Here is a 212,536-nt window from a genome sequence, read left to right as displayed (position 1 = left end):
CAAAAGTTAAATAGTCTTTCTTTGATAAATGACCCAAATTAGAGAGAATTGCAGCCTAGTATTTTAAATAACAAGGTATTAGCAACAAAGTGATGCCAGACTATATAAATGTATAAGGGAACATTGAGGTTTACCACTCATTCTGAATGAATGTTAGTCATAAGTGAACAAACAGGAATAATTGGAGCTTAAAAAAAACAATATGCTCAAGTAACAATATGTTCTGCTGTTGAACTCTTTGTGAACCTTAAGGCCAAGGAAATATTGACACTATCCAAATTATTATTGGCATTATAATGGTTCGATGTTAGATTTACCACTACAGAATAGCACTTTGGAGTGTGCGCATCATTACCAATGCAATGACATTTTAGGATATTTATAATATTCGGTTTATATTCTTTCAATTCCTCACAAACACAGACCCTATAATAAAGTGAGAACTCTGCAGAATTCAAATATGCACACACTGTGTAAAAAAAATGTTAATCCCTGACACTGAACAAAATCAAAGTATCTAAACACTATTTGGACATGTAGCGTTTAGCGAGACCACACAGGAAAGTGTTTCAGGGTGTGCCTGCTTTTGGTGACTGGAAGGCAGCTGAAGTTCAGCAGCATTTAGCACCTACCCTGAGAGTGTTTGATCTCGGCCTTTAGTTTCACGTTGCACTCATGAATAAGCAAAGCTGCCTTGTCATGCTGGTTGGTAAAAGTTATGCTGTAGAAAGGTAAAAATACTCAGTGCAGATAGACTTTACCATAGTTACCACAGGTCTAAAATCCAAAAATTAGTGAACAGGTTTACATACAACACATTAACTGAAAGAGCGTTTCAACAACATTAAAATACGTGGTCCAAACTTAACTTCCAGTAGTCCTGTAGAGTAGATTATTTTATTTTCATAATATACATATAACTGAAAAACAGGCAGTATTGCAAAACAATATACTAACTTTACTAAGTTTGAACAAAGACTGAATATGTTCCAACAGAAATGACACATCTTCTGAACACAATAACGTTTAGCTAACAGTTCAGGCAGATTTACCCAAGCAGGGGCGAATATTTACGGTATACAGTGAAGCTATTTTAAATGTACAATGCAACCATGTTTAACAATTTTTACGCGTAATTTTAAGTGAATATGGCTTGTTCACCGTGCTGTTGCATGGATCTTAAAGGGGTGAGGTGTGCGTGTAATTCCCATCACTCCATCGAGATTGAATTTTTCCCCCTCTGGTGCTGAAAATCTATATTTTCGGAACAAACTTACAAAAAAGAGGAAAAGTTCCATTCTTGCTAGCTGCTCCCCAAGACAGACCCTCTTTCCTGAGAGAGATAAGAGAGTTTGTTATTACATGCTGTAAATAATAATCCATTTTTAAAATACGACTTTGTTCACTAAAAGAAGTTGTTTAGCCTTGTTTCAGAAAAGGCAGAATGTCAATGATTGACAGTCTAAGGCACCATTCATTTCATAAATAAAGAGCTTTAACCATTTTTTTAAGATGCATCTTGTGTTCCACAGAAAAGGGGAAGTCATATGAGTTTGGAATGATATGAGAATGAGAAAATTATCTAATTTTCGTCTTTAGGTCAACTTTACCAGTTTGAGTGTTCTTTATTTTAGATTTGTATTTTGGCTCTCTGTTTACCTGCAGAAAAGGGCATAAAGGCCTCTCGTCTCACAAAGTTGCCCTCTTTGTCTAGAAAGTGCCCAGGGTTGAACTTGTAGGGTGTCTCCCATTCATTCTCATCAAAAAGAACAGAGTGCAATATGGGTAACACGGCTGTTCCCTGGTTGAAACAATACAAAAAGCATTAGACTTGCTTTGTCAATATTATTCTTCCTGTAGCTCAACTGGTAGATACAAAATCCACAAAAATACATCGTTTGCAAGCACATAAACGATCAGAGTTAAAATGCCTCCTTCCTACAATTCGCAACTGTATAAGCTCATAATAATAATTTATCATTTGAGCTGTTCTATACTTGTTTTTTAACGCATGGAACATAAATAGGTTACCTGCAGCCAGTGGCTGACTGGCTGTCTGGATCACCGGGAGTTTTCCCGGTGGGCTGCTGCTCAATGTGGGGATATAACGAAATAATATCCTTAATAAAAATAATCAAAAGGTTGGCCAATCAAACAGGGTTTAGAGAATTCTAGACAATCAAATTGAGGCCAAGCAGAACTTAAACCAAACAAACTGAAGAAGACAGTCAAACATAACAAAGTTGTTTAACAAATAAAATGATAAACGGTACGATTCTAGTTATGCAAACTGCTTAACTTTTGTGAATTCTGCTGTTTTAAATGAAAACTTAGTTGGTTTGTCACAAAATGTAAGATGTTTAACGTGTTTACCGTTGTTTAACAGTTGGCTTTGTTATGTTTGACTTCCCGTATCTCACTACTTCATAGTCACCAAACTGAATTCGCATTGGTTTCTGTTAGCGCCCACCTGCCGAACTTCTGTCATCCAGTCTTATTCAATTAAATTGGCTGAAACGTCTGTCTTCTTCAGTTTGTTTGGTTTAAGTTCTCTGTAATTTGATTGGCTAGAATTCTCTAAACCCTGTTAGATTGGCCAACCTTTTGACATCGACGATTGCTGTTACCGCTGAGGCAAGGGCATAGAAATCACAACTATAACAAGTGAGCAAAAGAAAATATTATTATTTCTTTATATCCTTACAGTGGTCCCCCCCAACCAATATACAGTGAAAAACTCCCAGTGCTCCCAATGGCCAGTCCGCCACTGACTGCAGGTTACCTATTTATCTTTCCATGTGTTTAAAAACAAGAAAAGGGCATGTGTATTATGTTGACAGCCTGGTGTTGTCGGCTGCTCCTGCTGAAGAAGTCCAGGGCCACTTTTTAGTCTCAGTCGGGCCCTGCCTGCCGTTTTATGATATAAACAGATATGGCGATAGAGAGGCAAATGATTGCACCTTTAATGTTATAATGCTGTAATGGAAAAATTTAATATCTGTAACAGTAAGATGATATGAAGGAAAGGAATGAAGGAATCCTATCACTCACCTTTGGAATAAAGCACTTTCCAAGGGTTGTGTCTTTATCTGCCACCCGCAAGGCATTGAGTGGTACAATGTCTCCCAACCTTTGGATCTCATGGATAACAGCATCAGTGTAAGGCATGTTGGCTCTGTTGGCTAAACTTAGTTCCTGTGACTGTCCAATCACTCTGTCTATCTCTTCCTGTACCTTCTCTACCTTTTCTTTTTTCTGTGGAACACAAAAGAAAATATTCTGAGTTGTCTCGGTGGTTTTGTATCTAATGGCAGTCAATGTGGGCCAATGTTGTCCGGTTACCAACAGTAGTCAGAATATTGTCTTTTGAGGTCTGCTGGAGAAAGACCAATAAAATGGCATGAGGGCTAATAAACAGTTTTATTTTCAGGTGAACTGTCCCTTTAAGAAGCATTTTTGTATTCACACAATAAGCCTTTTTAGGTATTACTCTGTACCCTTCTGTCTGTCCATCTCATCCAGCAGAAATCTGCTCTCTTCAAGGATGGCCAACTCCAGGGTTTTCTTTCCCAACCCAAAATTTCTCAGTGTCGACAGAGTAAAACGTCGATGCTTCTTCCACATTTCACCATTACTGGAAAAAAGACCAACTACAGAAAAACAGACATTTATACTGACGACAGGATATTTAAACACATGTACATAATATACTGAGTGTGTGACCCACCATTGCTGCCACCCACTCTCTCCTGCATTGGACTGTGGGGCCGATCCACAAAGTTTTCAGCTTGAGTCACCAGAGCCTCCTTTACCATTTTATAACCAGTGATACAGACCACTTTGTCTCTTCCTAATCGCAGACTGAAGATGTTGTTGTAAACACGGCCGAGCTTTGGGGAAAATAGATTCAGATTTCATTATTAGGAAATATTTTGGTCAGCAAGCTATTGACTATACAGGCATAAACTTTCAGATGGTTTCATCGGACGCACATGCCTGGCCTGAAGTTTACTTCCTGTCTGTGTTTGTTTATCGGTCTGGCAAGTGGCTAGTAAAAAACAACTCATTTTATATTTAATTTAGATGAATATTAGTTTATACTAATATTTACTCTATATTAATTGTATTAAAGTCAATAAAAACTACTCAACAGTTATTGAATTTTGCCGCTTAAACTGTCCATAAACTGTTATACTGTAAATGTTAACCATTTTATGAAATAATTTGGAACTAGTGAATTAAGCATAAGGTCATCTGTTCGATTCCAGAAACGCATGCTGATGAAATGTATGCCTTGAATGTACACTAAGTGTCTGGAAATAAAAGCATCTGCCAAATGCATACTGTATATTGTCATTGAAAACAATATTTTCTTAATAATTCTTAAATAATTTCTGCATATTTATTTGTGTTGGTATAAAGATCTAAATGTACTGTTAAATAAGTCCTCTGATATAGGTCATGGGAACATAATGCAAAGTTCATTTCCTTTCAACGTAATTATTTCAAGTTAAAGAAATATTTTTCCATGCTATCAACTCAGAAGCAACAATGTTTACTCACCTTTGTCAAGTATATATGTGGTTGTTTGGAGTCGATGTGAAAGATATTTCCCAGGAGTGGAAGAGAGAAAGGACCAGGTGGGTAGTTAGGTGGCTTTCTGTGCTTTAAAAAATCTGCCACCACAAGGAAGGCAACCACGAAGAGCAGAAGTCCTTTAAGATCAAGAATCTCGAGAACTGTTGTTAACGCCATGATCGGGAGAAATGCGAGCCTGGTAAATACAAGCTATGTGGAACAGGCACAGTTTGTCTGTCAGTTTCACGCCCCTTGCAGCTGTCTGAATAACTACAGCTTAATGTTTTCAACATACGATCTTGAAGGATTTAACCTCAACTGCTCTGTGGGAACCTTGAACATCAGTAGATATTGAAAAAATCTTTTGTAACTCTATAAATTTGATGAGACCCAGGTGTCATTGTGGTCGTGATTGTCTAAGAAACAATCATGATTTTAGGAGTTTATGCTTTGCGAGTTCATTTTTAACTCTGGTTGACCCTTGTCATAGTGCTAATTGAATGTTATCTTGAGAGATAACGTAATCGACTTCAGGTCATTTAAATATATGCAGTTACACAATGTTTATAAATCTAAGATTGAAAGTGCATAGGAAACCCACAATGGTCACTTAGAAAAAAATTATATGTGAAGGTTTGCAAAGAAGCTTTTTCATATTTTTTAATACACTGAACACATACATATAAAATACTTGTTTAATGATGATCTTCCTGCCAGATGCATTCTGTGTGTTATGTATTGTGAGTATTCAACCTCATGATACACTGTAAACCAGACGATGGAAATTGGGGGCAGGGGTTAGAGAAAAAGGTATAAGAAAATCTGTATAGCAAGTGTGTACCAGTCCTGGGAAGTGATGCATTAACTTAGTTGTGATTAGGAAAAAAGTTGATTTTCAAATAAAAAAACTAATTTGACATTTTATAAAGTCTTGTGTTTCCATGCGAGTCAGATTTGACAAATACAAAATACATCTTACAAACATAAAAAGCATACTTGAGTTATGCTTTTATTGAAAATGTTCTACTTGCACTATAAATGTATAATGTGCAAATAAGAGAAAATAATTTTGAAGTTACATGATTCAAATGAGAATACAAGAATATGAATATTACGTCCATATGTATAATGCACAACTTGCTCAAATTGTGAGACGATGCATATTGCAATTTTCGTGTCATGTAGGCCTGGATTCCATTTTATTCATCTCAGGTGAGCACAGAGTTTGTATGGAAGTGGTACTTGTGTGAAGCCCACCGCACTCTCCAGACTGGGTTCTTCACCAGGTGGTGGACTGAATTTGAAGGTCTGCAGGAGGATGGTCAAAAAGATGAAGAGCTCCATGTGAGCTAGGTACTCACCAGGACACTGCCTTTTACCTGTAGAGGAATCACAATAAAAGGAGTTTTACTGCAAAGAGACAGTCTTTTTTTAAAGCAGCATGTGAATTAAGGGCAAATATTATTCTAGACAGGTCAGATCCCTTTAACATTTTTGGTTCTTCTACACTGTAAAAAAGATTATAATATACTGGCAGCTGGGGCTTTTTGCAACATTAAATGACATGTTTTTCTTGGAAATTTGCCATCTTTTTCTGTAATTTTTCTGTGTTTTTTTACAATGTTTTAAAAATATCACTGTCAAAAATAAGAAAATGCAATAATCCAGCACACTGTCAGTCTTGCAAACATATCAACATTTATTTGTTCATACAACATACCTTCTTTTTAACATATTTCTAAAATCCGTGTTTTGTTTTTTAAATAAGTATAGTTGTGTAAAATGATTTAATGTAAGTTCCTTGTTTATTTAATATAACTCCAGAGATCAAACCTAAGTTTGTTATATATTGTTAGATATCGTTGCTGTCGGGCAGAAACCTTCTTCAAACTTTCTACTTTCAATAGAATTTCTTTTTTCAAACATTGTGTTGTCAAGGTTGACAAGCTCTTTCTACTCATTTTTATTGGTTACATTTTTGCAAAACCCACAATGATGACCAATAGTAAATGATTTCAAGAAAATATAAATTGTGGAAATGTACAAAAACATTGTCTCATCTTGAGTCCCAGAAGAACTCTCAAACTGTGGTTAGTTTTACGAAAATATTAATGTCTTTAAAAGTCACAAATTTTCCTTTAACAAATTATCTGAGCTGTAGCATCAACGTTTCATTTAACAACATTACTATATGTCAGCACTGACCACATATGTGTTTTTAAACTCCACCTAAGGAAGTTTAGGAGAAACGTATGAGACCAAGTTGATACTTAAGTAAAACACTTGAGATCACTATAATGCTATGCAAGAGCTTACTGAGGAAAAAACACCCTGGGATGTTTCTTGATTAAATTATACCTGCTGAGAAGGCAAAGAAAGCGTTTCTCCTGCAGAACTGGCCCTCAGAGTCTAGAAAGTGTCCAGGATTGAAGGTGTCTGGTGATTCCCATTCACTTTTATCGTACAGCACTGATGTCAGATTAGTGATCATTACAGTCCCCTTGAAGACAGAACGGAATACATTCATAGGTGAGGTTTAGAATCTACTGTATGTACAACATGATATAATTTTGTAACTTTGTGTTCAATATTCATTATTTGCTTAAATATTTTTATTCTTTTACCACAATTTGTATTTGATTCAAGTGTTGCTTCACAATCACTGACCCCTGTGGTGTACCTTTGGTATAAAGTAGCCACCCACAGTTGTGTCCTGTCTAGCTACTCTAGACATATTAAGCGGCACAAGGTTTGCTTTTCTTAAGACCTCATGGATGACGGCGTTGGTATAAGGCATGTTTGCTTTATCTGCCCAAGTCGGTAGACGGGAGCCAATCACCTGCTCTATCTCTGCATGAAGCTTCTCTGATGGATGAAATATTTTCTTTGTTAATGAAGAATATTACATAACATAATATAACATTATAAATATAACAACATAATACCTTGAACATCGGAGTACTTAATGAGGTAAAGCAAAGCCCATCGGAGAGTATCGGTTGTTGTTTCTGTTCCGCCTTCAAACAGGTCGACCATGCACCACACCAGACTGCCAATAGTAAACCCCGCATCCATATCATTCTTTTTCTAAAGGTCATAGAGAAATACAGTACAGAGACAAGCAGAATTACTGAATCTGTGAGTCTTTCTCAATAATTAAAAGAGTTTTGTACTAAGCAACTTATTTTGACTTAGCAAATCTTTCTGTGTGTTAACAAATCTGAAAAATTCTAAAGTTTAACACTATGTTTTTTACCTTCTCTATTTCGGAAAGGTAGGCGTCGATATAATCTTTAGGATGATTGCTGTCCCACTCTGGTTTGTGTTGCTCAACCTTTTCTTTCAGGAACTGTGCTAAATCTTTATAGTTTGAGATGATTGTTTGATGAGATCCCGGCAACCACTTCATTATACTGGGGAAGGCCTCATAAAGCTATAGAGAAAGTTGTGACAGCTGAGTTAAAATGACAGCTTCAAGCACTGATTCTGTAAAGTCAAGCATTTTGAAATGTTATTTAGTCTAAAGTCTCTAAAAGTAGTGCAGGTGTCTTTTCATCAATGGAGAACTCTACCTGGTACCAAACAGATCCGGTTAGACACAAAGACTCTGAACTCTTTCTTAGACGTTTCTGGAAATCAACATCATCGTACTCATAGCGATGACCAAACACAAGGACACCGATAACATTGGCCACTGCATTGTTGATTTTGACCAGAGGGTCAAACGGGGTGCCTGCGTTACAAGATAGAGACGATATAATGATATATTAACACAATTTCAATATTTTAAATGCTAAAAAACTCATCTGCCGTCAGCCTTGTTTATCTTTTCTTGAAAACAGTTTTTGAAAAATATACTGTTATTGTTTACATATTGTCGTTGTCCTTCTGTATTAGCACCTAATGTACTATAGCTCTTTGATGACATATCGCTTATTGCTCCCCGAACTCTTTGTAAGTCGCCTTGGATGAAAGAGTCTGCTATGACTAAATGTGAATGTAAATGAAACCTCATATGTCCAAACTTTTTCAATGATGACTTTATGTCAATGATGAATATTGACTTTAAAGTTATTTTAATCACTTATAAAGCCTTAAAGGGTTTAGCCCCTACCTAACAGAGCTTCTACAACACTACAAGCCATCAGGCTCTCTTAGATCTCAAAACTCATGACTTTTGATAATACCTAGAATAACTAAATCCACCAAAGTGGGGCCAAGCTTTCTCATGCGTAGCACCTAAACTCTGGAATTGCCTTCCCGACGCTATTCGAGGGTCAGACACACTCGCCCAATTTAAATCTAGATTAAAGACGCATCTTTTCAGCCAAGCATTCACTTAATGCAAAATGTGCAAAATAAACCACCGGGAGACTGCTGACATTAGATATTATTTACTAGAATAATTTAACTTGTTATATTAACACCATGCAATGTGTTTTACCTCTTTTGTGTTTTTCAGTTTTTATTATTTTCCCCTGTAAAGCTGCTTTGGAACAATGCACATTGTGAAAAGCGCTATATAAATAAAATTGAATTGAATGACTGTGTTGTCAAAGTTGGCATGTACTTTTTAATACATTTTACTGGTTACATATTTGCAAAACCCGTGACAAACATAAAGGGTGACTAATAATAATGATTTTCAAAATACAGAGTTATGATATTTCAGAAGGACAACAGTGATGTTAAAGTTTCATATCATAGGTTTCTGTTTGCTTACCTTGCTCTTCTTTAAAGACTGCGCTCAGGAAGTAGCATTCTCGCTGCAAATGTTCTTCCAGAGTTTTTTTCCCTTCTCCAAAGTTTTTTAGATGACTCATAGCAAACTGCTGTTGCTTCCTCCATGAGTAGCCATTGTTAAATGATATTCCTTTTTCATTGATGAGACGGTGTCAAAACATTTTCAAAATGTAATTTAGACCAGTGTTGTAATGTCAATGTAGATTCAACATTTTTTGTTTGTTCTCATTGTTACAAATGTTTGTCTGCGTATTATTTGGGAATAACTAAGTACTGTTTTCTAAAAGTCCTTGCACTGATCAGTCGAAACAATAAAACCAATGACTGTAAAGTCATTATAATAATGTTTATCTGGGGAAGAGATGGTAGCAGGATGCATTGCACGAAAAAAGTAGGCCAGCAGAGGCAGTGCTATACTCCAGGGAAGATTTTCCTGGAAAACCTCCCTATAACTCAACTGATCATCTACGGGTTATGCTGGACTAATAAATCTGATCCTAAGAAGGCCCTACAGTACATGTCATAAATTTACAATGCAAACTTTTTAGGTTTTAAGTTTTTTAGCCTGACATCATAAAATGATCTGCTGTTAATGTCTTGGTGCCAGATGACACATACGTGTTATGGCAGTTCATTGTAGTAGCTGACACCCATACATACCTCTGCCTTTATAAAGCGAATCAAATAGAGGAGAAATGGGACGACTGATGAAGTTTTCAGCCTGAGTGACCAAAACCTCCTTCACCATTTTATATCCAGACACATAAACGATTTTGTCACTTCCATATCTCTGGCTAAAGATGTTTCCATACTTCTCAATCAGCTGAAAATGATGGGAAGTAAATAAATCAAATATGTAATTTCTTGGTTTGCAATTTCACTTCATGTCATAATATTATTCAGTGTCCCACCTGGTCCATAGATTTGTAGTTAACATCAGTGAAGATGTTTCCTAGGAAGGGTAGCGCCCAGGGTCCTGGTGGAAAATTTGTTGGATTTTTAGTTTTGCTTATACTTATAAGCAACAGGAAAAAACAAACAACAAACAAGCAAGCTTTGAAATCTAGACTCTCAAATAAGTAATACAAAATCATTGTTAAATCTCCAGGCAACAGGCTCTTTTGTGGTTAACTGTAAGTGCAACAAACAGATTTCCGAAGAGGGTGTGTGAGATCGAATGCGTATTTGGTAGGAGGGAGCTGTGTTCATTCTTTGCAGTTCAGGGGCATTAGAGCAGCCGGGAGCTGTTACGAAACCCAGTTATATAATGACGATCCAATAAAGATTGCAGTGTAAACAGCCCCAATACCAACCTTTGTGTGAACTCTCCAATTCCAAGTAATAAATAATGGTAATTGCACGTCTGAATTTGAGCAGACAGGCGAGATAAGAATGTTTGACTTGCACGCGGACAAATGGCACATATCAGTGTAGTGGATAAAACATTACAGTGTGGCTAGTGCAGAATAGCAGAATCTAAAACAGCTATTGGAAGTTGCATCTGCAAGAACCTGTGTTCCTGAATGATTAAGCAGTCTCTCAAGGGTCGGGGGGGGGGGGGGGGATTCCACACCCCTCTGTTGGCCTCTTCCTGTTATTCCTGTCTGAAGTCCAGTTTTAACATTTCAGATTATTCACTTGTAAGAACTGAGGTTTTAGGTGAAACTGCACATTTGTTTAAGATTGCATGCAAATAATGCATTTAATGAATTAATGCTTTTTGAAAATTTAAGTATGTAAAAGGAGGCAAAGACTTAGACATTAAAAAAGAAACGGAAAGTAAACCAAACAAGGAGTTCTTCGCTGCTCATCAGGATTCATTACACTCAACAAACTAAAAACATGTTTTTTTGTGGGGGAAACCGAGAAAGAGAATTCCCATGGGTCTGGGGCCCCAGTATGGTACATGCCTCATTTAGAGCTCAGGAACAAGTCACAATGTACTGTGCAACATTCCTTTACTTTGGCTAGACAAGTTTGGTCATAACAAACTAAAATAATGTAAAAGTATAATGTTAAAATTAAAATGTATAATCTGTAATTCCTTATTTTACATCCATTTAAAGAAATGACAATTCTGAATATGGAACATTAAATCTGGTAAATTGATCATATACTCATAAACAAATGCTTTTAGAATGAAACAACCCAAAATAAAAATGATGTTAACAGTGTGGTGGTCAAGTAGATGTAATGCCAGAATAGAAAAAAAATGCAGTTTTACAGTATTTTTTCATTGTCTTATTTTTGCATAGTCTTCATCTGCAAAGATCGATTATCATAAACATCACAGTTACAGCTCACTCTGTTTTTATATATTATTAAACAAAAATAGATGCTTTAAGTAATAATGATAAAAAACCTTAAAAAATCACAAAGATTTAGAATATAATGTGACATTTAGAAAACAATATACTGAACTATGGAACTTTACAAATCATGATCCTTTAATTTATTTTAAGAATTGCTATTTTCTTATCGCAGAGTCTAACGTGGAGACACACAAAAGCGGAATGGAGCAGGAGCGTATGTAAACCATATCTCGCCGTCCAAACTGGGCTCTTCTCCTGGACATTTTGAGATGGTGAATTGCTGCAGCAGGGAGGTGAAAAATAGGAAGAGTTCCATGCGAGCCAGCTGCTCTCCCAAACACGCTCTCTTTCCTATGAGCACATCAATCAGACACACTTAAACATTACAATGTGAAACCCATAAAACATTGACTTGAAATTACTTACATAGAAAAATAACAAAAAATATACAGTATAGCTTTCAAGGGATTATTTTCCTGCACATTGTAAATACATTTAAAGACCATAGATAAGAGCGTTAAAGACAATACATTGAGTAATTGTGACTACAGTATAAGTGGAACATCAAGCTTCTTTTTAAAGTTCATGTGATCATTGCTTATTGTCTACTTTAAACCTGAAATCACTAAATTGACTAAACATCACATATTGAGAGGTTATATCAAGTATTGTTGGCAAAATGTTACCAGCTGAAAATGGCAAGAAAGCATCCCTCTTCCGAAACTGGCCTTTGTCATCCAAAAAGTGTTGTGGGTTAAAAGTGTGTGGTGTTTCCCATTCATCTGGATCATAAAGAACTGAAGAGAGGCTGGTTGTAACGGCAGTGCCCTAACAACAAACAGAAGGGAAATTATTGGCTTACAGCACATAAACTAAAATATTTAATGAATTCTTTTACTTTTTAATTATTTTAAGAATAGAATACCTTAGGAATGAAGTATTCTCCTAGTGTGGTGTCTTTAGCAGCAAGTTTGGGGAATCCCAGTGGCACAACATTACCAAATCTTTGCGTCTCATGGATGACAGCATCAGTGTAGGGCATGTCAACTCTGTCTGCCAAGCAGGGTTGACGGGACTGGCCAATGACTCTGTCAATTTCTTCCCGGACCTTTTCTGAATGGAAATAAAGTACAACATTACTTGTCACATTTATGCATTGTTTCAGTCCTAAAGTGACTAAAGATTAAGAATAAAGGATAGTTTCTCATTCACCCTGTATTTCTGGAAACTTTATCATATAGAGCAGACCCCAGCGTAATGTTGTTGTTGAAGTTTCTGTCCCAGCTTCAACCAGGTCTAGACAAGCCACTACTAACCCTTCTATATTAAAACCAGCCTCAGGGTCACTCTTTTTCTGTCAAAAGTGGGAATCAACAATGATTAATTAATAATAATAAATTGAATTGATTATAATAATGAAAGCAATTAATAATATTAGTGACATTCTGCATCTCCGTCAAGTAGGTGTCTATAAAGTCACGAGGGTTTGAAGGGTCCCAGTCTTCTCTGTGTTTTATGATCTCTCCTCTCAGGAAATCTGTGATCTTTTTATAGTTGGCAAACAATGTTTGGTGGGGGCCAGGAAGGTATTCAAAGAGTTGAGGCCACACATTGTACAACTGTAACAAATAAGCATAAATGGTGAAGAAAACGAAAATCACGTAAAGATCTGAGAACGCCATTGTGAATTTGCACCTGTGTTCTAGTTTGGCCTGCTAACTGAACACATTCAGTGTCAAGGCATAAAATGTTTTGGTAACGCTCATCATGATAGTCAAAGCGTTGCCCCAATACCAAGGCGGCAACAATATTTGAGATAGCACTGTTTAAGATGACCTGGGGATTGACAGGTCCTGTCGGAGAGAAAATAAGAACGATGTTTGAATTGTCAAATTCTTTATATTCATTTTGCACAAGTACTAGACACATATACTGTGAGGTATTGAGGTCATACCCTTTTCCACCCTAAAGGCATCACAAAGGAAAACACACTCTTGTTGGATGCTGAGCTCAATGGCCTTTTTCCCCTCTCCGAAGTTCCTCAAATGAGAAACGGTGAACTTCCTATGCATGCGCCACAGGTATCCATTGCTCAGAGCTATACCTGAATGTTAACAGTGTGTTTTGATAACAAATATGACAGAATAAATATGGGGTTATTTTGATTTGGCATCTTTAGACACAAATATAAATATTGTAAGTGTACTTACCTATCCCTTTAAATGTTTTGTTGAACAAAGGAACATTCGGACGCTCAACAAAACCATCATTATGGTCAATCAGGGCCTCCTTTACCAGTTTATATCCAGAAACGACTACCATTTTCTCACTGCCCACTCTCAAGCTAAAAATCTTCCCATAGACTTTTGTCAACTGAAATGCAAATATATAACACCTATCAAACCATAAATGCTTTACATTACAAACATTTATCGCTGAGGCATTTCTACAAAAAAAGACAACACATCAAATATGTAAATGCTACAAAATCAACAAATTAGTGTTTACCTTATCCATGGTCTTAAAATCCATTTCAGTAAATACAGTTCCCAGGAATGGAAGAGACCAGGGTCCTGGAGGGAAATTTGATGGATTCCTGTTTTTGAAAACATCATACAGAATCAGCAAAACTAAAAATAAAATCATCCAGCTCTTAAAATCAAGGCTGTCGAAAATTACGTGTAGGATCATGGTTTTAAAGATATGGATGGTTCCTTTGTGCAAGTGTGTACAAAAGTATTTGATTAGGACTAGGAAAAGTGAACATTGGAGCAGAGAGACGTTATATAAGCCACTCGTAGTTCCTGAGGGAGGGGAGGGACCCCTATATAAACACCAACATTTATCAAGAGTTGACGTTTGTAGATAGGAACACTGGATAGTGTAAACGCATGCTAGATCAAGAAAAATGAACAGTTCCACAAAACAAACAAAATGGAAAAACTTGCTGTGGGTACGAGGACATTGTTGCAACGCGTTTTGGAGACACTTTGAAGTGTTGAGCCCCCATAGGAGGTGTGTTCATGCTCTTATTTTAATAGAGTGTGTGTGCATTACATTTTACGTTTACCAGACACTTTTATCCAAAGCGACTTGCATTGCTTTATTGTATACATTTGTTTCTAAGTAAGTGCAATCCCCAGGGATAAAAGCCAGGACCTTGGTGTTATTAGCGCCATGCTCTTACCACTGAGCTACAGGAAAGCATTACGTTAATACCCTGCCTGTATTGCCCAAAGCAGGGGATTTACAAAGTTCTCTGTGCATGATGTTGAGTGTGGGCTCTGTTATAGTATGTCCCACGTAGACCGCATGATTATGTGCCGTTCAGTCTAAATGCCATTTTGTATGTTCTCTGCATTTTGCTCGAGCGGATGGCCTCGTCGAACACCGTTGCTCGGCATGCTTTGGACAGCTTGTGCAATGCTCTGCAGCAGCGTACTAGCTGTTTGACTAATGATGTGTGTGTAAGCTAGGTCGTATAGGCAGTGAAGGGGCGGTCCTCCCTCCAACTATCACTCCCACAAGACTGTGCTTTAAATGACTGCATCTTCGATGTCACTGTTACTGTTCAGGTAATGACTCGCATGAGCCCTCTACAGTATGTGACCGTGTCCTTCTCCGTCACTGTCTTTACTTCTTGGGGATTCAAATATACTAGGTTGCGCTTGTTCCATCCTCACTATGAACACCCGGTGCCTCGGCACTGTGTTATTTATTCTATATCGCTGGCTGCATGCCAGCGCTAAGTATGCAGGGTTTGTTCTGCTCGGCCACGGCACTTCTGCTATGTGTATTGCAACCCTGCTCAGTTAGTGGCATAGCGTTCTTGGCTATGTGTTTTGATTGGATACTCTAGCAGAATTTGGTATCCAGTGATCTAAGAGCCTATGTAAGGTGTGCGCTGTCAGTGGGAGTTGTGCTACTGCCAAGAGTAGGCCTATGTGTTACACGTTATGTATTAGCTCCGCTTGTCATGATTCTGCCTGCTCTTGTCTTGATTTTCTGGTCTAGGGGCAGAATCATGACAGACCCACGTGTTTTATGTGGAGAGGAACATATTATGGTCAATCAGGACATAATATGCGTTCTCTCCTGTCTCGTCATTTGGCCCTGCCCCTCTCGTTTCTAGTATAGCTCTCCTCCTGTGTCACATTACCCACACCTGCCCATCGTTATCCCCTTTGTTAGTCTCCCTATATAATACCCTCTTGTCTATTGTCTTGTGCTCGTTGGTTGTACAATATCCCTTGCTTGTACTCCTTACTGTGTCCTTGAAACCTTGTCAAGTAACGTCTAGTCTTAGTGTTTAATATTGAGTTCTTGTTGAGTGTTTAGTAATCAGTTTATCATATTTGTTATTGTGTACTGTTTTGTTACTCCCTCGTGGGTTTTTGTTTTGTTCCTGTTTTATTATTTATTAAAGTCTTGTTAACCCCTTCATCTCCTGTTGCCTGCGCTTGGGTTCGTTCTCTGTGATTCCTGACAGAACCCAGCGGCAGCATGGACACTGACCGGTCCAGCTTGGCCCGTCGCCTCTGCAGTCTTCACCAGGGGAATGAGACTGTGGATGAGTATGTGGGGAGGTTCCTGGACATCGCGGAACAAGGTGCGTTCGGAGAGAGGGAGCTGGCGGTGCTTTTCAACGCCGGTCTCAGAGAGCCACTCTCTCGCTCCGAGATGAGGGCGATGAGGCCGTTGGATTTCGACGCCGTGTGGGTAACTGCCGCAGTGCGTTCGGAGTCCGCGACCTCATCGAACCCATTTTGCTCATCTCCGCTGGTAGCGATACCCGAGAGTGGTCCTCTGCAGATGGGTGTTGTGGGCATTGCCACGCACCACTCTCCAGCCTCTGCAGCCTCTCCACAACCGCCCAGTCTCACTGGCAAGCGGGGGAGACGGGAATCCTGGGGGTCCTCGTCCGAGGCCTCCAATCCCGAGCCGCCCATCCCATTCACTTCGTTCCTGCAGCCGACCACCAGGTGGGTGGCTCGGCAGAAGAAGAGGCAACGGAGGGCGGCTCGGAGTCCGGTGGTCCCGGTGGTCCCAAGTCCGGTGGTCCCGGTGGTCCCAAGTCCGGTGGTCCCGGTGGTCCCAAGTCCGGTGGTCCCGGTGGTCCCAAGTCCGGTGGTCCCGGTGGTCCCAAGTCCGGTGGTCCCACCTGCACCCAAGTCCGGTGGTCCCGGTGGTCCCAAGTCCGGTGGTCCCACCTGCACCCAAGTCCGGTGGTCCCGGTGGTCCCAAGTCCGGTGGTCCCACCTGCACCCAAGTCCGGTGGTCCCACGTGGTCCCAAGTCCGTCGGTCCCACGTGGTCCCAAGTCCGGTGGTCCCAAGTCCGGTGGTCCCACGTGGTCCCAAGTCCGGTGGTCCCACGTGGTCCCAAGTCCGGTGGTCCCACGTGGTCCCAAGTCCGGTGGTCCCACGTGGTCCCAAGTCCGGTGGTCCCACGTGGTCCCAAGTCCGGTGGTCCCACCTGCACCCAGTCCAGAGTCAAGTCCTGCCCTGCCGGCCTTCCAGCCGGCGTCAAGTCCTGCCCTGCCGGCCTTCCAGCCAGCCTCAAGTCCTGTTCTTCAGCCGGCCCCTCCCAGAACCTCTGGGCCTTCGCGCTCTCGAGCGCCGCCCCCCAGGGTGTACCCTGGTACTCCGCGCTTCCGAGCGCCAGGGACAAGGACTGTTCCCCCTTGTGCCAATCCCTTTGGATTTACCCCCCTGGACTCTTGTGTTCCCCCACCCCCCTCCCCTGTTTGTTATTTTTATTATGTCACCCCAACCCATTGATTATTCTTGCCTGTCTGCCCTTGTTTTTTACCATGTTTTGTTGGATGTTGTCCGTTTCCCAGTCAGTCTTGTCTTGTTAGTCTGCTCCTTTGGTGAACGCCAGGGGGCATTCATTAAAGGGGGGGGTCCTGTCATGATTCTGCCTGCTCTTGTCTTGATTTTCTGGTCTAGGGGCAGAATCATGACAGACCCACGTGTTTTATGTGGAGAGGAACATATTATGGTCAATCAGGACATAATATGCGTTCTCTCCTGTCTCGTCATTTGGCCCTGCCCCTCTCGTTTCTAGTATAGCTCTCCTCCTGTGTCGCATTACCCACACCTGCCCATCGTTATCCCCTTTGTTAGTCTCCCTATATAATACCCTCTTGTCTATTGTCTTGTGCTCGTTGGTTGTACAATATCCCTTGCTTGTACTCCTTACTGTGTCCTTGAAACCTTGTCAAGTAACGTCTAGTCTTAGTGTTTAATATTGAGTTCTTGTTGAGTGTTTAGTAATCCGTTTATCATATTTGTTATTGTGTACTGTTTTGTTACTCCCTCGTGGGTTTTTGTTTTGTTCCTGTTTTATTATTTATTAAAGTCTTGTTAACCCCTTCATCTCCTGTTGCCTGCGCTTGGGTTCGTTCTCTGTGATTCCTGACACCGCTAAAGGAGGTTTAAGTTTACAGGTAACACTATTGTGAGGGTACAAATGTTTATTTTCTGAATTAAATGAACAAATTATAAATAAGATCACAGTATTTTAAAATATAGATGTCAATGTATTAGTACATTCTAAGCAATATTAAAATTAAGTTGGCTGTTGGTCATGTGTTACTACAATAGGCATTACAGAATATTGTAGTTGTTACAGTAAGCACTTAATAATTTCTTGATTATCATACCTACATACATCAATTGCTCATGCTGAAATATTAATTAGTGCACAAGTATATTTGCAATATTTTTTACAATTAACTTATATTTGCACTTTTTATTCACCTATTAGATGGGGCATCTTAACCCACGGTGCGATTGATGGACATTCACGGCTCATCACATCTAAACTGCAACACTGACAACTGTTCCAGCACTGTCCTGTCTCAGTTTATACAACCAACATTGTATAACTGCTCTGCTCCCTGCTCTTGCCAGATGGAAACCTATCAAGTTTAAGGTTACATATGGGTAGCATTGGCAGATAAAGTTGTTTCATTCAGATATTTCAGTTTAGCTGAAATTATGACTTTTGGGTTCCTGATGTTTCCTACACTGGTCTACCTATAAAATATACACATAACCAACATATACAAACAAACGTTACAAATTTATTAAAAAGAGACATAGATCACTACCAAGTTAGGTTAACAATAAATAACATTTTCTGATAGCTCTAACATCTGTTTCAACTACACATTTACCTAGGCCTACAGTAGGTTTCCAAATCTGTCAAATTCTGATGTAGAGGGCAAAACCTCAATATCTGGGCCGGGTAGGAGGAAATGGTAAAACAGCCAGACAGCATTTTCTTGCCTCCCCACCTGTCCTGGCATACACACATAAATACAGAGCTAACCAATACCCAGAGCATTGATGTCATGGTTATTATTTCGATGCTAACATAGCACACCCCAACTTACTGTGCTGGACGTGAAGCCTGAAGAGGAGTCCAGTTGAAGTAAGTTTTGAAAGATTGTTATTTGAAAACTTTCGCCTGGCTTTTGAGATGCTACTGAAAACACTTTCAAATACTGCTGACTGAGGCTCGTGCCATGATGACATCCTGTTGACAACAACAATCCTCAAAGCAGTGAATGCTGTAACAAACTAAGAGAAACACGAACTGACAGTAATAATATGAGGACAAAATCCCTCAAAAATGTAATAGAACTATGACCTTAAAGACAGTGTAGTTCCCTCTCACAAATACAGAGTATTTTAGGCAGTATACATGGGATTGTTGTTTTGTGTCAAAAATTGTTTTATGTTTATATAAGAAGTTTGGACCACACAACGTTTGATTATGTTGTTATATTGAATTTTTTTATTTCATTTTCACAAAAGCAAAGCTAGCTTACATCAGAACCGTCATTAAATTGAGATGGATCAGATCACCGCATCAGATGTTATAAACAGGCAGTCATTACAGAGAATGATAAGAAAAGTTATTGCCCATGATTAATAATGTCAATAAACAGATTATCTTAATTGTTATCTTAATTGTTCGTTAACAGTAGTCTACGAACATACATTCCATATTTGTAGACTACCACACAGACTAAACATGCTGAGACCCATATATGACGTTAAATTACTGTTTCACTCATTACTACTGTACGATCACGTCTTCAAATAGGTTACGGCTGTTTCACACTTATTACGTTTGCAGTGCGTATTTTGTTACGTGCCCATGTTAACAGATTAGATCATTTATGCGGTGCAGCAGTGCATTGTTGGTTTTCGCATCAAGTCTATTTTTGCTGTAGCACGGACCGATTTAAAGCGATAGCACACATATCATGCTCATAATCAAAAAGATTGAAATGAAAATGCAGTAATTTCATAAATGCGTATAATTACACATTTACACTAATTTTCAATGTAATCCTATTGCTTTGATTTCGGGATCAAGCAAGAAAAAGCTAAACATTTACATTTAGCAGAAGCTTTTATCCAAAGCAACTTACAAAGGGTTCAGGGAGCCATAAGCGATATGTCATACAAACGCTAAATACTTACCAGGAGTTGCAAAAACACTTAATCCAGTAAAAATTATATCTTAAAGTATATTTTTATATGTAAGATACTACACAATTTGTTAAAATGCATGTGGGGCTTCTTTGCTGAAAGTGGTACTATGTGACAATTGTTGAACTTGTGGGGTATATTTTTAAGTAATTTTGACTAACGATTTTAATTCCCGATATCTTTACTGAAATTCTTCCTAGTCACATTGCTAAATTAAGATATGTCCTAAAAGCGGATGGATTTACTGGAGAGTGGTATAGAGCATTGCAAAAGGAATTAATACCTATTCTGGTCAGTTTAATTGGGTTTTAAAGAATGCAATAGCTTCCTCTTGGAAGGATGCAGTTATATTTATTATTCCCAAAGAAGGCAAAGATAAGTTAGAATGTGGATCTTATAGACCTTTATCAATATTAAATGTCGATTATAGACTTTTCACATCAATTATGTCCAGAAGGATGGAAGAAATCTAAAGCTTTCAAGTTTTAAAAGATCTCACAAGAAAATCAAGATTTTTACAGATGCCTTCAGGTTCGAGGTTATTATAGATCTGGTCTAGTGGTTAGAGCGTTGGGCTTGTGATCAGAAGGTTGTCTGTTTGAATCTCAGTGCCAGCAGGTCATGACTGAAGTTGTTTTGTTCAAGAAACAACAAATAAAGATAAGGGGAATAGCAGGGACCCGTTTCAGAAAGCAGGGTAAGTGCAAACTCAGAGTAAGTTAACCCCAGAAAACGGGATACTCTGGGTTTTCAGTTTCAGAACGCGAGGTATATCAAACCCGTGACCGCGGGGTAAGTCAAGCCTGTTTCAGAAATCAAGGTATATTATACTTAGAGTTAGTAACCATAGTAACCTACTCTGTGAACCTAACCTGGTCGGGAGCAGGTTTTATTCCACTAACCCGAGGTTTGTTACAATCTCCGCCCCTTTTAGAAGCGCGAGCGGTGTTGAAATTGCCTTCGCCTTTTGTTTTTTCATTCGTTTTCCTTAATCGCGCACAAGTTCGTTACACAGACATTAAATGTCCGTTTATTCAGTACCTGTAGATGAGGAAGCTGCATTCATTCAGAGAGAGTTACATTTACGTCGGGAGAGAATATATGGTGAAGCCACGTTTGGATGTTTTATCATATCCGGAGGATTTTTTATTTGAGCGGCACAGTTTTTCTTTACAGTCCATTAAATATATCCACAATCTGCTTCATCCTTACATCACAAACCTCTCTCGTGAATGCGCTCTTACATCTGAGCAGATTCTCTGTATGGCTTTACGTTTCTTTACTAATGGAAGCTTTCTTTATAACACCGGGGATGCAGAACGCGTTAGCAAGGAAACTGTATGCAGAGTAAGAAAAGTGTGCATCGCTCTCAAGCACTTTATATACATGTGTGTTAGGTTTCCTGTGAGAACCATCAAAGAGGAGTTTCATAAGATTGCAGGTGAATGGTGAACGTCTTTCTGAATAAGCTGATCAAATAAATGTGCTCTTGCTGCCACCTCTAATAACTCAAATACCCTTTAGGATTTCCCAATGTGATTGGGTGCACATTTAAAAGGTCCCACTCGCCCCGTTCTGTTCTGGCTTCGAACTGCCGTCGGTCAGAACGAGGGACCGGCGCTCTAACCACGAGCCTAACGACCGCAGTCCCTATTGCATATGTCGCTAAAGCATCTCTAGCTGGCCTCCATTAGACACAGCTGGAGCAGGGGCAAGCATGGCCAGTTTTTTGTCTTCTACAGCCACAGTGCTCGGTTCTCATATACTCAAAACTTTCAAGGCCAGTTTATTAAATATATCAAACATTTCCCAGTCAGGCATCCTACTAGCAAGAGCATTTAAACTCACCGGACTGAAGGATGTTTTTATATTTCATTTCCAGCTTCTGCCAGGTTCTTTTTATTGCAGAAGGATTGCACCTACATGACAAAAAATCGTAGGTATATATGTTTATACATATACGATACGATATACATTATATATATATATATATATATATATATATAGTGCCTCCAATTCGACTGGCGAGAAATAAACGGAGCGCTTTTTGTCACGTGGCGTTGCCATGGTGAATCGTGTTATCTTCGCTCAATTGATGATGGCTTTTTAAAGCCGCGATGAACACGAGTAACCTCGGGTGAACTTACTCAGAGTGGATTGAACTGATTGAAACCACCTGTTCTGAAACAGAAAACTCAGAGTAGCGGTTATCTGAGTAAATCAACTCAGAGTTCATATTTTAACTCAGTGTTGCTTGAACCTCCTTATTGAAACGGGTCCCAGGTCTTTATTCCATGTGGAACACACACATATGTCCATTACAACAACTCTTCCTCTAGCAAATGCATATCATCTTATACAACACATTACTGCCATCTGCTGGAATCAATTAGTACTCATCACAATACATAATCATTCATTACACCTTACACCGATCGCACAGCAGTAATGTGCCAGTGTAAAAAAACTACTTGTCGCTTTGGATAAAAGAGTCTGCCAATGTAATAAATATAAAATTAGGTTTTGTGAAAAATCCATTGATGTCCCTGTCATTTAGGAGAATCCACTAGATGGCGCTGTGTTCATGTTTGTTTCGGAGTTTTATTTGAATCGTCGAACAAGGTAATATCACAGACGTCATCATCATTTCATCCAACAGATATCGCTGGGCGCACTCGCCTTTGATTTACACTCACTTGATAATCGACAAAGAGGAGGCTCGTGCAATAATGCAAAAGCCCATCTTTGCATTCAGAGCTGTCGCAATTTCCGTGTATTTTCCATTACGCGTGTAGACGTCCCTTGTGTTCTCGCGCTGCAGATCGCCTGGGAGCGCTATAGATGTTGGAGATGTAAGCAGGTGTGAGACGGGTCAGCTGCTGGGCTGTGGTCATCAGCGTTCCAACATTAAGTGTCTCCAAATGTAGAGATTACAGTTAAGAGTTCAGTTGCGGTTATAGGATCGATTTAGCAGGAAATAAATCATGATACTATTTACAACTTATATGCACTGTAAGTCACTGCGGATAAAACTGTATTTAATATGTGAGGTGGCTTGGTGCGGGACCGGCAATGCTTACAGCCCTGTCGACGTATGCAGATCTGCCTGCGACACGGGACTTACCAGGACTGTGCATATGCTCTGCATCGTAAGCGAGGAGAGACTGACTATGACACAGCACTTTGCCCTACTATCGCATGCGAGTCTGCACAGCGCAGCGACTGTACCCAAAGCCCTACATCGCACCAGCCATTAGCCTAAGTTTTGTCGGATTCTATTTATAGTAGCTACATTCATTTCAACGACGGCAACATATAAAAATAAATCATTTCGAAGTTATGAATCAGAACGTTGTTTGTTGTGCAAATTTGATCCTAAGCTGAACTTGAAACATAATTATATTCATAAATGACCATTAAAAACAGTCAAAACAGTACAGAAACCTTGAATCGACCTAGCTCATTAATTATTCAAATAACAACAGCCAATGGCAACTCTCCAACAGCCGATCCAGCAATAGTTTTGTAATTGATGTATTGTTTGACATTATCAATTATATTTATCAATATTAAAATTATTACAACGCGAGTAGATAATTCTGGAGAGGGAACGGGTCATTTTTTAAATGTGTAAAATTCCGAACTCTTAACATACAATTCATCCTCATCCACGCCACCGGGTGGCAGTACTGAAAAGTATCCGCTCGACTGCACAACTTCTCAAGTTAGCAATTTAGGGAAAAGTTCCTATAGCGGGAAACGGGGTGATAATTCAAACGCATTTCAACAAACATTCGGAAATGAATGTCAATGATAAGCTTGCTGTTTCTTTCTCAACAGTGCACGTTTGTAACGGTTGGGAGTCTCGCACTAACTTAATTTATTCAATGTAGCAAAATGAACGCTTCTCGTGACGTCCTTTCTCTGCTATATCAACAGCCTGATAGTGGACTTGTGTCAGTGGGTTTGGACTATTTCTTATCCTCACTATTTTGGAACAGCTTTCTGAAGGTGAGCTTTAACACATTGCCATTTAACTCATTGTCTGCAGAATTGAGTTTATGCATTGGATGTTATTATTGATAAAGTACATGTGGCATTATTGGTTTAAGACGATGAAGTACCGATTAGCCACAAATTTGAGTTCAGTTTAATAAATGTTCAATTATATGCACATTAATAAAACGATTTGCATATTTTATACTGTCTTCAAGATATTACTGTACTGTACATGAAGCTAACGCTAATGCATCAAAAAAACTAAATTGCATATGTCAGTTCATGTGAGTTATAAAAACCTGGCCCGTCTGACTTTTAGGTTTACAAGTTTTGCTTGTATATTGAAACGACTGTATCGTGACTGGCCTTGTTATGGTTTAGAATCAGGCTACTCTGTTTCCGTTTCATCCATCTGTGAAGTCTTTGGTAAGTCAGTAACACTCTTTGGACGGCGCTTCAAACAGTCGAGCAATTCGCATCTGCTTACCAACACTTTAAAAATAATGCAAAGGAGAGTGTGTCTCGATGCATAACTTACATTATGCCCTGATGTCCCAAGCTCTTAAACACTTTTTATCACCAGTGGCAGCTGTTGAATGGCTGTGGTGTTGAAATCTTCATCACTTCATCTTTATCTTGTTCTTCTTGTGAGGCCAACAACAGTTTAACAGTATAACCATTATTTAAAATAAATGGCACAATAAGTTGTCTGAATTGTCTCTTTTTCCAAAATGGAGATTTGAAGCAGTCCAGTTCATTCTCGGAGGAGCCAAAAGGACAAGGAGACCCTAGGTAAGAAAATGCAAGCGTATGACACTTCTAATGACACGTGATGTGGAACTATTTTTTACCTTAAGCTGCTCTCCTTACTGGTGAACGAATGAGTAGTCATAAGAGTTTAATTCCCTCTAGCGATATACAGACCAACCGGATCTGCACTGCATTTATTGAGACACAATATGATTCAGCTGAATTGGTCCGGTTTAATAGAGACTCTGAATAAACGTGGCGGGGTGATCTGATGCAGATAAGACGAAAGTTAAACGTTTCTTGCTGCATACAGTAATGTAGTTTTGAGTACACTGATGTTTTGTATAGTACACTTGTGCATTGCCTTTATGGGTTTGTCAACCTCTTATATCCAAATAAACTTGAAGGGTTTGATCGGTTTCCGGGTTTCCACGATCGATCCCGACATTGTCAGTGCCATGCTCTTTATGTAATAAACAAAAAGGGCCGTAAAAGTCATCTAGAGTTCACACTGAAACATAGGCATGCAGTATAAAGATAGACTTGTAGCATGATATTTCCATTTTACGAGGGATGTGTTAATTGACAGTAAGTCGCCACTTGTGCATTTGTGGACAAAGGCATCTGCTAAATGAATGTAAATGTAGCATGATAAAGAGGTCATAATTTGAGAATAAACCAGCCATTGATCAATTCATAAAAATAACCACAACTATCCATTTTATATTGAGGAATTTCAGACCACTGGATGGCAAATCGACCAGTCAGAATAGAGTATTCCGGAGTGCTGCGTAATAATAGATGATAATTATACAGATTATTTTCTGCTGATCCATCAGATGTACAGTTGTAAAACTACATCATCACTTGTTCATTAATCTTTGCAGGAGACAGCTTGTTGCTGGTGTGTTTCCGCCTGGGCATCAACTACCATCGTCTTTCACCCATCCCTCGTCGCAGATCACCCTCACCTGCCAGTCATCAGAACCCATCATCAGAACTGTATATATTCACTCTTGTGTTCCCTGTACCTTTGTCTGGTACCTCCTTTACTTACTGTTAAGTTACACTATGTTTTTGTATGGTGTCATTGGATCTTTAATTAAACGATCACATTTTTATCTACAGTTCTGTAACAGCTGGCTGCCATAATATGCTTGACTCTGAATAAAGGACTGCTGCAAAGAGTTGTTCCACATGGAGATGATAGTGGACTTCAGTACAAAGCCGGAGAGGAGGAACTACCAACCAATCACAATCAACGCGACTCCAGTGGAGAGAGTGGACAGTTTACGGTATCTTGGGATTCACATCTCACAGAACCTGTCATGGTCATGTGAAGAAGGCCCGGCAGCATCTTTTCTTGCAAGTCCAGATAAAACATTATTTGCTGACAATAAATTGCCCCTCTTCCACCAGTTGCTCCACAGACCGAATCGCTGTAGTAGGCTTCAACTCTGAGAGAGAGCGAGAGAGAGAGAGAGAGAGAGAGAAACATTTAACACTTATGAAATGTTGAAGTTGAAGAGAGATAAAGTCAAATAGAATATTCATGTTACTTACTTCTAATTCAAATGTGTAAATATAAGAGCAATACCCACCAATTCAATCGTCTCCCTTCTTTCCTCAATTGTTTGTTAATACGTCTATTAAATTCTTCCCCTTCACTGAAATACACGTGTTGCATCTCCTTAATGCTGGCAAGGATCTCCCTTTTTGGATTGTTCTATGCATCTTGAAAAAGAGAGAGCCTATTATATATAGAATATTTTGAGATCATCTCAATTCAAATATCCCTATTGCATTTTTCTCATCGTCTGTCCTACAATGATCCTAACCAAATCCATAAAATTCATATTGGTAATGCAGAACATCACAGAAACTAACATGTGATAACCGTGTGTCGTCACAGGCCTGCAGATTAGGCCAAATTGTTACAGAATATTAAAACTGCCAAATGTCTCATTCATGATTGCAAAACCAACGCCCAAACGACAGGCTACTTGTAGTGCAACCAGGCAGTTGAATTATGAAAGGTGTTTTATACTTGACCAATAAGGTAAAACATTGATTAACCAAGTTTTCACACTAAGACAGTAAGCTACAGGTAAATCTTACAGATTTAACATCAACATGCTCATTTTTTTACGTTAAAAACGTCGAAGTAATTAATACAACTAGAACATGAATTCTAAATTCTGAGTAGTCAGGTCCAAGAGAGGGAAAGTGCGGGTGGAGAACCAGAGGCTGAAGAAGCCACAGGTGAAATCACAACACCACCAGTACAATAACAATTGCAAATCATTCACAAGACAGGTGTCGTGTTCACAAGTCCATACACAGATGCGGTACTGAAAAGGTGATTGCACAGAACAGACAACCAGGTGAATGTGCTGTGACCAAAGAGAAGGACCGTAGAATCATTTTCCAAAAGTGCAACAAACTTTGAGGGAATAATAACGGAGGTGGAAATACGTATTACCATTTATTCTTTATCAATATATATTGTTATAATTGTGATTTTTCATATTTTAAATGTTCACATTTTTCCATATTTATTATTTTTATATTTATTATTTTTCATATATTTATTATTTTTTATATTTACTATTTTTCACACTTTTATATTGCTATTGTGATTTTTATATTGTCATATTCATTAACGTATAACCATTTATTCCTTACATTTCTATTTTGTGGGATTTTAACCATATATTTTTCCTTAATTGCATATTCCCATTAAGTATACTGTGTGTTTAACCATTTTAATTTCCAAGAGTGTGTTTATTGTTCCTTTAAAGTCCAAGAGAGGGCAACAAGATGAAGCTGTGGGAAAACTGTAAACTGTCGGGGATCCTATTAATAATTTCAGGAGTTATAGTAGGAATAATTTTTAGCCTAACTGAGGGTCAGGGAAGCAACAACACCATATCGAAACCGAATTACAAAAGAGCCATAGCCGATACGAGGTTACCGTGTGAACAACTCGTAATTAACTATGTTTGGGGTAAGACCACATCATTTACTTTCGACCTATGCGCTGTCATAAATTGTGGGGGAAAAAATAGCTCATGGAGGGGGTACAACATATATGTATGGACGGGAATATGGACAGTGTTTGTAAGGCGTACCAGTCTAGGCAAACCCATAGGGGTGAATGGTGTCCGTCATGGAATAAGGTAATAGCATATACCGGTGGTTGGACCCCGGAAGAACCTAGCCTTTGGACCCGTACCTCGGCAAAATTTGATTTCAAAATGCAAAGAGATTACAGTGCAAGTCAAAATCCACTCACCCTTTCAATATCCACCAGAACGGGATCAGCCAATTATACAGGGGAATTTTTCCTTATAATGGGGGTGCACATGCAAGGAACAGATAGAAAAGCAGTAATAAAATTTGTTGTGGACAGTTCACCTGAGGAGGAAAGAAATAAGACAATAGCTGAGCCATTATCGGTAGAAGAAAAGAATGGAGTGGTAGAAATAGATTACACCATGTTAAAACCAGAAGATATGATAGAGAGAGCTACAGGATATGGGGAAAATAATTTGTGGCTGGAATGGATAATTGCCAGAGAACAGAGGTTAGACGATTGTGTAGGATGTGCTAATGCAAGACCCCATTTATATATTGAACCAGCCCCGTTGTACCAAAACGATACGTGGGGCTATGAGTGTATGTCGGCATTGACACGGATGGCCAGTCCAAAAAATTGTACCACATTGGCAGCAATATTCCCACCAATAACCAACCTTTCACAGGCAGGTCCATTTACACCAAAGAAAGCAAATTATACCTGTTATGATATTAAACGTCAATCACCAACCAGCAACCTGGGGGAGATAAACAAGGAGTGGTGTGATCAGATAATAGTAGATAATGGGACTAAAATAGGTACGTGGGCTAGGGCAGGTTAGTATTATTATTGTGGAGATCGAAGATTGTTTACTAGGATACCTGAGAAGGCAAAGGGAGTGTGTGCTTTGGTAAGACTGGGGGCCCCAATAACTCTGATAGGTGACAGAGCAGTCAGAACGGAAACCATAAATTCAGCAACATTGACTAGAAGACGTAGGAGACACATCATTAAACAGAGAGCAATAGGTTCAAGTGTAGATTTATCATTAAATAGTCCGACGTATATCGATGCGATAGGGATTCCCAGAGGTGTACCAGATGAATATAAGCTAGCGAACCAAGTGGCAGCAGGTTTTGAGAATATACCAATAATAGCTGCTCTTTTTCCAGTCACTCCAAACAAGAATGTAGATAGGATTAATTATGTGCATTATAATGTGATGAGATTAGCAAATATGACAAGGGATGCAGTAGATGGTTTAGCGGAGCAGCTAGCACCAACTTCACTGATGGCTATACAGAACCGTATGGCTCTGGACATGGTGTTGGCAGAGAAGGGAGGAGTATGTGTAATGTTTGGTGATCTTTGTTGTACGTACATTCCCAATAATACTGCCCCAGATGGATCAGTGACGAGGGCGTTGGAAGGTTTGAAAACTTTGTCTATCGAAATGAAGGAACATTCAGGAGTAAATAATCCTATTGGAGATTGGCTAGACAAAACATTGGGAAGATGGAAAGCAATAGTAATGTCTACTGTGATGTCCATAGGGGTATTTGTAGCAATTTTGATTACGTGTGGTTGTTGTTGCATTCCTTGCCTTAGATCACTGTGTAATCGCTTAATAATTTCAGCTTTTGAGAGACCGGAAAGCCCCAAACCATTTAATATGCCATTGTTATCTAGCTATAATAACGACACGGAGGACCAAGAATTTTGACCTCTTTCGAGGTCAAGAGAGGGATTGTTGGGGTTACGATGTTCTATGCATTATAAGTTTATATTTACTGTTGTTTTACTGTAAAATATATTAATATGAGTATGTTTATGCTGTGCTGGTTTTCTAATCTTGAAAACTAGTTGGCAGGAGTGTGAAACGAGAGCTTTGAGGAATGCGGAAGCTGAGTTTCAAATAATGTGTGTGTGTGTGCATAAATCACATTTTTCGGCAGGACGGCTATTTTCAAAATGTTTTGCAGGGAATCAACGGTTGGGGGAGAATGGAGTCAGATCAACATGTCCCGAGGTGATTGGTTCCAGAGGATTGAACGCCCGCCAAGGAAGGGGAGGAGCCTGAAGAGAGAATCGACGTCACATATATTATAAATATCTGTAACCCGGAAGTGTGTTTTTCAGTTGTTCACTCATATATATGTTGAGAGGCAACCCCAGCTGGAAAGAAGCTTTTACATCTGATAATAAATTTTACTTAAACTTATTGGGAAAAACTGTCTCTTTGACTTTTCTTCAAATTTTTGAACATGCAGGACTGAAGCGAAAAAGTCCGTCATTATACACCTAAATAATACCTAAACAATATTAAGAAGTATTCATAGGATCATTAGTTGACATGGATGTAGCACTGGGATGATCAGAAATCAAACTTATCAAAAGAGGATCGTATACACATTCATTATTGTGATGATTCAACGATTTAATGTTACCTTTCATATATTTCATAAATGACTGTTCACATAAATGCACTTTATATCATTTTAAGCATATTTAAAGCACATTTGAGCACAATGTAAAAGCCAGTGATGTTTTTGAGGCCTAAAGTTTGAGACATGCTGTGCTCTCTCTGAAACCAGGGGACTTTCCACTGTTTAAAAGTAACTTTGATTATAATCATTTATTAATTATTTAGTTTAACATTACAGTTGTGCTGTATTCAAACAAACCTTTTCACATTGGATGACAGAGGAAATAAACACTACTTAAAAGTATTTTGTATGTAATGTATGTATGTATGGCCAAGCATTGTAGCTCTATAGCCTAAATAAAGGCACGTTCAACAACACAGCAGCTGAATCGCTACATGACATAACAGAGCCAGTCACACTGAAGCATCCAGATGTCTCCAATACTGCGTTATTTTATAAGAGATCCAACGCGATGTGATCGGTTTTATTTATATCTGGTGTGGGTATCAAAATCTTTCAGTTAGATTGTGACTCTCCTGTTAACAACACTGGACCCAGCAGCTCCGCTTTGGAAATGTGAACTGATGGTTATGGCAAATAATTCTGCCAATGTTAACGATGCGCATAAATATCAAGCTCTTGGCCTTCTAAATACATAAGACGATATATCAAATGTGCCTGCTGACTGGAGTTTAATGTTATCATCACAGTAGATGTAGCTGTCCAATTTATGGTGTTTTTTACGTTCTAGGTAAAAAACTCGTGCCCGTGTGCGGCCCCTGTGAAATAATTTAGACACTGCTCTTTGATATAATGCTGTTTTAAATTACATAAAGGTATTATACGGTCCGTTTAAAAGCTTTGAAGCTAACTAATGGATCAAGCGGCGAACCGGAAGTCTTAGCATCAGCCCTACGTGCATACGCAAGGCTTAATGGGTAATGTCGCGCATCGCGAAAAGGTGGATATAGAAACAAATTAAATAACTTGAATTAATTTAGAAGCTGTGCATATGAAATATTTGAGCACATTACAGCTGTTTCAACCGCATGTTAAACACCATGCGCTTTAGCATGAACTTGTGAATATCTGGTCAAGTTTTTGTCATGTCACACTGACATTACATGAAACGTGTAATTGCTTTCAGTATTTTGTAGTTTACATTACCGGATTGTACATTCTGTCGTTAACCATGTTGCAGGGTGTCTACAGATATATAAAAGTTAAATTTAAGACCTTTTAAGACCTTTTTAATACCACTTTTTTATAAAATGTAAGACCAAATCCAGAATGGAAATACACATTGTATTACTTACTGTATAGGTATTATATATGTACTGTATCTGACAGTGTGTTTACTCCAGAATGCCAGACAGAGGGACATTCAAAATGTTTAGGTTTGTGTTTAAAGTAAAAAATGAAAACAAAATTTTACTGTCAATTTCCATTTATTAAAATATACAGTTACTTTTGAACAGCAGCCAAAAACAAAATTCACAATTGTTAAATGGAAAGCAAGAGAAATACTGTTCTTTTGAATGATAAAATGCAAAAAATAAGACATTGACACAAACACATCCCATTTTCACTTATGAAAGTGTGAATAAAGTTGAATGAACAATTTTTTGTTTAAAATGTTAACATTTATTAGGATGCTTAGGGAGAAAAAATGGTTCCAAACCATATGATGTTATGGCATATACCTCAGGTCTGATGATTTTTTCCCTATCTCTGTTTCAAGCTCTTTTAGCTCGGTGACCTTTTCTCTGTATCGCCTTCTCAGTATATTAGACTTTGTGATTAGCTGGGCCATGAGTGTACCCGATTTACCTTCAGCTTCCTCTGCCAGTTTGTTTGCATCTTGTTCAAGGCTGTTTGCTACCTCAGCTAGTACCACCTTACTCTTTTTGAGTTGCTCAAGATGGTCTTCTGCAGCTTTTCTCTTTTGCCTTTGTGCATTGCTCTCCTTCTTTTTCTTTTCCTGCTCCAGGTGTAGCCGATATTGAGATCTTGCAGAAGCTGCGGCTGCCAGGAGCTCCTTCGTAAGAGGAACTTTTAGAACCCCTCCACAGACAGAAACATTGTCACAAATCATCCTCTGAGCCTCAACTGTGTCTTCCTGCATGTTATCTCCCTCCACCTCCTTATTAACAGAAAAGCCCCTTTCAACTGTAGCTTGGCCATGGGAGAGGAGCAAAAGTTTCCTGCAGAAAGTCCAGAGTTCAGGGTAAGACTGACAGAGGATTCCATGCAGGAAAACATCCAACCTTGTCTTCATGGGCTGGAAACAAGACAACGATTCTGCTTTTGCCTCCAGAGACAAGAAGTTTCCGAATTGCTGAACAATTACATCACCTGTTGTAACACAGATTATGACAAAGTAAATAACACAAACAATGTAATAAAAAATGTTGAATCAAACAAAACCTATTCCATTAAAATCGTTTGACAAAACAAGCTTTGGTATGAATTTGTGCAAAATTTCTTCATTCTCTAGCTCTTTAACTTAAATACCAGTAGAAATGCCTCCGGACAGCTGGTGATCTTGCAGAAAACTATTAACAAGTCGTTTCATTCTTTTCTGGCACAGGTAAGGGTCTGAGAACATGTTTCGAGGGTCCAAACATGCCATCTGCCTCACAACAGTGTACTTTAGTGGGCTCTTGTCTTGCATTTTCTGGATGATGTTAGTCAAACAGTCAATGCAGTCCCTTCTAAACTCCATCACACTGAGCTCACCTACTCTGCTACTACCCTGTTTTACACAGAATGAGATACAAACTGTAAGAATGACTAAAATGTATTTTGCAAAACTCTATTGTACTCTAATGTAGCTATTGTTTAATATTTGCCACCATACCTTTATAGCTGCCTCTGCTCCTAAGCCTATGTCCACATTCTTTAGATGTTGTTTTGCTTTCTTGTCAGTCACATCCAATCTGACAATTTGCAGTGCAGTGATGTCTTTAAGGACCTCTTCTTTGATGAACCTCTGCAATAGGCTCTGAGACCATGTACATGAAATATAGTACAACATATGTAAATTCAAAGTTTTTCAGAATTAAAATATCATACACTTCAATCATTGCATCTATTATTACCTTCATGAGTACAACTAGGTCTTGACTAATGAATGGCATCACAGGTTCATCCGTCTGATATTTAGTTAGAAAGGTGGAGAAGGTCCTGGAGACAGCCATAAAAAAGTGAAATTTGGCCAGTATGAGAGTATCATTCCGTGCTATGGCTAGGGAATCATAAGATGCTGTTCTTGGGTTCGGAAGCTTTTTCTGTGTTACGGCATCCACGTATTTCACAATCATTGGCCATATTGCAATAGCCCTTTCTATCACTGGTAGGTTTTCTACCCATCGATGCCCAGAGAATGGTAGAGGAAACATGGATGTTTTGGTTAAAGTGCAGAAATCTTCTCTTCTTGCAGGGGTATTATGGAAGACTGTATGTAGTCCCCGGAGCACTTTCTCCAAATGCCAGACACTAAAGCCACTTTTGATGGCATTGTGAAGTGTATGGAGTCCACAGCTCCCCACGACAGTGAGCTGGGCACCTCCAAATGACTCTGCATGTTCCTGCTGAAGCAAGTCAAAAAACTTCCAGTTGACACGGGGTCCATCCATTGAGAGAGAAATCATGTTTCTCAGATCAAGCTGCTGCACACACTCCTGGGAATAAAAAGAGAGCCAGACATTAACCACACATCTCAAAATACTTCAGATTAATGTTAGGGAGGGTAGGATAAACATGAATGAATAAACAAATGCAATACGAATTATTTTGATAACTAGACAACTGGTGCAGAGCCTATAACCACAGTCAGTTTAGCTTACTAATAAGCTTACTTTAATAAAGTACTTTGGCAGGTGTACAACACCAGGCTGTATTCTAAAATCTACTCTATTTAACGTTCAGTATCATCACTATAGTTATTATTTACTTTCCAACTTACTGTGCATTTATTTATAATAAATAAAAATGTAATCAGCAAGAAATTTAAAGATCTAGAAAAGCTGGAACATAACTAAGAACTTTATTTTTTTTAATTATCTAGGGTATTTAATCACTTATATAAGAAGTGTAAAGATGCTAATTCTGATTCAAAATCTTAACAGTGTCTATGAACACTGTGTGGAGTAACACAAACTACGGTGACCTCACCATACCTTTTACGCATATATAACGTTAAATAGGCAAGTTATTTAATATATTAATTGTAATGTATTTGAGTTGTTACAATACTTGGTGGCCACTAGAGGGCACCCCCGTGCTGTTGGTGTGTGTTGTGACTGTGTTCCGAATTAAAACGTGTCTAAACAGTTCAGCCAGAGCCCCGGGTTTCCTCGTGTGTATTCTTAAACACATTGGAATGTAATATGTTATTATAGCATATTTGTGCATACATAACATAAATTGGCGACGAGAATAAAGTTCCCACGGCAAATATTGAGTCATCGGCAGAGCAAAAAGGATGGCTACTACGATCATCGGACAGATCGAGGCATTCGACGAGACAAGAGAACAATGGCCTACGTATGTTGAACGTTTTGAACACTTTGTAGAGGCAAATGACATTAGTGAAGATAAAAGAGTGTCAGTTTTTCTCAGTGTAATGGGGGCATCAACTTATGGACTGTTGCGTAGCCTAATTGCACCAGTTAAGCCCGGGACGATGAAACATGAGGAGATTGTGAACACACTGCAAGCACATTTTACCCCCAGGCCTATCATGATTGCAGAGAGGTTTAAATTTCACAAACGAAATCAAGCAGAGGAGGAAAGTGTCGCACAATATGTGGCGGTGTTAAAGAAACTGGCGGAGCACTGTGAGTTTGGCGACAATTTAAATGACGCACTGCGAGATCGATTTGTGTGTGGACTGAGTAGCGAATCAATCCAACGGAAGCTATTAACTGAATCGGAGCTCACGTATAAAAAAGCTGTCGATATAGCGATGTCAATGGAGGCTGTATCTAGAGAATCACAGCATTTGAGCAACTCATTGAAGGTAAATGCCATGTCTTTATCGTCAAAATCGTCAAAGGAAAAATGTTATAGATGTGGAAAGCCCAACCATATCCAAAATGAGTGCTTTTACAAAGATCAAGTGTGTCACAAGTGTGGGAAGAAAGGCCACATTGCACGCATGTGTAAAGGTACTAAGACAGATGAAGGAAAAAGTGCAAAATGGAAGGGACAGACAAAGAAAAGACCAATTCACAGAGTGGATGCTAATATGGAAAAGAGTGAGGAAGAGACAAATTCGGACACGGATACCGAACTGACTCTACACAAAGTAACAGCAACATCGCACGATTCTCCACAGGTAAACAAAATGAAAAGTGAAACTGATTTAGGGTCATCAGTAATAAAAGTTCAACCAAAAATCGAAGGATTGCCAGTTGATATGGAAGTGGACACTGGAGCGGCAGTCTCTATCATCTCAAGTGAACTGTACAGAGATAAACTGAGTCATGTTCGATTACGCCAGACGAATGTTGTTCTCAAGACGTATACAGGCGAGGTCATCCCACCAGAAGGTGTCATCAAAGTGCGTGTCAAGCTAAACAGACAAAACGTACGTTTACCTTTGTATGTTGTTTCAGGAAACGCAGCTCCTCTGCTGGGACGAGAATGGCTTCGCAAAATTCGCCTGGATTGGCGTGAGATAAAAACTGTAAGAGCAGTTCATCAAGTGAATGAAGGAACGTTAGAAAGTCTTCTAAAAAGGTACGCTAAAGTATTCAGAGAAGATTTAGGAACATTCAATGAGTATACAGCGACTTTGAGTCTGAAACCGGGAACCCAACCAAGATTTTTCCAAGCTCGGGTAGTACCGTACGCCATCAGACCCAAGGTGGAAGAAGAAATTGATCGCTTACTGAAGGAAGGAATTATTTCACCGGTGCGATTCAGTGAATGGGCAACCCCGATCGTACCTGTAATAAAAAAGGGTGGCAATGTTAGGATCTGTGGTGATTTCAAGATAACCGTGAATCCAGCTCTGTGTGCAGAACATTACCCATTACCTCGAATTGAAGATCTGTTCGCGTCACTGGCTGGAGGACAGAGATTTAGCAAACTAGACCTTTCACATGCCTACCTGCAGATCCCTGTACATGAAGATTCACGTAAATATCTTACCATCACGACCCACAAGGGGATGTTTGTGTACAACAGATTACCTTTCGGTATCACTTCAGCTCCATCGATATTTCAACGAGTCATGGAACAAGTGTTACAAAGACTACCGGGTGTACATTGTTTTTTGGATGATATCCTGATCACAGGAAAAGATAATGCTCATCACTTAGCTAACCTAGAAGCTGTGTTAAGTCGGCTGGAGAAATGCGGACTTCGTGTGAAAAGAGAGAAGAGTGAGTTTTTCAAAACGTCAGTGGAGTATTTGGGACATGTGATCGACGCATCAGGACTTCACAAGTCTCCAGATAAACTGCGCGCCATCGCTGAAGCACCTGCTCCTGTTAATGTTAACCAACTACGATCTTTTTTGGGACTGATTAATTATTATGCAAGATTTGTGCCAAATATGGCCACAGTACTTCACCCCCTGAATGCAATGTTACACAAGGAAGTAAGATGGGGGTGGTCGCCAGAGTGTGAGAAAGCGTTCCAAGATGCTAAAACTCAGCTGTTAACACCCAGTGTACTCACACATTATGACCCTAGACTTCCAGTTCGTTTGGCCTGTGATGCTTCACCATACGGAGTGGGAGCCGTGCTTTCCCACATGATGCCGGATGGGCGAGAAAGACCCATTGCCTTCGCGTCCCGAACTCTGAGTAAACCCGAACAAAACTATGCACAGCTAGAACGTGAAGCGCTAGGAATCATCTTTGGGGTAAGGAAGTTTCATACTTACCTTTATGGACGTCACTTCACATTATTAACAGACCATCGTCCACTCACTACTATACTCCACCCAAACAAAGCAACTCCATCCATGGCTGCCGCAAGACTCCAGAGATGGGCTCTTCTGCTAGCTGCGCACAACTACACTATTCAATATAGAAGTGCTAATGACCATGGGAATGCGGATGGATTATCGCGATTGCCACTGCCGGTACAGCACAGAAACGGGAAAGATGCAGTGGACGCTTACCTCATAAATAAAATGGATGCACTTCCAGTGTGTAGCAGCGACATCAGTAAAGGAACCAGAGCAGATCCGATCCTCTGTCGGGTGAAAGAGATGGTATCGACTGGATCATTTCCATCTACAAAAGATTCCGAAAATGCATTGAGGTCATACCTCACACGAAAGGAGGAACTCTCACTGATGCAGGACTGTCTGATGTGGGGACAGCGTGTTATCGTTCCACCAAATCTGAGACAACGAGTGTTGGAGGATTTACACACAGGACACCCAGGTGTAGTAAAAATGAAGGCTCTAGCACGTAGCTACATCTGGTGGCCAAATATTGACTCACAAATTGAAGAGAAGTCAAAGACATGCACGTCCTGTCAGCAAAATCAAAAATCTCCGTGTCTCTCACCCCTACATCCCTGGGCATGGCCAGAAGTTCCTTGGCAGCGAATTCACATCGACTTTGCTGGTCCATTCGAAGGACGAATGTTTCTGGTAGTGGTTGACGCACACTCAAAATGGCCAGAGGTCCAGGTGATGGATTCGACAACTTCCGCCAAGACAATTCAAGTGCTGCGTGGTCTATTCAGTCGCTACGGTATACCCGAAACATTGGTGAGCGACAATGGCCCGCAATTGACCTCAGAGGAGTTTGGATGTTTTCTGAAATCAAATGGTGTTAAACACGTCCGCTCTGCCCCATTTCACCCAGCCACTAACGGGCTAGCTGAGCGTTTTGTGCAGACTTTTAAACACTCACTGAAAGCATCCAAAGAACCAGTTCCGTTACAACAGAGATTAGACGCTTTCTTATTACAGTACAGGAATACACCACACAGCACAACAAAAGAGGCACCTGCTATGTTATTCTTGCATCGAAGATTGAGGACACGGCTGGACCTACTGAAACCAAGTGTGAAAATGACTGTGGAGCAAGCACAAAACGTACAATGTTCTCACCGTGCCCTCCATGCCAAACACAGAGACTTCAATGTGGGTGACTCAGTGCTGGTCAGAGATTATCGACGGGGAGAGGAGAAGTGGAAAACTGGTACTGTTTCTTCTCAGTCAGGACCAGTGTCGTACACTGTTCAAGTGGACAGTTCACAAAGCTGGAAAAGACACGCGGATCAAATGTTAGACTGTCATTCAGAAGTTACAAAAAGCACAGAATCACTGTCAGCAGAAAACAGTACATCACCAACAATGGATGTTAAGGAGCAAGAATTGCTAACAGCTAATGACACTGAACCAAATTCTCCAGATCAACATGTAACCAAGCTTGTTGGGCCAGCTACTGTTTCTTCCCCAAATGTTAGAAGATTTTCAGTTAGAACCCGTAAACCACCTAACAGACTTGATCTGTAAAATGTGTTAATGTTCTATACACAGTTGTATATGTTAACAGTGTTACATACTGTTGTGGAAGTTACATTATAAATTGTTATTTCCCCAAGTAATTGATGTTCCTATGTTAAAATGAATACACGGGGAAGACTAAAAATAAGGAGGGAGAGATGTAATGTATTTGAGTTGTTACAATACTTGGTGGCCACTAGAGGGCACCCCCGTGCTGTTGGTGTGTGTTGTGACTGTGTTCCGAATTAAAACGTGTCTAAACAGTTCAGCCAGAGCCCCGGGTTTCCTCGTGTGTATTCTTAAACACATTGGAATGTAATATGTTATTATAGCATATTTGTGCATACATAACATTAATTAAAGGAAAACTTACTTTGAAGTGATGAAGTAGGTCCTGTGCAGTGGCATGGCCCATGAACTGAGATCCAAAAAATCTTGACTGAACATGGTCATTTAACCAATACCGAACATGTAAGTCCAGCTGCTTGCTTTTAGTTGTCTGGTTCAAGGTTTCGTCGAGCATGATCACAAAGGGACCGCATCTGTTGACCTCAGCAATAAGTTCTTTTTTAATATATGGTGCCAAACCAAACTTGGCAACATACCTTGTTTTGTCTTTGCCACACGTAAATGTCTGTACAAGCCCCGAGTCCGGAAACATAGCTTTAAAGATTTCATCGATCCCCTCATTTGACCTGAAAGAGTGGTGGCTTGTTACACTACGCAGCCCCTAAATTACCTCAGCACTGAGTGTTGGCGTCGTGCCAAAATTTGATCTGAGGTCAGGTGCCGCTGTGGTTGTAGGCAGTGAATTTTCAACATCCTCACTAGTACTGGGATGAGTGGAACAAAAACTTCGAATTGATGACTGCTGGCGGTCTCTTGCGTATTGCTTGTGCTTTGCACTCTGTGCGTGCGATTCCACAGCCTCAACGCCCATTGTACCGAGTTTAAAACACCTCCGACAAACGGTACAGTTTGCCTCGTAGTCGTTACCAGGTACCGACCTCAACCACCACGAGAAGTCATCGTTCTCGAGCCATTTATGGTTAAATTTGCATTTGCCCATCTCTATCAGATACGCGCGTGCCAGCAAACGTTAGCAATAGCTGTAGCGCAACCTGCTTGCGTGCGTGACCTAATTTATCGGATGACGCAGTAACGTTACGGCGAGAAAAGAATCATTGGGTCCGTCGACTGAAGATTTTTTTTTCGGTTACCAAAAAAAATTTAATACCTGTCGAATCTGAATTTAAGACATTTTAATGCCTTTTAAGGCCTTATATTAGAATTTTTTTATTTAAGACTTTTTAAGGATCCGCGGCCACCCTGTGTTGACGTGGGTGAAGCACGGGCGCGAAAACTCCCGAGAGATGTGGAAAGTGGAAGAAAGGGACGCAGCCAGCGTTTCCACGCGCTTTTTACCCTGCACTGTAGAAGTAGAAGTGGGTATACTCAATGCCGACTGATAAAGAAGTGGGTATACGCCGTAAACCTTCGTATATCATCGACTACAAAACTGCTTCTCGTGATTCTCATGATGTTCTTTTATTCGTTTGAGCTTCCGTTTCACCAAATTGCTAACTTTGGAAGTTGTGCAGTCGAGCGGGTACGTTTCAGTACTGCCACCCCGTGGCGTGGATGAATTTGCTGTTTACAGTGGGGTTCTCCACTCGCGTTATCATCATATCATTATTGGTTAATATAATTGATTATATGTTGTTTTTCCAATATGTTTTAAAATAATACAATAATTATAAAACGATTGCAGGGTCAGCTGTTCGAGAGTTGCCATTGGCTGTTACGCGACGTAGGGCAGTGGTGCATTGTATTGATCTCTTCGCGTCGCGGTTCTGCATATAATGTATCCACCTGCAAAGTACTGCATGTGATTGTAGGTCTACTTTGCATGGCACAGCCGATCCCGCAAAAGGCCTATTTTTACCTTTTCTTATGTTTGGTGGCTTGGTGCGGGACCGGCAATGCTTACAGCCCTACCGACGTGTGCAGATCTGCTCAGCGATTCGGGACTTATTATACTGTGCGTACGCCCTGCATCGCAAGCGAAGTGAGACTGACAACGCGGTAGTACTTAGCCGTACTTACGCATGCGAGTCTGCACAGCGCAGCGACTGCTCACAAAGCCCTACATCACACCAAGCAATATACCGTTTTTCGTCGGATTCTATTTATAGTAGCTACATTCATTTCAACGACGGCAACTCATAAAAATAATTCATTTCGAAGTTATGAATCAGAACGTTGTTTGTTGTGCAGATTTTATCCGAAGCTGAACTCGAAACATAATTATATTCATAAATGACCATTAAAAACAGTCAAAACAGTACAGAAACCTTTAATCGACCTAGCTCATTAATTATTCAAATAACAACAGCCAATGGCAACTCTCCAACAGCCGATCCAGCAATAGTTTTGCAATTGATGTATTGTTTGACAAAATATTGGTAAAATAACATATAATCAATGATTTTTATGAATATTAAAATTATTACAACACGAGTGGACAAGTCTGGAGAGAGAACGGGTCCTTTTTTAAATGTGTAATATTCCGACTGTAAACATACAGGGTGGCAGTACTGAAACGTTGTGTCATGGTGTATTTGTAGTGTTAATGCAACAATAAAATAATTGTGTATGCTTTGTCTACATAAACTACATACATTAAGGTTTTCATTGATGACTTATTTTAAGGGCATCATGTACTAAAGAGTACTCATTTATTCCATTAATATGAATACATATATTTTACAACATGGTGACACTTTTTAGCGTGATTGAAAAACTTAGCACCCGACATTTCACTAATGATCTCTTCACGGGTAGGTATCTGGTAAAGTTCTCTTTTGATGCTATCATTGAGGTCTTTAGGGTCTAAGCATACTCTCAAGTCACCATTAGGCTTCTTCACACAGGTTATGGAGTTTACCCAATCTGTAGGCTGTTCAATTTGCTGTATTACTCCTGATTTGGTCATGCGATCCAATTCTTGCTTCAAGGGCTCGCGCAGAGGTGCAGGGACCCGACGGGGAGCATGTATGACTGGTGTAGCATTATCTTTCAGTTGTATTTTATAGGTAAATGGTAATGTGCCTTGACCTTCAAAAACATCTGGAAATTGCTTAACAATGTCAGTTACATGGTCACAGACAAACGGTAAGACGTCAGTTTCCCTGTTGACTTGATACACTCTTTTAACCAAATGAAGGTCTTCACAAGCTTTATCTCCTAAAAGAGATTCATGGCCATTGGGAACAACAACAAACATCAAACTTTTCATCTTTCCTTTGACTTGAATCTTCAATCTACACACTCCTCGTGTTTCAATTGGTTGTCCATTATAGGCTTTGAGGGCAACTGTACGTTTTTTAATCAGAGGTTTTTCTTGCACTGTTTTCACATCTCTGATGTTAATTAAATTAACTTTTGCACCCGTATCTAACTTAAAAGGCACTATGGTCCCATTAGCCACAAGAGAAATAATCCACTTCGAAGACTGCACCAAATCCTCACTGGATACCCATGTTGCAGCATCCTGATGTATATCTTCATGTCTTTTGAAAAACACATTTTTGCAAAGTGGTTCGGGCCATTACACTTCGAACATCTTTTACCGAAAGCTGGGCATTGTCTGAACTTATGTTTGCTCCCACAACGCTTGCAAGAGAATGTTTCATTGTCAGTATCTCTGAAATTTCTTGAGTTACCTCTTTTCTTGTCTCTGAATGAAATGGCGTCTACTGCTGCGCTCTGAAATGACGTCACTGACGAATTAGCCCCATCAAACTGCTTTACTTGCTGTTTTGCTACTTCACTTGATTGGCATAATTTGACAGCATAATCCAAGGTGAGTTCTGATTCTCGCAACAATCTTTCTCTCAGTTTTTTTTCATAGATTCCAAACACAGTCTGATCACGAATCATTGAATCTCTCAATTCATTAAAATTACAAGTCTTTGCCTTTATCTTGAGATCTGTCAGAAAGTAATCAAAAGCCTCTCCTTCATGCTGCACTCTCATTCTGAATACATATCGTTCATATGTCTCATTCCTTCTTGACAAACAATGAGCATCAAATTTTTCCAGTACCTTTTCCAGTTTCTTCTTGTCTGCCTCTTCCTCAAAATTAAAGGTGTTATAGACCTCCACGGCATCAGCTCCAGCAATGGTAAGTAACAGGGCAATCTTTCTTTCATCCACAGCAGCTCCTTGTCCGATAGCGACAACATACAACTCAAACTGCTGTTTGAAAGTCCTCCAATTTGTGTCAACATTTCCACATAACTTTAACGAACCCGGTGGTTTAATGGCATCCATTGCACCTTTCTGAACCCCACTCCTGGTACCATGTATTGTTCAAGAAACAACAAATAAAGATAAGAGGAATAGCAGGGACCCGTTTCAATAAGGAGGTTCAAGCAACACTGAGTTAAAATATGAACTCTGAGTTGATTTACTCAGATAATCGCTACTCTGAGTTTTCTGTTTCAGAACAGCTGGTTTCAATCAGTTCAATCCACTCTGAGTAAGTTTACTCTAGGTTACGCGCGTTCATCGCGGCTTTAAAAAGCCATCATCAATTGAGCGAAGATAACACGATTCACCATGGCAACGCCACGTGACAAAAAGCGTTCCGTTTATTTCTCGCAGTCGAATTGGAGGCACTATATATATTTACATGTAAGATATACATATATATATATATATATATATATATATATAAACACATATATACCTTCGATTTTTGTCATGTAGGTGCAATCCTTCTGCAATAAAAAGAACATGGCAGCAGCTGAAAATAAAATATAAAAACATCCTTCAGTCCGGTGAGTTTAAATGCTCTTGCTTGTAGGATGCCTGACTGGGAAATGCTTGATATATTTAATAAACTGGCTTTGAAAGTTATGAGGATATGAGAACCGAGCACTGTGGCTATAGAAGACAAAAAACTGGCCATGCTTGCCCCTGCTCCAGCTGTGTGTAACGGAGTGAAGAGCTGTGCAGTGTGTAATCTTCACTCCCTGACCAACAGAGACGCTCTACGGCTCATCGTTAGAGCGCCCGTCTCCCATTCGGGCCAACGTCGGTTCGAAGACCGCGCGAGTGGGACCGGCTACATGTGCACCCAATCACATTGGGAAATCCTTAAGGGTATTTGAATTATTAGCTACTTCCAGAGGTGGCAGCAAGACCACATTTATTTGATCAGCTTATTCAGAAAGACGTTCACCATTCACCTGCAATCCTATGAAACTCCTCTTTGATGGCACTCACAGGAAACTTAACACAAATGTATAAAAAGTGCTTAAGAGCGATTCACACTTTTCTTACTGCTCTGCATACAGTTGCCTTGCTAACGTGTTCTGCATCCCCGGTGTTATAAAGAAAGCTTCCGTTAGCAAAGAAACGTGACCATAAAAATAATCTGCTCAGATGTAAGAGCACATTCACGAGAGGTTTGTGATGTAAGGATGAAGCAGATTGTGAATATATTTAATGGACTGTAAAGAAAAACTGTATCGCTCAAATAAAAAATCCTCCGGATATGATAAAACATCCAAACGGGGCTTCACCATATATTCTCTACCGACGTAAATGTAACTCTCTCCAAATGAATGCAGCTTCCTCATCTACGGGTACTGAATAAACGGACATTTAATGTCTGTGTTATAAACTTGTGTGCGATTAAGGAAAACGATTGAAAAAACTAACGGTGAAGGCAAGTTCAACACCGCTCGCGCTTCTAAAAGGGGCGGAGATTGAAACAAACCTCGGGTTAGTGGAATAAAACCTGCTCCAGACCAGGTTAGGTTCACAGAGTAGGTTACTATGGTTACTCACTCTAAGTATAATATACCTTGATTTCTGAAACGGGCTTGACTTACCCCGCGGTCACGGGTTTGATATACCTCGCGTTCTGAAACTGAAAACCCAGAGTATCCCGTTTTCTGGGGTTAACTTACTCTGAGTTTGCACTTACCCTGCTTTCTGAAACGGGTCCCAGGTCTTTATTCCATGTGGAACACACACATATACAACAACTCTTCCTCTAGCAAATGCACATCATCTTATACAACACATTACTGCCATCTGCTGGAATCAATTAGTACTCATCACAATACATAATCATTCATTACACCTTACACCGATCGCACAGCAGTAATGTGCCAGTGTAAAAAAACTACTTGTAAGTCGCTTTGGATAAAAGAGTCTGCCAATGTAATAAATATAAAATGAGGTTTTGTGAAATATCCATTGATGTCCCTGTCATTTAGGAGAATCCACTAGATGGCGCTGTGTTCATGTTTGTTTCGGCGTTTTATTTGAATCGTCGAACAAGGTAATATCACAGACGTCATCATCATTTCATCCAACAGATATCGCTGGGCGCACTCGCCTTTGATTTACACTCACTTGATAATCGACAAAGAGGAGGCTCGTGCAATAATGCAAAAGCCCATCTTTGCATTCAGAGCTGTCGCAATTTCCGTGTATTTTCCATTACGCGTGTAGACGTCCCTTGTGTTCTCGCGCTGCAGATCGCCTGGGAGCGCTATAGATGTTGGAGATGTAAGCAGGTGTGAGACGGGTCAGCTGCTGGGCTGTGGTCATCAGCGTTCCAACATTAAGTGTCTCCAAACGTAGAGATTACAGTTAAGAGTTCAGTTGCGGTCATAGGATCGATTTAGCAGGAAATAAATAATGATACTATTTACAACTAATATGCACTGTAAGTCACTGCGGATAAAACTGTATTTAATATGTGAGGTGGCTTGGTGCGGGACCGGCAATGCTTACAGCCCTGTCGACGTATGCAGATCTGCTCTGCGACACGGGACTTATCAGGACTGTGCATATGCTCTGCATCGCGAGCGAGGTGAGACTGACTATGACACAGTACTTGCCCTACTATCGCATGCGAGTCTGCACAGCGCAGCGACTGTACCCAAAGCCCTACATCGCACCAGCCATTAGCCTAAGTTTTGTCGGATTCTATTTATAGTAGCTACTTTCATTTCAACGACGGCAACATATAAAAATAAATCATTTCGAAGTTATGAATCAGAACGTTGTTTGTTGTGCAAATTTGATCCGAAGCTGAACTTGAAACATAATTATATTCATAAATGACCATTAAAAACAGTCAAAACAGTACAGAAACCTTGAATCGACCTAGCTCATTAATTATTCAAATAACAACAGCCAATGGCAACTCTCCAACAGCCGATCCAGCAATAGTTTTGCAATTGATGTATTGTTTGACATTATCAATTATATTTATCAATATTAAAATTATTACAACGCGAGTAGATAATTCTGGAGAGGGAACGGGTCCTTTTTTAAATGTGTAAAATTCCGAACTCTTAACATACAATTCATCCTCATCCACGCCACCGGGTGGCAGTACTGAAAAGTATCCGCTCGACTGCACAACTTCTCAAGTTAGCAATTTAGGGAAAAGTTCCTATAGCGGGAAACGGGGTGATAATTCAAACGCATTTCAACAAACATTCGGGAAAAAAATAAGAAATTAATGTCAATGATAACTTGCTGTTTCTTTCTCAACAGTGCACGTTTGTAACGGTTGGGAGTCTCGCACTAACTTAATTTATTCAATGTAGCAAAATGAACGCTTCTCGTGACGTCCTTTCAGGACCTCTGCTATATCAACAGCCTGATAGTGGACTTGTGTCAGTGGGTTTGGACTATTTCTTATCCTCACTATTTTGGAACAGCTTTCTGAAGGTGAGCTTTAACACATTGCCATTTAACTCATTGTCTGCAGAATTGAGTTTATGCATTGGATGTTATTATTGATAAAGTACATGTGGCATTATTGGTTTAAGACGATGAAGTACCGATTAGCCACAAATTTGAGTTCAGTTTAATGAATGTTCAATTATATGCACATTAATTAAACGATTTGCATATTGTATACTGTCTTTAAGATATTACTGTACTGTACATGAAGCTAACGCTAATGCATCAAAAAAACTAAATTGCATATGTCAGTTCATGTGAGTTATAAAAACCTGGCCCGTCTGACTTTTAGGTTTACAAGTTTTGCTTGTATATTGAAACGACTGTATCGTGACTGGCCTTGTTATGGTTTAGAATCAGGCTACTCTGTTTCCGTTTCATCCATCTGTGAAGTCTTTGGTAAGTCAGTAACACTCTTTGGACGGCGCTTCAAACAGTCAAGCAATTCGCATCTGCTTACCAACACTTTAAAAATAATGCAAAGGAGAGTGTGTCTCGATGCATAACTTACATTATGCCCTGATGTCCCAAGCTCTTAAACACTTTTTATCACCAGTGGCAGCTGTTGAATGGCTGTGGTGTTGAAATCTTCATCACTTCATCTTTATCTTGTTCTTCTTGTGAGGCCAACAACAGTTTAACAGTATAACCATTATTTAAAATAAATGGCACAATAAGTTGTCTGAATTGTCTCTTTTTCCAAAATGGAGATTTGAAGCAGTCCAGTTCATTCTTGGAGGAGCCAAAAGGACAAGGAGACATTTTCTAGGTAAGAAAATGCAAGCGAATGACACTTCTAATGACACGTGATGTGGAACTATTTTTTTACCTTAAGCTGCTCTCCTTACTGCTGAACGAATGAGTAGTCATAAGAGTTTAATTCCCTCTAGCGATATACAGACCAACCGGATCTGCACTGCATTTATTGAGACACAATATGATTCAGCTGAATTGGTCCGGTTTAATACAGACTCTGAATAAACGTGGCGGGGTGTTCTGATCCAGATAAGACGAAAGTTAAACGTTTCTTGCTGCATACAGTAATGTAGTTTTGAGGACACTGATGTTTTGTATAGTACACTTGTGCATTGCCTTTATGCGTTTGTCAACCTCTTATATCCAAATAAACTTGAAGGGTTTGATCGGTTTCCTGGTTTCCACGATCGATCCCGACATTGTCAGTGCCATGCTCTTTATGTAATAATAATACATAAACAAAAAGGGCCGTAAAAGTCATCTAGAGTTCACACTGAAACATAGGCATGCAGTATAAAGATAGACTTGTAGCATGATATTTCCATTTTACGAGGGATGTGTTAATTGACAGTAAGTCGCCACTTGTGCATTTGTGGACAAAGGCATCTGCTAAATGAATGTAAATGTAGCATGATAAAGAGGTCATAATTTGAGAATAAACCAGCCATTGATCAATTCATAAAAAGAACCACAACTATCCATTTTATATTGAGGAATTTCAGACCACTGGATGGCAAATCGACCAGTCAGAATAGAGTATTCCGGAGTGCTGCGTAATAATAGATGATAATTATACAGATTATTTTCTGCTGATCCATCAGATGTACAGTAGTAAAACTACATCATCACTTGTTCATTAATCTTTGCAGGAGACAGCTTGTTGCTGGTGTGTTTCCGCCTGGGCATCAACTACCATCGTCCTTCACCCATCCCTCGTCGCAGATCACCCTCACCTGCCAGTCATCAGAACCCATCATCAGAACTGTATATATTCACTCTTGTGTTCCCTGTACCTTTGTCTGGTACCTCCTTTACTTACTGTTAAGTTACACTATGTTTTTGTATGGTGTCATTGGATCTTTAATTAAACGATCACATTTTTATCTACAGTTCTGTAACAGCTGGCTGCCATAATATGCTTGACTCTGAATAAAGGACTGCTGCAAAGAGTTGTTCCACATGACAGACCTCCTCTGAGTCGGCCGATCTTTGGGAGATCACAATCTCCTCCTGAAGATTAGCAAGACAACGGAGATGATAGTGGACTTCAGTACAAAGCCGGAGAGGAGGAACTACCAACCAATCACAATCAACGCGACTCCAGTGGAGAGAGTGGACAGTTTACGGTATCTTGGGATTCACATCTCACAGAACCTGTCATGGTCATGTCAAGAAGGCGTGTGTGTGTGTGTGTGTGTGTGTGTGCGAAAGGATGTTCCTGTCGTAAATCACATTTTTCGGCTGGAGGGCCAGGCTGTTTTCATATTATGTGTTACAGAGAACCAACAGTTTGGGGAGAATGGAGTCAGATTATCGTGTCACGAGGTGATTGGTTCCAGAGGATTGAACGCCCGCCCAAGGAAGGGGAGGAGCCTGAAGAGAGAATCGACGTCACATATATTATAAATATCTGTAACCTGGAAGTGTGTTTTTCAGTTGTTCGCTCATATATATGTTGAGAGGCAACCCCAGCTGGAAAGAAGCTTTTACATCTGATAATAAATTTTACTTAAACTTATTGGGAAAAACTGTCTCTTTGACTCTTCTTCAAATTTTTGAACATGCAGGACTGAAGCGAAAAGTCCGCATCGCTGTAGTAGGCTTCAACTCTGAGAGAGAGATAGAGCTGCACTTCTTAACCTCGTGTCCAAACTATACGGACATCAGAGAAACATTCTTCCCCCAGTTCACAAACTTCCACAAAGACTTCAACCAGTTTCAACAACAGGACAAGATCTCATACATACTGGGAGAAAAGCCCATCAGCTCAAACCTGGCGGCGAGATACGTCAAGTCCTGTCACGACAGAAGAGCAACAACCAGCACAACACAGACACAACACACACAACACTGACACAACACACACAACACAGACACAACACACACAACACAGACACAACACAGACACAACACACACAACACAGACACAACACTGACACAACACAGACACAACACAACACTGACACAACACACACAAACTGACACTTATGACAAGATCCTGTCACTTTCACTGAGAACTTTTGTCAATACTTTGCACTTTTATGTCTGTATTGATATGTACATATTGTTTCTTATATAGGATACTCTTATTTTATTTTTTACAGAATGTTTATATTTAATCTTCCTGCTTTGGCAATGTAAAACACTTTTTTATCATGCCAATAAAGCTTTTTTGAATCTTGAGAGAGAGTGAGCGTGAGAGAGAGAGAAACATTTAACACTTATGAAATGTTGAAGTTGTAGAGAGATAAAGTCAAATAGAATATTCATGTTACTTACTTCTACTTCAAATGTGTAAATATAAGAGCAATACCCACCAATTCAATCGTCTCCCTTCTTTCCTCAATTGTTTGTTAATATGTCTATTAAATTCTTCCCCTTCACTGAAATACACGTGTTGCATCTCCTTAATGCTGGCAAGGATCTCCCTTTTTGGATTGTTCTATGCATCTTGAAAAAGAGAGAGCCTATTATATATAGAATATTTTGAGATCATCTCAATTCAAATATCCCTATTGCATTTTTCTCATCGTCTGTCCTACAATGATCCTAACCAAATCCATAAAATTCATATTGGTAATGCAGAACATCACAGAAACTAACATGTGATAACCGTGTGGTGGTCACAGGCCTGCAGATTTGGCCAAATTGTTACAGAATCTTAAAACTGCCAAATGTCTCATTCATGATTGCAAAACCAACGCCAAAACGACAGGCTACTTGTAGTGCAACCAGGCAGTTGAATTATGAAAGGTGTTTTATACTTGACCAATAAGGTAAAACAATGATTAACCAAGTTTTAACACTAAGACAGTAAGGTACAGGTAAATCTTACATATTTAACATCAACATGCTCTCATGCTCATTTTCTTTACGTTAAAAACGTCGAAGTAATTAATACAACTAGAACACGAATTCTAAAATCATGGGAATTAGTTATTAATTGATAGTTAGCTCTCACTTTGGCCACGTAAACTTTGCTTCGTTTAAACGTAATATAATACAAGTTAATTGAATATCGGTAATCACATTATCCATGTCATCCATCTTAAATTATTGTTTCTGGTGATCATCCAGTTCGGCAGGTGGCGCTGTCACAAAAAAACTAGGTTCCTTTAACCGGGGTCCTATAACTGCACCTACCGATTGTGCAGGATTACCCTTCTCCTCAGAGAAGGTACACGGGACCGGAAGTAAACAAAAACACAGGACTGGAATGTGCCATTTGGGACAGAGCAAAGAACGAAAGCTAACCAGGAAACACTGTGAACAGTGTTGAGATTTTGCGTCTTCGTGTTTTGCTGCGGATATAAACGCATGAAAATGGTACTGAAAAACCTCCTGCCTATTGCCTCGGAGCTTTGGTCATGCACTGGTACTCTGTTGCTGTGTTTCTTCCTCATGCTCATGATCGCAGACCATCTGAGAAACAGAAAACCCAGAAACTACCCCCCTGGGCCCACACCTCTACCTTTCATCGGGAACATCTTTCATCTGGATGCCACACAACCTCATATTCACCTGACGAAGGTAATTTACAATGTACATGTGCAGCATCTGTAGTTTGACAAAATTTTCTGTAGACAAAAATGTTTAGCATTGTTTTTAATTTAGGCAAAGAATACATTTAAATGTATTTCTTTCATATATTTTCATCCCTTTAATTCTAATGATTAGGTTAGATTAGATTCAACTTTATTGTCATTACACATATACAAGTACAGTGTAACAAAATGTAGTTTAGGTCTAACCAGAAGTGCAATTAGCAAGTGCAGGATATACAATATTAGGAAAATATTATACAGTGGGCATGGACTATGAAAATATGACAGTAGGTATGTCAGGTTCATGACAACACAATCAACTCTCGTATTCTCTACAGTTGTCTGAAAACTATGGCAACATTTTCAGCATGCGTTTTGGAACCCTGAACACTGTTATTGTGAATAAATACAGCATGGTGAAGGAAGCTCTTATCGACCAGGCAAACATTTTCACAGGCCGTCCGAGTAATGATGTGCTTAAAAGGATAATGAACTGCCAAGGTATAAAGCAATCTTGGGGAAATCCACAATAGATGACTTAAATCATTTCCCAGCTTTTTTCTGATAATTGAATTGCCGTGTGACACTGTAATGTCTGACAACAGGTGTAACCTTCAACAACGGCAACAGCTGGAAACAACAGAGGCGTTTCACTCTCAGTACTCTTAAATACTTTGGTGTGGGAAAGAAAAGCCTGGAATCTAGCATCATGGAAGAGTATGAATTTCTGCACAAGGCCATCATGGATACCAATGGTACAGTGTAGACAGAATGTTTTGGTTACTTTTAAGTTTGTTGAAGTCAGAAACGCGAATTATTTATTTGTTTAAAGACACAAAAACTTATGTCAACTCCGATCATGTTATTGCAAGACAATACTGATTATTTGTATCAAATCTATTCTCTAAGGGGTGCCATTTGATGCCTGTTATTTTATCAACAATGCTGTCTCCAACATCATCTGCTCCATGGTGTTTGGAAGGAGGTTCGAGTACACTGACCAGAGGTTTCTAAACATGCTCAGTCTGTTGTCTAAAACCCTCAAACTACAAGGATCAGTGTGGATACAGGTACTGACAGGCCCATTGTTGATGATAATAAATCTGACGATAATGTGATAAACACGGCACTAAAATGTCACAAAATGAAATACTATTGTGAAAATGCCTGTGGACGTGTCCATTCTGAAGCTTGTCTATTCTTCATTTAGCTTTATGGGGCTTTTCCACGTGTTATGGATCTTCTTCCAGGACCTCACAAGGAACTTTTCTCCTGCTTCGAACAAGTCCGTGCTTTTATTAAGGAAGAGGTTGGCAAACATTATGAAGACTGGGACCCTTCATCACCCAGAGATTTTATTGACTGCTATCTTAATGAAATCCAAAAGGTAATTTTGTGTATCCTCTAACCAAAAAAGCTTTTTTATTATAATAATTGGTTATTTTGTCTCTGTGTGCTGTGTGCTTTCCTGTGTCTCAGTGGTTAGAGCATGACGTTAGCAATGCCAAGGGCATGGGTTCGATGCCAGGGATTGCACATATCTATAGTTAAATGCAATGTAAGTCGCTTTGGATAAAAACGTCTGCCAAATGCTTGAATGTAAATGTGTTGTTTATAGAGAAAAGATGACCAGGAAGCAGGATTTCATGAAGAGGGTCTGCATTACTCCGTTCTTGATTTGTTTGTGGCAGGGACCGAGACCACATCTACCACTCTTCTGTGGGCCTTTGTGTACATGATGAAATACCCAGAAATCCAAGGTATTCTGCCAATGAGATGGTGGCAACAGTGGTTGTACAGTGTGTCTTTTAATGGGTACATTTTTGTTTACACATTCAGAAAAGGTTCAGATAGAAATAGACACGGTAATTGGACAATCCCGCCGACCCAACATAGATGACAGAGCTAACATGCCGTACACTAATGCTGTCATCTACGAGGTCCAGAGAATGGGTAATGTTGTGCCCCTCAGTGTGCCAAGAATGACCACTGAGAATACATTATTAGGAGGATATTTTATTCCAAAGGTGAGATTTTACCTGCACCATATGGGCTTCATGTTTACAATAACCAGATCGTATCCTCATTACAGCAATCTTTTTCAATTTAAATATGTAGAATAAATTATCTTTATGATGGTGTCTGTCTTTTGTAATGTTGTATCTTCGAGTGTCTGATGTTAATGTGCTTTTGTATTTAAAGGGTACACAGATCATTCCTAACCTGACATCCGTACTGTCTGATGAGACGATGTGGAAGTCACCATATTTATTTGACCCACAAAATTTTCTAAGCACTTAAGGCAGCTTTGAAAAACCTGATGCCTTTATTCCGTTTTCAGCAGGTGAATTTCTTATTTTTATAAGCATTTCTAGATAAGCATGTTAAAGCGATAGTTCACCCCAAAATAAAAACATTCTGTCATCATTTACTCACCTTCATGAAATTTCACCTGTCTTTCTTCTCCAACTCAAAAGAAGATATTTTGAACAATGTTGGTTAAAGAAAACTGTTGGTCTCACAACCCCTCACATAGTGTTCCACTAGATGGTGCCATTGTATGCAATCCATCAGTATTATATAACAGCCTGGCAGTCTATGACAGCTCCTGACTGGGTGATTCGCACTATAGACATCACTATAAAAACAGTTTTCAGTTGTCAAAAAAAACCTCGTTTCAGCAGGGTTCTCTCTTCTTAAACACATTCTGAAATAAGAAATATTAGCCCTTCTCAAGAAGGGGGCGGTACCGGTGGCACCTCCGCATCACGCAATCAGGGATTTTACTCCCGTTATTATATGGCCTGCGGGTTTACATTGACAGGACTAATGCTTTTAAAAAGAGCTATTCGCTCTTTTTTCCTGGGTTCCACCACACGGCGAACCCCCCTTTCCAAACAACAGATCTCTCCCGTAGGCTTGTGGAAGCTACATCCATTGCATATAAATTTTAGCCCCAAGGGGGCCTTAGAGATCCCTCTACCAGAGGCTTTGTTTCTCTTGGACTCTGGTTGGGGGAGTTTTCCGGCTAGATGTTACAAGGCTTACTCTATCCCTCCTTTAATCAGGGCCGAGCGTATACTGTACATGTCGCTAGCATGTTATAAATTTTTCCCCACCTGACACCATAAGTTCATATCTGTGTGCGTTGTCAGGTTTGTTTATGTATGCATGTTGCCACATGTCATCCATACATTTACTGGGATATCTCACTGCCCACGTGGGTTGTTATAGTGACTTGTCATCCATCGCCTTTTCAGGTGACAGTCCTCTGGCTTTCAGAGCCTCGCTGTGAGTGTATAGGTCATCCGGGGAGCTGCCCGTATCTCCCGTAGGTGTATCTTGAACACAAGTTGTCGAAAGAGAACAATAGGTTACTGTTTGTAACACCGGTTCTCTGAAACATCGAGTGGAGAGGTCGATCAAGTTTACCCCGCTTGTTGCACGAGAACCGAATATGCTCACTGAGGAATGGTAGCGTGTGCAGGTGCCTTTATGCATTGGGTGACATAATCTGGCATAGGGAACACACTCCTGTCTGTCAAAGCCAGACTTGGTGCAGTTGGACGCTTCTGCAGAGGTCAGGTACGGATGGCCTTCCCATAGGTGGATTCCTCCTCTCTATGCTTCAGAGAACCGGGGTTACGAACAATAACCTATTGTTTTCTTTTACCAAAAGTTTTCGAAATATCTTCTATTGGGTTCTGAAGGAGTAAGATTAGGTTTGAAATGTCATGATGGGGTGAAAACGATGATAGAATCGATATTATGCGGTGAACGATCCTTTTTAAATTGTGAAATAATACTAAGGTTTATTGTGAGAGTTTGTTTATTTTCACATTTGCCACCAACTATATGTGCAATATGAACTTTAGTGTTTATTTTTCCTCCCAGGAAAACGGTCTTGTCCAGGAGAAACGCTTGCCCGTATGGAGCTGTTTCTCTTCTTCACATCTCTTCTTCAGTCTTTTAATCTCTCTCCTCCAGTTGGAACACAGATAAACCTGGACTTTAAATTTGGAATGACCCTTTCCCCAAAGCCATTCAGAATAAGCTTTACTCCCCGTTAATGAAACAACGCTGTATGTTACTGCAGTACAGCATGTATACGACTGTTACATTCAAAATAAATTTTACTTTAAGTACTTTTCTTTGTGCCTTCTAAATCAATATTCATGCATCCACAGCTAACAATTTGAATAATTAGGCCTACCTAAAAATACCTAACAAAAAAAAATTATATCTAAAAGTATATTTTTATGTGAAAGATACTACACAATTTGTTAAAATGCATGTTGGGCTTCTTTGCTGAAAGTGGTACTATGTGACAATTGTTGAACTTGTGGGGTATATTTTTAAGTAATTTTGACTAGTAACAATTTTAATTCCTGATATCTTTACTGAAATTCTTCCTAGTCACATTGCTAAATTAAGATATGTCCTAAAAGCGGATGGATTTACTGGAGAGTGGTATAGAGCATTGCAAAAGGAATTAATACCTATTCTGGTCAGTTTAATTGGGTTTTAAAGAATGCAATAGCTTCCTCTTGGAAGGATGCAGTTATATTTATTATTCCAAAAGAAGGCAAAGATAAGTTAGAATGTGGATCTTCTAGACCTTTATCAATATTAAATGTCGATTATAGACTTTTTACATCAATTATGTCCAGTAGGATGGAAGAAATCTTAAGCTTTCAAGTTTTAAAAGATCTCACAAGAAAATCAAGATTTTTACAGATACCTTCAGGTTCGAGGTTATTATGATAAAAAAATAAAAAGGAAATTCAAAGATAACCTTAATCCACTGATTGACTTGCTTAAAAAAAGCATTCACATGTATTAGATATAAGAAGTTTCTCAGATATACAAGAGTTTAATAAATATGAAGAAACATTCTACAAGTTATATCAAAGAGAATGGATGACAGAAAGTGGAATTATTTTTTCTGATGAAGAGTGGTCAACTGTATGAAAATTTCAGTGGAAATCAACTAGGTTACTAAATTGGAAGGAGTACTGTTGGAAAAACATTATTAGATATTTTATAACACCAATACAAACTGCCAAATACAGTAATAACACTTCCAAATGTTGGCAAAACTGTGGATGCAATGAAGCAAACCACTATCATATATTTTGGGAATTTCTACATCAGGGGTCTCCAACCTTTTTGAAAGCGAGGGCTACCAAAATATCTAAAATACTCTACAGGGCTACTTATAACATACTTTCAAACCTTAAACATGTGATGCTTCATTTTTACACTCACAGAACCAAATTCAGTTTCCTTTAGAGTTGAGCCGGATACTCGGCTGAAACGAGTATCCGGTACGGATAAAGCATATTTGCCGAGTACAAGTATTATACGAGTAATACGAGTCAATATCTGTGCTCGGATAGAATAAAAATCCTCATTGGGTAGCTGACTGTGTCTGCGTTCTGTGATAGGCTAGTCACAGCACCCCTCCCTTACACATACAGATTTGCTCACTCACTCACACACAGAACAGCTCTCTTTCTCTCTCTGTCTCTCCCTCAGTCACTCAGGTTTGCGGGTCTTTTCCGTTAACGTTTAGGGTTTCTTCAGCTTCAGGTTTGTTTTTTATTTCGTTTTTTTCTGCAGTACTTATTAACCAGTAGAGTTCTGGTAAACGTGGGGTTTGTTCAGACGTGGTGCTTGGTAGAACGCGACTAGCGTTGCGTCTCTGCCTGTCTGAGATTTTTTTTTATTTTTTTAACCGTCTGCTGACTCTAACCAGTTTTTTGACTTCACGTATAAAACTATAATATTTCAAATTAATTAGCTACACACACTCTCTCTCTCCCTCCCTCCGCTGGTCATCTAATTTTTATTAACGTCTGCTAGCAATTGCATGATTAAAAATAACATACTGGTTAAAGCCCCGCCCCTTTCAAGACAACCCGACCACTTCCGGGTTAAACCCCGCCCACTTCCAGGTTAGGCCCCGCCCAGTCCGAGTACAGATACGGATACAGATAATTCATATGGTTAACAGATACAGATACAGATACAGATAATGCTGTACTCGCTCATCCCTAGTTTCCTTTCAGATATTTTTGCACTTCAATATATATTAAAGCTTATAACACTTGCTAATAATTAACTTTCATGACGATATAGCACTTGGCTGATCGGTGTAGTCACAAATTTGTCAACTGTCTTGAGCATTATTGGTGAGCCCTGTGTTTAGCGGGCACCTTACAGAGTTTATGCGAGCTACCAGGTGCCCACAGGCACCATGTTGGAGACCACTGGTCTACATATTCATGAATATTGGAAAGAATTACAGGATGCTCTTAAACATTTTTAGAAGAGATATACCTCTAGAATGCAACTCTATTTTGGTTGTATATGCCCAGAAATGATTGCAGTAGATAATAAATATCTGATGAGCATCCTTTTAGCAGCCAGTAAGAAGGCAATCACACGCAAATGGTTAAAACAAGAGAGACCAACATTAGATGACTGGATAGATGTGACCATAGAGGTTTATACGATGGAAAATATTACCTTTTTTGTTAACTTAAAGATGTTTTTCAGGAAAAATGGAGGAATTGGGTTGTCATTTGAGAATATAATAAACCATCTGAGGTTTTTAAGGATTGAGTTTAACTAAAACACATGTTCTTTCCCTGGATGTATATAGTTCATTTTTTTATTTACTTATTTTTTGTAAAGAGGAAAATAAATTATATTTTGAAACAATCGAAAAAATCTAGAGTACAATACTCAAAACACAGCAAGTAATTGTTCATACCTGCATTTGTTAAAACACTTTGTGATTATAATGAGCATTATGTAAACTGAAATATACTGTATGATTGTACTGAAATGAATGATCAAAATAAACATAAAATAAATAAAAAAGATATGTCCTAAGAAAGATCTTCCTAGTCAAAAATCAGAATGAGATATTCATAATTAAATTGCAGATATCTTTAAATATGATATCACTGGGAAGAATTTAAATTCAAGATATATCTTAGGGCTGGGCGGAATGACAGAGTATTCCGTAACCGCAGAATAAAATTGTCAACCGTAAGATATTTTTCTATTCCGTGGAATGTAAAAAATAGGCATGGTTAACTCGCCGCTCTGCAAGTTGGGCGTCATTATTATGAAAAAAAAACATGTGAATTAAATCACCCATAACAAATTAGCAAGTCAAATACTCTTTGCAGTCTTTTGACCTTCTTTCAGTCTGTTTCGTGATCCGCTCCAGTCCGGGGGTTCTCTCACCCTCAGTGCTCGTGCAGGGGTGCAGTGATCTGCGCATTCTTATAAAACAGCTAGTTCTCACTTATTTCAGAAGTCAGGTCGCTTTGTACAGCTGCTAATAGTTTTAATAAAGTTTAACTTTAGGCGCGCCATGGCAAAACATGCGTTGAAACGCGCGATGATACTCGCTACGTGAGCGCTTTAAACGTGACACACTGCCACTGGGAGATGCATGTGAAGTCACCAAAGACTCGCAGTGCAAAGACGAGAATAAACAATCCTAAAGACAGAGAGTTGCAACACACTAAAAGTGCGCATTTAATAGAGAGTGAAGAGCGATGAAGACCTATAACAGACCCCATGAACACCAGTTTATAACACTAGTCATACTGTACTGTCATTGTTGGTGCATACATTTATACATCATTGTTATACTTGCTATCGTTCTTCCTACATGTGATATAGCCAGAAGATAAATATAAATAAATAATAAATCTGATTATCAGAACTTAATTTGATATCTTTAGTAGATTTCCATAACTTGCCTTCGTTTTAACTATGGTGAGCATTTAAATGAACAGTAATAAATGAATTAATAAAATAAAATTAGGTATAAAATATAGAATTAAAATAGGAGATTGTTACCGTGAAATATATCGTTACTGTGGAATAAAACTATTCATTATAGGAAATAGATTTTTGGCCACCCTCCTGAGGAAATTTCGGCCGCTTGTACCCTGGATCTCGTTCTTTCGGTCATGACAAATGTACATTATGACTAGTCAAAAAAACATTGTAGATATCTTCATTGCATATAAGGACTAGTCATAATCACATTGTAGTAATATTAATTGAATTGAAACATGTCAAAATTACAGAGGAGATGTCATAATTTAGTCAAAATTCAAATTCCAGATTAGTACAGCCAGGGGCATTTTATGTCAAAACGGCTTGCCATAATCTCAAGTCTATAGTTCACAGTCCTTTTGTCATCATCTGATCTCTTCTCTGTCAGAATCGACATATTGTATTTATGATGGCCAGTGGTGATATGCTTTTTTTCCCCTGTAAATCCATCATGAACCAGTCTAAGGCCCAGAATTTATCAATCAATAATTTTATATGTATAGCACATTTTAAAACAACACACATTTACATTTATTCATTTGGAAGACGCTTTTATCCAAAGCGACTTACAAGAAGTTTTTTTACACTGGCACATTACTGCAGAGCAATCGGGGTAAGGTGCTCAAGGGCACTTTAAGATTAATTCTTCTGCTGAGGCTGGAGAGACTGTAGCACTGCTTTGGTAGACTATAAAGGAAACAGTATTAGAGACAAGCCATTATTAATGGAGCTCTGCGTAGGAAACTTTCAGTCCTCAGCCTAGGTATATAATATTTCCCCAGAGGTCATATTTTGGCTGTGTCTAGAGCTTTGTGTCAGATTCACTTTGTTCACTGATGTTTTTGATATAAGGTAATGTGTAAATCGCCGCTGCAAGCCAAAATCTGACACACAGTTATGTGAAATGCAACCACTTCAATGCACCCATAAACAATCATTGCTTACGACTATAGTGTTTGTTACACAAATAAATATATCTGAAGACATAATTTACAGTGCAGTGTTCTTAGAATGTTAATTTAAAGTTGTAAAATTTTAGGCAAGACACTTTACCTGCTCAAGGCAAGGCCTGTTGTGGTGGGCCTCGATCCAGACATCCTGGATAATCCGGTTACACCAGGTTTACCATGCAAGCCCGCTGACCGAGTGAACGGAGGTCCAGTGTAGCAGGCCGGGTCAAACCAGGTTCGAGGCAGGACGAGAGGGCTGGAGGAGTGTGGCGAGATCTCTGAGCGTTCCTCCTCATCAGGTTTAAATCCAGCAGAACCACTTCTGCCTTCAAGCTCCACAAGGACCCACTCCTTTGAGTCACCCTCTTGGCTCCTCCTCACTAGCCACCTGAATCAGACATGCAAGAAAACGTATGAGAATCTCTTGCAGTCACTCCAGAATTTTGTTTTTCTTTATTGTGTAATTTCTCACAGACATGACGATACATTTTACATGCAATGTGCACAATCATTCACCACAGTTAGTATACACCTAAATAATACCTAAACAATATGTGACCCTGGATCACAAAACCAGTCTTAAGTAGCACGGGAACATTTTTAGTAAAAGCCAAAAATACATTGTGTGAGTCAAAATTAAAGATTTTTCTTTTATGCCAAAAATCATTAGGATATTAAGTAAAGATCATGTTCCATAAAGATATTTTGTAAATTTTCAACCCAAAATATATAAAAACCTTATTTTTGTGAGTGGATGGCCTGCTACAGTGCCTCGGATTAACAACTTCAAAGGCGATTTTCTCAATATTTAGATTTTTTGCACCCTTAACTTCCAGAGTTTTACACTCTTATATCTCCACCAGATATTGTCCCATCTTAACAACCCATATATCAATAAAAAGCTTAACTGTTCAGCTTTCAGTTGATGTAAAAATCTCAATTTCGAAATATTGACCCATAAGACAGGTTTTGTTGTCCAGGGTCACATATTACGAAGTATTCATAGGAAAATTAATGGACATGGATGTAGCACTGGGATGATCAGAAATCAAACTTATCAAAAGATGATTGTATACACATTCATTATTGTGATGATTCAACGATTTAATGTTACCTTTCATATATTTCATAAATTATTGTTCAAATAAATGCACTTTATATCATTTTAAGCATGTTTAAAGCACATTTGAGCACAATGTAACAATGTAAAAGCCAGTGATGTTTTAGAGGCCTAAAGTTTGAGACATGCGGTGCTCTCTCTGAAACCAGGGGACTTTCCACTGTTTAAAAGTAACTATGATTATAATCATTTATTAATTATTTAGTTTAACATTACAGTTGCACCTATTCACATTGGATGACAGAGGAAATAAACACTACTTAAAAGTATTTTGTATGTAATGTATGTATGTTTGGCCAAGCATTGTAGCTCTATAGCCTAAATAAAGGCACATTCAACAACACAGCAGCTGAATCGCTACATGACATAACAGAGCCAGTCACACTGAAGCATCCAGATGTCTCCAATACTGCGTTATTTTATAAGAGATCCAACGCGATGTGATCGGTTTTATTTATATCTCGTGTGGGTATCAAAATCTTTCAGTTAGATTGTGACTCCCTTGTTAAGAACACTGGACCCAGCAGCTCCGCTTTGGAAATGTGAACTCTTGATGGTTATGGCTAAAATCTCATCCAATGTTAACAATGCGCATAAATATAAAGCTCTTGGCTGTCTACATACATAAGACGATATATCAAATGTCCCTGCTGACTAGGGTGGCCATACGTCCGGCTTTTAAGCCCCCTGTCCGGGGCAGCCTCAAGCCAGACACTCATTTGTCCTCGTTTTCGGAGTTGCACTGAATCGGCCTTAAAAAACACGCTGTAAAACCTTTATTGGTACGCAGCAGCATAGCGTCTGACGCCGTGAGATCTCCGGTCAAACAAATGATTGGCTGAAAGATGTGTCAAATAAATATCTGATATATAATTGGTTAAAAACGTAAACAAGTGGAGGTGGACCAAGTACTGGCTACGTCACATCATAACGTTAACATGCCGAAACGTCCGACATCATTTAATCAGGAATGGACAAAAGAGCTTTCCATGGATTTTGCAAACTATGTCGCTGTGAAGTGGACGTTAATAGTAAAGGGAAAGCCGCCATTGACCGACATACCAGCACTGAAAAACAAAAAGGTAACCGAGGAGCTGCTGGTACTTAAGACCCTTAGGTCTTAATTTCGAGAGGCAACATCACTTCAGGATGACAAAATCTGCGCTGCAGAGCTTTGTAAAGTCTATCATGCAGTCAAGCATCACCAGTCTGTCATACAGGAAGTGTCTTGAATAAATACAAATACTGTGAACAAACACTTTTTCCCTCTTCTGTTACACATAGGTCTACATCAAGATATCTTGTGGATCAAATTGTCTGGCAATGAATAGAGTAGGCTATTTCAGAATCACCGTATCATGATTCCATAGATATGATAGACAAAATTGTGTTGTAGTTGCGAGTGCACCAGATGCAGTTATTCTTGCCTCACTCAATGCCGCAAAGTGTCCTCCTTTTTGGTGTTATGGAAATGGCCACACTACTGCTGACTGGAGTTATCAACCCAGTAGATGTCGTGCCCGTGCGGCCCCTTTGAAATAATTTGCTCTTTGATATAATGCTGTTTTAAATTACAAAGTATTATACGGTCCGTTTAAAAGCTTTGAACCGGAAGTCTTAGCATCAACCCTACTCGCATACGCAAGGCATAATGGGTTATCGCGAAAACGGTGGATATAGAAACAAATTCAATAACTTGAATTCATTTATAAGTTTTGCATTTGAAATATTTCCAAACAGCTGTTTTAACCACATCTTAAACACCATGCGCTTTAGCATGAACTTGTGAATATCTGGTCAAGTTTTTGTCATGTCACACTGACATTACATGAAACGTGTAATTGCTTTCAGTATTTTGTTGTTTACATTACCGGATTGTACATTCTGTCGTTAACCATGTTGACGTGGGTGAAGCACGGGCGCGAAAACTCCAGAGAGATGTGGAAAGTGGAAGAAAGGGACGCAGCCAGCGTTTCCACGCGTTTTTTACCCTGCACTGTAGAAGTAGAAGTGGGTATACTCAATGCCGACTGATAAAGAAGTGGGTATACGCCATAAACCTTCGTATATCCTCGACAACAAAACTGCTTCTCGTGATTCTCATGATGTTCTTTTATTCGTTTGAGCTAACGTTTCACCAAATTGGTAACTTTGGAAGTTGTGCAGTCGAGCGGGTACGTTTCAGTACTGCCACCCCGTGGCGTGGATGAGGATGAATTTGCTGTTTAAATAAATAAGTTTCGAGTTCCTTTTTGTATAATATATATATACTTAACTACGTGCTGATATGTAACACTGAAATGAATTATTGTTTTAAAAGTTACCATCGTTGAACTTCCTGTCGGTACTATAAACAGGCATCAACTTCTCATTTTCGGTCGACCGACGCGATGTAGGGCAGTAGTGCATTGTATTGATCTTGTCGAGGCGCGTTGCGGTTCTGCATATATGTATGCACCTTCAAAGTGCCGACTTAAGATCTACTTTGCATGGCACAGCCGGTCCCTCTAAGGGCCCTTTTTTTACCTTATGTTAAAATCAATCACCAATATGACGAGCTAGAAATAAATACCTGGACGCAGCTTTGGTCCGCTGTGCGATACGTCTACGGCGCCGCCATCTTGTGTAGGGCAAAGCCAAATAAACACAGAAGTGAACGGGTCCTTTTTTAAATTTGTAATATTTTTCCGAACTGTAAACATACAGGGTGGCAGTACTGAAACGTTGTGTCATGCTGTATTTGTAGTGTTAATGCAACAATAAAATAACTGTTTATGCTTTGTCTACATAAACTACATACATTAAGGTTTTGATTGATGACATATTTCAAGGGTATAATGTACTAAAGAGTACTCATTTATTCCATGAATATGAACTCATATATGTTACAACATTGTGACACTTTTTTGCATGATTGAAATATGTCTGTTTCTTAATGTTTTTATCTATATACATTCTAGATTTTATATTTTTTTAAATGCCATCGTACTATTTGAAGTAAGTGTACTTCCAGACAAAATAGACAAACCAGAACAAAAACTATTCTAGCAGCAAAGCACACAATGGATTCTTCAGGGGCCCTGTACTCTTCAGACAGAAATCCCCAAAACAGCAAACCAGTTTGTCATAGACAGCCTATTTATCACACAGAACACATCTTGTAGATGTTTTCAAGTAATATGTTAATGGCTCTAGTGTTGTGGATTAACAGTTCCTTGCTCTGTTTAAGGGCTCCTTGTTTCATTGTCTCTACATTTCTTATTGATGTTATGACTTTATACAGTGACTGTGTTAGTATGATATTACAGGCTTTGAGGAGATTATACTTGGCAATTGCAAGGTTGCTGACCCTTAACGTGATGGAAATTCCACTCGGTAGAAAGCAATAAAGCTACATTGTCAAGTACAGTTGACACATCCAATAAGACAGAAGGTTTGACATTGACATGAGTTAAGAAGCTCTCTTTGGGCACAAAGGGCTTTAGCTCATTGTCAAAATCGTCGCCATAGTCCATAGTGCTTTTGTCATCGTCTGATCTCTTCTCTGTCAGAATCGACATCCTGTATTTGTGATAAGCATTTATTTACCAGTAAATAAATAAATACATTCTGTAGATGATACAGTTTACAGTACATACATTCCCTGAAATACATATATACACATGCTTGCTTGGACCATATGCATCTATACATAAGTGATGTTACTTGTTTAGGTAGCCATCGATCGAAATGTGGATTTACCTAAATCGATGTAGAATAAAATGATTAAATGTAAAAAAAGTCTAGAGTTGAATATGCTGCACCCACAAAACTTGAAAAACTAGTACATTGAGTAGCTACAATACTCACTTTTAGTGACTGCAGCAAAAAAATAAAAAAGACAGATCTGGTATATAACAAATAAAACATGTAAAAATTACTATTTGGTACAAAAAACGATCCTTAAGAAATGCAATGGCTAACTTTTGTGGGTTAAGGTTACACAGCATCAAGATCAGCACGTTAAATGAATGTAATGCTTTCAAGTAATCACAACCACTAAATTAACCCTGTCTTTAATTATTTAAATAAATTCTTTCTGCTTATTCCATAATAAAGCCTGTCATAAATAATAATAATGATAAAACTGACATTTTAACTGAATGTCTTGGTTTATCGGTAACCAGAGGAGGAGCTGATGGCCAGGCCACCTCGCACCTGCATAAACTGAGTGAGGTTATCCAGAAGATCTGCATCAACGCCAGTGCTGCTAGCCTGATTGGGATAGCGTCTGCGCCTGGTACAGAGAATTACGTGTAACATTTACTCACTTGGTAGACACTTTTATCCAAAGCGACTTACAAGTAGTTTTTTTTTACAGTGGCACATTACAGCAAAGCAATCAGGGGTAAGGTGCTCAAGGGCACTTCAGTCATGATCTACTGGCACTGAGATTCGAACCGGCAAATCTCTGATCCTAGGCCACAGCTGACCCTAACACACAGTGATCCGTTTACAATAATAAATCAATCAATCATCAATCACATCCATTGACGATGCTAACGGTAATACATTCTCTCACCTGTTTTTGCCAACTGTATGAACAGTCAGTTTTCCTGGTAGTGGCCGATAAATGAATCGAGTATACAGCTGCTCCAGCACTAACCTGGGGCTAATGGGTCTTGGTATCTTACTCCTGCTTGACAGAGGGCCTGAAGAAGACGACAACGAGAGTGGCTCCTCCCCTGGCCAGTCAGACCTGTGGGAGCAGGCAGGGAAGCTCTACCTGTCGCGGAGCATAGCCGAGGCAAAGTGCTTGCAAGGATAAGCGGAGCTGGAAAACCCCTGCGGGTGGGAGAGTCCGGGTTAACCCTGGTATGTCCAACATGTTGTCCAGTTGTCTCGCCCTGGTTAGGGGTTGAAGAAGGTCCTCCATTAGGACAGTCAGAGTCACTCTCCACATCCTTCTCAGAGGCTTTAACAGATGCAAAGTTTTCATCTGAAAATGTTGTCTTTTAGCCGGCATGTGGTTGTGCTTTTTTTATGCGGGGCCTGATGGGTTGTCATGCTTAGATTAATCTATCGTCTTCTGCTGAGGCTGGAGAGACTGTAGCACTGCGTTGGGAGACTATAAAGGAAACAGTATTAGAGACAAGCCATTATTAATGGAGCTCTGCGTAGGAAACTTTCAGTCCTCAGCCTGGGTATATAACATTTCCCCAGAGGTCATATTTTGGCTGTGTCTAGAGCTTTGTGTCAGATTCACTTTGTTCACTGATGTTTTTGATATAAGGTAATGTGTAAATCGCCGCTGCTAGCCAAAATCTGACACACAGTTATGTGAAATGCAACAACTTCAATGCACCCATAAACAATCATTGCTTACGACTATAGTGTTTGTTACACAAATAAATATATCTGAAGACATAATTTACAGTGCAGTGTTCTTAGAATGTTAACTTAAAGTTGTAAAATTTTAGGCAAGACACTTACCTGCTCAAGGCAAGGCCTGTTGTGGTGGACCATTGATCCAGGCTGGATTGTGGGCCTCAATCCAGACAGCCAAGATTATCCGGTTACACCAGGTTTACCATGCAAGCCCGCTGACTGGGTGAACGGAGGTCCAGTGTAGCAGGCCGGGTCAAACCAGGTTCGAGGCAGGGCGAGAGGGCTGGAGGAGTGTGGCGAGATCTCTGAGCGTTCCTCCTCATCAGGTTTAAATCCAGCAGAACCACTTCTGCCTTCAAGCTCCACAAGGACCCACTCCTTTGAGTCACCCTCTTGGCTCCTCCTCACTAGCCACCTGAATCAGACATGCAAGAAAACGTATGAGCATCTCTTGCACTCACTCCATGTGAATTTAGTTTTTCGTTATAGTGTAATTTCTCACAGACATGACGATACATTTTACATCCACTGGGCACAATCATTCACAACAGTTATTATACACCTAAATAATACCTAAACAATATTAAGAAGTATTCATAGGATCATTAGTTGACATGGATGTAGCACTGGGATGATCAGAAATCAAACTTATCAAAAGATGATTGTATACACATTCATTATTGTGATGATTCAACGATTTAATGTTACCTTTCATATATTTCATAAATGATTGTTCACATAAATGCACTTTATATCATTTTAAGCATATTTAAAGCACATTTGAGCACAGTGTAAAAGCCAGTGATGTTTTGGAGGCCTAAAGTTTGAGACATGCGGTGCTCTCTCTGAAACCAGGGGAATTTCCACTGTTTAAAAGTAACTTTGATTATAATCATTTATTAATTATTTAGTTTAACATTACAGTTGTGCTGTATTCAAACAAACCTTCCCACTGGATGACAGAGGAAATAAACACTACTTAAAAGTATTTTGTATGTAATGTATGTATGTTTGGCCAAGCATTGTAGCTCTATAGCCTAAATATAGGCACGGTTAACAACACAGCAGCTGAATCGCTACATGACATAACAGAGCCAGTCACACTGAAGCAGCCAGATGTCTCCAATACTGCGTTATTTTATAAGAGATACAACGCGATGTGATCGGTTTTATTTATATCTGGTGTGGGTATCAAAATCTTTCAGTTAGATTGTGACTCCCTTGTTAAGAACACTGGACCCAGCAGCTCCGCTTTGGAAATGTGAACTGATGGTTATGGCAAATAATTCTGCCAATGTTAACGATGCGCATAAATATAAAGCTCTTGGCCGTCTACATACATAAGACGATATATCAAATGTGCCTGCTGACTGGTGTTTAATGTTATCATCACAGTAGATGTCGCTGTCCAATTTATGGTGTTTTTTACGGTCTAGGTAAAAAACTCGTGCCCGTGTGCGGCCCCTGTGAAATAATTTAGACACTGCTCTTTGATATAATGCTGTTTTAAATTACATAAAGGTATTATACGGTCCGTTTAAAAGCTTTGAAGCTAACTAATGGATCAAGCGGCGAACCGGAAGTCTTAGCATCAGCCCTACGCGCATACGCGCATACGAAAACTCCCGAGAGATGTGGAAAGTGGAAGAAAGGGACGCAGCCAGCGTTTCCACGCGTTTTTACCCTGCACTGTAGAAGTAGAAGTGGGTATACTCAATGCCGACTGATAAAGAAGTGGGTATACGCCATAAACCTTCGTATATCATCGACTACAAAACTGCTTCTCGTGATTCTCATTATGTTCTTTTATTCGTTTGAGCTTCCGTTTCACCAAATTGCTAACTTTGGAAGTTGTGCAGTCGAGCGGGTACGTTTAAGTACTGCCACCCCGTGGCGTGGATGAGGATGAATTTGCTGTTTACAGTGCGGTTCTCCACTCGCGTTGTTATCATATCATTATTGGTTAATATAATTGATTATATGTTGTTTTTCCAATATGTTTTAAAATAATACATTAATTATAAAACGACTGCAGGGTCAGCTGTTCGAGAGTTGCCATTGGCTGTTACGCGACGTAGGGCAGTGGTGCCATTGTATTGATCTCTTCGCGTCGCGGTTCTGCATATAATGTATGCACCTGCAAAGTCCTGCATGTGATTGTAGGTCTACTTTGCATTATGGCACAACCCGTCACGCAATAGGCCTTTTTTTTACCTTTCTTATATTTGGCGGCTGGTGCGGGACCGGCAATGCTTACAGCCCTGTCGACGTATGCAGATCTGCTCTGCCACACGGGACTTATCATACTGTGCATATGCTCTGCATCGCAAGCGAGGAGAGACTGACTATGACACAGTACTTGCCCTACTATCGCATGCGAGTCTGCACAGCGCAGCGACTGTACCCAAAGCCCTACATCGCAACAGCCGTTAGCCCAAGTTTTGTCGGATTCTATTTATAGTAGCTACATTCATTTCAACGACGGCAACATATAAAAATAATTCATTTCGAAGTTATGAATCAGAACGTTGTTTGTTGTGCAAATTTGATCCGAAGCTGAACTCGAAACATAATTATATTCATAAATGACCATTAAAAACAGTCAAAACAGTACAGAAACCTTTTATCGACCTAGCTCATTAATTATTCAAATAACAACAGCCAATGGCAACTCTCCAACAGCCGATCCAGCAATAGTTTTGTAATTGATGTATTGTTTGACATTATCAATTATATTTATCAATATTAAAATTATTACAACGCGACTGGAGAAGTCTGGAGAGGGAACGGGTCCTTTTTTAAATGTGTAAAATTCCGAACTCTTAACATACAATTCATCCTCATCCACGCCCCCGGGTGGCAGTACTGAAAAGTATCCGCTCGACTGCACAACTTCTCAAGTTAGCAATTTAGGGAAAAGTTCCTATAGCGGGAAACGGGGTGATAATTCAAACGCATTTCAACAAACATTCGGAAAAAAATAAGAAATTAATGTCAATGATAAGCTTGCTGTTTCTTTCTCAACAGTGCACGTTTGTAACGGTTGGGAGTCTCGCACTAACTTAATTTATTCAATGTAGCAAAATGAACGCTTCTCGTGACGTCCTTTCAGGACCTCTGCTATATCAACAGCCTGATAGTGGACTTGTGTCAGTGGGTTTGGACTATTTCTTATCCTCACTATTTTGGAACAGCTTTCTGAAGGTGAGCTTTAACACATTGCCATTTAACTCATTGTCTGCAGAATTGAGTTTATGCATTGGATGTTATTATTGATAAAGTACATGTGGCATTATTGGTTTAAGACGATGAAGTACCGATTAGCCACAAATTTGAGTTCAGTTTAATGAATGTTCAATTATATGCACATTAATTAAACGATTTGCATATTGTATACTGTCTTTAAGATATTACTGTACTGTACATGAAGCTAACGCTAATGCATCAAAAAAACTAAATTGCATATGTCAGTTCATGTGAGTTATAAAAACCTGGCCCGTCTGACTTTTAGGTTTACAAGTTTTGCTTGTATATTGAAACGACTGTATCGTGACTGGCCTTGTTATGGTTTAGAATCAGGCTACTCTGTTTCCGTTTCATCCATCTGTGAAGTCTTTGGTAAGTCAGTAACACTCTTTGGACGGCGCTTCAAACAGTCAAGCAATTCGCATCTGCTTACCAACACTTTAAAAATAATGCAAAGGAGAGTGTGTCTCGATGCATAACTTACATTATGCCCTGATGTCCCAAGCTCTTAAACACTTTTTATCACCAGTGGCAGCTGTTGAATGGCTGTGGTGTTGAAATCTTCATCACTTCATCTTTATCTTGTTCTTCTTGTGAGGCCAACAACAGTTTAACAGTATAACCATTATTTAAAATAAATGGCACAATAAGTTGTCTGAATTGTCTCTTTTTCCAAAATGGAGATTTGAAGCAGTCCAGTTCATTCTCGGAGGAGCCAAAAGGACAAGGAGACCCTAGGTAAGAAAATGCAAGCGTATGACACTTCTAATGACACGTGATGTGGAACTATTTTTTACCTTAAGCTGCTCTCCTTACTGGTGAACGAATGAGTAGTCATAAGAGTTTAATTCCCTCTAGCGATATACAGACCAACCGGATCTGCACTGCATTTATTGAGACACAATATGATTCAGCTGAATTGGTCCGGTTTAATACAGACTCTGAATAAACGTGGCGGGGTGTTCTGATGCAGATAAGACGAAAGTTAAACGTTTCTTGCTGCATACAGTAATGTAGTTTTGAGTACTCTGATGTTTTGTATAGTACACTTGTGCATTGCCTTTATGCGTTTGTCAACCTCTTATATCCAAATAAACTTGAAGGGTTTGATCGGTTTCCGGATTTCCACGATCGATCCCGACATTGTCAGTGCCATGCTCTTTATGTAATAATAATACATAAACAAAAAGGGCCGTAAAAGTCATCTAGAGTTCACACTGAAACATAGGCATGCAGTATAAAGATAGACTTGTAGCATGATATTTCCATTTTACGAGGGATGTGTTAATTGACAGTAAGTCGCCACTTGTGCATTTGTGGACAAAGGCATCTGCTAAATGAATGTAAATGTAGCATGATAAAGAGGTCATAATTTGAGAATAAACCAGCCATTGATCAATTCATAAAAAGAACCACAACTATCCATTTTATATTGAGGAATTTCAGACCACTGGATGGCAAATCGACCAGTCAGAATAGAGTATTCCGGAGTGCTGCGTAATAATAGATGATAATTATACAGATTATTTTCTGCTGATCCATGAGATGTACAGTAGTAAAACTACATCATCACTTGTTCATTAATCTTTGCAGGAGACAGCTTGTTGCTGGTGTGTTTCCGCCTGGGCATCAACTACCATCGTCCTTCACACCCCTTTACCCATCCCTCGTCGCAGATCACCCTCACCTGCCAGTCATCAGAACCCATCATCAGAACTGTATATATTCACTCTTGTGTTCCCTGTACCTTTGTCTGGTACCTCCTTTACTTACTGTTAAGTTACACTATGTTTTTGTATGGTGTCATTGGATCTTTAATTAAACGATCACATTTTTATCTACAGTTCTGTAACAGCTGGCTGCCATAATATGCTTGACTCTGAATAAAGGACTGCTGCAAAGAGTTATTCCACATGACAGACCTCCTCTGAGTCGGCCGATCTTTGGGAGATCACAATCTCCTCCTGAAGATTAGCAAGACAACGGAGATGATAGTGGACTTCAGTACAAAGCCGGAAAGGAGGAACTACCAACCAATCACAATCAACGCGACTCCAGTGGAGAGAGTGGACAGTTTACGGTATCTTGGGATTCACATATCACAGAACCTGTCATGGTCATGTCAAGAAGGCGTGTGTGTGTGCGTGCGCGCGCGAAAGGATGTTCCTGTCGTAAATCACATTTTTCGGCTGAAGGGGCCAGGCTGTTTTCATATTATGTGTTACAGAGAACCAACAGTTTGGGGAGAATGGAGTCAGATTATCGTGTCACGAGGTGATTGGTTCCAGAGGATTGAACGCCCGCCCAAGGAAGGGGAGGAGCCTGAAGAGAGAATCGACGTCACATATATTATAAATATCTGTAACCTGGAAGTGTGTTTTTCAGTTGTTTGCTCATATATATGTTGAGAGGCAACCCCAGCTGGAAAGAAGCTTTTACATCTGATAATAAATTTTACTTAAACTTATTGGGAAAAACTGTCTCTTTGACTCTTCTTCAAATTTTTGAACATGCAGGACTGAAGCGAAAAGTCCGCATCGCTGTAGTAGGCTTCAACTCTGAGAGAGAGATAGAGCTGCACTTCTTAACCTCGTGTCCAAACTATACGGACATCAGAGAAACATTCTTCCCCCAGTTCACAAACTTACACAAAGACTTCAACCAGTTTCAACAACAGGACAAGATCTCATACATACTGGGAGAAAAGCCCATCAGCTCAAACCTGGCGGCGAGATACGTCAAGTCCTGTCACGACAGAAGAGCAACAACCAGCACAACACACACAACACAGACACAACACACACAACACTGACACAACACACACAAAACGACACAACACTGACACAACACACACAAACTGACACTTATGACAAGATCCTGTCACTTTCACTGAGAACTTTTGTCAATACTTTGCACTTTTATGTCTGTATTGATATGTACATATTGTTTCTTATATAGGATACTCTTATTTTATTTTTTACAGAATGTTTATATTTAATCTTCCTGCTTTGGCAATGTAAAACACTTTTTTATCATGCAAATAAAGCTTTTTTGAATCTTGAGAGAGAGTGAGCGTGAGAGAGAGAGAAACATTTAACACTTATGAAATGTTGAAGTTGTAGAGAGATAAAGTCAAATAGAATATTCATGTTACTTACTTCTAATTCAAATGTGTAAATATAAGAGCAATACCCACCAATTCAATCGTCTCCCTTCTTTCCTCAATTGTTTGTTAATATGTCTATTAAATTCTTCCCCTTCACTGAAATACACGTGTTGCATCTCCTTAATGCTGGCAAGGATCTCCCTTTTTGGATTGTTCTATGCATCTTGAAAAAGAGAGAGCCTATTATATATAGAATATTTTGAGATCATCTCAATTCAAATATCCCTATTGCATTTTTCTCATCGTCTGTCCTACAATGATCCTAACCAAATCCATAAAATTCATATTGGTAATGCAGAACATTACAGAAACTAACATGTGATAACCGTGTGGTGGTCACAGGCCTGCAGATTAGGCCAAATTGTTACAGAATATTAAAACTGCCAAATGTCTCATTCATGATTGCAAAACCAACGCCAAAACGACAGGCTACTTGTAGTGCAACCAGGCAGTTGAATTATGAAAGGTGTTTTATACTTGACCAATAAGGTAAAACAATGATTAACCAAGTTTTCACACTAAGACAGTAAGCTACAGGTAAATCTTACAGATTTAACATCAACATGCTCTCATGCTCATTTTTTTACGTTAAAAACGTCGAAGTAGGCTAATTAATGCAACTAGAACACGAATTCTAAAATCATGGGAATTAGTTATTAATTGATAGTTAGCTCTCACTTTGGCCACGTAAACTTTGCTTCGTTTAAACGTAATATAATACAAGTTAATTAAATATCGGTAATCACATTGTCCATGTCATCCATCTCAAATTATTGTTTCTGGTGATCATCCAGTTCGGCAGGTGGCGCTGTCACAAAAAACTAGGGTCCTATAACCGGGGTCCTATAACTGCACCTGCCGATTGTGCAGGATTACCCTTCTCCTCAGAGAAGGTACACGGGACCGGAAGTAAACAAAAACACAGGACTGGAATGTGCCATTTGGGACAGAGCAAAGAACGAAAGCTAACCTGGAAACACTGTGAACAGTGTTGAGATTTTGCGTCTTCGTGTTTTGCTGCGGATATAAACGCATGAAAATGGTACTGAAAAACCTCCTGCCTATTGCCTCGGAGCTTTGGTCATGCACTGGTACTCTGTTGCTGTGTTTCTTCCTCATGCTCATGATCTCAGACCATCTGAGAAACAGAAAACCCAGAAACTACCCCCCTGGGCCCACACCTCTACCTTTCATCGGGAACATCTTTCATCTGGATGCCACACAACCTCATATTCACCTGACGAAGGTAATTTACAATGTACATGTGCAGCATCTGTAGTTTGACAAAATTTTCTGTAGACAAAAATGTTTAGCATTGTTTTTAACTTAGGCAAAGAATACATTTAAATCTATTTCTTTCATATATTTTCATCCCTTTAATTCTAATGATTAGATTAGATTAGATTCAACTTTATTGTCATTACACATATACAAGTACAGTGTAACAAAATGTAGTTTAGGTCTAACCAGAAGTGCAATTAGCAAGTGCAGGATATACAATATTAGGAAAATATTATACAGTGGGCATGGACTATGAAAATATTATACAGTAGGTATGTTCTATGAAAATATGACAGTAGGTATGTCAGGTTCATGACAACACAATCAACTCTCGTATTCTCTACAGTTGTCTGAAAACTATGGCAACATTTTCAGCATGCGTTTTGGAACCCTGAACACTGTTATTGTGAATAAATACAGCATGGTGAAGGAAGCTCTTATCGACCAGGCAAACATTTTCACAGGCCGTCCGAGTAATGATGTGCTTAAAAGGATAATGAACTGCCAAGGTATAAAGCAATCTTGGGGAAATCCACAATAGATGACTTAAATCATTTCCCAGCTTATTTCTGATCATTTAATTGCCGTGTGACACTGTAATGTCTGACAACAGGTGTAACCTTCAACAACGGCTACAGCTGGAAACAACAGAGGCGTTTCACTCTCAGTACTCTTAAATACTTTGGTGTGGGAAAGAAAAGCCTGGAATCTAGCATCATGGAAGAGTATGAATTTCTGCACAAGGCCATCATGGATACCAATGGTACAGTGTAGACAGAATTTTTTGGTTACTTTTAAGTTTGTTGAAGTCAGAAACGCGAATTATTTATTTGTTTAAAGACACAAAAACTTATGTCAACTCCGATCATGTTATTGCAAGACAATACTGATTATTTGTATCAAATCTATTCTCTAAGGGGTGCCATTTGATGCCTGTTATTTTATCAACAATGCTGTCTCCAACATCATCTGCTCCATGGTGTTTGGAAGGAGGTTCGAGTACACTGACCAGAGGTTTCTAAACATGCTCAGTCTGTTGTCTAAAACCCTCAAACTACAAGGATCAGTGTGGATACAGGTACTGACAGGCCCATTGTTGATGATAATAAATCTGACGATAATGTGATAAACACGACACTAAAATGTCACAAAATGAAATACTATTGTGAAATAGTAAATTAGAAAAATTGCACATGCCTGTGAATGTGTCCATTCTGAAGCTTGTCTATTCTTCATTTAGCTTTATGGGGCTTTTCCACGTGTTATGGATCTTCTTCCAGGACCTCACAAGGAACTTTTCTCCTGCTTCGAACAAGTCCGTGCTTTTATTAAGGAAGAGGTTGACAAACATTATGAAGACTGGGACCCTTCATCACCCAGAGATTTTATTGACTGCTATCTTAATGAAATCCAAAAGGTATTTTTGTGTATCCTCTAACCAAAAAAGTTTTTTTATTATAATAATTGGTTATTTTGTCGCTGTGTGCTTTCCTGTGTCTCAGTGGTTAGAGCATGACGTTAGTAATGCCAAGGACATGGGTTCGATGCCAGGGATTGCACATATCTATAGTTTAATGCAATGTAAGTCGCTTTGGATAAAAACGTCTGCCAAATGCTTGAATGTAAATGTGTTGTTTATAGAGAAAAGATGACCAGGAAGCAGGATTTCATGAAGAGGGTCTGCATTACTCCGTTCTTGATTTGTTTGTGGCAGGGACCGAGACCACATCTACCACTCTTCTGTGGGCCTTTGTGTACATGATGAAATACCCAGAAATCCAAGGTATTCTGCCAATGAGATGGTGGCAACAGTGGTTGTACAGTGTGTCTTTTAATGGGTACATTTTTGTTTACACATTCAGAAAAGGTTCAGATAGAAATAGACACGGTAATTGGACAATCCCGCCGACCCAACATAGATGACAGAGCTAACATGCCGTACACTAATGCTGTCATCTACGAGGTCCAGAGAATGGGTAATGTTGTGCCCCTCAGTGTGCCAAGAATGACCACTGAGAATACATTATTAGGAGGATATTTTATTCCAAAGGTGAGATTTTACCTGCACCATATGGGCTTCATGTTTACAATAACCAGATCGTATCCTCATTACAGTAATCTTTTTCAATTTAAATATGTAGAATAAATTATCTTTATGATGGTGTCTGTCTTTTGTAATGTTGTATCTTCGAGTGTCTGATGTTAATGTGCTTTTGTATTTAAAGGGTACACAGATCATTCCTAACCTGACATCCGTACTGTCTGATGAGACGATGTGGAAGTCACCATATTTATTTGACCCACAAAATTTTCTAAGCACTCAAGGCAGCTTTGAAAAACCTGATGCCTTTATTCCGTTTTCAGCAGGTGAATTTCTTATTTTTTATAAGCATTTCTAGATAAGCATGTCAAAGCGATAGTTCACCCCAAAATAAAAACATTCTGTCATCATTTACTCACCTTCATGAGATTTCACCTGTCTTTCTTCTCCAACTCAAAAGAAGATATTTTGAACAATGTTGGTTAAAGAAAACTGTTGGTCTCACAACCCCTCACATAGTGTTCCACTAGATGGTGCCATTGTATGCAATCCATCAGTATTATATAACAGCCTGGCAGTCTATGACAGCTCCTGACTGGGTGATTCGCACTATAGACATCACTATAAAAACAGTTTTCAGTTGTCAAAAAAAACCTCGTTTCAGCAGGGTTCTCTCTTCTTAAACACATTCTGAAAGAAGAAATATTAGCCCTTCTCAAGAAGGGGACGGTACCGGTGGCACCTCCGCATCACGCAATCAGGGATTTTACTCCCGTTATTATATGGCCTGCGGGTTTACATTGACAGGACTAATGCTTTTAAAAAGAGCTATTCGCTCTTTTTTCCTGGGCTCCACCACACGGGGAACCCCCTTTCCAAACAACAGATCTCTCCCATAGGCTTGTGGAAGCTACATCCATTGCATATAAATTTTAGCCCCAAGGGGGCCTTAGAGATCCCTCTACCAGAGGCTTTGTTTCTCTTGGACTCTGGTTGGGGGAGTTTTCCGGCTAGATGTTACAAGGCTTACTCTATCCCTCCTTTAATCAGGGCCGAGCGTATACTGTACATGTCGCTAGCATGTTATACATTTTTTCCCCACCTGACACCATAAGTTCATATCTGTGTGCGTTGTCAGGTTTGTTTATGTATGAATGTTGCCACATGTCATCCATACATTTACTGGGATATCTCACTGCCCACGTGGGTTGTTATAGTGACTTGTCATCCATCGCCTTTTCAGGTGACAGTCCTCTGGCTTTCAGAGCCTCGCTGTGAGTGTATAGGTCATCCGGGGAGCTGCCCGTATCTCCCGTAGGTGTATCTTGAACACAAGTTGTCGAAAGAGAACAATAGGTTACTGTTTGTAACACCGGTTCTCTGAAACATCGAGTGGAGAGGTCCATCAAGTTTACCCCGCTTGTTGCACGAGAACCGAATATGCTCACTGAGGAAAGGTAGCGTGTGCAGGTGCCTTTATGCATTGGGTGACATAATCTGGCATAGGGAACACACACTCCTGTCTGTCAAAGCCAGACTTGGTGCAGTTGGACGCTTCTGCAGAGGTCAGGTACGGATGGCCTTCCCATAGGTGGATTCCTCCTCTCTATGATTCAGAGAACCGGGGTTACGAACAATAACCTATTGTTTTCTTTTACCAAAAGTTTTCGAAAAATCTTCTATTGGGTTCTGAAGGAGTAAGATAAGGTTTGAAATGTCATGATGGGGTGAAAACGATGATAGAATCGATATTATGCGGTGAATGATCCTTTTTAAATTGTGAAATAATACTAAGGTTTATTGTGAGAGTTTGTTTATTTTCACATTTGCCACCAACTATATGTGCAATATGAACTTTAGTGTTTATTTTTCCTCCCAGGAAAACGGTCTTGTCCAGGAGAAACGCTTGCCCGTATGGAGCTGTTTCTCTTCTTCACATCTCTTCTTCAGTCTTTTAATCTCTCTCCTCCAGTTGGAACACAGATAAACCTGGACTTTAAATTTGGAATGACCCTTTCCCCAAAGCCATTCAGAATAAGCTTTACTCCCCGTTAATGAAACAACGCTGTATGTTACTGCAGTACAGCATGTATACGACTGTTACATTCAAAATATATTTTACTTTAAGTACTATTCTTTGTGCCTTCTAAATCAATATTCATGCATCCACAGCTAACAATTTGAATAATTAGGCCTACCTAAAAATACCTAACAAAAAAACTGGACACAAATATACTTATTTATAAGGTATAAATCATAATTTTCATCTCACTACATTTTTATTAGCAAAAGTACTTTTTACAGGTTTTTTTACCTATAATACTTAAATACATGAAAGGAATAGTTCACCCAAAAATCAAAGTTTTGTTATCACTTGCTCACCCTCCAGTTGTTACAAAACTGTATACATTTCTATGTTGTGCTACACACAAATGAAGATATTTCAATGAAAGTTTGTAACTAAGCTGCTTTCGGACAAAAGACACTATGAGACTATGACACTATGAAAATCAGTTGTGACCCAAAAATGCTTAGATACAAACTTTCATTAATACATCTTCATTTGTAACAACTGGAGGGTGAGCAAATGATGATAACATTTTTGGGTGAACTACTACTTTGAAAAGCTACTATGTTCTTGTTTTTAAGTAAAATATTTGAGCAAAAAAAGTTTGGAACTTTTATACTCTTTACACTATATTTTAATGTACATTAGTATTAAAGTTAGAAACAATATTTATGAAATATAGTGAAACATTTTCCCAAAGTTAAAATATGTTGATAAAGTACAAATATACAGTATACTATAACTGTAAACTGTAATATATTAAAAATAATAAATCAATTAACACTGGTGTCAAAAATAACTTTAATATGCAAATGAGTGTTTAACAAAAATAAAACATGATAAATATAGTTTACTCAAGAAACACAGCATACAAAAACACATCAATAATGTGATGACACAAAATTACTTATTATCATGGGGAAACACAATTCAGTGGATTGTAGTGGTGTGCATTATACTTGAGACTCACATGAACACTTTACAGTTGGTTTTGTGACTGTAGCGCCGTTGTGAAGCCATGGCCACATGTGAAGACGGATCATCACATCACGTGCATGTCATCACATGCCACACACTACATGACGTCCGAGTTTAGTAATTAAATAAGTATTAAAAAAGGATGCTATTTACACTAGGTGCAAATAGTAATAGATTCTATTTACTCTGAGTGCAAATAGCCGCTGCCAATATTTAAAGCCCCTCCTGAAATTGTTGCATCTGTGTAAATAGAAAAAAAGTACTTTATTTGCACTAAGTGTAAATAGTGTTCATTGCTATTTACACTAAGTGTTAATACAAATAGATGCTATTGTATATATATATATACACTAGGTTTTAATTGACTGATGATGTTTACATTGTGTTAATAGTACAGTATTTCTGTAGCAAGATGCCAGGATGTGTATTGTGTTAAACTTGTAAAATGCTACTCATAAAAGGGTAAACTGAAATATTGTATTTGATGTAACAAATAAAAATAAAAGATGCTAGTCAGTAAGAAAAGTTGCAAGATCACTTAGTGTAATGCACAGCAGTGTCAGTTTTACAATGAATGAGAAGATTGTTCATGTAAAATGTTATTGTAAATAGTCAAAATTAAAATTAATAGAAACGGACACAAAACACTTTTCAAAGTGTTGTTTATTTCTTACCATTCATTAAAAATGTGTCTTTAATATTTTGTCTTAACCTGTCGATGTCATTTGTTTTTGTAGAAGGTCTTCACCTCCTGCAGCAAGGACTCTGCATTCTGGGGAAAACATGGAGAGATTTTTTAAGTCATTAACATGTACAGTATATTAAGCTGGTACATGAGATCACAGAAAAAGTTATATAGTGTGGTTTTAAAGGCGAACTCCATTTTGAAATAAAAAATGCTTCCAAGATGTGTCTTTCTTCTGTCAGACAGCAATACAATCCAGGGCTTTCCTCCATATAATGTACATCAACAGGGATCAATGCGCTGAGGCGCAAAATACAGTTTCAGTGCAGCTTTAAACTGTACAGCTGACGAATAAGGGTCTCATCTAGATTGAAAAATTAAAACATTACCTAACTTATGGTTTTGTTAGACGAGACACTTCATCGACTGTGATTGTGCAATTTGAAGCTGAACTGAAACTGTATTTTTGAAAGAATTGAACGTTGTTGAAATGGAGAATCCAAACCCCTGGATTGTTTATCTCAAAACTCCTCTATGCTTATTGACCGAAGAACGAAGACATACATTTTGGGTGAAATCAAGGGTGAAATTCATTTCATACTTTACTTTTAATTATTAAGAATCTTTACAGAACCATCTTAAAAAAGACAAACATATTCAGGGTATATACAGAATCATAGAGCTAAATTTAATACTTTTTAAGACCTTTTTTAAGACACTTTCTATACATTTTAAGACCTTTTTTTTGTTTTAATCCGTTACATTGGCGACAGTTTAACTTACATTAACTATATAATAATTGTAAGATAGCACAACCAAACAGTCCTAGTTTGTGATAACTCCTTATTAAAGGGGTGATTCGCCGGAAATACGTGTTTTCATTTGTCTGTGTGTTATAAGTTGCCCATGCATGTATTAGACACGTAAAACTGCAAAAATGTAGGTGTTGGAACAAAATATGTATTTTATCTAGAAAGAAATGCTCAGACCTGCCTGAAACGTCTCGTGTAACCACACCCCTACGAATCTACGTCAGTTCGTAAAACTATTTGACTAAGACCGCCCAAATGTAAACGCAAGAAATGTGGGTGGTCTTGTAAATCTCATTGTACCGTCGTCTGCGCTGTGTGTTTTGTTGTGAAATGACAGCCTCTTTGTTTGCCCTTCCAAAATACGAGGCAACTAAAAACAAATGGTTACATTTTATGTACAATACTGTTCCAGAAAAGTACAGTCCGAATATTCAAGTGTGTGCAGCTTATTTCACAGATGATTGCTTCACGAACCTGGGAGAGATCAAGACCGGCAATACATCGAAGCTTTTGTTAAAAAGTGTGGCAATTCCAACAGTTAAAACTCCGCAAGGACTGTCTGGCGCTTCAGATTCGCAGCCTGTAAGTATATTTTCTTTGTAAAAGACTTTGTTAAGGACTAACGCGAGTTGAGTTTGATATTGTTGTTTCTTTGTGTGATATGCTAATGCAAACACGCGCACAACGTGGAAAAAAAGACAACATAAGTCCTAATAATCAGTTATTATGTTCCAACTAGGGGCAACGAATGTCGTGTTTATAATGGGGTTTATTGTCTTTGTTGAGTGGTGACGAGACATGGTGTAACACTGTTTGATCAAGAAGGGCCGAAGCACTTGCAGTATTTATTATGTTTCCCAGCTGTAATGCGAATTTGTTTCTATCTCACACAAACGCTGTATGATGTATATGGTTGTTTGTTTATAGTCAATTACTCTTCACACCTGATTTTCCGGATCAGATTTGATAAGGAGGAATTGATGCCATTTTATCCCCTGTCAGTAGTTTTGGAACCTGATGTTCCGAATATGATGTTGCATATCCGTGCAGTTTCCGACCAATCACTATGCACTAGTGAACTGGCCAATCATAGCACACCTTGCTTTTCAGAGTGGTGAGCTTTGTAAAATATCACCGCTTTTCAGAGAGGCGGAGCAAGAGGAGATACAAACATACTCGGTATGTGGAAAATATAGCTATTATAAACCTTAAAACTGAGGGCCGGTGTCCTGCAGAGTTTAGCTCCAACCTGCCTCAATAGAACTGCCTGCAAGTTTCTGCTGTGCCTAGTGAGACCTTGATTAGGTCCTTCAGGTGTGTTTGATTAGGGTTGAAGCTACACTCTGCAAGACACCGGACCTCCAGGCCTGAACCTGGGGACCCCTGCCTTAAATCGTGTATACATGATTGTATTTCATCTTAAGCAAACAATAATATTCGTTTTAGCTGTGTCAAATGACCCCTTTAATGAACATAATTTAGATGGCTGGGAACGAACCACAAGATAATTAATTGAATGACTAACCCAATGCAAGGTTTATTAGAAAGATAAACGAGGCTACGCTAAACGCCTTCCTACACACAGAGCAGGACACCTCACGGTTATTCCCACAGATGGCCCTCAGCAATGGTTCCAACTCTTTATCCTCCAACCATGTTGTTTAACAACCGGGTGTTAATGGACCTCCCACTATTCGCCTACCTACGCAATGATTAAGGCAAACTTTAGCATATGACCTCTTTGAACACGGGACGAAAATTCTTGGCCGAAGCCAAATAAAAATAGGCCAATAAAAATGTACAGAGAATGTACTGTACAACAAGTGTCCTTCAACATTATCAACTATGAATAAACCTTTATTTTATTTGAGGCTACACTGCAATATGATTGGAAAAAAATACATCCATGCAAGCAATTCAGTTCAAGTCTCTCCTCCAAATTCCGCCCACAAAAGCTGATTGTTCTCTCAGAAGGTGAAATCGTGGCCGGCACAGACTTTTACAAGCTGTTTAGTGCAGGGAATTGTGTCCACGCACAGTGATGTCAAAGGATGTCGCGCCCGGTGGTGTTTCTCTCTCTCTCTCTCTCTCTCTCTCTCTTTCTGTGCGATTTTCGGTTGATGAACATTCGGTGCAGCCCTACTTTGGACAGATATGAAAAAATTATACAAAAAGAAATACCTTGGGCACATTTGAATAATTGGCATAAATTGGCATGCTAGTTGGAAACTATCCATCAAAAGGAAAATGCCACAGCTTGTCCCGTCTGAATGAAATGGTACATCAACGGAACCCAGAGTCCAACCGTCTTAAGTTTCAATCCCCAAAGACAAAGAGGCTCTGGTCTTCTAGAAATTGCTGTAGGAAAAAGACAAGAATTATAATGTATATAAATATGTACTACATATGTCTACAAAATGTATTCACACAATATAATTGGTTTAGACTGAATTATTCAATTAATCAATGAATACAACTGATACATTATGTCCATGACAAGTAGAAAGATTAGGGTACAGAAGACAGGCCAAGTGTTCAATTCTGACCGTGGGACAACTATACACAACCACTATACATTCCAAAATGTTTAGCAGACATTAATGTGACAGAAATTTCACAGTGCTTTGCTGTACTTTTTAACGAATCAAGTACAAAGACTTTGCGTTCCGGGATGTGTAATGGAAGCTCAGGTTGCTTTGATAGTGGCCTTCAGGTCATCTGCATTGATGGGTCAATATAGGCCTATATATTTATATTATTTAAAAAATATAACTATTATCCTGAGATTAAGTATGTGTGCTTTCAACTGTTCCTATCTTTTCTATATATTTAGAATACATTTTTGTGAATCATGATTTGCTAGTGAAAGCGTTCGTACGCAGGTTTCACGCACAAATTTGTGCGTACCCATGCTCAGTGAATGAGACCAATTGCCCTTTTTTCATGATAATAATATTTTTTGAGTTGTACCTGAAGGCTATCTAACGGTGCTGTTTGAATGGACATGATGGACACTCTCACTGCGTTTTCATAAACATGCACTTCTGGTTTGATTTAATCCTGAATCCCTGAATCCAATTGATGACTTTTCATTAATCAGTATCTAAGAGCAGCATCTATGAAATATGCGTTATATTTTAAGCATGTGGTCTCAAAGCTTCAGCAGCACCGCCACTCTGTTTTCGATTCCTAATGTCTGTGAAACAAGCCCCCACTAATTAGCATACAGACAAAGAAATACATAAATAAATAAATGTATAAGTAAATAAATCAGGAGATAAATAAATAATAAATAATACATAAGGAAATAAAATAATAAATACTTTTTTTTTCTTCATGGATTTATTTGTGTATTCATTAAAAATGAATTCAGGGCCAGCAAGTAACTCCAGGCCAGAGATCTGAGCAGAATTCACCACAGGATTAGCAGACAGCGCCGAAACGGGAGGCAGCTAGAGGTCAGGAGACATCTCAGGGTCAGACGGCAGTGCAGGTTCAGACGGCAACACGGTCTCCTCACTTCCACCAGTCATTCGATACCCTTTCCCTTTCTGCCACTCTTGTACCCCTGCAAACGAAATAGACACATATGGCTTGAGGCGATTAAAATGAACACAACCACACCAACTCTCCTTCTGTATAGCACTGATGGGAACCTTTCAGATCAAAACACAGTTTCTGTCGTCCTGAAGCATTCATTTGGTGAATTGAAAATCAGCCACGGGAGGAGGAGATACACTATGCTTGATTTTATAAACCGAACAGCCATTTTTAAACTTAATGAAGTTTTCCCAGCTGAGCAAGTCATACTTACATAAGATGTGACAAAGGTGAAAACTAAGGGATTTTTTATCCAAAATTGTAAGTGCTTGTTTATATAGCAGTTCTAATGGGTTTAGAGCTATAGAATGCATACTTGACCAGCTTGTCATACAGTAAGAGATGTGACAAAAAAATCATGGAGTAAAGATATATATGTGTAGCTTTATTTGATAAAGAATTTCTAATAAACCTAAAAATAACTATATGCATGAGACTTTTTAGTTAAAGAACAACCTATAAATCTTTATTGCATACCTCACTGACTCAAAATTGGTAATTCATTGTAAATACATAACACTATGGAAATGAAAGAGTTAAAAACACACATTCAAATCTATAAGGGAAGTCATGAAATCAGTTATTTTTGTATGTAATACAGTACATGCATCTGTCATTTAACGTGACAAAAGAACGAACGACTCAAACCCATCGGGAGATGAACTAATCATTTCTGTTTCTAGGACAGTCTGCATAGACGGGGTTTTCACAAGACAGAAGAACGAACGACTTGGACCGGTGGACTAGGTGAACTAATCTTTTTGGGGTTTTTTTGCAGATTGCACAGACACAGATTGCAGAGTTTATATGGCAGGAAATAATTAAATTACTGTCTCTCAATATAAGTTATTTCTTATTTTAAATCTGATCAGAACTACCATTAATAAACGTTATGGGGTAATTTGGCTATTAACATGCAACATTTTATAAGAATTGGTTAGCGGCATAACTTATCCTGCAGAAAAACGGCATATGTTTCTCAATCAATTTTTTCCAATCAAAAATGCTTTTATAATCCTTGTGACTCTCTGATTGGTTGATCTTGCGAGTCGTAATTCAGATAAAGTCGTTGACCTTGCAAACAGTGGGCATGGTGAATCGTTGCGATAAGGTCAATTGGTCTTTAAATTTCGCATACGGACAGGATCGTAATTAAAATGAAATCTTCAATTGACCTATAGCATCTCTTCAGTTGGCCTAAGTAGTATTTCTACAAGTGAACAGCCGTTGATGTAAAGGCGGTAGGCAGAAGCAGAACTATCGAACATTTCCCTGCAGCATAATGCTACCAAAAACAAGGTATCTTGTGAACTCTGCTGTAAAGCAAAAGACATGCGTGCCACACTCCCATCTTCCTCACACAAGCAAGACTCATATGCGGCGTATGTAAAAAATGGCTTGTCTAGCTGGTCGAAGCACAAATAATTAAGTTTAATTAAAATGTTATAATTTGCTCAAGGAGAGCTGATTTCAAAAAATGTATTTTGAGGTTACAACATTGCGCATTGTGCATAATATTTTTCTTAAAGAAGCTATTGTCATGATCCTGCCTCTCCTTGTCTCGGTTTTCGAGTCTTGTGGAAGGATCATGTCAGTCCCATGTGTTTTGTGCGGAGAAAGAGCATTGTTTTGGTTTGAGAAGCCATGCTCTCTCTCCGGTGTCACGTCCTTTAGTCCCGCCCCCTTGTTTCCCCGGTTAGCGGTCCATTAGTGTTAGTCTTGTCTCCAGCCCTGATCCATCTTTCCCTTAGTGTTTCAGTCCCCTCACCTGCCTCGTGCAATCCTCCTGTTAGCTTTCCCTTAGTGTTTCATCCATGTCACCTGCCGCCACTCTCCCTGTGTCATCAGTCCTTGTTTCCCTTTATCAAGCCCCAGTTTCCCTCTGTCTCTTGTCGGTTCATTTAGCATTTTGCACACTTTGCACATTTACCCGTCGTCTGTCTGGATTACCCGTGTTCCTGTTCCCTGGACTCGAGTTTGTGGACTTAGTTTGTTATTCTTAAGACCTTGTTTGTTTTGTCCCCCTTGTGGGAAGTTTTAGTTTCCAGTCTTGTTTGTGTTCATGTTTTCCCCATCGAGGGTCTTTGTTTTGAAATAAAGTCTTGTTGTTCGACACATGTCTGCCTGCGCTTGGGTTCTGTCCACATCCATAACAGCTATAGATATATGTTGTTATTTTCTTGTGATTAAGCTCCGATTTTGACTGAAGATTTGGTGCAATATGAATTGTTCGTTGGACTTTAGCTAACTGATGACTAGAAATGTCAAAATGTTTTAAATTAAGTTTTATTGATGTAGAGTTGAATTTGAACTGAAGATCTGGAGCAATATAATTGTTAATTCTATTTTAGAACTATTTCAAAGTTATATTTACTATTAAATGTATTCTTGAAGCAATGTTATGACTTAAAAGGGCCCTATGTGTAATATTTTTATTCGGCCTCTGTTAAAGATATAAAAGTATTCAGGATGTTGAGGATGTTTTCGTATGTTTTTTCTCTATAATTTCTGAAGCAAAAAACTATTCGTCGGATTTTAAACCGTAGTTGTTGTAAATGTTATAATTTGCTAATGGTACATAAAAATAATAATAAGAGTGAAGTGAACATTTAAGTGAAAACGTATAGGCCTAGTGTGCATTATTTATGACACAAAATTTACAGAAGCCAAATTTACAAATTTTTTTCATTTCTTGTGACATGCTCCTCTGTAAACTAAGTTATAGACATGAAGAATTGTTCGTTGTGAGTCTGAAAAATATTTACAGTATTTTTGTGTTATATATATATATATATATATATATGACACGCATGTCGCCTGTGGCTGTGGGGTGTGTTTTTGGTTCGGGGACATGGTAATGTGCGGACTCCGAGCACCCACTGGCGACAAAAGAAGTTCGTGTAAATAGCGTCTGCTTACAAGATGCTATATGCACTTTGTGTAAATAGACACTGCGTTAAATATTTGCACTCGACAAAAATTGGGCAAATACTTGTCAGACATGGACCCTGCGCACTTTTACAAGTGGCTTGATATTAAAACTGTTTTATTATTTTCGTGTGTTTTCATGATATTGAATGATTACATAAGAAATAAGGCGCCGAAAGACTTTCCTCCGGGACCCTGGTCTTTGCCTATTATTGGAGCCCTTCATCATATCGATCACACAAGGATTCATCTCCAGCTGGTAAAGGTAATTTCAACAATAAATCTGACAAATTGTTTAACCTCCGGACATCTGTGGAAAAGGTGACGGTGTTCAATATGAAAACCAAAATTCACGTCATGAAAGGTCAGCTTGTTGGCTATATACTAAAAACGACACATTAGGCTGTATGCTATTTCAAGTATGGTTTAGTGTGCATCACCACACATTTCTCACTCTTTTTCAGTTTGCAGAAAAATACGGAAATGTCTTCAGCGTTCGCATTTTCGGAGCAAGATTTGTTGTGTTGAACGGGTACAAACAAGTCCGGCAGGTTTATGTGCAACAAGGTGAAAACTTCGTCGATCGCCCCAACATACCTTTGATCAATGACATATTTGGAGACAACGGTGAGAACCTGTTAATGCTTAAATACATGAAAGGAATAGTTCACCCAAAAACGAATATTTAGTCATCACTTAGTTATAAAAACTTCAATTAAACTATCTTAACTTTATCTTAAGTTGTAACAACTGGAGGGTGAGCAAATGATGATAGAATTTTGGGTGAACTACTTCTTTCAAAAGCTGCAATGTTCTTGCTTCTAAATAAAATATTTGAGCAATAGATTTGTAAAATTAGAGAAGAACTAGAGTTTTAATGTACGTTAGTTCAAAGTTAGAAGCAATATTTATGAAATATAGTTAAGTACAATGTTTCCCACAGTTAAAACTTATATATATATATATATTTGTATTTTTATTTCCCTTTTCACTGTTTTACATTAAAATTATGTCAAAGAGTTGACTGATTGTTTTTGTTTTGATGGAAAACACTATAGACATGATCTGAATAGAATCTTTTAAATTAAAATCGATACATTTCTTAGTATTAATACATTAAAATGAGAATACAATTCAATTTTGCAAAATTAACACAGAAAGAGTGAACAGGTATAGGTGCCTCCAGTGGTTATAAATGGAAGCAACAGAGGAGATTTGCTCTCTCAACACTTCGGAATTTTGGATTGGGAAAGAAAAGTTTTGAGCCATCCATCCATCTTGAATGTCGCTTTCTTAATGAGGCCATTTCAAATGAGCAGGGTGTGTTGTAATACATTTTATTATCAATTAATATTTTCTAAACACATGGAATTGAAAGACAATATATGACAGTAACTTTACATTTATTGTAACATGTCCAGGAAGACCATTTGACCCTCACGTCCTGCTGAACAACGCTGTGTCAAATGTGATCTGTGTCTTTGTGTATGGTCATCGATTTGAATACAGCGACAATCAATTCCAGTCTCTGTTAAACAAGATCAATGACGTGGCGATTTTGGGAGGAAACTTCTGGGATCAGGTCAAAATTTTCTTATTTTTGCCAACAAATAGGCGTAAGCAGATACATAGAGACAAACAATGAATACTTGGGTTTAGTTGACGAATAAATCATGTGACATTGCAACATTTAGAAAACAAAGTGTAAATATTACATTGTTTCATATTTTTTTATTTTTTTATAAATAATATTTTTATTTTTAACTAATTTGCATATTAATCTGTCAACTAGCTATTTATAAACTTGACTGTATTTGTACTAAAATTATATATTTATGTATTTTGTTCTTCTTTCTTTAGCTTTATAACATATTCCCATGGATCATGAAACGAGTGCCTGGACCACACCAGAAAATATTTGCTCTATGGAAAGAGATTATTAAATTTGTGCGAGAGAATGTGCATTCACACAGAGTGGACTATGATCCATCGAATCCCCGAGACTACATTGACTGCTTTCTTGGTGAAATGGAAAAAGTAAGAAACTTTCTAGGGGTATGTCCATAAGTGCAATTGTACGGCTGTGTATTAACAACAGATATTACATTAAATGTCTCTTATTGATGATGTCTAGTGGCAACATGATACAGCATCTTCATTTGATGTAGAGAACCTTTGCTCCTCTACATTGGATCTGTTTGTGGCAGGAACTGAGACCATCTCCACCACTCTGTACTGGGGTCTTCTCTACATGATAAAAAATCCTGAGATACAGGGTAAGAGAAATAACAAAACATCTGGCTTTTTTACTGTAGGGTTTTTTGAGTAGTTTGTTATATACTCATTTTGCATTTGACTACTTTTATTGCATCTTTAGTAAAAGTTCAGGAGGAGATTGATCGTGTTGTGTTGGGGACACGGCACCCATCTTTATCAGACAGAGACAAACTGCCTTACACCAATGCTGTCATTCATGAAATCCAAAGATTTGGAAATATTGTCCCATTAAATATGGTTCGGGCTGCTGCAGAAGATACTCACATAGGAAAATACTCTATACCAAAGGTGGGCCTAAACTAAAGTTTAAAGTACTTTATTGCTGCTGCTTCTGAATTAGTTAAGTCGTTCACTCATTCACTATTTAATCCAATGTTAAATAATCCACTATATGGGGAAGCGAATGAAAATGAGTGATTGGTTTCGGACACTGACAGAATATACCTTGCATTTGACAGTACACTGTAAAACTTGTCAGCTAACTCTGGACTGGCGGTCATCCCGGCAGTCGGGCTCTGGAGCAGCGGCCATCTTGCGAGTGGGCTCTGGACAGCCACAGTAAACTCCAAGCGATTAGAGGCGATCTCCTCAGAGTGTCAGGGCAAGGGCAAGGGCAAGGGCAAGGGCAAGGGCAAGGGCAAGGGCAAGGGCAAGGGCAAGGGCAAGGGCAAGGGCAAAGCAAAGGGTTAAATACACTGGGATAACAAGGAAACAAGAAAGACCTGGGGAAACTAATTAACACAAAAAACGACACAAGATTTTTGAGATTCAAAATGAGCAAGAAGAGATTGCTCCCTCTCATTACTGGCAATAGTAACAGCAAAAAATGACATTCTTCCTAAGCATTTTGGTCTTGTGTTCTAGTAAAAATATAAAAAAAAACATTTTTAATGATGCATTTACATAAGAAAAGCGACGTAAGATATTTACTCTAATTGTATGAAATAAAATAGAAGAACTAGGTAAGTTTATATTTATAAAAAAATTGTAAATTAAATCTGAAGTAGTTTCTGGCAACCTGCTGCAAAAAATAAAGCAACGTTTTACAGTGTACTGTTGTGGACATTTGTCATACCGCTTACATTACACCTGCATGGCTGAAAATTACTTTCAACAAGAACAAACACAAGTGTATAAACATGCATTCCTGGCATTAATGGTCACTCCTCCAGCTGATTCTAATGAAGCCGTTGATTTGCGCTGTATGATGTGAAATAGTGAGTGTACACTCAAATTTACACTCAAAATCAGAGTGCATTGTGGGTAAAACGTAGTAAACTAATGTAGGGAATGAGTTTTTTACTCAGAATTCGGACAACACTACAAAATGGTGGACACCAGATATAGTGCATATAGGAGATAGGGAGCGAATTCGGACACAGCTTATGTCTGTAAACATATGGGTCAGCTAGACTGTGTCTAACTAGTTTAAACATTTTAGATTCATAACAAATTTTGTAATTATAACACAGTGTAACACATTTTTGCTTCGCTCAACCTTTTTATAGTTCTTGTACAATTCTGTGGTGCTTATTATTGTGGTAATATTTATTTTCATGAAGCATCAATGTTTAAGTGTATATTTAGCTTAAGAAAATGTTTAGCTTGTATCATTATTTACGATATATTGATATACTGCAAATAAACAAAAACTGTATAAATGTTCACATATGAAGCGATGATGGGTGACTACATCTAGAACTTGTGAAGTCAGTATTAGTCATAAAAAACAGGAAAGATCAAATGTACACTTCTGAAGTTTTATTTTCTACTAACTGTTATGTTAAACTGTTGTTTTGAGCTCAGTGTTAAGTACCTTGTAATTTCTCTGTACGAGAAATAATACCGAAATGTATAAATGTGTGAAAATATTTTTTGGTAATTTTATGGTAAAAAGATAATGTGATATTTGTATTCAAACAGTTAAAGAAAGCGTAAAAATTTAAGTGAAACACAACTTTATTTTAAATGTGTTACATTGTGTACTCATTCCCTTGTTTTGGTTCTGCAGGGCACAGTGGTGATTGGCAGTTTGACATCAGTGCTGTTTGATGAATCAGAGTGGGAGACACCTCACTCTTTTAATCCCAATCACTTCCTGGATGCAGAGGGAACATTTAGGAGGAGAGATGCCTTTGCGCCTTTCTCTTTAGGTACTACAAAACCGTTTCAAGACAAAGTTCCTATCCACAGAAAAAACTACTTACATTGCAAACAGTGAAGCTTTATTATTCTCCTTGGGAGGGTCCCCAAGCAAAATCTAGTTTGGAGACCTTGAGAATCAAGGCCATTGCAAACTCATAAAGTTGAGGATTGTGTATGTGTAAGGCAAATGCATGGTGTTTTGTTACAGTTGAAAGATAGTTTCTTTTTATTTGTTTTTTAGGAAGAAGAGTGTGTCTTGGGGGGCAACTGGCACGAATGGAGCTCTTCCTCTTTTTCTCTTCTCTGCTGCATCGTTTTACATTTTCTTCACCAGCAGATGCGGAGCCCAGCCTGGATTTTTCAATGGGGACCACTCGAAGTCCCCATCCATACAAATTATGCGCAGTGCCACGCGTAGTGTATGCTTAAATGTCTACATTTTTCAAATAATAATTATGTTATTTTAGACATTAGCATTGAAACAGCTTGATCACCCAGAAATAATAAAAACACATTTATTCACCTCCATGTTGATTAAATACGATGCCATTGGGCTTATTTTCAATGCTCTATTTCAATTTGCACATTTTGAAGCGTAATGGAAATGCAGCTAGCGATTCAGATGCAGTTTGAACAAATTGGTTGAACGAATGATAAAAGGATTCAAATCAGTACAATCATAATTAATATGTTGCCATTCTCTCCTGTAACTTTGAGCCCCTCCTCAAAAATAAAGAATGCACAATTTTCTCAGAAATAACTTGAAACTGACCAAAGTAATTGGCATCCATCATTGCTTATTCCATATTTAATAGAAATCCGACTTTGCTTTTGATATTTTATTCAACATAATATTGTATATATTAAAACAAATGAAAATGTCATGGACAAAAATGATGGGACCCCTAACCTAATATTTTGTTGTTAGAAGCAATCACTGCAAGCAAAGGTTTTCTGTAGCTCTCAGTGAAACTTCTGCACCTGTACAGGTAGTTTGGCCCACTCTTCCTGAGCCATCTGCTCCAGCTGTCTCAGGTTTGATGGGTGCAAGTTTTATTCTGAAGGCCACTTCAGAATAGTCCAATGTTTTGCTCTTGTCCATTTCTGGGTGATTTTAGCTGTGTGTTTTGGGTCATTATCCTGTTGGAGGACCCATGACCTGCAACTGAGACAGAGCTTTCTGACACTGGGCAGTATGTTCAAGGCACCCTGTGCCAGATGCAGCACAGCAGCCCCAAATCATTACCAAGCCTTCTCCATGTTTTACTTTTGAAAACTAGATTTTTCCAAAAACCTCCAGTTTTGACTCATCTGTCCAAAAGACACTCTCCGAGAAGGATTGTGGCTTGTCAATATGAATTTTAACAAATTCCAGTCAGGCTATTTTCTTTCCACAGCTTCTTTGCTTTATTCTATGACATACCAAAGGCATGCAAGTATTCATGATACAAGAGCTTTTAATTTCATCTCTCTTCAGGAAGAATGAAGGATTATTTCATTTAGCTGTAAGGGTACCAACAAATTTGAGCATGTCTGTATATGCCATTGAGGAAAGAAAATTTACAGTATACAGATTATAAATAAGGATTTTACTGATTTACCCTAAATTATATTTGTTGTTGTAATGGCTTCAGGTTTAATTAAAACCTGAAGCCATTGCTCCTGGCCTACAAGACCAACACCGGATCTGCACCATCGTATCTCCACTCGCTAATGCAGATCTATGTTCCTGCCAGATCACTGCGGTCTGCAAAGGAACAACGACTAGTGGTACCATCTCAAAAAGGAAAAAAGTCACTCTCCCGTACCTTCTCTGGATCTGTTCCACATTGGTGGAATGATCTACCAGCTGCTACAAGATCAGCAGACTCGGTTGCCATCTTTCAAAAACGCCTAAAAACGCATCTCTTCCGTCAACATGTCGCTGATTGATTTTTCCTAATTCTCTTCCCTTTCCTTCTTTAAAAAAAAAAATTACTAACCTCACTATTCTTAGCTTTTTATTGTGTGCTAGGCTTTAATGGACTAGTTTGATGCACTTATGTATTTTGTTGCCTATGTTGTTAGAATTGCTTCCAATGTTTCCTCATCTGTAAGTCGCTTTGGATAAAAGCGTCTGCTAAATGACTAAATGTAAATGTAAATGTAATTAGTAACATAAAAGAGTTAGTTTAGTAACTGCCATCTGTATTTAAAAATACAGTAGTAAATTGTAGTATACTATAGTAGCCTATACTATTATATAGTTGTAACGGGGTTCAATGTTTAGGAAGGAAGAGGACGAGGTTGGATTGGACTGACACAGGCTTTATTCTTATTTAACAGCACGGTAGAAATTCAGTTCAACACAAAAACACAGGCGGCTGTTCCATCAGCATGCTGAGAGCGGGTAAATAAAGAGCAAAGTGCTCCTAGAGCTTTCCAAAGCAGTAGTGTCCATGTGCGTCGAGCCCGTAGTCAGTCCGTCTCTCTCTCCCCGGTTAAGGATTGAACCATCCTTATATCTGTTCTCTCCGTGCCTTTACTGGAATGAGACACAGGTATTGATTGTTTCCAGGTGTTCCACTTACTCACCGCTCGTCTCCCAGCTCTCTCTCCGGCTTCAGACCTCGCTAAACCACGCCCCCCTCGCACCATTCCACCGCCCGATTTCCCCCGGCCTGCAGCCCCCCCCCCATTCCTGGAGAGGAAGTCGGCCACAGCCATCTGTGCACTCGCCTGTGGACCACCTGGAACTTAAAAGGCTGTAAGGCCAGATACCAACGGGTGATCCGGGTGTTTGGTATCGTTCATGCAGTGGAACCACTGCAGAGAGGCGTGGTCCGAACAGAGTCTCTCTCTTCAAAAGCTTGCCACTAATGTACAGCACAGTCCGCTCCTCCTCCGCCTCCTCCTGGGCCACTACACAGCCCAGACCCCTGTCCGAACCCGTCAGTCTGCAACAAGAAAAAGAGAGAAAAGTCAGTGGAGTGTAAAAGCGGCCTGCCACACAGGGCAGCCTTCACCTGGGTAACTGCTCCAACCGCTGGACCAGATCTGTTGCCTCCTTTTTAGTAAGATCAGTCAGCGGGCTGGTGAGGTCTGAATAGTTGGGCACGAAGCGCCTGTTGTATCCCGCCAGCCCCAGGAACTGTCTTACTTTATGGAGAGAGCGTTAATCGGGCGGACTCATGGAATCCCGGGGGTCGGATGGATTATGATCCATCAAAAGTAAAAACCTCCTGGGCATGTTATTGAGCTGTTATTAAGTGCAGGGGGTTGACAATGGTCTGGTAATCATAAATATATTGGGAGTGCCTATGCAATTCATGTCTTTCGTGTTTAGTTTAAGGACAGTGATGCTGGGTTTGACATAGAGAACTTGTGCGTGTTGACGATGGATCTGATTGTGGCAGGAACAGAGACCTTCTCCACCACTCTGTACTGGGGTCTTCTCTACATGATCAAATATCCTGACATACATGGTGAGTGATTACAATGAAAATGGTTTCAAAATAATAATCCTCTTCATTTTGTTTACTCAATAGTGTTATTATCAGTAAAAACAAGACATACGCACATACAATGCCTTAGTATTGCTCTAATTTTGTATCATCAGTTCAAGAGGATCATATTGTGGGCGAGGCTCGGCAGCCATCTTTATCAGACAAAGAAAACCTTCCTTACACCAATGCTCTGATTCACGAAATTCAAAGAATTGGAAATATTATTCCAATAAATCTTGCCCGGGTTGTTGTGGAAAGTACCCAGATAGGAGAGTACGCTCTTTCAAAGGTGGGCCTAAAAAGATTTAAACCGACTGCGAAGACTGTTGATGTAAAACATTATAAATATAGGGAACTTATTTTCTGAAACTACTACAAATGTTCATTGTAATGAAGCGAGTCTGCTGCGGTTTTGCAGGGCACACTGGTGACAGGCAACTTGACATTGGCTGTTTTATGAATCAGAGTGGGAGACACCTCACTCTTTCAAGCCCAGTCACTTCCTGGATTCTGAGGGCAAATTCCTGAGGAGAGATGCCTTTTGCCTTTCTCTATTGGTATAACACTATGTTTATTACTATTTGACAATTGCATTGATAACCAAGCACCTCTGCTGTAGGCCTTTGTCTATATCGTATACCTCTTTAAAGAGCTTTCAAATGCGCAAAGCACAAACACTGCATTTTATCTTTACTTTATCCAATTTCCAGGAAAGAGAGTGTGTCTTGGTGAGACTCTGGCAAGGATGGAGCTCTTCCTTTTTTTCTCTTCTCTGCTGCAGCATTTCACGTTGTCTTCGCCAGCATGTGTTGAGCCCATCTTGGATTTTAAACTGGGGCAACTCACTGTCCCCAGCCGTACAAGTTATGCGCGGTCCCACACTAAGTCAAGCAAAACATTAACATAGTTTTGGATTGCGTTTGGTACACCCTACGTGAAGCTTACCAATATATTACACACTGTAACAGTTGTTTCGTTTAAATTTTTACTTTTTCTTGATAAAGTTTAACATACTGAATAAGAAAATCACAAACATTTTAACCATTGATGGTACTTTTTCTGATGGTATATTTTTTTACACATACATTTAGAATTATTACTAGTGGCATAAAACTATTCTCAAAACAAGTTTAACGTGCATTTACTTAAGTCATCCAAAACTTCATAAGAGTACATTTGATAGTTTTAGTCTTTATGACTAATACAAAGCAATTTACCATCATCGTTTTATCCCACCTTCCCAGGAATGTTCTGACTGTGCCTTGGAAAATATATTTTTTATTTTTGTCTGGCGAAAACAAAACATTTTCACACTGTGTTGTACGTATACCAAGATATGGTTTCTCTACAATATAAAATCAGTTGAGAAAAGTCACACGCTTCTCTTAGGCGGCACAAGGGTGCAGTGGGCTGTGGGGGGATATGATTATTTAAATAAGGGAAAGTAGTTAAAATGAACAACTAAGAGAATGCATTCTAGATCAAGTGGTTAAGGTAAACATGGCCAATGTTGGGCCAAACTAGCGACTGGATTGCGCTATTGGTACAAGGTTATGACGTTCGCCTCACGTGCTTGTTTTATTAGATTTTGATGTTAATATACGTCTCACAACTAGTTAACAAAAGCTCTGTGCCTTGCCATTCAAGGTGAGATTATATTACATTCTATATAGTGTCTTGTGAAAATAATCAAAATACTGCATAACTATAAAAAACAGTTCAGCTCATAATAACGATCTAAAGATAAAAGTTAATAGCACATTGTAAATGAATAATCTCTATGGGGCAGTTTCCAGGAAAGGGATTAAGCCAAGTCCCAGACTGATTTAAATGATAGAGAAAACGACTTGCACTAACATATCTTACAATATAGCGCGATTGTTTTGTCTTAAGATGCACACAATAATGTTCTTCTTGAAAAGTACGCAGTAAAAAACGTTTAAATATCCTAATTTAACTAAGGCATAGTACTAATCCTTGTTCAGGTAACTGCCCCTAATTGATTTTCTTTTTGTTTAAAAAAAATCATGTTTTGTGAGAAAGTAATAAAATCCCAAAAGACAATATATTAGGGAACGTTTATTGGTGAAATGACACCTGAAATGAGATCTTTGTCAGCATTTCATTTATTTTCTAAGGCAATGACAAGTGTCAAGACAGAAACAGAATTGTACAAAGTGGTTGAAGGGAATGTAAATGGTGGTCCTTTACAGGCTGCACTCTTGTAGTTTCTTGTCAGCCTGTTTAAGGGAAATCCAGGTGTTTAGCATTGATGCCCGAAGTTTGGCCCAGACCATGTGGTCATTTAGACCAATAATCTGAGCTGCAAACTGGGCGGCGGCTTCAGGAGACAGAATTGTGGAGCATCCAAGACCTGAAAGAAGACATGCAAGAGAGCAATGAGATAATTAAATGATGAACATCTGCACAAAGACCAAATAACTAAAGAGCTCAAACACAATAATTTAGTTATTACCGCTTGGCATGCGAAGAGATGACCATATATCCTGAGCACCCCAGTCGGGGGTAAGAGGAGGACAATTAATAACAGGGTAGGCTGTGTTCCCTGACATCACAGGACCCAAACCATTACTTCTTCCCGCAACTGCAACAAAAATTGTGGGTACTCCATCACCTGAAAGACAAAAATGATTACATACTTAAATATGGCATTACCACAAGGTCCTTCAATAGGGAAGTTCTGAGCTGAAACTTTTTTTAGTGAAAATTAACAACTGTAAATCACAGAGCAGTATACCCTCATATTCAGCTTTGATACGGAGGGTCTCATCAGGGCCTTTATGAGCTGACGTCACTCTAAGATGGCAGGGAATTCCATATGAGCAACAAGCCTTCCGGATCTTTTCACAGTGAGCCACGTCTGAAGTAGAGCCCATCAGAACCACAACTCTTCCTCTTGCTTGTGACTCCAAGAGCAGCTAAAATGCCCAAAAAACATACACACACTTCCATCAATAATGATAAGACCATTGTTACAGTACTAAAAAACGAATCTGACAATGTTATTGCACCCTTCTGCGATATGATTAGAGATGTAATTTGATCATTTATGAAGGACATATTGTGCGGTCTTTCCATATGTTATTCTGTATATAACAGTATTGTGGTGTAGACCTATAGCTAAGTACCTTCACTCGCTCAGCGACCCACTCAAAGTTTCTTTTCACCATCTGCATGGCCTCTGGAGTAACTTCTTTCAAATCACGGTACACCTGTATAGAGAACAATACATTTAGCAGACAGTCATATGGATCATTCTGATTTATGGTTCATAAAAATACAGTACATAAATTGCTATTATTGCAAGAGAAAGAGAAACAAAGAGCACAAAAAGGTACATGTATTTAATGTTTGTGGTCTTCACCTGTTTGTCTTTCTGCTGGCTGCGATCGCCAGCCGGCCACAGCCTCCACGAGTCGTTGTCAATCACATCAGCCAGCACAATTTCCTTAGTGGTCACATTCACACCAAATTCTATCTGAAATGAAAATCATCATAATTTATTCACTGGGAATTCAGCCTTAAACTTTAACCTTGCTTTACAAGTTTAATATGCTCTACTGTCTTACTTTCATATCCACCAGAGTGCAGTCCTGTGTTGCCCAGGCTTTCTCCAGGACTTCAAAAATGGCCACGGTGCTTTTGCTCATGATGTCCACCTCACAGCGGCCGATAGTCAGGCCTGCCAGCTCAAATCCAGAAGCCAATATCTGCTCCTCTGACCACTGAGGATCATTATTGGCATCATCCTGACAAACAAGAATGGAAGAAAAATGAAGGGACAAATTGTATGTTATTGTGAAAATATAAACCTAAATCTACTTAAACAATAACAACCCCTCAGTGGAGTCCCAAATTTGCTCACTTAAAACAAAACAAAAACCTCACACCTTGAAGAACATCTCCAGTTTTAGAGGAGTGAAGCGGTAGCCTTCTTTGACCCCGGGGTTTCGTTTTAGGAAGGAGCCTGTGGCGATCCGTCTGCAAACCCACTCGATGGGGATCATCTCACAACGGGCCGCCTCAAATGCAGTCTCAGAATGTTGCTTGACAAATGCGGTCTTGAATCCTGAAAGGTAAAAGAGTGGATCTTATCTCCGCAAAACCACGTGTCCAGGGCTTCGTGTTTTTATATAGCACATTTGGTTGTTTTTAGAGTCACACAGAGATTCAACAGCTCTAGCTATTGCAGAAACATGCTTTCAAACTAAAGATAGTTAAAACCTATTATGCACAATTTAGTTCAATAATTAAAGCAAACGTGTAGAAATCAGAGTTTGAGTAAGAAAGAAATCTTACCTGCATCCTGCAGTAGTTTGAACACACAACTAGTGGTGTTGTTGGAAATAGCGGCTTTGCCCTCCATCTGATCCTTCCGAACCGCATTGCCTGCTGTGATCTGATCTTTAGACCGGACCAGAACATGACCCGCCTCATCCACGAGCTCAAATATCTGCTTGGTCTTTCCCTCGTTCAGTTTTTGTCCCAGTTTCAGTTCTGCGCATAAAACAGACAACACTTAACTCTACAGCGACCATGTGGTACTTTTAGTCACAACAAGTTAAGAGAATGTGATATATGAAGAGTTTGGTTCCAAAATGAGATACGTGTTTTTATTGCGCAAACTGCTGTTTTTGTATTTACGTAAGCCATAATAACTAAACAAATACAGCTAACACAATACAAAAATGAACACGATTTTTCAAATTGGAGTTTTGGAACCGAACTATTCATATATACATATATCCGATCTAGATTTTAAATAACAAACAATTGAATAGTACAAGGTGCATTTGTATACTGCGCATAAAACAGCCTAAACTTACCGGCCGTGTTCTGCATGTTTGTTGCGATTCGGTTTTCCTGAAAAAAGATTGGAAACTTGTTTAGTCTGATGCAAAAGTGTGAAGAATTACCTTTCGAAACGTTCTTATGCGAACGCGAAAAGACTCCGTGTGATCAGTTGAAAGCTGACACGAATGAAGTATGGCGAGGGGGAGAGATTGAACTCATTTATTTTCACAAGGGCAGCGCAAGTTACGACACAGCCTTTTCATTAAAACCAATCAGAATAATGCCGCCATCACCACGTGGGCAAAATCCCCCATATGCGTTCTTTGTAAGAATCCTAATCTATTGATTTATTGGAAGCAAATCCACCCTGATACATCTTTGCAAACTACGCTAAAGTTAAAGAGCACGTGCTTCGGGTTTATGTATTGCGCAGGACTTTTAGCGCATTCCTCAAACTTTAGCCACCCGACTTTCTTTAAGTTTTTAGTTTGCCAAATGCTTCATTGCGCTCTATAGGGTCTCAAGTAACTTCGTGTTTTTGTTCATTCGAACTTTTCTGTTGTAACGTCCTGCTGCTCGCATCCCAGTGAGGAAACACGTGTTCCACAGTGAACTCCAGTCAGCGTGCTAACACACAGACGAGAGGACATGGAGTTTGAGGAGTCGGGCATTGGAGAGGAATGCGGGGTTTTCGGCTGTGTCGCTGCGGGAGAATGGCCAACGCAATTGCAGGTGGCACAGATACTGACACTGGGACTTGTGGCTTTACAGCACAGGTATGCTGCTTACGCGTCGGATGCTGTAGAATAACTGTACTTCCAGTCTATTTATAATGTCGAACAAAACATTCAATATGATGAATATCCGATTTACAGATGGGTTTTCTGACCTAGTATGGTATTAAATGAACATTGCATTTTACGAGGGCAAAATATTAGAATTAAAGTAATACATTGCATTCTTGTATAAATGTGTCGTAACTTGTGCAGTTGCCTGTTTTTACCACCCTGTTAGGTTTCCCTTCGATTTAGCTGTAGTTTAAGCAATACTAAAACGGTTCATGCTGTAAATGTGTAACTTGTAAACAATTAAATTCGTGAAATCACAGACACGGGTCAACAGATTTCCATTGCTCTGTCTTCTCACCGATCGATCAGAAGTGATTGCATTAGACGCCATTGAACACACTGATGTGATCTCCATGATGGGAATGTATTGATCCTCTTCTTCTTTACATTGGTAGTCTATATTCTCCGACCAGTCTGTGCTGCTATCCCAATCCTCAGTACTTTGGTGAAACTGTTTACAAGCCACACTGTCCCCTAAACACACAAGATAACGTTAACAGTATTACTAAAAGTGGCTCAAACTAAAATAACAAATAACTTAAAATGTTAAACTTATTTTACTTAAATATCTTCTTATAGCTGAGTAATCACTGGCTTTTTCAATATTTCGCTTTGTAGTGTTGAATGACTATGTTCTGACTCCTCATTCAGGCATCCAAATATCTGAATGGGTCAGTATGGTTCTTGTTGTAACAACTGTGTTGTGTTGTCTCTAACTGGAATCACATATTGAACTGTAATGTTTACTCCTATCTTAAAGTCACAAGATTCAAGTACATCTGACCATATTATGAACATGATATGCATGATACATTTCTGCTTGATAATCTTTGAGAATGTGCCTGTAAGGATAAAATCCTGAAAAACCTTCATCTGCTGCTTTTCTTTTTCGTCCTCTGTTAGCCATCACGTTCTCTCCTCTTGTGTGTGACTGGTCCATGTTGTCTACGTTGCAAACATATACATTGAGGATGGGTGAAAAAAACATGCTATCAAGCTAACACTGAATAATTTAAAATGATGTAAATGTAAGTTGTCATTCAGTGGTTCTTAACTGCTGGGTCTCATTAAATCCATATTAACAATGATGGTTGTGTTGTTTGTGGTGTTTTAGTTTATAGGAATTAGTATTATAGATTTGTTCTGAATTTGGAGTGTTTGGCCATCACTGTAAAATGTGGGGGCAGTTGAGAACCACTGGTATTTATAAAAATGGCATTACCTTTGTTATAATCTTGATCGTCTTCATATACAACAGAAGTGATAGAATCAGAGGACAGATGTTGTTCAAATGCTATGTGAGGGCTTCTTGATGTCTGAACCATCATGTTCTTTGTTTTAGGCACCCCAAGTTCCTCATTTGTCACATCCTCTGATCCATCATGGCACTTAAAGACCCTTGTTGAAACGGTGGGTGATCTCAAAGGGACCTCATCCATAGGCGGCAGGTCATATTTAACTGCAACAGTGCTATTGTCATCCTGAGGATTTCCACCCATTAAGTGCTCTTCAAATTCGGGAACATTAAACAGCGTAGAACTCATAATTAAGCTATTTTCAGTGGGTAACTCAGAATAATCCATGCGACTTCTAGAAGGCTTTGACAGAAGGGCATCCAGCTGGTCATAAAACCTCATGAAACGACGAGGATCCCCAATATCGCCCTTTCCCCTCTGCAGAGAACGATAGAGGTATTTCAGGTTTTTGTACTTTGTGCGGCATTGTTTCCAGTCCCTTTCTACGCCTTGTTGAAGAAGCCTGCGTGAAATCTGCACGAATATATCTTTATTTCTGGTCGAGCCTTGTAGCTGACGCTGGATCCCTTCTTCTGCCCAGATCCGAAGCAGCGCGGCCACTTCTTCCTCGCTCCAGTTTCTGCCAGAGTCGTGCACTGTGATTATGTTTGGTTCATTTGGTGCTGCTGTTGTTCCTGAAAAGTTGAAAATAATACAATATTAAGACGTTTATTTTTGATTGAATAACATTTGTTTACCATTCAATCTGGTGACTCACCAGCCTCTCTTGCAGTCATCGAATGGTTTGCAGTTTTCATTATGGTTTGCATCTCTGCCAGACTTTCATCTTTAAAACAACAAAGATGCAGGAAAAGTTTTAGATGGTCAAAAAAATGGTGATGCTACTTTCTCCGCAAATTAACAATATTTCTTACCCTCATCAATTCTGATAACTTGTTGTTCCGCAGATTCAGGTATGGTAGTCACCTGGTCTCTGTTGGATATTTCCCTATATGAATTATTCTCCACACTGTCTCCATCTTTTCCCTCCAGTATAGATTCGAGCTCGGCACCGAATCTCATTGGCCGGCCTTGGCTTTTGCTGACTTTGTAGTCATATTTCAGGTTCTTGTATTTGGTGCGGCATTGTCTCCAATCTCGCACCACACTGTGTTGGCGCTCCAGGCGTCGTGCCATCTCTTGAAAGATGGCCTTGTTTCTGTGAGTGCGTTGGAGCTGCCTGTGAACCTCTCGGTCAGACCAGACTTTAAGGAGAGCTCGAACCTCCTTGTCAGACCAATGTTTCCCCCCCTCCACCCCTGAGCAGGGGTAAAATAAGTTAACAACAGTGCGACAGTAGGCAGAGGAACAGCTTGTGCAATTAATTCATTGGCCTTTTAAAGAAACAGTTCACCCAAAAATAAAAATTCCGTCATAATTTTTCACCCCCATGTCATTCAAAACCCATATGACTCTTTCTTCTGTGGAACACAAAAGAAGATATATTAAGAAATGTGTCAGTGGTTTTGTGTCCATAAAATTGACGTCAATGGAGCTTATATGTTGTTTGGTTATCAACGTTCTTCGAAATATCTTCATTTGTGATCTGCAGAAGTAAGTCATACAGGTTGTAATGATATGAAGGTGGGTAAATGAAAAATATATAAAAAATAGGTCTTTAATACACTTCTGTATCTTGGAGCTGTGGTATGCTAACCTTGCCTCGTTTTTAGCTCGAGCACCCATTTTGAGCATTTTTGCTTTGTTTTATATAAAGAAAAAAATTCATATAAATTGCATTCCATATAGCATTTTTTTGTGTGAAAATTACCTTCTGGTAGATTCGTAGCCTCCTCTTTCCTATCGGCCTCCCTTTGCTCTTCATCCTCCACGTAAGGCCTTTGGGTCTGTTTGTAGAGAGTCCGTGTAGGCCTCCATTCTGGAAGAGCCATGTTTGCACTCTGGGCCTTACATTCTGACCAGTCTCTACACACCCCGAGCTCTCTCAGTCGGCTTGAGATGGCCTCATATTTGGCCCTGCTGTCTTCCTCTTCCCACGCCTGTCTCTCCCTCCACACTAAAAGCAGAATTTTAACTTCATCCGCTCTCCAATGTCTGCTTGCTCCCCTTGTCCTCTTCACTTCGCCGGCATTGTTTTGTGGCTCTGTTTTAGGCTCCATGTTTCTAAGCTTGCCTAGAAATGGCTTCTGTTTGTTCGTCTCTGCCTTTATCCTCTCCGCTCCCCCTCCCTGTAGACTTTAAGCTCAGTGTCCAAGGCAACCAGACGACTGAGCCAGTTAGGAACGCCCACGTGATCGAGAACAGCCTCATGACTGGCTTAAGCTGTGTGTGGTGGGGGAGGTGCGCGGTGGAAACGTGAGAAGTGGCTTGGCGAGTGAGCTGCTGCACTTGCGGTGTCTATCACTCAGTAAGACATGAGCTGCGCTTGCAGCGTCTATCTCTCAGCAAGACATGTAGAGAAGGCTCAGAGGCTTTCTGCTGCGCTGAGACAATGTTCTGAATATGTCTTGTGTTTATCGGCTCTTGTCTTCAGGGGGCCTTACAGTCCACACATTGCTCTCTTTCTCTGTATCTCTCTTGTTCTCGCTGCCCCTCCCCCTCTTCCTCATTCTTACTCTGTCTAACAGTTTCACACAAACCAGTTTGATCTGCTTTCGGCGCATGCTGTGCAGCCACTGACTCATGACATGGATTTAGCTTGATTTGATATCGTTGGTGTAAAATAGCGGGAGAGAGGGATTTATGGAAAGGACGTACTGTCAACTCCAGTCTTGCCGAAACATGTTGCTTGTTGTAATCTAAATGCAGTTTCAGTTCTCTAACAAATGGTCTAAGAAAGTATGCATTTCTTGTTTATTAAAGCAATGCAAAATTTGTATTTATCAGTGAAAATTCATCATTTACTTAATGTTGTTTACAACCTGTTTGTCGAACACCAGAAGGTGAACTTCTGAAGAGTTTCATTTACTTCAACCATCGGTCAGACCAGACATTAAGTTGAGCTCATCCCCCATCCATCCCTTAATAGGCGTATGGTCAAAAGAATGTTACATAAGGCAGAGGAAGGTGTAAGGTGTGAACAACATAAACACAATTGTTTTAATGGAGCTTTGATGAGTGAAATAACAACAGCTTGTGCGGTTTCTGTTTTATATTTTAAGTACATTTGTTTAAATAAAATAATACTCTTTGTTTCATTGTGTGAATTAGTGACAACATGTCTCCCCAATGACAAATGAAAATATGGTTTTCAATTTGCAGAACATTGAATCGGGGACAAAGTAACAAAATATCTTGAATACTGCAAAGAAGTTCATAATCATGATTAAAAAACACAATACTAATCTATTTTAGGAACAGCTCAAAAATAGATATTTGATCAATAAGTCTTATTTGTTTTCACAAGTTCGATGCGTCAACATTGTTGTTGGGTGACTATGTCAGTCCTGAGGTTTGTTTCTGTTGAAATAAAACAGATACTGGACAGGAATTGCAGCAATATGTGCAAAATTATCTCTTGAACATAAATTGCAATGTATATGTAAATTATTACATTTGTTTAAAAATAGGAATGTATTAATTGTATCTTCTGTTAAATAGGGGTCAAGAAAGTGCTGGAATTGTGACAAGTAATGGAACCAACCCCCCAACATACACCACCCTAAAGGTACGGTAGGAATAAAACCGTTTCAATATGTAAACGTCCACTTCACACTTTAACACACATTTAACACAGTTTATTCATCCCCCAGGAACCATTGTTTTAAAACGCAAAAATGATTGCAGGATTAGACATGCCTGAAATAGTTGCTTTCTTTCTCTCTCACAGGGCATGGGATTAGTAAATACAGTTTTTAAACCAGATGATTTACTGAAGATCCGCAACGGCAACCTAGCCATTGGACACACGCGTTATTCCACCACAGGGATCTCAGAACTGCAAAACTGCCAGCCTTTCGTGGTAGACACCCTGCATGGAAAGATTGCAGTGGCACACAATGGGGAACTGGTCAATGCGTCTGCCTTACGCAAAAAGGCGGGCTTTGATTGTTACTTGAGACATAGCATTTCCAATTAAAATAATGTATAATAATAATGTAATGATTTGTGTTGCAGGTTATGAGACATGGTGTTGGCCTCTCCACCAACTCAGATAGTGAGCTTATCACCCAGCTGCTTGCATTGACTCCTCCCATGGAGCTGGATACTCCTGATTGGGTGGCTCGGCAAGTTTGCGTCACAAGAACATCTGATTGGATGACCACTTATATAAAACACATTTTAATAGACTTTTTATGCATGTTTTGTCAGTATTAAGAACCTGATGATGGAGACACCCACGTCATACTCGCTGCTCGTGATGTATAAAGATGTCATCTATGCTGTAAGAGACCCCTATGGAAACAGACCTCTCTGTATTGGATGTCTAGTGCCCATCTCCAAACTGCACAGCTCAGGTTTGTGCAGGCAAAAATGTATATAGTAGTGTCGGAAAGGAATTTAAAAAGTAATTATTCAACACGTATAAAAATAATGGATGATAAAATGTTAAACTTATTTGACTTAAATATCTTGAGTTATTTGATATTTTAGTTTGAGCCACTTTTAGTAATACTGTTAACGTATAACGTATGGATAAGAATATCAAGACATAATATTATGTGTATTATCTATATCTAGCACTTTATATCTGTATCTTGCCGTATTTGACATGAATGTAGCCCTTTGCATTTAATGAATATAATATTAGCATTAGACGTATAAGTAAAAGCTAGATTTTTCTTGATCAATTTTAATAAGTATATATTTTGTGCCTGATGAGGCCGAAAGTTACCTGTTCAGTTCTTGTGTTAACAATCTTGTGTTAACAATTCTTGTGTTAATTCCGACTCATTTTACTCTTTAGGGGCTGGCGAAGGAGATACAGAAGGCTGGGTGGTCTCATCTGAGTCCTGTAGCTTTCAGTCCATTGGAGCAAAGTATAATGACATCATCATGACAACATTTACTTTGCCATTATAGTTTGATATGTTTTGTGCAAGTCTCTTTGGCTACCTATATATTAGGGATGGTTATCATGTGACGCATCACAATATATATATCAAAATCTTCTTTTTTACAAATGAATCAACTATTGTGGCTCGTAAAGCAAAATGTTAAACAGGTATTGAATAATGTGCAATATCATCATAAGTGTCGTATTTACATATTTATAATCATTGTTTAATATCACAGTTATCACAATATTGTGTGACAGCTTATATAAATGATAACATATTTAAAGTGTTACAATCCACCAACTCTTACTTTGTTCTGTACATTTTTTCACAGGTATTACCGTGAAGTGCAGCCTGGAGAGATAGTCCAGATATCTAAACATGGAGTAAAGAGTCTAAGTATTGTCCCACGGCCAGAGGGAGACAATCCTGCTTTCTGCATATTTGAATATGTTTACTTCGCCAGACCAGACTCCATATTTGAAGGCGAGTTTATCATTTTATTTACCTTATTTTTCATTTGTAATAGAATGCATTGAAAAAATTAATTAACCAGGAATGTTTATGAGTTAAGTTGTTTGTAAATAAATGTGCATTACAATGTTACAGGACAGATGGTGTATACAGTCAGGCAGCGCTGTGGACAGCAGTTGGCAATCGAGGCCCCCACCGATGCTGATGTAGTAAGCACTGTTCCAGAATCAGCCACGCCTGCAGCATTAGGATACGCACAAGTTGTGAGTCATAAGCATGATATGAACATTTCAGCACTATTGGTTCACTAGGTGACATTACAAGCTTGAAAATGTGTCTTCCTGTAGTCTGGCCTTCCATATGTGGAGGTTCTGTGCAAGAACCGGTATGTGGGCAGAACGTTCATTCAACCAAACACTCGCCTGCGTCAGCTTGGAGTGGCCAAGAAGTTTGGGGCATTGACTGATAACTTTGCTGGCAAACGTGTGGTGCTTATCGACGACTCTATTGTCAGGGGCAACACCATCTCCCCTATTATTAAACTGCTGAAGGAAGCAGGCGCAACAGAGGTAATTTTCAATTCCTAGTGATTTTTTGGGGGGGGAATATGTTTGCTGCTTTGATCTTACATGAGTCTTAAAGGTCCACATTCGGGTTGCCTCACCTCCGATTCGGTTTCCGTGCTACATGGGCATCAACATTCCAACCAAAGAGGAGCTTATTGCTAACAGACCGGAGTTTGAGGATATAGCCGGTCACATCGGTAGGTCAAAACAATGCAGACATTTGCTTTAAAAAATACATTGTTTCAGAATGTGACAAACATTGATGGAAAGTTGTTTTTTGCTTGGAATAGGTGCTACGAGTGTCCGTTACCTGTCTGTTGAAGGCCTGTTGTCGGCTGTTCAAGGTGGAATTGAATCACAGGAGAAAGATGAGAGGATCAGCTCCAAAACTAAGACTAGTAGACTTGGTCACTGCACAGCATGCCTCACAGGCAAATATCCAGTGGAACTCGAGTGGTGACCTTGAACGCCTTCAAATAAATTCTGTCTACAATTATTTGAGGTGGTTTGTTGAATGCTGCTTTATGATTGGAATCAACCTAAAAGGATAGTTCACCTCAAAATATAAATGTCCATTTGTTCACCCTTATCATTCATAGCCGGACTCTTCTGTGGGAAAAATATATTTTGAGAAATGTCTCAGTGGTTTTGTTTCTGTACAATTTAAGTCAATGGGGGCCAATGCTGTTTGGTTACCAACGTTCTTCCAAATATGTTTTGTGTTCTTCAGAAGAAAATCATACAGGTTTGAAATGATGAGGGTGAGTAAATGATTTTTTGGGTGAACTAAGCTATGATGCTAGTTACTAGCTTACTACATGTTTATTCGGTTGTAAATGTACAGCATATATAAAGAGAACCATATACTCCGTTTAAGCAGAAACTTTGAATTCTTAATTACTTTTGAAGGCTACAGCTTTACAATGAACAGCAATTTGTTTTAGTCTTATTTCATGCCAGAATTGTTATCTGGCTATGTTTTGTTTGAATATTAGTTATAGCAGACATAATGATGATGTAAGATTGTCCTGTTTACAGATCAAAATCTGTACGTGAAACGCACAAGAATAAAAATCTATATGTGAAACATGTTTATTAAAATTTTGGTTTGAACAGTGTCTGACGTATTTACTTACAAACATCAAATTAGTCAGTACATATGTAATTTGACTATTGATGTAAATATGTTGTAAGAAACATGTGGGTCCTTTAAAAATAATATTAAAACTTAGGAAAATATTTTATAGTGATGGAAATGTTTACATATAAAAGCAAAGAATATTAAACATACATACAAAAATATTTATGAAAAAAATAACTGACAGCTGAATATTAAACTGTGTTTTCTGGCTTGATGTCATGTCTTTTCTCTGGAGTGAACTTGAAGCTTTAACATTATCCATCAATGGTTAAGCCTAGAGAATTGCATATGTGTGTACAGGAGAAACTCGGTCACTGCAGAAGGCCATACTGGAGTCGCCTCCTTGAAAGACTTGAGAAAAAAAAACAGTTGTTTAGTCTTTAGTTGTTTTAGTCTTGCACAAGGACAAACAAACAAACAGTATAAAAATTATGCAAGCACAATTATTTTATTTATAACGTCTAAGCTTACACGAAAACGAATTGAATTTTTTTAAACGTACACATTTTTTTGTGCACAGACAACACTGTTTGTCAACGATCTCCATTTATGCAGATCAAAATCAACTTCAACACTGCTGTATACATGCCAGGCCAATAGCTGGCAAAGTCACTTTGTCCAAAAAGACATGTGCATGACAGCATTTTCACAAATGAGTATTTTTGTAGTTTACAAGCATTAGGTGGCTGCCACAGATCTAAGATGTTGTAACGTTTTAGCTTCTTTGCCAAAGGAGATAACGTATTTACGAAACACACTCTGTAGAGCAGTTTGTTTGTTTAGGGCAACTGTAGAAACAACATGGCGAATTCCATGCTAGGGGACCCAGTCCCACGGTGTATGTAAAATAAATAGCTCATTCTAAGGAAATCAAAACATAACGCTTCATTATGTGTAAGGTCTTTAAACACCTCTAAAGACATAGTTTTGAATATGATATTGCATTTCTGTCAATAGATCCTCCTTAATATCACATATTGCACCTTTAGGTTGAGATAGGTGTCGTGTAAACTACCCCTAAGTCAAGGTTAAGAGTGACTTGTATATCCAAGCTTTCCAAACATGTTTTAGGGTCACAATTTCTAAGAAAAAGTGGACTAGTACAATGCTATGGGCATAGTTATTAATTATAGTTATATAATGGATATGAATTACCTCACAGAGAGTGGAGTCATACCCCGATTAAAAGATCTCAGTGGTGACTCAGCTGTTAAAAAACAAATAAACATTATGAGATGGCAGCTTATGACATTCAAAATACAAGGAGTATGTGAACATTTGGATACAAACCTTTAACAGCATGGACTCCACTTGAAATATCTCTCTGACAACGAAGCAGAAAACAAACAGATTACTATATTGTTCAAATTAAATCAAACATGTAAATAATAGCCACACCAATGATGGTCTTACCCAGGGCGAAGCATTTTGGTCCATTTGCATGGCTAATTTGGACTCTCTGATTCGTCTAAGATTACCTGTACCCCTGAGGAACTGTGGACTGGGGCACTGTAGCAAAATGGCCCGTTCCCACGTATGCCTATCTTTACCAGGTTCTGCAATGGAAGGGCTAACGAATTCATCTTTCAGCTGATGTGGCAAACGTTGGACGTGTTTAACGGGGGAACAACTTTCCCGGAAGCGTTTGAATCGCAGTGACTCTTCCACTTCGGGCTGACGACGACGTTTCTTGAGCGAAATTTTTAGGGGTGTTAAAGCAAGAGCGGACATGCTTTGGGACGTCGTCTTTAGCTGCTTCTCGCACAGATGACAGCCAGAGGAAGGGCATGGAGAAGACGTTCCGTGACAGATGAAGTGTTGATATAGCTTTCTGAACTCTGCGTCAATATGGGAACGACTGGATAAGCAAGCAGACTTGAGATTTGGGAGAGAACGTTGATGTTCGGACAATCTTGGACTATTCTGGGATCGCTTTTGAGCCATGGAAAAACTTTGTTGTGGCTCTGGACGGTGATAAAAGGAACGTTGGGGTGAAGACATCGCCATGTCTTTTTGACCATATGGAGAACTCTGCACCTCGGAATAAACTTGACATTGGGGAGGAGACTTTTGCATTGAATTGTGTACTGCCATTGACTGTTGTCTTCTCATTGACACAGGTTTGAAAATGCTCCTCCTATTAGGAGATAAATCACTGAAACCACGCTGTGGGGAGGAGACAGGAGAGTGTAGGCAGTCCCCGAAGCAGTCTTTGTCCAATGAGGTGTGGGATGACTGCTGATCGAAGGGTCGTTTTGTTAGTGACATCCTTCTCTGCTCAATAAGAGACAGAGCCCTAGCTTTTCCACCCGGCGAGTAGCAGGCTGGTTGTGGACAGGTGGAGACCGATGAGGCTGGAACAGCAGTTGACAAAACAGTCATTTCAACGTCATAAGTTTGGTTTAGATCTGGAGACTGATCACTAAGTAGGGGTGAAACAGAGTGAGGAGGTGTGGCAAAGTCAATTACACGTGCAGTATTCTGTTTAGGCTTCCTGTCTAAATGCAGTTCAGTCCATGGTGACTCATTTGACATTCCGCTCACATTAGCATTGTCCCTCCTAGGTGAGTAAAAACAGGCACTGGCCTCATAGGACACATTTTCGAAAGGTGAAGGCTTCAGTTTATTCTTGAAGTTCTGAAGTTTGCCGCTGTCCTGGATACGATTGAGATGGGTTTCTTGAATGGAATTTTGTTTGATAAATGACACCTCAGTTGTCTTGTTTAGTGTCCTGTTCCTTAGGGAAGTAGCACAAGGGTTTGACACTCCAGCATGCCACTGTTTGCGACGATATTTCTGCAGCACGGCTCTTGCTGTATCCGTCACATGTTGACGTCGGTACGCTTCACCGATCTGACTGAGCATGCCCGGATAGACATCCAGGAGGGTACTGCCATGACTGCTCAATGTTTTCTCCAGTTCTTCATCATCTTTATTACGCTGAAAAGTCACTCCTAACAGAGTGCTATGAGATGAATTAATCCCATTCATAGATTCCTGGAGTGAATCACCACCATGCCCTTAAAAATAAACACATAAATGACATTTAATATCTGCTGCTTATTAACTATCAACTTAAAATGAATGTTAAATTGTCTTCTTCTATTGATGATGTAACATATTAATAAATAATTATGCAATTCCTTTTTTAAATGTAATTTTTTTTTCACAAACACTGAATTGTTCATTTTTTTATCGTGGCCTGCTGGAATCATTGTTAAGAAGCAGTTCAATATTTACACAAACTTTCGTTGTTTTCCTTCTGATCAGAGCGGGGATAATAATCTTCAGTGACTCCTGACAGATCCATCTGGTGAAAAAAAACACAACAGAACTATAATATGCATTCTGGGTTAAAGAAACATTGTAGAAAGTCAAAAGTGACTGTTTTGGAGTTTATTATTTTATTTTTAACAAGAAAGTATACATTTTAAATACTACCTGGCCATTTTCCTGGTCATCAAAGTCTTCTAATACATACAAAAAGAGGTAAACATAGATAAAAATGGACTGAATACCAATAAGCCATCTGTTAAAATATAAAAACTGTGAATCTTGTTTCTTACCCCTGATCGAATGGTTTGCATTGACCCAAATCTGCATGAGTGAAAGAGTACATTATAGATCCAATATTAATATCAAAACTAATGAATGTCTTCTAACAATTGAGGAATCGTTTAACTATTACATGTAGTAATAAAACACCTATATATAAGGCAAATGCAAGTAATATATTTAATATTTATTTAGTTATTGAAAATAACAATTGTGATATTGACTCCAACCTTCAGGTTGTCCAGCTCACGTTCTCCCTCTACGCTGTCAATGGGCACAGAACCTGTAAAACAGACCAAAACACACTAAATCAGGAAATCTGTGTCACAACTGCATGTTGTTCAATATGCAACACACATGCTCGACATTTTATCCTACCTCTTCCAGTCCTGCATGTCATTGTTTTCAGACAAACATCTATTCCAGGATCATTTAGAGTGGAATACTTTAAACACACAATAAACATGCTCCGTTAACGTTTTAAACTCATACCATTTGATACGAATGGCGCTTACGGGTAACGTAACGTATAAACAACACCACGTACCTTCTGAAAAATAGACTCCATCGTGCTTCTGAACGCATCGTCATTTTTCTTAAATTGATCTGTATAGAAATGGTGTCCAGGCATGTTGTATGTGTCGAAATCTATTGGAGATTAATTCAACGTAACAAACAAAAACAAAGATTGACCGCATCAGTTAGCGGCCACACGGAGTTTTCAAACTTCTCCGGAGTAAAAGCTCGAGCTGTGATTGGACTCCCCCCCACACGGCGCCTTACGTCATATTAACGCGCCCCTCCATACGAGTAGGGCCAGACGCTCACGCGTTAAGATGTGTTTACGAAATGTGCAATGTATTTACTGTTTTGATAAAATATGCTTTAACGTAATTCCTCTCGGATAATGGCAGCGAAACTCCTTCATGAACTGGTGCACGAGGCGGCGCTCGTGCGCGGTGATAAAATAGCTGTCACGTTTGATAGCAGCGTTGCAGCGCGCGTCTCTTTAACATATGATGAGGTTATTTCTCTTGCAAATGAATTAACTGAACGCTTGCGCGTATCTGTCCAGAAAAATGAAGGTGCTATAGGGTTATTCTGCCGTGCAGATGTCTTCCTTCCTGTCTGGATTATGGGGTACGATTTATTTCTCGTTTTGCGTAGCGCTCCATGCGACCACTTAGAAGTTTAGCAAGTCAAAGGTAGACTTAATCATTTGCATGTTTATTGCTCAATTCAGATAAATCTAACTGTTATGTCTCGGAAACAGTGTTCTGCAGTTTCCTGCTGCATATCTACCTCTGGATCCTACGTCACCACCTCTGTGCATCCTGAGAATGATGGACAAGTGCATGCTGAACTACTGCTTGATACAGACCGATCTGCTTCCCGTGGGTTCAGTTCAACAAACAGCTTTTCCACATTTTTAAGAATGTCCATTATGGTCAGACTATATTATTTTATATAATCATATTATTATTTACAGTCTTTTTAACTCCAACAGCAATTCCTGAGTGCATTTTCCAACCTATTATCACTGACGGTATGTGCAACCTTGTCCTCACACAAGCTCACTTTGATGATGTTACAAAGAGAGCAGGATGCAGGCATTCAACCGAATGAGACAAAACATCTGTCCTTCTCTGCTGTGACCAATGACACCCACCAGAGGGAGCAGTTAGCTTATATTTTGCACACATCTGGAACTACTGGTCTTCCAAAGATAGTGAAGGTCCCGCACAAATGCACTGTGCCTAATATAACTCATCTAAGGTATATGCAAAAAAGACAAACTCCTCTTTTAACATTTTTCTTATTGTATGATGTTAAACATAAAATGCTTTCTCTACAGATCTGTATTTAAGATGACTGCAGAAGATGTTGTTTTCCTTTCTTCTCCGTTAACCTTTGACCCCTCTGTGGTAGAGATGTTTTTGGCCCTGTCCTCTGGAGCATCTCTTCTAATCGTCCCCTCGGCTGTTAAAAAGATGCCACGCAGACTTGCACATGTGCTGTTTAAACGCAATACAACAACAGTCTTACAGGCAAGGGAGTTTACACAACACTGTTTTGTCTCAGTAAGAGATTCAAATCTAATTTCATCTGTCTATTAAAGTGATAGTTCAAAGTATCTTCTTTAGTGTTCTGGGAAGTAAGAAAGTCATCCAGGTTTGAAATGACAAGAGGGTGAGTAAATGATGACAGAATTTTCATTTTTGGCGAACTATCCCTTTAATTTACAGAAATAATTTGTGTTTAATATTTAGTTTGACACGTATTGCTTTACACAGAATTACATTGCACACTGTATTCCCTTTTTTCAGGCTACTCCCACACTCGTGAGGAGATTTGGAAGGCAAGTCCTGCATGAGGAGGTGCTCAGCGCAGATTCATCCCTGAGATTGTTGGCTTTTGGAGGAGAACCATGTCCCTCTCTCACGCTTTTAAAGAGCTGGAGGCAGAAAGGCAATAGCACACACTTCTTTAATCTTTATGGCACTACGGAAGTGTCTTGCTGGGCAAGCTGGTACAAAGTCCCAGACAAACTCCTGTGCATGGATGACATGTAAGTGAAACCCACCCATGAACCATTTTTGTGCAGTGTACGAAACTGTTCTTTAATTTTAAACTGAATATTTTGACAACTGACAAAATGCATATTTGCATGAATGAGTATTTAATAATGAAGTATAAATATTAGCAGTCTTAATTTATGTTTTATGGTAACTTCATCTGAAACTATTATATAAACAGGGACAGTCTATAGAGAATATTGTTACCCAACGTTACAGCATTTTCTGACTTCAAAACATAATTTAACATAGTAGCTTTGTCTTGTGATAATATTTTTACAATTGATATGCATTGTGTTATAGTGATGATGTGTCTGTGCCCCTTGGGGAGCCGCTGCTGGACACCATAATTGAAGTGAGAGATGAGAAAGGATGTTCCGTCACGGATGGAGAAGGACAAGTGTTCATTGGTAAGATATAATGATATAAAAATAAGTCAATAAAAAATGTAAGCTCTTTATTTCTTCTGTTGTAGTTACATCAATTATATTTATAGTTCACCTTACATTGAAAATGCTTTTTTTCATTTACTCACCCTCTTGTCATTCCAAACCTGTATGATTTTCTTTCCTTCGCATTACACAAAAGAAGATATTTTGAAAAACATTAGTAACCAAACAACATTGGCCCTCATTGACATTAATTGTATAGACACAAAACCACTCTAAAAGATATCTTTTAGAAAAAATATTTTTCTCAAAATATCTTTTTTTTCTGCTCCACAGAAGATAGAAAGATGTACAGGTTCTGACTGAATTCTTTCACTGTCTAATAATGTAATAATCTAATAATAGTCTAATAATCTTGTAGTTAGTTTTTTCCCTAACACTGTAGTTTTCTTCTTAGGTGGTCAAGAGAGAGTGTGTCTGCTAGACGAGGAGAAAACTATAGTCAGGGGAGCAATGCGTGCTACTGGTGACTGGGTTCAGGTGCGCAATTCCCATCTGTATTTCCTAGGCAGGAAGGATCGGCTTGTCAAACGCTTTGGTCAGCGGGTACATCTAGATGCCCTGCAACAAGTACGCAATCTACAGGTATCTCCAGATATAACCCTGAGATTATTTGGTACAGGTTGAACCATTGCATTTTATGTGTTCCTGTTCTCAGACCATTGAGAATTTACCCCAGGTAGAGGCATGTGCCGTGAGCTTGAGTGAGTGTAGCAGGCTGATGGCATTTATAGTGCTTGCATCAGGTCAGCAAAGAGCCCCTTCATCTTCCTCCTCTGAAGATCTTGATGCTGCAGATGTCACAAGAAACTGCACCGACCCAGCCAGCAGAGAAATTGAAGGGGCGATTCGAGAAAGGTTATCACAGCTATTGGACAGTCACAGCATTCCAGACACAATATTCTTCATTCCGGCACTTCCACTCACATCTCATGGCAAGTGAGCAATTTCTTTAAAGGATTTAGAGGACAGTCCAATCCAAAATAACAGTTCTGTCATTTTTGTGTTCTACAGTATATCTGTATGATTTTTTGTTCTTCTGCAGAAGACAATTTTTCCCATACAGTATATGTAAAAGGGGACAGTACTTTTCTATGAACTATTCATTTAATTTAGTTAGTGGATCTACTTCAGTCAGATAAACATGTTTTTTTGTTCATTTTGTTATAGCCACTTTGTTCCAACTTCTTCCTGGATGTATTTTTAGGTAAAGTAGCAATGGGCGAGTTGATGAGGATGTGTGTGACACAAAGACAAGACGCAAACAGAGAAACTGAACAGGAAAACATTGAAACTGTTAGACTGAAATTACAAACCCTATGGAAGGTATTAATAGCATTTACGTTTGGATAAACAGTAACAGTTTAAGGAACAGTTTACCCAAAAAACGAAAATTCTGTCTTCGTTTTCCCTCCCTCAAGTTGTTCCAAATCTGTATACATTTATTTTGTTCTGATGAGCACAGAGAAAGATATTTGGAAGAATGATTGTAACTAAACAGTTCTTGGCCACCATTGACTAACATAGTAGGAAAATGCCCTTCTTTTGTTGAACATAAAAGATAGTTTACACAAAATGAACATTTTTTCATCAGTTACTCACCCTGATGTCATTCCAAACATGTATAACTTACTTCTCCAGAACATATATTTGAAGAATGTTGGTGACATTCATTGATCGCTATTATAAGGACACAAAACCAACAGACATTTCTCAAAATATCTTCTTATGTGTTCCACGGAAGAAAATCATAGACATTTAAACGACATGAGGGTGAATGAATGACAACATTTTTATTTTAGGTGAACTATCCCTTCTACAATTAATTGTCCATCTTACTCATTGCTAACTGAGACAACCATTACCATTATGTGTTTTTCTCTATGTGTTAGGAGTGTCTTAACCTGGCTGATGATGTCGTGATTGAGGAAGACGCACACTTCTTGTTTAGTGGTGGAGATTCCCTTCAGGCCCTTCGACTCTATGATGAGATCACTGTTGCCATGGGGACAACCCCTGTTGGCCTGCTGGAGGTCATATTGGACGGCTCTTTCGTAGATGTGCTTAGCCAAATAGTGACCAAAAAGGATTTTAACGTAATCCAGCCATCCAAGAAGAGAACACATAAGGATTCCAACTCTGTTGTTTCATCCAAAAGATACCACAAGGATATGACTACAGTGGGTGTCACGCAAAGCACAGTGGGTTTTATAGCTTCCTCTGTGAACAAGACAACGGGATTTATAGTTGTGAGGAGAGCTGGTGAGGTTAATGATTGGAGTTGTTTTCAGAGAATGCAAGAGGACTGCTTCTCGGACACAAACAAGAGTAAAATTATAGTTCAGAATAGTTCAATAGACAGTAATGCGGCTTTAATGCTTAAGGCATCGCATGAACTTTGTGAGATATCGCAAAATAACCCTGAAGAAATTGTCAGCGATCAAGTAAGTGAACCTGAGAGAAGTGAATGTTCTCAGGGAAGTTCTGAGAAAGTTCTTCCACTTGGACTCAGTGTCGTCTGGAGCTCAGATACAGGCAGATGTGTGGATGCGTCGCCGGTGCTGCTGGTGGCTCCTGAGAGAACCACAGTGTTCATTGGGTCTCATTCACACAGACTGCAGGCTCTCAATCTGAGAAGTGGTGAGGTCATCTGGGAACGTATACTTGGAGATCGGCTGGAGTCCTCGGCTGCTGTTACAAAATGTGGGACTCTAGTTGCAGTAGGTGTGTACCCAGACTCTCAGAGTACACATTGGGTCTCTTAGAATATTGTGTACATACGTGTAATTGGTGTAAAACCCTTTTTCCAGGCTGCTATGACAAACTGGTTTATTTCCTGGATGTTACCTCTGGGGACACTTTCTGGACATTTCAGACAGGAGATGTGGTGAAAAGTTCTCCTACCGTAGACCCTAAAACCGGGCTGGTCTTTGCAGGATCCCATGATGGATATATGTATGCATTAAACCCACTGGTAAGATTCCAAAAAATCTAAAAACAGTTTTGTATGTGTACATCCTGTATGATATATGTAATTATCTAACACTATTTATTTTTTGTAAATATCTTCTTGTCGAGTGTATTCTGTCTCTGTGTCATTGTTGCTGTATTTTCCATGTAGACTTGTGATGTGGTTACCAAAGGTTTATGTCTATGTTTATCCTAGGCAAAGTCTTGTACATGGCAGCATTATTGTGGTGGCGGTGCAGTGTTTTCATCCCCGTGTTTACACCTTTCACCAAGACAGTTATACTGTTGTACTTTAGGAGGGGATCTCCACTCTCTTAATCCAGTAAGTAGAGAATGTTCTCTAAATAAAAACTTATAAATAAAGTCACAAGTCATCAATGTTGAATGTGTAAGTTTGGAAGATTGTTTTATGAAGAAAAAACTTTCTGTGTTATTTGTGTGTACAGGACAGTGGAACAGTCTTGTGGACGTATTCCAGCGGCCTTCCTTTTTTCTCATCTCCATACTGCTCTGATTCTTGTGTTTTTATTGGTGGAGTGAATGGACATATAGTTGGAATAAGCCATTCTGGAGATCAGGTGAGGGTTAAAAAAATGTACCTTGGAAAAGTAAAAGTGATATTAAAGACTATTTAATTCTTATTTTAGGGCAATTACCTTTAAATGACCCCATAAAATTCTGTCATCATTTACTCATCCTTATATTATTTAAAATGACTTTCTTTCTTATGCAGAACACAAAAGAAAATATACATTATAACTAAACATTTTTTAAATAAACATGGCCTTCATTGACTTTCATTTTACCATGATCTTCTCAGAATTCTTGATTCTGACTGGTAGTTCCAGTCAGTTCGATCACAATTCCAAATGAATGCACTGCCCATAATGTAATCATATTACACAGATGCATCGGACATTGATTGCGCTGCCAGTGCTCAATGAAACTGTACCGAAAATATTGTTTGTGTTGCCCAGGACTGAGACAATTTTTTATTATCCCTTAGTTATGCAGACATTTCTCAAATTATCTTATTTGTGTTCAACAAACGAAAGATTCATTTACAGGTTTTGAACTGTGAAAAAGTAATTTTGGAAAACCATGCTCAATCCATGTTTTTTTATTTTGCAGTTATGGGACTTCTCCACTGCAGGACCGGTCTTCTCTTCGCCAAGCGTTTCTTCATTGACATCTCTGACAAATTCTCAGGTTTCTAAAACTCCTGGGAGCACTTCGACATCATCATCACCCAGTTATGTGGTCACATGCGGGTCACATGATGGTCACATATACTGTTTAAATGCTCATAACGGATCTTTACTATGGAACTTTCAGACCACAGGCAAAGTGTTTTCTATTCCATTTATGTTTGACGGCGGCCCGTGGGGATTTGGAACACTGGTTGCTGTGTGTTCTACAGATGGGACATTGTGGGTTTTAGATGGAGAAACAGGAACAATGAAGGCAGCTTTGTCCTTGCCTGGAGAACTTTTCTCCTCTCCTGTTGTATGGGGCCAAACCATAGTGGTGGGATGTCGTAATGATTACGTTTACTGTCTAGAACTGAGCGGACGGTAATTAATCACAATTTTAAAACCAGGTGTAAATAGATAAATATATATTTCTTGCATTCAGTTAAAGGGATACTTCGCCTCAAAATGAAATTCTAGCATCATTTACTCTTGTCATTTTAAACTTGTGTGACTTTCTTCTGCAGAATGAAATATATTTTAAAGAATGTTGGCAACAGGGGTGGTAACCATTGACTGGGATTGGATTTGCATTGTTTTCTGTTGTAGTGCATACATTAATGTGTTCGGTTACCATATTCTTAAAAATATCTTTATTTTGTGTTCTGCAGAAGAAAGTAAGTCATACAGGTTTGAAATGTCAAGAAGGTGAGTAAATGATGACAAAGTTTTCCTTTTTGGTGAACTAAACCTTTAATGCGAGACTCCAAAAAGTGTCTAGTGTAGAGAAGATTTGATGAATTTCGGGATAATACACTTGACAGGATATGTTAACTAAATGCTAACTTATAAACTAGCAGAGTGTGTTTTGAGTAAACAATCTGTAAATAAAAAACAGAATTTCCTTTTCATAGAGTTCAAATGTCTTTCTTTAATTTTCTCTACACATTTTGTAACATTTGCGTCACTTTTTTCCTTAATGGATAATTCTAAAGTAGAACAAAAAAAGTGCAAATATCAACAAACGGTTTTTGTTTCATATCACATACAACACTGTTTACGCTACACTATTGCACACGACGAATGTTAAAACAAAGTGATGCGACTGCAGTTAAAGAGCTCTCCATAAGAATACAGTCCATTTCGTTTCACCTCTATACATACCTACATACATTACATACATACAACATCATATTAGATAGTGGGGTCAGTGGCTCTGCTGAGAGATCAAGACTTCCATTTACAGTATTAGTTTCATAACTTAGCAGATCATTTTTAACCAGATCGACTTACAGTTCAGGTGCCGCTTCACCTAAAGGGAATCCCTCTGGAACAATTCGAGGTTAGCTGCATTTTTAAAGATATAGAGGTGGCGTCCATTAATAGTCCATTCACTCCTTTGTTTTGCACAGAAAACACTCTTTGGCTAGATCTCTTGTTCTGCCCCCCCACATGGGATGTTGCTTTTGAAATACTAATCACCCATCACTTAGCTGGGTCACAGGTTTGCCAATAAGCTGTAAAAGAGATGCTAGCACACGCTACGCCAGGACAGCATTGTTTATGTTACAGCAAGCAGGCGGTTTGTTATTTCCGGCAGCCGGTTGTACGGAAACAGGCGGGTATAGACACAGCAAAAAGTAGTGTTGTTGTCAATTGACAGCACGGCTCTATTGCATATAGTGATATAGAAACGTTGTTGAGAAGTTCAGTATTAGTTCATTACATTAGTAAACAGTGTCGACATGTTCTTATCATGATGATTTTTAGCAATTGTTAAAATGACAGTACTCACAGTCGTCACGGACACAGTGAAAAATCTTTGTACTTCACCAAAATATCAAATATAATAAGTTAGGAAAAACAGAGACCACATCTGTCCATCAACAAAGTCTAGTGGTGTCAATGCATTCGGGTAAATATGAAAAACGGTCGCCAAACCTAAAAACCATACAAAACTGTTGTTTTGATGCTCATGCTTGTGGGAGTAAAGAGTGAGATTTGTCAAGGTTATACCAACTGAGTTGTTATTATTAGCCCTTGAATTGCTACCCAGAAATGTCACCAAAGCATATTGTCTTGTTTTATTTCAGATGTTTTAAACTGTGTTGAAAATTAAACACATAGATTTAGTAATATCTAGGATCAACAATTTGACATGCATTGTGTATATACACTGATTTTTGGATCACAGGTTTTTGATTGACTTTTAAGATATGAAGGGGTTATACCTACTGCATTGATTCTAAGAATTGATGGATTGACTGTGACAGGAAAGGATTAAAAAAACTGTTGATGTACAGAAATACTAGTCGTTTTTGAAAACCAAAGAAATAAATAAGGGTTGGCTTCTGAGATGGAGATGTGTTTCGTCGTTGGTTCTCTGATCCCTCTGACAGAATTCAGTGCGAATCTGTATGTAGGCACAATGTTTTGTCATTATGGCAATACAATTTTAAAACTGAAATACCAATTAGGAAACGCCTGATTGCTTGTGATTTGTGGAAGCTGAGTTCAAAGATTTCTATGTCGCCATGTGTCACTGGAGGTGAGCTGTGGTGCAGTGACCTAACTGATGTGCATGATGGTGATGAGACTTATTTGCTTTTTTACTGGGTCAAAGTATTGGATCACTTGATGATCTGTGGGCAGTCGCTCCAGGCCTTGGCCTTACGCTTGGCTAGGGCGAGCCAGGCAGGCTCGGTTGAAACCTGGGTGGTGTCACCAGGAGGGAAGCGCTTTGTCACATCCTTCGTTGATGGAGGAGAGGGTGTTGGGTCTGTTATTTCAACTGTCAAAATAAATAAAATAATTGGTTTCAGGTGTAGTTCCACAAATTGTTGTTTTAATAAGCTTTCATTGATAATAACATGTACAGTTAAAACAGCACATTCTTTTCTACATTTGTGGTGTTGGCTGTCTCAGTTGTATGAATGGGAAGACCTGGTTTCGCTTGAGCGGGGCACTTCTTGAGACCTGCGATTCAGTTAGCAGTAGGCGTACAAAAAGCATCAAAACATACCAAACCTTTAAAATACTGCAAACATTGAACAATTTAAGGGAATGAGCCTTTAAAGGTTATCAGAAACAAGTCAGCATATAAACAAGCAAACTAGAAAATAATTTGCGGCAAACATAGTGATATTCACCTGTGACTGAACTGGGCAAGGTACTGGCTTTCTTCAAGTTGTCACGGCGTTCAAAGCGGGCCAGGAGTGTGTCTGGTCTCTTATGTTCATGTGCTGTTTGCTTGTGAGGGCTGGAATTGTCATTGCCTTTATCCTCTGTGGGACTGACCATTCCAACCTTACAGATGCAAAGAACAGTTGTGTTTTTCTTCAGTTGCCATTATAGAAGGGTTAGGTTTAGCATTAGTGTAACTGTATAGTTTACAAATTACGTACAGTATTAACTGTATAGCTAGTAGGTATGCAACAATACAGCTCACTCACGGTTTAATTCAAACCTCAGTTTTTCGGTTCGGTTCTGATGGTTTGGCACATTAAAGTGTATTTTCATTGTTCTATGCTTATAAGACAGGAACAGTAAAAAGTTAAGAAAAAAATATATATTTTACTGAAATTCTTTTTATTTTATTATCTTTAGGCAAAAATCAACTTGTAAAAATACCTGGTGTATTGAATAAATGCAAAGATTTACACTGGTAGCTAACACCAGTAAAATAAGCTTTTTAAAGAGGTTTTGCACATCATAGCATAATGCAAAACTTGCGACTGCTGTAATGGAAGTAAACGTGCGGTGCGCATTACAATGCAAACACTAGTGCTCAATGGGAAAGGCCAAAGATAATATTAACAAGGATCGCCTGGAGGCGCTCTTGCTATGACGTAAATAGCTATCTGAAAGGCCGCCGAGTGGCATGACTTTCATCATACGGACTTTGCTATGGTGCTGTATACGCTCTTTTTGTAAAAATACATTCTTTATATGCCAAATAATATTGCTAGATACAATCACAGCTTTGGAGCCATATTTATGATATATACGTACGCTTTCTCTATCCCTGGCCTGTTTCTCAGCCAGCTTTGCTTCTCTTTGGCTTCTTCTTTCTTCTCGGCTGTGCTGTTGTTCTCTAAATCCTTTCTGTTTTTGCAGTGCCAGAGTGATCCACAACGGTCCCGTCTCTTTTTCCTGTGTCCGTGAGCTGTCCAGTGAGTGCCTGGCCTGCAGTGATGGTTTTTCTGTGAAGACAGAAATTTAGAGTGTCAATTTCACAGGAAAAGCGGTTTTAAAGCCACAAGCTATTTTAACTTTCAATCAGTTGAAGACTTTCAAACTTTAATTAACATATAGATGTAACTAATGCTTGCCGATTTCGAACCTCTTTTGATGAGTTCAGTCCTGCGATCAGTTTTTTCTCTCCACGGAATGCTGATAGATGGAAAAAATGACTTCTTCTCTTTAACCTCATCCTCTCCTTGTCCGTTTCTCTGAGACCGCACAGATGGTGAAATGTCTTCCTTACGGTCCCCGCTTTGCTCAGCAGCAACCTGTCCTGGCACTTCTGTTGTTTGAGAAATGATATCTCCTGAAGTCCGCTTGCCATGTTTTGGAAGAGGAGAGGGTGGAGGTGTGGCACCTTCAAAGGGTTTCGGGGAGGTAGCTGGTTTTTGGTAAAGTTGAGGTTTGGGGACAAAGTTATCACCTTCATTGCGTGAAGAAAGAGTACTTCTACCAAACTTGATTTGGGGTTCGTTACTGGGCGCAGCAACATGGTACCCAGCAATCTCTTGTTGTGGAGAAGCTGAGCTTGACTTTGCAGAAAGTGTAGCTGTGTCAGAGTCTTGATCCATGGATGTTAGAGGTACTGGGACCCCTTCAAAATTGTCACCTGCACTGTACCTTTTCTTCCTCTTTTCTGCTGATTGTTCATTATGGAATCGAAGAGAGTAGTTGGTCCTTCTCAACTTAATTCCAAAAGGTGAAGGTCGCTCATCACCAGTCTGATCCTTCTGATCCGCGTCATCTTTTGGTTCAGAGTCCTGTGATTCTGCCTCACATGGCAACCCAGTCTCAGAAATGTGTGAACTGGGAAATTCATGTGATGAACTGGGAACAAGAAAGGAGGGGAGGTCTTTGGCAAACATGCATTCTTCAGCACTATCTGCAATGCGGACGACTTTGCTTCCCCTGTTCTGGATCTTGGTACATGAAGAAGGCAACTCCTTTTGGACAGGGGATGTTTCTGTAGATGCTGATTCTACTTTCCCTCCTTCTCTTTCTTCCTGACTGAAAACCTCAGAGTTCCTGTTCGAATCAGTGAATTTCTTTCTAGCTGGAGTAATGGAAAACTTAGCACTGGCTGACATTGTCTTCCTGAGGTTGGTGTGAGAGAATGGCACTGTATTACAATCCTCACTAACTGGTCTGCTCTGGGATTGCTTGTGACTCTGATCTGGGTATTCGGGATATTTTCCCTCCTCAGCACCTTCAGGAAATTTTCCCTCTTCAGCACCTTTTAAGATTTTTGATCGTATACTTGCCCATTCTGCCAGTACAGCAGCATTGGATTGGTCTACAGATAAGGAAGACTCGTATAAAGATTTTGTTTTCCCAGATTTCCGATCTGGAGATGTTTTGCTCTTGGTTGGTGGAGTGCCCATGGCTTTCTTCCCCTCAGAAAGACCTAGAAGGGATTTGCATGCTGTGTCCCTGATATGATCGAGATTGACTGCAGTTCCACAAAGCTGAGCTCCTGTCACAAGAATAGCGGTATGAGGGACATAAAGAGAAGATGAAAGAGTTGGGGATTCAGTGCATCCTGGAGAAGAGGCTTTGGCTCCCTCCCTGGTTTGAGATCTTGTCTCATCTTGTTGTCCACTTACTGGAGTAACAGGGGTAAGGTTGACCTTCTGGAAGAGTATCTGTTTCTCACCCGAGGACACCTTGAAAGTGAAGGGTCTCTGTCTTTCTTCCATCTCTCTCCATCGTAGTTCCTCAGCCTTTCTCTTCCAGTCTAGGTCAGTGGCTTTAGCCTGCTCCTCAGCTGCTTGCTGCTCTTGCTGTTGTTTGTTCCTTAGTTCCTCCTCCCTATTTTTCTCTTTAGCCTCTTTCTCTTGTTGCCTTCTTTCTTCATTAAGCCGTTGCTTCTCTTCTCTTAGTCGTTTCTCCTCTAACTCCTGAATTCTGTGTTTTTCTGCTGCCTCCTCCTCCTTTCTCCTCCTCTCCTCCTGCTTCCGTTTTCTTCCCTCTTGTAGTCGGAGTTGGTCTGCCTTGAGTTCTTGCTGTCTGCTTTCTTCCTCTGCTCTTATTCTTTCCTCCTCTTTCCGTATCCTTTCTTCTTCCTCTAGTCTCTTTTTTTCTTCCTCCTCTTTCCATTTCCTTTCCTCCTCTTCTTGCCTCTTTCTTTCCTCCTCTTCTTGCCTCTTTCTTTCCTCCTCTTCTTGCCTCTTTCTTTCCTCCTCCTCTTGCCTCTTTCTTTCCTCATCCAGTCTTAATGTTAGCTTTTCTTCTTCTCTGGCTTTCCTCTGCCCTTCCTCTTTTTGCATTTGTTCTTGTCTGCGCAGTTTCTCTTCTTCTAGCCTCTGCTCCTCCATTCTTGTCCATTGCTCTTCATTCTTTCTCTCTTCCTCTTGTTCCCTTCTCTGAAGCTCAATACGTTCTTGCTCCTCATTCTGAAGTCGCTTCCTTATGGATTTCTCAGTGGGCTCATCATCTTCTCTGTTCCTATGGATGTCTTTTCTTGTCAAATCAAATACATCTTCATGTTTTTGTGTCTCTGTTTCTTCTTGCATTTCAGAGAGATCCACTTCCTGGAATGTATTAAAAGGTACAGTAAAAAAGTTATTTTCTTAAATTTATTTGTCAAATCTTTTTAAACAGACACCGTTCCCTGAAGATAACCATTGCATTTACCTGTGTGAACCTTCGATGTTTGCGAGACACCCTTTGGTTCTTCGGTTTGACTGACAGTTTGTGTTTTGCAGCGGTGTTGTCCAAGCGTGGGACAAACTGTGGGACAGCGTCTAGATTTATGGACTCAATTGTACCAGGGGGAGGTGGCCGCTTGGTACGTGGGGATTTGACTGGTGTTCTTTGAAGGACTGGATCATGGCTGGTAGCCTTATTATAAAGAAAAGACACAACAAAAAAACATAGTTGCCAATGGGAATGGTGAAATCATTGCCAAACAGTATTTTACAATTTTATGACCGATTGCTGCAAATGTCATGGGTTCAAATCCCAGGAAACACAATTATTGTAAAACGTATAACTTGAATTTACAGAAAGTAGCGTACATTATCTGCCAAATACATTCAGATTTAGGCAGAAATGTGAGTCTGTTTTACTTTACAGTTTTAACTGGCTGAAGATTTAATATATCTAAACTATGATAAACAGCAGGACCATGTGACTTTGTATTGTCTAATTTTAATAAAATCTACCTTTTCCTTGGCCTCGGGTTCTAGTGGCTCACTTTCCACCTGGGCAAGAACCCTCAGTGGACTTTGTGGTACATCTTCCTCATCTGTGCTACCTTCATCTCCCTCACTCTTTCTAAGTGAAGGGGGTCTCTGACCAAACTTGATATTATGTCCTATTTGTTTCTGTCAACAGAAGCATGGGCGGTTGTTCAACCAAGTGTTATTCAAATCTTCCAAAACCCTAAATGCAGTGAGGGAAATAATTATTTGATCCCCTGCTGATTTTGTATGTTTGTCTGCTAAAAATGAAATGAAGGGTCTATAAATTTTATAACTTATAGAGACAGAATATGAAAAAAACAGGGGAATTATTTTATATAAAGGTTATATTTCAGCTAGTGAAATAAGTATTTGATCCCCGAGCAAAACATAACTTTGTACTTGGTGGAGAAACCCTTGTTGGCAAGCACAGAGGTAAGACATTTTTGATTGTTGATCACCAGGTTTGCACATGTGTCAGGAGACATTTTAGTCCAATCCTCTGTAAATCTTTAAGGTTTCTTGGCTGTCTCTCAAATTTGAGTTTTAGCCTCCTTCACATATTTTCTATAGGACTAGGGTTTGGGTCTTTGTCATGTTAAAGGCACACCCACAACCCTTCTTCAGTTCTCGTCCAAGATTTTACGTTACATGGGCCCATCCTTAAGCCCCTCAATGCGGTGAAGTCATCCTGTACCCGAGAAGAGAAAAAGCCCTAAAGCATAATGTTTCCAACACTGTGCTTCTCTGTAGGGATGATGTTCTTGGGGTCATAATCAGCATTTCTCTCCCTCCAAAAACACGAGACAATATTGGTCCCACAGCACTTTCTCCAAAGTCTTTTCTGAATCATTTTGATGTTCATGTTTAAACTTCAGACAGACCTTCTTGGGCAGGAGGACCCTGCGGGTGCCTCAGGATTTCAATCTATAGTGGCATAGCGTGTTACAAATGGTTTGGTTGTTAACTGTGGTCCCAACTGTCTTGAAATCATTAACAAGCTTCTTCTGTGTAGTTCTGGGGTCATCTTTAACCTTTTTATGATCATCTTTACCCCATTGTAGAAGTCTTGCAGGGAGCTCTAGACCAAGGACAATTGATAGTTATTTTGTAACAGTTGTCTCCTTCTCACCAAGCTTCTGTCTGTAGCCTATTCAAGGTTTGTGCAGGTCTACAATCTTGTTCCTGAAATCTTTTGAAACCTATTTGGTCTTGACCATGGTGGTAGAGAGGTTGAAATGGAAGAGACAGTGTTGGCAGGCATCTTTTATATACACAACAAGCTGACTTAAAAGTACTTTCTTAAAGGGACAAGACTAATCTGTGGTTAATATAGGCACATTGCCAATCTGTGGAGCCAAAATGATTGCTGGTTAGTAGGGTCTCAAAAACTGATTTGACTGACTGAAATGCAAATCAATTTATAACCTTTATATATCATTTTTTCCCCAGATTTTGTGGTTGATATTTGGTTTCTATCAGTTTAAATGTTTTTACCACAAAAATGATAGACCTTTCATTTCTTTGTAAGCAGGCAAACTTACAAAATCAGCTGGGGATGAAATAATTATTTTCCTCACTGTATACCTATATCTGAATAGTGTTTTATCATAATAATTAAATGTGACCCTGCCTGTGAAAATCAGGTTAAAGTCTAATAATGTTATTCCAAGATAATAAGCATCAATTTGATTCAATCATTAATTTCAGTTTGATTTCAACCTTTGACATGACCTTATTCAGTCAATGTTAAAGATATGTTCTCTACATTATGTAGAATGTAGACTCTTTTATGTAGAAAACAATACGTTTCAGCTAGGCTTTCAAAGGCAGGGTAACATATCATAGTATTTAATAAAAGTGCAAGCCTTGATTGTGTAGGCAAGTATAACTTGTGTTTGTACACAGTCTTACCTGAATGTTCCTGACTTTGTCTGAAACGTTCTCCTGGGACATTGTCTGCCCTGGATGTGCCTTCTCTGAGTCCTCGGGGATAAATATGCTCTCGTGTGAAAAAGCTCGAGACCCTAGGGTGCTAACCTCCCTGTAAATAGATATAAAGGCACTCTTTAAATGACAGAAATTAAGTGACTGTTTTCATCACAAAATGTATTACTATCACTTTATCACTCTAAACTACTGTCAGATTTTTTCAGAGTTTTACCTTAAATATGGATCGTCCTCTTGGTTAGCTGAGACCCCCCCATTGCAAACATCTTCAGTGGATTGGCTAGGCTTAAGTTCAGATCCATCAAACCCACGTTCAGCTTCCCGCCTTTTCTTCTTCCCAAACAGACGACGGAATGGCTGGAATTTGCCCTGCCGTCGCCGCTCTGGTAAAACGTGGGGTCAGGAGGGTAGGAAAAAAATATTCCAAGTTATCAAATAAGCTAATGCTAACTTTATCATGTCCATACCTAAATACAACCATACAATAGGGAATTGTATGTATCAAAAAGCCTTGATGAAAAGAAATACAGAATGTTGAGAATAGGCATGAAATCGTGTTATATCAGGTGAAAGCCCATGTCCTCACACAAACCCCTGTTATTATAGTGCCCAGATGTGCTGTTTCAACATCCTGTAAAGTCAAGGGCCTTTGATATTTAACTGGCATAATGGAACTAAAGGAAACAAGCCGACACTTGAATGCAAACTGCTAAATAAGCACCTTCAGATAATGTGATCACCTGTAATAAAAAGTGTTTACGAGAAGAGGTTTAACAACAAGTTAACAGTCATTATGTAATCCATATCAGCTTGTAGAAGTGATTTTCAGATGTTCTTTGGACCTCCAATTAAGTCATTATTATTTAATTAGTAGAAAGCGGCCCATAAAGATAGAAAGATATTTCTTAAGAACATTTTCCACAGCTTGAAAGATATTTCTAAGAAACATCATCAACAATCCTTGAATTTCAAGTGTAAATAATAATCAGATATTCATCACATTCACTGCAGGCAAACATCTAACCGTTACATATTGTAAAGCTTTGTTACTACTTCGTAAGGATGTTGCATAGGGATGCTGTAGGTTCCTCACAGCTCCTCAAAGTAAAATTTCTATCTGCTCTAAACATCATAGAGTTTCCTTGTCGCTCATTGGCGTTTTGTAAAGCGCTGTTCTTCGTAAAGTTGCTTTTAAGCAATATGTGTTGTAAAATGCGCATTACAAATGAACTAAATCATGTCAGTCTTGCATTATCCAAAATAAGACAATTGGTTTCCCATCCTTCCATTTCTGACTACAAATCAACCATCAATGTATCACAACTTAGTCCATGCAAAACCAAATACTGTAAACACATTAAAGATCAAATGTACAGAATATTTATCATCCTACCTATTTAAACGGAAAAATGCAGGAGCAAATCTTCCCTGACATGATCGTGTCATGGGGTTTCCTTGTAGCTTAAAACAATGATAAGAAAATGGACCTTTGGTTTGTAGGGTTTGCTATGGAGAAGCTGCACCTCCTGAGGCCAACAAGTTATGATAAATCATAAACGATACAGAGATAAGAACAGATCCAGAATACATTGCATACAAATGACTGTAATCATAAAATATCAAGTGTCACGCAAGTGTCATATTTAAGGGATGGTTTGAGGCTGTGGTTCTTTTTGGCTCATTAGAAGCCATAATAAATTTCTTCCCGTATCATTCTGGGATGGGTGTGTTTACTATACCAGACTTTTTAAAAGCAATGAATGTTTTCATTTGTTTTACATTTTTATTTGAGCTCAAAAGTACTTTTTGTCTAAGCGCATGTGTTTGTGTGTACCCAACACTTCTAGTCTGTTGTTCGTAGGGGCTCCTGGTGAAACGCCTGGTGTGACGTGGCCATTCTACACCACAAAGTAGATCTGTTACAGGCTAAAAGTGGAAAGTAGTGTGGAGTTACACAGTAAGCATGACTGCTAAAAATACAATGGAACAATAACAAAGAAAGCAGACATTTTGGACTCTTCATGTCCGTCGCCACTTCGATGTAGCATTCCAAAGTTAATGGTGTGACGATAGTGTTTTTGTTAGAATAACATTTCCCACAAATGTTATTTTTATCTTGTATTGACTGTAATCTCCGCTCTAAACTCCTGCTGCCCCATTTCTGTATGTGCTGCAGGCGTCCTCAGTCACTGAGGCATATGATGTGAGTGGACACCAGCTACATTAAGATCCCCAGACTGGCCTGTTCTTCTCCATCTTTAACACACGTCTGTTCCACTAGACAACATAAAAATACTTAACCTTGCTTCTCATACTCAAATCTACTCGAAAATGTTACAATACAGTCCTTGTTTTTGTCCGTCTGCTCCACTCATACGCCATTTTTTTTGTTTGTGAATGATTATTCATTATCATGTTATAATTATCATAAATAATAACAAATCAGAACTCGGTATGTCAGTCATTCAAATTTGTACTTCAGCTGACAACATTTTTACTGGCCTCACCACAATAATGCATGTGTGCATACTTTTAATGCATCAAAAATAAATGTAAGGTTTTGAATTGATGTTAGGATGATGTGTGATGCTCCTGAACCTTCACGAGATGTTTTTGTAATTTGTCTTGAGAAAAAAGTGTTGGCTAAGGGCCCACAGTAACCATAGTTTTGTCAGCACTATTTTAGTTTGGCTGGAATTAGCTTGATGCATATAAAACTAGTTTTACTCGAACATAAATCCTGCCACACACAGTCATTCTAGCTGAGAACGAATGAAATTAGTCACAGGTGGAACATTTATAGGTTAACGTGCTTATAAACTTGAGAGTTTACGATTTACGCAGAAGTTGTGAATATTCAGGACAGCAGATAAAGTTTAAAAACACACAGACACAGCACACAATTCTTAAAGAGACAGTGCTGATGACGTCCCGAAAACTATTTTTAGTTTATGATTGCAGTGTTTGACTGCACTGTCACTTTAAGAGCAGGCCCTCGGAAAGATCCTCACTCTGTTTTTGTGTTTACCTGGGCCTTCAGATACTGTTACCTGCGCCTCAAGCATAGCCTCCTTACTGTCCGTCGCCATGAATACGACAGGCTTTGTCTGCAGCAAGGATAGAGGGGGTATAAGCATAAACACAGAGATTTTGTTTGTGTGTGCAAGTCTGAAAAGCAAATAGGACGTATATTAAGAGATATGTTATCTTGTAAGTTTTGTTTTCCCTTTCCACTCTCAGTCTTTGTTTGTTTTATAAATTCTGCTTTGTTTTTGGGCCCATTCGAATCACTTTCACTCCACTATGACATTCTTATCTTCTGGGTTCCAAATTTAAGAATTATGCAAATATCACAAATATGCTGAACACAGTTTGTGGGTCCAGTCTGTATTTCTAGTTAACTCAGGTTTCTTAATACAGTTTAAACTGCAGTTAGGAAAAGTTTTGGAATGGCAAACTTTATTAGCTTAAAGGGGTCATATGGCACGAATACGTGTATTTCTGTTTCTTCGGTGTGTTATAAGTTGTCCATGCATGTATAAGACACATAAAATTGCATTAATTAAAGGTTCAGAACAAAAGATGTATTCTATCTAAAAGCAAATGCTCACCCAGACCTGCCGGAAACGCCTTGTGTAACCGCACCCCCACAAATCTACGTCAGTTCCAGGTATGAATTGAATAAGAACGGCCAAATGTATATGCAAGTAATGTGGGCGTACCTTTTAGCACAATTGCTTCGGAACCTGATGTTCCAAATATGATAAGAAGCGTTACATTTTCGTAACACACTTGCAGTATTCCACATATCACTACACACTGGTTACCTGGCCAATTATAGCACACCTAGTTTTTCAGAGCGATGAGCTTTGTAAAAAATCTGCGTGTTTCAGAGAGGCGGGGCAAAGAGGAGACACAATCATGCATGGTGTGTGAAAAATACAGCGTTTTTGAACCTTAAATCGTGTATAAACATTGCATTACATCTAAAACAAACGATAATATTAGTTTTAGCAGTGTCGTATGACCCCTTTACTCTACATTGAACAGAAACAAGGCTTATAAATAATAGCAGAGGCAGTTTAAATATAGTGCAGAAAACTGAAATCTGAGCGGTTAGTGAAGAATTCACATTTTTTTGCAGTAAAATACCACATGTAAAAGCTCACCCACACTGTATGACAAGCTTCATGCCATAGACGTGTGTGGGTAGCTGCACATTAGTGTGTAATTTTAGAGTATTATTTCAGTTAATAGCATCACAAAGGCAGTAGTGTGAACTCTCCACAGCTTTTAGGGAAATATTCCTAAAACACTCCGAATAACCATAGCCTTTAAATATAGTGTTTGTTGACTAAAGAAAAACAATGTATGTATTTAAACACCTAGTTGTTTATTTACCCTTGTATGGCAAACTAGCAGCGATGGTGTTTGCAATGTTTTCATTTACGATGCATTAAATTAGTTTTTAAATATTTAGTTTTTAAATATTTACAAAAAAAAGACAAAATTATGAAGATATATGGAGAATATGGTGTTGATAGCACCCCCACACAAGTTATTTCAAACTAAAGCAAGATGCAGTATATTGGGAAAATATTGCAAGTTTAATACAGAATCAACTTAAATTTTCATATATCATAAATTTTATCAGTTATTCCAATAAAAAGTTACTACAATACTATAGCAAAGCGTAGATCGGTTCAATTTGGCTATGGGATTGTATTTTTGGATACGGAAGCTACTTTCTGTTACTTTGAAACATTCAGAAAACTTGTAAGGAAAATGCCAAATCTAAAACGCCAAATCTAAAACTGATACACAAAACTCCCTTTTGGCAGACAAAAACCATTTGGCAACACAGCACAGATAAGCAGGGGAAACAGTACATGAATACAGTGTAACATCATAGTTTTGTATGAGGGCATTGTTTGTCTTTATGTGAGAAGACAGTGTCCTCTGACTGTTCACAGGGTCATCCTGTCTGAACGGTCTCAGCTGTGAGGAAAAAAACTTCACTTGAGTAGATCAGTGTGTTTATTTGTGATTCCACTCCAGATGTGTTTTTGCACATGCACCTGCGACACAACTGTACACGTCATAGTGAGCTTGTTTATTTCAAATTTTCTGGCATGCATGCCCATAGATACGAAATGTGAGCGTCAGAGGAGCTCCAGAGTCAGACAGGGGGTTCTGACAGAAGCACAGGAAGCAGCCACATGCAGTGCAGCAGGAGTCTTTAAGACTACCTCAGACGTGCATAAACAAGAGCCAAGCTACAAACGTTACCTACAAGTCCATTGCTAGTTTAACCTAATTTTAATGGCACAAACTAACAGTGCAGTGCATTACATGATCAATAGATCTAATCCTTATAAAAAAAATTGCCCAGACCTGCCTTTGTTTGGCCAAAACCGAGGGATATAAAAATTGGCCTGTAGTTGGATTCTTAGAACTGAGCCTTAAAATCAATGTTTCTATATTATAAATCATAAGGTATCCCATAATAACCCTCAAGAAGGAATTGAAAAGCCAAGATGTCACACCAGTGTGCAGTATTGCAATAAAACACATGGTAGGCAGTTATATTCCTGCAGTGGCTAATAGCAAAGATTTGTTTCTTAACTCGTACCCAGTAACGCGCCACCTTTTTCAAATAGCTTTGGGAAGAAGTGTTTCACCTTTAAACTAAGTATGTAGTTTGTACTTAAAAAAGTTAATCATGTTAATTCAAGTTATGACTAAACATTACTTAAAAACTGTCTTTACTTAAACACAAACACAATTAACCTAAAAAACTCATAAACTAAAATAATTTAAAATTTTGACTCCAGGCCCAATTTTGATGGCCAAAGTCTTGTAATATAGTTGTTAGATTAGGAACACCAAAGTTTGTTTTCAATCAGCAATTTCACAGTGATTTTAATCTTTGACATGGCCTTACTCAATATTAAAGCTATGACGTTATATTTTCACAGAAAATAACATAAAAGGACAACTTGAGCTGTGATTTCACAGGCAGTGTCACAATTTTCAATGGTGCTGCGAGGAAAACCAATAAGCCCTTGTGTATGATTTTTGATGATTTGTTCCTGATCAAAGAATGTAAACTAATGAGGCATTTAAATGATTGTAAATAAAATGTTATAGGTATTAAGCTCTTTTCAGTATTATTTATGTTATTGTGTTGTAAATTACATTTTGACTAAAAATACATTTGATATATTGATAAACAAAATATCTAATTTAGTCGAGTAGAAGGTATCAGGTCCGGCCCAAGCCTTTATCGGGCCCTAAGCAGAATTTTATTATCCCCAATACAACTATTGTCAATGTTTAATTATTAGCTTCAAATATAAATCTAACACACCCATTATTAAGAGCCTCAGGCTTTCTCTGGAAGGTATGATATTCAATATTTGAAAACTGAATATTTGTTTAAGTTTTAGTTTTAAGGGATTAACTGTTTTGCAAATTGGCTAATTCGTCTGAACTCATCCGTACATTTTAGTACGGTTTGCTTTCGTGCCAGTGATGTTAGGGTTGGGGCGGGGTTAATGGTGGGGCTTCAGTATTGATTTTGTCTAGTAATCATACATTTTTGTACGATTCACAATGTAAGAATTCTTAAAAATTACCCACCTAGTAAAAAAGTTAGGAATTCCCATGAGATCAGGTTGGGATTTTAAGGGCTAGCTTATATTATATTCACCTTTATGTCCATACCAAAGGTTTTAAATTAGCTTAATATGAAACAGCTTTATGCACCACAAAAAGACAGATAAACAGTTTTAAATACACCAGAATACATGTATATAGCTAGCTGAATAAAATTACAATATGTAATATGCCACAAAGCAAAGAGCTGTCAGTAAATCCTACACACAAGCGTAGCGCCTGAAGCCTTTACCTTATGCATTAAGTTAGCACCATATACTATGACAGCAAGCCAGCTTTAGTCGTACAATGGTGCGGCTTGGAGGAACAGGTAAAAATCACTAAAGCAAATGGGATGGCTGACTGCACAGCATAGCAAAGCTGGTCTAGCCGACTCAAAAGCACGCTTTTACCTAGTTGAGCTGTGCAGCTGGATAGAGCTGCGCACCACTGAAGAATAACCTTAGGGAACATGGTTTGAACCTTCTGCACCTTGATTTACAACGCTCTGTTGCTGCTCCTTGTTGCTTAAGGAAAAAATATAACACAACCATTGAATCACAGCTTAAATCTCTAAATCTCACAAAGCAGTCATAACAGTCTAAAATGTGTTAACTGAGGCATGACGACTGATATATCTAACTGGGTCGGTTCAGGATGAATGATGAGATTTGGTTATGGAGATCAGATGAACACAGATCTTTCAGCAGTAGCCCATAAGACTTGGATGTCAGGGTTGCCTTTCAGAGCTTGACTTTATGCAGCAATTCTGATCCAAGTGTTACTATTATGAACTAAACCCTGGTGCAGTATAAATTGCAGTTTAGAAATACAATGTGGCATATAAACTGTATACATAATACTGTATATAAAGATAAACAGCAGATCTGAAGAGCAGGCCTCCCTTCTTTGTTACATAAAGTCCACATGAACTGAAAGTTGTGTTTGACTTAACATACACATTGTGACTTATTCTCGGGTAAAACGGATCGACTGATAAAAAAAATAGAGGTTATGACTTGTTAATTCCAAATTCAAATTGTATTGAATCGAAAGAGAACTTGAAGCAGACTGTTAGTTGGAGGTGAGGGGTTAACAGATGTTCATTCTGAATATCAAACTGACATCATTGGAGAAGGACATTTTCAGATTTTGTCTAAAGACAAAAAATATGTCAATCACAAATCTAGTAATGGGCATTAACAAAGTGAAACAGGAAATTTTATTTCATAGGGACTTGAAAGTCTTCCATGTTCCATTTCCAGATTTTCCATGCAACTCCCTCTTGCTGTGTTTTCACCCTTTGCTATGTCTGCAGTCAGAGACATGAGCAAGCAATCGAGTCAGCTTTGTGTTTTCAAAGTCATTTGTCGGAAATTGAAATAAGCCCTAGTGTGAATGTACAAATGGCTTTTCCAGTGTAGACTGACTAATATTTTATTACGTGGTATCACAAAATATCTCTATAGTATAAAAGCAAGAAAGATATGTTTAAAGATGCTCTAAAATAATTTATATTTCAGAGGAGGATTTATACAAATGATGTGATGAGAAATACAGTTTATTTACATATATGTGTCATTCATCACACCACAGTATGTTTTCTCGGCTTGATATTAATATAATAGAAGTATAATACTGTATATACCAGTTAAAAAACAAACAATGAAAACAAGCAGTTATCATTGAATCTGTATACATTTATTTTGTATCTAGACACAAAGAGCCTTTGACAAAATAATATCAGTTTCTTAAACAGAAGCCTATTGTAACGCACTCAAACTACACGCCGCATTACAAGCAGAGCTTGATCACATTTATAGTCTAGGGAGTACGCAAAAATAAAGGCTTACCTGGTTGTCGATTTATCAAGACAGGCGGATTGTATGTACGTGTGTACGCATGTGTGTCTGTTCCACCTGCCTGCTGTTACTGTGGAGCTTGAGTATTACCACGAGTCAGGTGTCGCATTGCACAGGTGCGAAGAGAACTCATGAATGCGTATGGTGGCGTGTGTTTCAGTCTGTGCACAGTGCACATGATAATGACATGTATTCAAATGATGACAAATTCACATGTTCCTATTAGTGTGACGGATGCATAGCCCATAAAACTCGAACAATAGGTTTTTGTGCGTTCTCCAGAAGCAGCTGGAGGATGTTTGTTCCCATGATCCCCAATGTGTGAGAGGGCATAGTCGCCTGTGTCCTAGATGTGTTTACACACGTGACGACAAACAGTGCTTGAATGTCCATGTGTCCAAGAGAGGAGAAAGTGGGAGCTGATGGCGAGGTAGTGTGCCGCCTCATACTGCTGTCTCTGTTGCTGCTCACAGAATGCCACTTTGTTCATCGGCCAGTTTACCAGGGCAGGAAGAACAGACGTGCATTGATCATTTCAAACTGCCCAACGCGCACAAAGACGATGCTGTGACTATGCTTGTGTGTTTGTGTATTGTATTGAAATTTTCAAAGGAGCCACATTCACTAAAGAGTTGTAGTATATCAATAAGAGCAAAACTGTCACTTACTTATGACCTAACTGCACAGTCTGGGTCACCTATGGTGGCTACAACATAATTGTAGATCTCATAGGGTAATATGCAGTCTCAGAGGACACCAGTGAGTTATCAGAAACAATTAAACATGTCATTTTTGCTGTCTTCAGCAGCACTGAAGGGCATGTTAACATATTATTTACATGATGGACTGTATTTACTTATAGACTCTGAACATGCAATGCCTTGCAGATGTATTTAGAAAGCTGATGTTTGCATTTTTAGATGGGCTGTTTAATGAGCAGGACAACTGACTGTGAGACGTTTTTAGGTCTCACTATTTAAGTATAGTGTAGAGAGATCTTAACCATTCATCTGAAATGCTCCGGCAATTTTTTGCTTTTTTGAAGCCAACTGCTGGGCCATGAATGCCATGTGATGTATCATTTAACGATGGACTTTCTTAATTCACCAAAATTGTATGCAACATTTATTCACCCTCATGTTATTTCAAACCTGCATGACTTTCTTTCTTCTCCAGAACATAAAAAGAAAACATTTAAAAAGATTCGATAACCAAACAACACTGGATCCCATTGACTACTGTATAGACTCTACTACAGTAGATTCATATCTCAAAATATCTTCTTTTGTGTTCCATGAAAGTCATGAAAGAAAAAAATACATGATACAAATAATTTTTTTGAGTAAACTATCACTTTAAGAGCGCATTCTTGTTAAAGAAAGTATATATCTAACTTTAAGTTGAGAAAAAGTGTTTGCCAAATGTAAATATGTCTTACATTGTAGTAATATCGGCTATTAATCTACTGCACTATGTATGTTCTGTGAATGTGTTAAACTTCAAAGTCTGTAGCGACTCTATAGCCTCACGCTGGCAGCGAATATCAGCGTTTAATAAAAACTCCCACAGAACAGACACAGAAGAAAATCATAGAGGAATCAGATTCTATCTGGAAACATTACCTTTCATGATCTGTAGAAGAAATAAGCCCAGACGAGCAGCCCACTCTAATAAAGCACACTACCCGCACAATGATATCTAACGGCTTAATACGAATCCATTGAGTCCAACTTTATAGTCTCAAGGTATATGTTTTGATAAATTTGATATGTTAAAAAATATGATTTCTGAGTTGTGATGTTATGTAGTGACTTTTAATATAATATTATATTATATTTGGACTTTGTAGAACACAGAAAGTAAATTGTACTAGGAACCAATGAGAAAAACGAAAAAGTAAACTTTAGTGGTACATCATCAAAGAATTGATGTATCTATTTTATTGATGTGCCGTATATATTGTACATAATAAAAGTGTAACATAAGTCATTATATAGGCGTCTAAATTATGGAGTATATACTGTTTATACATTACAACTAAACTTTTAAACAGACATGATACTCAAAATGAGATGTTCTAGACCATGCCTGGACTTTATGTCATGTTTTAAAATGGTTGTGTGGTCGGCATTCGACCGCGAGGGAGCTGCCAGTGTTTTACTTTTGGTACCAATGTTCCTTGTAAGGAAGGAAGGAGGCGGGAACCAGCTAACGTTTAACCAAACTCTTAATAAAATAAACTGAAATGTCAACAGCTCACTCAAGGTCGACTGCCGGCCACACAAACATAATAAAACATGACATAAAGTCCAGGCCTGGTCCTCTCTCATCGTACATTCCTGTCGCTTGTCCTTTTATGCTACCAAAGATGCGAGACCGGTGCAAGGCGCAGCTGACATTCATTATCACTCGCATCACCGTCCTTGCACCGTTCCCTCATGGCTCTCGTCCCGCCTTGTTCGTTACAATGACTTTGTTGTTTTGCCGAAATCTGAGAAGATTGTAACAATTATTGTTGTGAAGCAGCTATCACAGTACAGTGCAAGCAGAGAGAGATATGACTAAAGCTAAACCAGGTAATGCAATTACAGACACACATTTCTGATCCGTCTCCTGTCGCGCTCTCTCTCTCAAATACACTTGTGTGTAAGTGTATTTGAGAGAGAGAGAGAAAGAGAGAGAGAGAGAGTCACCTTCTATTACTCAGCACAAACACTAAACACAGAATGCATGTGTAACATTTAGCACTCATCCACTAGAATCTGACGAAACCGGCCTTTGTTGTCTGACTCAGAGAAACAATGTCAGCTGCCTTTCACTTAATCTTCACGCTTGTGTCTACATCTTCATATCTCCCTATTCCCTACAATAATATTGCAGTTTCATTGTTTTCTATGGTCTGCACTGATTGTGTTTGGCTATTTGAGATTCAAATCAATCGTAGAAAAAGGTCTCGTTCTGTCTTGTTGTCTGTGTGTGTTTAGTGTGGACAGGGTTTTGCTTTCATTGTGGGGACCAGAATTTGGCTGCAAATCAATCTTTGGAAAATGCCTTCACAGTCAAATGAACTCGGAATCTTCATCATTTTGTTAAAACTAATAATATAACCCGGTTTCTATGAGGGATATGGTGTAATGTAAAAAAACCATTTGTCTCTGTGTGTGCTTCACTATTCTCATCATTCAAGTCTTAGTCAAAGCAACAACCAATCAGATAAATTATTAACATTCTTTATTAATAATTAAAATGTCATTTTAGTGGGATCAGAAAGATTTGTCTGCAGCTTTTTAAAATTCAACAGCCAAGCATGAAGTTTATGTTGCAAAAACCTATAAGAAAGGAATCATATTATGCCACATCTTGCTGTTTGCATTACATGTACATATAATTGCACACTATCAAGGATAGAAAAGCAACTAGACTTTAAAGCTTTAACCCTCAACAGCATGTGTATCGCTACTTCCCCTGGCTAATTTACTGACCTACAAGAGATTGTGTGTTCTAGTAGCTAGGCGACATTTGCCGTGTTTCCATACATACATTCAATTAGTGCCCTAGTGCTACGTTATTGAATGTATACTTCACGACCAGCAGTTACAGTGAATAGTTCAGATTGCCTTTTAGAGAGACGTTTTGGTTATTTTCCAATAATACCAAAGTACATATTGTGTTACCATCTCTGAGGGCCATATTATCGGTGTCTGTCTATTCCTGTTTGAATATCTGCAATCCAAGGCCATATAGAATACCCTAGGGATCAATAGAAGACTCTATATTGTATTGTATGACCGTGTCACTAGATAACAACATTATACCCACATAATGTTTAAGTGACAATGTCATATCTGTCGTTCCATCGTGTCCGTGAGAATAATAAAGCATGCTTAATTAGGTCATTATGTGATGGAAAATAACATCCTTCCAACATGTTTAAGGCACACCCACTGCTCTCTAAAGATCTGTAACCTTATTCGGATTAGGCTGGAGGATCGTCTGTCTCAGCAACAAAAGCACAGACACCCAGGTCAAGCGACAAGGCTTTTCCTCTTCACTGGTCAACTTGTATTGATGCAGTATATTTATGGATTAATATTAATTGGCATTTTCATGCATTTTTTACGGTGGGAGAAAAGCCTAAGGAGCAGTTTCTCTGCCTTCCTCAACTAGAACAAATAGCACAAATCTCCAGGGTGTCTTAGGGGAACTCACTCCCAACTGAGGTCAGCAGTAGACTTAAGGGGCTTTTCCTGTTTTAAAAATGGAAATGTTTCAACTTCAAATGGCAGACCTAAGGATGTGACTGAAAGACAGCTGGTGTGTCTGTCGTGAATTAAAATGAGACAACATTTCTATTTCTGTTTTTTCGTACTATTTTTGAAAAGGAAACCCAGCTTTTTCTTCTATTCATTTCTATAGGCCTACATGATTCAGATGTTTTAATTAAACAAACACAATTGATGGTGACAAATACAAACAACACACGTCATGTGTCTTATTAAGTGGCAAGTTGGTGGAAATCAGAACACGGTCTAGTATTTTGGTCTTGCATTAGATATTGATGTTATCCTCACATCACTCGTAACAATGTCTGAGCGGTGCTTAATGCGCAATAAACAACTCAAACAAACACGAGCCCTAGATCAGTTTAGTGCGTTTGTATATGGACAACACAAACAAAGACAATTTTGACATTTAATATACAGTTAGGCATTACCTCATTGTTACGTCACGATGAAAGAAAACTGGGCCAGACGCTGTCTATTAAAAAATGCCTGTAGTCTAAATAAAAGACCCTTCCTGTCGTTTTCCGCTTATGTCATTTAAACATTTGTGTAATCTACCTCTGTCTTATCTTTGTAGTGAGTGTTGGCCCTTCATGTGCTTTATCAAAACGGGCAACGATGGCATTTTTGCCACAAAAGCGTGCATTGTGGCAGGTAGGCTATGCATCGTGAGAGAAAACGACACAAGCAATCGTCTGCCCCAGCTCCCATAAGCACATTATGAATGACCGACGATTTAAATGATGTATTCATAATTCAAACACAGTATCAATCCTTTGCGAACACCGCACATAAATTCACAGTCTCACTTTATCAAAACGACTGTCATTCATAAATAAAAGGCATGACAGACCAGGCGTATTCCCAAGAATGATATGATGCACACGTATAGACGGCATTTCCTAAACAATGGCAATTTTGCATCATGCATTTCAAAGCGAAATGCCGCTCAGTGTTGATGCCCCAGCTGCGCACACATCTGTGAAGAATGGTGGATTTTGGAAGATGAGCTATATGACAAGGTCAGTATCGCCGACAATGCAAAGCAGTTTAAACAAACGTTTGATCGTCTGCACAAATCTCCTACCTTTCCCTTGCGTGTCGCAGTTCCGACGATTCTTTTATTGTCTCGCGGCACTCGGTATCTCCCATTCAAGTCACAGCACGCGCGCTGACCTCTTTGTGTATGTGTGTGTTGCTGATGCTGCGAGTGCTGGCCTCCCTCCTCCTCTCGCAGATCCGTACGCATTCAGCGCTGCTTCCCACAGATGCACGTGAAACGGGAGGGTGTGGCAGAAGCCTTTAAAACGCAAAACAGTCCATCTTCATCCAGTGTTTCAGTTTCTGGAAGCGCAGATGCGTTTAGTTGAGTGATTCGACATAAGCATTACGGAGGTCAGAATCTGAAATCACTAGAGACTTTAGACGTCAGTAAGTGAAGCAACTGGAAACTCTCGAGAATGTCTTTGGTGACGTATGTATACCTAAATGTTACTGGAATCGGAAGAAAACAGCAAATTGGGCCACATCTAGTGCAAACATAAACACGTGTGGTGAAAATACATACTTTAAACACACCGCATATTCATATGATCTTATTTCAGGCCAACCGGATTTTAAAGGTGAACTGTGTATTTTATCTCAAATTGTTGAGCTATTATTAAAATAGAAACCTTTCGTGGTGTCAAATACTTTACTACTAATATGTCTAGGATAGTTTGTTAAATTATTATAAATGTCAAAAATACAATCAAACACATTACAATGTGTTTCCAGTGTCCACCAGATGGCGCTGTTTCGCTGGCTTTAGTGTCATGGGGTCTTTCTTTCAAGTAGACCCGGCGCCATTTTTGAACAGTGTTACCGCCACCGGAAGCCCGTTGCCTGTGGGGAGGGGAGGAAATCTTCACACACCAGATCAGCTAACTTCAGGACAGTTTTACGATATGGTAGCGCTGAAAAAAGTATTCAAATTACGACTAGACACAGACATTTGAAGGTTGAGTGTTGCATCGTCCATTGCATTTCCACCGGACGAGAAAAGCGTTTATTTTCGCGTGCCGCAAACGCAGAATGAAGGCTATGGCAAATAGAGCTTACTGGCTTTTGAAGACGGACTGACAGCTTGTGAAAATACGGTAACCTTATATAAACAACCCAGAGTTTGCGAGTTAGTATAGATTGTGTATCGACTAATATAACTTAATGTATCTACACAACCTTTGATGTGTCAACGTCATTTATACAACTTCACATTTGCTGTGATGCGGTTTAGAGTGGCAGGCCACTAGGTTCGGGATAAAATCGTTGTTTTACAAGTTTAATGGGACAGAAAAGTTAACAAGGGATTTGACAGCTGTCGTGTTTTGAGCAGTCTCTGCAAAATCTCTGTCAACAGATTGTTGCAAGTCGATGAATGTGCATTTAAAGCGGAGTGTTTACTAACGTTGAATGGCCATGACGACCAGCGCGGAGCGGAAGTTCATCAATCTGCGCAAGCGTTTGGATCAGTTGGGATACAGACAGCCTCTGGCCATTGAGTGTCTCCCATTGGTCGAAAAACTCTTCAGGTATACTGTTACATCATTGTCCGACACACACTGGATTATACAAGCTATTGAATTCGTGCACTATGCTGAAATAACCTAACTGAGGCGAACAAAAGAAATGTGATCTGTCAGAAACAGCCTAAAGAGAGAAAAAAGAAACAATGTTTTTTTTGCGTGTGTTTTCTTTTGCATAATCAAACTGTTCATGTGTTTGTCAGTGATCTGGTCCACACCACAGAGAGTCTCAGAAATGCCAAGCTTGCTGCAGGAAAGACAGAAAAGGACAGTCGGAATCTGGATACCATTCTGGAGCCGTATAAAGCGGATAACGCCCGACTAGTCAAAGAGAACAATGAGCTGCATCTTGGGCTTCTGAAAGTGAAAGAGGAGAAGGATCGCATCAGCAGAGGTAGGGTTTGACATCATTTTCATCCACGGTACAGAAAGGATTCTTATAGCCGGTGTGTTTTTATTAACAGAGCTGAAGGCGTACATCAGAAAACTAGAGCATGAAACCACCGATCTGAAATTCCTTAATAATCAGTATGTGCACAAGGTTCGGTCCCTTGAGAAAGATAGCAAAGCCAAGACGGAGCGTATCTTTCAGCTACAGGAGAAGAACATGCAAGCTGTTGTTCAAACACCAGGTTGGTTGAACAGTTTTATTGTTTCAACATTGCAGTGGTGTTGACATCAATCTGTTTATGTAACCATAAGGACACTTTATCATCAATAACAACTCATTTCAGGTGGGAAGAAACGATCAATCCCATTCAGACGGCAACGGATGCAGATAGATGAACTCCTCCCACATAGAGGACCCGCCCCTTCATCAGTGCCTCAGCCAGATGATCCGTACATCGCTGACCTTCTGCAGGTGGCTGATGATAGGTGTGGGAAATAAACAAAGAAATATTATTCGAAATATACAAATTATTAGTACTTTAATTTTAAGGCTTTAAATAGTTTCTTAAATGTTTATCATAAAAACAATAACATTTATGTTAGGATCCAGGAGCTCCAGAATGAAGTGGAACAGCTGAAGCTTGACTTGGAGAGAGCGCAGGCAGGAATCAAGCATCTCAACAATCAGGTACATCTCAATGTCTTTAATTCACCCTTATCTAAAGGGTTTACAATCCAGTTTACAGAGCAGTGAGAAATGTACAATATATTAGTGCACAAAATAAAACATCGGATCAGTAGGCTAATACAGGGTTACTCTGAAGGGGAAGAATGTTTATTGAGCTGTTTGACAGCTGTTGAAAATAACTAGTTGGGATTTTTTTGTTCTTGCTCAACACAGACATCTGCCTGAGGGAAAGCAGCTAAAAGCAGTTATATTATGTGCAGGTTGGATGAAGTCCTAAAGATTTTTTACCATGTGTACTCGTGTGTTGGATACAAAGGAATTCAGCTGTAGGGAAAGTCAAAGGGAACCTTACATTCATCCATTGAAATTCTTCCATTAACCCTTTTCCTCTATGGACAGGTGGAAGAGCGAGACAAAGAAATTGAACGTCTGAATCGGGCTCTGGATGGAGGTCGACCCAATGATGTCGTTTCTCTGGAGGCTCAAAACATCAGCAATGAAAAGCTTATTGCACATCTGAACCTACAGGTAGAAATGTATTGTGTACCTATGGATCTGACAGATAGCTGTTGGATTAAGAGTCCAGTTCATGACGTCCTCTGACAACAGCCAATGACTTCTCTCTCAGATAGAGTATCTGCAGGAGACAAACAGATCCCTGGAAGAGAAAGTCGAAGGACTGCAGCATAGAAAGAAGACCGTGTCCAGTGAAGTTGCCGATCTGAGCGCTCGAAATCAAGAGCTGTGCCAGGAACTCACGCAAATAGATCAACTTGCCCAGCAGCTTGAGAAAGAAAAAGAGATGGTTCTGGAGACTGCTGACATTGAGCTTCAAGAGGCCAAGGTGATAAAGGAAGGGTGTATACCCCAACTTGAACATGCAGAATGATTGACAGGGAATTGCGTTTATGATTTTCAAAAAAGTCTGGGCTGTTTGCTACTGACCTGACTTTGCCTAGGGCTGTCACAGAGGCAGGTGTGATTTTTCAACACCCCTGTCTAGGCTTGTTTTAATAGTTGGTGTCAATGGTGGGGTGTAACAGTACAGTACGGTACCTAACCGTCACCCAGCTGTGAAAATTCCAAATTAAGTCATCCTTCCTATGCTCTACTCCCTTAGAGTTTAGACTTTTGCGTGAACAGGGCATTAACGTACCATTAGGTAGATGTTTGGAATGCACTTGGCAAAGGAAGCGACATCATTTCCTCATTATCTTCAGCTGGCATGTTCCTGTGACAACGAAGAATAATTAATATTTTTATATAATTTTTAGTTTAAAAAAATGCTATATAATACATAAACACAGATATATATATATATATATATAAAACTTTTAAAAATATAAAATGTATTGTTTATTTGGAAACCGTTATGATATTTGCTTAAGCTATGTTATTAAAACTACATCTGCTGACGGCTGTTGTAACAAGAACATGCCAGCTGAAGATAATGAGGAAATTACGTTGCTTCCTTTGCCAAGTGCATTCCAAACGTCTACATAATGGCAACAAATAACACCAAAGACAAAGAAAAACACGTATTTCCGGCAAATCACTCCTTTAAGGTTTTGGGATATTTTTGTCTTATTTTGTGCATGGTGTGTGCAGTGATTATTTGTTTTGTAAGGTGCTTAATATAAACAAATTTTGCCGCTAATTCAACACTGGAAATAAAATGCATCATGCACACGGCCAAATCTTTGACCAACCCACAGCAACCAAAGCCAAATTTTTGTCATCACATTTATGCATTTTGCAGACGCTCTTAAGCGACTTACATTGAGTCATACTTGGATTAATAAGAATATGTAAATGTTATACTATACAAGTGTGTGCAATCCCCTGGGGTCGAACCCACGACCTTGGCATCGCTAGCGTCATGCTCTAACCACTGAGCTACAGGACACCATAGTATTTTCTTTAAGGGATAATTCATGCATTATTTCCTCGCCCTTATGTTGTAAGTTCCCATGTTGTTTACGGACAAATACTTTCTTTAACCCACAGAAAGAGATACAGCGTCAACAGCGAGAGATGGGGAACCTGGAGGAGGTCATCTCTACATTAAGACGGGTACGTGGAAGGGTCCATGAGAAGCATGTGAAATGAGCTGGTAAATTAACCATCTGCTTCAGAACTGCACATTTATCCGGGTTGGTCTAACATGACACGGATGGCATAATATCACTCCCAGATATAAGCCTTATATGTGTTTTATTTCAATATTACCTTTTAGTGATAAACCTGACTGTCTAATACTGTCGCAACAGAGTACATTACTACTATCTAGTACTTACCATGCTTGGATGGTAGTAATATTTTGTTTTGGTCTAGACTCCATTCTAGAGCACTGTGTAACTGTGTTGGCTACTAAAGTTTTAAAGTTCTAATTCATTTCAGGATATGGCTGATGGAGATCATGAGAAAGACCGACTGAGGGATCAGCTGCTTGAGCTTCAAGAACAGAATGAGAAGATGGAGGGACTCACAAACTTTCTCGAGGAGGAGAAGAAGAGACTTCAGGACAAAACAGAAAGGATGACACAGGCTGGTGAGATGGGATAATCTAAGTGGTGTTTTAGGCAGATGGTTACATATATTCCAGTAGCTCTAACACAAGAGCATGGCGTTAGCAACACATACCAATAGATAAATGACCAAAACACTTTAAATGCGCATCTGTTTGTAAATAAAGGTGTGAATGGTGTATTACAGCTTCTGGTTTGTCTTCATTAACTGCATCACTGTGATTGTTTCAGATAAAGAGATGATTCTGGAATTAGAGCGAATGCGTGTAAAGCATGGGGTGTGTGGAAACGATCCCTCTCCTTCCCGTCTGGATGCCTTTGTGAAAAGTTTAGAGGAGGAAAGGGATTATTACAGACAAGAGGTGGAGCGATACCGCAATGTTAGGGGCAGAGTGAACAAAAGCCCCACCCCTAGTCCAGGCAGGGGGAGGAGCCCAAGGGGTAGAAGCCCAAGGGGTAGAAGCTGCGGGCATGGAAAGGTGAGATCTTTCTTTAGATGTGCATTTTTCTCGATTGCATATTTATGTATTTTTGCTTAGATCATTAAATGATTTTGAAGGTTTCTCCTCATTTCATCCATTTCCATTTAAAATGCATTCTTTTAACTTTAAACTACTGATTTTGGTATATCTAATATTAGACTTACCTTTAGCTGTCCACACTGAAGATCTGCAGTACAACAGTTCGATCTTGTGTGATATTGCTTATGTTTATAGGAAAATAAATCTCCCCTTACTGTAAGGCAATTTAGGGATTTAGTTTGTCAAATAGATTTAACATGCATGCAGTTCTTTGATACAGTTCTTTGTAAAAGTGTAAAAAAGACGTATAACGTTGCACGTGAACCTATGGTAATTGTGTTCTCTGTTCATATCAAATGTTGGATGTTTTGCGATTCTAGAGAGATTTTCCAGATGCAGAGCTCTCACGTGCAGTAAAGGAGAGAGATGAGCTTCAGTCAGTGCTGCTGGGCTTTGAGAAACACATGGAGGACATCCAGACCAGAGTTAAACTACTGACTGCAGAGAGAGACCAGCTCAGCACTCAGTACCAGCAAGTGAGGCTTCAGGACTGAGAATGTTGTATAAATGCAAATCTTTTCAGTTTGTGTCTTGTCCACTGAATTAGGGTACACAAAGCATAGTTTTCTAAGAGAATAGTTCTGAATAAGTCTGTTTGAACGCAGGTTCGGGAGGAACTAAGACGTGTCTATATGGAGCTTGAGTCGCCAGAACTCCAGAGCAGGATCAGAGACAACAGAACACAGACTGAAGCTGAACTCCAGAGAATTACTGCAGAGAGAGACGCACTCAGAGACAGACTCAATGTGTGTGTGTGCGAGCACGAGCGTGTGTGTTTGAGACAAAGTATTTGAGCAAACAAAATAGCTGCCAAGTAGCTTTAAGCAATTTAAGACTAAGATCAGTTGATGGTAAATTTGTATTAGCACCACAGAGGTCATGGGTTCAATGCTCTGGGAACTCACATACTGAAGATGTACACCTTGAATGTTAAATTATAAGCATCTGCCAGTATGTGAATGTAATGCACTTTTAAACTGATGTGCACTTGGAAGATGAGTGGTAGGGCTATGTGTAAAAGTGGCCTGTGTTGCCAAGATAACATTTTGCCAATATTTTTGCAGGCTGCCCAGACTACAGCTTTGACCGACAGTGAACAAGAGGAGATCAGAATCCTTGAACTGCAAAACACCATTCAGATGGTACAACATTGATCAGTCACAACTAACCTCTGTGTGTTTACATTTACACAGATGTGATTATTTTTGTTCAAATTATGTCCCTGTGATGTAACCATTATATGAGCAGAATTTTCAAGCTATGGAAATGGACTAGTTGTATATTTTGTGCTTCTGGGAACCAAGTTTATATTTAGTAATCATGCATGCATATGATTTTACTGACTATGTATCCAAAGCCATCTGTATTTTCAGTGATATTTACTCCTGGGACATCTTTACAAGTTGATACATAGGGTACATTTGTTGTGTTATGATGAATTAAGAGATCTGTGTGTGTTTGTGTGTGTGTAGCTGGAGCGAGAGAAGGCTGATCTGCGAACTCAGTTGTCTGTGTTGAAGGAGAGTCGTACAGCTGTTGAAAAGGAGCTGCAGGCTCGGTCTACAATCATGGTACAGAATGCGGAGGAGGCCATACAGCAAAGAGCTGAGAGCAGCGCACTGAGGTATTGTCTGTATGTTTTTTTTAGTCATGTACGACACCAGAACAGTCAGGCATCTGGGTTGTTTGCTTGTAGGTTTCTTATGTGGCACCAGTTGTACCCAGAATTCCACAGCAGAATGATATGTGTGTGTGTGTTTAGATTGCTACAGGAGCAGATGGAACAGTCTCTGTCAGATGTTCAGCACAGATTATCCGTTAAGACCAATGAACTACAAGCGGCCCACCAACAGATTGACAAACTAGAGGAGAAAATTGGTATGTGCCTTTATCACTCTGCTTTTCTGTGCACTTTTCAAGTTTACTCAAGCGCACACTGTCTCGTGCTTCTTATTTTCTTTCATGCATTTGTCTCTGTAGTGGTGATCTCAACAACACCAGTGCTTCAGTACCAAGTCAATAAACAATAGAAACATTTATAAAATTCTCACCGCCTTTCAGTAGTATTGGTTTGAGACAAATTGGTGTCTCTACTATCGGAGTTTATAATTGTAATTTCTGCGTGCATGTATATGAATTTAGCTGAATTGAGTAGACATGGATCATCACAAAAGGATGAGGTTACAACTCTGCAGAACGCAATAGGATCACTAGACCGAGAAAAAGACGCCCTGCAGGATGTAGTGGACCAGAAGACTGAAAGTATGGTACTGCTACAGGAGGAGAGTCATAGGAAGGTACAGCTGATACTGACATCACAAATAATCAACTACTGATAATACGAAATAACTATTTTCAACACAGTAGTATGAATGAACTATTTCTAAACAGAAGTGTTTAGAAAGAAATGTAATTTCTTCAAAGCTCTATAAAGTAGATTTTGCCCTGCAGGAAAAGACTCTAGCCGAAGTCCGGTTAACCGTCATAGAGTTGGAGAACTCTCTGGAGTAAGTGTTTGTTGTTGATTATTCGTCTGTAATGATGCTTGTATTTGAAAGTGTCAGTATTTAATGCCAAGATGTTTCTTTTTTATATAAAAATGTATTTTGTTTGATTATTGGTTATTGTTGTCTTTATTTCAGTCAGCTGAAAGGGGCGCTAAACAGTCGCGAGCGGGAAATCGCCAGCCTTCGCAGACAGCTGGACCAGTCGCAGGAGGAGCTGTCATCCGTCAGTCGAGACAGAGAGGTAGCGCTGAGAGAAAACCGCAGAATACAGGATGATCTGGCGACCATGACCCGAGAAAACCAGGTCCACTTCCTTTTCCTTTCAGTCTTTTCTGACCGTCCTTCTTTTAGGACTTTTTATAATTTTTTACAATCGCCCGCGCCCTCTCTTGTGTTCTGCAGGCAGTGCATGCAGAGATGCAGGACGCTCTGAACGAGAGAGACGAACTGAAGCTTAGAGTTCACTCGTACATCTCAGAAGTGGCTCGGATAGAGAGCTTGATGGCTGCCAAGGTACAGGAATGATAAACAACATCAAAACCTTTAACTTTAGCCATATAGATAATATTTTAAACAAACTCTATTTTGATGTGTATTCATATAGGAGCAGGAAAACAGGGAGATGTTGGAACACTTCCGCTCCATCCACTCTGAATCGGAGGATAGGGAGTTGAAGTTGCAGCAGGCAGAGGGGTTAAACAACTCCATCAGACTGGAGCTTCTCTCGTCCGACACAGAACGCAGACACCTGAGGGAAAGAGTCTCGCTGCAGGACAGAGAGATACAAGAGGTATGAGTGGTACTACAGGCATCTCGATTAAAGAAATGTTGTTACCTGTTTTTAATTGCTTCATCATATTTTTCTCAGCACTTGAATGCTACGCAAGCATATGAAACTCAGGTGTCATCACTGGCACGAGCAATGTCTCGTTTGGAAGAGGAGGTCCAGACGGCTCAAGCTGAGAAAGATTCAGTATTGGAAGATCTGGCTTCCATCAGGGAACTCTGTGTTAAACTCGACTCCAGCAAAGAGGTCACGGCTCGCCAGCTAACTGCTAAAAGCATGGAGCTAGAAAGAGTAAGACGATTATTTCCTCATTAAACTTAATGAGCATGTGACAAAATAACACCAAACTGATCTTTAAATCAATTTGTCCCCCAGGTGACGGGTGAACTGGAGGATGTGCGCTCGGAGGTGGAGCTTCTGAAAAAAGAGCTGGCCAGTAAGAGGTTGACTGTACGCAATCTGGAGACCCTGCTGTCTACCAATCGGCAGAAGGAGTTTCAGACGCACCTAAGCACCAGTGAAAAGGAGTCTGAGCTTAAAGTGCTGAGGGATCGCCTCGCTCTTGCAGACAGCAAAACGTAGGAGAAAATCAGTTGATTGTGAAAGTCCAGGGGGGAAGTTAGGTATCTTTTTTGATAGTGCTGTAAACGTATTCACAAACTTATAACAATCTACTGTAAATGGGTTAGGTCTTCAAACAATCATTCTGTAATGTGGACTTACAGGATGAAGTCAAATGAAGGATGTCTGTAATAATGTGACGTCAGCATTCATGTTCTTCTCAATGGCACTTGCTCAGCTGCACAGGGCCATGCAATATGAAATCATGGACGCTCTGTTCGGCTGCCAGGGTGTTTTTAGCTAATCGTCTGAGCTATAAATGCTGTGTAACCAATTACTCTGGAATCACAGAAGGCCACAGCTGATGACACCATAAAAACCCAAGACCTTTACTTGCGGCACTCCTATGCTGTGATATGAAAGGTAGAAAAGTGTTAAAAAAATATCTGTCACTAGTAAAATATCTAATATAATGATTTTGTTTTGCTGGTAAAAAAAAGGTTTTATCATCCCAGAATACAGGGATACTTTAGAATTCTTGTAAATGTCTGATGGTGTAGTTACAGCATCTACCAGCAGGGGTTTGTGATGCCAAACCTTGACAAAGGTTTAATGGATTGAGAAATAAAGGAAGAAAACTGTTAAGGAAGTGTCTGAAAAGTCAACCCGTCCTTTTTTACGGGCGTAAACTTCATGTTTGTTTTTAGCTGGCATAGAGCCGAAGTCTTGCAATATGATTATACAAGCACACACCGACATCTTTAATAGTTTTGGTTTTAAATAAAAGCATATTATAATGCTATGATGTATAACATTTGTTCAGTTTCATAAGGGCAATGCATTACTGTATGTGGCCTAACATTTTGCATGGCTAACTGTTTGTTGTAAAAGGAACTTTATGACATGTTTGGTAAACATACAGGATTGATTCCATTTGAAGAGACCATTCCATGTTGGTTTCTTGCAAACAAGCTGTTATTCAATTGCATTGCCTATCGCAAGTGTGCAGTTGCCACGGTGATCACTGATAACAGTGTATGAAACAGACATCTCAATGTACTCCAGCACAGTAAGTCAGATATTGTATCTAACTTAATAAGTGCCCCCTCTACATTTGTCTTGTATCTTTAGGGCTGGTCATGCTCGAGAGGTTTCTCAGCTGCGTGGAAAAGTCTCTCAGCTGCAGACAGAGATGGATGTCCTGAAGAGACAGCTAACTACGGAGCGCTTTGAAAGGTTTTAGTCATGAATATTTTCTAGTCTGTTTGCTGCCAGAGCTTGTCTTGTGTATGTGTACGTACAGCCATATGAATTTGTTTCAATGACAGTATGTCTTGTTTTTAAGTGTAAACCTCCCTAAATGTTGTGTCACTGTGTTTTTTTTTCCATTAGAGAGAGAGCTGTGCAGGAAATGCGCAGACAAGGCCTGTCTTTTTCCTCTTTGCGTAGCTCCTCCCCTCTCAGCACCTCCCTCAGTCCCCGACCAGTTTCTCCTGAGCGCTCCATCCTCCGCACACCAGAACTCTCCAAAGACAAAATACCAGAAAAGTGAGTCTCCCATATTAGGTATAACAAACACATGATGTATTAAAACAATGTCTGACTGATCTCATTTAAGACATCACATGATTTTAAGTTTCTGAAGTAACCCCCCTTTATTTCATTTCAGAAGCGTGAGCTTTAACGATTAGAACGGGTTTAATGTACTGAATACATTGATGGCTCATTACTCAAGGACATGAGAAGAGCAGCCTGACACATTTGCCTTGACCTATGACTTTAAGGTATAACATGGATGTCTTGTGAAGATTATTTTCTTTCCTGAAGCAAGCTTGTGTCTGACAAAACATCATTGGGATCATTTTTGAAGATCCTTTGTTATTTATTTACAGTGTAATTTATGCCCCAAAGCCTATGAGTAGAACAGTGTTGTTGTCTAATTGTGTTTTTTAATAACTAATGCAAGAAGCAGTGGTTGTTGTCTGTTACATGTTTGTATTGTCCTTTTTATTACAGAAAACAAGGCTGTATGTAGTATTGAATGTATTGGTGTTTTATGTCGTCAAACAGCAGGCCTTTTTACATGTTACTTGTATAAAGAGTGTAACTATTCTAAAAGATGACTGAGATGGAAAATCAAAATGAGTCTATAGATATGTAACTCAGGGTGACACTACAATACCAATCACACATGCTACCCAGATTTGTGCTTTAAATGTTTACATGTTTATTGCGGATTGTTTGTGTTGACTGAATAACTAATGAATAAACTGTTGAAAGCTGTTTTGGTTTGTTGTACATGAATCCATTGGCTTGCCAGTTTGTGTACAGTTTCTTACAATATTTTATTGTTAGCTTTAAAAATAAAATGCTAACATTGCTACGGCTCATTTTTAGGAATTTTAAAAAGTGCTCTTTTGAGAGATCCACCCAGATCAGATCATGCCTGTGGGCTTTTTAAAGAACTACATTTAGTCTCTTGTCGGTTTAATTCCACTGTTTTTCATTGCTTTCAGACTGCAAACTTGTATCTCCAAAACTACCACATTGCAGGAAATGAAAAATCACTTCCTTTTTTCAGAAATTAAGCATGCTATTGTCAAAGTTAACAAGCTTTAAATATAATAGCAATGATTTCAGTTCAACATCGGTGATCAGCCGTTAGAGAAAAAAAACATAAGAAATCCAGCCTGTTGAGCTTCAAAAATGCTTTATTTCCTCATTGTACAAAACTCCAACTATTGGACGTGAAACCACATTCTTTTAATCTCTTAAGGGACTCAACCCAGAGCTCATCTTTTCAAAATGGCAGATAAGGAGCTTCAAGTCTTAAAGCTATAGTAAAGATATTGGGTTGTATATTAAACCGTGTCACTTATAAAACAATTCTTTAGGTACCCTATAAAGTTACCTGGGGAACTTCCCATACACTCTCTCTAAGACCTTCATGTTTCATTTAGTGTCAAAAAAGAAGACCTCTGTGATAAACATTGATCAGTGAGAAATCCACTCTCAAGACGGGTAAAAGCAAACGTAAAAATGATTACATATCTAGATAATTAAGCAAAAATAAAACAATAGAAACCTCAATATTACACTGATAAGTGAATTTGTGCTTATTGATATAAAGTCCCATGATAGTCTTGCGCACAGCACAATGTTTATATGACCAGCTTGTGTGGATATACCACACACTTACTTCCAGTTAAATAGTGGTTTGCATTTAAAAAGCTTTCAATACACTGTACTGAAGCCTATTTTCAATTCTGTACATGTAAAAAACTTCTCAAATATTGACAAGATTACAGGCAGTCTTACAAAGCAGGTATGAACCCAATGTCTTTGTTAATGCCTACAGTATTCAGTGGTTGTGTTGGGCAAAGAGTAGCCGAACAGACTGAAGTCTAAAATATACTTCGGCAGAAGCTCCTTCAAGAACTTCTGAGGAACAGTGCATAGATAATAATGAAGTGTTTCTTTAGTAACGGGTCTGTACCACGTCTGGCGTTCAGGAAAACGCACGCGTTGCGGCGCCCCGACACGTTCCAACACATAAGCCGCGTCGCTCTCCAGCCTCTCATACGAGCCAATAAAATTATACTGTATAGCGCAAGGGTGGCACAGGTTGGTGATGGGCATCCAGTGCTCGTTCATGCGATCAGGATCCTCGTCTATCAAATAACGCACAAACTCTGTGAAAGTCACGTCGTTTCCTGCTATCTTTTTAGCCTTTGAGTAGCCTTTTCTATACCGTCGTACGATCTCCGCGCCGTATTTACGCTGGTAGGCCTCGATTTCGCCAAACTTGTTACGGTAGGCAGAAAGCAAGCGGGCCATCGGCTCTCGTACAAACATGAATTTAAAATAATGCCGCAATCGATGGCGAATCTCTTCCGGTGATAAGTCGGACAGGAAAAGCAAATCGGAACGATGGTCCATCTTCATTTTGACATCCACGTTGGCTAGAGCTCCACTCAGAACTTTGAGCACGCGCTTCCAGTTTGAACAGGCCACTTTGGGTACGTAGCAGTATAGAAAACGATGCTCGTCATTCACCAGGATGTGCTGGAGGAGAGTCTTCCTCTGCAGGGGACTGAGAGACCAAACACTGTTAGGTGTGTTCCTCTGACCGCACATTGATCGGATGGTACGGTTACGGATCTCCTGTAGAATCTGTGCAGACAAAGTGACATGTGTTTGTATTACTCGTTTTGTGAAATATATTATTTGAGGACTTAAGCGCAGCTGTCAGCCCCCTGTTACTATTATAAGTGAATATCATTTTCTCCTAAAAACTATATTTGAATAGAACACCGTTTTACTAACACTATTTTCATAAACATTTCTCTCTTTAAGCCAAGAGCAGATGAAATATATGAAAACATGTTGCTAAATAGATAAACATTTACACTGGACTTTCCACTGACTAACCAAACATCATGTTTCTCAACTTGTGATTCTTGAATCACCTAGATACACAACAATAATGTTATACAGCTCTGGAAAGAAATACGAGAATACTCCAAAATTATTTTCAGTTTTTCAGAATTTGGGAATGTAGGTGGGTCAAAGACGTTAAGATACAAAAGTGATTGTGTCACTAGAAAGCACATTAAATGCAAGTAAAATGTCTACTTTATGGTAACTTTTTGGAGAATAAAATGTCAAAATTTGGTTGAAATAACGTTACATTGTAATTCAGTGTAACACAATATTTATGTACAAATTCATACAACATGCTTGTTCTGACTTGTTAAAATATATAGGTGAATAAGAGAGCATATTACATTTTATTGTGCTGTAAATGAGTAAAGAATTCTTATTGACAAATGGGCAAAACCAAGGATAGTTAGCATTTGGGGTGCTTAGAATATGTCATAAATAGATTTTTGTTGTCCATATGCCTGACAAGATTGTAACATTGAATTACATTGTAATGGGTGCTTCTGTAAATCAGGGGAAATTTTGAAAAACAAAAAAAATTGCAATTAAATGAAACAAAACGTTTTCCTTTTTTTAACAATAACAATTTAAAGCATTATTTCACGTACTTTTTACACCTAAACCCCCTTTCGTCTATAAAAATCAGTTCTGTCAAACAACCATTCTGTGAACTGACAACATTTTTTCTTAACTCCAAATAAAAAAATGTCTTCTACTTGTATTTATTTGCGGAAAAAAGACACTGGTAAAAAAAAGTGTCTTGCCATGCTCTCAGTCTTTCACGTTGCTGTTGGGTGACTGTCACTCCTGAGATGTGCTTGTGTTGTTATTCAATAGACACTGGACTGGAATAGCCAGTACATTTTCACGAAGCTGTATGTAAATGTGTTATTTTGGTATGACCATCTTCTCAAAACATACTCGTACAAATAATCCATAAATAAACTCATTTCCATTACTTGCAATTCTGAAACTCCATGGATAAAATCAGACGGGTCATTCAGATGTAAATGAAACAGTATGTTATGTTTGCTTTAACTTACATCACAATCTAAACCGTTAGGTTTATTTGACCACGTCAGAGAGTAAGAGACATGAACGATGACTGTTCTCAATCTTAAATCAAGAACTCTGGAGGGATCCTAACTTTAAAGCACGAGCCCACAGTTTCCATTTCCTATAATGGCTTCAAGGTTTTCATTGTTAGATAATGTCTAGTATATTATATGGTGCTTCTCCGTCCCATCAAAATCTTTTCCACATTGCAGGTTTAACTTAAACCATCAGTTGCACTTGGTTTAATGTTCTAAAACGACTAGATCTTTAATGTCTGAGTGTTTCAGACAAGACTAAAAGAGAAAATCTGTAATAAAAGTTTTTAAGAAGGTCATACAGTGACTAAATTGTTTTCTCGCTCCCTATCTAGTGCACGTTTTTCTTTCTCCACTAAAAACTTAAGACTGGGGGTACTTGAATATTTTTTGTGTTAGTAACTGTTTTGCAAGATGCGTATGTCCATTTTAACCACGTACCTTTCAGGCAGTGACCCGATCACGAAACCTGCCTACCTAGACCCCTCGCTAGTTTCTGGGACACAGCCTAAAGTCTCCTGAAAATTCCTGGATGGACATTCCAGCCAAACTCAACAGAAGTTACGTCCAATGCAATAACTTCAAAACCTACAGTTGCGGCTCCACAAAACTTAAATACGCCGCCACTGTTTATTTACAACGCAATGAGTTTTATACGCGATGTTATAACGACTTCATTACCTGCGACTCCACGTCCGCAGCCGGGTTGTTGTTGCTGGCGACTCTCTTGCCGTTGGCCCGTGGCGGCGGAGTCTCTACGCTGTTCAGCATTCCCTTCTCTATCATGAGCAGCAGGCCTCCGGATGCCACGATAACAGCGAACGTCAGCACCGAAGGCACGACGGCGAAATGTCGACGCTGAATGGACGCGCTCACCGGCGGTCTGTAGTGAATCAATGAGCCGCTCGCGTGTTTAATGCCGTAGTGCTGCTTGCGCGGCGGAGGCATCGCGAATCAGATGCATAAAAGAGTCCTCAGACCGAACGGATATAATCAGATCTATACACATGCATCGCTCCAGTGAACCAAACAGATCTCGCTTTCGGTGAAAACGGTTTTTTTAGAGAGAGGATGATGGGAAATGAAGTATTAGCAATGGGGGAGGGAGGAAAATTTAGGGGGAACAAGTAATAACTTATCTGCTTGTAAAGGGGCTGGCGCAAAATACCAAGGGGGCTGGTTAGACTTTCACTACACAGTCAGCAATAAGGTTTTCGTTATGAGATTCATTTAGGGAAGCAAAAGTAGATCACAACCTGCCATTAGAAGAAATTTACAATTCATGTACAAGAATAGTCACTATGTTTTTTTTTAAGATTGATTACTATTTGGTAGACCATATTTGTACAATGGGTAAGACACTAGTACATGGTTACTGCGGCTTTAAATAACATATGGTTAAACTATGGCAATAAAACTGTAAGTACGGGTATACAATAGTTAACCCAAAAAAGAAAATGATGTTTTTCATCTTTTATGTCTTTCTTCTGCAGAACACAAAAGATGATTTTTGAAAGAATGTTGGTTACCGTATGTAGGCGGTACCCATTGACTTCCATTGTGTACCGCTGTTGTTCTGTTACCAACATTCTTCAAAATATCTTCTTTTGTGTTCTGCAGAAGAAAGTCATACAGGTTTGAAATGACCAGAGGATGAGTAAATGAAGACAGAATTATCATTTTGGGGTGAACTATCCCTTTAATTTTGATGGGTGGGTGAAGCTTTAACATTGGTACAACATTTAATCAGATAACAAAAAGACATTGAAAGAACTCATAAATCTGACTTTTCTCATTTATGACCCCAGACAGATCTGTTTGTAATTTATTTAATGTGCTGATCATCATACAATTGCATGGAAGATGAACCAGTTAAAACATATTAAGAACATGTCTTCAGTCATTGAATTCATTATCATAACGTGATATAAAGAAATGTTGCATTACCAACAACAGGATCTCGCTGGACACGTTTCAAAAGAGCATGATGCGTACTGTTATTCAGTTAAGTTCACTTGAATGGAACAAAGATTACTTGCAAAAATCTAAATGCACTGTAATATATATACAAACATATGCTGTGGTGCATCTGTAGTCATTCTCTCCCTCTCTCACACACAGACACCATCATCTCACTATCACTCTTGAACTTTAATGGGACTGAGCAATACTGGAGAAATACTCCAGCATATCTCGAATGGTGAACTCCATGGTAATTCCAGATCCTGGGTAGCAGCGGTTTATCAGGCCCTCAAAGTGCTTGTATTGCCGAATGAACTCGTCCTGCATGGAGTGCCACACAACCTAGGACAGGACACAGGTCAAACTCAAACTGATGTTCTCAATGAGAGTGATAACAATGTGCCATAGGCACCATATAGAAAGAGGAAGATTATTAGAAAATAATGACTTCAATTAAAGTCTATTTTGCCCTCATTGTAGCAAATAGCCATAATGTCACAATATACTTTATGAACTGTAGTTGTTTGGATTTGGCATATGGGGTTGGAATAACATCCTTCGTGAACATTTTCTAGAGAATTATTTCTTCAAGCTTCCATAAATGTCAAGGTAAAACTATTTAGCATTTATAACTATGTTGCTCTTTTTCTCACCTGTAACAGATTCTCTTCTTCACACAGGTGCTTATCCACTTTCTTGTAAAGGTTGTCCAGGCCCTTTTTCACCTCCTTGCCAGGATATTCTTTAATGACTTTTCGAAGTTCCTGTTTATTGAAGGCTAGCTGGTAGCTCACCTCCTCCTCACGGACACCCTGAGCTACACGAGCCTCGACTCCCTCAAAGAAGTGCTTCAATATGAGAAAAAATCAATCTTAATTTAAACTATTACCATCTAAAGCAAATATTAAGTCAATTACAATTAACAATTTAAATGCCATTGAAATTCCATAAATATTTCAAATGCATTACTAAGGAGTCAAATGTTAAACCAGCACATTGCTGAATCAAGGTTTCCATAAACACTTTTCTCAGCTCACATTGAGTTTCTCCAGCGGTTGGCCCAGCGAGTTGATGACGTAAGACTGCAGGTGTTCTGTGTATTTCTGTTTGGCTTCTTTTCTCTCCGTCTCCAGGCAGGAAATCTTGAGGCTGGACAGTGTCGAGAAAATATGGTGGAAGTTCTCCATCATCACCACATCACGTGGAGTCTTCTGACTCTCATTGGCCACTTTTTCCACTATCGACACACAAACAGACAGATACCTATAAGATTTGGAACAAACCAATGACCAAGGTCGATCTTGGACATTAGTCTTCCTCTCAAATAAAGGGATAGTTCACCCAAAAATGTCATCATTTGTTTACTCTCATGTCATTCCAAACCTTTATGACATTTTGAAAGAAAGGGTAAAGAAATAATGACAGAATTGTATTTATGGGTAAACTCTCTCTTTGAAGCAACTTGAAAACTGCTTATGACCCTCACCGTTATTAAAAACAGCTCTTATTAGTTTAATGTAAGCCTTGTCCAGGTCGCCTCGTCGCTCTGCGTTACGGAAAATAGCCTCAGCCAGCTTTGCAAACTCCTCAAAGCCAGTGACAAACTGCAAGATGCCCACCTTACTCTTCTTGGAAATCTTTACCTCCTCCATCTGACGAATCTGACTGGACTGCAAGAGCAAAACCACCATCAGGAGATACAAACGGAGTCGACAGGATTTGACTCGTCTTCATATACCATCAACACACGGATCAAGGTCAACTCACAATGCACTTATCGAAGTTTCTCTTTACGGTAACCAGCACGTTGCCAAGCGTCGTACTGAGATAAGAACCAGGATCAACGTTTTCAGCCGTCCAGACGTGGTGACTTATTTTTACCAGCATATAGAGAGAGTTGAAGCTGTCTATCTTATCACCTAAAGCTATCAGACAGTTCAGCTCCATTTCTATGCTCTGAAAAATCTTATTCATCATCAGTCGAACCAAGTCCTTCCTACAAGACAAATGAACAGGAGAAAGTTTTGAGGTCTCTTGCTAATTCTATAATGAAATGAATTGAAGAAAGCTGTCACTCACTCAGACATAGATATTCTGTGTTCGCTGGGGGGTCTGGAGTGCACTATTCCATCTGCGTCATCCACATTCTCTCCCTGATGAAGAGTTTGTAACATTAAAGCAAAACGCAAATGATATGTACATGTGAGGCAGTATTGTTTCTATCTGAAACTTACTTGTGCTATTGTCGGTTGTTGTTGCAGCTTAAAGAACTTGCTGATGAAGTCTTGTTCAGCCAGACACAGTGGTTCCAACTCACTCAAAACCTGCTCAAAGATCTACACACACATACAGAAGAGTTGCATAAAGCAAATGCATTTACAATTTGATGTATACTTTTTATTAATAGTTGTTTATTTGAATAATAGCTTGAAAAAATATGAAGTGATATTATTTAACTGAGAAATGCAATAATAATTCATTTTTACTGATTAAACAAATACTATTTATTATAGTTATAAAATGAATTAAATAGCTATAAAATGACTATATCTATAATACAATACTAAACTTTTTATGTGTAAAATTGCAAGCATTGTACTACAAACATAAATGTTTTGTATTCAATTCCTAGAGGATGCACAAACTGATAAAAATGTGATAAAAATACAAAAATACACTTTTTAAGAGCGTCGGCCAAATGCATAACTGTATCAACTGAACTTTTTGTGTTTTCCATGTCATGACCCTTATTTGAAAAACACTGGTTGCAAACAAACCTTATCAAACCTGGTCCTGTCTGCAACATCTAGATCCGAGGCAGACATGTTGCCCATATCTAGCAGAGAGGAGGACTGAGAGCGTCTGCTGTTGGAGCTGGTCACAGCCAGTTTATTTAGACTGGACGTGGAGCCTGTAAGCTTCCCTGAGCTCCCATGCAGGCCTGAGAGAGTCAGGAGAAACCATCAGAGCAAAATATATACATAAGCCACATGAGTTCTATAAAGAACTTTTTTTATACTGTACGTATTTTTTTATTGTAACTTACCTTATCAAGAACATAATGGTCTGAAAGCATCTATAAATCCATGCAATCCAACTACAGTATATTATCTGCCCTTAATAATAGGTCATGCTTTATGCCATAAGTTAATAAAACTCTGTCCTTTTAACCCCTATCTCAGCGGTTAGTTTCACAATTGTGCGCGGGGTGAGATGGAGTGCAAGGTAATGGTAAAAGACTGTATAAAATGTGATCATGTAATCAAACATTGAAGATAACGTTGCAATAATGGTTTACTGTGCCAAAACAGACAAACCTCTTTCACTAAGAGGCAGCAGAGCATGGTGGAATATGCGTGGCTGATACTTACTCTCCGTCTCCTGTTTGAGAGCACTCTCTTTCCGCGGAAGCGTGGCTGGAGGCCGGTTAGAAAGGCAGGCAAAGACAGAGACAAGTTAGGCTCATGACATGCAGCATGGTGCCAGAGTTGGGGTTAAAGGTCAAAGATTTATAAAAGTGACATGCACTGCAGTGGCTGAATTTAGAGGCTTTGTGCTTTGTGGCTATCTGCTAACAGCTTACCAACAAAACAAGGATACATTTTTTAAACATAAGAAAGAAACAAAGAAAGTGTTTAAAAAAACATCTTATTCATGAGATAAAAAAGGCAAATAGAAAACAATCCAGTCTAAATATTTTGATGTGCTCAATGAAAAAGACTTGTTATTAAAATCCTTATTACAAGTGTAATGCATTTATGGTTTCTTGAAAAAGATGACAGTGAGTGTGACTCTAGCACTTTCAATACCGATGTGGCTCATGTAATGGTTGTCAAGCTTTGGGCCATGCAGCACATGTCAGGACTATAAAAACATTAGTGACATAAAAAAACATCATATATCAAATGACGCTATCAGAAACAAGCAATGACTGAAATCACTGATTTACTATTAGAGAACTATGTTGATCCAGTGCATCCGACACAACAAAGTAATACATCTAAATGTAATCATCTTAATCGGCTTTACGTTGTCATGTGGTGTAACATTAATGCAAGAAAAGATAAACATATGGACATTACAAACAATGTGACAAATGCACAACATGGCACAAGACACACAGTGACTGGGGTTACAGCATCTACAAAACAAGATTTTCTTAAAACAAATATATATATATATATTACAAAGTGAGATCTTACCAAACTTTCCTTTTCCGTCCTTACTAGTGCCTGCCATTTTTATTTTCGCCACTTCAAAGAAGTCCTTAATTTCCCGCTCATATAGTCGGGTCATGTAATCCACGTAAGTCTGTAAAAACATAAAAAAGGATTAGAACTTTTTTTGTATTTTTGGCCTTTTTACCGTGCAGTTTGTATAGAGAGTTAACGCCACGAGAACAGACTCTCGCCGGCAGATAGAGCACATGTGCCAACAACTAGGCCATCATGACTGAATTTCAAGGATGATTTAATAATGGAGAATGGAGACAAATGTCTTTATTTAAAAGCTGGAAACAATCCTCGCACTGCTATGATCAAGACAGTAATAATCTCTTTATTGCCCCCCTGTAGGTGATAATATAATCCTGTAAAACTCTCCTATTTGACCATCAAAACGACCTATTTAAATGTAAAGAAAATTGTAAGGTCTCATAGTGTGTAATTAGTGTGTAATTTTTTGGAAGATCTATTGACAGAAATGCTATATAATAAACATAACTATGTCTTCAGAGGTGTATAAAGACCTTACATAAGAAAGCCTTATGTATTTATTACTTTAGAATGAGTGTTTTCTATCTACATACACTGCTGGCCCCCTTGCAGTAGCCCTAAACAGACAAAGTGCTCTTCAGAGCTTGTTATAGTAAACACGCTATCACCTTCAGTTAAGAAGCAAAAACGTGACACACATCTTAGTTCTGTGTCAGCCACCGTAGTGCATTGAAAGGGGGGGTGGAGTGAGCAGTTGGTAACAATTTACAACCTCACCACTAGATGCCGCTAAATGTCATACACTGGACCTTAAATGTATTTTAAAAGCACCACAGACATGTAAACAACATAGAAAATGTGATTTTCACCACAGGGGGACTTGAACTTCATTAAGGTACAATAACTTTGTCTATTAAGACAGAGCCGAGCAATTACATACCAATGTTATTCTCATCCACTAGGACATTGCTATTTCTAAAGCCCAAGGATTATCATAGGATAAGGAAAAGAGATTGCAATGTTATTTTGGTAGCACTTTATTTTACAGTCCTTTCCACATTTACATACAAATTATGCATTTGTAATTACTGGGCATCCATACGGAATTATTATTTTTGTTATATTTATAGTTGCTGAATCGTGAATGAAGACATTTTTACTGTTTCTGACTAGTGGAAAGGCGGCAAATGCAAACAATATTGGTATGTAATGTAACACTTGATACTTGATGAGTTTTTCATATCCTGTAATGGTCACCTTAAGACTTAAATTATGGATGATTATAGCATTTTACTACGTTTTTTTGTCTCTGACTTTGTTATTAATTGAATATTTTGCAAACATTAAGTTGGTTCCATTAGCAGATAACAGACACCTCGTGAAGACTGTTGTGATAACATGACAGTCACTACAATAATACAAGTGATAAACACTTACCCTGGAAAGCCCATCATATTTATCTCTCTGTGTGTTCTTCAGCCATTCCATCAGTTTGGCGTATCGAAGAAGATCTCTGTGCAGTGGGCTGTGTTTGGGTAAAGTCATATCCGCTGTGTGTTGTGCTAGTGTATTGCTCTGATCATGACCCTACACACACAAACAGAGACAAACAGAGTTGAGGTTTTCGAAAACAGTGGTCAATGCACGCAAGTTTCTGAGTCAGTAATAAGGAAAATGCACACAAACTGTCACATCCACACAAAGGGTTGCTGTTATATTCCGGTGGCACTGAGCTCAAATAGATATTAGTGGGGCAAAATGTCCATTTGCAGTTTATAGTCAAGCTGAATGAGTCCGTGAACGCTGCCATAAAACTAACAGTAGCGTTTTGGGAGCTATTTTCCCATTCAGGGAGTTCCTTCCAGATGCATCTACGGTCAAGAACATCCAAGATCAAAAAAGCAAACACTACAGGAACTGCATGCCGACCAGGCTATCTTCTCACGAGCACCCATAAATCCATCGAAGAGTTAGCAAAACAAGGCAATGATGAGCCCCCCTTGGTTTCAAGAGCTTATATCATGATGTTTATGTAGAGGAATCAAACATCTTAGTATCCTAAGATGAAAACATTTGGTTTACTTTATCATGGGCATGCCTAAACTGAACGGTTCCATGGAAACAGAAGCGTGTTAATGAGACATTAAGCTAGGGAGATGAACTGCGTGATCGTTACGGTGGGCGGGACAAACAGGGTGCTGGAGTGGGCGTACTCACAGGGAGTGACAGACAGGAAGACCTATAGAATTGAGGGATGGTCATTTTGAAGTGACTGAAGTGGTTGAACTGACAGAGGAACAGACAGCACAGTGAAACAAAGTGGAAAAGACCGGTGGCCAATAGGAAACAGGAACACAGAAGAAAGAACCAATCACAGATAGAGGAAGATTAAGGGACAGCTGATATAAAAATTGAAATGTGTTATAGTTTTTTGAGTGTGTGTGTACCTGGTAAACAAAAACATTGTTCAGGTGGTTGGTGAGACGGCGTGCAAAAGAATCTTTGAGCTCAGAAAACAGACGCTGCTGCTGTTTGACTGCCAGCAACTTATCATGACCTATAGCAGAAAAAAAAGTGTTAAATTCACACATTTTGTAACAAGACATTCAAGTTATTTCAGGGAAACTGATACGCAAGGACTACCTGGTTTGAGGGCCACATTCATGCACTGTGACAGAGCCTCAGAGGCATTGATGCAGGCCTCGATACCCTTAGGAGACGACAAATCACCTTCATGCAAAGCCTTGATGTGCCCTTTAGATAGGTCCATGTAGTTCTATCAGGTGTGGAGAAAAAGACAACAAAAAACAAAGGAATAGTACACCCTAATTTTCATTGGTTGGATTTACTCGTCCTTCGAATAGGAAGTGTAAGGCGACGTGATTACTGACATCAGAGATGTATCGGAATGCCGACATGAGCAGCTAAAGTGACAGTAACGTGTTGACATCCTCTCAGCGTGTAACTGACTCTAACCAAATGACCCCAAACTCACCACGAGAAACTGGATCTCATCCAGGAGTTTGTCGTTGTTGGTGTTGCTGATCTGAATCAGGCGGTTGCTTTGAGAGATCTGGTCCATCTGCTCCTTGACGCTCTGCAGCATCTCCTCGTAACTGAGCAGTTTGCCCTCAATATTGTCCACCTCAGAAAGAGCATGATCCAACAACTGCATCAGGATGTTCACCTGCTTCTCAGAAGCCATGATGGACTGGATGTTAGCCTGACCAGAGAAGAACAAATGAACAACTGAATGACACAACATTTTTTATATCAGCAAGAAAAAGGTCATAATTATTAACAAATGAAACAGTTTTATCTTTGCTATGAATTTTAATATGTTATATTCCCCACTATTACCTAATATAACGTTGACCTTTAGATAAGTATTGTCTCAGCTCTAAGTAGATAAAGTTAATCATAAACTCTTGATTACACACAATTGAGATATTTCACCACACAAGCGTTTCCTGCAATAGTATTTAAAAGTGATGCTGCAAAGAAATTATATTTTAAATACAAATATGCAGTGAATCAACAAAAGACTGGTAGAGTAGAAAAAAAGAAAAAAATTAAAGTGGTAGAGTTTTGCTTTAGAAGCACAAAGTCGATTTGGACAAACGCATCCAGGACATTTCTAAAGGTTAGTAATGTTAATGTAAATTATAACAATATCTAATACCAATTTTCCTTTGTACAGAAAATTACTTAGAAGGCGCCGCCTGAACGTACCCCATCTAGGACCTGTAGCTCACGGGACAGTTTTTCAGCAAACGCCTCGGCGTTGGAGATGGCGTACTCGCACACCTCCATCATGCTCTCAATGTCCTGCTCCTCACGAGCGTTCAGCTCCTGGTAATCATCCAGAGCATCCTCGTCTCCCCCGGCAACACTCTGACTCTCCTCGCTCGGGACCGACTCTAAAGAGGCAGAGTTAGAGCGGTTATGACAACAGAGCTTCATGTAAACCACATACTCACACTTACACATAACTGCTACATAAACACAACATTTATAAGTAACACTCATTATTAGCAGGTATACAAATATATTCCAGATGGTGAGTGTAAAGTGTAAACTGGACAACCTTGTCTCATTAATGGGAGGGAGGACCATTAGTGAAGCGGAAAACAAAAACTGAGCAGGAAGGAAAACTGAAGCGGTGAATGCAAAAGGACAAACATGGAAGAAAAAGGTATAGTACAAACCTTCAGCTTTAGGAAGTTCTGGGCAGTAAGAGATTTAGAGAGAATGGCACAGGTCAGGTTAAAGCATTAAGGGACACTCAAATAGACATACAGCAGAACCCGAAAGAAAGAAAGTGTATTTGCAGAAGGAAAAGGTTCAAATGTAAGTTGAACTACTGCAAAATATCTACAGTATGTACTGCTTTAGGACAACGGTTCTCAACTGAGTAGTTGAAACAATTTTTGGTAATGGTACCAGGTTTTTGTACTCTTGATATCCAGTAAAATGTGAGTCCTAACACATAAGCAGTAGAGAACCAGTGCTTCTATGTTTCTATCGTGGGACTATTAGGTAATTACATATTAGAAAACGACTAATAGTTTAATAACATGCAATGGTTGTTCCTCAGCACCAGTACCAACAGTGCGCCACACCTTCTAGCAGTTGAGGACTGACGTTTACAAACTCCAGTTTTTTTCTGAGGTAGCGCTGGTTCAGCTTCCAGATACAGGAGATGAATGAGTTCTTTTCAGCTGTGCTGCTCGCAACCCAGCGATAAACCTTTTCAAAATGAAGATCGAACTCTGGGTTGTCCTACAGGGTGTTAAGAGAGAAAATACAAGAAAACAACTCAAATTCATGTGAATGTATAATTCCAAACAAAAAAAGATTCACAGTATACTGTATCTACAGAATGTTTTTATATTTGTTTTATTTCGATTGATCCGATATAAGACCTTTCACATCCTATGAAACCCAAATCATTGATGTTTATTCCATTATGCCTTCTAGAAATAACGTCTCGGAAGTGGAATTCTTGTAAAGTTTCACCTTATTGGCATCTTTGGCATCGACCTCCGTCAGGTCCCTGAGCTCCCACGCCATCTGTCTCTTATAGAAGTCTCCTTTATCCGACTTCTTCACTTTCACCACCTTTACCTGCACCGGCCGCTCCGTGGTAACTACAGATGGAGCCAGAATTAATACAGGTGAAATCAACAACAAATCGATTTTTGATAAACATTACAACTTTGAGGTTTTAACAGGTATCAGCGGACTGACCTGTGGCACACAGGAAACAGTTCTTTTTCTTTTTTCCTGCCTTGCAGACATTGACGATACTCAACAGACGCTCATCATTGGGGGTAAAAATATCCCTCTGAAGGGCGTGCTTAATGGCAGTCATGATAAGTTCTGAAATGAAAAGTACAACTGCATCATAGAAACCAAATGATGTTTACCTTGATTATATTAAAGAATATGAATAATTGCAGCTATAATTAATTTATGATTCATCTATACTTGTAAAGCAAGAGTAAAAGAGACAGTTTGGATGGCCAAGGTGTAAAAAGAATAGGAACTGTACGTTATGTTCTTAAAAAACTAAATATGAATGCAGTCAACCTACAAGAAATGTGTTAATTTGACAGCAAACAGCCATTCATGTCCGTATTGCAGCAACATTTTATAAAATTTACAAAACTGTATTAACGCTGCTTGTGCATTTGACAGATAGTGTAATTCCAAACTAATAAACGTGTAATATGAATAGGTTTTAATTATGATAATGATATACGTTAAGGTTTGATATGTTATGCACAAGGCAGCTGACACTGTAAACAGTCCAGTGGCCATTTTGAGAAGGTAATAGAGAACAGTAAAATAATCCTTACCTTAGTTATCCGATAGACTAAGAGAAGTGTTCAAATATTTGCTTTAACGCATGTACGTGCATTTATTTAAGTATAAATGCAATTGTTCTTAGAAATCACATCAGCTGTCAGGGACCCAGCCCTGGAAGCAGCGTGAAAACGGAAACTGTAAGGATGACAGAAAGACTTCCTATTTCCGGTTAAAAACCTATAATAAAAGTATCTTTAAAACCCACGAAAACATACTGGAGATATTTTGGTGGAGCGATGGTTTTAGCTAATAAAAAACTGTACTGGGGTATAAAATGATCCTTAGGCTATCTAAATATGCTATTTTATTGATATTAGGGTTTCGAGCCCGAAGGTCTGAAAACCTATTGTTTTTGTAGTGATTTATATTCTTCTTCTTTTTATTATTATTTTTCCGCCTTAAAACGCGTCGCCCAGCCCAAACCGTAAGTCGTAGAAACTAGTCCCTGGATTTTTGCACGATCGGAACCAAACCAACGCTGATGAATTCTGTGGAGTGTGAATGTAAATATTCATTGAAAAAAAGTTTAAATTTCGATTCATCGTCGCTAGGGGGCATCAAAACCGGAAGTAGCCAGTTTCACTAAAATGGCCATAACTCGTGAACCGTTTGAGCTATCTTCACGGGGCTTACTGTGTGTTCACATAGAGCGCGAATGAGGCGTCAAAAACGCGCTATTCGCGAGTAGTTGGACGCTTGAAATTTTTGTGTTTACTCGCTTCATTCGCGCGTGAAATTCGCTTCATTCGCGCCGCCTCGTTCGCGCCAGTCGCGCCGCAAGCGCGTCCATCGCGTCTTTGCATTGACTTAACATGTAAATCACTCGCGCTTGACGCCTCATTCGCGCTCTATTTGAACATACAGTAAGACCATATATGTAGACCCTCAGTCCGGGGTCACAATAAAAAAGACTCGGTGTTTGGCCACTAGGTGGCGCTATAATAGCAAAGAACTCGAAAAGGGCTATAACTACGCAACCGTTTGCCCGATCGACTTATTATTTGGTATGGTGTGTCTTTGTGTCATGCACCATGACTGTATAAAAGGACTTTTGCGTTTCTCATTAAACATGGCCGCCATCGGCCAATGAATTTTGAGCACTCATTAGACAGGGTTAACGGGGGCCGATCGAATCGACACTTTCTGGGCTTTTTCGACTCGTGGTCCTGAAGGTCTGTAAGAAATATGAACTCATTCGGCCACCGGGGGGCGAAGTAACGATTTTAGAGTGCTTAAACAATTGTGTATCACGTGACATTTGACATATACTCAAACTATTTACATCATATGATAGCTCTTCTCATTCTGAACAACTTTGCCTCTGGACACGCTTCTGTCGATCAAACGGTTCTTGAGTTATCGCTGATGATGCTAAAAACCTACTTTTGCGAACTAGTCCTTGGTTTTTCAACCGATCGGAACCAAACCAATGCAGATGACTTCTGTGGAGTGTGAATGTAAATAATCATTGAAAAAAAGTTGAAATTTCCTTTCACCGTCGCTTAGGCACGTCAAAACTTAAAATGGGCGGAGCCTATCACATTAAATTTGCCATAAATCCAGAACGGATTAACACATCATCATGGGGCTTGGAACATATGTGTAGACCATCACTCAGAGGTCACCTACAAAAGAAGGTGGCGTTTGGACACTAGGTAGCGCTAAAACAGTAAAAATGGCAAAATTGACGCGTATTTCTTTTCTTAAACAATTGTGCATCACTTGACATTTGACATTTACACAAACTAATGATATCATACGATAGTCCTCCACATTCTGAACAACTTTGCCTCTTGATCCATTGATGTCAATCAAACGGTTCACGAGTTATCGGTGACGATGTTAAAAATGTACTTTTGCTAACTAGTTCTTTGATTTTCAAGCAATTTCAAAATTTCCACCACAGTACAATTCTCTGGACTCTAGGTTAATAATGATCAAAAACATGTTGAGTTTTTTTTGTTGTGTGACCATTACAGGGTCCTTTATTATATTAACGTGAAGAATGAACGTTTAAGGTCGCTACTCCTTAATAAATAATCCAACTGATTTGCAATTAAGAAGTATAATACATATGAAGAACCCTGAAGGAATGTTTGAGACTGCACACTTCTGAGCTTCTTGTGATTCCCGTCTCATCTACCCGAGGATTGCTGCTTAATCCTGTCATTTTTCTGTGCGTGCAGGACTTTGATCCGTCGTGGGTGTGTTGGGGAGTGACCCCTGAGCCTGTTCAATGATGTCACAGTGCCTTGGATGGCTCAGATGACGAGAAACCCGTTATTACTGCTTGCAGTTATATTTTGATTTGATTTCTTACATATTTCCACGTAGGTTTTAATTTAATGTAACTGAAATGCACAGAAATATTGTAAACTGGTGACATAACAAATTTCAACAAACTCATGTCACCTTTGAAGGTTTTCTCCTATCTGAGACATAGATAAACCCATTCATGGTCCACAGTCTACAAGACAAGAAAAGTTGAAAATGATCCGAATGAATGAAAACAAAACAACATTTTACTTTTCAAAATTACAGTACATAAATAACAAATGGGTTGATCTATCGTTCCTTCAGCCTTTTATATATATGGCTATAGAAATTAAACTGGCTGAGAGTGCAGAAAATATTTAATCAGTAACCTAGCTATTACAGGGCCATTTTATCAGTCCTAGATATAGATGCCTATAAAACCAAGATCAGACTTTTTATGGTTTTCACTCTTCTTGACATTCTCTCAAGATGAAGTCGGAACTTCTGCTTGTGTTGGTTTTATCTCTTTGTGTGAGCAGTAAGCCTCTGTCCAAAAAGAAGACATATAACAAACTGTTGGTAATTTCCTTTGATGGATTCAGATGGGATTATGACCAAGATGCAGACACGCCAAATTTGGATGCCCTTGTTAAAGAGGGAGTAAAAGCTAAATACATTAATCCTCCAGCGATCACCATGACATCTCCATCACACTTTACAACTATTACTGGTAAGGACATCAACTTGTGAGTTATACAAGAATATGTCAAAATATTTGATTGACTAGTTTAAAAATTATTTAATAACCATGTTGTATGTAAACAATTGCATAATTCTTTTTTGCTGTAGCCTATTTCTGACAATGGAGTTGGTATACATACTAATTTAACTTTCCCTCTTGCATACTATAGTTGAAAATTTTCCTGAAAAATGTTAAATAGAAATTGTTCATCATGTAAATTAAGTTTGTATAGATTTTGTTTGTAAATTCATAAATAACCGGGGTATGTCATGCCTTAGCTTAACTATATAATCATTTATATTTAGTCATTTAGTCATTCTTATCCGAAGTCAATTTGTGCAACAAAAAACAACAATACATAGGTTCAGTAAAACTGGTCTCAGTTAGCCCACCACAGTATACCAAGCTATGAATTTTGTATTTTTTGGGGGGGCAATGAAAGTAGAGAAGAAGTAGAAGACTGCAATAATAGATCTAATCATTACTAATGTACTAATCTTTTCAAGAATGTTCAAAGTCTCAATATGTCTGCTTAAAGCTGCTGAGCACATACTTTTTGTCTGAGCCGTCACATCTAAGGTTATTTATAAGCAGTGTTCATAAACCAATGTCTAATCAGTGATGTATAAAGTACCAAATATCTTTTTTTGAAAATTACTTTGTAGAAGTGAAAGTAAACTTTTAGAATATGACTTGAGTAAAAGTCTTAAAGTAACAGATAAATATTGTACTTAGTACTTTTAATATTAAATCTTAAAATTTTAAAGTAAAGTTTAAGCAAACGTTGTTAAAGGCATAGTTCACTCAAAAATGAAAATTATTTCACGATTTAATCACCCTCAGGTTGTTTCATGTTTTTTTGTTAAACACAGAGAAAGATTTTTGTAAGAATGTTAGCAATTTTCTGTTCTGTGACATCATGCACTACCATAGCGGGAAAAATATTGTATTTTTTGTTCTGTTGAACACAAAGTGAGATATTTGTAAGAATTTAGGAACACAAACAGTTATGCGGCCCCTTACCATTGTAATTTTTCCTACTACGCCAGTCTATTATGTCACAGAATTGAAAACAGCTAACATTCTTACAAATATATTTCTCTGTTTCTCTGTCTAATTCAAACAGGTATGAAATGACATGAGGGTGAGCAAATGATTACATAATTTTTGGGTGAACTATCACTTTTATAAAACGAATAAAAATTTACAATAAAAAAGCTTTGTCTCTAGCTCAGTAGTTTTATCTGGAACAACATGTTGCCAAATTGCTAAACTATCAAAATACAAGTTCAGAAACCATATCTGTAAAACTTTACTTTATAAATTATAACTTTATAAAAGGATAGTTCCCTCCCACCCCAAATATTATCCTCTGAGAGAACAACTTGGAACAAAATATAAAATCTGTCCCTTACTTTCTTTCCTTGCATTTCCCTTTCTTTTAAAGAAGCAGCTCATAAAAACCTTGAGTTGAAATATTATAATTTACTGTACACAGCGTGAGATAGCATATAGAAATGTGGGTCTATTCACTGTAGATGGAGCCACTGCAGACTACCATAATTTAAACCACGTCTATCGGCGAACAGTGTTTAAATGAGTGTATGTCTGAATGTATCCTAATCTCTCATTTAGGAAGATGGATACAGGATCACGGTGTTGTCCATAACCTGATGTTTAATACTTCCACTGGCTTGATCATTCCTCATAAGAGAACTCTAACAAAATCTCAGTGGTGGGATAATGGTGTTTTGCCCCTGTGGATAACAGCCCAGAATCAGGTGAGGAAATATTTCCTTTTTTTATATCTCCAAATTTTTATTGGAATGGTTTCCCCGTAATGAAAATTCTTTAGGCATGTACTCCCCTTCTTGTGATTCCAAACCTATAGGACGTTCTTGTGCAGAATACAAAAGAAGATATTTTGAAGAATGTTGGTAAACAAACAACATGCCCCCATTGACTTTCATTGTGTGGGCACAAAACCACTGAGACATTTCTCAAAACAATCTTCTTTTGTGTTCCACATGAGGGTATATAACAGAATTTGTATTTTTAGGCGAACTGTCCCTTTAAGAATATATTACCTCCTTTCATTTTTGATGTTTTGTATTTCTTGTGACAATTACAAAGTAAATTAAAGATTAGCATTTACTTTAAATGGTCCAGTTAAAAAAGAAAGTATAGCATCATACAGCTGAGTGGAAAAACACTGCAAGTGAAAAAAATATTATGTTTATTATTGTTCATAGCAGTGAATAGTGAACTATTCCTGATTTTTATCAATTATTTATTAATGACAACTATTATCTTTTCTAACCACATCTCTTATTTTAAAGGGTCTGAAAACAGCATCTTTCTTCTATCCTGGTGGTGGAGTGAATTACAGTGGGCAAGCTGTCGATCGTTCCTTTGTGCAAAGTAATGGGCACCCGGATGACAATGAAACAGAGTGGAGGGAGAACATCGACACGGTTATGAGATGGTACAGCGAAGAGGACTTTCACTTCGTCACTCTTTACTATGGTGAACCGGACAACGTGGGCCATGCCAAAGGCCCAGAAACACCAGAGAGAAGGAAGATCATTGAACAGATTGACCGCGTTATCGGTTACCTTAGGGAGGCCATTGAGAACAATGGTTTGACTGATCATCTCAATGTCATTATCACTTCAGATCATGGCATGACCACTGTTAAAAAGTCCCCTGATGTTAATGAGATCCTACTTAACAAATACATGAGTTTTATTAAACTGTCTGACTTCGAGTTGCTTGACTACGGTGGGTTTGGGATGATCACACCTAAAGAGGGGAAAGAGCAGGAGATTTATGATGCCCTGAAGAATGCACATCCAAATCTCACAGTCTATAAGAAAGAAGAGATTCCAGCACAATTTCACATAGCCCAGAATCAGAGAATTCAGCCTATTGTTCTATTTGCAGACCAGGGTTTTAATCTGAACTCGGTAGGTTTAATTGAAAATAATGTAATTATAAAACATCTATATTCTTCTATCCTAAAGTAATCTTTTGATGTATTCACAGAGGATCATTTTGTATATCAACAAAGGAGATCATGGATTCAGTAATGACGAAATGGATATGAAAATGATCTTTCGAGCTTTTGGTCCAGACTTGAGGAAGAATTTCTTGGCTGAGCCGTTTGACAGTGTCAGCATCTATCCATTGATGTGCAAGCTGTTGGGTGTCAATCCAGAACCAAACAATGGAAGTCTCAGCGACACCAAAGGAATGATAGTGGATGCCTTGGATGCTGGTAAACATTTAATAAAACATTTTGACTTCATATTTGATTGAACTCAGCCCACAAATTGCTTTTTATATTTTTAATGATTAGCAATGAAAGACAGCAATTGTCATTTTTATTATTATTTCAAAGCTTTTTAGCCTCTTAACAAATGTATTCTGTAACTAATGATATTATCTTTATTTTCAGGTGATAGAATCAAAGTGTCATTCACACTTTTGACATTGATGATAAATATTTTAACCGTCATCTGAAGTCATTTGTCAAGACTGCTGGTTTATAATAGGTTGTATCATTCAATAATCCTTCATAAAATATCTGGATTAAAAAGTCTGAATGCATTTTTACTTTAATCTCACATATGACCACTAATCTATTTTTTTATTTTAATGAATGTAATGTGATAACTGAATATTCATTTTCATATTTATTTTATTATGTTAAATAATACAAGTTAAAAAAGGGTTCAATTGGAAGTTTGTTTATTGGGCAGACATATACTATATGCAATTTACTTTATGCAAATGCAATAAAATAAAACACAGCAAACACAAAGCACAATAGTCACCAAAGTGTAAAAAAAGTTTGATCAATTTGTGAAAATTGGTTTGTAATAATTGTGAATATAAAAAATTGGATTTTTTGATATACTGAATTATGGATGCAAGTTTAAATAAAAAATCTCTTATTCTAAACTGTCCACTCCCTTTAAGTGCATTTAAAGAATAAATACACATTATTTTATATTTAGAGTACTGAATATAAACACAAGCACACACATCGTGATCAATACAAATTACAAAGTATAATATAAACAACATGTATATATATATATTCTTTCTGCATTATATTCATATACATTCAATGCACAGGATTTCAGAGGATTTCAGTGTCCATAGACAGACGGAAGAATTTTTGGTTTGTGTCCTTGATTATTCGTTTAATACATGTATGAACAATACATAAAGGTATAAAAATACAATCTTGAAGCATACAAAAACAGTTTTAGTTTTTTTATCAAAACCGAAGGACTATACATTTCTGTAAAAGTTCACCCACAAATAGCCACAATTTGGAGCTTTTTTCATAATTTCATCTTGAAGGCATTGTATGAAACTGAAATCTGAGTAAATAGTCCCTTTTAAAATGTACAATTTAGGTTATATTGGTCTTTAAAGTGGTTTAAAGTACTTTAAACAATATCATACTAACTAACAACCTTCCTTTCTTATTATCCTTAAATAAGTGTGAAGTTCACAAATTTTACATTTTTGGTCAAAATAATTTGTCTTGCAACTCATACAACAGAAACACAACATGAAACAAGTTGGGCATTTCTGACACCACCTTCTTTCCTAACAACCACCCAGCTCACCATCTTAAAAAGGGGGAAGCAAATGTTACAAAACTAAAGTCAATCTGCTACCAGCACAAAGGCAAAAATCATCAGTGCCAGTCTTCATCCTGCTCATCCTCTGGCTCTATAGAGCTCTCCTCACCTCCACTGCTCTCTCCCTGCGCTCCTTCTGCCTGTACCTCCAGTGCCTCCAGTGCTCTCTGTCTCGCTGTAGCTGCCGCCCGCTCCTCTTCCTCTCTCTGGCGCAGTGCTGCAGCCTTCTTTTCCTGCTCGGAATGACTCTTCATGTGAGCGCTGCGGCTCTTTACTTTAGAAAACACCCTACACAAATACAAAACACATTAGAACGTATTACAGCGAACACAGACAAACTTTCAATAGCAGAAATTCAAGCTCACTCACCTAGTGCACTTCTTGCACGGGAAAATACCTTCTGGCTCTCCCTGACTTTTGTTGCCTGTGGTGGCTCTGTTCTTCTTTTCTGCGCTGTCAGGGCGAGGTTTCTGAGGTGCAGGGGAAGGAGTCTTAAAGGCAGGTTGAAACGTTGGCTTCAGGCCAGAATTGTCCTCCACACAGCTGTTCTTCTGCTCCACCTGAGCTGAGTCTGCCCTCTGCTGGACGAAACAGAACAGATTTACTTGTTTATTTGGTTTATGGTTATTAAATCATTACTGGGTTATTTGGTCATTTAATACTCACATTCTCTTTGGCTTGATGTGTTTTAGACACATCTTTTGAACTGTCGTTCGCATTGTGTTGTGTTGCCTGCTGTTGTCTATTATCATTTCCTTCCTCCTGCTGTTCTTGTTTGATCTGTATTAAGAGAGAAAATCACTCAAGTGTCATGGTTACGTATTTATTTTCATTATAAATACAATGGGGTCTAAAATGTGGGAAGCATGCTATCATTAACACAAAAGCTCAAATAGTAGCAGTCTTAACACCTTTGAACAAGTATGTACAAACAGTAAACAATAAAAGCCTTTACCAAAGGTATGCTCTCCTCTGGGTCTAAAGGTCCGTATATAAGAGACCCATTTCGAGCAACCTTCACTTGTTTCTTATAGGTGTAGTAAAAGTCCACACATTGTGCCACTGTCTTACTCCTCACCTGCCAAAACAGCAACACAAACATGTAATCTAAAATAAACGTCAAGAATTTTCTTTGAATTGCTAAATATTAATAATAAATACTTTGGGGTGGAATAGTGATTATTTTTGTGATGTCATAATCAAATTCTTTCTCTAGAAAAATTAACCCTCAAGCTCAATTTTAAAAGGGGTCATATCAACCATTTCTTAAATTAATATATTTTGAAATAAAAGATTTTCAAGGCCATTTCCCACCCTCTTTTTTGACATTGACGGAACTGCAGGTTTGCTGTCAGGTCCATTACAATTACATTGTCCCATTTTTCTGCACACAGACATTTTGAAAGAATATGGGCCAAACCAAAAAAACAGGCACCACCTCTTACTGAACTTAATTTTCTAGAAACATTGACCAGTTTTGTGAAATGTAAAGTACATCTAAATTGAAATAATCTAAAATACATAATATTTAAAATTATTTGAATACTTTTTTTTAACTAGAGGGAGACATCAGCCCAAGAAAAAAGGGGCAAGGGCGGATTTTCTATTGTAAGACCCCTTACAAAAAAAGCTACCTACCAGCTTCTGTACCATGAAGAAATCTTTCCTGTAAGCAGAAATTCCCTTGTTGAAGTATTGTTTTTCGTCCACAGTCCAATAGTCTGACCCTGTTGAAATGTAACGCACACATGAATCTCTCTCTACACATTATTTAGCATTACAGATAACCTTCAACATTACAATCACTAAATAAAACAGGCATGACTAGAAGTATTTGTCTATCAACAGCATGCAGTATCAAGAAAGGATTTGCTAGTTCTGTTTTAAGTGATCTTTTACCTGCATAGCGGTAATTGGCCAAATGGTGGTTTGCAGAGAAGACAGGATTCTCCATCAACATCATCTCTAGGGTTGCCTACAAGGACACAAATACATTTGTGGTTTCTCTGTCTCCATAAAACAATGTACTTTAAGACCAACCATCAATAACAAACTTGAAAAACCTCACATAAATGCAATTTATCATACCAATGAACATGAAACCATACCATGACCTTTATGATGATACTCGTGTATAGACGTTTCATCGGACGTGCACCTGACCCCAGTTAACTTCCTGTTTGTGTTTGGCTAGTGTATAACAATATAACTATTTATATTTAATTTAATTTATGTTAATACTAATTTGTATTATTATTTTACTGTAAAATAATTGTATTAACTAAACGATTTGTTGAATTTTAGTATGTTGGTCGCATTTAAGTTTAGACAAGTAACGGTTTCTTTTGATCGTTATCAGAAGTAATCTACAGGTAATCTGTTTGTGAATGTGTACCGGAAGTTCAGTAGGGGTCACAAAATTGTGCATGTGCAGTAACGTTTGTTTATGTTGTTAAGATAAAACCGTCTATAGCAGTATCAGAGAGCTGTGCTCACCATGATATCACCCCTGCACTCATGCAGACAATGCATTGCTAGCTCTGTGTTGGTTCCTCCACCACACAGGACACTGGAGCACACCAGATTCATCAGGTCATCAACTGGAAAACAAAAAGGATTGGAATGAGTTTGTATGTGTCGAGGCACATCTGAAGTTAATGTCTATGTCACATCCCGTCCACTAAAATACCTTAAAGGGACAGTTTACCAAGTTGTTTCAAATCTGTAAATATTTTTGTTAAAACTACTTAAAGCATATATGTATAATGCAATGCATAATATGTATAACCGACCTAAAAAGTAGTTTTAGGTCGGTTTCACAGACACAGTTTAGCTTAAGGCAGGACTATGCCTTAGTTAAATTAAGATATTTATGTCGCTTTTATATATGAAGAATACATTACTGGTGTGCATCTCCAGACAAAACAATGACACTGATATATTTTAAGATATTTTTGAGCAAGTTATATTCAGTTACAGCTTTTGTGTGAAACCGGGCCTTAATGTATTAATTGTGTCTTGTAATGCACCTTCTTTTGTGTTCAACAGTACAAAACATTTATAAAGCAATTTTCCCTATTGAAGTCAATTGTGGCCAAGAACTGTTTGGTTACAAACATTCTTCAAAATATCATCTATTAAAACACTTTTTTTTCCACAAAACACTTTGTTTTTTGTTGACTGGAATCTGATGTACAGCAACATCCACAAGACATGATGTTATGGTGCATTGAAAGTCCGAAATATTTTTTTCTTAAAGATCTTGTAACATGCTATGTCATGCATTCTGACTTCTTTACACTGTTAAACATGCTGGCTTCTCATGTTACATTTGTTTAAAGACGAGTTGGATGTATGACATAGTATTTCTGTACTTGATAAGACTCCCCCAGCACTCCAACTTGTTTCTGAAAGTTTGTTCTGAATTCTGTAACCCTGTCACAGGGATCCTATTCATTTTATTGGTCAATCTCCCGGAAAAGCATGGCAAGGTGAAAGCAAGAACCTGCCCACAAGTCAAACGACGATTGAGACCCGCTTACCATCAAGATTATCTGCGCTGCGTCAAGATGGGCTGCGTTGCTCTACAGCTTGTAACTCTTGCGATAGTGAAGTTTGGGTGTGTCAGTTTGTTCACAGCATTTCAGTGATGGATGTTATATAAACGGTGGATATAACGCTGGATTTGGAGATCGATTGAAACTGGTAGATGGCACGATCACAATGCTTAAAGATGCACATGAACTGCATGCAGTAAGTCAAACTAAATCATACGTCTGTGTTTTATTGGTTTTTGTATGATGTGTTGCTTGCTCGTGCTGTAGTTCCATCCCACTCTCCCCACTAGTCCCACCACTAGCAGCTCGTGTTTTTCGGGAAATAATCTTACAACTGTATCTCTCTTTTAGAAATGTGATCAAACTAAATACTCTTTGAAGATACTACGTATTCATTGCTACTGTATAGGCACTCATTAATATGAGATTGGCAGAAACTGCCTGTGATAGGTCCCATCATAAAAAAAGCTGTCTGAGTTTTTGAGCTGCAACAAAGCTACATTCAGTCTGGGTCACAATCATCAAATATGGTCAAAACCATTTACCTCTAGCATCCATGGAGGGTGTAGAATCAGTCTCTGATAATGGGAGCCAAACCAAAGTGGCTTTGTGTTGGTCTTTTTGGGAGCAGGTCTGACCCTGCAGTTCTGGAATCTCAGCTTGATACCGAGAACCGATGTTAATGCGACTTAAAACAAAAGAGAAAAAAATCAGCATGAGACAAAATACAAAAACAGTGATTTTGTAAACAGTTATTTTAAAGTCAGTGCTCACGGTTCAAGGCTGACAGGTTTTGCTTCTCCAATAAGTTGGAGTTCAGGAGGACTGATATCCGAACTCACTGAAATACAATGTTTAAAATCAGAAATTAAAAACAACAGAATTTCCAACCTGATCTCACTGCAAGTAACTATTTTACGAGGTGGCTACTTTGTATGAATTTCTACAGGTAATATGTGAATCATACATTTTTTTTTACGATTATTAGAAATAAAGTTACAAATTGCACTAAAACGCACAACTAAGATTGTCCCCTTGTCAATTTCCCATGAGATTGTCTTGGAACTCCTGATGGGAATTAAGGACTATTAAAAATGAATAAAAAGAAAAATACAACTTTTAAATCAAAAAGTAATGTGAAACTCACTTGAACGCAGCAAACTTCTTGCACCGCTCCGTGGTGTGGGTGGCAGCACCTGGCTGCCCGCTGCCATGGAGGACAGAAAAGCAGAAAAGTAGAGCCCAGAACCTTCACGCACGGGTGAAAGAATGGGCGGAGGAGTGTACGGGGGGATGATGCTCGCATGCTCAGGTAGACGAACTGGGGAGCGCATGTTGCTTTGATAGGAGGTGATGCTGGAGTAGACAGAAGGGGCGATGAAACTGCACGGCTTGGGAGGAGGTATGACCAGGGGTTCCGGCCGCGGACGACGCCTGGATTTGTCTTCTTGCCCCTTGCCCTGAATCCAATATAAGTGAGAGAAAGTTCCTCCATCTTTAATAATATCAACAAAAGCATGTAAATCATTTGAGAACAATTTGACAAGCAATTACTTATGCACCTGGATGAAGTTCACAGATGCAGAGTTCTTTAATGAATGCCGGCGTGCTACGATAACCGAGGGTTTATGTTCAGGCTGCTTCAGTGGTTTAGGAGTCTCGGGGTTCAGTGGTTTAGGAGTCTCTGGGTGTGCCCAGATGCTGGGGCCTTCCGTCTGAGTTTGGTCTTTGGAAACGGGCACAGAGACGGGGATGACAAGGGGGACCATACCAGCTGGTCTAGCTGGGGCATTCTCCTCACTCTATTAACAGAAGATAAAATGGAAATTTAATAAAAAGGTGTAGAGAAAAAATTATATTATTTATGTTAATGTTTCTTGTGTCTTGTTATTATCATCGTTTACAACACTCTTATTCTATATGATTATAACAATACGTTATCGCCCCTCATGTCGCAACCATTGTAGATTGGTTGCTATTCGTTAATATACAAACGTCACTATGCACAAGAAACCTGCAGACACGATTAACTTAAAGCACCTATATAATCAATGCTTTTAATATATCATTTTCTTACAAATCTGCTTCAATATCCAAAGAGAGATATTTTGAAGAATTAATTCATACCGTATGCTTTTTTGTGCAAGGCTTGGATCTGATTCGTGTTAGCAAACAGGGCTCGGTAAATCGGCCCCTCCCAAGATCAACTGAATGGATTTGAACAGAGTCTGGAATGTGTAGGTGTGTGGACATGCAGCTGCTTACCAGACTGCTTTTCAGGGCTAAATAATTCAACTGTACTTCACATCGTACAATATATGACCAGGGTAGCCTTAGGGCAAACACTGCTGTGAGCCGAGTTTTTGTATTTTATAGTTTTGTTAGATAAAAAGGTGGTTCGGCTTGACAATAGAACCAGCAGTGGACCTTTTTTATTTTGTGCTGTTTCATAAGGTGCTTTAAACAACAAAACATCTTAGGAGACCAAAGCAGTAGATGTAAAGTTTAGGTTATTTGCTAAAATATGTAGGATTGACTTGTGTATAGAACAGATTTGTGTATAGACTGACTAGTTCTCGCCATAAATGTACCCTTACATTCTGCAATGGCGTCAAGAATGAAAGAATAAATAAATAAAATATATAAATTGTTCGTAATTAAAAAAACCTTCAAACCCATATTTTCATAGCTACAATGGTTATAATTAACATTTTTGTGTGTTTGTTATTTAATACTGGAAATATTCAACTTTTTAATTCTTTTTTTGCCATAACAGCTTCTACTGGTGAGAGTCAAATTAATAAAATAAAATAGGGTTTTCTCAAAACTTTAAGACTAAATTTGGATTTGCTTCTTTAAAAACCTATTCCAATAACACAGTGGAATAAAATGGGCAGATATATCACAGTCCAGTAAAATATATTTTATAGACAGAGAATTTTCTATAGTAAAAAGTCCTCAGTCATTTTATATAAAGGACTTGATACGATATTATTCTATATGAATTCTCTTACACACTCACCCTTGCTGGTAAAAACTCCATCTCTGAAGCCTTTTGCGCTAACGTCTCCAGGTTGATCTCTTTTGAGGCTCTCCGGCGTCTCTCTGTGCTTTGGATGACCCCCACTGGAGGGCCCCGGACTCCGGCCACTCCTCCATTTTGGGCAGAAACACTGTCCTTAGATGTCTGGTTTTCTTGCGGACTGACACCATCTTTGGATAGGCGGCGCGAGCGGCGAGGGAGGACTTGACGTTTGCTTTGGGCCTCCTGCGGTTCTGGAATTGTCTTTGCACTACCAGAATCCTGGAAATTAGATGCCTGAGGAATTGGATGCTGTGGTTCAGTTTGAGAGACAGTAAGCGGGGTCTGATGAGATAATGGACTTGATTCGTTATTCCCCTGAGCACTGTCAGTCTGTTGTTTGCCTCGCTGGGTTTCCTGCGATGGTATAGTTTCTGGTTGATGAAGCCCTTGTGCGTGCTGCTGCATCTGTTGCTGCATTTTCTGCTGCTGATGGTATTGTTGCTGCATGTGTTGCAGCCGTTGCTGCTGCTGAATTTGCTGTTGCTGTTGTTGGAACTGACGCATCCGCAGCTGCTGCATATGAAGCACCTGCTGCTGTTGCAACTGCAACAGTTGCTGTTGCGATTTTGGTTTCTCTACGTAATTCATATTTAAAGATGCATTGTTGCCTTGGTAAACTTGATGTAAGCCAGGTGCCTGGGGTTGCTTGGCGTGTCCAAATGCCAATTGGAAGGGTTGCAGAGTGGCGTCCGGCATGTCGTGATGCATGCCTTGAGGCGGATATTGGAGATCCACAGGCCTGTGGCCCTGTTGGAGGGCCTGAAACTGAGCATGGTGCATTGCTGCCATTGCGTGATGATCCCACTCCTGCCCGGGAACTTGTGAGGTATCTGGGTAGGACTGCGAAGATGCTGGGGAAAGCTTTTCTAACTTTAAAGCCTCCATCTCATGACCCGCCTTGTGAAAAGCTCTAGGGTCATCCATACCACTAAGAGAAGGGCCAAAATTTGGCGTCCACTTGGTCATGTTTGCAGGGCCCTGAAACCAAGCTGAGGTCTGCATCGGATCCTGATGCACCCACTTGACCGATCCAGCTTGCTGAAAATGTCCTCGAATCTGATATTCTTTATCAGATTTGAAAGCGGTAGAGCCTTGGACCTCAGGGCTGGAATCCACCACGCCCCCTGCAGTGTTTTGATTTTGCTCCATGCCAGGAGCTCCCACATTGTAAAACATTTCTCCCGAATGTTGCATTGATTCATTCATGGCTTCAACATTCTGCTTGCTAATACTGTTTATGGTTCCTCTCTGATGTGGCGAGAGACTCATGCTGGGAAACTACAGAGCCACAAAAAACTAAAACAATCCGGACAATCACTTCTTCTGTATGAAGGGTTAGAAGGGCACGTTTATGGATGTAAAAAGACGTGAGCAGGGCAAAAGTAGGATTTTAAGGGGTCTGGATGCTCCCCTCTCCTCTTGCTTTCAAACTGCAATATGAATGTGGTGTAAATATTTATAAACCCAGTCATCCCTCAGTCAAGGGAAATTCTCTAAAAAAAGAAAAGAAAGATATACATTTAGATGTAGATATCACAATGAGAGTTCTACTTTATATAACTGCTGTCTGAATTAAATGTGATTTTCTTTTTTTTTATATATCTGGCAACCAAACTTTAGACCACACGTGGGTAGTTGAAAAATGTACTGTACACGTGTCCTATGGTGTGACATAGCAAATATTAAAAAATCAAACTGTTATTTAAATAAAAAATATTAATATCTATAACATAAAATGCCATAAGAAAGGTTTATATTCATTGTTTCATCAAATGTTTGATGTCACGCCACAGGACACATTGTACTGTTGTCTTTCTGCAATAAATAGTTTGACCTTAATATACGTAGTAACACTATAGCAATACAAATGGTTAATCAAATTTGACTAAAGTGAAGCCCTTGTTGTTTTTTAAAGAATACTTTTATTATATTCCTAAAATAAAGTTATGCATAAATTTGCACGAATGACAGGACACAATGCGCACACTATACACGCCATGCTCTGTGCATGGCTATAGAGATCTACAACCAGGAAACCTCACACACACACACACACATACGCAAATGCAGAAGGCCACGGCAGACAGCACGGGAGGGGCATGAAAAGTGCAATGCAAGACAACAAGAATTACAGGAAGTGAAGAGGGAAAGGGAGAGAGAGACGGGGAGTGCGTGCAGGAGAGAGAAAGAACAAGCAGAACTGCTTTTCTATCCATTGATGACCCCTCCCAAACCAGCCTCTTGGCAACAACGCAAAAGTAGTTACAAGAAACAAAATACGTACATATTATAAGCAATGTTGCACAAGCAAATCACCTTCCGCACTTCCCTGTTTGTAACCGTAATCGTGCACTTTTGTGATCTTTGCTCTTTTACGTGTCTTACGGTCGCTGTTACGAAATCAGACTGTATAGAGAACTTACCTTGTTGCGGTGTGTTTCTGACGTTTTCTTTACTTTTCAAGTTCAGATGACAGCAGCCAGTTGTTTGAAAAATATCAAACCCTGGTCAAAGTCAACAGCGCGTGCGATCATATCAACACACTACGAACCGCTTGTCGCAAACGCCAAGACGTAGATGCGCGCACCGAATTACGTCCAAGTGTACTTGAAAATAACATGTTGTAATCACCCAGAGGCCTTTCTGTGCGCAGACTGACAGATTTAACAACTTTTGAATCCAGACGGGTACGAACTCCACACATGTAGTCTGCCAAACTAGTTTCCGTTCAGATTCTGCGCTGTTCAAGCGGAGATTTGTTGATGCCGTTTGCAGACTCTCTAAAGTTCGCGGATCCTCTCGAAAAATAGTCAATCCATTAAAGTTATTCATCAACACAACAGTTCGCGCCGCCGCAGCCAATCTGCGTGTTTCAGATTGAAGGCGAGGCGACAGAAGGCGCAAATGCGCAACTTGGGATTGGATGAAGGAAGTTCTTGCGCACTGCTGGAATGGAATGTGTAAATTGAATTATTGATATCTTATGAGACTAGGGTGCCATTTTATACAGTAATTACATACCAGTTTCATTTACGAGGGGGTTAGTAATATTCTAAATTATTAAAAAGAACACACACAAAATACTCATCTGGGTTTTTCTCTTATTTCGGGCAACACGTTAACGTTATATATTCTAAAATACAAGATGAAAAGCGTGACAATCCTTAAACAAAAGAACGTGCAGTTAATAGCCAAGTGTTTAAACCAAGCTAAAGTGAATCTTATATTGTAATATTATTTATTACATACATATGTGGTCGGTCCTAAGAATAGTATCTACAAAATTCGTGCCGCATTCAAGTTATTTTTGTTTTTATTTTGATTTCCCTATTATTTGCAATCGACTGTCTTCATTGTTGTTTTTTATCGATACTAAAATAATTGCGGCTACAGTTTTTTAACACAAGGTTTGGTTTCTTATCCGATTCATATGTTATTAGGACAAAATATCTACGCACTTTAGAATTGAACATCTGCGGAAAATGATCACATCAGCTGATAGCGTCACGTGGTCGCTGTCATGTGATTTGCATACAGGCCCTCAGATTAGCTTGAAGTCACCAGAGAGAGAGACAGAGAGACAAAACTCAAGACATCTGAAGCGTCTGATGTTTACGATCAGTCAGTCCCACACTCGCCATGGCTTGGACAAAATATCAGCTCTTTCTCGCCGGTCTGATGCTCACCACTGGCTCTCTTAACACACTATCCGCGAAGTAAGCTTTCTCGCTATATATTGGCTTTGTTTACATGTGCTTTTTGCTTGTTTTTTTTGTTGACGCAACTTTTTCAGATATGAGTGAGAAAGGCAGCCAAATATGTATGCTCTCTTAATTAAACGACCTTTTATTGTTAAATACATTTAAATAGACATGTTTTGGTACTGAAAAATGTAAACACTTTACTGTTTTATCAAATTTGTATGTTTCGAAAAGATGACAAGACTTGACTCATGTGCAGTTGTGATTATCTGACAAGTCGTGACATGCTAGAGGTGCACCATCAGCAATTTTGCTACAAAAATACGTATGACTGTTAGCCAGTCCAGATTGTGACATTTAGCGATTTCCAGTAGGCATCAAGTCATGTTGTCCATCAAGACAAGAAAACTGCTACAAATGTTTCAAAGTACACAATCCATGTAATGTGACACAACTTTGTGTCTTATACCCAAGCTTTCTTTCTTTCTTTCTTGACAGAGGAAATGTGATATCACACTTGAACAAGAGATGTGATTTTACAGTGTTTATAGTCCTAGTATCTCTCTCTCTTTATTTCAGTCATGCTTTTACTTGGCTGTAAAAATGAATTATTGCACAAACAGTCAGTTACTTGTAACGGTGACTTCCAGCTGAAAGACAGAAATGTTCAATAAAAAACAGAACAAAATGTTTATAACATACATTTAAGGTAAAGTTTTATTTTTATTATTATTAACATTAATAACCGATATCTCTTTTAATATGTCTAGATGGGCTGATATGTTCTCTGCACCTGGATGTCATGGTTCTCCAAAACATACCTTCTCACATCCCTTTGTACAGGTAAATATTTTATCTTTTCTTTCCAAGGCAACTACAAACAGTTCATGTCAAACTTCCCTCTCAGCACATTTCTGAAAAAAAACTGAGAACTGAGAGTGTGTCTATAGTACATCTTCGCATATGAAGAACTAGTTTTGACTCACTCAGTTTCCTTTACTTCATGTCACTTTTCCCTTTCTCTGCCTCTATTCTTCCATACTCACGGATATCCTCTTTTGTTTGGCTAATTTTATTTCTCTCCTCTCACCCCTCCAGGCTGTAGGAATGTTTCTAGGAGAACTGTCCTGCCTGGTGGTGTTCCACATCCTCCTTTGTCATGATCGACGCCGACCTGAACCCTCTATGGTCCCAGGCCAAAGTTTCAACCCCCTCCTTTTTCTCCCCCCTGCCCTTTGTGACATGATTGGGACGTCTATCATGTATATTGGTGAGTAATCCCACAAAGCACAGTATGTTGTTTTGTTGATAGTCATAGTCTATACATTGAAGGCTTGTGTAGGAAGTTCAATAAAACGTTCCTCTTTCTTTGTGTGTCTAGCTCTTAACATGACCAGCGCATCCAGTTTCCAGATGTTGAGAGGAGCTGTGATCATCTTCACTGGACTTCTGTCTGTATCATTCTTAGGACGACGACTGGAGCCCAGCCAGTGGATTGGGATCCTAGTCACGATCATTGGTCTGGTGGTGGTTGGACTGGCTGACTTCGTGAGTGGCCATGGAGATGACACTCACAAGCTCAGTGAGGTCATCACAGGTAATGAGTGCTGAATGTTTTTAATCATGTGCAGTATAGTGGTTGAGTGTACTTGTTATTACAAATCCTGTCATCTCAGAATTGAGCTGTTTATCAAAGTATTGTTTTCTCTGTGTTGCTTGATTGTTTTCTACAATCTGATAGGGTTTATGGTTCTTTGATCTTTGTGTTATAGGAGATCTTTTGATCATCATGGCACAGATTATTGTGGCAGTCCAGATGGTACTGGAGGAAAAGTTTGTTTACAAACACAACGTACATCCACTAAAGGCTGTTGGGACTGAGGGTAAAGTCATTTTAATAATTTGTCGTAAAATGTGATATAAGACAGGGACCATGTTTGATCCAAGTGTATTGATGCTGAATAATAATAGTCACATTATGGTAAATCAAGTAAAGAGTTAACATAGAAAAACATTCAAAAAAATAGATTTTTGAATTATAAAATTCAAAACTTAGTAATATTTGTAAATGTAATATTTTAAATGTATTAATTCTGTCTCTTTCTATCAGGTTTTTTTGGATTTATTATCCTCTCTCTCCTCCTCATTCCGATGTTTTACATCCACGTTGGCAATTTTGGCGATAACCCACGTCAGGTCCTCGAGGACGCGCTGGACGCTTTCTGCCAGATTGGCCACAAGCCTCTCATCTTGCTGGCACTGTTTGGCAACACCGTCAGTATCGCCTTCTTCAACTTTGCGGGCATCAGCGTCACCAAGGAGATTAGCGCCACTACGCGTATGGTGCTGGACAGTTTGCGTACTCTAGTCATATGGGTTGTGAGTTTGGCTCTCGGTTGGGAGAAATTCCTCGGCCTGCAGATACTGGGCTTCATTATTCTTCTTGTGGGTACGGCGCTGTACAATGGACTGCACAAGCCTTTGATGGCCAAGCTGCCGTGCTACTCTGGACCACAGAGAGCAGAAGAGGAGGATGCGCCAGAAAGAGAGCGACTTCTTGGTGGACAGGACAGCTAAAACTGGACAGTGAAGAAATGCTGGCCATGTCTGTTTAGACAATGGGGGCCCTTGCGGTTTGCTCTGTTTTAACCTATTTTACGCACAAAAATGAAGTGAATTGTAGTCATTAGAGAAATTAATTCCTCTTAAAAATCAGATGACAGAAGCAGCATGAGTCAATCACATTTTGGTATTTTTTTTATGTCATGGAAGCCAAAGCCCTTTACTGTACCACTACTTATTATTAACACATTTTCAGAGTGTCTTTTAACTGTAAAAAGTGATGCTTAGATTTTAAAAATGGATTTACATGCAAATCATTACGTTTAAAAAGGGATGGAAGTGTTTTTTATAACAATTAGACTGACTCAGAACATGATGTGGTATTTAATTTAGTTTTTAGACAGTTTTATTTTATATGTTTTAATTGTTTTAGAAACAATTAGCTTTTCATATAATTTTTTGCTGTATGGAGTACATGCCCTATTATTTTAAGATGAGGATAATTTTTAATCTTCTGTGAAACGGGTATTGTGTACTGACATCCAAGTCTTTTGTGGAATGCACTATTTGTTGTAAATTAACAAATGCCAGTTTAAAAATACCAGGTTTAATTTTTACATGGTAGGATATGAAGAATCACAAAACTCTTTTTTTAATTCTGTAAATTTCTCACACATTCTCTTTAAAAGCATTGCATGCATTATTTTGTTACATTTCATGGATGTGGAAAAACTTTTTCACTAAATGTTGGTACTAATAGAAATTACATGTATGCCATTCATTTTATTATACATGTGATGTGTAACAAAAACCACAGCCTGTTTCTGATTTGTCTTTACCTCATGAATACCACAATGAAGATATGACCAAGATGAAAGTGTTGTATTTTTGTAATGTTAAGCAGTGTTTTTTACTTTAAAATTGACAGTAAATATCAGTCATGCACAACAAAGATTACCTGTAAAACAATTATATAAATTTCAGTGTATACGTAAATTACATCCTAAAGCTAAACATGCAAACTGCACTCAGATACATAATTAAAATACAAGTTCTTGCTTATACTTGGCCTTTATTTTTTGTAGTATTATTATTTTTATTGTTCCAAACGATTTATTTATTTTTATTAATTGCTTAGAACATAACAAAACATCATTGTGGTTAATATGCAAATCTCAAAGTGCTAGAAAAAAATAAGGTTAATTATTTTTTAAATCTTTTTCAAAATTATAAAAACCAAAAATTACATTTTTAAGGTAAATTCAAAATTGATGTTCACATGGCATTCGATAAAAACAAAGACATTATACCGAAATGTCATCGTGTAGCTGCAATTCCAAAACAAATGTACTGATGTTTACAGTTTCTCGAAACAAAAAGAGTTTGTATCACTATCATTTTATGTCTTTTCAGGGAACACATTTGAAGGAAAACTCTTTCACTTTCTTATTAAGTATTTGTGTGATAAAGTCCAAACTTTTTTCCAGGGGATATCATTTGCCATTCCGTTCCAGTAAGAATTAACCTAAGGCAAAGAAACCAAGTCTTGCTGAAATAAACCTCTGATTCTCTTATTTTTTGTTTTATTAGAAGAAAAGCACTGTTTACAAATGTTTTACATCGGTCCAAAGAGTGACAAGATACTGATGTAAAAGAAAAACCTTTAAAAAGCATAAGAACTCCTTTGGGAATTGCATCAGCCACAATTGCAAACTCCTTAGGGGTTACAGGAATTCCATGCTTGGCTAATAATTCTGAATAATTACATATTGAACCGTTGAGATACAATATCGTTTTTAAACCAGCTATCAAAAAAGCAAGATTTATGCTTATAAAGTATGTCCTTATTATTCCAAATTAAATATGAATGAGGGGTGACATTGTGTTTATAGAGTAGGGACCAGTCTCCAAACGATTTTTGTTATGTGAACCATTTGACCGAGCGTGACGTCACACATCGGTTCTCATAGCCGCTACCGCCGAGAGTACAGAGATAGGCAACGCGCGTTTCAATCTATACTTTGTGCCTGATAACGATATGGGATTATTATGTGCAACATTTCGTATCACCATGGCCCATGAAACCGAAAGTGGCCTTTTAAAGTATTTGGAAACCGCTGCACCGCCGCCGCAGAGAGAGGTAATGTACACACCGGGAACCTGAACAAGCGGCGTGCTAGTCCGCATTATTAGCGGGATTAAAGCTGTCACAACACTGTGTTACTAATGTGTTTGTGCAAGAGTAACCGGGCAACCTTTTATTTACATATACATCTATGTTGTTCGGTTTGGCTAAGTGACTCGCGCGGTATGGCTTCAATGCGCTATTTTATTCAGTCCGGTTGATGCTTTAGCTTTAGCCCAAGCCTGTGTCCTACAGGACATCTTTCCTGTGTGTATCGCTGGATGCGGAGGACAGAGAAAGCCTCAACCAAGATGTATGAGGCGGTTCTGTGATTCAGCAAAGCTTGGGGATGTTAGCGTAACTTGAACAGATCGCTGTACAGCTGACAAACACAACTGTAATAGGCCGATCTCAAATGAACTCAATTAAATCATGAACAGTCCTACATGTTATTGTTGTAGGTTTGGACTTGTTGTCAGGCTGGAGAAAAAATCTTATATTGGTAGTTTACTAGAGATTGTATGTCAAGGAGATGCAAACATTATAGCAGGACCGCGTCTTTGCAGCAGTTGTGCTGAGGCACTGCATTGCAAGGTTCATAAATCATTCATGTTTCAAACCACAGTAAACATTTTTCTATACGAAATTGAATTGTTAATTGATTATATTCCTGTTTATACTGTTTTTTTTTTGTAAAATTTAGCATTTGGGTTGCAACGTTTTCCCTCAAGAGCAACATTTCTGTTTAGAACTTAAAAGGGTTTCCAATATAAACAGGTTCACTGTCACATTACTTAATAAAACATACCTTTTGTAGCTCTTTCATAGTCTTGTGATGTAGATTAAACAAGACTGAGATTACTTTCGAGTCTCTATCATGCAGATGAAGTGAATTGTATTCTTTTTTCAGGCCTACACTAACCACGTTCCATAAGGATTTCACTGTATTTAGCTCCATCAATCTTGCCCTGCGATCTAGCAGTGAAAGTCAAAGAATCAGGCCGGGTTCTTATCTTGCGTATTAAGCTTGAAGGACATCCTCAGTGCTGGCCAGATTCAGGCAGGGCGCCTTTAAATAGAGCCCACCAGTACATGAATTAAGTTTATAAAATGTGGGTTTCATTATGATAGTTTGTCACGTCTGAAACATTAACGCATGAGTTCAGTAAGTTCTACTGCCAGCTGCAAGAGACGTTTTGCTTTGTGAACAAAATGAACTTAATTAAACGTTACGTACAGATCTGCTTCACTATAAAGTTTAGCTTCATGAATTGGCCAGATTATCTCACAACATTTTATTGATGCATTTGACAACACTCTCTACCTATAAGGCTAGAGGAGGTGAAATTGTATCCTCTACATTTGGTTTTCAGTGAAGCACCGGGCTCACTAATGTGAGGTGTGGAGCATCTCTGAGTGTGCTGGGTCCACTCTGGAGCATCAGGATGAGTGGAACAGGAGAGCAGACTGATATTTTGGCCGTGGGCAGCATGGTGCGGGAGCGATGGAGAGTGGTGAGTTCCTTATAAGAGACGTATTACACTTAGATTATTACAAAGCAGAATTTTGAATTAGGCTAACAGGGCACCTGGGGAAAAAGCAGAGTGGGTATTAAAGGGTCAGGATGTGTATCAGTGAATTCAAATAATCACTGTTTCACATCAACAATTTTTGAGTCATCCGATACACTGTAAGTGCTGACATCAGCACAAAAATGATACTAAAGGCGGGGTGTCCGATTTCCGAATTACGCTTATTTAGACAAAGTCGGGCCGAGTACCAAAATAACCTTGTAGCCAATCAGCAGTGAGGTGAACAGTGCACAATGATGGCCATTATTCGGGCCGAGCGCTGACGAAAGCGAAAGATGTGGGTAGGGGTGTGTTTGTTTTGGTGATTTAAACATCAACAACGGCTAAGTGAAATCGGACACCCTGCTTTTAATCACATGACATAGCATTTGGAAATAGTTTCAGACCAGTTTGAAAGGAATAAATTCATGTCTGATCAGAACTGTCATGTAACATCTGTACTTTGGTGAGTTAACTCTTAATCTAAAAATTATAAGATTTTTTTAATTAGGATTTCTTTGTCATTCATTCAAGTTTGCTTTGTTGTCTAGCTGAAGAAGATTGGCGGGGGTGGTTTTGGTGAGATTTATGAAGTCTTGGACCAGGTGAACCAGGTCAATGTGGCTTTGAAAGTGGAGTCCGCACAGCAACCCAAACAGGTCCTGAAGATGGAAGTAGCAGTTCTGAAAAGGCTTCAGGGTAACGCCAACATCTTAAATGCACAATGACTATTATTTTTTATATAAAACTGATTAGAAGGTGTGGATTTGAGAAACGTTAACAAATAATCTTACCAGACAAGATTTTTCATTAAGAGTAACAAAAATTCTACAACCAGACAAAAATTATATTTATATAATAATAGATTACTGTTCTGGTCTAAAATACACAAATGTTTTGATGTCTCAGGTAAAGACCATGTTTGCCGATTTGTCGGGTGTGGACGCAATGACCGGTTCAATTACGTGGTTATGGAGCTCCAGGTAGGGCATCCGATTATTCATTAGTTAGGGAACAATCAAACAGAAGTCACAAAAACAAAACAACCTGATGTGATGCTTGTCTCTTAACATTGAACCACAGGGAAGAAACTTGGCAGACCTCCGACGCAACATGGCTCATGGCACGTTCACCGTGTCCACCACACTCAGGCTAGGCAGGCAAATGTTAGAAGCCATCGAGAGTATCCACTCTGTGGGATTCCTACACAGAGACATCAAACCGGTACGGAGTGTGCTCTCTCACAAATGGGTGCTTTGAAATTGGATAATAATTAATGTGTTAACAGGGCTTCTATTACATTATTTATTTTGCCTAATAAAATAATCATTCTCAGATCTAACCTTGTGTTTTTCAAATAGTCCAACTTCGCAATGGGTCGGCTAGCCAGTACGTGCCGAACCTGTTACATGCTTGATTTTGGTTTGGCACGCCAGTTTACAAACTCATGTCAAGAAGTCCGTCCAGTGAGTAATCACCCATTTTTTCATTGCACAAGGATGCTATTACAATATTGTAATGTTGTTGAATTTTTTTTAGCCACGCCCAGTGGCAGGATTCAGAGGGACCGTCCGTTATGCTTCAATTAATGCCCACAAGAATAAGGTAATTTAAAAATCTCTCCTTTCATACATTTGGGCAGTGGACCATCCTTTACACGGATCGTAATGCTCATTCATGTTATCATGTAGTACTTAATATAGTTGCCTGTCTTGCTTCTTTTGTTTAGGAAATGGGTCGACATGATGATCTGTGGTCTTTATTTTATATGCTTGTGGAGTTCATGGTGGGTCAGCTACCCTGGAGAAAAGTCAAGGACAAAGTACGTTCTCCAGTAATAATAACGTTCCATGGATAAGAGATTGGCTGGTGTTAACTGATCTCATCCTGGTCTTTGCTGTAATTATAGGAACAGGTGGGAAATATGAAGGAGACGTACAATCATCGCCTCATGCTCAAGCACCTCCCAGATGAGTTTAGTGTTTTCCTTGATCATATCTCCAATCTGGACTACTACACAAAACCAGATTATCAGGTACTGAATTGAGCTTTTTCCAGAGTTATTTTTTGAGTGTGAGCATTAGCATTAGGCAAAATCTAATATGAATCTGTATGTATAAATAGTATTTAAAATTAACAACACACTATTCTTTTTGTGCTCCAGCTCCTAATATCAGTCTTTGACAACAGTATGAAGAGCTATAATGTGGTGGAAAACGACCCTTATGACTGGGAAAGAACAGATTCAGAGGACACACTTAATGTTGGAACGCTGGCGACCACAGCCCAGCAGCTAACCCGTCTCACACCTGCATACATGGGGTAGATCTCCAACATATACAGTGCAACACACAGAATTAATATTTTTACAGATATATAAACTATTTATTAAACGGTCAACTTTTATTCCCCCCAGTATGGCCAATGCCTCAGTGATCCCAGGCGATCTGCAGCGTGAGAACACAGAGGACGTCCTACAAGGTGAGCGGCTCAGCGAGGCTGATAATTGCGCGCCCATCCCAACTCAGCCTGCGCAGGAAACAGATATCTGGGAGGACGTGGAGCACAGCCGCGATCGAAACCTCAACCACGTTCAACCGCTGATCAGAAAGGTAATGGAAAAAGAAAACAAATAATTCAGATGGAGTGACTGCTAGAGATCCTCATGAGTTTTCTTACATGTCTGATTCAGGTGGCTAGTGAGGAGGAGCGAAGCAAAGAGGGCAACCAGAGCCCCAACAGTGGGTCCATCCAGGGGTCTCCCAGACGCGTGCGCTCAGAGACTTTGCTCATTGACCGCGTGGCTCCTTTGCTTAGACGGATGCGACACAGCCAGAGCATGGGACTGGACAAAAGATTGACCCCTGAGCCTAAACCCACAATTGAACGCTTCTTAGAAGCCTAGTGAGTATTAAACACTGTCTTCTGTGTCTGTTCCTTATAAATTTCAATTCTCAGTTTTAAGACGTCACCACTTTTCATTGTATAGTTTAGGTAAGCAGCGGCAGGGCCTGCCCCAGGACAGGGCTGTGTGTCGTGTTGAGCAGGGCTCCTTGGAGGACGAGGAAGGGGCAGCCAGCAGTGGTTATGTGGCTGTTAATCTCAGCCCGGTCCCCCAAGAGGGTGACTCTCAGGAGTGGATCCTTGTGGAGCTTGAGGGTGGAAGCGGTTCGGCTGGATCTAAACCTGATGAGGAGGAACGATCAGGGATCTCACCACGCTCCTCCAGCCCCCTCGCCCTGCCTCGCACCTGGTCTGACCCCCTGCCCCAACGCACTAGCAGCCTGAGCGGAGTGTTCCAGGCAGGTGCATGCCAGACCGGACCTCCGTTCCCCCGATTACCGGGCGTAACCGGACTATCTGGGCTGTCTGGATTGAGGAGATTGCCCACAATCCAGCCTGCATCAATGGTTCACCACAACAGGCCTCATCTTGAGCAGGTAAGTGTCTTGCCTGAAAATGTGCCACTTTAAGTAAACATTCTAAGGACACTGTACTGTAAATTATGTCATCAGATTACTTTGTTTAACAAAGCAGTAAGCAGTGATTGTTTATGGGTGCTTTGCAGTGGTTGCATTTCATATTTGTCAGATTTTGGCCAGCAGCGGCGATCTACACATTACATTGTATCAAAGACATCAGTTGGCAGAGGAAAGTCCACCGAAAAAAAAACGATGTATAATAGTTTTCCCTGCAGAACTCCATTTATAATGCCTTGTCTCTAATGCTGTCCTCCACAGTCATTCAATGCTGTGCTACAGTCTGTCCAGCCTCAGCAGAAGCTGATAGATGAATCTAAGCCTGACAACCCGTCAGACCCCGCAGAAAAAGAGCACAACCAAATGCCGGCTAAAAGCCACAATCATGCAGATGAAAACTTTGAATCTGTTAAAGCCTCTGAGAAGGATGTGGAGAGTGACTCTGGCTGCCCTAATGGAGGACCTTCTTCAACCCCTAACCAGGGCGAGACAACTGGACACCATGTTGACGCGGCTCCACCATCCCCCCGAGCCAGTCGCATACCGGTCCGTGACCCGGACTCTCCCACCCGCAGGGGTTTTCCAGCTCCGCTTTCCCCATCCTTGTCACTTTCATGCGAGCACTTCCCCTTGGCTATACTCCGCGACAAGTTCACCTTCCCTGCCAGCTCCCGCTGGTCTGACTGGCAAGGGGAGGAGCCACTCTCGTTGTCGTCGTGTTCAGGCCCTCTGTCAAGCAGGAGTAAGATACCGAGACCCGCAAGCCCCACTCTAGTGCCGGAACAGCTATCTACTCGATTCATTCCTCGGCCTCCACCAGGAAAACCACCCCTTCGCACAGGTGGCGAGAACAGGTGAGAATGTTTTACCGTTAGCTGTGGCAATGGACGTGATAGATGAATGATTGATTAATTTACATTACATTTACATTTAGTCAGACTCTTTGATCCAAAGTGACTTACAAAGAGTTCAGGGAGCAATAATACAATAGGTGGTAATACAAAGTGACTAGTTTCAACAAAAGCTAGACCACTACTTGTTGAGAGAAAGTTTTTTTTATTTGTCTGTCAAGTATTCACAGAAGAGTTGAGTTTTAAGTAGTTTTTTGAAGGTTGTGAGAGATGTGGTTGACTGGACCGAGTTAGGAAGAATGTTCCACCAGGAAGGAGTTCTGAAGGAGAATGAGCGGGAAAGTGATTTACTGCCGTTATGAGAAGGCATTTACAAGACGCCACTCGTTTGCTGAATGCAGGGTTCTTGGGGTGTAGGAGGGTGTGAAAGTATGCCGGTGCAGATCCAGTGATAGTCCTGTAGGCAAGCATTAGCGACTTGAATCTGATCCGGGCTTCAATCGGTAGCCAGTGGAGAGAGATGAAAAGGGGTTTCACATGAGCCCTTTTTTGCTGTTGGAAGACGAGGTGTGCTGCTGCGTTTTGAACTAGCTGAAGTGGTTTGATAGTCTTTGATTCATTATTGAAAACCCACCTAGCTTTTCTGCTAACAGTGTGAGTTAACAAGTAATTCTCTGTTCCAGGCGCAGACGCTATCGCATTCGGGCTAGCAGCACCGGCGACGCAGATCTTCTGGACAACCTCACTCAGCTTATGCAGGAGCGAGGCGGCCTGGCCGTCAGCTCCTCCTCTCGTTACCAACAAGCCACATCCGCCTCTCTTCAACGCTCACTAAGCTCCTCACCTTCCCGCTTTGAGGGTGGTCAGAGCCAGTCCCCAAGTAGCTGTTCTGCCTCCCCGCCTCCTCGAATCAGTGACTTGCGCCTCCATCATGGATCAGGGCATTGCGGCAAAGTCAGAGCTGGAAGTCTTGAGAGTAAAGCCACAGCCAAAATTAGCAAATAAAGAGAAACATGCAACTGATGGTGAGAGAAAGGTGGTTTCAAGTAGCTTTTAAGGTCAATATTAATCCTGATGAACTGTAGCTTTTTTACAAGCGTTGTTTTGACAGAGAGGGACTACAAACAGGTATTTGTCAGTTGAACCTGTGATATTGGTTGTGATTACTTGAAAGCATTGTTTTTTTATCATTTAATCAAATATTATCAACGTGCTGAACTTGATGCTGTGTAACTAACACCCACAAAAGTTAGCCATTGCATTTTTTAAGTATCGTTTTAATTTATTTTTTGACACTACATATAGTTTGTGCCAAATATATTTTTTTCATGTCATTTGCGGTGAGTGTTGTCAATGAGTAACTCATTGTACTCTGTCAAAGACATTTCAGGATATGTGGGTGCAGCATATACAACTCTAGCCTTATCTTTTTTTATTACATTTAATAATTTTGTTCTACAATCATTTGTCACAATTTAGTCTAATTTTAATTCCACATTTTGATCGATAGCTATCTATACAAATAATATCACTTATGTATAGATCAGATGGTCCAAGCAAGCATGTGTAAATATGTATTTCAGGGAATGTATGTACTGTAAACTGTATCATCTATAGAATGTATTTATTTATTTATTTATTGGATGTGTCAACTGTACCTGACGATGTAGCTTTATTACTTGCTACGGGAGTGGATTTGCCATCACGTCAAGTGTCAGCAACCTTGCAATAGCCAAGTGTAATCTCCTCCAAGCCTGTAATATCATACTAACACAGTCACCGTTTAAAGTCAAAACATCAATAAGAAACTTACTGACAACGAACCCTTAAACAGAGCAAGGAACTCTTAATTCACAACACTATAGTTCTATTAACATATTACTTGAAAACATCTACAAGATGTGATCTGGGCGATAGATAGGCTGTCTATGACAAACTGGTTTGCTGTTTTGGGGATTTTTGTCTGAAGAGTACAAGGCCCACGAAGGTGTACAGGGAAAAGGATTGTGGGTACTACTGTAGGTCATTAACACAACTTAGAATTAATTGTGTGCTTTGCTGCTAGAATAGTTGTTTTGTTCTGGTTTGTCTATTTTGTCTGGAAGTACACTTACTTCAAACGCATCAGTATAGACACATAACAATGGTATAATGACGTGCATTTTAAGAATTGTAAATAACCTAGACTGTATATAGATATAAATTTAAGAAACTCCAGCTCATGCTTCATGTACTGTATTTTGCTAACACACATTTCAGTCATGCAAAAATGTCACCATGTTGGAATGTATATGTATTCATATTAATGGAATAAATGAGTACTCTTTAGTACCAGATGCCCTTGAGGTTGACATGGCAGTATGTCATCAATGAAAACCTTAATATATGTAGTTTTAGACAAATCATACAAAATTATTTTATTGTTGCATTAAAACTAGAAATACAGCATGACACTATACAAAGTACTTTCATGTACATTTAATTAAAAACAGGAAAATCTGATACATTTATTCTCAGTCACATCATTTTAAGCATGTTATCTGTCTAATTCAAAGATTTATCTTATCTTGTGCCACAGCGTGATGAGGACATTAATCTGCTTTGTAACAATCTGCTAACCTACTCAGACCTTATCTGGCAGTTTCCACCAAACAGGTTAACAAGAGAAAGATCATGACAATGGATGATCGTGGGATGCACACATACTTAAGAAACAGTGGATTCGAATTAAGTTTCATATTTGTGAATGACCTCTCATGCTCACCTTCCCTTAGAAACACTGTGTACCCAAATTGAAGCAAATAACAATGTACTCTGTAATATATTCTCCTGGAGTTATACATAACATGTATGCTGTTCTCCAGTGCTAAGCATATGTCCCTCAAAACATGCATCACAGGCTATTTACTATGAAGGCAATTCCCTGTTTTAGTTTCAGTGCAAACACTCTAGAACAGAGGTGCTGTTTGCCTGGGATCGTCCGGCAGCACGCTGATGGAATCCTCTGCTTTTCCACACAACATACACAACATTGTGTATTCCTGTAAAAAAACATAATTACATTACATCTTTCCACTATCTAGTACAGTGGCTGTACAACTTATAGAAAAAACAAAGTATGATCAATCTGATCAAGATCATAATGGGTCAAGTACAGCAGTGAAGTTGATTGTATTGCCTTTTTTCTATTCTCACCTGATAGTCATCTACCACAGTGAAGGTGTATTCATGTCTGGCTATAACATGCTCACAATTCTTGCACATATCTGTGAAAAAGAAATGTTAGTCATGTACCTGCCAATCGAAATTAACGTTGCACTCTTTACTATGACATTACTCACGCAGGTAGGAAACAATCTCCTCCTCGTCTTCATCCACCATAGACTTATCACTGATCAGCACAAAATCTCTCTGGTGACAGTTGGCACAGCCAAGAAAATTCATAAGATATGAACCATTTTCCAGACATGTATTACCCTGCAAACATGTATAAATAAACAAGTAAACATTTAAGATAATGACAAGCAGAAATATACTGCTTCTCAAACTTTTAAATGAATGTTCTTCAATATAATTTATGTCTCCATCAAGGATAAACACATGTACATGGTTACCTACACAAAATATTTAGCGAATATTTAGGCCGAATCTACATGCAGCAACGTCAAATTACTTTTAAACCTGCTGTTGGTTGAAAACTGAACTGTCAACATCATACGCAGCACTTACATATATAAAGGCCACTGAAGGAGTACATAACATGCTATAGACGGATTTGGGCAAGATGTGTCAGTAACATATAATAACGAACTCACCCTGTCGGGATATTCTTTCTGCACACAACCAGCACACATTTCGGATCAGATAGGAGAAAATAAACTACAGAAAAGGGATTGCAGTCACTGAACCAAAGCTTCCGCGTTCGTCTTCTTCTTCTTCAGTGAATGTTTTGGCAGCTTGCAATCTTTGCGCATTACCGCCATCTACTGGATTGAGGTGTGATCACATTGGAGCATGAAAATTGGGATTAGAGCCCACTTCTTCTTAGAATGAAGAGAAAATGTATGCATGACATCAGAGCAAGGCGGACGTAACTCGGACACTTTTCTAACCGGCATGCAGCTCGCGGTGATCACCGGTGATCGGTTCTGCGCAGATTTTGCTCATCTCAAACAAGCCTAATGCTATGGGGTTCCATGTGTGCCAAAAATGTGTCAACTGTTTTGAGCTTTGTACTATACAATTGTCTTTGTTTACGGTCATTGCCGTCTTTTTCAGGTAAATCAGTACGTCTTGACATTCATGCTGTCTGCTGATGTCGTCGTATATGTCGTCCTGCCGTCTTTTCACAGTGAATCCTTTGTTTTGTAAGCTTTGCCGTCGTCTTGATCTCTCGTTAGTTATGTCATCTTTGCTGTCGTCCGTTATGTCGTCTTGATCTCTCGTTAGTTATGTCGTCTTGATCTCTCGTCCGTTATGTCGTCTTTGCCGTCGTCCGTTATGTCGTCTTGATCTCTCGTTAGTTATGTCATCTTTGCTGTCGTCCGTTATGTCGTCTTTGCTGTCGTCCGTTATGTCGTCTTTGCCGTCGTCCGTTATGTCGTCTTTGCTGTCGTCCGTTATGTCGTCTTGATCTCTCGTTAGTTATGTCGTCTTTGCCGTCGTCCGTTATGTCGTCTTGATCTCTCGTTAGTTATGTCGTCTTTGCCGTCGTCCGTTATGTCGTCTTTGCCGTCGTCCGTTATGTCGTCTTTGCTGTCGTCCGTTATGTCGTCTTTGCTGTCGTCCGTTATGTCGTCTTGATCTCTCGTTAGTTATGTCGTCCGCGCTGTTACATAGTATGTTAATGATAAGTTCACTTAAAAAGTGCTATTTTGGGGAATATTAATTTTTTACCAAGTATATTTTAGTTGTAATATAGTTGTAGTAAAGTAAAATTTAAAGTCTATTTAGCCCACTTTTGTGTGCTAAAGTGGAACAACTTAAAGTATATTAAAATTGTACCAATTACATTTTTACAAGCTTATAGCTGGATTGTGCCCCGAATCTAACTCACCTTATTCTGCGTTCCAGACAATTCAGAAGTAACGTTTGAATTTAGTATTATAAAAAAATGCTATCTGTTATTTACTAACATGAATACATTGAAAGTTTTTATTAACATGAGAAGACAGCTGTTCCAAAAGTATTCACGGGTTGTAGTTTTCTCAAACCCAACAGTATATGCAGACTATAAAGTAGAGCCTCCTTGCAGGTTTGCAGAGGAAGGTTGCAACTAAACTGTTCAGCACCTCCAGGACAGAGTTTGGACACAAACATACACAATACATCATGTAACATTTATCAATACAGTTGAACTCAAAAGTTTACATTCTTCTAGCAGAATCTGGAAAATGTAGAACATTTAAGAGGTAGCCTAATCCAGAATCTTTGCTTTTTCATTATTTCTGTATACTTGATGTATGTCCAACAGTAACTGTATGTTGTTGAGATTCATCTTTTTACATTGATCATACACAAATATTACAATCGAAAGAACCATTCAGTGATGCTCAAGAAGTCAACACCATTCATTGAAGTCAGGTGTGTGTAAACCTCTCAATGTTTTTTGATGTACATATAGTTTTGTTCATTTTTCATGTAGCAATGTATTTCTTTTATTGTTCTTTGGTGTGAACTTTGTGTTAACATTTCTTTTGCGAAATAAGTTGTTCAGGGCAGGAAAGAGTATTAAAAATAAATCTTCACTTTCAAAATACCTCTCATTTTTCCCAAATGCTCTGCATTTTCCAGGTTCTGCAAAGGTGACGTAAACTTTTGACTTGATTTGAATATATGATATTACATTATTAAACTATAACTATTTTTGTTCAGTGGATTTGTGAGTATATGGTGAGGACTGTCTAATGGTAGCAGAAAGAAGAGTACATCACTAATGTGACTGGAGTCACCGAAGACCCTCTGAGCGTTCCTCACACCCGTCCTTCTGTAGATGTCCTGGTGGAAGAGAAGCTCAGCTCCAACAATGTGATGGCCTGTTTGTAGCACCCTCTGCAGAGATTTGCGGTTTGGGTGAAGCAGTGTTCACACCAGGCTGTGTTGTAAACAGTTGAGATGCTGTCCAAAGATCAGGTGTAGAATAAGATGAAGATTGCAGCGCTTATTCCATACTTCCTCAGTTATCTCCAAAATAAGGAGAGGAGTCATTGCTGGGCCTTTTTCACCATCACCCATGTGAGTCAGGGATCTGAAGTGGCTGACTCCTTCCACTGTCATGAAGTTGGTGGCGGTGTGTCTCCTGAAGACCACCACTACTGTCTCTTCAGTCATCTTCTCTTTGAGGATGAGATGATTCTCCATTGCACCGGTGTGTCAGGGTATTTGTAGCACCCTCACCGCCTGATGAGGGGAAATAAACAGGAGTCAGAGCGACTGTGTCTTCTGATGCAGTGTATATTGACTTGAGCAGCACGCCCCCCCCTCATAGGTGAACACTCACAGAGAAAGACAAAAGTAATCAAAACAGATCAACTGATCGAAAGACATTTCGTTATTAACATAAAATATGTAATATCACCCACTAATGTAAGCTCCAAATTAAATGCATACACAATTATATTAACTTAAATATAAACTCTTTTGCATTGTTTATTATAACCTCCACATATTCACCGCTAACCGTTTCAGTGATCTGATCAGTTCAGTCATTTTTCTGATGTCAAGACAATTCAGGTTTCAGATGTCCTTCCCAACCTGTCAGGCTTAGTTCCGTCTGACGGCAGTCTGACATAGGCACACAAGAGTTTCGGTTAACAGGTGTACATGTAGACTTATTTAAAATTGTCAATTTATTTGACTTAATATACAGTTATTGTGTATTGGTGAAAACAAAACTCAGCAGATATATTTCTCTTAACTAAACCTAACTAGAATATCATATTAGGCATTAAGAGTTTTCATTAAAACTATTCACCCTGGGTTGTAAGTCGTCCTTAAAAGAGTTCCTGAGAAAAGACTAAGACTCATACTGAAAGCTATGGAGTAAGTCAAAGCATGTACACAGAACACAATTGCTAACATATAATCAGTCAATAAATTATCAAGGTACCTCAAACAGTTTATCGGTTTACATATACTGTTTGCCTACCGATATGAAACTTACATGGCTGACTTGCTAACTTAGCACAACAACACTTTTTAAATACTTGTGACCAAAATTCAATGCAAATGCGCGCGCGCGTATATATGCTGAACAAAACAATCGGTCAAATGGATTAAACTCTTGATAAAATAGAGCTGTTTTCTTAAATAGGAAATTTCCCTGATTGGAAAGCAAAAGCGGTGTGTGGTCGAAAGATCGTGGTGCTGACCTCGTTCGTAAGTCATGACGTCAGACCATACGTCATCAGATGCGTGATTCAAAACCAAGTATGTGATTAAGGCATTTAAAGTTTACAATATTGATTTAACATTTCAAACGGTTTCAAAATATTGTTTTATTGATAATAATCAATAAATCCATAGGTTTTTAAATCAGTGTTAGTTTAGTCTCTGTTACGTCTTTAAATATACCGTCTTTGATTTTGTATAAAGTATAAAGATAAGTATAAAGTCTACTTAAGGAAATTATTTTTAACATCAAATAGAAAAGTATTGATAGTCTAAATCAATCTATTTACAGATTTTCACAATACATACTGCTGCAATTATTGTGTCTGACAAGGCTATGGTAACCTTCCCTTAAATGCATGTTAAAAATGATCAAACTGCTCCCTTGACATCCGTAATGTCTCTAATAAAATGTCAATTCCAAAGCAAGTGCTAGCGCCAAGTGGATCAACTCTTTCTCGAAGAAACTGAAAAACTGCACTGTGCAGATTTTCAGATGGTGGGGGAACTTCAATAATGTCATCACTGTCCACTGGTGTTGGTCCCTCCCAGTCAATGCTGTGCTCCTCCAAATATGTCTAGAAGAGCGTAAAATATTTATTTAGATGCAAACATATACTGGGTGTACGTCACTGAGTGAAAACGCTTAATATGTTTAAAGTATGAACTAGAAAGCTATCAACTCAAGAAACATTACGGGTCTAGTCTTAAGCTGTATGTTTTGTCAGAGTCACTATGATTATGAACACCATATTCTCTGATATTTAAGATATTTTGCAATCATCAAATTAAAACAGGTTTGAAATAAAAGTTTAGCACCTTGGCAAAATGAAAATATGATTCACACATCATAAAGGCTATATAAAACTAGAGCACAAATTGAGACAAACTCTTTATCTTGACTATTAAATGTATTGTTGTTGTTATAAGATAATCTAATTCTAATCAGCCTTAATCTAAAACCTGATGTTGTCAGGAGCACATACATTTATTGGAATAATGAAAGTCTGTTAAACGCACAGTGAAAGGGATTTTAATACGCGTTGCTGCAGACAATGTTCGTTCGTAAATGTCGAAGTGCTTCACGTGTCTGAAAACAATAGAGTAGTATGCTCACAAAATAAATCATATGAATAATTTATATTTAAAAATGTTTAACTTTTGTTTCATTAATAAATTTTAAATATTTTAAAAATGATAAATACATTTTAATATTGGCTGTAGTTGTTATGTTTGTCACATGGTCAGCATGGTGTGACTCATTCCTTCCATGCAGAATGTTGGTCGAGAACCACCCCTAGAGAATTGTGTGCATCAATTTAATACCAACATTTTGAGAAGAGCTCTTTTCTGTTCCTTCATGACAATGCTAGTTAGTATGGGACAAGATTGATAAATTAAATTGATTTAATCACTGTAGAAAACATCAGCATTAAGCCAATTCCTGATCCCAGCTGTTCTGACATTAAATGAGACTTATAAGCCAAAAACTTGTTACTTCACATCGATGGCTTGTACACCACTTGTACAACGGGGTAAAAATTGGATTATAAAAGGTGCTTTAAAAACTGTTTCCTACAATGCCAAAATAGTCCTTACAATGCAATTTATAGAAACGTAATTACATACATAATAAAGCACTTTTTCCTGTCTCAAAATGATGACTCATGTGCACAAGCCATTGGTGTGGAGTGATGTGTATTTGCTCGAAGTCTGCATTTAAAGTCACACCAAATGTGTTCAAAGGGGTTCAGAACTTGGCTTTATGCAGAGCATTAAAGTTCTTCCACATTGACTGAATCAATGTTTTATTTCTGAATGTCACACAGGGGCATTGTCATGATGGAATAGAACAAACTCTTCCCAAAACGTTTGGCAATTTAGTGTATAATAAGAAATGTTTTAGTGTAGATAAAAAGGGCATTTGAAAATAGCTTAATTAACAGACCTGCTCGGAAAGTGGGTTACAAATTTGATCCATGTTCAGTAACTGTCCTTCAATCCAAAGCTGCTGTGGTGACCTCCCATGCTCTGTGGAAATAGCATGCCGATCCCATGCTTGCTTAAAGAGCTGGATATGCATGTTGATTCTTGGAAGCATCACATAATGAAGACAAATCATATCAAGTTCACTGTCAGGATTCAGAGCACCGGCACTGGAGAGATGTTGGAGTGCAGAATGATAGTTAACGGTCACTGCACACCAAACATCCCTCCAAAGTCTTTCAATTCGTTGATTGTGTACGCTTCGTCCGGTAATAAAACTTCCTAATCAAGAGGAAAAAGAAGCAATCATGAAATAGGATTGTCTTTTAATATGATTTTATATTAAGTATGCTCAATAAAAAAAAATTATTAAAAATTACCTGTTCCTCTATCTGGATGCTCAAGCATAAATCGTGCTACCTCAACATTCTCTCCACCCTTATCGCTACGAACTCTTTTAGGTACCCCAAAGAGCTGCACAGCAGCAACAAATAAAGACAGAACAGTCGAGGCTCTGTTGTTGTCACTTGCATGCAAGAACATGACTTTTCTACTGTACCCATCTATCCCACCATGGATCACAATTCTCCATCTACAAACAAGACATTATTTTGAGTAGGATAAGAAGCTCTTGTGTGACCAAATAAAAAAATCAAGTCTTTGAAAATCTATATCACTTATCCTAACATTGTAAAAAATTCATTCTTGAAATACAATTAATTTGTAATGAAATAAAATTCTATTTAAATAAATCTTAATGATTTCTGTCTATATATTCAAAACCCAATAATTAGATTTTAAAGGTTAATTTAAAATGACAGTCCAAAGGCTATTTGTCGCCATCTCTGTATCTAGTTTCCTACTTTAAATGTGCGGAGGTGATTTTCTTAAAAGGAACATTTCATGAAAATCATACACCTCTGTGGTTAGGTCCTATAGTTGGGTCCCCGGTGCATCAACCAACCCAGAAAATGGAAAAAGTACTTCTCAGTATCTTTGCTTTGTGTCTTAAAGAACACTTTGTTTTTAATTTTAATGTTTTAAACATGTTTTTAATGTTTTGAACGCGATTTGATATGTTGTTGTTAACATGTTGGTTTTATCTATATAAATAAAAAGTTTTCCCTCTTAGTGATATATGATTGAAAGTCTCTAAAATAGTTATGGCAAATAAGGACAAGTTGAATTTGTTGTACAGCTTGTCTGCCTGGCCAAAGAATATTAAAAAAAAATATTTAAATTACTAATGGTTACCAACAAAAACATACTTCAGGTCAGTCCTATGTTAATAATAAAAAAATCATACCCCTTACAGCATTTGCCAGTTCCATCTAGATCTGTGTTCACAAGTTATGCAAGCCTTCACTACTGAAGTTTTTGTTATTCTATGTCATTCTAATGCATAAATGCAGGGAGAATGGATGGAAAGCAAAGTTATGTTAAGAGAGATAAGATGCTATATTTGTTCAAAGAACTTATCTGACAACACAGAATAGTTGCTATTATGTATTACTTAATCTCCATAGTATGACGCAAAGGCAACATTTTGTTGTTGTTCATGGTACGGGGACTATTTTTACAGGCTTTTGGTGATTTAACTTCATGAAAATTGGACTGGAGCTATTTTTTTGGCTTCAATATTTATATTTTATGGTAACAGTTAAGTTTTATGAAAGCAGTAAGGAACTTGAGGCTAGTGGTGTATCATAAATAAGTCATCATAGCTAAAGAGGTTGCTGGGACAATACAAACTAAGCTGTAATGTACTCTTGACACAGCACAGCCAAAGAGTAAGCTATCTTGTTGCTTCACTTGTGTTATGAAGATGAACTTATTTATTATAATATAAAGTTAACTGATGACAGGAAATTCATATTTGGGGAAGTAACGCAAGCTTACTCTTTCAGATGTGAATGTAAAATGAATGTTACAAACATGTTTTTCATTTAATTCATTACATGAAGTTGATTTATTCATTGTTTTACTGTCTTATTAAAGAATAGGCCAAGTAATGTTAGTAACAGAAATGGTGTGTTTTGCTTGAAGAATGTCTATCTTGGGTAGTTCTTTATAAAAAATGAGAATGACTTCTTGTATCCTATCAATAACTAACATTAAATGTGAAGCTGAATATTTTGAAAGTAATCATAGTTGTGGTGTCTAAAATGCATTAACAGCATAACATTTAAGCACTGACCTAAGCAACATACTGTAAATGAAAAAAAAAATACCGTATCAACTTATGGTTTCCGTCAATATGCCATAATGCCATGGGAGCTGGAACAGAGTATACTCTTCTCTGAATAATGTTTATTCCTAGTCCACGACATATAGTACCCACTGGATCTACTGTTCTTAGCGTTTCCATTACTCGGGACCGCTGCACTCTTGAAAACAAATTTCATTATGTTATTAAAGAATACAACAATTACCACAGTTACATGTGTCTTGATCATTGTTTAAATATAATTAACACATTCTTTTAAGAAAGATGTCAATTTACATCAAAAAAGGCATTGTATTAGACTCACCTCAGTCCAACACTGTTGAGGTATCCACTGACTCGCTTTATTCCGGAGTCAGGACATTCTCTGATGAAATGACAAACAAGTTGTCTGAGGTCCTCATCTGTAATGTCACTGTAATACATTTGTACTGACAAGCCATACTCAGACATTCTTCTTCTTATTGTTCTATAACTTACACAAAATATTTGTGCGATTTGCTTTACTGTGAAATTAAATTCCAAAAGGTATTCCAACTGCTCAGGAGAAATGTCCCAGTATGGGCATCCTCTGTCTCCAGTTCTGATCCTGGCAGGCCTAAATCCATGAGTTGCATGAGTTTGGGCTTGCAACAAGTACAATACTCTTTGCATGCTGTGTAGTATGTCATCAATTTCTGTTAAAACACCATTTTGGACACATCTTTCAAGAATAGAAAGGAGATTTTCATAACGAGTATAGAGAAAATCCATATCCATTTGATTCCGGTGTGTTTCATATTGCTGTAAAAGTCGCTGTGTCTGAGAGTGAATAAACTGTAGAAGCCGATAAGTCTGTTGATTAACCTGAAAGCTTGAAAATGAATAAAAACACAAACTGATTTCAGTATAAACAATTTATAGAAATAATCTCAACTCTTCAAACACAGTAAATATAGCTTTGCAGATTAACATCCGGATGTTTAAAATGCTTTGAATTTGCAGCGTGCTGCTCTATACATGAAAACAATCTTATTTTGCTCACCATGATAGGAAGTAAAGCAAACATTGATTAAAGACATGTCTTGCTTTACCACCATGACATTTTAGAGCTTTCGGATGCAGTCTTTGTTTTTTTACGAGTGTTTTGATTGGAATTCAAAATGTTTACTGCATCCGAAAGCTCTAAAATCCTGCCTTCTGAGGCAGCATATCAAGGTAGCAAGGCATCCAGACGTGTCTGAATTAAATGTTTGCTTTACTTTCCATCTCCTGAGATATCTTCGTCAGATACATTTTTGAAGGCAGCATGGATGTATCCTTTACTGCCTTCAATGTCCCAAAATCTATTTGTGTGCCCGTGCCAGGGATGTGATTGGTTGAGCAGGGTCAAGTTGAGTAGCATCTGCCCCAATAACGTAAAGTTAGTCTATTCAATTACACAGCTCAGTACATACAATGGTATAAAAAGATTTAAATAAATTGTTCAATACTAGATTTTTTCATTATTTATGTTTATTTATATATGATAAATTAACTTAAATTGTTTAACTTGACCTATTGGACTATTTTTCTCAAGAAACACATAATCCAACAATCCTATATTTCAATTAAACATTTTCTTTTGATAGGCCTTCATGTATGGCCTGGTTGAGCTTAAGTGTTTATCACTGCAGGATGCTGAGCAGGCCTTCATGTGTGGTCAAGTTTATCATCACAGGTAAGAGTAGAATTTCTTACAAAATGTCCAATGTTTTGTATGCATCAACAGTATGTCTGTTAAACCAGCAGTTATTTTCTCTATTTTTCTATTTCAGTGAAGTGAAACAATTTAATAAAGCTATATTAAAACAATTATGAAAAGACTGCTGCAAATCTGAGCTTTAAATATTAAAATGATTATTATTTATATTCAGATTACTTACATTTATTATTTTTCTCAGTTCATAGGGACTTCATTTATTATTATTTTTCTCAGT

At 38.8% G+C, this 212,536-nt stretch overlaps 19 protein-coding genes and 1 long non-coding RNA gene across 36 annotated transcripts; 10 read left to right on the top strand and 10 right to left on the bottom strand.

Annotated features, from left to right (window-relative positions):
* Positions 1-896: 896 nt before the first annotated feature.
* On the bottom strand, positions 897-4,755 carry LOC306904596 (cytochrome P450 2J6-like; the record flags this gene model as incomplete). The annotated part of the gene is made up of 6 exons (XM_079474583.1): positions 897-1,333; positions 1,660-1,801; positions 3,052-3,341; positions 3,498-3,650; positions 3,728-3,890; positions 4,564-4,755. The coding sequence occupies 6 exons, from the start codon at positions 4,753-4,755 to the stop codon at positions 1,158-1,160; spliced, it is 1,116 nt and encodes a 371-aa protein (XP_079330709.1). The 3' UTR covers positions 897-1,157.
* Positions 4,756-5,690: 935 nt separating this feature from the next.
* Positions 5,691-18,934, bottom strand: LOC306904594 (uncharacterized protein). Its single transcript, XM_079474580.1, has 19 exons — positions 18,816-18,934; positions 14,142-14,229; positions 13,844-14,006; positions 13,588-13,737; positions 13,329-13,486; positions 13,076-13,252; positions 12,846-12,987; positions 12,559-12,746; positions 12,320-12,461; positions 11,812-11,984; positions 10,233-10,439; positions 9,982-10,144; positions 9,302-9,451; positions 8,151-8,311; positions 7,835-8,011; positions 7,524-7,665; positions 7,259-7,443; positions 6,937-7,078; positions 5,691-5,957 (listed from the first exon to the last, which is right to left on the bottom strand). The coding sequence occupies exons 1-19, from the start codon at positions 18,917-18,919 to the stop codon at positions 5,782-5,784; spliced, it is 2,988 nt and encodes a 995-aa protein (XP_079330706.1). The 5' UTR covers positions 18,920-18,934; the 3' UTR covers positions 5,691-5,781.
* Positions 18,935-23,862: 4,928 nt separating this feature from the next.
* LOC306904418 lies at positions 23,863-26,561 on the top strand. Its single transcript, XR_013787632.1, has 6 exons — positions 23,863-23,997; positions 24,082-24,153; positions 24,461-24,567; positions 24,879-24,933; positions 25,779-25,931; positions 26,020-26,561. It is a non-coding gene; the product is annotated as an uncharacterized lncRNA (long non-coding RNA).
* A 24,219-nt stretch (positions 26,562-50,780) lies between these two features.
* Positions 50,781-55,328, top strand: LOC306904417 (cytochrome P450 2J2-like). 2 transcript variants are annotated; one of them, XM_079474293.1, is made up of 9 exons: positions 50,792-51,163; positions 51,516-51,678; positions 51,783-51,932; positions 52,087-52,247; positions 52,388-52,564; positions 52,796-52,937; positions 53,017-53,204; positions 53,380-53,521; positions 55,072-55,328. In XM_079474293.1, the coding sequence occupies exons 1-8, from the start codon at positions 50,951-50,953 to the stop codon at positions 53,476-53,478; spliced, it is 1,293 nt and encodes a 430-aa protein (XP_079330419.1). In that variant the 5' UTR covers positions 50,792-50,950; the 3' UTR covers positions 53,479-53,521; positions 55,072-55,328. The 2 variants fall into 2 exon arrangements, with proteins under 2 accessions (XP_079330420.1, XP_079330419.1); XM_079474294.1 differs by lacking the exon at positions 51,516-51,678 and having other exon boundaries at positions 50,781-51,163.
* Positions 55,329-73,731: 18,403 nt separating this feature from the next.
* Positions 73,732-87,805, top strand: LOC306904416 (cytochrome P450 2J2-like). Of its 3 annotated transcripts, XR_013787631.1 has the most exons (10): positions 73,732-74,138; positions 74,520-74,682; positions 74,787-74,936; positions 75,091-75,251; positions 75,414-75,590; positions 75,815-75,956; positions 76,036-76,223; positions 76,399-76,540; positions 78,094-78,461; positions 87,357-87,805. XR_013787631.1 is itself a non-coding variant. In XM_079474291.1 (9 exons), exons 1-9 carry the CDS (start codon positions 73,926-73,928, stop codon positions 78,267-78,269), a joined length of 1,512 nt encoding a protein of 503 aa, XP_079330417.1. In that variant the 5' UTR covers positions 73,732-73,925; the 3' UTR covers positions 78,270-79,967. The 3 variants fall into 3 exon arrangements, 2 of the variants coding, with proteins under 2 accessions (XP_079330417.1, XP_079330418.1); XM_079474291.1 differs by lacking the exon at positions 87,357-87,805 and having other exon boundaries at positions 78,094-79,967; XM_079474292.1 differs by lacking the exons at positions 74,520-74,682; positions 87,357-87,805 and having other exon boundaries at positions 73,767-74,138; positions 78,094-79,778.
* Positions 87,643-89,865, top strand: LOC306904593 (cytochrome P450 2J2-like; the record flags this gene model as incomplete). The annotated part of the gene is made up of 7 exons (XM_079474579.1): positions 87,643-87,657; positions 87,750-87,912; positions 88,462-88,605; positions 88,707-88,867; positions 89,146-89,322; positions 89,420-89,561; positions 89,663-89,865. The coding sequence occupies 7 exons, from the start codon at positions 87,643-87,645 to the stop codon at positions 89,863-89,865; spliced, it is 1,005 nt and encodes a 334-aa protein (XP_079330705.1).
* Positions 89,866-96,456: 6,591 nt separating this feature from the next.
* Positions 96,457-104,337, bottom strand: paics (phosphoribosylaminoimidazole carboxylase, phosphoribosylaminoimidazole succinocarboxamide synthetase). 3 transcript variants are annotated; one of them, XM_079474133.1, is made up of 15 exons: positions 103,922-104,337; positions 103,026-103,409; positions 102,869-102,937; positions 102,078-102,785; positions 101,723-101,800; positions 101,154-101,329; positions 100,040-100,076; positions 99,513-99,710; positions 99,104-99,282; positions 98,783-98,962; positions 98,578-98,691; positions 98,342-98,425; positions 97,951-98,131; positions 97,669-97,827; positions 96,457-97,566 (listed from the first exon to the last, which is right to left on the bottom strand). In XM_079474133.1, the coding sequence occupies exons 1-15, from the start codon at positions 104,268-104,270 to the stop codon at positions 97,400-97,402; spliced, it is 3,063 nt and encodes a 1,020-aa protein (XP_079330259.1). In that variant the 5' UTR covers positions 104,271-104,337; the 3' UTR covers positions 96,457-97,399. The 3 variants fall into 3 exon arrangements, with proteins under 3 accessions (XP_079330259.1, XP_079330260.1, XP_079330261.1); XM_079474134.1 differs by having other exon boundaries at positions 97,252-97,566; positions 101,196-101,329; positions 103,922-104,335; XM_079474135.1 differs by lacking the exons at positions 101,723-101,800; positions 102,078-102,785; positions 102,869-102,937; positions 103,026-103,409; positions 103,922-104,337 and adding an exon at positions 101,417-101,476 and having other exon boundaries at positions 97,252-97,566.
* On the top strand, positions 99,708-109,502 carry ppat (phosphoribosyl pyrophosphate amidotransferase). The gene is made up of 11 exons (XM_079474138.1): positions 99,708-100,783; positions 105,712-105,778; positions 105,941-106,147; positions 106,228-106,337; positions 106,423-106,568; positions 107,018-107,090; positions 107,443-107,594; positions 107,718-107,845; positions 107,930-108,151; positions 108,225-108,345; positions 108,439-109,502. Exons 1-11 carry the CDS (start codon positions 100,656-100,658, stop codon positions 108,606-108,608), a joined length of 1,524 nt encoding a protein of 507 aa, XP_079330264.1. The 5' UTR covers positions 99,708-100,655; the 3' UTR covers positions 108,609-109,502.
* Positions 109,014-113,784, bottom strand: LOC306904315 (uncharacterized protein). Of its 2 annotated transcripts, none has more exons than XM_079474136.1 (10): positions 113,392-113,784; positions 113,223-113,289; positions 113,075-113,127; positions 112,856-112,886; positions 112,731-112,759; positions 112,530-112,599; positions 110,703-112,309; positions 110,580-110,613; positions 110,445-110,496; positions 109,014-109,640 (listed from the first exon to the last, which is right to left on the bottom strand). In XM_079474136.1, exons 1-10 carry the CDS (start codon positions 113,473-113,475, stop codon positions 109,601-109,603), a joined length of 2,067 nt encoding a protein of 688 aa, XP_079330262.1. In that variant the 5' UTR covers positions 113,476-113,784; the 3' UTR covers positions 109,014-109,600. The 2 variants fall into 2 exon arrangements, with proteins under 2 accessions (XP_079330262.1, XP_079330263.1); XM_079474137.1 differs by having other exon boundaries at positions 109,226-109,640; positions 112,536-112,599.
* aasdh (aminoadipate-semialdehyde dehydrogenase) lies at positions 113,610-120,947 on the top strand. The gene is made up of 14 exons (XM_079474125.1): positions 113,610-113,984; positions 114,118-114,238; positions 114,352-114,620; positions 114,700-114,892; positions 115,172-115,413; positions 115,724-115,830; positions 116,267-116,439; positions 116,528-116,804; positions 117,077-117,195; positions 117,762-118,593; positions 118,680-118,843; positions 119,036-119,161; positions 119,286-119,417; positions 119,971-120,947. The coding sequence occupies exons 1-14, from the start codon at positions 113,752-113,754 to the stop codon at positions 120,415-120,417; spliced, it is 3,435 nt and encodes a 1,144-aa protein (XP_079330251.1). The 5' UTR covers positions 113,610-113,751; the 3' UTR covers positions 120,418-120,947.
* cracd (capping protein inhibiting regulator of actin dynamics) lies at positions 120,941-143,456 on the bottom strand. 4 transcript variants are annotated; one of them, XM_079474127.1, is made up of 9 exons: positions 143,293-143,417; positions 129,618-129,786; positions 129,368-129,497; positions 127,436-127,597; positions 126,906-127,112; positions 124,372-126,802; positions 124,041-124,231; positions 123,179-123,335; positions 120,941-122,820 (listed from the first exon to the last, which is right to left on the bottom strand). In XM_079474127.1, the coding sequence occupies exons 3-9, from the start codon at positions 129,407-129,409 to the stop codon at positions 122,660-122,662; spliced, it is 3,351 nt and encodes a 1,116-aa protein (XP_079330253.1). In that variant the 5' UTR covers positions 129,410-129,497; positions 129,618-129,786; positions 143,293-143,417; the 3' UTR covers positions 120,941-122,659. The 4 variants fall into 4 exon arrangements, with proteins under 4 accessions (XP_079330253.1, XP_079330252.1, XP_079330255.1 ...); XM_079474126.1 differs by lacking the exon at positions 143,293-143,417 and adding an exon at positions 130,797-130,878; XM_079474129.1 differs by lacking the exon at positions 127,436-127,597 and having other exon boundaries at positions 143,293-143,456.
* Positions 143,457-144,067: 611 nt separating this feature from the next.
* Positions 144,068-155,191, top strand: cep135 (centrosomal protein 135). Of its 4 annotated transcripts, XM_079475435.1 has the most exons (26): positions 144,085-144,343; positions 144,604-144,775; positions 144,973-145,163; positions 145,234-145,401; positions 145,504-145,645; positions 145,763-145,847; positions 146,247-146,375; positions 146,476-146,691; positions 147,855-147,920; positions 148,248-148,398; positions 148,607-148,854; positions 149,277-149,432; positions 149,562-149,702; positions 150,021-150,098; positions 150,429-150,580; positions 150,719-150,834; positions 151,099-151,253; positions 151,408-151,463; positions 151,599-151,767; positions 151,866-151,976; positions 152,068-152,253; positions 152,332-152,541; positions 152,626-152,828; positions 153,943-154,047; positions 154,204-154,359; positions 154,481-155,191. In XM_079475435.1, the coding sequence occupies exons 2-26, from the start codon at positions 144,657-144,659 to the stop codon at positions 154,500-154,502; spliced, it is 3,531 nt and encodes a 1,176-aa protein (XP_079331561.1). In that variant the 5' UTR covers positions 144,085-144,343; positions 144,604-144,656; the 3' UTR covers positions 154,503-155,191. The 4 variants fall into 4 exon arrangements, with proteins under 4 accessions (XP_079331560.1, XP_079331563.1, XP_079331562.1 ...); XM_079475434.1 differs by having other exon boundaries at positions 144,068-144,775; XM_079475437.1 differs by lacking the exons at positions 154,204-154,359; positions 154,481-155,191 and adding an exon at positions 153,163-153,234 and having other exon boundaries at positions 144,074-144,775; positions 153,943-153,954.
* A 315-nt stretch (positions 155,192-155,506) lies between these two features.
* Positions 155,507-159,422, bottom strand: chst14 (carbohydrate (N-acetylgalactosamine 4-0) sulfotransferase 14). Its single transcript, XM_079475431.1, has 2 exons — positions 159,027-159,422; positions 155,507-156,984 (listed from the first exon to the last, which is right to left on the bottom strand). The coding sequence occupies exons 1-2, from the start codon at positions 159,291-159,293 to the stop codon at positions 156,157-156,159; spliced, it is 1,095 nt and encodes a 364-aa protein (XP_079331557.1). The 5' UTR covers positions 159,294-159,422; the 3' UTR covers positions 155,507-156,156.
* Positions 159,423-160,021: 599 nt separating this feature from the next.
* Positions 160,022-170,932, bottom strand: exoc1 (exocyst complex component 1). Of its 2 annotated transcripts, XM_079475575.1 has the most exons (19): positions 170,383-170,932; positions 169,772-169,903; positions 169,541-169,671; positions 169,144-169,303; positions 168,254-168,441; positions 167,517-167,744; positions 167,165-167,297; positions 166,969-167,078; positions 165,959-166,108; positions 164,510-164,618; positions 163,679-163,723; positions 163,085-163,248; positions 162,542-162,643; positions 162,387-162,460; positions 162,075-162,303; positions 161,794-161,977; positions 161,345-161,544; positions 160,961-161,155; positions 160,022-160,649 (listed from the first exon to the last, which is right to left on the bottom strand). In XM_079475575.1, the coding sequence occupies exons 2-19, from the start codon at positions 169,893-169,895 to the stop codon at positions 160,497-160,499; spliced, it is 2,679 nt and encodes an 892-aa protein (XP_079331701.1). In that variant the 5' UTR covers positions 169,896-169,903; positions 170,383-170,932; the 3' UTR covers positions 160,022-160,496. The 2 variants fall into 2 exon arrangements, with proteins under 2 accessions (XP_079331701.1, XP_079331702.1); XM_079475576.1 differs by lacking the exon at positions 163,679-163,723 and having other exon boundaries at positions 170,383-170,564.
* Positions 170,933-173,096: 2,164 nt separating this feature from the next.
* LOC306904626 (ectonucleotide pyrophosphatase/phosphodiesterase family member 7) lies at positions 173,097-177,146 on the top strand. The gene is made up of 5 exons (XM_079474627.1): positions 173,097-173,378; positions 175,026-175,171; positions 175,730-176,356; positions 176,436-176,667; positions 176,848-177,146. Exons 1-5 carry the CDS (start codon positions 173,138-173,140, stop codon positions 176,910-176,912), a joined length of 1,311 nt encoding a protein of 436 aa, XP_079330753.1. The 5' UTR covers positions 173,097-173,137; the 3' UTR covers positions 176,913-177,146.
* mideasa (mitotic deacetylase associated SANT domain protein a) lies at positions 177,118-187,635 on the bottom strand. 4 transcript variants are annotated; one of them, XM_079474623.1, is made up of 14 exons: positions 187,114-187,635; positions 184,628-186,183; positions 183,168-183,407; positions 182,753-183,065; positions 182,380-182,446; positions 182,151-182,293; positions 180,545-180,648; positions 179,948-180,023; positions 179,687-179,775; positions 179,004-179,126; positions 178,715-178,828; positions 178,418-178,626; positions 178,158-178,336; positions 177,118-178,036 (listed from the first exon to the last, which is right to left on the bottom strand). In XM_079474623.1, the coding sequence occupies exons 2-14, from the start codon at positions 185,957-185,959 to the stop codon at positions 178,014-178,016; spliced, it is 3,012 nt and encodes a 1,003-aa protein (XP_079330749.1). In that variant the 5' UTR covers positions 185,960-186,183; positions 187,114-187,635; the 3' UTR covers positions 177,118-178,013. The 4 variants fall into 4 exon arrangements, with proteins under 4 accessions (XP_079330749.1, XP_079330748.1, XP_079330747.1 ...); XM_079474622.1 differs by having other exon boundaries at positions 177,119-178,036; positions 178,418-178,629; positions 187,114-187,583; XM_079474621.1 differs by having other exon boundaries at positions 177,962-178,336.
* Positions 187,636-188,210: 575 nt separating this feature from the next.
* slc35f6 (solute carrier family 35 member F6) lies at positions 188,211-192,525 on the top strand. Its single transcript, XM_079474628.1, has 6 exons — positions 188,211-188,406; positions 189,162-189,234; positions 189,490-189,661; positions 189,773-189,988; positions 190,164-190,274; positions 190,502-192,525. The coding sequence occupies exons 1-6, from the start codon at positions 188,330-188,332 to the stop codon at positions 190,966-190,968; spliced, it is 1,116 nt and encodes a 371-aa protein (XP_079330754.1). The 5' UTR covers positions 188,211-188,329; the 3' UTR covers positions 190,969-192,525.
* A 330-nt stretch (positions 192,526-192,855) lies between these two features.
* On the top strand, positions 192,856-201,478 carry ttbk2b (tau tubulin kinase 2b). Its single transcript, XM_079475014.1, has 15 exons — positions 192,856-193,093; positions 194,452-194,592; positions 195,201-195,348; positions 195,559-195,632; positions 195,733-195,873; positions 196,011-196,115; positions 196,189-196,254; positions 196,379-196,471; positions 196,559-196,684; positions 196,814-196,971; positions 197,066-197,261; positions 197,342-197,553; positions 197,639-198,089; positions 198,390-198,982; positions 199,663-201,478. The coding sequence occupies exons 2-15, from the start codon at positions 194,524-194,526 to the stop codon at positions 199,982-199,984; spliced, it is 2,754 nt and encodes a 917-aa protein (XP_079331140.1). The 5' UTR covers positions 192,856-193,093; positions 194,452-194,523; the 3' UTR covers positions 199,985-201,478.
* churc1 (churchill domain containing 1) lies at positions 201,351-203,023 on the bottom strand. Its single transcript, XM_079475015.1, has 4 exons — positions 202,795-203,023; positions 202,321-202,456; positions 202,175-202,245; positions 201,351-202,020 (listed from the first exon to the last, which is right to left on the bottom strand). Exons 1-4 carry the CDS (start codon positions 202,831-202,833, stop codon positions 201,928-201,930), a joined length of 339 nt encoding a protein of 112 aa, XP_079331141.1. The 5' UTR covers positions 202,834-203,023; the 3' UTR covers positions 201,351-201,927.
* Positions 203,024-206,730: 3,707 nt separating this feature from the next.
* Positions 206,731-211,357, bottom strand: LOC306904592 (uncharacterized protein; the record flags this gene model as incomplete). The annotated part of the gene is made up of 5 exons (XM_079474578.1): positions 210,886-211,357; positions 210,586-210,741; positions 208,735-208,946; positions 208,317-208,636; positions 206,731-206,946 (listed from the first exon to the last, which is right to left on the bottom strand). Exons 1-5 carry the CDS (start codon positions 211,335-211,337, stop codon positions 206,731-206,733), a joined length of 1,356 nt encoding a protein of 451 aa, XP_079330704.1. The 5' UTR covers positions 211,338-211,357.
* Positions 211,358-212,536: the final 1,179 nt, after the last annotated feature.

The sequence above is a fragment of the Barbatula barbatula genome, assembly GCF_947034865.1.
Source record: "Barbatula barbatula genome assembly, chromosome: 15".
NCBI lineage: Eukaryota > Metazoa > Chordata > Actinopteri > Cypriniformes > Nemacheilidae > Barbatula > Barbatula barbatula.
This window is presented reverse-complemented; position numbering and strand designations above follow the sequence as displayed.

Excerpts from the sequence above, each read along its gene's own strand:
- LOC306904594 (XM_079474580.1), bottom strand. The coding sequence starts at position 18,919 with ATGCTGTCTGGCTGTTTTACCATTTCCTCCTACCCGGCCCAGATATTG. Across the intron at positions 10,145-10,232 it reads ACTACAAATCTATGGACCAG|CTGATTGAGAAGTATGGAAA; the intron begins GTGGGACACTGA and ends CATCATTTTCAG. Across the intron at positions 5,958-6,936 it reads TTTCTTTGCCTTCTCAGCAG|GTAAAAGGCAGTGTCCTGGT; the intron begins GTATAATTTAAT and ends ATTCCTCTACAG.
- LOC306904417 (XM_079474293.1), top strand. The coding sequence starts at position 50,951 with ATGAAAATGGTACTGAAAAACCTCCTGCCTATTGCCTCGGAGCTTTGG. Across the intron at positions 51,679-51,782 it reads AAGGATAATGAACTGCCAAG|GTGTAACCTTCAACAACGGC; the intron begins GTATAAAGCAAT and ends GTCTGACAACAG. Across the intron at positions 52,938-53,016 it reads GAAATACCCAGAAATCCAAG|AAAAGGTTCAGATAGAAATA; the intron begins GTATTCTGCCAA and ends TTACACATTCAG.
- LOC306904416 (XM_079474291.1), top strand. The coding sequence starts at position 73,926 with ATGAAAATGGTACTGAAAAACCTCCTGCCTATTGCCTCGGAGCTTTGG. Across the intron at positions 74,937-75,090 it reads GGCCATCATGGATACCAATG|GGGTGCCATTTGATGCCTGT; the intron begins GTACAGTGTAGA and ends CTATTCTCTAAG. Across the intron at positions 76,541-78,093 it reads CTTTATTCCGTTTTCAGCAG|GAAAACGGTCTTGTCCAGGA; the intron begins GTGAATTTCTTA and ends TTTTCCTCCCAG.
- ppat (XM_079474138.1), top strand. The coding sequence starts at position 100,656 with ATGGAGTTTGAGGAGTCGGGCATTGGAGAGGAATGCGGGGTTTTCGGC. Across the intron at positions 107,595-107,717 it reads ACCAGACTCCATATTTGAAG|GACAGATGGTGTATACAGTC; the intron begins GCGAGTTTATCA and ends ACAATGTTACAG. Across the intron at positions 107,846-107,929 it reads CATTAGGATACGCACAAGTT|TCTGGCCTTCCATATGTGGA; the intron begins GTGAGTCATAAG and ends GTCTTCCTGTAG.
- paics (XM_079474133.1), bottom strand. The coding sequence starts at position 104,270 with ATGGAGCCTAAAACAGAGCCACAAAACAATGCCGGCGAAGTGAAGAGG. Across the intron at positions 100,077-101,153 it reads CAATCACTTCTGATCGATCG|GAAAACCGAATCGCAACAAA; the intron begins GTGAGAAGACAG and ends ATCTTTTTTCAG. Across the intron at positions 98,132-98,341 it reads GGGTCGCTGAGCGAGTGAAG|CTGCTCTTGGAGTCACAAGC; the intron begins GTACTTAGCTAT and ends TGGGCATTTTAG.
- LOC306904315 (XM_079474136.1), bottom strand. The coding sequence starts at position 113,475 with ATGCCTGGACACCATTTCTATACAGATCAATTTAAGAAAAATGACGAT. Across the intron at positions 112,760-112,855 it reads TGCAAACCATTCGATCAGGG|AAGACTTTGATGACCAGGAA; the intron begins GTAAGAAACAAG and ends TGTATGTATTAG. Across the intron at positions 110,614-110,702 it reads ACCAAAATGCTTCGCCCTGG|AGAGATATTTCAAGTGGAGT; the intron begins GTAAGACCATCA and ends CTTCGTTGTCAG.
- aasdh (XM_079474125.1), top strand. The coding sequence starts at position 113,752 with ATGGCAGCGAAACTCCTTCATGAACTGGTGCACGAGGCGGCGCTCGTG. Across the intron at positions 114,621-114,699 it reads CCTAATATAACTCATCTAAG|ATCTGTATTTAAGATGACTG; the intron begins GTATATGCAAAA and ends CTTTCTCTACAG. Across the intron at positions 119,418-119,970 it reads TAAGCCATTCTGGAGATCAG|TTATGGGACTTCTCCACTGC; the intron begins GTGAGGGTTAAA and ends TTTATTTTGCAG.
- cracd (XM_079474127.1), bottom strand. The coding sequence starts at position 129,409 with ATGTCCCAGGAGAACGTTTCAGACAAAGTCAGGAACATTCAG. Across the intron at positions 123,336-124,040 it reads AGGCCAGGGATAGAGAAAGC|GTTGGAATGGTCAGTCCCAC; the intron begins GTACGTATATAT and ends TGCATCTGTAAG. Across the intron at positions 122,821-123,178 it reads CTTGCCCAGTTCAGTCACAG|TTGAAATAACAGACCCAACA; the intron begins GTGAATATCACT and ends TTATTTTGACAG.
- cep135 (XM_079475434.1), top strand. The coding sequence starts at position 144,657 with ATGGCCATGACGACCAGCGCGGAGCGGAAGTTCATCAATCTGCGCAAG. Across the intron at positions 145,848-146,246 it reads TCAAGCATCTCAACAATCAG|GTGGAAGAGCGAGACAAAGA; the intron begins GTACATCTCAAT and ends CTCTATGGACAG. Across the intron at positions 146,692-147,854 it reads TTGAGCTTCAAGAGGCCAAG|AAAGAGATACAGCGTCAACA; the intron begins GTGATAAAGGAA and ends TTTAACCCACAG.
- chst14 (XM_079475431.1), bottom strand. The coding sequence starts at position 159,293 with ATGCCTCCGCCGCGCAAGCAGCACTACGGCATTAAACACGCGAGCGGC. Across the intron at positions 156,985-159,026 it reads CTGCGGACGTGGAGTCGCAG|ATTCTACAGGAGATCCGTAA; the intron begins GTAATGAAGTCG and ends TTGTCTGCACAG.
- exoc1 (XM_079475575.1), bottom strand. The coding sequence starts at position 169,895 with ATGACTGCCATTAAGCACGCCCTTCAGAGGGATATTTTTACCCCCAAT. Across the intron at positions 164,619-165,958 it reads AATATGATGGGCTTTCCAGG|ACTTACGTGGATTACATGAC; the intron begins GTAAGTGTTTAT and ends ATGTTTTTACAG. Across the intron at positions 163,724-164,509 it reads GGACGGAAAAGGAAAGTTTG|CCACGCTTCCGCGGAAAGAG; the intron begins GTAAGATCTCAC and ends ACCGGCCTCCAG.
- LOC306904626 (XM_079474627.1), top strand. The coding sequence starts at position 173,138 with ATGAAGTCGGAACTTCTGCTTGTGTTGGTTTTATCTCTTTGTGTGAGC. Across the intron at positions 175,172-175,729 it reads GGATAACAGCCCAGAATCAG|GGTCTGAAAACAGCATCTTT; the intron begins GTGAGGAAATAT and ends CTTATTTTAAAG. Across the intron at positions 176,668-176,847 it reads AGTGGATGCCTTGGATGCTG|GTGATAGAATCAAAGTGTCA; the intron begins GTAAACATTTAA and ends CTTTATTTTCAG.
- mideasa (XM_079474620.1), bottom strand. The coding sequence starts at position 185,959 with ATGAGTCTCTCGCCACATCAGAGAGGAACCATAAACAGTATTAGCAAG. Across the intron at positions 183,066-183,167 it reads CATCTGTGAACTTCATCCAG|GGCAAGGGGCAAGAAGACAA; the intron begins GTGCATAAGTAA and ends TATTGGATTCAG. Across the intron at positions 179,776-179,947 it reads GGCCAATTACCGCTATGCAG|GGTCAGACTATTGGACTGTG; the intron begins GTAAAAGATCAC and ends ACATTTCAACAG.
- slc35f6 (XM_079474628.1), top strand. The coding sequence starts at position 188,330 with ATGGCTTGGACAAAATATCAGCTCTTTCTCGCCGGTCTGATGCTCACC. Across the intron at positions 189,662-189,772 it reads GACGTCTATCATGTATATTG|CTCTTAACATGACCAGCGCA; the intron begins GTGAGTAATCCC and ends TTGTGTGTCTAG. Across the intron at positions 190,275-190,501 it reads AAAGGCTGTTGGGACTGAGG|GTTTTTTTGGATTTATTATC; the intron begins GTAAAGTCATTT and ends TCTTTCTATCAG.
- ttbk2b (XM_079475014.1), top strand. The coding sequence starts at position 194,524 with ATGAGTGGAACAGGAGAGCAGACTGATATTTTGGCCGTGGGCAGCATG. Across the intron at positions 196,685-196,813 it reads ACACAAAACCAGATTATCAG|CTCCTAATATCAGTCTTTGA; the intron begins GTACTGAATTGA and ends TTTGTGCTCCAG. Across the intron at positions 198,090-198,389 it reads ACAGGCCTCATCTTGAGCAG|TCATTCAATGCTGTGCTACA; the intron begins GTAAGTGTCTTG and ends TGTCCTCCACAG.
- churc1 (XM_079475015.1), bottom strand. The coding sequence starts at position 202,833 with ATGTGTGCTGGTTGTGTGCAGAAAGAATATCCCGACAGG. Across the intron at positions 202,457-202,794 it reads AGAAAGAATATCCCGACAGG|GGTAATACATGTCTGGAAAA; the intron begins GTGAGTTCGTTA and ends ACATGTTTGCAG. Across the intron at positions 202,021-202,174 it reads CTGTGGTAGATGACTATCAG|GAATACACAATGTTGTGTAT; the intron begins GTGAGAATAGAA and ends GTTTTTTTACAG.